The 240,149-nt window shown below is 47.9% G+C and overlaps 4 protein-coding genes, 1 non-coding gene and 1 pseudogene across 6 annotated transcripts; 2 read left to right on the top strand and 4 right to left on the bottom strand.

Annotated features, from left to right (window-relative positions):
* Positions 1-4,476: 4,476 nt before the first annotated feature.
* On the bottom strand, positions 4,477-4,595 carry LOC129522660 (small nucleolar RNA U3; annotated as a pseudogene).
* Positions 4,596-5,343: 748 nt separating this feature from the next.
* Positions 5,344-71,842, top strand: LIMD1 (LIM domain containing 1). Its single transcript, XM_055344455.1, has 8 exons — positions 5,344-7,094; positions 35,343-35,444; positions 61,232-61,299; positions 64,268-64,330; positions 68,826-68,956; positions 69,769-69,820; positions 70,294-70,362; positions 71,607-71,842. The coding sequence occupies exons 1-8, from the start codon at positions 5,729-5,731 to the stop codon at positions 71,742-71,744; spliced, it is 1,989 nt and encodes a 662-aa protein (XP_055200430.1). The 5' UTR covers positions 5,344-5,728; the 3' UTR covers positions 71,745-71,842.
* Positions 71,843-80,981: 9,139 nt separating this feature from the next.
* Positions 80,982-81,054, bottom strand: TRNAR-ACG (transfer RNA arginine (anticodon ACG)). Its single transcript has one exon. It is a non-coding gene; the product is annotated as a tRNA-Arg (tRNA).
* A 253-nt stretch (positions 81,055-81,307) lies between these two features.
* On the top strand, positions 81,308-141,213 carry SACM1L (SAC1 like phosphatidylinositide phosphatase). The gene is made up of 20 exons (XM_055343580.1): positions 81,308-81,441; positions 101,639-101,736; positions 103,340-103,414; positions 104,654-104,781; positions 107,679-107,828; positions 110,272-110,331; positions 111,245-111,278; positions 116,727-116,828; positions 118,943-119,028; positions 119,805-119,891; positions 120,381-120,449; positions 124,729-124,808; positions 128,316-128,414; positions 131,421-131,559; positions 133,707-133,776; positions 133,898-133,970; positions 135,110-135,203; positions 135,320-135,412; positions 136,510-136,567; positions 139,904-141,213. Exons 1-20 carry the CDS (start codon positions 81,410-81,412, stop codon positions 140,038-140,040), a joined length of 1,764 nt encoding a protein of 587 aa, XP_055199555.1. The 5' UTR covers positions 81,308-81,409; the 3' UTR covers positions 140,041-141,213.
* A 4,950-nt stretch (positions 141,214-146,163) lies between these two features.
* SLC6A20 (solute carrier family 6 member 20) lies at positions 146,164-185,086 on the bottom strand. The gene is made up of 11 exons (XM_055343568.1): positions 184,865-185,086; positions 170,370-170,510; positions 168,657-168,748; positions 164,632-164,859; positions 161,229-161,339; positions 160,064-160,305; positions 159,022-159,184; positions 155,656-155,860; positions 153,706-153,865; positions 150,827-150,992; positions 146,164-148,705 (listed from the first exon to the last, which is right to left on the bottom strand). Exons 1-11 carry the CDS (start codon positions 184,983-184,985, stop codon positions 148,553-148,555), a joined length of 1,782 nt encoding a protein of 593 aa, XP_055199543.1. The 5' UTR covers positions 184,986-185,086; the 3' UTR covers positions 146,164-148,552.
* A 22,855-nt stretch (positions 185,087-207,941) lies between these two features.
* LZTFL1 (leucine zipper transcription factor like 1) lies at positions 207,942-222,779 on the bottom strand. Of its 2 annotated transcripts, none has more exons than XR_008666901.1 (10): positions 222,650-222,779; positions 219,987-220,111; positions 217,371-217,565; positions 216,099-216,159; positions 214,841-214,912; positions 213,521-213,586; positions 213,357-213,434; positions 210,488-210,664; positions 209,529-209,698; positions 207,942-208,404 (listed from the first exon to the last, which is right to left on the bottom strand). XR_008666901.1 is itself a non-coding variant. In XM_055344639.1 (10 exons), the coding sequence occupies exons 1-10, from the start codon at positions 222,650-222,652 to the stop codon at positions 208,386-208,388; spliced, it is 900 nt and encodes a 299-aa protein (XP_055200614.1). In that variant the 5' UTR covers positions 222,653-222,779; the 3' UTR covers positions 207,942-208,385. The 2 variants fall into 2 exon arrangements, 1 of the variants encoding a protein (XP_055200614.1); XM_055344639.1 differs by having other exon boundaries at positions 209,595-209,698.
* Positions 222,780-240,149: the final 17,370 nt, after the last annotated feature.

The following is a 240,149-nucleotide window of genomic DNA, read 5'->3' as shown; positions in this document are numbered from 1 at the left end:
AGCAGGCTCCCTTGGGGAGCTCAACTTGAGACTCGATCCCAGGACCCCTGGATCAAGACCTGAGCTGAAGGCAGATGCTCAATCACTGAGCCACCCAGGCTCCCCTATTTACCAAGCATTTTGAGGAGCCCCTACCATGTGCCAGGCATCGTTCTAGGTTCCTGGGATGTAGCAATGAACAGAATGGCCAATGATCCATAGCCTGGTGTGGTTTGCGTCCTGGTGAGGAGATGGATGTTCACCACTGTGTCAGGTGAGGACAGGGTGTGGAGACAGGGAGTTGAGAAGGAATTCCTGGAGCAAGGGATCACACAGCACAGAATGGAGGGTTGTAAGCCAGGGGGTCACACCGATATGGGATGCTGGGGGAGGGGAGGAGGCTCCAGGCAGGCGAAATGGCAACGTCTTGCCACTCTACTTATATTGCACTCACTTGGCAGAAACCAGTCCTAGTTAGATCCAGCTCTCCACCTATTGCATACCCACATCTGTGTAACTGAACCTTGGCTAAAGAAAAACATGCCACCGTGCCGGCCTCATCAGGATCCATGCCCTGGATCTCAGGGTGGGGGTTCGGAGCCCAGGGGAAGCCTCTGTCTTTCTCTAGGCCACTGACTCTCCCACTCCCCTAGATGACCAGTTCCCAACAGCTGTTCCCCTGGCCTCGCTCTCAGCTAACTCTCCTTACTTCCTATTTCACCGAGAGAGTTAAAGTAATCGGAAGAGCCACATACCACTCCAAGATTCCAACACCTTATGTACCTACCTACCTACCTGATGCTGGCCCACATCTTTTCTATCACCATGGCTGAAATACGCAGTGGAGCCTGCCCCCTCTGCTACTGAGACACGTCACCCTAGACATTCCCTTCTTTCTCTCCTACAAGAGCAATTCTCCTTCCCTAACCCCTACCTCAGTGGGCCATTCCCATCAGCATAGAAACATGTACCATTTCCCATATTAAAAAAAACAAAAACAAAAAACAAAACACCTAAAGAGGCCTCTCTTGATGGCATTTCCCCTCTATTCCACTTTACCCAACAAATTCCTGGGAAGGGCCGTTTTGATGTGTGTTTCCCACAAGGCTTCTTCCATTTGCCTTTCTTCAAGTGTGTGCTCAGGGAGAAGGCCCCTGACCATCGTATTCAAACTGGCATCCCCTCCTTATCTGCATCCTGGTTTCATCTTTTGCCCCCACCCTCTTCACTTTTTAATGTCCTCCATGAGGCACGTGTCTACTTTTATTGTCCACCCTGTCCCACTGGGATGTAAGTCCAAGCAAGACAGGCGTGTCTGACTATTTTGTCCATTGCTGTGTCCTCAGCACAGGGTAATAATACATCCGAGGTACTCAGTGATGTTTGTTCAGTGAGGGCACGGTGAGAGCATGGGCCGGGGACAATGAGGAAGTCCGTGTGGCTGAAGTGGTGGAAGAAGGGGAGACAGAGGGGAATTAGGAGGTAGGCACAGGTGGGAGGAGGCCACATAGGGTCAAGGGGAAGATCTTTGTTCTCAGCATGATTCAGGATGCTGCTGGAGGGTTTGGAGCTGGGGAGGTACAGGATCTGATGGATGTTGCTGAGATTCTGGCCAGGTCAAGCTGAAAATCCCATATTTCACAAGTGTTCATGGGCAGGCACTTTTTGTTGTTGTTGTTGAGGGAGAGAGGGGAGGGGGAGGGGCAGAGGGAGAGGGAGAGAATCTTAAGTAGGTTCCTTGCCCAACACGGAGCCCGACACAGGGCTCCATCTCACGATACTGAGATCATGACCTGAGCCAAAATCAAGAGTAGGACACCTCACTGACTGAGCCACCCAGTGCCTTGAGGGCAGGTATTTTTATGTCCCTGTGCCAAAAAGCTTCAAGACCAAAGGGAAGCTGTGTGTTGATACTGACTTCGGTCCTACAGGCAGGGCCATGGGGAATGATCACCGCCTTGGAATAGCTTTCCTGGTAAAATAGAATGTGGAACATTTCTCACTCAACAAAACACATCATTGGTAAACACTGAAACAAAACCATCCATTCTCTGCCTACTTATCAATAAAAATATTTAGATTTTCAGTATTTTGCTTTTTAAACAACTGATGTGCGAGTATTAACACATATTTTGAGATTCGAATCAACAGATGTTTCCAAGCACACAGAACAGACAACGCCGGCCTACGTTAAATAGTCACGGTTGGGATTCTAAATGTTGGGCACAGAATTGGAAGACATCTCTGCCTTTTAAATATTAAATAGCAGTGGGAAAATATCCGGGTGTCTGCTGGCCATGGCTGTCAAGTCTGAGTGCCCCTTCACAGTAGTAGCATGTTATGTGGTTTGACGCTCATGGGATGCCATCTTTCCACTGACCAGGAGGGGATAAGCCAGTGTGGTGAGGAAATATGTAGATGGTGGGTTCGGGTGTATGTGTTTAGTTGGTGGAGATGGTGCACTAGCTTCTAGAACTGCAATGGGGATGGGGAATGAAACTCATGGCTTCTGAGCACTCCAGGCAAGGCAAAATGAGGGTTGCAGGGGGAACAGGTAGGGACTAAGGATAATGGGCCCAGGCGCTGCCAAGTCAGCACGAAAAGAGAAAACCGATTTACAAGAGGCCTGGCCGGTGTTCGAGGCTCTAGTACCAGGGTTGCAGCTCCTAGAACTGAACACCCAGGACACTGGCTCCAAGCTTGTTAGTCTTCACACGGGGATGGCCACGTGTTCCCAGCGCTTTGTTAGCTACGACCCCGGTACTCAGGGGTCAGGCAAAGTGGGCCACAGCTTTCTACTCTGATAGATGCCCTCACCTCTCTGTGTACCAAGAGGAAGCACAGGAACGCTAGACCAGCGGGTCTCAGGTGTGGTCCGTGAACAAGTTAGCAATGCGAATTCTTAGACCTCACCCTAGAACCGCTGAATCAGAAACTGCAGGTAGGTCCCAGCAACCAGTGTTTAATAAGCTCCCTAAGGAATTCTAATGCGTGTTTAAATTTGGGATCCACAGGCTTAGACCAGTTCCAGGTGATGCTGATGCTGCTGGTTCCAGGACCATACTTTGAGGACCACTGTTCTAAAGAGTTCATAAGCTTATCGCTCACTTTGTGAGTAAGCCCAGCTATTAATTAATATTACTGAAGACATGGGGACTGTTTACTTTTTTATTTTTTAAAGATTTTATTTATTTATTCATGAGAGATAGAGAGGCAGAGACATAGGCAAAGGGAGAAGCAGGCTCCTTGTAGGGAGCCTGATGTGGGACTCGATCCTGGGACCCTGGGGATCACAACCTGAGCTGCAGGCAGATGCTCAACCACTGAGCCACCCAGCATCCCAAGGACTGTTTAATAACAGCGATCTCTGAACAGAGGGATTGTGGGTAATTCCTTAAAAGTTTATGTATCTTTGTATCTTTCAAAGTTGTTATCATGAACAGGTATTCCTTTTGTAGACAAATACATTAAAAGACTTTGTAAAAGTAAAAATACCTCATTCTGTATAGTTCTCCACAGCAGTGCTTCTCAAACTATTGTGCAAAGAGTGCACTCAAGAAACTTGTTTCAATGAAGATCTAGTTTAAGAGGTTGGATGGAAGGGGAGTCGGGAATGTCTGCATTTTCAACAAGCTTCCGGGTGATTACCATGCACCGGCCCATGTAAACCACACTTAGGGGTTACAGAACACAAAGCACCTTTAGGTCTATTATCTTTTTTTTTTTTTTTGGTCTATTATCTTTTTCGTTCCTTGTCACAGTCCTGGCAGACAGAGTGAGGAATTCACTTTTTCAACCACCAGGTACCAGGCAGGCACTGAGCATACAGATAGGGTCTAGGGAGGTGGAAAACCCACCACCCACCAGAAACACTGCATCTTAACAGATAAGTAATTATAAATAAATGATAGAGACTGATCAGAAGAATGAAGACGGTACCCAAAAAAGAAGGCCTCTGGGAGGAGGTGATTTCAGCACCCGTGGGAAGGATGAGCTGGGAAGTTCAAGGCCCCACTCTGGGCAGACACCAGGAGGCTCCTGCCGCCGAAGGCTCCCAAATCGGGGTGGGGGAGGGAGGGCGCGAAGCCCCGGTGGGCAGCTCATTTCAATCTTTGCCGGAGGAAAGTATTGAGGGTGTAAGCTGGGAAGGGACTGGTCTGCTACGTCTGCCTTAGGGTCGCTCTGGCTGCTGCCGCCGCACGGGCGCCTGCGACGTGACACCTCTCCAGGGCCACCGGGGCGCTGGTGCAGGGAGCTAGACCAGCGGGTCTCAGGTGTGGTCCGTGAACTCGTTAGCAGTGCAAATTCTTAGACTTCACCCTAGAACCGCTGAAGCAGAAACGGCTGGTAGGTTCCGGGAGTCGGCCCCGCGCCCCCGCAGCGCCCCCGCAGCCGGGCGGGCGCACCCTGGAGGTGGGGCTGGGACGGTCAGGAACCCGCATCTGAATAAGGAGTCACCAGGGCGCGTTTTTGTTTGTTTTTTTTTAAAGAAACCACTCAGACTGCGTTCTCTCCCTCTTGCTCCCCCAAGGGAGAAGAACGATCATCAATTGCCAGCAGCAGTTGCATCAGCGACACCAAGAGCAGGCTTCACGCTCCGGGGAGCACACTGCGACCGGGGCGCGTTTTTATTGCTGCCCTCCGCGCCCTGAAAGCGCGCGCTCCCGGGAACAATGCGACTTTTTAACACACACACCCCCGCCCCCCGCCCCCGTTTCAGAGGACCTGGGCTCCCGCGGTGGCATCTTGGACACTTCCCGCCCCGTCGTGCCTTAGTCTGCCCACCTGTTGGAGAGGACTTGGGGGCCAGGCCCGGGGCCTCGGATCGCGCACCTCGGGCCTGGCACGCGGGGTCGATGGGCACCCGGGGAAACTGAGGCATGACAAGCGGCACGTCGCGGGCCCCCGCAGGCGACTCGGTGCCCCCCGCCCCCCCCCGCCCGCCAGCGGTCTCCGCGCCGAGCCCTTCCCCCCACCCCCGCCCAGCGTGGCCAGGGGCGGGGCCGGGCCGGACGGGGAGCGGGGGGCGGGGAGAGGGGGGCGGGGCCCGGATCGCGGGGCGGGGGTGGGGCCGGGCAGTCCCCGCGCGAGGCCCGCTCGCCGGCTCGAGCAGCCCCGCGCCCCGCCCCGCCCCGCCCCTGCCCTCGGCCGCCTCCCGCCCCCCGCCCGCCCCGCCCCGCCCCCTCGCGGCCCGGGACGTGCCGGGCCGGCCACCGAGCGGCGGGGACTGCGTGCGGCGCGCTCACTTCCGCGTCCCGCCGCCCTCCGGCCCGCGCCCGCCGCCATCGGACAATAGGGCTTCCCGCCGCGGCCCGCGCCCCCGCGCCCCCGCGCCCCGCGCCCCCGCGCCCCCGCGCCCGCGGCCGGGTGGGACTGCTGACGTGCAGCCGGGAAGCTCGGCTTTTTTTTTTTTTTTTTCTCTATTTCTTTTTCCTTTTAAGATTTGGAAAAGAGGAGAAGAGACGCGCGGCAGGCGGCAGGCGGCAGGCGGCAGGCGGCAGGCGCGGGCGGGGAAGTGCCGCCAGCTGCCCCGCGCGGACACCCCGAGCCGACCTGGGCCCGCCGAGCCTCCGGGTCTCGACTCGCGCCCGACCCGGGGCCCGGGGTCATGACCCTCCCGCCGGGCAGGTGGAAGGCTCTACCTGTCCCGGGCTGGACGTGAGCCGCCGCCCGTCCTCGGCAGCCAGCCCGGCCCAGCACCCGTGCCCCACCCCGGACACCTGCGCTAGGCTCCGACACCCGCGGCGACATGGACAAGTACGGCGACCTGGGCCTGGAGGCCAGTAAGTTCATCGAGGACCTGAACATGTATGAGGCATCCAAGGACGGGCTCTTCCGAGTGGACAGGGGGGCGGGCAACAACCCCGAGTTTGAGGAAACACGCAGGGTGTTTGCCACCAAAATGGCCAAAATCCACCTCCAGCAGCAGCAGCAGCAGCAGCAGCAGCAGCAGCAGCAGCTCCTGCAGGAGGAGACCCTGCCCAGGGGCAGCCGCGGGCCCGCCAACGGGGGCGCCCCCCAGGCCCGCCGGGAAGCCGGCTCGGGGGGCAGGCAGCCGGTGGATGGTGCGGCCAAGCCTCCTCTGGCCTCGCTGGCCCCTGGGCAGCCCGCGTGCCCACCCCCGGAGCAGAGGGCCAGGCCGCCCGCCCGCGGCGCCGGCCATGGCAGCCAGGACTGCGGGGCCAAGGAGGGCCTGGCACGCTGGGAGATGCCCGCTTTCCGCCAGCCGGGCCCCTGCGAGGATCCCGCCTGCCTCACCCACGGAGACTATTACGACAACGTCCCCTTGCCGAGCCCCAAGTGGGCCGACCAGCCAGGAGTGTCCCCCAGCATCAGGCCGGGCGCGGGCAGTGGGTGGCCCGGCGCCCCGGGGACGGACGCGCCGCTGCCCAGACCCTCCAGGGACCATCCCCTGTACCAGCCTCCGCTCTCCCTGAGCTCCAGCAAGTCGTTCGAGAGCGGCCAGGATGGCGGTGCTGGGGGTCGCGCTGATGGGAAGCCAGCCGGGCTTTGGACTACCGCCTCCTCGCAGCGGGTGAGCCCCGGCCTCTCTTCCCCAGGCCCGGAGAACGGGGCCCTCCTGGGGCCCACTCAGCCCAGGACCCCCTCTTTCTTAGCACCCTTGGCCCAGAGCTGCCCCAGCCAAGGAGCTCTTCCGAGAGCAAACTCGGGGGTGGGGAGTGCGGTTGCCGGCGCGATGCCCAAGCCCACTGTGGATCCTCAAGCCTGGTTCCCAGACGGACCCAAATCTTACCTCTCTAGTTCTGTCCCACCATCCTCACCAGGCAGCATGGACAGTCTGCAGTCGGGTGCGGCCCCTGGGCTGGGTCCCAAGCCCGTCTGCACAGACCCTGGCATGGGTCCCAAGCTCAGCCCCACCAGCCTTGTCCACCCACCTGAGCTGTCTTGTAAAGAAGGTCCCCCCGGCTGGCCCTCCGATGGCGGCCTGGGGCCTGGGCTCCCGGAGAGCCCCAGCCCCCCCCGGGTGAGGCTGCCCTGCCAGACCCTCATCCCAGGCCCCGAGCTTGGGCCCTCAGCTGCCGAATTGAAATTAGAAGCCCTCACCCAACGTCTGGAGCGTGAGATGGATGCTCACCCGAAGGCCGATTACTTTGGTGAGTGAGAGATTGGTGACCTCGCCCACCATGGGTGACAAGGTCCCTGCGTTCGGAGGAGGTGCTCCCCACCCGGGATGCTGTAGGTCTCCTTGAGCCGCGCACGTATGTGTACGCGTGGCTTCCTCTTTCTGCTGCATCTTTTGATCCAGAGACTTGAAAGCGTCCCTGAGCAGAAAGCGGATCTTGTATCCGGGGGTTACCTACGTGCAAAGGGCGAAAGCGGGGTGGGATTACTCATGACTGCTTTCGAAAAAGGGAAATGCTGTGACTTTGGGTTTTGGGGGTTCCGGGTGTGGCCCAGAGTGTCTTGCAGTGACTGGCTCGTCCAGGACTCGAATGGCAGCAGTTTCTGAGGTCCAGGTACCCCTGTGGGTTCTGTCCCCCGGTGGCTGGGCCAGGCTGGTCTGGCTATCTGAGGACCTGTGGTTGGGCAGGGGCGCTCTCTCTGGCCCTGTCTGTCTGTCTGTCTGCAGGTACTGTGTACAGTTGCAAAACTCACATGGAAGATTTTGTTCTCAAGCATTAGTGGTTCTCAAAGTGTAGTCTGTGGCCCGCAGCATCCCTTCACCTGGGAACTGGTTAGAAAGGCACGTGATGTAGGGCCCCCTCCGCCAAGACCTTCATCCGAAACTCAGTGAGTTGGGGGGGAAGGCCTTAGTCAGCGGTGCAGGCAGGCAGTGTGGACTCTCAGGCAGTGTGGACCCTGGGGGAAACTTGAGACCTGTGGGCTAAGGTGTCTCTGAGCTCAGCCCCCACCCTGGGTTCTAGCCCGCAGCCAGGTAGCAGCTGCATCCCCTGCGCCCAATGGGATGGAAGAGGCTCCTTGCTGGTTTTACTAACAGTTTCAGGGTTCCGTTTTATTCTCTTTAAAACCTTGAACTCTTGGAGGCTGCTGGCTTCAGCTTTTTCTTTTGCGCTGCGCAGGGGTTTGGAGGCAGTGAGAAAGCAGTGTGTTCTGTGGAGTCATGATGTTGTGGTCTCATAGAACTAACTAGAAAGCTCTTTTTAGAAGAGTCTGAGGGTTTTTGTCTTGTTTCCCCCCATTTTTGAACTCTGGAGAATTGGGGTCATAATGTCCCCCTCTGAGGCCAGAGAGCCTTGGGAAGCCGAGTCCTGGGAGGGTGCCCGCTGTGCTACACGGAGGAGGGCAGGGCCCAGGAAGGGCCATCAATCTGTCCTGTCTCTGGGGCCTGAGATGCTTGGTGGGACGGGGTCCCTGGCGCCCATGGCAGCACGGTGTTCCTTACCCCCTGAAGCCTAATGGGACCAGCTCTCACGGCACAGAGGGCGCTCGTAGGTTGGGGTGACTTCATTGGTTTGTGTGTCTGAGCATGTAGCACCCTCTTACTCCTCTTTTCCTTTGCAGATTTCTCTGGGGAATAACACTTAGCAGGAAATACCGTGGTTTAAACTGTCAACTGTTGCTAAATTTTTAATTCTGAGCTCGCTAAACAACAAACTAGTACTTCTCTTTTGTCAGGGAGGCAGGTTTACACCCCAGATGGGGGCAGAAGTATTTGCTCACACCAGTCATTCCACATGTTTATTGAGCCCCTGCCTTGCCCTGTTCAAGGCCTCGGTGTCATACACAGTGAACAGGACAGACAGTAATCAAGTCCTGGGGAGAGATACAGGTCGAGGAGGGGATGGAGCCTCCCGGCAGGTGGCAGGAAAGTTTCCAGTTTTGAAATGGGGGTCAGGGAACGCCCCATTGGGAAGGTGGCATTTGAAGAAAGGTCTAACAGGAGGCAGAATTTCCTTGGGTGAGCGTGTCCTAGGTGGGCAGACAGCAGGGGCAAAGGCCCTGGGGCCGGTCTGTGCCAGGCCCCACCTGTGCTGGACACTTACCCTCTACCGTTTAATTTACTAGTTGCAACAACCCTGGGAAGCAGGTTCTGTCATTAGGCCTGTTTCACCGATGGGGACGATAAAACCCGGGGAAGTTAGATCATTAACCGAGGCCTCCCAGGTGGTGGTGCTGGGTGAAGCTGCCAGTCGAGCCCCCCGGTTCAGACGCCGTGGCCCTGTCCCTAACCAGCATCGCCACGCTGCCTCCCAAGCACAGATGCGGAAAACTATTTTATGTCCGAATTTATTTATTTTTGTGGCTTTGTTTTTTTTAATTTTTAGTTGAGGTGAACATGACACACCACAAAATTTAGCCATTTTAAAGCAAACAATTCAATGGCATTTGGTACATTCACGGTGTTTTACAAACACTCGCTCTGATAGTTTCAAAACATTTTTATCACCCCCAAAGGAAAATCCTATACCCATAAAAAGCGGTTGCTCCCTATTCTCCCTCCCTCCCAGCCTCTGGAAACCACACCTATGTGCTCTGTCTCTGTGGATTTACCTATTCCGGATGGTTTAGGTCAATGGAATCCTATTTTATTTTATTTTTTAAAGATTTTATATTATCCATTCATTCGGGAGACTCTGAGAGAGAGGCAGAGACACAGACAGAGGGGTTCCCTGTGGGGAACCTGATGTGGGACTCGATCCCAGGACCATGACCTAAGGATCATGACCTAAGCCAAAGGCAGACGCTCAACCGCTGAGCCACCTCATTTCTATTTTTTGACCAAACATGACATTTGTGTGTAGAAAAGTCAAAAGGCACCCAAAAACCCGCACAAAGAAGAGTGAAGTGTGTCTCAGTCCCGGTGCACCGAGCGGTGTGTCTCGGCAGCTGCCATGTGTCAGCGCATGTTGAGCCGGTGCAGTGTCACCCATGGGGACATGCCCAGGTCACGTGAGCTGCAGTCACGGCGGACCTGGAGAAGGGCCCACCTGCAGGGAGCAAGCCCAGCCGTGAGCTAACCCCCCGCCCCCAGGGTGGCCTTGTGAGGCTGGGGCCTTGTGCCCTTCCTGAGTGGCCTGCTTGCCCACCACACGGGAGAGGGCCCGCCCCGCGCCTGGAAGCTTCGGCAGCCCAGCTTCTGTCGGCTCTTCCATGACCGGCGGTGTGGCGGAGGAGGGAGCCTCATCGGGGCCTCTGGAGGTCGGTTCTTGGCCTAGTCCTGCTGGGGGGGCTTGAACAAACCCTCCTGTCTTCTAGGCCTCAGCCCCCCTCTGTAGTGCCAGGCGGCCGGCCCCGCTGAGGGGCTCCCCACACGGATGCCTCCCCTTCCCTCACTCTGGTGGTCTTTGAAAGCTTGTGCCTGCCCCGCACGCTGCATTTCTTGAATTAGGATGAGATTTTACTTCCCAAGAGAAGACTCTATGGATACGGGGCCCTTGCCAGAGAGTCGGGGTAACGTCACCGTAACCATCAGGGCCCACGTAGTTCGAGCCAGAAGCCAAGCAGAGTAGACGTTTGGGCTGCTTACGTGGGCCCCTCCCTGGGTCAGACAGAGGCGTCCCCGGGGGTGTTTACACTGTGGGAAGAGCTCCTGAGTCCCTGTGCTTGCCTTGGAGAACACTTAGGTCTGAAGACGCCTCAGTTTCCCGTCCTTGATCAGCTCATCTCCGAGGACGCTTCTGGCACCTTCCCTGGCCGTCTTCGTGGCTCTGGTGCGATGTGGAGCTGGGGACTCCTTCTCCCTCTCTGCCTTTCCTGTTCTTCCTCTGTGGCCTCTTTGTGTCTTTCTGTCCATGAGGAAAGAGGCAAGGACAGATTCTGGATGCCTCTCGCTTGGTGTTCTGCGTTAACACCACTGTTTACCCTGCAGAGGAAGGGAAGCGGTCACCAGGCCTTTTGTTTACTCTTTCCTGGCCTTTCCCCCCAGGCATCCACTGTCTTCCTCACACTGGCTCCCTCCTCTTCCCCAGGGAAAGGATACAAAGAGACCACCTGTCACAGCCCGGGCTTCCCAACGTGGAGTGCGCAGGGGGCCCCGAGGGGATGCCCTTGGGAGGTGGGTGGAGACATGGTCCACCCTTCAGAAGTGTCCCGAGTTGGGGTGAGATATCCGGACTTTCATGCTCCCCCCTAAGGTCACCCATCAGATGTGGGCCGCCCTGGGAAGGCATGACCCTGGTGAGGCGGCCCTCTGCAGCTGGCACAGAGCCCGAGGCCACCTCCCAGTGCACCCCGGGCCACCGGGCCCCCCACCTCATCCAAGTGGCCACCGCGGCCCCCCACAGCCAGATAAAGACCCCTCGTACCGTGGCCTTTGGGCTCCGTGATTCTAATCCTTGCCACCCTGTGTCTTGTGCCCGTGGCTCGGTGGGTATCGGGCACATGCTCTGTGTTACCCTTCACGGCCAGACACCAGTCGTCTCTGTTCACAGTGGAGAAACTGAGGCCCATGATCTGCTCAGGACCACACAGGCGTACGTGGTGGCGCCTCCACACCAGTTGGGCTCTGACCGCTCCCGTGGTGGGGCCTGGTGGCCTTTCAGGTCTGCGTGTGCTGCTGTTTGTCCCTCCAGTTTCACACTCCGCCCAGCTGCTGCGGGGGCATCGGTGGGCTCTGTGCCCGTGCCTGCCCTCCCGGCTGCGGGTCTGGGGCTCCGTCACTGCTGACGCCCCCCGGGAGAGAACCACACTCTGCCCTGGGTTGGAGGAGGCCCTGCCCGGCTTCGTCAGGCACAGGGAGGAGGTGGAGGGGCCAGAAGAGACTGGTCGCGGGGTGTCCCTCACCAGGCCAGGGGATCGACGGGCCTCCCCCAACCCTGCATGGAGCAAGAAGAGCAGCCTCGGGAGCCTGTAAACAGGTGTGACTCCTCCTGGGAAGGGCCCCGCCCCCGCCAGGGGCTAGGGAGCCTGTGGCACTTGATTTCATTCTCCTAGGGAAGCAGGAGGTCAAGGACACCTTCCAGAAGAGCATGTAAAAATCCTGTCTACTCCTTCCCAGCAGACGGTCTTGCCAGCCTCGAGAATTCCCGGACAGAGCCCTGCATGGACCCTGGACGCCCCGCTTAGTCCCCAAATATCATGCATTTCGGTCAAGCCAAACTAGGGGCTGAAGTAGAAGAGAAGGTGGTGGAAGATCATGACCATGTGGCTCTGAGCGGCTGGCACGGTGCGGTTCCCCGGGGACTTGGCCCCAAATTCCTTCCTGAGTCGCTGTGTCGCTGTGCCGTACCGTGGACCGAACTGAAGCCAGGCTTCTATTGCCATGGGAGTGAGCTTCTGATCCTCCACGTAACTTGCACATTCTCTCACTGTGGCCCAAAGGCCGCACGGGGGCTTTCCCCAGCCACACGGTGCCCACGGGCTCCATCACACCAGCGTCACTGCTGGCCCCAGCTCCTGGAATTCCTCCCACCATGAGGTCCTTGACCTTCCCCAGCCAGCGGTCCTTCTGGCCAGCATGGAAGTGCCTGCCCCTGTGACCCCACTCTGAGAAGGGGACTCTGACCATTGCCCTGGCAGGCCCTAATGGTGGGCTCCCACGGCGTGTGCCCCGTCCCATCACACTTTTTCTCTGTGGCCCTCCCTCCCTGGGATGGTGTGTTTGTGCTCCATTCCTCTGTGACCAGGAAAGCATGTCTTGTTTTTTCCATTAATAATCCACAGCATGAAACTGACCTTCTGACGGCGCAGGTCTTGCCAGAGGTTTAAAAAAAGTTATATTTCTCTACATCTTTTTTTTAAAAGATTTATTTATTTATTTATTTATTCATTCATTCATTCATTCATTCATGTGAGAGAGAGACAGGCAGAGACACAGGCAGAGGGAGAAGCAGGCTCCATGCAGGGAGCCTGATGTGGGACTCGATCCTGGGACTCCAGGATCACACCTGGGTCGAAGGCAGATGCTGAATCGCTGAGCCACCCAGGCATCCCACATCTTTTTTTGTTTGTTTAAGAATTTATTTATTTATTTATTTATTTATTTATTTATTTATTTATTTATGGAGAGAGCACGCAAGAGAGAAAGTGCAGGTGGGAGGGGCAGAGGCAGAGGGAGAGAGAGAATCTCAAGCAGACTTGCTCTGAGCACGGAGCCCCATGTGGGGCTCGGACCCAGGACCCGGAGATCGTGACCTGAGCTGAAACCAAGAGTCAGATGCTTGACTCTTCCTTGCAGGAGCCCCTTCTTTACATCTTTTGATTTATGAGTTCTACATGGGACACAGAAAACTGTGGAAGAAAGGCCCGATTTGGGGAGTGAGGACACCAGGTGTTCTGAGTCTGATCCTCCCAGCGGCCCTAGGGGTGACAGCGGGCAAGCCGCTCCTCCTCAGTGCAGAGTCACGCTGACCTCTCAGGCTCGTCCTGGCCCCAAGTGCTGTGGTTGTGGCTCTGGGTGCCATCAGATGCCTGGGTCTCAGCTGACTGAGTAGCCAGCACTGCTGTGGGCAGCGGCGAGAGCCTGGAAAGGCAGGGGCTGCACGGCCTGGCCTTCCTTCCCCCTTGCAGACCTCTACGGAAGTGGAACACAGTTTCGTGTTTTACTTATGGTTACATTTTCTATTGCAAAGTGCAATCGTTGTTACTTTAGGTATCTGGAACATACCCTACAGTTGAAACAAGAGCCATGAGTCACTGACATGCCTGCCACCCTTAGGATAATCCATGGGAAGATTTTCTGCAGAAAGTTTCCAGTGCAGAGCCGAGGCCGGAGCCCGCTGTGACTCAGGATGCGTCATGTGCTGCGATTCTTGGCTCTCTGGCCAGATGGAGAAGCATTTACTCAGCGAGAGGTCACTTACTGTGCTCTGCAGAGTGTGTCTGAGGAAAGTGGGGTGAGGAAGGAAAGATCCCTAGGAAAGCATCAAACAGGGAGCCGCTGGTGTTACAGCTGTCACCCACCCCGAGGCCTTTTGAGGGTCTCATTCTAATTAAACATGGGGTCCTCAATTCGGGGGACGGCAAGTAGCTCTGGCCGTGGGGCTCGTGGACCTTGTATTCCCTGGCATGCCCCAGGTTCCTCCCTGGACTCCTGTGAGGTCTGTGGTGGTGTTGGGTCATTGGATGCCTGACAACGGCCTCTGTCAGGGGCCCACGTAGTGAGTGCTCGGAGGATGTCTGTTGGAGGAACGGAGGGGCTTCAGTTGGGGGGGTGAAGGGAGAAGAGGAAGGGATTTTATTTTATTTTATTTTATTTTTATTTATTTGTTCATGAGAGACACAGACAGATAGAGAGGCAGAGACACAGGCAGAGGGAGAAGCAGGCTCCATTCAGGGAGCTCGATATGGGACTTGATCCCGGGATTCCAGGATCATGCACTGGGCTGAAGGCAGGCGCTGAACCGCTGAGCCACCCAGGGATCTCTAGGAAGGAATTTTAGATCGGGTTAGCTCTGAGGTAGTTGTGCTAAAATGTGTGCCACCTTTCTAATCATCTCACACACATTGGCTTGTGGTTTGTTCATTCCTTCCAGTAAGCCTGGTTCCCTCGCCCCATTTCACAGGCAGGCAAATGGAGGTACACAGAGGTTAAGTCACCTGCGGGATACATTTACCAAGGGTCCTGGCTGAGTTGGAGATCTTGGCTACTCCGCTGCACTGCCTGTCAGCTCCTGGGAGCGCACTGGCTTTCTGACAAAGGGAACTTGGAAGGGAACATGGCCCTGAGTGGGTCAGGGCTGAGGTCTTCCCCTTCTGTTGGTGGAGTGGTGAGGGAGGCAGGGTACAGAGGGGCGCCTGAGCTGACCCGAGGAGCCGGACCCCATTCCTGCAGCCAGGCTCGGCACCCAGGTTCCTTTCTAGGCCAGGAGCCCGTGCCCGAACCAGCTCCTCCCTGCAGGCTGGAGATGGAACCACGAGACTCAGAAGGACACACACAGAGGCCACACAGTGACCTTGACTGCCCACGGCCCCCAAGGCCCCTGATTTCTTGTGTTCCTCTGAAGGGTGTGGGTCAGGACCAGCGGGCAGTACTCTTGGGGAGCTTGTGACACCCTCCCCAGTGTTGTGGACGAGGACAGGGGTGTGCCGAGATGCCCTGGTCTGAGGATCAGTGTCAACCCTGGACTGTGCGGAGGCGATTAGAACCAAATGTTGCATGAAACGATGCTTAGAGTCCATCTGGCAAAGTGAACCGAAATCTTACCCAAAACCAAAACAGCCTCCCAGATTCCCCAGGCGCATCCATGGCAGGGCAGTACTTGCCAGCAAATATTTATATCTGCTTCAGGTTTTGTTTTTCATTTGTCCCCTCCCAGGGAAACCAGCTGGACACGGAATGTCAGGGTCACGTTGGAAGGCTGGAGACTTTCTGCTTGAGTGTTTCAAAGGGAATACTTTAGGGTCCACAGCCAGGCTATTTTTAAGTTTTGAGAGCCACGAGTTTAGACTTGGCCAAGTTCCTTTCTCATCTTTCTCCGTCTGTGACTCAACTCTGTGTGTCCCAGGAGAGCAAGGACTGGTTACTCCCGGTTGCTGGAAGTCTGTTGGGAGCATATCAGGGACCTCCATCTTTTCTCCTCCACACTTGTAATTGCAGTATATAGAAAGTTCTGGAAGCCTGCTCTGATGCCGTCTGTCACTGGAGAGGAGGGGCCTTGAGTTCAGTGTATATCTGCTCTTCAGCTGCCCCGGGAGGTATAGAGACCCAGGTAATATGAGAATGAGTGGACAAGGCACCCCCTTTATAAAGCAGGCCCTGAGTATGGGGGCTCTGGGCACACATTATAGCAGGCTCTGGGCCGGACAGCACGGGATGGTCATTTCGGCGTGCTGAGATAGTAGCTCGCTCGTTTTTTGCTGACCGAAGCCCCTCTGACCGTAATAGCAGCCTCCCTGTTCTCCCGAGCCTCTTCCAGCAGGGTGGAACAGGGTTGTGGCTGGGTTTGCTCACATGATGGTCAGGGCTCGCCCAGGGCATTGGGGTGGAGCTTTTGCATCTGCTGAAATGTCGCCTGGCCAGTTCCTCCCCCCCCTCCACCCCCCGTGGCTTGCATTGCTTCCTGATGAGGCATTGAATTTAGAAAGATGGACTTGGGGGCAGCCCAGCTGACGGCTGCTGGCTGGCCGGGCTGGGCCTGCAGGGCGTTTGCTCACAACAGTTCCCTTCACCGTGAACAGGCTGGCTGGTGGCAGGAGAGCAGCAGGCGGCCTGTGCACTTGCCAGCTGTGCCCCTTGGGCATCTTGCTTCACTCTTTTGCTCTTGGTTTCCTGGCCTGGTGGAGCCTGGATGTCCTGAGGTTGTTAGAATTCTGTTCCCTTCCGGGAACAGCCTCCGGAGCCAGGGATGGGGTCAGGGCTGTTGGCAGAGAAGCCCATACAAAGAGGAGAAGCCTGGGATGGGGAGTGTGTGCAACACACATGTGTACATGGACACACCCTGGGTGGCAGGCGAGTGGTTGGTGATGGCAGCCACTTCTCTGAGTTGGCCCGCTGGGTCCCTCTGTGAAATCCCAGTCCCCAATCGGGGTGACTCTGAAACGCCTCTCCCCGCATAATGCTTGTCCTCCTCGGCCTGACTCACGAAACCAAAGCTACATTTTTGGGGGGGAGAAAAACAACTTAAGCTATGTATAAAGCGGCACTTAAATAAGGAAAATGAGGAAATAAAACCAAATACCAAGTTAGTGTTAAGTTTCAAAATACAAAACACAGGGCCTGGTCTGCGGAAGAATCAAGTTAACATGTTTCGGTTGCAATGCCCCTGTTTGCTCAGCCGTGATGGACTGAGACGCTGTGGTTGCCACAGACGTCATTGCTCTGTCCCTCGTGCTGGGTGGTGGCTGTGACCCCGGACAGCCTATCAGAGCCGAGGGCTGAGCGGCTTGGGTTGGGACTTGGGTGACGCGCAGGTGGGCCAGACAGCTGAACGCTGGCGCTGGCCGTGCTGAACCTCCTGCTTCTCTAAACGGGAAGCGTCCTGTTCCCTGGGGCGGGCTGGAGGCCTGGCCCCACTTTGAGGAGAAGGGAATTTCGGTCAGCACGTGGTCACCTGGGGGAGTCTCTGGGTGGTTCCTGTCTTGCTTGGCCAGGTGGACCTCTGGAGTCCTGCAGCTGAGGGTGTGGCTCTGACCCCTGAGTGGTCACCAGCTTTCCTGCTGGGTCCCCGCTGCCCCTCACCCGGGCTGTACCCCAGACCCTTCCCCACCTCTCCATCACCACATCCAGTTCCAAGCCCAGATAACATACTCTTCTGACAGTCATTATGGAACACCTACTGTATACAGGAGACGGAATTAGGATTAGCGGGGCTTCCTCTGTGCCCAGACTTCTTGCTCAGGTCTCTCTGCGGGAACGTGGGCTCCCTGAGACGGGGGTGTCTGTTCTGTTCACCACTGTATCTCAGGGCCCAGGGCAGTGCCGGGTGCATAGTAGATGTGCAGTGAGTGAACCCCACCCCATCCCAATGGAAGGATGAGGACAGGATGGGGACAGCCCCTGACTCCCTCCTGAGGGCCGGGGCTTTGAGTGGGGTTGTTGCTGCTGTGGTGGGCACATACTCCAGAGCCAGTCCACACCCGCCGGCACCTGCTAGAGGGTGCTAGGGAGGCAGGGGCACCAGGCTGGCCGTCATACCTCACCCTGACCGGGAGGGACCCGGTGAGCTCTCCCACCTGGGTAGAAGGTGCTTCGGGTGGTCTTCTGGAACCTGGAAGGGCTGGAAGAGGTTGGCATGCCAGGGTCTGTCTGGCTGGAAACTTTGCAGAGCTCCAGGCACCAAGGTCCTGAGGATGTTTGGACAGGAGCAGGGAGACGTGCCGGCAGACGTCCGTGTTCCTACCTGAGAAGTTCATATTGCACCAAAGTCAGAATCTGAGGAGCTGCGCATGGGCTCTGGATCTGCCCCGGGCATGCCTGTGCCTCAGGCTCCCCATCAGGACAATGTGGACGTGGCCCTTGTGGGGACTAAATTCGTTAGCATTGATCTGTGATGGTCTCTCTGGGAGCCGCTAGCCACAGGCAGCTGCCAAGCACGTGAAAGGTGGCTGGTTCCACTGAGATGTGCTCGAGGTGTGAAATGCACTCTGGGGACTTGAAGGCTTGGTGTGGGAAAGAGAGGTAAAGTAGCTCACTAGTATTTTTTACGTTGACTCTGTGTTTAAACGAGAGTACTTTGGATGTATTGGGCTAATAAGTAAAATACATCATTAAAATTAATTTCACCCATTTTTCCTTTTTTAAGTGTGGCTACTTGAAAATGTAAAATCACGGGCGGCCTAGGTTGTTTTTCTGTCGATCGGGGCTGTGCCTCCTGAAGAATTTAGAAATTGTGGCCTGTGGTGATTACTTAGGGTACAAGCACTTACAATGATCCTTTGCCCCAAGATATTAAAGCATCTTTACCTGTCCCACCCGAAGGCCATGTTCAGTTGGTTTGTTCAGAAGCACAAATGCTGGGACACCTGGGTGGCTCAGTGGTTGAGCGGCTGCCTTTGGCTCAGGGTGTGATCCCAGGGTCCTGGGATCGAGTCCCACGTCAGGCTCCCTGCATGGAGCCTGCTTCTCCCTCTGCCTGTGTCTCTGCCTCTCTCTTTCTTTCTCTCTCTGTGTCTCTCATGAATAAATAAATTGAATCTTTAAAAACAAAAACAAAAGAACCACAAATGCTTAAACAGATTGTAATTTGTCCAATTGCCACTTCCTGAAAAAACGAGGCTGTATGCCTGCTGCAAGAGGTGGCAAGAGGCCCTGAGCTCCTCAAAGTGTGTCTTTTCTGATGGAGGAAGAAGGTACTCTGGGGTCTGAGCAGGTGGTCGTTGTAGCTGAACTAATTTTCCAGGACCTTAATAACACCTTCAGCCTAGCAAGGACAGGCGTAGCGTCCAGGGGGCTGCCCCACCCCTCGCTGTCCTTAGAGAAATGAAAGCCAGTGTATCCTGTAAGAGCAGTGGGAGAGGGCTCTCTGGGGCTGGGCTCCTCTGGGCCCCGGCCGACAGGGGCCCCCACCCTGCACCTCTGCTGGGCGCTGGAGGCCTTGCCTGGCTGTGGGCAGAGCGGCCAGGTTGGGTGGCTTTGCAGGCAGCCTCCAAAGGCCTGATTGTCTGCGGCTGGTCTGGCGGGGCTGACGCCTTCCTCTCTAGCAGGGGGGCTTAGACAGAGGCCCTTTGGTGGCTGGCCTCGGAGGTCACTTCTCTTTTAAAGCCAGGCGTCCTTCCTCTGCCTGCGGCCCCCTGCCACAACCCTCAGAGTCACCCATGCCTGCATTGGGTGTGGGTGTGTGTGGGTGTGTGGGGAGGCAGCCCTGCCCGAGTTTATAGCCAGAGAGCAAAGGAGCAAAGGGGGCGGGCAGCAGGAAGAAAGCAACTGAAGCTGAGTAAACCAGCAGGGCCTCAGCCCAGTTGTGCCCTTTGTTTGTGGGGTTTCAATCTCTGCGCTAGATATTTGGGGGCAGGCCCAGGGCCTTTCTGCTGTGTGGCCTTTTCTGACCCAGCCGTGGAAGTGGCTTCGTGTCACTTCTGCTGTACTCCATTGGTCAAGGCAGCCATAAGCTGCCCCTCCCTCCATTCGCGGGAAAGGGTGGTGGACTCTCCCTACCTCTGGATGGAAGGAGTGTCAAGGAATTTGTGGCTGTGTTTTTAAAAAGTTGCATTTACAGACCCTGAAATGCGTTGTTGGATGGGTTTTAACAAATGCTCGCACCCACGTAATGACCTGCCCTCCTGTCAAGATCTAGAAGAGTTCCAACCCCAGGAAGTTCCCTTGTGCCTCTTCCGGTCACTGGCCACCCCCAGACAACACCTATTCTGATTTTTTCATCATTTGTTACCTTCACCTGTCCTGAAACATAATATAAATGGATTCATACAGTATTCACGTATCGCCAGTCTTCTTCATTCGCGGATTCTGTATTTGCGCGTTTGCCTACTTGCTGAAATTTGTTTGTAACCCCAAAATCAACTCGAGGCACTCCGGTGATCATTTGGGGACATGAGCAGAGGTGTGGCCCTGCACACATTCCCAGCTGAGGGTGAGCGGGGCAGGCTGTGCCTCCTTGTTTCGGCTCTCGTACTGTAAGCAGAGTGTCTTTTTTTGTGGTCTCTGTAGTGCCATGTTTGTTGCATTCTTGTGCTCTCTCTCAGTGATTTTTCTGTTTAAAGTGTTCCCCAAGTACACCACTGAAGTGCCACCTGGTATTCCTAGGCTCCGGGCGGCCTTATGGAAACAGTACCTGTGTTAGATGAGCTCCCTTCGGGCGGGAGTCCTGTGCTGTGAGCCCTGAGTTCAGCATTAATGAGATCAACAGTGTCTGTTACATGCAGTGTCTTTTTTTTTTTTAAGATTTTATTTATTTATTTATTTATTCATGAGAGACAGAGAGAGGGGGGGAGAGAGAGAGAGAGAGGCAGAGACACAGGCAGAGGGGGAGGCAGGCTCCATGCAGGGAGCCCGATGTGGGACTCGATCCCGGGACTCCAGGATCAGGCCCTGGGCTGAAGGCGGCGCCAAACCGCTGAGCCACCCAGGGATCCCCATGCAGTGTCTTTAAACAGAAACACGGATAAAAACAAGGTTGTGTATCGATCAGTGATCGATAAACGTTGTGTCCAGAGGCTGGCGGGAACCGAACGCTGTATTTCCTCTGGAAGCAATGTCCACGGTTCCCTAATTTCGGTATTTGCGGTGACTTCATGCGACAATATCCCGCGCGTATCGAGGACGGACCACAGCTCTCCTTTGTCTGTGACATTCATCTCCGTTGTTGTGTGTGTCGGATGTTTGTCCTTTTTTTTTTTTTCTTTAACTGCCGAGTAGTGTTCCATTCTGTGAGTACACACAGTTTGTTTTTCCATTTCCCTGTTGAGGCATGTTTGGGCTCTTTCACTCCGGGGCGGAATAGTAAGTCCGCTGTGATCGTTCGTGTGGGCGGTATGCTTTACCCGCTTCTCCTGGGTACATACCTGGGAGTGGAATTGCTGGACCTTAGTGTGGGGATGTGTTTTAACATCTCTGCAGCTGCCAAAAAGCTTTCCAAAGGGGGCTATGCCGTGTGCGTGGTTCTCCTTTGGTTCTTGACCAGCTGTGTCAGGGGTTCCTCTGGGCTCCTCTCCGCTGGTGACTTTCCAAACCAGCTCCTCTCCGAGCTGGTGTCACTTGGTGGACACCCCGCCAATTTCTTCTGCTCCTATACCATCTTCACAAGCGATTTTCATGCCTTTTGTGGTAGTTACTATACTCTCACAAGGGTTTGATGATATATATATTTTTTTTTACTGGCTTTCACCAACACAGAACACTTCTATGGTTTTTGCCATTTCTCAAAACTTAAACACAACGAGCTGTAGGAAAGTCTGAAACTCTGAACACTCTGAACACACAGATATAATGATAAAAGGGACCCACCATTCCGACCGGGGATAGTCACTGTTAAGACAGATTTTTTTTTTTTTTTTTTGTTCTTGCACATGGATATCTCATTTTTAAGCATCTGAGTGCACGAAAGTGAACTTTGTTGGAGAATGGAGGTTTTGGTGAGAACTGTACTGGTGGAGGGCCCCTGGGATGCCGCAAACCCGGAGAGGCCAGCCGATGAAGCCTTTCCCCCTTCAGTTGCTTGTTGGAAATGGTACTTCCGTTTGGTTTCTGGTACTTGCTGGGAGGCTTTGTGTCATCCCAGTGGCTTGATTTTTTTGAAGGCCAGCCAGAGTCTGATTTGATGCAATCCTTAGAGAATCAGAATGGAGAGCTGGGGGCCCCCCACCCTCCTCTTGTGCCACAGGAAGCTCTTCTCTGGACCCTCCTGACAATCCCCTCTCCCTTCATTCCCCTGGGGAACCAGCAGGAGGGAGCTCCCTCTCCGGGGCAACCAGCGTGTCGGGCGCTTCGGGTGGTTAGAGAGTCTCTGCTCTGTCTGGCCAGCAAGCAGGCTTCCTGAGGATCTGACCCAGTTAGCAGCTGAGTTGGCTGATCCCGTTAAAACAAAACCAGGTCCTGTCACTCCTGGGCCCAAGAAAGAACCTTCCATGCCCTTCTTCCCGGCCCTCGCTCACAGGCAAACCACATCTGTGTCTGTGCGCTACATACAGATGGCCGGCCTACTCCGTGGGTTCTGAATGAGATAGTCTTCAGAAGCAGTGTTTTTGTCTTTTCTCAAAAAGGGGAATTCATGATTTGGCCTGTGTTAGCCCCCTAGTCAGGCAGCACACCACCCACGTGAAAGCCCCTGCCCTGTGATGGGACCCCCACTGGTCTCCCCACACTGTCCCCGTGTGAGGCCTAGGACTGGTCATGGAGGGAGTGCTGTGCCTGGCCTTTTACCTGCACCACCTGCTGCTTCCAGCAGCTTCCAGCAGCTTCCAGCAGCTTGCAGGGCGCCGATTATTCTTGCCTGGTTTGGAGATGGGGAAAGGAGGGTGCAGAGCACCTACGTCCTCTGTCCAAGGCCGCAATCCCTGGAGTAGCCGCAGAACTGAGCAGAGCGCACTTCCAGACACTGTGTTTGTTCCAAGGGGAAAACTGTGGGTGGTGGTGACTCTCTGAGCTGGCACGGAAGGGGAGACTCTCCCCAGCCCCGAGTCTCCTGCTCCTAACTCCCTGGGGGTGGCGGGAGGAAGAGAAGGAGCCAGGCTCTGTTTGGAAACTGTAGAGCACGGACATCCTCCCCGCCCCAACCCTGAACTTAAAGGTTCCACCAGCCTGGTCTTCTGTTCCTTCACCAAAGGTGAAGGGTTCCTACACTCTTTAACCCCCTCTTTGGTGAATACATACTTAAAGCATCTCTAAAATCAGCCTTGTAGGGACACCTGGGTGGCTCAGTGGTTGAGCGTCTGCCTTTGACTCAGGTCATGATCCCGGGGTCCTGGGATCGAGTCCTGCATTGGGCTCCCCGCGGGGAGCCTGCTTCTCCCTCTGCCTGTGTCTCTGCCTCTCTCTCTGTGTCTCTTGTGAATAAATAAAATCTTAAAATAAAATCAATCTTCTGTTATTCTGAGGAAAGTTCAGGATTTTATTTTTTCCTTAAAAAAAAAAAAGAAAAGTATTTTCTTTCTGGATCCTTCCTAGTTCCACATGGCCAGCTGTGACTGTGACATTGGGCTGTGGTCTGAGGTGGGGGCGTCTCACTGCTCTGGAATCACTTTATGTTAGAGCCTCTCTGTGCCTCAACATCCCTTCTGAACACAATGTGTGTCCTGAGCTCAGCCTACTTTCCTGTCTGTGATTGGGATGTGGGATGGGATCTTGGTCCAGATAAAAGGACATTAGTGGGCCACTTGGTAAAATTTGTAGAATTTGAATAAGGTCTGTAGATTAGCATATATATAAATATCCATACACACACACACACACACATCTACATACAAATGTGTATTAGACCAGTGTTAATTTTCTGAATTTTGGTAATTGTACTGTAGTCATACAAGATATTAACACTTGGGAAATCTGGATAAAGGGTATATAGGAAGTCTTTCTACTACTGTTATAACCTCTTTGTACATCTGGAGTCACATGAAAAAGCCTGAAAGGTAAATGAGTTTAGAGGCAGTGGGGTGGGTGTGGGACCAGCAGTACCATGTGTAGGATGGCACCGGTGGTGAGGCCGCAGGGTGCTCTGAGGACTTTGGGCTTCTCCTGTAGGCATCAGAGACAGAATTCCTGACCAGGAACATGATGTAGTAGATATACATTAAATTTTAAATATTACTTTAAATCTTAAAAACCCCGCCATTTCTGAATATGAACAAAGGTAATATATCTTTATCATAGAATATTTGAAAAAGATGCAGGACAGTTAAGAGATAAAATAAAAATCATCCATAATTTCTTCTCAGAATATTTTCATGTATAAAATATACTTTTTTAAAAAAAGATTTTATTTATTTACTCATGAGAGACACAGAGAGAGAGGCAGAGACACAGGCAGAGGGAGAAGCAGGCTTCCTGCAGGGAGCCTGATGCAGGACTCGATCCCAGGACCCTGGGATCATGCCCTGGGCCAAAGGCAGATGCTCAACCGCTGAGCCACACAAGTGCCACGGTGTGAAGGTTTTTTGAGGCTTTTGGTCATGTGGTACCCTGCTGCCCTCCAGAAGGCTGGTCTGCATTTAGGCTTGCACTGCCGTCATGTGCTGCACCCTGGGTGATGCTATGTCATTGGTTTCTGTCTTTACCGGTGGGCCAGTGACAAGTGCACCCCACTTTGCATGTGGCTTCTGGCAAGGTGGGACACTGTGTCCTGGGCTGGTCAGATAGGGGAAAGGGGTCAGGCCTCTGCATGGAGACTGGCCGGTGGGGGGGGGGGACAGATGGAGGAGGATGAACCTAGGGATGGGGTGCCCCAGCGGCTGCTGGTGCCAGGCTGGGGGTGCAGGGCCTGCTCGGGGGTACCTCAAACTCTGTGTTCCTTTGGGGAGCAGAGGGCAGGAAAGGATCGAGGCCTGTGGGCAGTCTGGTGAGGCTAGCTCCAGCCTGTAGGGATGAGGAAGTTGGATGGAAACTTCTTCTGCACCGCGATGAAGCAAAGCCATCGCTGGTTTTGAGCGGCTTTCAGAGGGAAGAAAGCAGACTGGTGCAATGACACCCTAGCCTGGAGTGGCCTTAAATACTTCCTTTGTGGCTTGGGGAGAGTTTTCCCCCCCTTGACCCTGGAACTTGGGGATGCATAGGAGAAAGGGGGACAGAGGCAGAGGCAGGGAAAGCCGGGGTGTCAAGGAGGATGGTGTTGGTTGTTTTGTCTGTACCCACGGCCCTTGACCTTGGCTGCCCCCAGGACCCTCCGAGGTGCATTGGCCGTGCCCTCCCAGACTGAACCCGAGCCTCTGGAGGTCGTGGTGAGCCTCCGCTCTGACCGGCACCACCAGACCGGAGTGAGGCCGTCTGCATGGGGTCAGGGGCCCAACACCCGCTGCCTCTGGGGGTTTTGTGAGCTTCCGTGGGGCCGAGAGGAAGACTGTTGCTGGGTCATTGGTCCAGCTCTGCCCCCAAATGCTTGGCCCTTCTTTCAGAACCCGTGGACTCCCGCACCACCCAGGTCCTCAGGCCACAACCTTCAGCTTGCCCAACTTTGTGCCCAGAATAACTCCTTCCATGTGCCCCAAGGAGGCCAGCCCCCAAGCCTCGACTAGAGGCCCTGATCCCCACCTCAGGCCCTTTCCTGCACAAGAGGTGCTTCCTGGGTGTGTGGCATTGGGGCAGAGCACAGAGAGGCCCTGGGATGGCCACTGCGGGGTGGGGGCAGCTCCCAGAAGCCTCCCTGCCTCACTGAGAGAGGACCAGTCACCGGGATGGGGCAAGGCCCAGGTGTGAACTGGGGGGCTGCGGTGTCCCCCACAGGCTAGCCGGACAGAGCCTTCTCATTTCAGACGTTATCCAACACCAACAAAAAGGTCCCCCCTTGGTCGTCACCCAGGTTGGTTGTGTGTTCAGCAGGCTCCGCTGCCCAGCTGCCCGCAGGAGGCAGGGAGGCAGGAGGCCTGTTGCCAAACCCCACAGAGGCTGCCGTGCTATCCTCCCTGTTTGTCAATCCAGCCCTCGCACGGGAGTGGGGGAAGGCGCCGTGGCCCGAACCCAAATTCGTTTTTTGGCTCAGAGTGCACAGGAGATAATTTCATACCAATTTGGGGTAGCTTATGTCACCTGGAACGCTGCCTGGGCTGGGTGGTGTCTGCATTTGATCAGTTATACCGTGTTATTGGTTCCCAAATAGTTTCCCTGGAACTGCGCAGGGGGGCGGGACATTCCAGGGGGTGCAGAGTTAGAGCAGGCTCTGTCCCACCGAGGCCAGAGTGCTTCCCCCTCTTGTCTGCTACGTGGATTCGCGTTTCCACTGATTTTTGTTGTTGCTTTGAGAAGTTTCTCCTGCTTTAAGAACCACTTTGACGTTCTCAAAGAACGTCTTTGAGAACCACTGCTGTGCACAGAGAGGCGGGCCTGAGGGCTGTTAACATGGAGCTAAAGCAATGGCAGTGATGATGACAGTAATAATAAAATAATATAATAAAATAAAAAATAATTAAATGTTGGAGTCCTGGAGCAGTAACACTTTTTGTTTACTTCTGGTGAATTGAAAAACCCTTCCTGCCTTGGCTGCTCAAGGACATTGCAGTCCTTCATGGCCGTCTTCCTCTTTGGTACCCAGTCTTTCTTCTTACCCCCTGGAAGACTGTATGGAAAGCTCTGGACAACTGCCTGAGGCCCTGGCCCGCCCGGACAGCCTCCCTCTGAGATGACAGCCTGTCGACCAGGGAGGGCCACATCAAGCGTTGAGGTTGGGGCTCTGTGTTCCAGGCGGTTCTGTGGCCTCAGGAAGCGTGAGCCACAGGGGTGGGTGACAGGCTTGGGGCCTCCCAGCAGGAACTGTTGCCTCTCCTACAAACTCTGCAGGGGCCCTAGGAGTCCTGCCCTAGGTGTGCAAGGTCTGTCTTCCCCTGTCTTCCCTATTCAGCCCTACATACACCTCCCAGTCCAGAACCATACTTCCTGACGCCTCCTGTGTCCCAGGGGGCCCATGGGGAGTTTCCCTGCATCCAGTCCCTGCCTCCAGCCCAGCTGGCTTGTTGCTGTCACATTAATTATCCCAGTTGTACACATGCCTCTCTGGCTTTCCTGTTCCTGTGCTTTCTCTTACCTTTTCCTGAACCTGGGTCACCCTTCCCTCCCCTTACTCTGCCTTTGGAATGCTTTCAGTGCTTATCTGGCATCTCCTGTGTGTAAGGCACTCTGCTTTCCTTCTGTCCTTGGGATACTACAATAGAAAGCCAGGTCTCTGCCCTCAGCAAGCTTATTATTATTTTTTTGATAGATAAGAGGAGATGTAAACTGCTAGCCCTACCTGCACCATGAGCCACAAAAGACAGGTGGTTGAAGCGCCTGGATAATCCTTGGTGGCTCTTTGACTTATGTGATACATCATTTAAAACAGGAAACTGTCCCTAGTCCTTGCCCTTTCCTGTGGGAATATTATGATTTGTAAAAGAATCCCAGACAGCCACTTTGGAAGACAGTTGGACAGTTTTGTAAACATACTCTTACCATACATCTCAGCAGTGTTGCGCCGTGGGATTTACCCAGATGAATTGAAAACTCGTCCCCACCAACATCTACTACGTGGCTATTTACAGCAGCTTTATTCATAATTGCCCAAACTTGAAAGCAACCGAGGTGTCCTTCAAGAGGTGAATGGATAAATCAGACAATGGAATCCATCCAGACAATGGAATCTTACTCAGCGGTGCTACAAAGAGATGAGTGATCAAGCCATGGAAAGACATGGGGGAGCCTTAAATGCATATTACCAAGCAAGAGATACCAATCTGAAAACTACATGTACAACTCTACTTCCATGATATTCTGGAAAAGGCAAAACTATGGAGGCAGTAAGAAGATCAGGGGTTGCCAGGGGTTGGGGAGGGAGGGATCAACAGGAGGAACATAAAAGATCTTTAGGGCAGTGAAATTTTTCTCTGTGATACCATAATGATGGAGATGTGTCATTATCCATTTGTCCAAACCCATTGGATGTTCAACAGCTCAAGTAAATGATGGACTCTGGGTGGTAATGGTGTGTCAGTGCAGGTTAGGCAGCTGGAACAAATGTAGCCCTCTGGTGGGGTATGCTGAGAATGGAAGGGGCAGTGCATATGGGGGGCAGGAAGATACAGGAAATCTCTGTACCTTCTGCTCAGTTTTAATGTGACCCAGAAACGGTCCTAACACATAATTTCTCTTAACAAAACTGCCAGAAGGAAATCAACCAAAATGACAAATGTCATGTAAAAAAAAAAATCTCTACCCCAATCTATTGATTGTTAATGATCTTTCAAGAACTCACCCAAGATCTGCCAGGCTCCTGCAGTGATCCCAGGAAGCAGAAGGCCAGGCACATGTATGCTTTCCACTGGGGCCTCTTCCTGCCCAGGACCCCAGGCCGCATCTCTGGTCGGGGAGGGGTTGGTGTGGCCTGTACCTCAGAGCTGCAGCCAAGAAAGGGCTCTGCTCCCCCTAGTGAGTTTTATTTATGGATTTGTTGATACCCCAAAATGTGAAGACATTAAGTTTTGAGCCTTTGGACCTTTTCTTCCTCCTTACTCTCTAAGTTCCTCTTATAAATTCAGGGTGTGGACTGGAAAGGACCCAGTGTCCAGCCAGCCCAACTTTGGGCATTCTATTCAATCTTTGAACGTCTGTTTCTTGGCCTGTAAAATGATAATAATGATGTTCTGTGGGATTTTTTTAAAGATTTTATTTATTTATTCATGAGAGAAACAGAGAGGCAGAGACACAGGCAGAGGGAGAAGCAGGCTCCATGCAGGGAGCCTGACATGGGACTCGATCCCGGGTCTCTAGGATCACACCCCGGGCTGAAGGCAGCGCTAAACCACTGGGCCACAAGGGCTGTCCTTCTGTGGGATTGTTATTGAAGGAAGAAAGACGTATAAATTGTGTCCTAGCATTCTAAAGATAGAGTCACAGGCCTGGATTAACCTCCTTTCTGAGCCGATCCAACAAACCACCAACGAACAAAAACCAGACCAAGTATATGAACCAAAGGTTTTCAAGACACTGGACATCAGGCAACAAAGGATGATGGTTCTTGAGAGACGGGAAGCAAATGAGGTTTAGCTGCAGCATGCTGCCTTGAGAGAGTGCCCAGGCTGTGACATAGGGAAGGGGAAGTAGAGGCATTGCCCAGTGGACTCCGTGCAACACCATTGACGGTCCGAGGACATGAAGCACCTGGAGTTATAGGACTCTGGCAAAATCTTCACAAGGCATGTGTCTAATAAAAGACTGTATCCCCATTATAAAAGTAATTCTCGGGGTGCCTGAGTGGCATAATCGTTTGAGTGTCTGACTCTTGATTTTAGCTCAGATCGTGATCTCAGGGTCATAGGATTGAATCCTGCATCAGGGTCCGAGCTTGGTGTATGGAGTCTGCTTGAGATTCTCTCTCTTCCTCCTGCCTGCCCCTGCCCCTCTTTAAAATCAATAAATCTTTATTTTTTTGTTTTATTTTTTTATAAATAAATCTTTAAAAAATAAAAGTAATTCTCATAGCTCAAAAAAAGGGAAAAAAAATGGGCAAAAGATTGGAACAGACCCTTCACTAGAGAAGATACAGGATTGGGATCCCTGGGTGGCTCAGTGGTTTAGCGCCTGCCTTTGGCCCAGGGCGTGATCCTGGAGTTCCAGGATTGAGTCCCCCGTCAGGCTCCTGGCATGGAGCCTGCTTCTCCCTCCTCCTGTGTCTCTGCCTCTCTCTCTCTCTCTCATGAATAAGTAAATAAAATCTTTAAAAAAAAAAGAGAGAGAAGATACAGGATTATAAATCAACACATGTGAAGTTGTTCAGGCATAATATCACTAATCACTTGAAAAAAGAAAATTAAAATCACAGGGAGATAGCACTCTTGACCTATTGGAATGGATAAAATTTAAAAAGACTGCCATTCCAAGTGTTGACAAGGATGCAGAGAAATTAGAAGTCTGATAAACTGCTGAAGGGGCTGTAAAATGTTAGAATTTCTTTGGAAAACACTTTAGCTTCTTTGTAAAACTTAAACGTACACTTATTGTAGGGCTCAGCCATTCAACTCCTAGGTCTTTACCTGAGAGTAAAGGAAACACATTTCTATGCAAATACTTGTACACAAGCATGGCCCCATACTGGAAACATCTCAGATGTCCATCAACAGGGGAGTGGATAAACAAGTTGTGATATATCCAGGCACGGAATATTACTCAGCAATGAAAAGGAACGAACTCTTCACATTTGCAACAACACAGAAGAATCTCAAAAATAATTTGCTGAGAGAAAGAGGCCATATACAAAAGAATACATATTCTAGAGTCCCATTTGTATCACCTCTAGAAAATGCAAGCTAATCTGTAATCTGCCCCTCCCACCTGCACTTTCTCTCTTGCACGCTCCCTCCCTAAATAAATAAATAAATAAATAAATAAATAAATAAATAAATTCGTAAACAAACAAAAAAAGATGTGGGATGCCTGGGTGGCTCAGCGATTCAGCATCTGCCTTTGACCCAGGTGTGATCCTGGAGTCCCAGGACTGAGTCCCACATCAGGCTCCCTGCATGGAGCCTGCTCCTCCCTCTGCCTGTGTCTCTGCCTCTCTCTGTGTTTCTCATGAATAAATAAATAGAACCTCTTAAAAAATTAAAATTAAAATTAAAAAATAATGAAATTTTAAATGTCAGCATTTATCAAATTGTTCACTTTAAATATGTGATGCTTATTGTATGTGACTTACATCTCCTTGAAGCTCTGTTCCGAGAGGCTACTCTGGCTACGTTCAGAGAATGGTTTTCAGGCATATTCCTTTTTTCTAAACATTAAATTCCTTCTTTCCCTCACTTTCTTCCTGGTTTATGAGCTCAGATGACTATAGTAACATGTGTTGACATTTTCTTCTTTTCCTCTATTGGACATGACTCTAAAATCCGATAGCTAAGGGGCCACGTGAACACAGAAGGGTCTAGTCGCCTTTTCTCCATGCTGAGCCCTGGCTTGCAAGGACTCACTTCTGTTTTTTCTCTGCACCTGCTACTACTCACACTCACGGCGTGCTGACACCAGATGTGCGGGTTTTCCCACACCGACCATTTCTCGATGCCAGCTGGCTGCCCCAAGATCCCATTCAGTTCTGACACTCTCTACCTGTGGGTAACACAGCCCCCGGAGATCAAGGGCTCAGTTCTACAAGACTGCTCCCACCTCAGAGGCCGGTCGCAAGTCCAGGTGCTCACCTGTGCTTCTGACCAACCAGCTATAAATCGGAGTCCCCAGGGCCCCCTCCTCAGTCTGATCATTTGCTAGGATAGCTGACAATACTCAGGGAAACACGTCTACCAGTTTCTTTTATAATAAAACATGTGACCAAGGATACAGAAGAACACTGGATGAAGGGCTGCATAGGGCGAGGTCTGGGAGGATCCCGAGCACAGGAGCCTCTGCCCTGCAGAGTTGGGGTGCATCACTCTCCCAGCCTGTGGATGCATTCGCCAACCCAGAAGCTCTTTGATCCCCGTGCCTTGGGGATTTTTGTGGCAGCTCCATGTAGGTGTGATGGATCATTGACTTCTGTTCCCACCTCTCCTTCTCTCCTCTCCTCTCCTCCTCTCCTCTCCTCTCCTCTCCTCTCCTCTCTCCTCTCCTCTCCTCTCCAAAGAATGGAGTGGGATAGAAAGTTCGAAGCTTCTAATCATGATTTGGTCTTCCTAGTGACCAGTCCCCATCCAGTGAGCCCACTGAGAATTGCCTCATTAGAACAAAAGATGCTCCTATCACCCAAGAAAGTCCAAGGGATTTAGGAGCTCTGTGTCAGGAACTGGGGACAGAGACCACTGTGTTTCTTATTATTTCATAAGCCGGAGCCCCTCCCCAGCCCTGGGCACTCGGTGGACTCGCAGCATAGGACTGTAGGGGAGATTGGTCAGCTCTCCTATCAGAGGTGTCAGATTCTGGTTCCACATCCTTGGGTGACTGTTCCCTGAGGGCAGTCACCTTGCTCACTGTCCTGTTGCCAGCAGCTAGAGGCCACCTGGTTCTGAGTGAGTGAGCTCAGAGCAGCATCTGTGGGGTGGATGCTTCAGTCATAGTGTCCCTCCAGGAGGGCCGGAGGAGCCGAGTGAGGGTCTGTGTGGGGGGAGGCCCTGTGTGGTTGGGGTCCCAGGTGGGAAGACAGCCTGTGTGCCAGGGATAGAGCAGAATGGCAGGTGGGCCAGGGCGGTCAGTGGGCGCTCTGGGGCAGGGCCTGGCCTGGGTCCTAATCCCTGAGCAGATGGTGTGTTGAAAGTGAGGAAGGACACACTCTTATTTCTGAGCGTGGCAGGAATCGCCACAGCTGCCAACCCAGCCGGGATAACGGGACCTTTGAGTTTAGAACCTGGGCTCGAATTCCTTCTCCCAAACCTACCAGCCTCGTGCCCTTTGGCAAGTTACGGCACCCTCTAGATCTTGGGTTTGAGAAACGGGGTGGCAGCAGCTCCTTCAATGGATGGAAACTCCCAGTGCGGGGTCTGGTGGGTATGTTATTTCCTAGGACATGAAATTTCTTTTTTTTCCTACCAAAGGAAGACTAGACCTATTTCCTGCCTGTGAAGTAGTTTTCTGTCCGTTTACCACAAGGCCCAAGGATGAAGTACTTTCCCACCTAGTGGCCACTTCTGGGCTCTTCCTTGCTCCGTGACCGACGGCTTAGAGCACACGCGGCTTCCTTCCTCGCTTTGTGTGTGTGCTGGGTGGTCAGAGTGGTGGGAGACGAGGTGAGCAGCCCATAGGACGTGGGCTGCAGGACTCAGGAGGTCAGAGCCCTCAGGTAGAGAGGAAGCCACAGGGGAGCAAGGAAGTCCTGGCGTGCAGTGATAAAGTCGCAGGAAGCCCCGAGAGACCTGTGCACTTTCCCCTTGGTGACACTGTCACCCTGCCATTGGCCTTACGAGCAGGAGTGGGAGAGGGGTCTGACTTCATTCCCCAGGCCCAAACAAGAGGAGTCCCTGTCTTCATTGTGAGTCAGCGGCATCCCACTGACTCAGGAGGTTTATCTCACCTTTCCTCTGGCACACCTTCTGGAAGGCTGGCCCTCTCCCCCCCTCTCCCCCACAGGACAGGTGGTAGGGCTGCCCACACCACACTGCAGGGTCTCACGGCTCCTCTGCTCTCTGCAGCTAACATTGCTACAGTGGGTTAAGCCAAGAGGCCCCCATGATCGACAGGGAAGAAGTGATGTTGCCTTGGGGCTGGTTTTCTCCCGTGTTCATGAGCAGAGTTATAGTCACGTTGCTTTGACGTTCCATCCGGTCTGTGGATGGTCTGCTTTGTACTTTGGTTGCTGCCCGACAATCTAGCCTTTGTTGCCTGTTAGGGATCTAGAGGCAGGTCAGTGAGGGGCCTCCGGATGGGTGGTTGGAAATGGGTCTCAGAATAGTGTAATTAATACCCTGCCATTGCCTAGTATTTGATGTTTTTGTAGAGAGCGTTTCTCTTCATTATCACATCTGCCGAAGATCGAGGGAAAGGGCATTGGGTGCTAGGGTGCTGGAAATATTCTGTATCTTGGTCAGAATTTGCATTACATAGGTCATTTGTCAGAACTCATTGGATGGTAGACTCATCACTTGTGCATTTCATGATTTATGGATTTTATCTTGAAAAAAATAACGAAGCAAATAATGAATTCATGATTTACAGGCTGCCATGCTCAGGGGTGAGGTAGACTGCTGTCTGCACCTCTGAAATGCATCCAAAACTAAGATAAGTCATTGGATTGATTGACAGCAGAATGTTCACGATTGTGGAATGGGGGTGGTGGGCATCTGGGTGTTTCTTTATGATTCTTTCAACCTCTCTGCCAGTTTGAACATCTCATAATAAAACGTTGAAACAGAAGGACTGCAGATAACTAGTACTTGTGTTCTCAAGAGCTTTCCATAAACAGATTCCCGTGACAGCTAGTTTTCCTGGCTGACACCATACTCTTCCTACAGACGGCCTCACCTGCTTCCCCAGGGAGTGTCGGTGAAGTCATTGAGGGTCCTTGGCTTCGTGTGCTCTCTGCGAACCTGGTGTGGTTGGCGTAGGTGCATTTCGTGAACCATGTGTTAGCTTGGACCTCCCTGAGGTCACCTTGAATGGGTAGAGCTCTGAAGCACAGGGCTACTACCCTGTAGGCAGAAGGCTGGGGATTTGCACCTGCTGGCCAAGAATGTGAGCTGGTTACCCCAATGGACATGAGGAGAGCTGTGTGTGTGTGCATGTTCAAAAATCCTAATGTGGGGATCCCTGGGTGGCTCAGTGGTTTAGCGCCTGCCTTTGGCCCAGGATGTGGTCCTGGAGTCCCGGGATCGAGTCTCCCACATCAGGCTCCCTGCATGGAGCCTGTTTCTCCCTCTGCCTGTGTCTCTGCTTCTTTTCTCTGTGTGTCTCTCATGAATAAATAAATAAAATCTGAAAAAAAAAAAAAACACCAAATCCTAATGTTATACAGTATAGTTAAACATACCCAGATGCTTTTTTGACACTAGACTTTTTTCAGCTGTAAAGTAACACCAGCTCTTGTAAGAATTTTTTTTTTTTAATGGAGAACATGCAAAGAAGTAAAACCAACCATAATTTTATAGCCTCAAGAAACCACTCTTTATATTTTGGGATACTTACTCCCTGAATTTTTTTTTCTTTTTTCTTTTCTTTTTTTTTTTTTTTTTTTTAGTCCCATGCATTGTTTATATAATTGTGATGCTTTTCATTTGAGTCTAGTGAAGGAGTTCTTTGGAAGGGAGGCTGCACGGCCTCCTTTATGTGGACTGGCCCAGAGCCTGGGCTTTTGCCGCAGAGATTCTGGGTTGGTCCAGACAGAGGGACTTCCGGCTGCCTCACAGGGTCCGATCCTAGGAGGCCTGGAACTTCTTAGGGAGCCCATTTGTTGTGGAAGCACCTTCTTGTCCTTCTTGTCGAATGCGGTGGCATCACTGCATCCGTATGACAGGCCTGCCTACGGAGGGCTTACCCGGGCATGTTCTCTCCCAGGAAACCCTGCCGTCATCCCAGCTTACAGGTGAAACACCAAGACAGCAGGAGTTCCGATGATCTGCCCTAGTCACATAGTGAGTAGGTTGTGGCCTTCTAGTTCATGAGCAGGCCCTCGCCTCGGCAGTTTGTAGCTGGGGCCGACCAAGTGTGGAACGTGGTGGTTTGCAGAGCACCCCAGAAACATGCAGGGCGGGTGGAACCAACCTCTTTCCTAATTGAGAAGTGATGCTCAGAGAAGTTAACTCACACCACGTGGGAAGGGGGTGAGTGGGAGGCCATAGGTTACAGCCTATTCCGTCATGTTGCCTTCAGAGCTGGAGAGTGGAGCAGGAGGAAGACTTGGGGACTTGAAGGGACAAAGCGTGGGTGTAGGGTGTCTGGGCAGGGTCACCTGTGAGCAAAGGCTAAGAGCTGAGGCCCCCAGGGTGGGGGGCTGGGGAGAGCACTGGCTTTGCCTTCAGACAGACCTGGGGCCAGGGGCCTGATACTTTTGTAAAAAGCAAAGATGGTCAACCCAGTTGGTTCCCATTGAAAATGGAAGGAAATAATTTTGTTGAAATTGCCCAACCTGTGCTCTTGACCTACTGAAATCACGGTGCAGGTTTTTGAACGTTGTCTGATAAACAGGGGAGCCTGTGCAAGCTTTGGGCTGGGAAGGAGGCTGACGAGGCAGAGATTCCCTGAAGATCAGAGGCCAGTGTGGAGGCCAGTGGTGGGCGGGGGAGTGGGTCCTGAAGGCCAGCCTGGCCACTGTGTCCTGCAGTTGAAAAACTGATGGATTGAGAGAGAGAGAGAGAAAAAAAAAGGGAAAGAGACCGCAATGGAGTAATACACAGGATTTGGTGCTGGGTTGGTTATGGAGAGGGATAGACATCTAATTTTGTTCATTGGCTTTTTAATGACTTGGTTTACACCATCTCCCCCCACCTTCCCAACTCACTGTCCTGTTCTTGTCTTTCAGGAGCCTGTGTGAAATGCAGCAAAGGGGTGTTTGGGGCTGGCCAGGCCTGCCAGGCCATGGGGAACCTTTACCACGATGCGTGCTTCACCTGTGCAGCCTGCAGTAAGTGTGTGTGGAGGGTCGGGTGGGACAAGGCCCATGGGGTCCGAGATGGAAGGACAGGGAAGAGCATCCTTCCCAGACACACTTGACCCAGGCCTACCACAGTCCCACAGAAGGGCAGGCTCCGCGCAGGGCCCTGGGACTTACCGGAGCACCGGGAGTACCTGCGACCTTAGTGATAAGTTGAGTGGGTTCAAAGCAATCAGTTGTAATATTAGGTTTGTTATGTGTGTCAGAGGTCTCAGAAGAGCTGGGGGGTGTGGGGGGCGGAGCGTGGGGATCCACCACCAGCTGCCCTATTGACGTGTATCTCCCCCACTGTGGGCCCAACCAAAAGGCAGCCAGTGATGCCAGCACAAGGCGGGGCCCTCTTAGGACTCTGTGACCCCACTCTGATGTGGAGGCTGCTCTGTGCGTGTGAAGTGTGTGTGCGTACCACGGAGGTGTCAGCGCCAGTGAGCACACACACACCTGTGGGCATTTCTGCTTCTGTGACAAGAGCAGCACATTAGGAGACCAGGCCTGCGTTCGGCCCCTGCAGACCTCTTCTCCAACTGCTGGCTACCACAGTGGAAGATTCTCACACATTGCACGATATCTGCCAAGCCTGACCGAGTCAGGACCTGTGCTTGCCTTATGCCCTCTACCAAAGGTTAATTTTGAGGAACATTCTTGTAGAGAATGTCCCACTGATGTTCTCCAATTCGATATTGAGGCTACCAGCTAATGACTGAAAGGAAACACATCAATAAAGCCAGAGCGTCAGGGACAAAGGGGTCTTGTTATCTGGCCCAGTGGTTCTCAATCCCAGCTGTTCACTAGAGTCCCCTAGAAGATTTTCAGAGCTAGTGATGTCCCATTGCCACCCCGACCAGCAGAATCAGAAGCCCTAGGGGTGGAATTTCTAGAGTGAGCAAGAGTACAGTTCGCATCTCCTCAAGTGACTCCAGGGTGTGGTAAGGCCTGAGCACCTGGATTAGCACCAGGCTCCTCATTCGAGAAGGCTCTGGAGAAAGGAGAGGGGAGCCATTCTGTGGCACAGCCGGAGAGCCTCCTGATTCCCAGGGTAAAGTTAACCGGGTGGCTGTGCACCTGCCCCCTAGCCTGCCCGACTGTGAAGGTGAGGTCGATGCCCGGGTTCAGAACCTCCAGCTTTAGTCCTCACTGCAATTTCCCATAAAACGCGGGCCTGAGACTTTGAATTTGTGCCACAATTGTATTCACCTCTGTGGGGAAAATGGTGAAAGCCTTTGAAATGGGTCAAAAGTCTGCCGAGCGTCCTCATTGGAAATGTAAGGCGTTGTCTGGGGAATTGGTTTCTCCGGGCCCCTGGCTATTCCTTGTCTTTGAGCCGTGCCGCATGGTGTAGGTTGTAGAATCCTGATGGGTTGCTTCTACTAAAAAGCACCTTTATTTCAGCACCTCTGATGGCTGCATAGCTGTGGTTCTCTGCACTCTCCCAGGTTGGCGTCTTACTGGTTCCCGCATTAGCTGAGGAGTTAAATTAAATCTTTGACCACGTGTCTGAGTCTTAACTGTACAAAAACTGTGATCCTTCCTCTTTCTAAAAAGTTATCTTTTGCTGTTGGTTCCTACAGCCCTTTCTCAATATTTGCTGTTTGCCAGGGAAAAAGAAAATATTATTTAAGTAGAAGCTGTTTTTCATCTCAAGCAATTGACATTTGAACTAAGAAGAGTTTTTCAGGGTGGGTGGTACCCATGAGTCCTTCAGAGCCGCCTGTGGCTGCATGACTTGCTGTCAGTTCCATAATGGGTTGAATTTATCTTCAAATGATGACAAACACAGACACTTAAGGAAAACACAGCTGGTTGGGGGGTTTTCTTGGTCTAGCATCTAAGGCCCTTGTGTTCTGGTCTCTGTCGTAATGCTTCCTATAATTTGTCACAAACTGAACTCCCTCTTCCGCTTCCATATATCTGACCACATGGCCCCCTAGAATCTGCTCTCCCCACTCGCTTCATACATTTAAGTTCTGTCTGGCTGTTAGGGCCCAACTCAAAGGCTGCCTCCTCCAGGAAGCCTTCCCTGTTCTCCTAGCAGGAACAAGTGGCTTTTTCTTGAATGTGGCATGCCCTGGTGCTGTCACGTAGACTGTGAACCCCACTCTCTGTGACTTCAGTGCCAGCAAGCCAGGCCCTAGAACAGAGTTGCCATGGGAATGAGGATGGAGACTCCCATTGGAAAGTGAGTGTGGCACATTCCTGTTCCCCAAGGGGCCTGCATGGTTCCTGTTGCGGGGCTTCCTCTGCGCTTGCGGGGAGCAGTTGGAGATGCAGGCAGGTGTCTGAGCAGCTTCTGTTGGGCGCTAGAAGTAACTTGCCTTTTTTCAGTTGACCTGTTGCTGCTCTGTAAATGCCCCCAGCAGAAGGAGGCACCTGGGCACTCCACGTCGTGGCTCCCAGGTCCTTAAGTATGTCTCTGTGAGTACTGGCACCATGGAGGTGGCACAGCTGGGGCCAGGCCCGTTCCCTCCTTTGTTGGTAGAAGAAAATGGAGGCCCAGAGAGGGGAAGAGAGTTTCCTAAGATTAAAGACCTAGCAGTGGGGCTGGCACCATAGCCCCAGGCTCCTGGATCCAGTTAGCTTTGCCTATTCCCGTTTTTTGGGTCGGCGAGTGTCTGTGTTAGTGGGTGTCTAGGTGAGTGTGTTTTCTCTTTGCCTATTTCATCGTGACAGTCACCTAGCTTATGACAGCATAGACGTAGATTTCCATAGGTAGGCACACACTCCTTGGCTAAGACTGATGGCTTTAGGGATCCCTGGGTGGCGCAGCGGTTTGGCGCCTGCCTTTGGCCCAGGGCGCGATCCTGGAGACCCGGGATCGAATCCCACATCAGGCTCCCAGTGCATGGAGCCTGCTTCTCTCTCTGCCTGTGTCTCTGCCTCTCTCTCTCTGTGACTATCATAAATAAATAAAAATTAAAAAAAAATTTTTCAGCTCTCCTTAAAAAAAAAAAAAAAGACTGATGGCTTTATTGGAACAGAATGTTGGGGTCCTGTCAAGGATATGCCAAAGGGGCACCCAGCCCCCTGGGCCCTTGTCCCACACACCGAGAAGGAGGACATTGAGACAGATGGGGCCAGAAGAAGACGGTAGTGGACATTGTGAGATGCCGGCAGCTAGTCCTGTGCACAGCTGTGCTGGGGGGAAGGCCAGGAACCCACCTCGTCGGATGAGACTGTTGGCTCCCTGCAGCCTCCTGTCACTTGTGTCCTGGGAGGACTGCCAGGTGTTCCACTCCGGACAAACCCATGCCTCCATGGACAGGGCAAGCTCTCCGGGGCACCATGGAGGGCTCCTGGACACAGATGTGCGCTCCCCCCCACCCCCCGACAAGAAGCAACAACATTTAGTTCACTTTCCCTTATGAGGACAACATGACAACCACAGCGAGGATTTCAGGGGCAGAGACCTAGCATGTGATTCTAGCACAGGCCTTTTTATGCATATGTTTTCCCTTCTAGGTTTTGTCCAAATTTATACGCGGCTTTTAGAGCCGGGATCACAGCACATTAATAACGTTCCATCCTTTCTGATTAAACCTGCCATGGATTCATCTGTACCTCCGCAGCCTCCAGAAGAATGATCTGAACGGTCACAGGGTAATCGACGGCCTCGTGCTGCGGCGTTGTGGCCCTTGGCTCAGGTGGGGTTTGCTGGTTGGTCCTCGGAGCCCACCCCTCCCCTGCCTGAACGTCTTTGTGCCTGGGTCCTGTCTTTGTGCCTGGGTCGCATCCTCTGAATTGTTTCCTCGGTGTTCTTCCCAGAAGTAGGCGTTTAGGCTGCGGCATGGGGGCATGTGTGGTTTATTAAAACCCCTCCTTTCTGTGCTGCTCCTCGGGGGGCTGCCATGGAGATGTGTGCTGGGGGGTGTCTCCCCCCCCACTGCTCCTGCCTACCCTAAGGTCGTGCCCTCAGCCGGATGCCCTTAGGAAGCTGTTGGCACAGCATGGAGCAGGAGGGCTCAGGGCAGAGGGCAGCCAGGGCCTGGGCATGCAGCCATGCTCTGTGTCTGACGCCGTGTGGCAAGTGGCCTGAGGAGAGGCTGGCGCCTGTCTGTGGCTGAGAGCAGTGGAATGCGGGGGGAGAAAAGGTGTGGGTCTGGATGTGTGGGTCAAGTGGGGCCCTTCTCAGCACCTTCCAGAACAGACTGTGACAGAGAGGGAAGGCAAGGCTCCGTGTCCTCGCAGTTTTGGTCCCAAATGTCAGCTTTTGTTAATTTTGCAAAGGCTGAACAACTTCCATCCTGGAGTTCAGGTGAACCCTGTTTACCACGTCCGTGTTCGTGGTTGCTATGATTTTTTTTTTTCCCCGTATGAGCCAGAAATGATGGATCAGTTAGATTTCATGTGTTCTCCTGCCCCAAGGCCCACAGAACATGAGCGGCCAGGGCCTGGGCGTGGAGTGGGTTCAGGCAGGTCCAGGCCAATGGAGATTGTGCCAAGAGAGGCCTGAGCTCAGAGAGAGGCCCCTGAGGGCCAGAGGGGTCCACTCAGGGGACGGGCCTGGGATGCGTGAGTCACGCCCAGGACGGGTGGCGTTCAGTGTTGTATCTCATGCTCCCAGTCTTGGGTGGGGGATGCACCGTGCTATGCCCGTCATGCCTCCGGGAAAACACTCCATAAGGTGAGGAATTTATGCCATTGCCCATCCCAGCTTCCAGAAACCAAACACTGGCCATGGTTAAAGATTGTGAATGGATCTCATAGTGAAACCTCACCCTTCTGGACCCAGTCAGGAGAAAGTCACTCTAAGTTTCCAAAAAGCCTACATCTAGAACTCTAAAGTACTATTTCATTACTTCAGGTAAAGAAAACAACCAGAATTAAGCCCAACATTATGGAACAGAGGTTCTTGAATGAATTGGTGGTTGTGACGGGTGGCCCATTATCCAGTAGGTTCTGAAGAAGGGTGGGAGTTCTTGTCAGCTATTTTTCTAAAGTTATTTATTTATTTATTTATTTATTTATTTATTTATTTATTTATTTATGAGAGACAGAGCATGAGCAGGGGGAGGGGCAGAGGGAGAGGGAGAAGCTCCTTGCTGAGCAAGGAGCCTGATGTGGGGGGCTCCATCCCCAAGCCCTGGTATTGTGACCTGAGCCAAAGGCAGACACTTAGCCGACTGAGCCACCCAGGCATCCTGCTATTTTGTTTTTCTTACAAAGTCTAAATGCTGCCCCTGAGATCATGTTTGCCTTCTTTGTTGAATTTGCATACTACTTCATCCCCCAGCATCCAAAAATGCTCACAGATCCTGAAAGAGTGGTGCCAGCACTAGGGAGGTCTTCCTTTAACTCATGGCCAGCATGCTTCCTTAAACCAGTCATCACAATATTTATAAGTAGTTTGTAGATGTGTTTCCTAAGCTTCCTGTCAGCTGACCCCACACTGAGCCCTCCACCCACAGAAGTGCATTAAATCCTGAAACAGTCCAGTGAGTTGGGCATTATTATCAGCCTCTTTTTGCAGATGAGCAGAGGCCTGGGAGTATAGTTTGCCTGTGGTTGGTTACCTCATAAGCAGTGTGCTCAGCACGGGAGCTCAGGCCGTGGGGACTCACAGCCTTTGCTCCCACCACTGTGTTATATTACCTTTGCTCAGAGGGAATGTGTGCCAAAGGAAGGAAGCTGGCTCTGCACCTGGGATCTTGTCCTGGGGCTGTGCGATGGCAAAGGCTGGGTTTTCAGAGACTCTCCAGTTGTGAGTGCAGGAGAGCAGCCTGGGACGTGGACGAGGGGAGAGAGGACTCCCTCCGTAGCAGGATGCACCCATGGGAGAGACATGGATTGAAGGCTTTGATGCCTGGATTTCTGAGCCATTGAGTCATGCCGACATTTCTTGTCACATTCAGCAGCTATGGGTGAGCTGAATGAGTGAGTCAGCTGGATCTAAGGAAAAAGCGGGGGATCAGGAATGTGAGAAAGGAAGAGTAGGCATGTCCTAAAGGAAGCCAGTGGGCGAGGAAGAAATCAGGAAGCACCAGAAATAGAAGGTTTGAGGCAAAGGGCCATGTGGGTCAGGAGAGGGCTGGGGCTGACCTTGACTTGGCGTGGGGTCAGAGGGTCTCTTGTGTTCGACGCCAGCAAACTCAGTTCTGCGGGGGGCACCCGTACTGGGGCTGGACTGGGTTTCCCAGCTCAGACTCTATAGGCCTAGCAGAGGCCGTGACCATCAGGAGACAGTGGGAAAGCATCAGATCCTTCATGCCTGTGACATTGGCACAGTCTGGGATATTGGAGCACTGTACTGTCGAGGGCAGCTCCACTGTGACCTACACCTGCTTGCCACATCTGTATTTCAGGTGCCCGATAGCGCCACACATGTGGTTTGGGGTGGAAATCTGATTTCCTTCAGGAATCCCAGACCCAGTGTGATACCTGATGGGAAAAAAAAAAAAAAAAGATACCTGATGGTACCCAATGTGTCCCCTGTCCCCTCAACTCTGAGGAGGGAAGGTTCTCTGGTATGTGGGGGGGCACTGCGCTGTAATTAGCACAAAGATGTGCCAGGTGCCGCATCTCAGAGCCAGAATCCTGGGTTTAGGGAGCAAGGTCTCTTATGGAGGTCTGAACTTCATGCTGGCATCACAGACGCTACTTGATGCGTCTCTTTGGCTCTCTTGCTAGGAACATCTCTTCTTTTTTCTCTTAAATGTTCTGTTTCTCAAATGTTCTCTTAAATTTCTGTTCCCACCTCTGACCCTGTGGTGGTTGGTGGATTTGGTGTGTCGGCTTGAGTAGGCCGTAGGTGACCTTACCTTTGGTCAAACATCATTCTGAGTGTGTCTGTGAGGATGTTTCTGGACAAGAGTAACAGTTGGTAGACTGAGTAAAGCAGATTTTTCTCCCTAATGTGGGCGGTCCTTGCCCAATCAGTTGAAGGCCCAAATAGAACAAAAACCCTGACGTTCCCACAAGTAAGGGAGTTTCCTCCTGCCGGACTGCCTTGAGCAGGGACATCGATTTTCCCTGCTTTTGGACTAGAGCGACACTTGACTTGTTGGGCCTCTAGCTTGCCTCTTGCTGATCTTGGCACTTGTCGGCTTCCATAATCATGTGAGCCAGTCCTTTTGCTGAATCTGTTTCTGTCTGTACACACACAAACACACAAACATGCATGTGTACATGCATGCACGCTCATGCACGCGCGTGTGCGCGTACACACACACACACATACACACACATGCATGTACCCTACCAGTTCTGTTCTTCTGGAGACCCCTAATACGGGGCCTTTCATCTTCCTTCTGCACTACTTTCCTTTCCCTCCCTACTTCCTGTCTCCCTGTGTCACCTTGCTGACAATTTCTTTTGCACCCGCAGTTTCCATCATGGAGCCCATGGCACTTCCATGCCCCTGACCCAGGCTGTGATAGGAGCCACTGTTTATGGAGTATTTTACTCTGTCTGCTCAAGGCTCCTCATTTGCCTCCCAGTCCACCACACCCATTTACACAAGAGGAAGTGGAGTTTCAGAACAGTTGACAGCTGGTGCATGGGGGACTGGGATCCAGGTGGCCTCGTGGTGTGTTTTGCCACCACATGGGTGGTTTTTTTTTTTTCTTTTAAAGACTTTATTTATTTATTCATGAGAGACACAGAGAGAGGCAGAGACACAGGCAGAGGGAAAAGCAGGCTCCATGCAGGGAGCCTGATGTAGGACTCAGTCCCGGAACTCCAGGATCATGTCCTGAGCCCAAGGCAGATGCTCAACCACTGAGCCACCCAGGAGCCTGACACACAGGTGATTCTCACCCTTTCCTTTAGATTCCTCATGGTCACGAGGAGCTCCCTACAATGCAGACCCCTGGCTGCACTGTGCAGACCCTGAGTCCTGAAATGTGTGGAGCGGAGGCCTGTGTGCATGTGCTCAATGAGCATCCCGGGGGATCTGATGCAGTCCCCTGGGAACATGTCTGTGGTCCCACTGTTTGCCTCACCACCCACCCCCTCTGCCTTCCTTTGGCCTCCAGCTCCCTCTAGCAGCCAATGACCACACGTGGCTTTTGACCACTTGAAATGTGGCTAGTGTGATTGAGGAATTGAATATCATATTTCATTTTATTTTATTTTTTCAAAGATTTTATTTATTTATTCATGAGACATACAGAAAGAGAGGGGCAGAGATGTAGGCAGAGGGAGAAGCAGGCTCCATGCAGGGAGCCCGATATGGGACTTGATCCCGGGACTCCAGGATCATACCCTGAGCTGAAAGCAGACTCGCTTAACCACTGAGCCACCCAGGCGTCCCTTGTATTTCATTTTAATTAAAGTTTAAATGTAGGGGGCGCCTGGGTGGCTCAGTTGGCTAAGCATCTGCCTTCAGCTCAGGTCAGGATTCCAGGGTCCTTAGATCCAGCCCTGTGTTGGGCTTCTGGCTCAGCAGGGAGTTTCCTTCTCCATCTCCGGCTCCCCCCGGTTGTGCTTGCTCTCTCTCTATCAAATAAATAAATAAAATCTTAAAAAAAAAAAAGTTTAAATGTAGCTACACATGGCCAGTGGCTACCATATTGCATGGTGCAGGGAAAGTCTCTAGTTCCTAAACCAGAGTTCACTTTTTTTTTTCCAGAGTTCACTTTTTAACAAGAAATGATCAGTGAAGTTTACAATTCTTGTAGTTTATACATCACAAAGGCAACAGAGTCACACTGTTAAAAAAAATACATATGGGAGAAGAAAATTACCCATAACTCAACACCAAAGCAAGACCAGAACATGTCTGCCATACCTGCATAGCTGTGCTTGCGATTGTCCCTGGTGTCATGTGTTCACTTTGCTGCCCGCATTGTTCCATTTGGAAATGGTTCCTACACCTTCCTCTTCATTGCTCTGCAGTCTTTGAAACCATGTGCTGTGTAAGAGCCTGTTGATGACTCAAAATCAGCGTAACCTCCCTGCCAGTTGAGTTCCTGACCAGCCTGGGAATCCAGCAGATGTACCACCAGGGTGGAGAGGGCAAGTTTCCCTGTGATCATGGCTGGGGGACAGCTGTGCCCCTCGACACCAGCAGCCTCCCCCATGGTGGCCACCATTGCTGGGCCCCAGAATGTCCCATTTGGGGAAGACCCTCTCTCTTCCTTACGTGGATCACTGCTGACGCCTCCCAACTGTCTTGGGTCCTGTTCGCCATCCTACCACCTCCATCTACATGGCCAGCGTTAGAGCACACGTTTGGGGGACCCCCGCTCAGAGGCCACTTCTTGCCCTATCATCACAGTTCAAATCCTTCACTTAGCATTGAAAGCATTCCTTTTTTTTTTTTTAAACTTTTATTTATTTATGATAGTCACACACACAGAGAGAGAGAGGCAGAGACACAGGCAGAGGGAGAAGCAGGCCCCATGCACCGGGAGCCCAACGTGGGACTCGATCCTGGGCCTCCAGGATCGCGCCCTGGGCCAAAGGCAGGCGCCAAACCGCTGCGCCACCCAGGGATCCCTGAAAGCATTCCTTAAGCCAGTTCCAGCTCCTTGCCTATCTCTTGTCCTGCCACCGTCTCCTCCACCTGCCATCTGGCAGTCCCCCTACCCAGCGGGACACCACCTGCCCCTTCCTCTGTCCACCCAGGTGAATACCACCCTCTAAGGCGCTGTCTTTCCTCGAGGTCTCTCTTGTGGCTTCTCTGATCCCGGGTCTCATGTTTGCCTTGTTCATTTACCCATCTCATGGTGTTTGAAGCTATGGTTACATTGAAGCTGGTTGCGGGGGTCTGTGTCTCCCCCTACGTGGTCAGTTTTGGGAGAATGAGGATGGTGTTCAATTGATCTTGACTTACCCCCTGCCACCCTTCAATACCTTTAGTGTAGTGCCGGGTATTGCCTGTATGTACTCTTTAGCTGTCTCTCCCCATTCTACCTCTCTTTCCCCCAGTTCTAAGCAACCACTAATCTACTCTTTCTTTTTTTTTTTTTTAAAGATTTTATTTATTTATTCATGAGAGACACACACACACACAGAGACAGACAGACAGGCAGAGGGAGAAGCAGGCTCCATGCAGGGAGCCCTATGTGGAACTCGATCCCAGGACTCCAGGACCACGCCTTGGGCTGAAGGCAGGCACCAAACCGCTGAGCCACCCAGGGATCCTTAATCTACTCCTATGGATTTGCCTGTTCTGGAGGTTTCCTATAAATGGAATTATATGATAAGCGGTCTATTGTAACTGGCTTCTTTCACTTAACATAAGATGCTCCAGGTTCTTCCATGTTGGAGCATGATCAGAACTTTGATCTTTTTAATGGCTGAATAATATTCCATTGTCTGGATATACCTCATTTTATTTATCCATTCATTGGCTGATACACACTTGTTTCCACTTCTTGGCTATTATCAATAATGCTGCTACAAATACTCTTGTACAGTTGAATCTTGAACAATGTGGGTTTGAACCACAGAGTCTACTTATATGTGGATTTTTTTATGGTACAGTATTGTAAATGTGTCTTCCTTAGGATTTTCGTAACATTCTTTTCTGTCGCTTGCTTTGTTGTTAGAATACGGTATATAATACATATAACATACAAAATACGTGTTTGGCTGTTCATGTTATTGGTAAGGCTTTTAGGAGGTCAACAGTAGGCTGTTAGTAGTTAACTTTGGGGGTAGTCAAAAGTTATATGTAGATTTCCGACTGCACGGTGGCAGGTCAGCACCCCTAACTCCCATGTTGTTCAAGGGTCAACTGGATGTGTTCTTGCGTGGACACATGTTTTCATCTCTTTGTGTATATATCGAAGAGTAGAATTGCTGGGTCATATGGTAGCTCTGTGTTTAACTTTTTAAAAAACTGTTTTTGCAAAGTGGCTGCAGCATTTTATATTCCTACCAGCAATGTGTGAGGATTTCAGCATCCCACATCCTTGCCAACACTCGTGACTATTTGACCTTTTGATTCTGACCTTCCTAATGGGTGTGAAGTTGAATCTCAATGTGGTTTTGGTTTGCATTTCCCTGATGACTAATGATGCTGAACATTTTTTTCATGGGCTTATTTGCACGTCTTATCTGGAGAAATGTCTATTCAGATCCTTTACCCATTTTTTATTGGGTTTTTAAAATCTTTTTTTAAGATTTTATTTATTTATTCATTAGAGACCCAGAGACAGGGACAGTGGGAGAAACAGGCTCCCTTTGGGTAGCCTGATGCAGGACTCAATCCCGGGCCCTGGGATCACCCCCTCAGCCGAAGGTAGATGCTCAACCACTGAGCCACCCAGGCATCCCAGGTTTTTAAAATCTTTATCATTGACTTTTATTAATAGATTTTTATATGTTTTACAGATGAGTCTCCAATATATGATCTGCAAATATTTTTACTCTTTCTATGGACAGTCATTTCACTTTCCTGATGTTATAATTATTAAATTTTGAGGTAGTCTAATTTATCTACTTTCTTTTCTTTTCTTTTTTATGTTTTGAATTCTTATGTTTTCTTATGTTTCTTATGTTTTGATGCTTTGTATGAGAAAACATTGCCAACCCAACGTCACAAAGATTCATGCCCATATTTTCTTCTGAGTGCTATAGTTTTAGCTCTTAAGTTGAGGTCTATGATCCATTTTTTTTTAATATTTTATTTATTTATTCATGAGAGAGAGAGAGATGCAGAGACACAGGCAAAGGGAGAAACAGGCTCCATGCAGGGAGCCTGACGTGGGACTCGATCCCCGGTCTCCAGGATCAGGCCCGGGGCTGAAGGCGGCGCCAAACCGCTACACCACCAGGGCTGCCCTCTATGATCCATTTTGAGTTGGTTTTTATATAGTTTGAGGTAGAGGCACAACTTCAGTCTTCTGCACATGAATACGAAGGCTTCCCAGCACCATTTGTTGAAAAGACTATTCTTTCTCCATTGGATTGTCTTGGCAAATGTGTTGAAAATTAATTGACCTTAAATGTTAGGGTTTGTTTCTGGTGTCTCAATTTTTTTTTCTGTTGCTCTAGTCAATTATCTTTTAAAAGAGATTTAACTAATAAGAAAAAAATCTCATTTATCCATGCAGTTGCTATTTCTGGTCCTCTTCTTTGTTTAGATCCAGATTTTCATCTGGTACTGTTTTTCTTCTGCTTAAAGGCCTTCCTCAACTTTTTTTTTTTTTTTTTTATAGGGTAGATCTGCTGGTGATGAATCCTTTCATGTATGTCTTAATTCATCTTTGTTTCACTTTTAGGTTTAAATGATATTTTTGGGGGGCTCAGTTGGTTAAACGTCTGACACTTAGTTTCTGCTCAGGTCATGATCTCATCATGTGTCCTGGGGTTGAGTCCTACATCAGGCTCGGCGCTCAGCTTAGTGTCTCCTTGGGATTTTCTCTCCCTCTCCCACTGCCCCTCCCCTGGTGCTCCCTTGCATGTGTGTGCTCTCTCAAATAAATAAATTGATCGTTAAAAAAAAATAAAGGATTTTTTTTTTTGTGGGGCTAGAGAATTCGAAATGGATAGTTTTTTTTCTTTCACTTCATTAAAGATGTGGTTCCATTGCTTTCCATCAGAAATCCGATGTCTTCTTTATTATCTCTGTTTCTCTGTAGGTAACATATCCTTTTTCTCTGGCTGCTTTTAAGTTTTTTATCATTGATTTTGAGAAATTTGATTATGATGTCCCTTGGGGTCCTTTTTATGTTTCCTGTGCTTGGGGTTTGTTGAGCATTTTTGGATGTGTGAGTTTATAGTCTTTGTCAAATCTGGAATATTTCCAGCCATGATTTCTTCACATTTTTTCTGCTGCCCCCTCCCTGCTCCTAATCCCTCTCCTTCAGGGCTTTGTTACCCCTTTTCTTACCTCTTTGTTAGATTTAACAAATTACCCTTTGAATTAAATTGTATTTATTTATGTATATATTTATTTATTTATTTATTTTAAGATTTTATTTATTTATTCATGAGAGACACAAAGAGAGAGAGAGGCAGAGACACAGGCAAAGGGAGAAGCAGGCTCCATGCAGGGAGCCCGATGTGGGACTTGATCCCAGGTCTCCAAGATCACACCCTGGGCCGAAGGCGACGCTAAACCCCTGAGCCACCCAGGGTTTAATTTGTTTGTTTGTTTGTTTGTTTGTTTTTTCCCAGGGTTTAATTTAATTTAATTTAATTTAATTTTAATTAACTAAAGTTGCCTCACAACTCCCTTATATTCTTTTTATGCTTAAAATTCTTTTCCTCTCTGTTTCATTTTGGCCATCGAGTGACCAGTTTTTATTATTATGCCTTTAAATCCACTAATTTTTTCTCCTGCAGTGTGCAGTCTCCTACTTTCATCCAGTGTATTTTTCATCCTAGTACTCTAGTTTTTGTCTCTAGCCACTCAATTTGGGCATTTTTAAAGATCTTCCTTTAACTTTTTGGACATATGGGATATAATGACAACTTGTATCTCTTTTCCTACTGATTCTAGGATTTGTGTCAGATCTGGCTTGATTTCCATAGATTGACTAGTTCCTTAATTATAGGTCCTCTTGGGGGGTGGGGGTGAATGGGTGACGGGCACTGAGGGGGGCACTTGACGGGATGAGCACTGTGTGTTATTCTGTATGTTGGCAAATTGAACACCAATAAAAAACAAATTTGGGATCCCTGGGTGGCGCAGCGGTTTGGTGCCTGCCTTTGGCCCAGGGCGTGATCCTGGAGATCCGGGATCGAGTCCCACATCGGGCTTCCGGTGCATGGAGCCTGCTTCTCCTTCTGCTTGTGTCTCTGCCTCTCTGTGCATGTGTCTCTCATGAATGAATAAATTAAAAAAAAATCTTAAAAAAAATAATAAAATAAAAAATAAATTTATTATTAAAAAAAATTGTAGGTCCTCTTTTCCCACCTTTGTGCATGCCTGGTAATCTTTGATTAGATGCCAGACATTGCGATTTCACCTCGTTGAGTCCTGGATATTTTTGTATTCTTTTAAATCTTCTTGAGCTTTGTCCTGGGATGCAGGTGAGTTATTTGGAGACAATGATCTTTTCAGAACAGAGCTCAGTCTAGGGCCAATTATTCTTCACTCCATGGTAAAAGCATTTCTTGAGCATTTCACTCAATACCCAATGGATTATGAGTTTTCCCACTCTGGCTGGCAGGATAGGCATTGCTTTTGGCCCTTGTGGATGACTTTTTCCCCGGGACCCGGTTAGTTTCTTCACAGGCACATGCTGATCTGATTCCTCGCTAAATACTCAGAGAAGACCCTCTGCAGGTCTCCAGGATTTTTTTTTCTCTGTGTGGCATTCTCTTCTCCAATCCAGATGATAATAATGGTCTGGAGTGGTAGGAATGGAAAACAAAAATAATGGATTTGTAAAACTGTAAAGAAATAAAAAAGACTTGGGAGCATCCAGTGAGAAGAGAATTGGAATGTGGACTGGGACTACTGGTGGTGTGGTCCCCAATGGTGCTGGCCGGCAAGGAGAGAAGCACAGAAATTGAGGCCATTTAGGAACGTTCACAGCAATTTGACAGGGTAGATTGTAGCTTGGATTTTATGTTTCATTTTCCCACATTATTTTTATTTTCCAAGAAATTAAGTCTGACAGGTGGAAATGAAAAACAAAACAAAAGCCTGGCCCTTTACCGCAGGTAAACTGAGAAAAAGGAGGGAGGTGGGGGTGGATGAGATTTTTAGCTCATATAGGTTTCAGCTGAGGAAACTGCTGAAGGTCATTGGCGGGATCCTGGCAACAGTGACTTACTATGCTAACACTTAGTATGGGCCAGCACCACGTTGGGCTCCCCACTGGGACCCTCAGTTTTGTCCTCTCCACAACACCCTCTACCAAGGAACCCACAGGGTCACGTGATGGGCCAACCTTGCATTTCTGAGAAATGGCAAAGCCTGGGACCTGACCCTGGTTGCTTTTCTACTTTCCACCTTTTGCCTATTTCCCTGGCCCTCGGAGGCTGCCTAAGCCTGGGAAATCCTGGTTGGTTGTTACATTTGCCCTGAACCAATTTGTTCAGTTTTTCTGTTGGTTTGTATTAGCAGCTCATTGTAAGAGTTAACCTTTTCTGGAAGCAGCTGTTGGAACAAGTAGATCAGATAGGATTCTGTGCGATAAAGGAAATGGTGCATAGCTGCCGATTATTTTAATTAACTTTGATTTACATACAAATAGCCACAAAAGCCTGGTAACCAGTGGACAACTCAGAAGTTACCATCTTGGGACAGTAGGATAACAACAAAATCTAAACAGTTGCTCATTTTTAAAAAACTTCCTTTTTTCGAGGACTCCTCTCTGCCAGGAAAGCTTTTTTCACTTTTCACTTTTCAGGGAGATATTTTGGACAGTGAACTTTGTGATGGAAGTCTTCCAGCTAAGGGCCAATTACTTTTCCAGAATAGACAAGTTGTTTCTATTTCTAGAGGGAGAATGGTGAGCGTGGCACGTTTAGTTTTATTTGTCAGGTTAAGTGGCCAACCTCTCTTTGTGACATCTGTAACTGTGGTCACAGTTTCCTTCATCGAGCTACACGGGCTTTATCCCCATTTTTCTTTTCGACTATAGGGGTCTCTGGAGGCAAATATAAAATATCCATTCACTGTCAATGGTAAGTGGCTTTTTTATGAGTCTGCACATGTATTAGTCGATATTCTGTAAATTGTTGCTGCGATTGGAAAATAAAGAGCAACTATGATCATTCTAAAGCTCTGGGAAAACTTATTTGGTCTAATTTTGGTGTGCACATCACTATGTGTTTCCTGGTTTAAGGAATTCCTCTGTCAGAAGCGGGATGATTCTGAAACCAAATTATAAAGACCTGGCACCGACCTGCCTTGCACCTCAGTTCTGTTTGTTGCTCATTGTTGAGGGATGGACTTGATGATCTTAGCCCTTTTGTTTGACCAAGACGAATCATATGAAGTGGAAATGCTGGTTCAGAGACCAGCCTGAGGCATGGCCTGTCTCAGTGTGGCCCCTGGATCAGAACCTTCAGCATCACCTGGGAAGGGTAGACTCTCAGGTCCCTCCCAGACTTATTAAATCAGTCTCTGGGAATGAGGCTCGACAGTATGTGGGGTCTTTTTTGGGTTTTGGGTGTTTTGTTTTTTGTTTGCGTTTTTTGAGAGAGAGAGAGGACGCACAAGCAGGGGGAGCAGCAGGCAGATGGAGAAGCAGGCTCCTCACCCCGCAGGGAGTCGGATGCAGGGCTCAGTCCCAGGACCAGGATCATCACTTGAGCCAAAGGCAGACGCCCAACCGATTGAGCCACCCAGGTGCCCCAGCAGTCTGTGTTTTAACAAACCCACCAGGCGGTTCTGAAGCATGCTAAGCTTAGAACTACGGCCCCTGGACCATTCAAGGTTGTGCCATGCCTGTTGTGAGCACTGCTGCAGCCATAGGTATCTTCATGGTATCACACCTCCAGGTGTGTACCGCTGTAGGAAGTGAGTGAGGACAGTGGAACTCATCCCCCCACAGGGGAGTAGAGTGGGAAAGAGGTTTGCTTGGGAAGGCCAGCACATCCACCCCCTCCTCCCACCCCCAGTCTGAGAACTACTCAGTGCTGACTTTGTGCCAGAGAGCTAGGGTCAAATCCCAACTCATCTAGCTACCATAGGCATGTCTGCCTGACTGATTTAGCTTTTGCATAACGTGCTGATGGCGTTAAAATGCCTCAGGTGCAAGGTCATGTTGTTGCAGGATTGGCGAGTGACATGACCCACGCCATCCCCTTCACTACCTGCCTGGAGTTCTCAGTGGGTTATGCTGCTCCAACCTGTCCTGGTCCTGGCTGTAGTTTGGTGCCACCTACTGGTCTAGCGTGAATAGCAGCCAGGACCCTTCTGGGTTCTGGATCCTGCCCTTACATCGAATTTCAGGACCCTGGAGTGATTCAGCCTCAAGAATATTTTCCCTCTGCCTTCCTGCTTTTGAAAATGAGAAGCCTCGGGGTGCCTGGTTGGTTCGGTCAGTAGAGTTTGCAGCTCTCGCTCTTAGGGTCATGAGTTCGAGTCCCACATTGAGTGTAGAGATCGCTTAAATAAATAAATGTTAAAAAAAAAGATAGAGAGAGCAGGGTGCCTGAATGGCTCAATGGTTGAGCTTCTGCCTTTGACTTGAGTGGTGATCCCGAGGTCCTGGGATCGAGTCCTACATCGGGCTCCCCACAGGGAGCTGGCTTCTCCCTCTGCCTATGTCTCTGCCTCTCTCTCTGTGTCTCTCATGAATAAATAAAGAAAATCTTTTAAAAAATTACTTTTCTCCATTCTGCGATAGGAAGAGAAAAAAATGGATGGCACATGTAGGTGAGCACTCACAGGCATTAAATCGTGCAGGCAGTCTCATGGCACAGTGTGACAAGCATGAGCTTCAGAGCTTGAGGGTCAGACAAGCCTGGGTTCCTGTCCTGCTCACTTACTGCTCTGAGCATCAGGAGGTATAAAAGGAAGGTAATGTTTATCCCATCCGTATCATGAAGAGGAAAGGAAACCCAGAAAGTGGGAACAATCCTGGGGCGTCCTTTCCAGTGATTCCTGAGGATAATTAATTCCCACATCTGTGTACTGTTCCATGGTACTGACAAGTGATGGATTGGATTTCTACGTCATTCTTTGGTGAACCGTGTCCACACTTGCTGAAACCAAGAGCCTACAGTGAGTGACAGGAAATGATCTGTGGACTTGCCTGTAAAAGGCATGTGGTGGGAAAAGGCCAGACAGGAGGGCTGATGGTGCAGTAATGTGTGACAACATGAAACGTTTTTAAACTTGCTAGCGTGTGAAAGTTCTAAATGCAGTACTTGAAAGCTAGAAAGCAGGGATGCCTAGGTGGCTCAATGGTTGAGCGTCTGCCTTCCGCTGAGGACATGATCTTGGGGTCCCCATGGAGAGCCTGCTTCTCCCTCTGCCTATATCTCTGCCTCTTTCTGTGTGTCTCTCATGAATAAATAAAATCTTTTTTTTTTTTTTAAAGAAAGAAAACTGGAAAGCAATCAATAGATGTTAGGTTTTTTTTTTTTTCTCCTACTGATAAAATACAAACTAATTTAGTGTGGGATCTAATGGGGTAAAAAGTGGAGTTGAGTCCTTCAGAGCACACACTGGGCACCACCCTTTGCCTGTGGGGGAGTCTTCAATTGTTATTATTATTAATATTATTGTTATTGTTATTTTGGAACAAAGGAGAAGCGTATACAGCCTTTAAACCCTTCCCTTGGCCTCATGACTCTGGACATGGGACTTCTCAGCTCTGCACACTTGCAGCAATAGGATTTGTCTAGCTAGCTTGGCACTTTATTTATATATTTATTTATTTATTTATGTATTAGATTTTATTTCTTTATTCATGAGAGACAGAGAGGGAGAGAGAGGCAGAGACATAGGCAGAGGGAGAAGCCGGATGCGGGACTCGATCCCAGGACCCTGGGATCAGACCCTGAGTCAAAGGCAGATGCTCAACCACTGAGCCATCCAGGCATCCCTGGGCACTTTTTTTAAAAGGACGATTAAAGTCTTTGTTGTTTTTTTTTTTTAATGATTAAAGTCTTACCTGCTCCTTAGTAAAAGTTTGGGGAAGTGTAGTAAAGTGTAAAGAGGCACACAATCTGATCAGCGTCCTCCTCTCCACAGTCATGTAGATACCACATATGTCCACTAGAGGCACTGTTGCTCTCGGCAGATTTTTTTCCAGTCTTTTTTCTTTGAATTTCTTCTTTACATAGTTGAGATATAGTTCTTAGATCTTGCTTTATTACTTTTCATATTATACATAAGGGTTTTCTTTTACAAATTAAAGTATTGGGAGCACTTGGCTGATTTGGTTAGTAGAGCATGGTACTCTTAATCCCATGGTTGTGAGCTCAAGCCTCACGTTGGGCATCCAGCCTACTTAAAAAAAAAAAAAAAAAAAAAAAAAAAACAGAAAACGAGGGACACATGGGTGGCTCAGTTGGTTGGGCCTCTGACTCTTTGTTTCCATTCGGGTCGTGGTCTCTGGGGTCGTGGGATTGAGCCCCGTGTAGAGAAGGGCCTATGGCTCTATGCTCAGTGCAGTTTTCCTGAGATTCTTTTCTTCCCCCTCCCGTGCTTCTCCCCATGCATGTGCATGCGCCCTCTCAAAATAAATAAATGAATAAAAATCTTTTAGAAAACCTAAAGTGTTATTTATCAAATGATTAAATATGTACTTCTAGAAACATTTAATATAAAAGTGTATGAAAGCAAAAAGTGAAATTCTAATACCGTCTATAAGTGTCCTTAATAATAGAAAAAGTTCAAATATTGAAATGTATGAAGTAGTAAGAGAAAGTCCCTTTAATACAACCTACCAGGGCTATGTAGTACTAGATAATTTTAAATGATTGCACTATTGGCCGTGTAATGTCCTGGTAATGCCATCTACTAGTGCCAACCATTGTTAGTTCCAGCATGTGCTCTTTCAGAGTTTTTTCTCTTTTGTATATGTGTGTGTGTGTGTGTGTGTGTGTGTATATAAGTTACTGAAATGGAATTGTACAGTTGTCCAGCTTGCATTTTTCATATACTAATGTATTTTGAATAACCTTCTATAGTATAAGCATTTGCCAGTATCACGAAAACACTTATCTGAATGGTACTTTAAATGGCTACATAATATTTCATTATTTAGATGTTCTCTGTTTTATGTAATCATTTCTCCTAAGGCTTCCAATTTGAACCTAAGTACATATTTATCCACATTTCTCATTCTTTCCTCAAGCTAAGTCACAGACAGCCGCACCAAGTCAGAGATAAACATTTCACAGTTTCCTCTCTGGGGAGAGTTTATCATTTTACACTCTCATCAGTAACTTACAGAAATATGCCATGACAGCAGTCATAAACGACTGTGATCATTTAAAAAAAATCTTTGTTGATGTTTAAGTGAAAAAGCTCTTGTTTGATTTGTGTTTCTTAGAATACTCAGTGTTCTTAGAGCTTAGAGCGCTCAGTGTTCTGGCAGGTTTAATAGTCTTCCAGTGATTTCTGGAACAGAGGTAATATGCCCTCTATAAAACAAAAAATTAATTCCCAGCTCAGATTCCTTAGAACTTCCTGGACTTCGTTCCTGGAACCAGAGCTTGGATGTTCTCTGCTTCGGATCTGAAACCTCATCTTTGTCTAGGAAGTCCTATGCTGTTTCCAGATGCTCCCTGCCCCCAGAGTGGAACCTGTAGCCTTGCCCCCTTACTTTTTCTTCTTTTTTTTCTTTTATTTTATTTATTTATTCATGAGAGACAGAGAGACAGAGAGAGGCAGAGACACAGGCAGAGGGAGAAGCAGGCTCCACGCAGGTAGCGCAACGTGGGACTCCATCCCAGGTCTCCAGGATCACATCCTGGGCTGAAGGCGGCGCTAAACCGCTGGGCCACCCGGGCTGCCCGTCTTGCCCCCTTTCCTCTCAGAACCTGGGAGCAGCAAAATAAGCAATCCTCGCTCCCAGGCTGGACTTGGGCTTTACTTGTGGTCAGACAGCACAAGCCTCGTTTTCCTCTGCGGTGGGCTGTTTGTGTCCTTCCTTTCACCTTGGCTGCCAGGGAGGGACTAGAGGCTGTCACCTGGGTGCCTGATGGGGGCAAAAAGTGGAGAAAGGATACTCTAATTGGTTCTCATTTTCCTTTGTAAAACTTTGAGTCCTCTGGAATATTTATATAGAGGGGAAAGTTCCAAGAAAGTAAAATAATTATAAATGAACTTCAATGGCTGTTAAGGGGCAGGGGGGGTGGGAATCCTTGGGTGGTTCAGTGGTTTGGCACCTGCCTTTGGCCCAAGGCATGTTCCTGGAGACCCGGGATCAAGTCTCACCTCAGGCTCCCTGCATGGAACCTGCATTTCCCTCTGCCTGTGTCTCTGCCTCTCTCTGTCTCTGTCTCTGTCTCTCTGTCTCTCATGAATAAATAAATAAAATCTTTTAAAAAGGGGGGGGTAGGGGGTTCTGTTAGTGAACCCTGCAGTCATTTAGTTCTAAGTGCTCATTCTTGTTACCCTAGTTTCGCAGAGCCAGGGAATGCTATTGAAGTTTCTAGGACCTTCTAGAAGTGAGTATAACTAACTTTGAGGAAGGAATGGAAGAGGTTTGGAGAGCTAAAGACTTGCACTGCAGCCTTCTAACATATGCCCCATTGCTCTTTCCACACTCCCTCACCCCATTATAATTTGTTTCAGGCTATGAAAATAACATATAGTCATTGCAGGAAAAAAAACTAAAAATCACTCTTTTTTCTTTTTTTTTTTTTAACTCAGAGATAATGATTATTAACATTTGGCATACATATGTGTGTATGCTCATACACATAATTTTGTGATCATATAGGTGTGTGAGTATGTGTTTCCATGTCTGTACACACACACAAACACGCTTTTATACCACCTTTTATTTTTATCTTTTTATTTTTTTAAAGATTTTTATTTATTTATGAGAGAGACAGAGAGAGAGAGGCAGAGACACAACAGAGGGAGAAGCAGGCTCCATGCAGGGAGCCTGACATGGGACTTGATCCCGGGTCTCCAGGATCACCCCCTGGGTCGAAGGCAGTGCTAAACTGCTGAGCCACCTCGGCTGCCCCATTTTAAAGTATTTTAAATATTAAAGTAAAGTATTTTAAATATCTGTGTCATCAAACCTATTTTTGAAAACAATCTTTTTTTATGGTTGCATAATAGTATATGTGCTATAATTTATTAGGAGTCAGATATTGCTTAATGCTCATTTTTAAGTTTTTAATCTTTAAAACAAAAGATTTTATTGAGAGAGAGAGAGCATGTGCACGCGTAGTAGTGGAGAAGGTCAGAGAGAGGGAGAGAGAGAATCTCAAGCAGATTCCTTGCCACCTGAGCAGACTCCTGAGCCACCCAGGTGCTCCTCTTTGCCTATTTTTTTATATCAAGCTGTTAATTGAGTTATTTGCATCTCAGGGTAGGTTAAGTTGTTTTTTGTTCTACAGTGCAGATGTTTTTTCTGGTGTGTCATTTGCCTTTGGTTTATAGTATTTCACCTAAAGAAGGTGTGCATGTTTGTTTTTGTGTATAGTTTCAAAACTGCAGGAAAGTACAGTAGGAAATAACCTTTATTTACCTGCCACCCAGAATGCACAGATATTTATATGTTGTCCTTTTGACTTATTTCTGATAAAGGAAGTAGAATATTACAGACAGATTGGAATTGTCCTGGTTCCCCCTCCCATATTCCATTTCCCCCTTCCCCAGGGCAGCTGCTATCATGAATTGAGTGTATGGATCCTTCCAGTCCCAGTTTTTCTTCTGTTATCACATATACAAGATTAATAAGTATTAGTTTGTGTGTGCATGTGTTTGTTCATGCTTTAACATATACATACTATCACATAATTTACATATATCATTGAGCAGTTTTCTTTATTTGCACAACAATGTGTTCAGTTCAATTCATAATTATATATACAAATCTAGTTCATTTATTTTGACCACTGTGTAATATCGCATCCATGGACTATAACTCCAAATTCTTCCTAAATGTGTGTTTCTTTTTTTTTTTTTTTTAGATTTTATTTATCCATTCCTGATAGACAGAGAGAGAGAGGCAGAGACACAGGCAGAGGGAGAAGCAGGCTCCATGTAGGGAGCCCGATGTGGGACTCGATCCAGGGTCTCCAGGATCGCGCCCCGGGCCAAAGGCAGGCACTAAACCGCTGAGCCACCCAGGGATCCCCCTAAATGTGTTTATCATTTTTTCTATACTGATGAACATTGAAGATGCTGCTGGGTGTCTAGGTTTTCTTTGTAGTGCTGCAGTGAAAAACTGCACACGTTTCTCCTGCAAGCTGGGAGATCTTCTCAAAGGGCCTGCCTAGGGGTATGTGGTGGGTCATGTGGATTTCAGCTCTATGGGCTCTTACCAGATTCTTCCTAGAGTGCTCATTCCAACCAACACTCCCACCAGCCGTTTGAAAGGCTTCCTCCTGCCCACACCTTCACCAAGACATGGTACTGTCAGGCTTAGTGATTTTTAGCCCATCCCGGAATGAGATAGCATCTCATTGTGGTTTTAATTTGCATATCCTGATTGCTAGTGGGATTGAACATCTTTAAAAATAGTTACTGTCTAGAGTTTAACAGATTTTTCTCTTCTCTGCACTTTCACTTCTTACCCTCCACTCACTTTTTCCATTGGGTTATCTTTGTCAGATGGGTGGTTAGTGTTCTTTATGTTTTAGAAACTAGTGTCTTATTACGTGTATTGTGGCCATCTCCTGGTCCCTGGCCTACCTTGCCTTTTGCTTCTTCAACTTAGCGTATATTGCCTTCAGTTAGACCACTGGCAAGCCCTCCTCATATAAGGCCAAGTTGGAGGCGCATTATATTCTTTTTTTTTTTTTTTTTTTTATTCATGAGAGACACACAACACAGAGCAGCAGAGACACCGGCAGAGGAAGAAGCAGGCTCCATGCAGGAAGCCTGATGTGGGACTCGATCCTGGGTCTCCAGGATCAGGCCCTGGGCCGAAGGCGATGCTAAACTGCTGAGCCCCCCAGGCTGCCCCACATTATAGTCTCAAGGAGCACAACATCTATTCAGAATATTAAAAAGTTCTATAGGAACCGATCAGAGGGTTGGGGAGACATAGAGACAGCAGTGGGTCTGGCAGCAACAAGCAGGACACCAAGAAGGGGCTGAGCAGGCCAGGAGGAGGACGAAGCCTTCTTGGTGAGGGAGTTGCCGAGGCAGAAATGCTGATGGTCAGTCTCAGAGTCTTCATCCTTCCTTGCTTCTGCCTCTTTCTCTCCTCATGGCCTCCAGCCTGCCGGCCCCTGACCCACTCCTGCCTCCTTGCTCAGAACAGTTTGGCTTTTCAACAGTTTGATCTTTGGAACTTTGTGTATGTTGTTTCATGTGGAACAGAAGCCTGATTTTTGCTGTCCTATGTATCAACCAGCCTTTACCTCTATAAGGCATGCCTTTTGTGTCTTACTGAGGAAATCCTTTTCCACACCAAAGTCAAAGACAGTTACTCGCGTTTTCTTATGATAACTTTTGTTTTTCACACAGTCTTTAATCCGTCTGGAGCTTTTTTTGCTTTTGTAGTTAAACTTTCCTTTCCTTTTTTGTGGCTCTTCCTTTGCATCGATACTTTCTAGGCCCTCTCTGAGCTCCAACAGGTGTAGATCACCAGGCTTTTCTCTGCCGCCTTGTGCTCTTTGCTGGCTCTGGGAGTCCCAGGTCGGGATACTTGGTGTTTATCAAGGAAGTTTCTCTGCCTTGAGCACCTTTAGTGTTTGGTTTCATGTTCTGGACCCTGGCACCAAGGGGCGTGATTCCACTGGAGTTTAAAATTCGTTCCGTTTTTGAAAATTTCATGGTCTGTTGTGTATGTGTTGTGCCTAGGGCTCGAAATGTTCTCAGATCTGGAAATGCTACAGAGTCACAGACCAGGGTCTCTTATAAAGATGCTCCTGCTTACCTTGAACTTGTGACCCTTTGTATTTTATCATAAGGGATCAAGGGAATTGATAAAGTAAGCTACTCTTTTTTTTTTTAAGATTTTATTTATTTATTCAGGAGAGACACACAGAGAAAGACAGAGACACAGAAGGAGAGGCAGGCCCCCTGCAGGGAGCCCAATGTGGGACTCGATCCTAGGACCCCGGGATCATGAACTGAGCCAAAGGCAGGTGTTCACTGAGCCACAGGCACCCCAAAATATGCTATTCTTGTCAGCATCCTAGCTTTATGGAAACTAAAGTTACACCTGAAAAGCTGGGGTGTTTTGAAATTTTCCCACCCCTCCTCACTCCATTTATTTATTTATTTTTAAAATATTTTACTTATTTATTCATGAGGGACAGAGAGAGAGGCAAAGACACAGGCAGAGGGAGAAGCAGGCTCCGTGTAAGGAGCCTGATGTGGTGGGCTCCCAGTGCATGGAGCCTGCTTCTCCCTCTGCCTGTGTCTCTGCCTCTCTCTCTCTCTCTCTCTCTGTGTGACTATCATAAATAAATAAAAATTAAAAAAAAAAAAAGGAGCCTGATGTGGGACTTGATCCAGGGACTCCAGGATCATGCCCTGGACCAAAGGCAGACGCTCAACCGCTGAACCACCCAGGTGCCCCAACCTCCTCACCCCATTAATTAATTAATTAATTGATTAATTAATTAATTAATTAAAAAGATTTTTATTTATTTATTCATGAGAGATACAGAGAGAGGGAGAGAGAGAGAAGGCAGAGACACAGGCAGAGGGAGAAGCAGGCTCCACGCAGAGAGCCCGACATGGGATCCAGGGTCTTCAGGATCACACCCTGAGCTGAAGGCAGGCGCTAAACCGCTGAGCCACGTGAGCTGCCCTTCCTCACCCCATTTAGATCAGGACAAGACAAGAAAAATCATTATCCATCCAACAATGTGTATTTTCTATATAGTCGAGTCGAGACATGAAAATAAAGTTGACCAATTTATAGGACTTTCCTGATCAGTTTTCACCAGTGGCCTCTGGAGAACATGTCAAAGATGATGTCCCAAACACCTGTGGGAAACAGCTTACAACAGGCCGTCGCCCTGTACCCGCACTGAGCGCGCCTCTGCCATCCTGTCCCCAGATGTCTCGCTGGCTTCTTGCTCAGCGGAGGGCAAGTGGCAGAGGTGGGCGTAGGATGATTCTCAAGGCCGTGCTGGTGTCCCTGGCCACACAGCACCTGCCAGGGGCCGGGCCTGGCCATCCCAGGGCCACAGCGGCTTTCAGTAATCACACGCTCTTAGTGACAGTCGGCAATTTTGTGCATGTTTGTTTCTTTTCTTTTTCACTGCATACAACATTTTCTTTTCACCCTGCCTTTGTCTTTTTTCCTTAGGCCGGAAGCTGAGAGGAAAAGCCTTTTATTTTGTCAATGGCAAAGTGTTTTGTGAGGAAGACTTCCTGGTGAGTGTGTTCCCCAAACCTGCCCTGCCCGCAGTCCCGACCAGAGTCAGGGGGAGCCTGTGGGGAGACCTGGCCAGCCAGGAGAGTGTGGTTCCCCTCGGTGATCCCCGGCATGGGTCCTGGCTTTCCTTCTGTGGATGCAGGGGGTGGCCTGGGATCCCGAAGCAAATGACAAGCTGCAGAGCTTTGTGCCTGGAAGGGACTCGAGGGTCACCTGGCCTGTCGTCTTGGTTCTGCCCATTTCTGCCGACCCCACCTTTCTTAAGCCTCCGGACTGGGGCTCAGGCCTTCGTTCCTCGGAATCCTGGCTGCTCTCTGTGGGCATCCAGCCTCCGCCACACTTCAGAAGTCTGTCCGCGGGCCAGTGACGCCCAGCCCTGAGCACCAGCCCTGTCGGCACCTCTCAGGCCAGCGGATGGTCCCCCGGGCTGTCCCCCAGCCCTTCACGTCTGCTTGTCTGAAGCAGAAGCATCATGCTGCCTTGGGTCCTCATCTCGGAGAACGGTTTTCTGGGCTTATCCTTGGCCCCTCCTCCTTCCCACTTCTCCCAGAAAGTGGCTGAGCATTGATCCCCGTGCCACCACGGCCTCCCTGGGCCCGCTTAGCTCCCCGGGATGGCTTGTAGCTCAGCGCCCCCACCCTGGGCCCTGCATCGCAAGGGTTCAAGGCCTGTGCAGAAGCTGTGCTCCTGAGCCCAGACCTGTGGCTCTCCCACTCTGCTGCTCGCTTGCACCCCTGCACAGCCTCAAGCCTTTGTGCCCTAGCTTGTGCCACTTCCCCTGCCTGGAGCGTCTTCACCCTTTTTTTGCCCCGATAGCTGACAGCTGTGCCCCCTCCCCAACAGCGAGCTCCCACCCTCCGTGCAGCCACCACACCAGGGCCTCTCTGGCGCAGCAGGTAGAACAAGGCAGGGTGGCCTCCCCCAGCCCTTTCTCTCTCCCCTGGACATGCTTCTTCCCCTGGACCTCGTCAGCCCCTCACCTAGCACCAAGCATCCAGTGGCGCTCAGTAGACAGTGGATGACCTGAGCCTACGTTCCCCAGAAGACCCAGAGGTGGCTTGGGTTTGATGCACTGTGGCCCAGGCTTGCCAGTAACAGACAGGCCGACCCAAACCAGTAGAAGCAAAAAGGCAATGCACTCAGCAGGGGCCTCTGAGTCACTTTCTCTTCATTGGGGCCCTGCCTCTGCAGCATCAGCTCCTTCCTCAGGAGCTTCCTGGTGACCACCTGGTGGCAGTGGCATCGCTCTGGGGTTTGCATCCTCTACTGTTCAGCGCTGATGGCCCAGAGTGTCCGTCCTGCTCCTCCAGCCTCATTGGCTCTATTGGGTCACATGCCCACCTGTGGGCACAATCGGTGCTGAAGGGAAACTGGGGTTCTGATTCCCCAGGTCAGAGTCAGTGCCCTGCCTTGCTTCCCAGCAGGTGGTCACCCCCCCCCCCCGCCCCACTCTTGGGAGTGCAAGGTGGGGATATGGCTGGCTCCCCCTGAAAGTAAGGAACTGCCACCCCTGGGACTGCACAAAGTTCCCTTTTTCTTTTTTTTCCCACCTTCCTTTGTATTACAGCCCCCCCCCCCATGTGTGTAATATCTAAACTTTAGTATCTTTCAGTATGTGGTATCTTTTCTCTGTGTGCTTTCCTGAAAAGCGTTCCTCATTTCTTTTGAGAGTGTGTGTGTGTGTATATGTGTGTTTGGTAAAGATAGAGAGTATTTACCAAGTTTCTGTGAAACTAAGGGCATTGGCTTTTTAACCAGACCAGACTTGAATTTGATTCCTATTCTTACCTCTTAAAGGCTATGTGACCTTGTGAAGGTCACTTGACCTCTCTGAGCTTTCATTGCTTTCATCTTAGAAATGGGATGATACATACTTTGTTTTAAGGATTAGAGAGGGGTGCCTGGGGGTACCTGAGTGGCTCAGTCGGTTAGACATCAGGCTTCCACTCCGGTGGTGATCCTGAGGTCCTGGGATCGAGGCCCACGTTGAGCTCCTTGCTCAGCTGGGAGCCTGCTTCTCCCTCTGCCTGCTACTCCCCCTGCTTGTGCATGCTCTCTCTCTCTCTCTCTCTCTCTCTCTCTCTCCTTCACAAATAAATAAATAAAATATTAAAAAAAAGAGAGAGGTCCCTGGGTGGCTCAGTCAGTTAAGTATCTTCCCTCACCTCAGGTCATGATCCCAGGGTTCTGGGATGGAGCCCCACATTGAGCTCGTTACTCAGAAGGGACTATGCTATGCTTGTCCTTCTCCTTCTGTCTCTTTCCACACTTGTGCGCACATGCTTGCTCTCTCAAAAAAATAGAATAAAACAAAATCTTAGGGATGCCTGGGTGTCTCAGCAGTTGGGCGTGTCTGCTTTCAGCTCAGGGCATGATCCTGGAGTCCCAGGATTGAGTCCCACATCAGGCTCCCCACATGGATCCTGCTTTTCCCTCTGCCTGTGTCTCTACCTCTCTCTTTCTGTGTCTCTCATGAATAAATAAAATCTTTAAAAAAATCTTAAAAAAATGTTTTAAGGATTAGAGCCTGCATCAGACTCTCCTGAAGGGCTTGTGAAAATACATGTTACCAGATCCTCTCCCAGCATTTCTAATTCAGTAGGTCTGGGGTGGAGCCCAAGAATTTGCGTTTTTTACAAATTCCCAGATGATGTCAGGGAACTCCTCTTTGAGAACCACTGGCTTAGAGATTGAAGCCTCTCTATGCACAGCCTCTTACACAGAGCCTAGCATGTTGTGGATGCCCAAATGCAGCTCTTGTTAGAGTGAGCAGTATTAGTATTTGTAATGACTTTGTGGCAGAAGACATTCCATGATTCATCACACAACTGTGTTGTCCTCTGGGAAATGACAGATTCCTGTATGGAGTGACACATCTTTCTGAGAAGTTCCTTGTCATTCTGGTGGGCAAGTGACTGGGTCATCTGTCTTGTCTGGGTTTAACTTTCTTTTCTTTTTCCTCTGCAGTACTCTGGGTTCCAGCAGTCTGCTGACAGATGTTTTCTTTGTGGACATCTGATCATGGACATGGTGAGTAGGGTCAGCCAAACAAGATGATGGCATGGTAGGAGGGGGAGGCATTGATAGAAAAAAGGAACTAACAGTGGAAAACTGTATTTCCTACCTTGATTTGTGGTTGCATCTGGTTTTATTAAGAAAAGACCTGTGCAAGGCAGCTGCTTGCTCTAGGAGAAGCCACATTGTTGGCTTTTACTGATATAGCATGCTTAACCATGTAGTCCACACAGTGTTGTGTCTCTCTCTCTCTTTTTTTTTTTTTAAGAATTTATTTTATTTACTCATGAGAGACAGAGAGAGAGAGAGGTAGAGACACAGGCAGAGGGAGAAGCAGGCTCCATGCAGGAAACCCGAAGCAGGACTAGATCCTGGGTATCCAGGATCACGCCCTGGACTGAAGGTGGCACCAAAACGCTGAGCCACCCGGGCTGCCCTATGTTGTGTTTCTTTCTTTTTTTTCTTTTTTCATTTGTTCCATTTTATTTTATTTTATTTTTTATTTTATTTTATTTTATTTTTATTATTTTTTTATTGGAGTTCAATTTGCCAACATATAGCATACAGTGTTGTGTTTCTGATGATGCTCTTTTCTCTGGGCTTTTTGGATCATACTGGCCTCCCTCTGATTTCCTGTGGTCCTTGTGATGTCCTAGGTGAGATGCCAAATGCCAAACTTCATCTGCCTTGGAGTTGGGTACAGAAAGCTGGATAAACACAGTTGCTTGCCCCATGTTCTTCCTGGCTCTTTCTGTTCCTGAGATGAGTTTTGGGGGCCTGTTGTTAGTTCTGAGAGAGCAGAACAAGAAGCAAGTTTTATACATTCTGTTCCTCACTCAGCCACTTTCACTCACTGGCTCTCTGAGCTTGTCTTGGGCCTCAGTATCTTTATCTCTTCACTGGGGACAGTTTTTCTTTCCTGGCCTCCTTATAGGGTAAGGTTGTGAGGTTAACAAATACAGAATACTTAGTGTATCTCAGGGATCAAACTGTTCACCATTGGATATCAGGCTTTTAGAATTTCTTTAATATACTGATCAAGGAAAAGTATCATACAACATTCCTTTAGTTGGAAAGCGGTAAATCCCCTCTAAGCTGACACATTAACTATTCTGGAGAAGGGAATTGCTAATCATTGGTATTTTTTTCTTTTACCTTTTTATTGAGAAACAACTAGAGTAAAGAAAGGGTGTGTGTACATCTTAAGTGCACAGGTGAATGAAGTTTTGCATATGCACATACCTATGGAACCACACCTGGTCAAAGTGTGGATGTTTCCCACATCCCACACCTCAGAAACTTCCTTCTTGTCTTCCTTCCAGTCCAGAACCCCTCCTCCAAAGGTGCCCTCTGTTCTGAGCTCTATTGGTCTGCCTTTTCTCACTTAAACAAACAATAGCAAAAACCATTTTGGGGGGATGGGGCAGGGCCAGTGGGAGGAGGAGAGAGAGAACTTAAGCAGGCTCCATGCCCAGTGTGGAGCCCAGAGCGGGGCTCGATCCCACGACCCTGAGATCATGACCTGAGCAGAAATCAAGAGTCGGACGCTTAATCAACTGAGCCACCCAGGCGTCCCTAGAAAATGTTTTTAGGTTCATCCATGTTGTATCCTGTGGTAGTAGTTCATTTATTTTCATTGCTAAGTAGAATTCCATTGTATGGATACAGCAGTTTGCAAATCTGTTGTTCTGCCAGTGGGGATTTGGGTGGCTTCCAGTTTGAGGCTATTTATGAATAAAGCTGTTGTGAATATCTTTGGCATGTTGCTGGACAGAAACACTCATTTTTGTTGGTTTCGTGCTAATATGTATAAAACAGCAGTGAACCGGAGCCTGCCCTGTTCACGAGGACAACTTGCTGTTGTCCAGTCTTGAACATACCACGGCAGAGCTTAGCCCTGTGAGGGCTGAGTCCTCATTAGTAGCCAAGCCTCCCTGGAAGCATGGCCATCCACCCATTCCCCCAGAGGAGGCAGGGAGCCACACACCCTTATTCCTACCTTCCACAAATGCCAGCCAGACTCCACAGGGATCTGTTTCTTTGGTGGAATTTGTCCTCAATTTTAGAGTCCTTCTGGCAAACCCACCACATTTGAAGTCAACAGTATCCAAATCTATGAAGGTGATTATACCCTATTTTTATTTCTGGGTGTCATCAGGCTTCTTTGGGCCTCAGGGTATTTCAGTTACCTGTTGCTACATGATGAACCACCCCAAGAGGTCATAGTTTAACACAGCTCGTTTATCACGATCCACAGAACTCCAATAGGGCTCAGCGGGATGATTGTTCTGCTCCGTGTGGCATTGGCTAGGGTCACTTATTCAATGGTGTTCAGCTGATGTCCCATTTAAGCACCCCGAGATGGGCTCTGCCCTCCAGGCCTCTCTCCCTGTGGCCACTGATCTCATCCAGTCATCTAGGTTGGACTTCTAACAGCAAATGAGGAAGGAGAGCTGCCAGGCTTCTTAAGTCCTTGACTCGAAATCTCTCAACATCATTTCTTCCCCATTCTGTTGATCACAAACATCACAAGGCCAGTCTCAATACGCGGCAGGGCAGTAAGGAGGGGCTCTCCTCCACTTCTTGAAGTGAGGACCAGCCTTGCATGCAGGAAGGGAAGGAATGAAGCTTTGGAGGCCACCTCTTCCACACAAGGATAGTGCAAAGTTGAACCTGGGTCCTGGCAAGTCTTCTCTAGGACTTGAGAACTTTTAGCAAATGTCTGTCCGGTAGTGACACCTACTTTTAAAAAAAGAACCCTTAACTGCTGCCAAGAATTTTTGTAACGCAAGAAAAAGCATGCCTGCAGATGCCATTCTTGGTCCTCCAAGAGAAACAACCAGTTGTCCAATTCCTTATGTAAATTGTGCCCCCCTCCGCCTCCCCAGTTAGTAGAGGAGAATACTCTGAGCTTGCATGTTGAAAGTGGACATTTCCCCCCACATTAAAAAGAATCATCACAGCAAGTCAAAATGCAGCAAAATGGCATCTGTGTCCTGCCATGCTTCAGGCTCGTTGTGGGTGAAGTTAATTTAAAGGTCTCTTCTGCCAAGATGGCATTAGCCAGAGAGCGAAATGCATTCCAAGGTACAGATTGCCAGGTGGACTTTGGAAGCCTGGCCAGTTGTTCTTCCTATTTTGGCAGCTTATTGCAGATGGAGAGGGGCCTCAGGGGTTAGTGACACACCAGAGGGAATGAGGAAGCTGGGAGAGCACTCGAAGTTGCCAGCTTGCCTCGGAGGCTACACCGTGTGAAGTGTGGCGTTGGCCTTGGCGGGGGAGAAGCAAGCCTCGATCTCTGGAAGGTGCGCACCCTTCCTGCAAGTGTCACGTGCATCAACACAAACTCAAACCAGTGGTTTTTCCATTTTAGCTTGCATTGGAATCATTTTATGAAAACACCAACTGCTGGGCCTGACCCTAGCTCTTCCGATTCTGGAGATCGGGGCCTGAGGATGTACATTTATAACAAGTTCCCAGGTGATGCTCATGCTGCAGGTCCAGGGACCACACTTTGGGATGAGCTGCCTTAAAAGGAAAACTGTTTGATGTCACCTAGCAAGGGGGCAGGAGGGACACAGTTCTGAAGGGAGGTGATTTGGCCACTCGCTGACATCCCCAAGGACATTCTTTGCATCTCTTTTCCCTCCTACCCTCCCTGTCTTAGCTCTGTCCCGGCTTCTTACCTTTCCAGGCATCATAACCTGATCAAATGACATTCAGAGGAAGGTTTGTGGGACTTTCTCTACACTGTATTTTAAAAAATCAGCAGCAGGGCACCTGTGTGGCTCAGTTGGTTAAGCGTCGACTCCTGATTTCTGCTCAGGTTGTGATCTCGGGGTTCTGGGATCCAGCCCTGTGTCAGGCTCCACGCTAGGCAGGGAGTCTGCTTGGGGATTTTCTCCCTGTGCCCTTCCCCCTGTGCACACACATGTTCTCTCTCTCTCTCTAGTAAATAAATAAATCTAAAAAAAAAAAAAACAAAAAACAGAACACCAACAAAGAGGCTTTGCTTAGGCTTGGCTTTGAGATAGTGAGTGGTTGAGTCACAGCTTCTGGATTATCACGCTGCAGAGTGAAAGCTGCTTTGGAGGGGCTCTTGGGAGGCAGAAGTTAAGAGGTTTTCTGAGCTCTGCCATTTCCATGTGGAATTAACTTTAATCCTTCATGGATGGGCTGCTTCCTAAATCTGGGACGGAGCCTTGTGTGGCCCTGCCTGCTTCGCATCATTTCTGGCAAAGAACTGCAAAAGAACCTTCTGTATTCTCCTTTGGAGGGTTATGTAGAGGAGAAGGATCCTGTTTGGCTCCCTCCTGTTGTACATTCACCCAGATTTGCCTTTCCTTCCCTGTGATCTCTTGATGCTGGTCCAAGTGCAACTCAGACGAGTATGCATCATGTGGTGTGATCACACCTAGGGTCCCTCGGCCTGACATGTTCCTCTCCTTCCCACCGTCCAGCCCGTCCCTGTGGTCCCCGCTGAGTCCCGGCTTCTTCTTTTCTGCCCCAGATCCTACAGGCCCTTGGGAAGTCCTACCACCCCGGCTGCTTTCGCTGTGTCATCTGCAACGAGTGTTTGGACGGGGTGCCCTTCACCGTGGACTCTGAGAACAAGATCTACTGTGTCCGAGATTACCACAAGTAAGGAGGGATGGGGCGCAGAAGGGCTGCAGGTGCGAGCCACGTTGATCTCACTGTGTGAAGGGTGGACACCTGCTGAGGGGCATCCTTGGGCTGCTTGTACCCTTAGGCCACAGTCCAGCAAAGGCTTAGTGGTTTTAAGGGTGTAGCAGGGGTTGGGATGTGTGGGTGACTCAGTGGTTGAGCAACTGCCTTTGGCTCAGGTCATGGTCCTGGGGTCCTGGAATTAAGTCCCACATCAGGCTTCCCACGGGGAGCCTGCTTCTTCCTCTGCCTATGTCTCTGCCTCTCTTTCTGTGTCTCTCATGAATAAATAAATAAAATCTTTGAAAAGGGAGGGGTGTAGCAGGGGCCACGGGAGGTCCACTGATGCCAGTGCAGACAGGAACTGGTTATAGGATCATGTTTACTGAAAAATCAGAACCCAAATCCCTAGACTCAGATTCCTGGTGAGGCCTCAAGAGGCATCTGTCAAGCTGGTGTCTCCAGCTTTACTCAGCCTCACATGGCAGCGACTCAGTGCTGAGTGCCACCACCTTGGCGTGCCTGGGCCTGTCCATGCTGGGCACCATAAGGGAAAGAAACAAGGTAATCTTTATGCCTAGTAGAGTAAGAGGGTCCAGGTAGGCTTGGTGCTACTAAACACCTCCCAGGGAATGAGCCAGGCTATCTTGATACAAGGGCTGGGGGTGGGCGGTTCAGGTGAAGAGTGATGGGCAGGAGACCAGCCGTGAGGAAGGCTCCGTATCGGCTTCAGGACTTGCCTCCCAGGAACAAGACAATACACATTCTACTGCCTCTTCTCCCGGCAGGGTGCTGGCTCCCAAGTGTGCAGCTTGCGGGCTTCCCATCCTTCCACCTGAGGTAAGATACTTTTTCAGACCTGTTCTTGGTGTCTTCTATGACATGAATATCTCCCCAGGATCATCGACAAGATCTGTGTCCCGTCCTTACACCTTTGAAAACAATCCTTCTAAAATGCCCCCTCTGACATTAATAGTGTCCTCACCAAGAAGCCCCTCTCTCATTGGCTGGTCTCCCCAGCCCAGTGCCCCTCGTGTGCCCTATTTGCCTTTCATTCATTATTTTTTAGAAAAATCACTCTCCACATAGGTGGTTTCTTCAGTGTTGACCCTGACATTCCAGAAAGTAGGACGGCTGTCCCTCCTATTTCCTCTCTTCTCAGTTAAAGATGTCCTCTCTCCAGTGGGGGACCTCACTATGGATTTATGCTCTCCTGAGGCCACCCACTTGCTACCTCAGAATCCCCTACCACAGCATGCGGAACCTAGTGGGTCCCCCAGCTGGGCTCTCGTTCTTACTTTTGCTCCATCCAGGGCTCAGATGAGACCATCCGTGTCGTGTCCATGGACAGAGACTACCACGTGGAGTGCTACCATTGCGAGGTAGGCCCCTCCCTGCCCAGATGCCTTAAGCCTGTTTAAAAAGTGCCAGAGAAGAGGATCCCAGGTTGACTGGGGCCTGAGATGGTCAGGACGGTGTGGTCAAGGGCTGCCCTCCAGGTCCAGGGGTGAAGCCTGACTTGTGGGGAAGGTTGGAGGACATGCAGATGTTTGGGACCTAAAGGTCATTACTGTTTTCTCTACGTCTGTGAACTACCAAGTCCTGAAACCATGGCAGTTGTCTTCATGAAGCTGCAGATGGGAGGTTCTTGGGGACTGTGGGTTTCACATGCTCCATTGTCAGGCAGCTTTGTGATTTGGGGAGCAGACGCCCTCCCGTCCAGTTTATAGGCCATTCTATCCACCAAGAGCCCCTTCCTGAGCTGAGCCCTGGAAATCATCAGAAACCAGCCCCTCCTCGGAAATAAGCACGCCGCTGGTTGGTGTGAAGGTGGGTGGGGGCCCATCTACCCCCTCTCTTACCTTGTATCACACCCGGGCTGAAGGAGCCCCAGGGGCCCTGTGACTCTCAGGCAGGGCCCCTCACCGGCCCACATGAAGGGTGCACACACTTTAAGTGCCCATGGAGTTTCAGCCAGAATCAGGTGGATTCACCCATGGAGGGAGAGTAGATTTCTTCTTTTGTGACACGGTGGGTGGGAGAGGGCATGGGGGTCAGGGTGGGAGGCTGGAGCTCACTGCCAGCATGGAAGATCTAAGTGGGAGCCCTTGCCAGTGGCACCCCAGGCACCGGAGAGAAAGGGGATGGGGCCATTTGCTCAGGATAGTCCTCTCTATGCATTCAGTGTGGTGCTGTCCCATAGAAACCTGAGAGCCACAGGTTCAAGTCACAGGTGTCATTTTGTTTTCTAGTAGCCACATTAGAAAAAGGAAATGGATGGGATTCATTCTTCTACTATTTTATTCAACTGGTATGTCCAAAGTGTGGTATCCATATGCAGTCGGTATGAGGCATTTCTCACGAGGCCTCTTACATTCCTTTTTTGCCCTAAGTCTTGGCAGTGCCATGTGTGTATACGCTGAGGTCCCATCTCCCTTCCGACCAGCCCTGTCTCAAGTGCTCCATAGGGACAAGTCACCCCTTCACTTGGCAGGACTGCCCCCTTCTGCACTGGCATTTGCTGCCCCCAGAGAATCACGCAGCACCCTCTGCTGGTCCCCAGGACGTCGGCCTCTGGGTCAGTCTTGCAATCCCTTGTGTTCTGGTCTGTTTGCCTCCTCCCCAGGACTGCGGTCTGGAGCTCAATGACGAAGATGGTCACCGCTGCTACCCCCTGGAAGACCACCTGTTCTGTCACTCCTGCCATGTCAAGAGACTGGAGAAAAGCCCCTCATCTGCAGCTCTTCACCAGCACCGCTTCTAGCCGGAGCCTCTTGCACACCTCACGCGGCAGAAGAGAAGCCAGGGCAGCAAAGCAAGACATCTGCCTGTTGGCTCCTGTGGCCCCTGGGGTGGAGGTGGGGCGGGGGGGGTGGGTTTCTGCATACACCTGGGGTGCCTTTCCTTTCACCAGGGAGGTGAGCCCTACCTGTCTGGTATGTGTATTTGCCAAGTGCCTTCCTCCACCGCCACGCCTTCATCACATTACTCAGGAAGACGCTCCAGCAGTGTGTGGCAGGTGACAGGGCATTGCAGCAGTGCAACCGCACGCACCCTGCAGCCCCTCTGGGAATAGTCCAGGCTTCAGGGGGGAAGGTTTGCACTGAGCATGTTTCACAATATCCTCTGCAGAGAGATCTCAGCTGCCAGTACAGTCAGCCCTTTCCTCTCCCTTGGGAAAATACCTGCACCCAAACACTACCCCACCCCGTACACGTCCATGACATGATTTAACACTGCACCCAGACACACACCACACACACACATGCACACACGCACACACACACAGAGCATTATTTAAGACTTCCACCCCAGAGACTCCTTTCGTCTGTAGAATAGCTGCAAATTTTCATTGCGTTATGACAAGAGGGAAGCTCTGACATGTGCTCTGCATCTTAGGAAGAATTTAGTGGGTAAACCAGAGCCAGGTTTTGGAATACATGAGCCAGACGGGGTTTTGTTGTGATGTACACTGACAGTGTTTTGGGTGCCCCTGCAAATCCTCCCTTCCTTAAAGGCAGCTGGGAGCCCGAAGGAGATTTGCTGTGTTCTAGCCAAGTGTGCTTTGGGACGAGGTGTTGGTGCAGGCACCAGGCCTCCTTTGCCCACCGGTTTGCACTGTTTCCCTCTGGAGCTCTCGAGAGTCTGTGACTTCAGAGTTGCTCCCACAAAGGCAGGTCTCAGGATCCCACATGGTGGGGGACCTCTCCATGCCTGTTTCAGCTTCTTTATCAGTGGGCTTTGGGCCATCCTGCCCACATGCTGAGAGCTAGCCCCTTACACATGGGGAATGTGTGTGTGTGTGTGTGTGTGTGTGTGCGCGCGCGCATGCGTGCATGTGTGTGCGAGATCTCTAAGCAGCATAGGAGTGGGTGCCTCAGGACAGATCAGTGTGTTCATCCCCCACGTCTCTCCCTCACCCAGTTCTTGGCACAGGCGTGACGTGTGAAGAAAGCGGTATAAGGTACACTGCTCTTGTCTGTTGTTTCTTCTTTTTTAACTTTTTGCCTCCACTTTTGGTCTTCCACACACACAAAATACCTCACGGATATGAGCTACGCAGATTAGAAGGCATTTGGCCATCACACTGAACTCACATGCTGGTGTGTGACGAGCCTCTGCCTCCACGTGGGCCAGACTCCAGTGGCTCAGGTCCCTGTAACCCGAACGTAAGGTCAGCTGTCTGCAGATCAGATCAAACATGGGCATTATTGCCCTGCTGCATTTCATCATGCTGGTTCCCCAGGGTCGCTGGCGAGGGCAAAGGGAGGGCCACATGCTGGCAAGATATCAAGGCCACCTGCGTACTCAGGAAGCATAGCTTGCCCTGTGTGTCACCCTCCTGAGGCCAGACGTCCGAATTCCTGGTATTTCAGTGAAAAGATGGTGTAAAGAAAATAAAAAAGAAGGTTGGCTGACATTTGCCCACTTGCCCACTGGCCTACGTCTTGTCACAGGAGGCAGGGGCCAGCTCATGGCTGCTAGCCGGGTCCGGGGGCATCATGTTGGCATCCGCTCCCCGCCTCCTCACCTCACACCCAGGGCAGCAGGGGCCATGGAAGGCGATCCGCAGAGCCCAAGGCACTTGGGACTAGCAGCCTTTTCGGTGGGGCCCGGCTCCAGCTCGAGGCCCTGTTTTGCTTCATCTGGTAGCCACTGCTATAAGAAGCACAGAATTGGCACCATGAGTTGTCTCCTGTTTTTCTTAAGTTCGTTCTGTTAGATGGCCAGATGTCACTTCGGTCCATCGATTCCATTGCACAGGTTGAGCCTCCAGGAGCCTGTGGATGATGCATGGGGCTGGGGAAGTGAACCCTGGGGCTGAACCCCCCCTCTTCCCATAGAGTTGTCAGCTCGGCTCTGGCAAGACTGGTGGGCGTGTGAAGCCAGCCAATACATCTTGTCTTGGCCAACCTAGGAACATTCCTGGCCTTGCTGACCCCTTGACTCCACTTGCAAGTCCAGCAAAAGTGAAGAAAATTGCCTGAGAGCAACCGTCAGAAGCAGGGACTTATTTGCAAATTGGGTAGCTAATTAGTTAGAAAAATCTGTGATTAATTTTTGAAATGAAATGTTTTAAGTGGCTTTGATGGAGGTGATTTGGATATCTGCCGATACGGTGTTGGGGAAAGAACCATAGGAGAGTTTCTAGAAGCCCTAGAAATCGGAGCGGCGAGTGCGTGTTGTTTCAGCATCCTGGAGAGAGCACGGGTAGGCATCTCACGCGAGTTTTGCTTCTCAGGCTCTTGCGCTAAAAGCCCTGAGGAGACGTTCACCTGCGTGGCATCTTAAACATTCTGTAAGCTGTTAGCCAAACAGAATTATAATGGGGTTGTATTTATAGGCACCTAGAAAGAAAACACAAGCACCGGGTACACCCAGGTGGGTATGTCTGTTTTTAAAAGTAGAGCGGATAGCCCTTCCTGAGTTCCCTAGATAGCTCTTGGCCTTTAGATAAACAAGAATTTCGGTCCGATCGCAGACCCCAAAGCCAGCCCCCAGCCCTCTCCCCCACCCCGTTTTGCCATTCGTTTTTTCCTTCCCCCAGCGAAGGCCGTGCAACAGCTGCCAGGGTCTGGGAAAGCCAGTAGCCTGGTTTGGCCGGCTCTTCTCTCTAATGTTACTGTCCTACCCGGCGCTGGGCAAAGAGTGGTGTGTTCATCTCTCACCGTGGAAGGGCGTTGGGCCCTGTCTGCGTCACCGCCCGTACATGGCAGCGGGACTTCGTTCCTCTGTGGTCAGTGCCCGAGACAGAACCTCTTTGGGCCGGGGCCACGGAGGTGCTGCCGCCAACCACGTGTGCGGGACTTGACTCCAGACCGGCCGTGTTGGCTGGACACCCCCACTTGTTCCACCTCTGTCTGCCAGGAAACCCGAGTTCTTTATAGTGTCCTCTGTGCCAGGAATCCATTCTCATTTCCAGGTTATTTGAAATGAGTCTTAAAAAGCAATAGAAGAAAGTGAGTAAAACACGTTAGCTGTCGTTCCGAGCCGGAACTAGACAGACGTAGGAAATTCCCGTATGACGTATGAAAATTTCACCGTGCAGGGAAATTACTTCCCTCTGAGATCTCCTCTTTTCCTATAAAAATTATTCAAAATTGTACTGTTACTGTCAAATTACTCAAAATATTGTTACTATGAAATTATTCAAAATTGTACCATTACTATCAAATTATTCGACATATCATGCCAATAAACTGCATCAATTTGTAGACGATTAAAGTGTTCTCCGACACAATGATGCTCACTGGGTTTTCTTTGGGGTGTGTGGAAGTAAGCAGACAGTGCTTTTTGCTAACTGGATTTGGCCGCCTTTTAGAGTTATGGATCCTTAAGGGAACACATGGGCATCAAAACTACAAAAGGTCCAAGATTTTAGCCCCCTTGCCCAGCTAATAGGGTAACATGCTGTGGGTTCATGGATCGTGGTGGAAGTTATGAGACTCTTAGGCCAGAGACAGAGGAAAGGTAAATGTAGCACCAGCCATGAGTGACTGAATCCCTGAGCCTTCATCCCACGAGGGCTCCCAAGAAGAGGGCCAGGCGGTGGCCCGCATGCAGCTGGGCTGCATGGGCTGCATTACAAGACACCTGAGTTTAGGGAACCTCAGTTTTACACTGACCGGTAAGCCTGCCTGAGTGTTGCTCCAGAGAGAGACACTGTGTCTGCCTGTGTCTGCCACCCAACACCCTTCACTACAGCCAGCATCCCAGAAGAGAGTCTGGAACTGAGGCAGTCTAGCTCACACGATGTGCAAGAATGTGAACGACCCTTGGAGAATCCTCTTCCAAGAATCAGCAGTTTCTTCACCTGGGTCCTAAATATTGAGACACAGGGTCATGGTGCTGTAGTGGTGATCGCTTTGTCTCCTTTTGTGTATGTTGTTTTTTTTTTTTTAGTGAGGCTCCGATCAAAGAATCCCAGAGGTGAGTGGCCCTCTGGGTTTGAGGCCAGCACGCACAGGAAGGCAGGCCTTGCAGAGGGAGGCGCTGAGTGTGTGCTTGGAATTCCTGGGGGCAAGGGTGCCGTGGTCCAGGGACTTGCCTTCCACTGCTCAGTACGTGAGCTGGTTCAGGCTTCGGGTTAGCTCTTGTGGCTGCCAGGTCTGATGTACTAGGGACACGGGAAAGCTGAGAGCCAGGGTATTGACAGGAGTGGTGTCTTACTGGAAAATAAAACCTCTTTTTACATGATGAGAGCACGTATACTGATTTTACAAATGTGGGCTGCCGTTTGCCTGTGACCCTGATGCTATAAGCAAAAAGGGGGAAAGGTGGCCTGGACCCAGGTGTGCTGGTACCCCAGCTTTAGGGTGGGAGGTGGGGGTTAGGCCCTGATTTGTGCTGTGCTGTTGGCTGTTTTTTGTTTTTGTTTTGTTTTTTTTGGCTGGTTTCTATGGTGTAAATCTTGCCATCACGGCCAGTTTCAGGCTATCCATGTGAGATCCTTGGCCCTGGAGCTGGGAGGAGATGGCACAGTCAGCAGTGGATGCTAGCCGGCACAGGCCTTTGGGCCATTTGGGGCTGAAGCAGTGTGGAAATCTGGCTTGGTTTTAGGTTCCATGATTAAAGCAGTAACAACAGTGACAGCTGACATTTATTGTGTGCTCACCGTGTACTAGGTACTATTCTAAGGATCATATTCTTAATAATCTTTTATTTTCTGGACCACTGAGTCACAGAAGGGTGAAGTAACTCTCTGAATATTCAGTACCCAGTAAACCAAGCCGCGATCCCATCCCAGGCACTCACCCAGAGGGAGTGGTTCCACCACTCTGGCTGCTGGGGGCAATAGTGTCCTTCAGTGGACTCCTTCATGAGAGCCACCTAGCTTGAAACACTCATTGTGAGGGGGAAGAGGGGCCTGTCACTGCTCTCTGCTGGCATCTCTATTGGTTTCTTATTGCTCCTGGGACAAATAACCAAATTAGTGGCTTAACAGATTCTTCATCCTACAGTTCTAGAGAAATAGGCCTCATGGGGCTCCAATCAAGGTGTCAGCAGAGCCAAGTTCCTTGTGGAGATGCTAGGGGAGAATCTAGCCCTTGTCCTTTTTTTCAGCTTCTAGATGTCACCCACACTCCTTTGCTTGTGGCTCTGTCTTTGAAGTTTGTTATCCCACTTCCCCTCTTTCTCCCCCTCCTGCTTCTTTCTTATGAGAACCTGTGAGATTACACTGGGCACACCCATGTGGGCTAGGATAATCCCCATCTCATCTGGAGACCCTTAACTAATCATAGCTGCAAAATCTCTTCTACTTTGTAGGAATAGCTATTCGTAGGTTCTGGGGGATTAGGCCATGGACATCTTGGTGGGAGGGTATTACTCAGTTTACTACAGAGTCCAACAAACTTTGTAGGTGGAATGGGAGACTATCCTGGGATCATTAGGTGCATTTTCTTCAAGCATGGCTAAAGGTGGGGCTTGCATTTTCCTTGGATTGAAAACAGAGGCGGCCTGGGCAGCCCGGATGGCTCAGCGGTTTAGCATGGCCTTTGGCCCAGGGCGTGATCCTGGAGACTGAGGATGAGTCCCACATTGGGCTCCCTGCAGGGAGCCTGCTTCTCCCTCTGCCTGTCTCTGCCTCTCTCTCTCTCTCATGAATAGATCAATAAAAATCTAAAAAAAAAAAAAAAGAAAGAAAAGAAAAGAAAACAGAAGTGCTTCATATATGAAAGTGATTTGGACCTGTAAAAACAAACCAGAATAGGCCATACTTTGGGGTGGGGGGAATAAGCCAGTGTTCTGGTCCAGGAGCAGGTTCCAGGTGCGTGACTGCTGAGGTGTAGAACTTTTGGGAGAAGCCCTGGTTACCTAAGGTACTCCCGTCCCTCGGTTATACACCTGATATACAATTGATCCAAGCCTTCAAGGACAGGTGGCTGTGAGACCTGGCCTACAGCAGGCTGGTAATAGAGAAGTGAGGAAATGCACCTAATTTGGAGACTTGGCAGGAAGGCAGATGTGACATAATGGATCCAAAGTATGTAAGAGCTACATTTGGGAGCCACACTCCCCTAGAGGAGCATGGACCTAAAAGTGAGCAGCAGAGATGGTACCAACAAACCTCATCTGCAGCTTGGATTGCTTCCATGGGAGGCCCCTTGGCAGATTTTGTAAAAAATTATATTTGTATTTACATAGGTAATATAATTTCACTATAGGAAAAACTTGGCTAAAGATGTCAATTTTTATCACTTATCCTTGCCTGATTTCTTATCCTGAACATTGTTCTCCTTAGATCCGATTTTGGTTTGTTAGGCATTTTAAAACCCCAGAAGAATGGCTGTCTCTGCCTGGATTAGTTTCCATTTTCATAGAGTGTTCATAAAGGCCTTGGCTTGTATTACACAGCTGGCAAAGAAAGTTCAACCTCTGTGTCTCTTTTTTCTGTGGTGAATATGTTTAGAGTCCAGGGAGGAGCTCTCCGCAGGGCGGTGGCTGTTCAGCTGGAAGCATTCTTTTCTTAAAGCCTTAAGAGATAGGCTGCAACTCCTATCCCCATTTTATTAAAGATGAGGAAATGTCCAAGAGCTCACAGCTGATGAGCTGAAGGATCATCAGGATTTAAAGATAAGATCTTCTGATTGAAGGCTGAGGTGCACACGTGATTGTCATTCATGCCCAGATAGGGAATGACCCTGAGTCCACTCATGCGGTCCACCCTCTTGTGCACAGCAAGCTCAAGGCCAGGATGGCTTTGAGGTCAAGAGCCCAGACCCAAGTTCTTCTTCTTTTTTTTTTAAGATTTTATTTATTTGTTCATGAGAGACACACACAGAGAGAGGCAGAAATATAGTTAGAGGGAGAAGCAGGCTCCCCATGGGGAGCCTGGTGCGGGACTTGATCCCTACACCCAGGGATCACGCCCTGAGCCAAAGACAGACGCTCAGCCATTGAGCCACCCAGGTGCCCCCATACCCAGGTTCTAACCCAGGCTCCACCGCCTAATTGCTCAATAACCTTAAGCAAATTTAGTTCCTGATGTAAAAATGGGGTTAACTAAACTTGCCTTATAGGATTGTTGTAGGATTGATTGAATGAGTCCAAACATAGAGTTCATTTTTTTTTAATTTTTTATTTATTTATGATAGTCACAGAGAGACAGAGAGAGGCAGAGGGAGAGGGAGAAGCAGGCTCCATGCACCGGGAGCCCGATGTGGGATTCGATCCCGGGTCTCCAGGATCGAGCCCTGGGCCAAAGGCAGGCGCCAAACCACTGCACCACCCAGGGATCCCCAAACATAGAGTTTAGAGCTCTTAATTGCTCAACAAGAGTGACAGACAGACTGTTAGACTCAATTGATCTTTCCACTGAGAGAACCAAAAAATAAACAACAGATGGACTAAATGGGAAAAATACAAACACACAAAAATGTGAAAAGATCACATATGCCATAGAAAAAAACATAAAGTAAAACATTGCTAAATTTGAATATATAGTAGTGAAAACTACTTTAGGTTCAAAAATACCATAAGGAAAAGGTAAATGATACACCAGAAGACTGTGATTTGTTTGATAGCCAAAGAATCAATATCCTTTATGTATTCTAATAAATCTAAGAAAAATTGAATATTATACATATATCAAGAGACTATAGATACATTGAATCATATATGTAAAAGGAAGTTGTGGGTTTTTTTTTGAAAATTGCTAAGAAATTGTAATGTAACCTATGATACTCAGTGTTGGTTAGCAAGCAAGAAAACAGATGCTGTTGGGCAGCCCGGGTGACTCAGTGGTTTAGTGCTGACTTCGGCCCAGGACATGATCCTGGAGACCGGAGATAGAGCCCCATGTCAGGCTCCCTATATGGAGCCCGCTTCTCCCTCTGCCTGTCTTTGCCTCTCTCTGTCTCTCATGAATAAATAAAATCTTAAAAAAAGAAAACAGATGCTGTTAATGGAATTGTTGGTTTTAGTTTTCTGGAGGGCATCTGAAATATGTTCCAAGTCTCAAAAGTGTCCATTTGATCATTCCACATCTAGAAATTTATAAGGCACATCAGGAATAATTCAACACAGCATTATCTTTAAAAGTGTTAAGCTGACAACAACCCAAATTCCCCCAAAGAAGGTAATGCTAAAAATGATCTAGTTCTTGGCTGCGGTAGCTTCAAAGTATATTTATTCAATGTCCTTAAATCTCAGAGAGAGGGTGAAAGGGACAATATGGGAACACAAAGACCTTTCTAGTACAACCCCAAATTTGGAAAATTCCGTGAGCAGGTATATTCCTATTAAAAAGCGTGGAAGCAAAAATATCTAAAAGGAAAAAAAGAATCATTAATAGTAATAATGATCTTGGGATGGGAATTCACATTTTTATTCCAAATAGTTTTCTGTATTTCACAAATTGTGTATAATTTTCTCAGGAGGAAGAAAAAAAAGTCCTTTGGAGAGATGACCTGATGGATGTCCGATGTCCCATGGCTTGGCCAGGCCAACTTTCAAAGTGGGTTCGAGTCCGCTTTTCTCCGCAGAGGTTTGGAGACTTCTCGGGTCTCTGAGCCATTCATAATCGAATATGCCAGATGCCCTGGGGGTGACCGCACTGTAGACACATGCACGTTTTAAGGCTTCCCGGGGGGCCTGGGGACCAGCGGGCCTTTGCACGCCGAGCCCCCTCCGAGCACGGGCTGCGAGGCCCGCACCCCTGCAGCGCACGCCGTGCCGGGAAACGTGCTGCGCCGCTCTTCCCGTCTTTACGGGACTCTCAGCCCCCGGGGCAGGGGGCCCGCGGCTCAGCCGGGCCCGCGCCTCGGGGTCACCAGGTGGTGGACCCCCGGCCCCCTTTTCAGGGGGGTCTTCCTGGAAGAAGGGACTTGCAGGGACTCCAGGCTCCTGCAATCGACAAACCACCTCGCACGACTCCGAAGATGGCATTTCGGGGGAAGTGGCGGTAAAATTCGAGACTTCCAGCCCTTCACACTCTAGTTAGAATCCTTCCCGGGGAGACCCCGTAACATCAAGCCCAGCGGGGGCAAAAAGCGCACCCCGAGCCAGCCAGGAGTCGAACCTAGAATCTTCTGATCCGTAGTCAGACGCGTTATCCATTGCGCCACTGGCCCCGCACTGGCCCGGCCCTGGCTGCGACATACATCACCCGTGACGCGGCGCCCAGCGCTCCCCGCTGCGCCACGGCCTGCGGCGCCGCCCGCGCACAGCGGCCCCAAGGCGCTCCGCCAATCCGCGGCCGCAACGTCACGGCGCTCTTCCGCGCGCTCCAATCCGCGCGTCTCGCGGCTGCTTGGGCGCGCTCCGCGCGAGCACTAAGTTTGGCCGCGGCCGCCTCCCGTCCGCTCGGGGGGCCGGCGGGGGCGGGGCGAGGGGGGAGGTGGGGCGAGCCGGGCGCTGCGGCCGCCGAGCGGGGCGATCGGTCGAGCGCGGCGGCCGGAAAGAGGAAGAAGGAGCTAGTGGTGCACGATGGCGGCGACGACCTACGAGCGGCTGAAGCTGTGAGTCCCCGCGGGCCGGAGGCCGTTGAGCGGAGGGGGCGGCGGGCGGGCGGGCGGGGCGGCAGGTGCGGGCCGCCGGCCTCGGGCGAGGGGGGGGGCTCCGGGGTCCCGGGGCTGTCGGGCCGGGCGCGAGGTCCCCGCCCTGCGCTCCCGGAGCTGGTAGGGGCGGCGGCGCCGAGGCCCTCCGGAGTGGCCCCGGGCCTGGGGGCCTCCCCTCGCCCTGCTCGGCCTCGGCGCCCACCGCGGGAGCGCGAAGCTGCGGAGCGGCTCCCAGCGAGCCGGGGCGGCGTGCGCGGCGGCGGGCTGGGGGCGCGCGCCCCGCCCTCCCCGCCCCTCCCCGCCCTCCCGCCCCTCCCCGCCCCTCCCCGCCCCTCCCCACTTGGTGTGTTTGTTGGTTTCTTTGAGAGGCGGCGGCTAAATTCATCTTTATTTGCTTAGCAGGGGAAAGGAGAAGTTGGCTTGTTTGTGTTTTCTTGTTTCAATGGACCCATCGCACACCGCACGTTCGAGGCCACGCACAAATCGACACACCTTCCCTGGGCACCAGAGCCCTGCCTGGCCAGCCTGTAGGATGCAGGAAAAAAGAAAGAAAAAAAAAAAAAAAAAGAAGAACAGTCAGTATACTCTTGAGGTCCTGAAGGATTTACGTGGTTTTTAAGTATTACACAGCTCAAGCCCAAAGCAGGTTGAGGTTCCTCTTGACAGCCAGAGGCCGTTCTCGAGAATTTTGGCCACTGCAGCTTGACTTCTCCCTAAAGCCAAGCTCTCGAGGCTTTGGGCGATAGGCTCTGGTTGGTAAAGAGTGGTAAAGTTAGCGTCTGCAGGTTCTTTGGGCTTGTTCTGAATCAATTAAAGGTGCGTGCTCTGTTAGCATTACCATCGGCCCCTTGGTTTTCCTGTCTCCGAATTAACTTTGTTGTGCTTTGTGTTTAATATTTTCCCTCCAGACTGAAAAATCCAGCTGCCCCATTCTGAGAATGCCCTTGGCCTCAGAAGCAAAATGTCGTTTGGAGGAAACTTAACCCATCCCTAAATGAGCTAAAATGCCTCGGGATCTAGAGGCGGAGGTATCATATTTCTCTTTGTAGGGCTGCGGAGGACATCACAGTGTGGTCTGGGCACTTCCTATGCTCTCTGGAACCTCAGACTCACTTAACTCTCTGGAAGGTTCAATTTGAAGTTGAGGCGCAGAATTGGGAGTGAGGTCATCTACTTGGCGCGCGATATTTTGCAGAAAAGACCTTTATTTTTTCCTCAGCCCACTCCTTTGCCGCTTTTGTGTTCTGTAATTCTCTTTGGAAGTCCCAGCTGCACACTTCCTTGCCCGTGTTCCTTGCCAGGTTTCCTGATTCTCTCCCAGTTCCCCTCTGCAAGGTGATCACCTTGCTGGTGAATGAATCCAGCAAAAAATGTCTTTGACTAGGGTACTGGCTGGGCCGGTGTCACGTGTGCTGTGCTGGCTAATTAGGTTATTGTGGACTATCTGATAGTCACCGAAGGGCTTAATATGATCCCACACCAGGTCTCAAATGTGTTTAAGCAATATGGAGCCTTGGCTTTATGCACCTCAGTGTTAGGTTATGAAATGCAGTTGAATTTTCCTGTGGCACAGATTAAAAGGGATGGAGGACTTTTGAATTCTCATGATTGCTTATATATTGCCAAGGAGACACAAAACTCATCAGTCCAAACCTTTCAAAACAAAACAAAACAACAACTCTATGTCCATAAAAGAGAAAGGGAATTTGGCCCTTACGTGTGGGGATGGTACTTTTCTATTGATTTTTGTAGAAATGGAAACTATGAGTGAAAAACTAAGTGTGGGGTTATGTGAAAGTCATTCTCTAATTTATCAGTCCTTAACTTTATTACCCACCTCCCCAGAAAAGTTTTGAGTGCCTCTGTAAATGTGAAGATCCTACTTTTCTGTAATTTTGCTTTTCTTGCCAAGAAATTTGTGAGTTGGAATCTCTGTTCTTAATCCTTCCTTCTGGCCCTTCCTGCTCTGAGGCATGCTGTTCAAGGTTTTTAAATGCGGCCTCTGACCCTAGCAGTGTTCTTTTTTAGATGCATTTGGAGTTGGCAGTAGTTTCTGACCCATGTAAGAATTAGTAGGATCCTTTTTTAAAAACGTGCCTAGAAATGTTTTAAGAAAGATCCATACAAGAGATAGTTTGATCATTTATTACAAAACTACTGCTACTACTGAGTGTCACAACATTGAAGTGCTCCGGATGTTAAATAATAATTTGTTCTACATTATGTCACCAATGTGCAGGCCGTCACTGTCCTGTATGAAGTTCACCTTCCTCTTTGATGCCCTGATTTTATCAGCTGCTCTCCTACTTAAAATCTCCAGCTCCATCTTGCTGAGTGATTGAACCTACATTTCTTAGTCATCTGGATTCCAGCCTCTTTCTAAGCTAACCCTTAACCTCCTTTTCCCTAACTGCTGAGTGCATTCTTTCTCCCTTCCACCAGTCTTGGCCACCCTGTTTTTAGCCTCCCGCTTATTTTATTTTGGTCCTTCTATCAAAATGCTTTCTTCTTCCTCTCTTTACACGCTGATCACAATCATGGACCTATGGTAGAGCTGAGAGATGCAGACTTTTTTAGTCAGAAGAGACTTCGATTCGAATTCTGTCCTTGTCATTTGCTTTGCATCATGGCCATGTTACTTAATCTCTGAATCGGTTTTTCATCTGTGAAAAGAGAATGGTCCTACTTCATATGATTATTATAACGATTGAAAGAGAGTGTAGTTGAGATACCCAGTGTAATTTACAGAGACTCATTTTCACTGAGAAGCCTTTTCCCCACATCTTTCCCTTCACTGAGCCCCTATAACACTACTGTCACAGGGACTGGACACCAGATGTCCATCTGGCTTGCACCGTCTGTCTTTTAGGATTGATACGCAGTGTACCATTTTTCGGCGACAGGAAGACTGAAAGTTGAACGATCAATCCACAGAACTGTATGCCCTTTTTTTTTTTTAAGATTGATTTATTAGAGTGGGTGTGCATGTGTGTGTGCACGTACGTGTGCACACACACAAGTGTGCAGGGGAGAGGGGTTAGAGCTGGGGAGAGAAAAACTTAAGCAGACTCTGTGCTGAGTGTAGAGCCTGATGTGGGGCTCAGTCTCCTGACCCTGAGATCACAACCTGAGCCAAAACCAAGCCTCAAGATGCTTAACTGACTGTGCTACCCAGGTGGCCCCCTCCTTTTTTTTAAGTGGGCTCTGCGTGGAGCCCAGTGTGGGGCTTGAAATCACAATCCTGAGCTCAAGATTGAGCTGAGATCAAGAGTCAGACTTTTGGGAGGCCTGGATGGCTCAGTTTAAAAAAAGAAAAAAAAAGAGGTGTTTAACCAACTGAGCCACCCAGGTCCCTTTCCATAGCACTGTTTGAATTACTCATTTTGCCACTTAGAAATGATGAAATCATTGTAGTGCATATGCTTTGTCCCTCCCACTAGATTGTAGATCATATTCAAAACACCTTAACATTAATTTTTTCTCTAGTTCTCAGTACCTAGCATAAAGCCTGTGCAGAGAGATCCTCAGTGAATCACCTAAGTAAATGAACTTTCCAGTGGAGAGATACCACAGCCAGCATTTCAAAACGAACACAATTTTTTGGAGTAATTTGGAACGTATTATTTTGAAGTAGCAGCAGCTTAAGTCATTAAGTCATATTTGATTGTCTTTCTAATGCTTCTGTGAAGTCATAAGTTGATGTATGTCCTCTATCATTGTTGAAGAAGGGAATAATTGCCCTTGGCCCCACAGGCAGGTCACACAGCCAAGCCATGGAAGAACTGGCCTTGGAACACAGCAGGCCCAGAGTCCAGAGATCTTTCCATTACACTGCATTATTCAAATTACCTTTTTTTCTTATCAGATTGCTTTCACCTTAGTCTTTGGATGTGCCTGGTATAGAAGTGAGTCACTTATATTTGAAAATAGCTAACATGTCCATATGGATTTTTAATATAGAAAACAATATCAATATGTTTAGAATTTAAAATTCTTATAAGACATCCAGGCAGTTCTGAATAATCTATGTGACTCCTTTTTCCTTTTTTTCTTTTTTATATTTTATTTATTTATTCGTGAGACACACAGAGAGAGGCAAAGACAGAGGCAGAGGGAGAAGCAGGCTTCCTACAAGGAGCCTGATGTGGGACTTGATCCTGGGATCATGCCCTGAGCCAAAGGCAGCCACTTAACTGCTGAGCCACCCAGGCATCCCTCCTTTTTTCTTTTTAAGTTACCTATGTAGGCATGGATAAAGTCAGACAATGATAAATTTGAAATCATGAAACAATTGCAAAAGAAATCCATTATTGGAAACATATTTAAAGGACCCTCACCTTCTCCTCCTTAAAAGGTTAGCTGAAACAGGTGTAAAGCTGGAAATTCTTTAGAAAGTATATAAGGCTGCAGCTTGCCTCTGAAGAAACCTTGTTTCTTCAGTTAGGAAGTCACCTTTCTTGGTCAAAGACGGCCATAGCTGTGAGGTCAGTGGGGCAGCTACAATGCAACCCTGACCAGACGTAAACTGAGTTACACAGTGGTGAAGACATATGTGGTCTGTCCAGTACAAGCAACAGTCAGCTTATTCACACATCACTTTGCAAGGAAGGATGGAGGGAAGGGAAGGTTATAAATTTGGGCACAGATCTGCAGAGTTTATTTCCAAGATATTCATTGGCTTGGTAGCTTAGGCTGGAGGGTCTGCACTAGGCTGCAGGCTGGGCTGCATCAGATCACATACTGCGCTTGTTTTAAATGCATATTCCAGAGCTTCACATGAGGCCTAGTGAAAAATCAAGTTGGGGCCTGGGAATCCTCATGTTTAACTAGCTGTCCTGGTGGTTTTTCTGCACCCTGAAGCTGATTGGGGACCAAGGGACACTGCTGTGGTAGAGTGGCATTGTTTGGAAGGCTTGGGGACCCTAGAGGAGTTTACTGTGGATTAGAGCCTCAGGTTAGGTAGCAGTTAGATTTGGTCCTGTGAAGGAATCTGGTTTTTGGAGATGATGGTTTTAGGATGTGCAGAGAATAGGAAGTAGATGGGACCTCAGGGTTTTGAGGAAGAAGATGGAATTAGAGTGCATTAGCTTCCTGGAAATATCAACTGTTTGGTATTGTGTTGGGCTCTTGGGTGGTCTGGGATGAACCTGTAGGAAAGATACCCTAGCAGTGGCTCAGTGAGGAGGAAACCCCTGGGACCCAGAGGGTGGATGGATGAGGGCTGGTGGTAGCACCTTCTGGGTATAGGTATAGTGGGCTCAGAGGACCCTTCTTGACTGTCTGAGTTTTTATTTTTTGCTAGCCGGGTCTAGGAAAGTGTTATTTCTGTATGTCTTGAACCAGAGATAGGTTACGGTTGAGTATTAAAACTTTGATTTAATTCTTTCTGTACGATTTTCGAGGATTTTTTTTTGCTAGTTTTGTGCCATGACCGTTGACATGCTTCTGTGCACATGGTAATACTGTTTTAAATTGTGCTAAAATATATGTAAGATTTATCATCTTAACCATTTGTAAGCATCCAGTTCAATTCACATTGTTGTGCCACCATTACTGTCATCCATCTCCAAAATTCTTTTCATCTTGCAAACCTGAAACTCTGTACTCATTAAACGACTCTCCCTTCCTCCTCCGCCTAGTCCCTGGCAGCCAGCGTTCTACTTTCTATCTCCGTGAATTTGACGACTCTCTAAGTACATCATAGAAGTGGAATTATCCAGTATTTGTGCCTTTGCGATTCACTTAGCATAATGTACTCAGAGTCCATCTATGTTATAGTATGTGTCAGAATTTCCTTTTTAAGGCCGAACAATACTCCATTTTATGTATATATTGCATTTTGTTTATTTGTTCATCCATCAGTGGGTGCTTAGGTGGCTTCCACCTTTTTGGCTGTTGAGAATGATACAGGTTGCTTCCACCTTTTTGGCTGTTGAGAATACTACTGTGAGCATGGGTGTATAAATATCTTTTTGAGACCTTGCTTTCCGTTCTTTTGACCATATACCCCAGGGTAGAATTGCTGGATCAGAAGATAATTTTTTTTTTTTTTTAGATTTTATTTATTTATTTATTCATTCATGAAAGACACACACACAGAGAGGCAGAAACACAGGCAGAGGGGAGAAGCAGGCTCCCTGTGGGGAGCCCGATGTGGGACTAGATCTCATGTGGACTAGATCTCGGGTCTTCAGGATCACGCCCTGGGCCAAAGGCAGGGACTAAACCGCTGAGCCACCCCGGGATCCCCAGATCATTCTATTTTTAATTTTTTTTTTTTTTTTTGAGGAACTGCCATGCTGTTTGTCCAAGTGGCTACACCATTTTATATTCCTGCCAACAGTGCACAGCATTCCAGTTTCTCTACATCCTTACCAGCACTCGTTATTCTCTGTTTTGTTTTTCATAATAGCCCTTGTAGTGGGTGTGGGGTCAGCAAATAGTAATACTTTTTAAGTGGGTTCATTTTGCTCTTGGGATGTGACAGGATTTTGAAGAGGTTAGTTGTTTCCTAGCGACGTAAATGTTACAAGGAGGGGAAAAGGGATGTTTTCAGACACTAGAAGATCATAATTGCCAACTCTGAAAAAAAATTTTGTGTTTGTATTATAATTAAATATATTGCTTCTCTAAAAATTTGACAAGGGTAATTTTTAAAAAGCACTCTTAAGAGCTACTGAATCCCAAGTGGCTATACAATTAAATGCATTTCTATTAAGAATAATAGTCAGAATTGCCCACAATGAGTTTAGCTCCCAGTCTTCTGAATTTTCCTTTTTATCTCATACTTGATCAGCAATCTTTACAAGCAAAATAGTCAACCAAATGAAAGTAGTCAGAGTAGGAAATAATTGTTATTTAAATATTCTGCTATTTTGATGTATCTCCCAGAGTCTGTATCCTTTTAACAGAAAGCAGAACTCAGAATGGAGAGAAATGAGACCGTAATCTTGTTTGGTTTGAGTTCATGGCTCATGCCTATTAGATTTGGATAGCCTCGCTGGACAGTTCATTTAGGACCAGAGCTCTTTTTACTGTGCGATATTACTTTGAACTTCAGGGACTTGATATCAACAGCATAGTTAATGACCAAATAATCTTCTTGGATGGAATCTCCTTGTCTTAACTTCTAAAATCTATTATTTCATAAAAAAAGTAATGTGGGAGAGTTTAATGAAATGAGAGACTTCAGAGCAGTGGAGGGCCATTCTTTTGTCTGTTGATAAAATATTTTCTCCCAGATTTTTGATTATCATTGAGTCTTCTGTCTTGTTTTTCGTGTATGTATTATGTTGAGAACTCGGTATAACCTGTCCACTGGTTAATTTTGAAAAGCTCCAGGCAGAAATTGGCACCAGTGACACTTTTGTAAGCTTTCTAACCAGAGACCACTCCTGTTTGCTCTTTTCCCTCTTGTTAGTTACACCCTACTCTCCAATCCAGTTTTTGACCTACCAAGATCTTTCCTTAGCTGGGAGAAAGGGAAACAGTTTTTAAATCCTTTTTATTCTGTCACTGAGCCAAAGAAAACATTAGTTAAGGGCCATAGAAAAAACCCAACATAGTGTAGATATTTGCTGACTGATTATATTCTCTAAGAATATTGATTGAGCTTCTGCTGTCTGAGAAATACCAAGGAGAACGGAGAAGCAGAGTCCTTGTCTACAGAGACCTGACAGCCTATTTGGTGAAGCTCCCTAAACAAAAATAACAATAAAGCCATGCACACCAAAAATTACACCACTGGATGGTTTACTCAAGTGTTTCTGATGGTAAATGCTAGAGAGCTGAAGTTAATTTCACTGGCTTTTGAAATGAAACCTGGGAATCATAAAATTTACAGAATGCATTTACTGGGTAAAACGCATATACTTCAGGTCAATATGAAGGGCAATTTAAAGAGTGGTAGGAAGAGGAAGACAGCAAAGAGGTGTGTAGATGTCTCGGAGTTGAGATGACACCTGCTCTGATCATTAGTGGGGTTCTGAGTCATCTCTTACATTACTCTTCTTAGAAATGTTGATTAGCTGGCAGGCACTGTTTGAATCTTCATTGCTCCAGTTCTTGAGCTGTTCTCAGTAGCATTATCAGAATAGGCTGATAGCAGCAGCAACTTGGGTTTCAGAAAGACTGGAGAGGCAATATCCAGCAACTGTCTTAGAGCCTTTGTTGAGGAGGGGAGGAGGTCCAGCAGAGGGAGGGGGAGAAGCGGACTCCCCACTGAGCAGGGAACCTGCAGGGCCAGGCTGATCCCAGAACCCTGAGATCATGACCTGAGCCAAAGGCAGGCACCACTGAGCCACCCAGGCACCACTTAACACATTTTTAGACTTTATTTTTATTTTAATATAATACTTATATATGGTTTAAAAGTCAACAATACATAGAGCTTATATTAAAAGAGCACCTTTTTGCGCTCCTAATTCCCACTGTCCCAGAGACATCAACTTTCAACTTTATAAACAATTTCTTCGGGTGTTTTACTCCACATTTCTTTCTTTCCTTTCTTCTTTTTGTTTTAAAAATTTTGTATTTTTAAGTCATCTCTGTACCCAGCATGGGGCTTGAACTTAAAACTCTGAGATTGAGTCATATGTTCCAGTGACTGAGCCGACCAGACACCCCTTTACTCCACATTACTGAACAACATGCTTGTATTGCTGTTTCCTGAATTTTTTTCACGTTTAGTTATCTGGTGACTTTTACTTCTGAGGATGAGAATTTAGCTTTTATACCTCTCCCTCTTTTCCTCCCTTCTCCTTTCAGTATATTTATAGTAAGATATTCAGTATTCACATTGCTATGCTCATGTAGATATAGTTCAAATGAGTCAGTAGTATATTTCCTTATAAAAATGTTTTGCTTTTCCTGGAATGGAATGTGCCTTTTTTCTTTTTATTTGCATGACTTTTTTTTTTTTTTTTAAATGGGCCTGTTGCTAATGCATCTTCAGTCTGTGTGACAGCAATAAAATTCCTCTCGAACACATTGGATAACCATCAATTCATTTTCTTCTCTGACATTTACTTATGGGAACCCTGTACCCCTTGCTTTAATCTGTACTTGCTTTTCTTTAGGCCTGTCGTGTAGCTGTTGTCCCTGACAATATCTTCATCAGAATTTTTTTTACTTCTGTCCTGTTTTGGATTCTCTTGATCTAACTCTTGATTTATTCCATTTTGGTGAAACAAACCTTTCCTTCTTTCTAAGAAAGGTTATCTTTTGAGATGTTGCCCATCTGAAGATGTTTTCATTCTATCCTCACACTTGTTTGATAGCATGGTTAAGTATAGAATTTTCAATTAGAAATTATTATCTTGTAGAATTTAAAGACCTGCTGTTGAATAGTGCAGTGTGTTGTTGCTGGATAATTCAGTAGTGTGGCTATTGAATATTTCAGTGCTTCTCTCTCTCTCTCTCTCTCCCTCCCTCCTCCTCTTTCTCTTCCTCTTCCTTTCTCCCCCTCCCTCCTTTTTCCCTCCCTCTCCCTCTCTCCTTTTTTTTCTTGGGAACTTTAGGATTGTCTGTGGCTTTCTGAAGTTTAATGCTTAATGTGCCTCTGTGTATGTATGTTATCTGTTTTTTTATTTTTACTATTTCTTTGAAGTATTTTCTTTTTTTTTTTTTTTTCCCTGTGTGCTCTTTTAGAATTCCTGCTGAATTTGTGTTGAATATCCTGGATCAGGCTCCTCTCTCTTTCCCCCTCCCTCCCTGGCCCCTCCTTCTCCCACTTCCTTTGCCCCTCTTCCGCCCTTCCTTCCTGTGCTTTCCCATTTTATAGCTCTTACTTTTTATTCTGTTCTCATGGAGAGTTCTTCAGTTTTATCTTCCATTCTTTCGGTGGAATAGTCAAATTATTATTTCTGCCCTCACTCCAAGAATGTGTTCTTGCTTTCACAGTGTGTTTTTCTTGTTCTTATTTCATGACTGCAGTGCCCTCTCTCTGAGGCCGTCAATTATAAAATAGTGTTTTGAAGTTGTAGTCTGTTCTCAGCATAGTTCGTTTATCCAGAGTTATTTTTCTGTTTGTTTTGGACTCTTTCTTATATGACAGAAACTTTCCTCGTATCTGGTGATCCTTGGTTGTCATACCATGTTTAAGAAGGAGGCACTACTGGAGATCCCTGGGTGGCTCAGCTGTTTGGCGCCTGCCTTTGGCCCAGGGCGCGATCCTGGAGTCCCGGGATCGAGTCCCACGTCGGGCTCCCGGCATGGAGCCTGCTTCTCCTCCTGTGTCTCTGCCTCTCTCTCTCTCTCTCTCTCTCTCTCTCTCTCTCTGTCTATCATAAATAAAAATAAATAAATCTTTAAAAAAATTTTAAAATAAAGAAGGAGGCACTACAAATTGATTGGAGGGTCCGCTTGTGGGTCAGGGCTTATCAACTGGTGGCTTTTGCTGGAGAGTGCTTTAGCAGGAACTCTACTCTCTCATGGGGGAGAGGGGCTAAAGGTCATAAGTTGCTGGTCTTTGCTTTCAGGAAAAGTTTCTTCAGAGACAGTATTCAAGGCTCCTGTGGAGGCTCAGGGAGAGGGGTGATGGGAGCCAGGTTGCCAGCATTCTGGGAATCTGGCACAGGAAGAGGGTAGGATGAGTTTCCCAGTCTGTAAGTTAAACCTTCTTTGTCTCCAGACTTCACTTAGCTCTCTCACCCTGGTCTTCAGTTGTGCCTGATGTCCGGAGGCCAGAGAGCATCTTACGTTGAACTGTGTTAAGCATTAGATCCCAGGCATGGGTGGATCTGAGCGTTCCTTGCACAGACTGTCAGCCACTTCACCCTTACCCCAGTCCTTATTACTGTTTCCTTCTGGTTCTTGAGGCTTTTCATCATTCTGCTGCTGGAATCTGCTTGCTTTGTTGGCTCTTACCAACAAAGTTGGTGACTTTATTGGTGACTTAGTGAATTAGCCCATTTCCAAGCACTCTCCTCTTACAAACATGCATTTGAACACATTTGAATCAGCCCCACAGCCTGCACCCACCTGTTGGTACCCCCTAGATTTCATGTTCTGAAAGAATACCAGGGCTTTTTTTTTTTTTTTTTTTTTTTTTTTTAAAGCAGAGTGTTCACTCTTGGAAATCCATTTCATTCTTCTTCAATTAAAATTTTATTTTGTTGACTGTCTCGTTACAAATCTGTCTGTTGTAGATGGCATTTTTCTTCTTACAAAAGAAATTTCAGTTTCTAACTTTATAATTTTCAGGACTCTAAGGACTTACTGAAGTCACTAACTTTGTGGTTATTAGGATTGTGACAGTTAGCAAAGGCTTAGTTTTTTGTAGCTCTCTACTTTTTTTGGTATATAATTGAAGGGTTTTTTTTTTTTTTAAGATTTTATTTATTCATGAGAGACACAGAGAGAGGCAATATAATTGAAAGTCGTAATCCAGGCCACTCCTCCAGGATGGTCTACCCTGGACGTGTCTTCATTCTTCTCTCTTTCCAAGTCAAGACTACCATTTCTCCATCTGATTAGCTGACACCATTATGCAAATTACTGATAAATGCATCTCGGTGGTCCCTGAATTGTATTCCAGGGAACGCTAGTCCAACAGCAAAGAAAAAAGTGTGTCAACATTAAATCTGTATGGGAGGGGCAAGATGGCGGAAGAGTAGGGTCCCCAAATCGCCTGTCCCCACCAAATTACCTAGATAACCTTCAAACCATCCTGAAAATCTACGAATTCGGCCTGAGATGTAAAGAGAGACCAGCTGGAATGCTACAGTGAGGGCGCAGGGTTTCAGACTGGATAAAAAAGCAGGACCCATCTATTTGCTGTCTACAAGAGACTCATTTTAGACAGAAGGACACCTACAACCTGAAAATAAAAGGTTGGAGAACCATTTACCATTCAAATGGTTCTCAAAATATACCCTAAAAACTATAGAACACTTCTGAAAGAAATTGAGGAAGACACAAAGAGATGGAAAAATATTCCATGCTCATGGATTGGCAGAATTAATATTGTGAAAATGTCAATGTTACCCAGGGCAATTTACACGTATAATGCAATCCCTATCAAAATACCATGGACTTTCTTCAGAGACTTAGAACAAATTATTTTAAGATTTGTGTGGAATCAGAAAAGACCCCAAACAGCCAGGGGAATTTTAAAAAAGAAAACCATATCTGGGGGCATCACAATGCCAGATTTCAGGTTGTACTACAAAGCTGTGTTCATCAAGACAGTGTGGTACTGGCACAAAAACAGACACATAGATCAATGGAACAGAATAGAGAACCCAGAAGTGGACCCTGAACTTTATGGTCAACTAATATATGATAAAGGAGGAAAGACGATCCACTGGAAGAAAGACAGTCTCTTCAATAAATGGTGCTGGGAAAATTGGACATCCACATGCAGAAGAATGAAACTGGACCACTCTCTTGCACCATACACAAAGATAACCTCAAAATAGATGAAAGATCTAAATGTGAGACAAGATTCCATCAAAATCCCAGAGGAGAACTCAGGCAACACCCTTTTTGAACTTGGCCACAGTAACCGGAGAAGGACAAACAGTGTATGTTCTCATTCATTTGGGGAATATGAATAATAGTGAAAGGGAATATAAGGGAAGGGAGAAGAAATGTGTGAGAAATATCAGAAAGGGAGACAGACATAAAGACTTCTAACTCTGGGAAATGAACTAGGGGTGGTGGAGGGGGAGGAGGGCGGGGGGTGGGGGTGAATGGGTGACGGGCACTGAGGGGGACACTTGACGGGATGAGCACTGGGTGTTATTCTGTATGTTGGTAAATTGAACACCAATAAAAATTAATTTATAAAAAAAAAAAGAAGTCGTAATCCAACTTGTATTTTATCAGTATTCTTACACCTTTCCAGATCAGTTTTAAGTTTAAATGTCAAATAGGGGGCACCTGGGTGGCTCAGTGGTTGAGCATATCTACCTTTGGCTCAGGGCATGATCCTGGGATTGAGTCCTGCATCAGGTTCCCTGCAGGGAGCCTGCTTCTCCTTCTGCCTTTATCTCTGCCTTCGTCTGTGTCTCTCATGAATAAATAAAGAAAATCTTTAAAATTTGTTTCAAAACTTAAAAGTTAAAGGTAGTCAAAGTGTAAGAAGAGGGTGCACTGAGGAAAGCAATATGCCTTTTTCTGTTGGCTGTTTATTGAGCTGCAAGCTTTGTGTTTTGTGCATTGTATTAAAAAGTGAAGGAATTTGATTTCTGCAATTGTATGTTGATTAGTCGTCTTTTTGCATTAAAATAACATTGGTTATTAAAGAAGTAACTCCCCATTCATGTAGAGAACTGTGCTAACCCTGCCCCCCAAATATAGCTGTGAATGGAGAGCACCATAGGCCCCTGAGCAAGATGAAGAACAAACTTCACAGGGACTTCACACTTGTGGTCACAATGGTGTAGCTGTCCTCAGGCCTTGTTTCATACAAAAGGAACAAAAGGAACCCAGGTGATGGCTTTGTCAAGAGACTCAAAACAACACAAGGCTTAAAAACAAGAGCCCACAGCCATCTGAGGTCATTCAGTAATGATGCCACCATTTTGTGGACTGTCCTCTCAGTGCTGGACCTATCTCATGTGTTCTCTCATTTACCCTCAGCTATCTTTCATGGACAGAGCTGAGCTGGGAGGCTCTGTGTTTTGTTCAGTGACTTGAGGGACTAGGCTTCAAACCAGCTTTGTAAGAGTTTAAAAGCTGCGACTTTTCCAGCATACTCTATTACTAGAATTTGAAGACACTGTCATCTCTATGTGGGATGGTACAGACATTGGTGTGTTCAGAATAGACCCTAGTCAGTCAAGAAAACATGGTTATTTATATTGAGATTAATGAGAGGCTTTGGTTTAATAAAATTTGAATTACAGACTTTCCATTAAAAGTGGTTTAAAAAAGTTTTGTCACTTAGAGACTCAAACACCAGGTATCAAAAAATTCCATTGAGGGAAGCATCTCATTGTTTAGTGTCAGGAAGATACTGTATCTATGGATTGGGTTTTGGCCAGGGGTTAATGTGAAAGTGGTTCATTCTCTAGGGGATTTGATCACTGTGTTCGTTTTTTGATGCCGCTGTACCCAATGACCATAAATGGAGGGACTTAGAACAAGACAACTGTATTATCTCAGAGCTTCTGTGGTCAGTCAGAACTCCAACAAGGTCTCAGTGGGCTGAAATCAGGGTATTAGCAGGGCTGCATTCCACACCGGAGGCTTGGGAGAAGAATCCTCTTACAAGCTCATTCAAGGTGTTGGCCAAATACAGTTCCTGTGGCTTTGGGACTGAGGTCCCTATTTCCTTGCTGGCTGTCAATGTGGGGTCACTCTTAGTTTCTAGAAGCCTCTCTCCTCTCCTTGCATGTGGCCCCAACATCTCAGGAGCTGTCAACAGTTTATCAAATCCATCTCATGCCTGAAATTTCTCATTCCCTTTCTGCTGCACTTCTCTGGCTCTTTCCTCTTCTGCTTTTCTGGGTTCCTCTGATTCATATGATTCCATTGGGTCCACCCTGACTAACCAAGATAATCTTGTTGTAAGGCCAGTTGATTAGTAACTTTAATCCCATCTGCAGAGCAGTACCTAGATTGAGTAATCAGGAGATTGGAATCTTGGGGTGGGGAGACATCTTTAGAATAGCAGAGTCGCTTCTGCAATAAAACTTAATTTCTAGCACATTCTGTCTGCAGTTTAATCAACCTTTTTAAAAAAATCTCTTTAAAAATTTTTAAAATTAATTTATTTGAGAGAGAGAGAAAGAGGATGAGCAGAGAGAGAGAGAAGCCGACTCCTTGCTGAGCAGGGAGCCTGATGCAGCCTGAGATCATGGCCTGAGCCAAAGGCAGGCACTTAACTGATGGAGCCACCCAGGCACCCCTAATTGTTCAAACTTTTAAGTATGCAAAATAAAAATGGGGGATCCCCGGGTGGCGCAGTGGTTTGGCGCCTGCCTTTGGCCCAGGGCGCGATCCTGGAGACCCAGGATCGAATCCCACGTCGGGCTCCCGGTGCATGGAGCCTGCTTCTCCCTCTGCCTGTGTCTCTGCCTCTCTCTCTCTCTCTCTCTGTGACTATCATAAATTAAAAAAAAAAAAAAAATAAAAAAAAAAAATAAAAATGGTTGCTAGAAGAACTAACAAGGTATAATCAGCATTTCATGCTGGCTTCTTAAAGCCAATGTCTTATGTATTAAAAGCTTTTTTCCTGTTATAGAGTCATATTTACAAATAAATCAAGAAAGATAGTCATGTAATTTTTATTCACATCCTGTATTATTCTGGAATATTTTTTGATAAATCAGAGCTCTGTTTTATATGGTCTTGATATTTGAGGATACATATTTAGAAGATATAGTTTGATTCCAGTATCTTCCTGTTAAAACCAAATTGTTCAGAGGTGGCCCATGTGGCAAAGATATCAGAACCTTCCATTGTATTATTTCTTTCAAGTGTGTATTAAGTAACTTTTCTGGTCCTGTCCTGAAATTTTGCAGCTTTTCTCCCTTCTTTGTCAAAGGATGTTTTTGTTAATAATAAAAAGTTATCACACCCATGAGGTAGCTCTTTTATTCTTTGCAAAAGTACTTCATAAATGCTCATTTAATTCCTGTTGTCTGTGAGGTAGTTAGGGTAAGCAGTCTCACCCCCAGGCTTCATGAAGGGCTGTGATTGTGGGGCGTCCCCATAGAGTGGGGGCCAGCAGTGGGGGCAGTGAAAGAATTCACCCAAAGCCAAACAAAAGAGATAGAAGTTTATTGAGTACACTGCAAGGGAGAGGTGGCCCGAAAGCAGAGGATAGGCTCTTTGCCATGAGGCAGGGGTGAGGGTGGAGTGAGGGGGCATGGGAACATCACTGTGCCTGGTTAGTAAGGCCCTATGGCTGTTTCGAGGTGGGTCGCTTAATACACCTGTTTGCTTTCCCTGTTTGCATCCAGCTTTGCGGTTGCTGAGAGCCCCTTTGCTTTGCTCAGATTCCAAGCCCTTGCATGAATGTGGCCCTGACAGAGATGCCTTGTTGACAGAAATGTTTTGTCCTCGTTCACAATTGTGCCAGGAGCTTTTTCATGTTTCATTTAATCCTCAAGAGGACTGATCATTGTGCTTCTCTCACCACGTTCTTTGCCAAGTCTCCCTATATTTATTATTTTTTAATAGCGGTTACCTCTGATATCACTGAATGACTTCTCTTGCCCATTGTATGTCTCCCCATTAGAACGTAAACTCTGTGATTCAGGGACTTGGTACTCATTACTTGAACGAGGGCTGGCATGGAGTGGAAACCCATAACTTGTCCAGCATTACATACATAGCTAGTGGTTAGCAAAGTCAGGAGTCGAATCTCCGTATTTTGGACAGCAGATCTTGAGGCCTTTTCAGTGCCTCTACTCCTAATGCAGTGCTATTATAATTTATTGAAGTAGTATTTTGATTAGAGGCTTATCAGTTATGTGAGTGTTGGTTTTTGATGTGGGACACAAAGGCAAAAGAAAAATTCGCTTACTACCTGTAGCCCACTGATAAGTCCTTGAAATAAGCAGAGTGACATTCCTCTAGGAACTCACCTGCCCCAGTTTTAATATTTCGCTAAGGGCAAAAGGCAATCTTAGCCTGACCCCCAGGATCCTGTAAGTCTACTTTAAATACTTTAATATATAAAAATTCCTTTGGAAACTTCCTGTATCTCTGTATACACCCCCCCCACCCACCCAATATGTATTGGCAATCATCCTCTGAGCATATGACCCACCAATATACATCTGAATGGACTCAGGACAATAATAGATGACCTTTCCCAACAATAGCTAGCTACCTTAGGATCCTGGAAATCTGTTGCCAAAATACCTGGGAGCCTTAGGCTCTCCCTAACCAGACCTTGAAAGTATATGACAGGGACACCTGGGTGGCTCAGTGGTTGAGCTCAGGGCTCAGTGGTTGCCTTCAGCTCAGGGCATGATCCTGGAGTCCCGGCATCGAGTCCCACATCGGGCTCCCTGCATGGAGTCTGCTTCTCCCTCTGCCTGTGTCTCTGCCTCTCTCCCTCTCCTTGTTTCTCGTGAATAAATTTAAAAAAATAAAAAGGTCTATGATGGGCCACTCCTCATGACCTCAGTTCATCTTTCTGCCTGCAGGTCCTGTCCCATGCCTTAATAAAACCACCTTTTTGCACCAAAGACGTCCTAAGAATTCTTTCTTGGCCATTGGCCTTGAACCCTAACCTCTTTCCTACATCAGTTTTGATTTCCCATGTAAACAAGGCTTCCCTGTGTTTGTTGATTGACCGGGATTCTGGGTGGCTTCTTTGGCGCTATTTGGACTAGGACAAGTCATTGGGAGTTGACTTAACACTGAAGCAGCATTGGTAACTGGACTACTCCTTAGCAATGCTGTGATCATTATTTTAGAAGTAAAAGAACAGAGGACAGGTTCTTTGTTATTCGTTTGAACCTTGTGAAAAGAACTCCAGGAGTTTCTTCACACATCGGCTGGCGGTTGGCTGGTGGTTGGCGGGACAGGATGTTCCAATATAGCGTCAGCCGCCAGCACTCTTTCAGGTCCTGAGCCTGGTTAAGCCTCAGAGAATGCCTTGGGGCATCTGTGCGGTGGTGCGGCTGCGGCCACTGCCTGGAAAAGATTGGGGGGAGAGTCCTCTCCTGAGTGAGGCTGGTCAGAATAACTTCTCCTCTGGAGACAGCACTTTCTTTGAAAGCTTTTATAAAGAAGTCTTGTTTTTGAGGTCTGTTATTGAAGTTTTTTTCCTATTATTTTTTTAATCAATCCCTTACCTCCCAGTCACTAATGCTTCTGTAATGCTTAACACATGGTTAATAACTTTTAAGTAAATTTTTTATTTGCTCTTAGAGAGCAACTTCTGCTTGCACACAACATCTGCAGACAAGGACTGGCATGTTGATTTTCTTTTGTTTTCATGATTTAAGACTAGAGAATACTGTAAGTAGATTATCTGGAAGTTTGTTATATTCCTTTTAGTTGATTTCAGGACCTCTCCCATTTTTTTTTCTTTTTTTAAAAAAAGATTTTATTTATTTATTCATGAGAGACACAGGGAGAGAGGCAGAGACACAGGCAGAGGGAGAAGCAGGCTCCATGCAGGGAGCTCGATGTGGAACTCTATCTATCCCAGGACTCCAGGATCACGCTGTGGGCCAAAGGCAGGTGCTAAACCACTGAGCCACCCAGACATCCCTCCTCCACATATTTCAAGTGTACAGTAGTACGATAGATTTTGATATATTTTTACACCCACGAAACCATCACCAGAATCAAGATCGTGAACACCTCCATCACTCTGGAAAGCTCCCTTGTCCCAGCAACCCCTCCCTCTTCCCACTATACAAGTTAAACATAAAACTCCCATAAGATCCAGCCATTCTGCCTCTAGGTAGTTACCCAGGAGAAATGAAGGGGCATGTCTGACTTAGACTTGTCCAAGAATGTTCATAGAACCTTTATTCACTTTTTTTTTAAGATTTTATTTATTCATGAGAGACACAGAGAGAGGCAGAGACATAGGCAGAGGGAGAAGCAGGTTCCATGCAGGGAGCCTGATGTGGGACTTGATCCCAGAACTGTAGGATCATGCTCTAAGCTGAAGGCAGACACTTGACCACTGAGCCACCCAGGCATCCCTAGAATCTTTATTTGAAATATTCCAAACTGGAAGCAGCTCAACTGTCAGTCAACAAGCAAATGGATAAACAAATTGTGATATAACCATCCATTGGAATGCTATTCAGCATTATAAAAAGGAATGAGCTGTTGTATTTTAGTCGAAGACTACCATATTTAAAGTAGATTCATCTTTGTTATATTTTGCTTGATTTGTATTAAAATTGATTTTCATTCTCTTAGCACCCCCTCCCCGCCCCTGGAGGAAACTAGCTTAACATTAAAAAGTTGGTTCTAGATGAACCATACCAGGATGTAAGTTGCATTTGGATAGTTAAAAGTGGAGAACTTGTAGTCAGAAGTGGTCAGTACAGTTTGTTCCTGCTGAGGACTTGTTTCTATAATCCCAGGTAGTTTAAACACGATCTGTATATAAGAGATGAGGTTGATGATGGTTGTGTGGATTTTTTATAGGCAGGGCCATGGAATAATGGAATAGAGGAAGTAGAATTTAAAAGGAAAGGAACAAGCCCTCAGGTTGGCTGCTGCACAGACAAATTCTTTCAAATAAAGCTTAAGATAACAAAGATTAGTTCCTGGAAAATACAAACAAAACAAAACCCCCACAAAAACCCTCGTCCCATTCCTAGCCTGGTCAGCTACTTCCTCCTCCTGCCTCCTGCTCAGAGGCAACAGCCCTGGCTTCATTGCTCTCAGGGTATTGTTTCTGCGAGGGGTTACTGTTTGCTGGGGCAGCCCCTAACTTCTAGCACCCCGCTAGGCCTAAGTTATCCAGGTGTTTTGAGGAACCAAAAAATGAGATTTTTGTTGGACTCCACTTACAAAGTTGCATTCGCTCTGTGTAGTCTGTCACAACCCCGATTTTACCCCCTTTATTTCTTATCTTGCAGAATGAAAAGTCTTTTCCCCCCTCATTCTCCTTTTTTAAATGACATTCTAACAACAAAAACAAAAATGTTGCAGTATTAGGTATTTTAAACAATTTCCCAGAAACATTTTATATAAAATTTATTTCTTATTTTTAGTTAATATATCTTGCTTACAATGTATCAGAGTTTATTCTAAGTGCCTATTAAAGATTAGCTCATTTTATCCTCATGATAGTGTTATTTGATGTCTAATATTTTTGTTTTTGTTTTTTTTTTTGATGTCTAATATTATCCCTATTGATGAGTAAGGGAACTAAAGAACAGAGAGGATGAGTAACTTGCCGAAGTTCATGTGGCACAGCTAGTCTGGTTCTTTAGACTATGTCCCTGATTACTATGCTACATTTTGCACCATGTTGAGTCTAATAAGATAGAACTTATTATGATCTTCTTGTGTAAGCCAAATTGGTCTTACAGCAAACCTTGTGAGCATAATATACAGGTGAAGACAGTTCCAGTGAATGTGTCAGGACCTTAAAACAGCTCCTGGGAAATCCGTTTGATGTCAAAATTTGGCACCACTGAAACCATTAAAAGAAAAAGATTTTTTTAGAAGCCTTCATTTCATCTGGTGTGGTTATTTATGGTTTTTAATTTCTTTTTAGGCATGTCACACCTGAAAAATTTTACGTGGAAGCTTGTGATGATGGAGCGGATGATGTACTTGTCATTGATCGTGTGTCCACAGAAGTCACCTTGTCAGGTATTTCTCAGCCCCGGGCAGAAGTGGCAGGGAGAGACCAGTACCGCACTTGCAGTAATTAAACTGATCAGGGGTATATCCGTGTGTGGCTTTCAGAGTACTATCTGGTAAAATTTTAATTCCTGCCACCTCATTTGATTTTTATGCATTCGTTTTATGCTGCCTCCTTTTTCTGAAAAGGAGGAATGATCTTGATGTTTTTACTGTCTGTAAGGATTTCTTTCTTCTTTCTTTCTTTCTTTCTTTCTTTCTTTCTTCTTTCTTTCTTTCTTTCTTGTAAGGATTTAAAAACATAATTATTTCTTCATTTCTCTCTTCTTTCTACTTTAATGGGATTGGTTTTGTTGAGGTCTCAATTCCTTTCTAGCTATAAGATTTAAGGTTTTTGAGGGTGAGAAAGTTGAGCATTAAGTGTGTGGAATTTTAACAGCTGCTTTTGTTTTCGAAAATATTCATGACTGAGGATAATTTATTAAACAAAAAATTATATGTATATGTGTATCACTAAAACTTGTGTTTTTGGCAAACCATGTTCCTAAGCTTTATCTATCTATATCTTGTCTGTCCAGTTATATTTTGGTTTTGCTTCTCTGGGGTGTGAAAAACAAGGTTTTTTTTCCAGTTGTATGGAACATGGATTTCTGATAAAATGTGAGATAATTTTGGTAATATCACATTTAGAATTTCATATTTCATTTATTGAAATATTCACCTCTAGACAGAGTTCTCTATGTTTTCTTGTAAGTACAGTATTTGAGTAACCACCGAGTAAGCATTCTGTAAATGTAAATATCCTTTGAATGGATAAAGTGAAACATAAAAATATTTTGCATGAGATAGTAAAGTTTAAGAAATGGCTGGCTGTAATTTTCTGTCTTCTTAGTTATCTAAGTTATTCTGGTAAGTACCATACATAGTTTTCCTTTGATCAAATGGTGGAATTAGAGGTCTGTTTTAGTTGGATAATTTGGCATTTCCTATGTCCGTAGGTGGCTGTGCTCTCAAGATTGCCGATTGGTTTTAATCAATGTTAGGGCAGTTTTATTTTTTTATTTTTATTTTTTTTAAATTTGTATTTATTTATTCATGAGAGACATACACACAGAGACAGACAGAGAGAGAGAGAGAGAGAGAGACAGACAGGCAGAGAGAGAAGGAAGCTCCATGTAGGGAGCCTGATGTGGGACTTGATCTGGGACTCCAGGATCACGCCCTGAGCCAAAGGCAGGTGCTCAATCACTGAGCCACCCAGGTGTCCTTTTCTAATCCTCTTAAGTGGACACAGACTTAGCTTCTGGCAAGAGGTTGAATAATCTTGGTTGAAAAATAACAATAGAAGTATCCCACAGTTTGCTTGATGAGGATGCTGAAGCATGTCACTTTGGGCACTTTCTTCTAGATAGGCAGAGGCCTTTATATTCACACGAACTTCTTGATTTTATATTTTGCCGAAATGGAGGTCTAATAGTAATGAAGGACTATTGCTTTCTTAGAACAAATCATGCATGTTGATTTTGAAGTAACTATGGGAGTCAAACTAAATCTTTTCTATCGGTGAGCTTTTTCTTTGTGATTTTTCCTTTTTTTTTTTTTTCTTTTAAAGTCAAGAAAGATATTCCTCCTTCAGCTGTTACAAGACCAATATTCGGTATACTGGGCACAATCCATCTGGTGGCAGGTAAGAAAAAATAAGCTAAGATGGGCCAAGAAGTTAATTAAATGGGCACAGTGTAAGATGAAGGCATATTTCCTATCATGCTTGAAGCAATAAATCTGTAGATTAGATATTTATCCCTAATTTCTAAAAGTGACATATTACAAATGACAAGCAGTTAAATTTATCAGCCTGTGGTTCTTTAAAAAAGAGTTTTGGTTTTATTTTTATTTCAACTGGACTTGAAATCCCTAGTCAAACTAGACATTTCTTCATAAATTCTAAGAGTATTTAAGTAAATATTGTAAGACACTGATGGACCAGAGTATTCTGTACCATCAACCCCATTTTGAGGTCGAATATGACATAGTGCATGTTAGAGAATGTTACCTGGTTCTGAGTTACTGGGAAAGTGGTTTTGTTTATCTAAATTTCATTTCATTTAACTTAAGAAGAAGATTCTTATATTATCAGGCAGTGTGCTAGATGCTGAGTTATAGAAGATGCCAGGCCCTTTTTTTTCCCTGCAGTTTACAGTCTAGCGAGAGATTCTTTTGAGTAGTAAATTACTGTAGTAAGGTGTGACGAGTTCTAGGAGAGAGATGTATGTAGGAGACTTCCAGGAAGGGTACTTGTGGGAAGAGCTTTGAATGGAGCTTAAGAATTAATTTAGTGGTAAAGGCTTACCCTATTTTATTTTGGGAGGAGGAGGTGGCCAGGATCAGGGTTGGGGTATTATTCATGGTGCTGTGATACTTTCTTAATTCTGGACTGTTCATCTTGGTGATGTTGCAGTGACCAGTTAGTTATATTGCCCCAGCACATCTCTGTACCATTTATAATGATGTGTAGGACATAGGAGTAATGTAGACAGGACATTACCTCTTCTGCAGTAGTTAGATCTCATGACCCATGATGCTTTAAGCTACACACTGGGAAGTGCATTAGCAGAGGCCTATATGCCTTGGGGATGGCAGGAGGAAAAAAAAGCGTATTCTGGCTTTCCCTCTGCTAAGATCACTGCTTTTGGTTTTATTTTTTTGAGAAAAGATTTAACCTTTCAGTAGGAACTTCTCTAAGTAATGCGCTGTTCTTTCTAGTCATAAGTCATAAGATTTCCTTTAAAAAAAGTCATGGGCCTTTTATCTGTATTGCACAGTGCAGTCTCACTCTGCTGACCTTTGGAGCTTAAACAATACGGAGTGCCACTTTTGGCTTTAGAGTTGCCTCTATTTATGTGTGTTTGGCTTTGCTTTTTTGCAGGTAATTATCTAATTGTTATTACCAAAAAGACAAAAATAGGTGAATTTTTCAATCACGTAATCTGGAAAGCAACAGATTTTGACATCCTTTCTTATAAGAAGACGATGTTGCACTTAACTGATATTCAGGTAAGAACTGGAATCACTAATTGCAAAACCTGACATAATACCATGGTGGGGCAAGGCATGGGAGGGATGGAACAAAGAATGTTTGATGGATTTCTTTTAAGCCTAATGATTTCAACAGCCCAGAGAGCAAGGTTCCTCTGCATGTCTGTCTTTCTTTCTTTCTTTCTTTCTTTCTTTCTTTCTTTCTTTCTTTCTTTCTTTCTTTCTCTTTCTTTCTTTCTTTCTTTCTTTTTCTTTCTTTCTTTCTTTCTTTCTTTCTTTCTTTCTTTCTTTCTTTCTCTTTCTTTCCTTCTTTCTTTCCTTCTCTTTCTTTCTTTCTTTCTTTCTTTCTTTCTTTCTTTCTTTCTTTCTTTCTTTCAAGATTTTATTTATTTATTCACGAGAGACACAAGGAGAGAGAGAGGCAGAGACATAGGCAGAGGGAGAAGCAGGCTCCACGCAGGGAGCCCGATGTGGGACTCGATCCTGGAACCCCAGGATCACGCCCTGAACCCAAGGCAGATGCTCAACCACTGAGCCACCCAGGCATCCCCTCTACATGCCTTTATATGTAGTCATAAATGTAGTTTTTAAAAGTCCTTTATATATTTTATTGTCCTTGGTTTTTGTTTTTTTTTTTTAAACTGACTCAAGGTCTTTTTTTTTTAAGATTTTATTTATTTATTCACGAGAGACACACAGAGAGAGGCAGAGACACAGGCAGAGTGAGAAGCAGGCTCCATGCAGGGAGCCTGATGTGGGACTCTGATCCTGGGATTCTAGGGATCGCACCCTGGGCTGAAGGCAGGCGCTAAACTGCTGAGCCACCCAGGGATCCCCTGACTCAAATTCTTTAGTTATGAAATTTCATATGTAGAGAAAAGGACAAACAGAAAATGCACCTATATCCAACAACCAGAAATAAAATATGAGATACCTTTGATGTTCCTCTGATCCTGTTGTGTTCCCTCTTTGCCCAGAGAAAAAGTATTCGTTGTGTTTACCACATGTAAATAGAAGTATGTATGTTTCTGTCCAGATAGTCCCTGTTTTAGGGGCACCTGGGTGGCTCAGTGATTGAGCGTCTGCCTTTGGCTCAGGGCGTGATCCCAGGGTCCTGGGATCAAGTCCCACATCAGGCTCCCTATAGGGAGCCTACTTCTCCCTCTGCCTGTATCTCTGCCTCTCTTTCTGTGTCTCTCATGAATAAATGAATAAAATCTTTTTAAAAAGCCCACACACACAGCCCTCTTTTTAGCACAATTCCTGTAGGCACGGATTTTAGTTATCCTGGCTCAGCTGTTAGGGAATGCAGTCCCCCAACAAAACAGTTTAAATTTAAGTTACCATGGTATGTAAGATAAAGTTTGGTCCAGCAAGGTGGAAGTGCAAAGAAACAAAAAGTAGCGACTCTAGAATGAAGTTTGAATTGAACATAGGTGGGGTAGAGAAGATGCAGCCGACCTTAGGAATGCGGCACTTGCCTTTCACAAGGTTCTGGTACACAGCCAGAAGTCTTGGTGAAGGTGAACTTCTCTGCATTCTTGATGATTCGGTTGTGATGAGAAGGTTGAAGATGCCCCTGAGGAAGTGATGTCAGTGACAGACTTCATAGGAAGGGAACTCTCTGGGGTATTCTATGACCTTGAGAGTGCAAAGGATAAGATGTTGGAAGCCAGTCCAGACTTAGAAAGGTTTATGACAGTTAGGGGCACCTGGGGGTGGCTCATTCAGCTGAGTGTCTGACTCTTGGTTTTCGCTTGGGTCATGATCTCAAGGTCCTGGGATTGTGCCCTGTGTTTGGTTCTATGCTCAGCAGGGAGCCTGTGTGAGATTCTCTTTCTGTCTCTTTCTCTCTGTCTCCCTCCCCCCCCATCTCTCCTCTTGCCCTCCTCCCATCGCCACTTATGCTCTCTTGCACATTCTCCCTCTAAGATAAATAAATCTTTTTTTTTTAAAGGTGTAAGACAATTGGTTAGGGTGTAGAAAAGATTCTATGTAGATCAATATATTCACTCCTATAAGACATGGTAAGTAAGCAATAAAAATGACTGTATTTATTAATAACCCAGTAATATTTACCTGAGCAGTTTCTTCTTGATTGCTACACTTGGTTGTCAGGCCATGCAACGAATTCTAACATTGCTCGCTGCATGTTTTGCTTGTACCTTTTTTTTTAAAAAAAGTATGAGCCCAAATTAAAAATTTCATAGTATGTAGGTTTGTAACATGTAGGTTAACATGTTAATCATTTGATAATCCATTAAACATTACCAGACATTATCAGTTATTTTTTAAAGGAAGGATGAAAATCAATGTCAATCTTGGTATTCATTGGGAAAGCCAGCTAAAATAATTATCAGAAAATAAAGATGAGTATTATCTTTATTTATCTGGATTTTTCTTCTTAGTCTTTTCATTTACAAAAAATTTAATTCTCATCCAGCCCCGTAAAGTTTCTTTAGGAAGAAGGATGGTATTATTCCCTTGTTATTTACTTGCTGTGTTTTTGGGCCTTCCTGACTTCATGTTTTTCACTTATCAAGTGAGAGTAATCATAGTAACCCACAGGGTTTGTTGTAAGGATGCAAGAGAGTCTCTAAAGGATCTGGAACTTAGGCGGTCATCACCTAAGGCAGTGATGTTTTGTTAAAATAACTTCTGCCTCTTAGAGCAAAAGCTGAAGGCTGCTGTAGGGCAACAGTTGTACCCCATCAGTTAAGGTAGCAACACCATTTGCTGTTTATTGAACTCCTTCTGCGGGTCAGGAGCTGGCCTAGGCCCTGGGGACGTGGTGAGCATTCTCTCTGGGTCACCTTCCATGGTCTTTAACAGGGCCAGCTGGCTTACAGAGCTGTGCAGATCCCGTTTTTCAAGTGTGAAGCAGACTGATGTTTGTCCCTCCCCTCTGTTTACAGTTACAAGATAATAAAACTTTCCTAGCAATGATCAACCATGTCCTGAACGTGGATGGGTTTTACTTCTCAACAACATATGATTTGACCCATACTTTGCAGCGGCTGTCCAACACTAGTCCAGAATTCCAAGAAATGAGTCTCTTGGAAAGGGTAAGCTTCACCTTCAGTTATTTTTACTTACTTTGTTTTTGTTTTTTTTAAGGGGCATATTTCTGTCATCCATAAAAGTATTATTGATTTTTCTCAGTTATGGCTATATCAGGCTCACATGTGGGGTTGAAAACACAACATGTTCTCGATATCCATCACAGTTGCAAATTCAGGATCCCAGAATCTGCGAGTGTTACACAGACAGGATTGAGAGCCAGTGGTGTAAGTATTCAGAAATTCAGTGTAAACAGACATGTTGGTAGTTTCCTGGCTCTCAGTGTTCTGTAGCATAGCAGTTATTAATGTTAACAGCATAATTAGACTTGTAAAATTAATGTTCCAGCAGGTGATATTCTTTATGCAGTGGTGTTATTTATAGTTTTTGCAACTAGAAAAGTAAGAACTGATTTAAGAACTTGGAAAATACTGTTTTGTTTAAGGTGGGGTTTTTTGTTGTTGTTGTTATTTTGCCCCCCCCCCTTCTTAAATATGAGTGTATCTTTGAAACTAGATCTCAGATGATATCATCCTAAAATTCCTGCTGTTCAGGAACCTGGATAATTGCTGCCTGGATTTTTTTAGTAACAAACCGTAGGTGTATTTAGGGGGCAGACAGAATTTAAAAGGTCGCTGTCTGTTACCTATTAGGCTAGATCCTATGAAATTGCCAATAATTGACCATTTTGACCAGTAAAAATGATAATTTCGTACAGTTCAGCCTAAATCAGTGTTTTAGTTTACTGGTTCTTTTAAGATTTTATACTGTAATCTAGTAAAATTATATGTAGGCTTGGATGTAAATTTAGATGTAAGCTAAGCAATCAAGCAGTTTGGCTTTTAACTAGAGACTGTTGCTTTTAAAAGCAGTTGCTATGCTGCATTCTCCATTTGTTAGTCAGATGTCTCTCAGATACCTACTGTGTACCAGGTACTGTATTAGCCAGCAGGGACACAGAATGAAAAGGATGGCCCCAGGTGGGAGCCTGCAGTCTACTGGGGAAGCAGAAGTCTGGGCAGTCACAAAATAAGGGACAGTTAATGTCATAGGACTGTGTACCAAAATGGGGTGGGATCCCAAAGGAAGTTGGGGTCTCACTGGGTCTGGGGGAGCTGGGGATGACTTTACACAGGAAGGTACTTCTCAGCAGAGACTGAATGCCTTGCTCAGGGCACAGTGGGAGAGGGAGGGTCCCAGGCAGAGATGGTGGCAGTGAAATGAGAAACAGAGCCATCTCACATGTTGGGAAGGGAATTTGTCAGCTAATCAGGAGTGCATTAACGTTAATGTAGGAAATCAAGACAGTGATAAATGAACCATACGTACCTTAAACATTTTGTCTAACTTAAAACGTAAAATTTACACTGACTGGTCGATATTTTGGTATAGGACTCTAAGCTTTTCTTTGTTTTGGGTTCCTTGATTCCTGTGCAGAGTACATCCATAACACTTTCCAGTTTGAGTCTGTATAGGTTTGGACACCCACAAAGTGATGTGTTTGCAGAATCCTGTAGATTTTGACTGTGTTTCTCTAACCTTCTAGAGCTGCCACTCCTCCTCTGGATCCAACAGCAGTATTGTTTTAGCTTGCCTTTGATCACTTTAAGTTCCACATATCATTCAGCTTTATAAAAAAAAAGTAGTTTGTTTTTAAGTCCCATCTCATTGATGTATAAGACATTTAGTTTGATTGTGTAATGATGAATAACAGGTGCAGCTGGCACAGAGCAACTGGGAGCACACACCTGAGCCTGGAAGTGTGCCCTGGGGCTGACTGTGGCCACCAGAGCCATTCCCTGCCAGAGCCACACCCCGGGACTGTCAGCTGTGGAGGAGCGTGGGGGAGTGTTGGTTGGTGTGTTTGGTAAAGAGAGTTGAGAGAGTCAGTTCATCTCCTGTGGTGTTGAGGGAACGTCCCCTGTATTTATAGTCTGAAAGTCAGTGGCCAGAGATCCCAGCACTGGGTAGGCCATGCAGAGGTTTTGTTCTGCAGGTGACAGCGAGCCAGTGAAGAATTCCCAGCAGACAGGAGACAGGTGGTGTGAGAGAGTCCCTGCTGGCAGCATGTGGAGGGATGGGTGAGAAGAGCAAAGCCAGGACTTGAAGCCCAGGAACCTGCGGTAGTGAGAAGAAGGAGTCAGGTGCTAGCCAGGGCGGTGGGAGCAGAGATGGAGGAGAGGGGGCGGATTTGGAAGGAGATTTAGGACTTGGCAGTTGACTACAGATAAGAGAGCGAGACAGACCCCAAAGGACTCCCAGGTTTCTGTCTGGGCCCACAGCACTGGCCTGAGCCAGTGGGATGGGATTCACCCAGAGGGAGGGCTGATTTGAGAGGAAGACCTACGTGTAGCCACCAGGTGGAGACATTGATTGTTAATAGTTCTCTTTCTGTAGAAACTTGGGTGGGCAGGAGATACTTTATTGATTTTAAATCTTCTCTCTCAGGCAGATCAGCGGTTTGTATGGAATGGTCATCTTCTAAGAGAACTTTCTGCTCAGCCAGAGGTAATGGACACTACATAAAACCTGCTTATTTGTTACAATCCAGGTTCTACTTGGATACATATGTGAAATGGCTGCCTAATCACCTGGGATTTTGGTAAATTAGTCTGATTTAACTCAGTTTATAACTTACAAAGCTTGGATAGGTCTCCCCCTCGCATTGTTCTGAAGAAGCCCAGTTTTACTCTCATCTTCTATAGAAGCCTTAAAAAAATACTTATGTAAAAATACATTGCTTTCTGTGAATAAGAGAGGATGGGTTTTGGTGGGTGAGTAGTGGAGAAATCAGGGGCCCCAGGAGGTCCCCGGGCCAGTGCAGAGCTCTGAATTTGTCTTGAGTCACCCAGGAGAGACATGTTTGGATGTCATCTCCCTCTGTCCTTAGTTTGTACAAATGTGGGTGAACAGGGACACCCAGCCGGGAAGCATTGCATATTGAATCTAGTTACATAGATTTGCCTCGGGTCTTTATTTCTCGTCATTTGCTTTGCTTTGCTTTTGAAAAAGGAGTTTGAGCTGCAGACAGCACAGGTGTTTCTTTTCCCTGAATCAGTGGAATTGTTATAGGCAAAGTCTGACAGGGAGGGAGGTAGAAGTTTGGCAGCTTCATGCAGTTTTATTAGTGTTCCAAGACCTGAATATGTAAGCCCAAATGATGGTATCACATGCTTAAACTGTTTTTTAATTGGAAAGACAAGGGTACATTAGAGACATTTTAAAAAAAATAAAGTTAACCATAAGCTTGATACCTCATTGTATTTGTATGTTACCTCCATAATGCACAAATATTTTTATAGAATATAAAACTGTTTTATGCAGCACCTTTTATTTTAGGACCATATATATTCCTTTTTTTTTTTTTTTTTTTTTTAAGAACCATGTGTATTCCTAAATGTAATGTCTCTCTTCATTTTAGGTCCATCGGTTTGCTCTTCCAGTATTACATGGCTGTATCCTTACATAGTATCACTCTTTAGTTATCTGGCAGTCTTTAATTCAGTTTTAGTATGAGGCAGGTTTAGGAACAACCTCAGTTGTATGAGGAGAGTGTTTTTTGAATTAATAGAAATTGCTTTTGATAATAAATCATACCCATTAACATAAAATCTTAGAATACTGAGGGACGCTGGGGTGGCTCAGTGTTTGAGCGTCTGTCTTGGGCTCAGGGCGTGATCCTGGAGTCTTGGGATTGAGTCCCACATGGGTCTCCCTTCATGGAGTCTACTTCTCTCTCTGCCTGTGTCTCTGCCTCTCTCATGAATCAGTAAATTAAAAATCTTTAAAAAAAATCTTAGAATACTGGTAATAGGTGACCCCCCCTTCCCTTTTTTTTAAATGAACTCTTGAGATAAAATTATTGTCTCTGTTCAAGAGTTCTGGGGCTGATGGTTTAAAGAAGGAATATGCAGACTGTGTTTTGTCTTTTATTAGACTTTGTACCAATAAACAAGAGTAGTTTGAACCTGGCTATTGAAATGAAAACTTTCCCTTTCCCTTAAAGTAGTTAGATTCACAAACTGGGGTGACCTGGAGAGGAGAATTGAAATTAAAAATCATATTTGTCATTTGAAATAACCACAGAACAAAATGAGAATAGATGGTACACAAAGATGTGTACCAGTATGCAGGAAAGTCTGTACAAATGCAAATAGTCATCGTCTAATTGTAAGTTCATTTAAATAATTTATCATAGACATTATTCTAGAAACAGGGAAGCAGAGTGAGCTGGCTGATAGGAGACAGGTAGCTGATGAGCACCTGTAATCAGCACTGTGCTCTTCCTGCAGAAATAATCTTTGTATGTCACATACGTCCAAGAAGGTTATTATGGAAACAGTGTGTGATTTATTTGTTCATTATGTTAATATGATTTCTTCAAATTAAATTATTCTTGTTCTACCTAAAAGCAAAGAAATATGGAGGGGAAACATCTTTCATAGAAACACTGGGGATAAAAGCTCTTGTTTATCCTGTGTCTCCCTCCCCTTCCTGGAATATTTTTGAGTTCCCCTAAGACTAAAATAAGCAATGAATTTAGGTGGTGCTTTAAGAGGTTTGGGCCAATTATGCATGTTTATGTGTTTGTTTCCAAAATGAAATTGTGAATGGACTGTAATTAAATGAGTTATGGAGCAGTTTGTCTTGGAGATTTTAGAAACAGCCTATCCATTTGTTTAGCTTTAAATCTAAAGTTTTAGGGCAGCTCTGGTGGCTCAGCGGTTTAGCGCCACCTTCCGCCCAGGGCGTGATCCTGGAGACCCGGGATGGAGTCCCACGTCAGGCTCCCTGCATGGAGCCTGCTTCTCCCTCTGCCTGTGTCTTTGTGCCTCTCTCTCCCTCTGTCTCTCATGAATAAATAAATTTAAAAAAAAAATCTAAAGCTTTAAATAAGCCTCTGGTTAACATAGTTTCAGTGTTTGGTGTGTATACAGAGAATGGAAAAAGAACAGATTGAGGCAGGAGCATGCTGGGGCAGCCAGGGTGGACAGGGAGAAGTGGGAGCCACTGCAGGGAAGGAGCCGGTCTAGGTTATGCAGGGCCTTTGTGGACTTTGTACTGTAACTGTAGTGAGAAACTGGGGATCCAGGTAGAGGATTGGCATGGTAGGTAAGACAGGATCACTGACAGTAGTGTGGAGAACAGGCCAGAGGCGAACATGAGAGAATATAAGGACTAATTAGAGGCAGTTGCACTAATCCATGTGTGAGAAGCAGTGGTGCTTGGGGCCAGGATGGTAACAGTGATGGTGGTGGAAATGGTCTGGTTCCAGACTTGTCTTGAGGGTAGACTTTGTAGACTTTTCTGACAAATTGTACCTAGGTTACGAAAGAAGGGGATTTAGTATGAATCTAAGGTTTCTGGCTGGAGTAGGTAGAAGGAAGCCGTCCATTGACATGCAGAAAAGTCTGGAGGTGGGAGTAGGGCCAGAATATCCAGAGTTACACTGGGACTTGCTAAGCTTGAGATTTCTCTAACTTCCAAGTAGAGATGCCATGGAAGCAGATGGAGTAATGGGGCGGGAGTTTACGAGGGAAGGTCATGTTACAGGTATAAACTTGAGAGTCTTCTAGGCACAGATGGCATTTAAAGCCACGAAGCTGATGAACTCATCAAAGGAAGGAATGCATCTAGAGAAAAGAAAAGGCCTGGAGAAAGAAGATGGCCTAAATGGAGTTCTAGATGGTGAAGAAATGCTAGAGCCACAGACTAGTTGGCCTCAGTGAGGACAAAGTGGGAGAACCAGTGTGAGTGAACTGAAAGGACAGGAGAAATGAAGATGAACCAGCAAAAGGCAGTGAGGAAGAGGGGAAGCACCCAAGTGAAAGCGGTGTCCCACAAGCAAATGAAAAAACTGTTTGAAGGCACAGGGGGTAATCAGCTGGTACGCTTCTGGTTGGCTAAATGTGAGCATTCGAGAAGGAGGTTAGGTACCTGCTCCCCTGCTTTTCCTCCTGAAATGAGGGATATCACTGATGAGAGGTATTCACAGAAGGAGAGAGCACAGTCTGACATCCTTGAGTGTGTGACAGGTAGAGTCTAGTGCTCAGGTCCTCCTCCACCAGGAAGGGAAGCAGACACATGGATGTGGATACTGGCTGGTAGATGGGGATGGCTTTTATTTCCACAAAGGAACAGGAGGCAATGTCAGTTGGGTGAGTGGGATGAGGGAGGAGGTGTGTTGGAGGTTGAGAAGGTGTGGCATGGGCAATGAGTGGCATAACGCATTGATAAAGACCAGAACTAAATATATTTACATGGTAAAAGTTAGATCATGGTGAGGAATGCTGTATGGTTTTTATTTTCTTCTTGTTCCTTCCATGCCTTCTGGATTCTCTGAAGTGTATGTATATCTGTCCTGTCATCAGAGGAAGTGATTCAGAAAGCAGTCATTCATATTCTATGCTATATACTTAATGTAATGGGTGAATGAATGAATAAATACTGCCTTGGATTCTGCTCTGGCACTGTGGGTTTTAAAGAAAAATGAATTGGGAGTTCAGGATGAGTCATTAAGTCTGATGATAGTAGGTCAAAGAGAGGGATGAATCATTAGAAATTCATATTGCTGGTGTCCCTCAGTACCATCATTTTGAAAATGATTTGGCATTCTCTTGTGAATTTACCAGAACTTCCCCTGTGCACACCCAGTATGTTTATACCAGGGCAGGTTTGCAAGAGTATTCACAGCACCACCATTGGATGGAACTAAGGACTTAAATTCCATCAGGGAAGAGTTAGGGCTCTCGAGGTATAGTCTTTGCAGATGGTAGCACTGAGGACAGGTGGCCTACTGGCTCCTGCAGTCCAAGCATGAATCTTAGGAACTTACTGGTGGAAATAAACAAGGACTGAAATTTATCAAGAATGTGGTGCTGTTTCTATAAAACCTAATGCATAAGCAAGCCATACGTTTTTAAGTCATGTTTGCATATGGTGAAATTAAAAAGGCAGGAATGTGGTCTCCTGAGAATAGGTAAGAAGTCACTTGGACAGAATGGGAAAATAACATAAATAAGTAGATTCAGGGTTTTGGTACTGTTCTGAAGTTGGATGGTAGATTCATAGATATGTAATTTATTAGGCTATTAGGCTGTATAATGGATGAATCAAGCTGCGTTAAAAAATGTTACATATAAAAAATATGCATAGGGCAATCCCAAACAAATGAGGAAGGAAGAAAGATAATAAGGCCATTGAGATAATGAAAGAAACCTGTCTTTCTTTTTTTTTTTTAAGATTTTATTTATTTATTCATGAGAGACACACACAGGGAGAGGCAGAGGCACAGGCAGAGGGAGAAGCAGGCTCCATGCAGGGAGCCCAACATGGGACTCGGTTCTAGGTCTCCAGGATCACACCCTGGGCTGGAGGTGGCACTAAACTGCTTAGCCACCCTGGCTGCCCGAAACCTCTCTGTTATGGTATCAAGCCTTGGTAAACATGAAAAGTCAAACTAATTCTTAAGAGAATTTGGCATTTTCTAATAAAATCAGGTGATGAATATACTCCATGACCTTGCAGTCTTAACTCCTTAGAGCCACTTCCTGATGTCTATGTGCGGAGATGTTTGTTTGTAGCACTTTTATGCTAGCAAAAACTGGAGCCGACCTGGACAGTAGGCTGGATGAACTAGTGTGGCCACAGTGGATAGAATACACCACAGCAGCAAGTGAGCCCCAGGCCCATATTGTTGAACACACAGAGCAAGCCCAGACATACACAGGATAATTCCATTTATGTAAAAAAGGTAAACTGTTGAGTCTAAACAGATTGCTCAGTGGCAAAACTAGAAATACAAGCAAGGGAGTCGTGTACTGATTGGCTAGTGGTCCGCACTTGGGAGGGCAGCAGGGGAGCTAGATGCAGAGGAGTGACTGCTCTGGGTGCTTCAGAGGTGCTAGGGGTGCGCATGTAGGTGAATGTGAGCAGGTTTAGTGATTTTTGTTATGATTAGTCATATGTAACTGAAACTGGCCATTTTAACCAATTCTGACTATATAGCTTAGTAAGTGGCATCTCTTTCCTAACATCATATAAAGAGCATCAAACCATCTCCCTCTCCCCAATCAGAAATTCTCCATCTGGGAAGCAATAGCTCCCCAGACAGGACTCTCTTTGTAAATATTTAGATACATTGTGTATCCTTTTCCAATCATTATATTTTCTAATAACATCGTTTTAATGTAAGAGGTTTGCATCTCTATAGGCTTCTGCAACCCTTTATTCTGGCATGAGGTGGTGAGAAGTCTGTGTCCTGAGGGTTCGTTGGGATAGAGCTCCTGAGCTGCAGTGAGCCAGTGCAAAGCACTTGTTACAGTCATTAGGGAGATAATTTTATATCAAGAAAAGCTTTTGAGGGAGATACCTTTTTTTTTTTTTCATATTCAGTTTCACTTTTCCTGTTTCAAGAAAAAAGAATCAAAATTTGTTTCTGGATAATCCTGAATTCACAGTTTGATCTGTAAATCTTCATATGCATTCCAACTGTTTTGGTTAATTTATATTTGTAATTATGCATGTATATTTATGTGTGTGTGTGTGTTTTAATTGCAGTAGCCTAGTACCCCCCCCTTTTCCATTTCTTACTTGGAGGCGAAGCTATTTTAAATTTATGTTTTCATTTAAAGGAGGGTTTTTTGGTAATGTGGGTAATATTTTACTTTTAGAAAGTGCTTGAGGACAGCAGGGAAAGGAAATCATATTTTTAAAAAATTTTTCATTTTTTGAGAGCACAGGTAGGGGGAAGGGCAGAGGGAGGAACCCAAAAAGATGATACATTCTTGGTCCGTTTTTTTCCTGAGGATGGAGTCATTCTTGCTAGAGTACATTTTCAAATGTAATCTGGAAATAATACCTATGATGTTTATAAATGTTATATTTTTCTTAATGTATCTAAGTTATTACTATGCACTCATGTTCTATTAATGGAAAATACTTTGATTGGATTCTCATCTCCAGGAGAAGTTGTTTCAGAGCTGGTGTGCGCTATTATGTAAGAGGTGAGATTAATTGTGTCCGTGTGATTCAATATTGGGTTATATCTATGACTAATTAATGTTTTGTCATATGGTGACATGAATGTAACCTTTTGTATTTTATTCTCATTATCATTTGATAGCCTCACTAAATATTTATCTCCTGCTTCATTATAATAATTAGGTAGGTTTTCTGTGCTTTACTGTACTGTAGTTACATTGCAAATGTTCATGAGACCCCATAGGCTGCTTCTTACTGCTTTAAGAGAACTCATTCATGTTGTTTGCTGGATGTCTGAAGGCCAGCTGAACTCAGTGTAGTTTCAGTAACCTAAACTCACATCAAAAAGTATTTTTCTTTTATTGCTCTTGGGTTTTTTGCATGCATAAAGCTAGATATTTGACTTTATGCCTTCAACTTTAAAGATTTTCGTTTTGAGCATTTACTAGGATTTGTACTAGCAACATACTAATTTGCTTAAACCATGCTTTTAAAATCTGCCTTAAAAATTACTGGCATTCTGAAAAGGAGATTTTTCTTAACTTTTTCTTTTTTCTTTTCTTTTCTCTTTTCTTTCTGCCAGAAAATCAGAATAAAATCCTGTGGCCATATATATCAGAATAAAATCTTGTCGGCCATTAGAGAAATTGTAGAAGTTTTAGGCCACAAAGTTGTAAAGATTATTCCCTTATTACAGGTAGTATAGGCAAAAGAAGAAAGGCATTTAGTAAGGGCCCTGGTCAAAATCATAGGACCAGAATTGGAGTAAGCTCCTTCATAACTAGATTTTCTTGGATGGAGACATATTTATAATTAAAGCTTTTGAATAGATAATAGGTTCACATAGTTCAGGCATCAAGAAATATAAAGAGGTAGGCAATAAAAAAATATTTCTCATCTTTGAGCCCATCTGCTGCATCTTAACTTCCCTAGCAGCTGATCAGTTGTTAGCTTCTTATTTATCCTTCTGGATCATTTTTATACTGTTAAGGTTGTGTGTGCCCCCCCTCCCCACTTTTGTAGGCATTGGTTGTATACTCTGCATATTTTCTTGCCCTTGATTTTTCTTCTTTTTAAAATTCCCTGTACCTTGGAAATCATTTCGTAAAGGTCTGCCTCCCCTTCCCCTGGCCACCCCCTTTCCAGCACCTCCACCCCCACCAGTCTCATTCTCACTTCTAAAAATATTCCTTAATGAGAATTACGGAAAGAACCAAGTATAGGATGCTTCTGACAGGTAATTTTAGAAGGTATTGAGAAAGCATTGCCTTGCTGATTGGACTCAGTAATTTTGTCCCTGTCACTGTTAACCACCTACCTCACCTAAAAGTGTTATGTTTGAGAAATAGATCAAAGAGAAAGGATGTTAAGAAATAATTTGAGGTGGTTAAAAATAAAATCTATTGACTTCTTTAGATAATGTGGTCATTTGAGTCAGGGACTAGCTTGAAAGTTGCCTTTGCCAGCTTTTTGTTGTACAAATAGACTTTATGAACAGGGTTGTAGAGGATTGCTTCAGATAATTGAAGACTAACGAGTATCAGGACTAAACACTAGAGCAGTGCTTTTCAAACTAGGCTTTGTGGGTATGTTCATGGAGTTATGGGAATTCTAGGATTATAAAGTTTTTGTGCTCTTATTTTGATAATTAAAATCATTGTAAACATCTGCTGGCCCATTTGCATTATTATAACAATACTGTTGCTGTGACAACCAATATTTACATTTAATACTGTGCTTAATGGTTTTAACTTTCAAAATAGTATTTTTCAAATTGGGATCCATGGGCATACTCTCAGGGGTCCTTGAGAATTGCATTTTTCTTGAAAGTATTCCTCAAGTTTGAGAAACACTGTTTTAGAGGAATTGTGTATGTATAAATAATTGATATATTAAATAGCAGCCAACGTCATCTGATTATTAATTGATCCTTACTATGCTCCTGTAAGCCTGTTGCAGTGAGTGAGCTCCTGTTAGCTTTCTGATGATGTATGCATTTTTCGGAAATTTATTTTTACGAGTACTTTTCCACTAACTTGAACTCACTTACTTCTTTCCAAGTTAAACTAAATTAGTGAGCTTCTGATGTGTTTCTCATATAATAAATATAGTTAACTTTAACTTTTTTTCAATTTAGGAATTGATTCTGAAGGTCATGCAGCTAACTTTGTAGAAACAGAACAAATTGTGCACTACAATGGAAGCAGGGCTTCATTCGTACAGGTGGGTGAATGTGTCTGTCCTGTTGTTGAGATTTCCCTCCTCTTCCCTGCTTTTTAAAGTAATGCCATTGTCTACGATGTGGGAAAAGTCCCCTCAGAACAAAGCTACTCTGTTAACCTGGCTCTTACCTGCCCATATTTCCTGCCCTTGAATTAATTAAATCCCTTGGGAGAGGGGAGGGGAGGGGAGGAGGTCCAAGAGTGGTGGAGGTGCAGCCACCTATCCCCTTCACCCTCTCCACTTCTTCAAGGCAGTGGTGATGGGACAGAAGCCAGCTTGTGATGGCTTTACCTGCCCTGCCCTTCTTTGTGGGACAGTGTGTCTCTTGTTGCCTCCTTTCAAAGTTGTGGATTACTTGCTGCTCCAGAGCAGTAGTGGTTCAGCATATTTATAAATTATTTAACATACTCATTTGAGAATGAATAAAGCAGTTTTCTAGTTTCATCATAATACCACATTACATAACAGACATAACTTACCAAGTTTTACTTGTACATAAGTTGATTTATTTTGGAGTTTAGGGGAAACACAGAACCATTTACTACCCAAGTAGTAAACATGTATATAAAATCAGGAGGAAAAAGTCCTTTCCAAATGTATTCCCATAAAATATGAACTTTTGGAGTAGGTACACCCAGATACCTTTCATAGAGATAGTAGGTTGTATTTTTTCTTTGTAGTCAGTGATACACACCCACAACCACACCTGACAGTAAGCAAGATGAGAAAAACAAGTTTATGTGTATGTTTCTTTTTATATTTCTCTTTTCTTTTAGACTCGAGGATCAATACCAGTTTTCTGGTCTCAAAGACCAAACCTCAAGTACAAACCGCAGCCACTGATCAACAAAGTAGCGAATCATGTGAGTATCTTCTGTGCTTTTTTCATTAGCTAAAAATAGCTTAATGGCATTATAGTTTGCACATTGAACATGTAGTTATTCCTCACAAGTCAGAATCTAGCATCTGCAGCCATTCTCCTTGGTCCTAGCACCTAGTGAACCTCTGACCCAAAGGCTGTAGAGATGCCATGTTGGAAATGCAGAAAGCTAGCGGTTGATCACACGTTTGGCAATTCAGATTTTAGAGATCTCGTAGCTTTGCAGCTTCATACCATTTAGTGTATTCTCTTTGAGGTCATGTTCAGAATTAAAAGTATGGTATTGTAGCTCAGAATAGAATGGCTTGTAATGGTTGTTTACTACGTGGTATTCAGAACATCTAGAAGACCTGGTCCTAGTGTCAGTCTCTTGAATATACAAACAGGATGTTTAAGGAGATACTTTAAAAGATTTCTAAAATATTCTTATAGTGTAATCTGGTAAAGTGTAAAAACTCTTTTCTCTTTCTAGATGGATGGTTTCCAAAGGCATTTTGATTCACAAGTAATTATTTATGGAAAACAAGTAATAATCAATCTGGTATGTTTCTTACATGTTTCTTGGAACAAAACAAAAAACTAAATTAAAAAAAATACAACATTTACTATTTTAACTATTTTTAAAGTGGCATTATTAATGTATTTTACCGTGTCGTGCAGCTGTCACCATTGACCATTTCCAGAACTTTTCATCATACCAAACAGAAACTCAGTGTCCACTAAACAATAACTTCCTATTATCCTTCTCAGCTCAGCCCCTGGTAACTATTCTACTTTCTTATCTGTATAAATTTTCCTCTTCTAGGTTCCCCCCATAGGGGATCATATAATACTGATTCCTTTGGGGTCTTGCTTATTTCACCAAGCTTAATGTTTTTAAGATCTATCCAAATTACAGTATGTATCAAAATTTCCTTTTTTTTTTTTTTTTGAAGACTGAATAACATTCGATTGTAGATACCTTATTTTGTTTATCCATTTATCTGTTGATGGACATGGGGTTGTTTCCACATTTTAGTTACTATGAATAATGCTGCTCTGAACATTGGTGTTTGTGTATCCATTTGAGTCCCTGCTTTCAGTTCTTTTAGGGCTGTAATTAGAAGTTGAATTGCTGGATCATATGGTGATTCTAGGTTTAACTTTTTAAGGAACCCCTGTACTGTTTTTCATAGTGGCTGCATTTTACATTCCCATCAGCAGTGCACCAGGGTTCTACTTTCTCCATATCCTCACCAGCGCTTGTTATTTTCAGGATTTGTTTTGTTTTGTTTTTTGATTATAGCCATCTTTATGGGGGTGGAGTGGTATGTCGTAGTTTTGATTTACATTTTCTTTTTTTTAAGATTTTAGTTACCCATTCATGAGAGACAGAGAGAGAGGCAGAGACTAGGCAGAGGGAGAAGCAGGCTCCCTGCAGAGAGCCCGTTGCAGGACTCGATCCCAGGACTCCAGGATCACGCCCTGAGCCAAAGGCTCAACTGCTGAAATATTTTTTGTAGTTCAGTTTTTTGATTACCTTCTCATTTTCTTTTGTGTATATTCTACAGATATTTTCTTTTTGGTTGCCATGAGGATTACCTATAATATTGTAAAGTTTATAATATTTAATTTGAATTGATGCCAACCTAACTTCAGTTTGCATACAAAAACTTGACTCCTATAAAGCTTTGTCCCTCCCCTTTATGTTATTAATGTCACAAATTATATCTTTATACATTTTGTTCCCAGTAACATAGATTAATATTTATTCCTTTTTTAAAATTTAAATTCAATTTGCCAACCTACAGTATAATACCCAGTGCTCATCCTATCAAGTGCCCTCCTTAGTGCCTGTCACCCAGTGACCCCATCCCCCTACCCTCCTCCCCTTCTGCAACCCTTTGTTTCCCAGAGTTAGGAGTCTCTCAGGGTTTGTCTTCCTCTCTGATTTTTCCCTACTCAGTTTCCCTCCTTTCCCTTATAGTCAGTCCCTTTCACTACTCCTTATGTTCTGCGTATGAGTGAAGCCATATGATGATTGTCTTTCTCCGATTGACTTGTTTTACTCAGCAGAATACCCTCCAGTTCCATCTGCGTCGAAGCAAATCATGAGTATTCATCTCTTCTGATGGCTGAGTAATATCCCATTGTATATATATACCAATGTTCTTTTCCATTCATCTGTTGAAGGACATTGTGGCTCCTTCTGTAGTTTGGCTATTGTGGATATTGCTGCTATAAACATTGGGGTGCAGGTGTCCCGGTGTTTCACTGCATCAGTATCTTTAGGGTAAATACCAGTAGTGCAATTGCTGGGTCATAGGGTAGCTCTATTTTTAATTTCTTGAGGAACGTCCATACTGTTTTCCAGAGTGGCTGTACCAGTTTGCAATTCCCGCCAACAGTACAAGAGGGTTCCCCTTTCTCCACATCCTCTCCAACATTTGTTGTTTCTGTCTTGTTAATTTTAGCCATTCTTACTTGTGTGAGGTGGTATCTCATTGTGGTTTTGATTTATATTTCCCTGAGGTTTATAGTTTCTTAGATGCATTTGACTTCTGAGTCCCATAGATTATAAAAAAAAAAAAAATGGAGGTATAGATCAAGATTACAGGAATGCTGCCTTTTATATTAGCCTGTGTCTTGTATTTACCTTTATAGGAGATCTAAATATCTTCGTGTGGCTTCAGGTTGCTTTATAGCATTCTTTCATTTCAACCTGAAGGACCCCTGTTAGTTTTTCTTGTAGGGCAGGCCCAGTGATAATGAGCTCTCTCTGCTTTTGTTTATCCAAGAGTGTCTTAATTTCTTTCTCATTTTTGACAATTTTTCCAGATACAGAATTTTTGGTTTAGGCTTTTTTTCTTTCAGTACTTTACATATATCAGTCCATTGCTTTCTGGCCTCCAAGGCTTCTGAAGAGAAATTGGCCTATAATCCTGTTGAGAATACTTTGTATGTATTCCCTCTTGTTGCTTTCAAGATCCTCTCTTTGTCTTTTGGTAGTTTGATTATAATGTACTTGGCGTGGGTTTCTTTTATCATCCTTGGAATTGAGTGATCTTCTTGGATTTGAAGATTTATGTTTTTCATCGAATTTGGGAAGTTTGGGGCCATTTTTTTCTTTAAAATAGGTCTCTAGCTCCTCTCTCTTTTCCTTCTGGGACACCTGGAATGAATGTATTGTCCCCTGGTTGTGTCCCAGACGTTCTCTGAGGTTCTGTTCACTTTTCCTCATTCATTTTTTCTTTCTGCTCCTCAGACTTGGTTAGTTCATTTGTCTTGTCTCCAAGTGCTGATTCATTTTTCTTCCTGCACAGATGTGTTCTTGAACTCTTCTAGTGAATATTTAATTTCTGTTTTGCATTTTCAACTCCAGACTTACTGTTTAGTTCCTTTGAATGATTTTTGTTTGCTGATGATTTTATTTGTTCATGTACCGTTTTCTTGGTTTCCTTTTGAACCTTGTGTTTTCCTCTAGCTCTGAGCATATTTAAGACACTTGTTTGAAACCTTTTTTCTCGTAAATCTTCTACAGGGATGTTTTTTGTCAGTTTACCCTTCTCCACTGAATAAGCCTTGTTTTCCAATCTTTTGTTTGTATTCCTTGATTTTTTTTTTTTTAAGATTTTTTTCTATTCATGAGAGACACAGAGAGGGAGGCAGAGACACAGGCAGAGGGAAAAGCAGGCTCCATGCAGGGAGCCTGATGTGGGATTCGATCCCGGGACTTCAGGATCATGCCCTGGGCCGAAGGCAGGCACTAAAACCCCTGACCACCCAGGGATCCCAGTATTTTTATTTTGAAAATCGGGCATTCTGCGATTTAATGTGGTAGCTAGGGAAGTCAGATTCTCCTTTCCCAGGGTTTTGCAGTGTTTTTGTTTTGTTTCTCTTGTTGAAGGCTGTAGTAATCTGTTTTCAGACATTTCCAAACCATTTTTGAAAAGACTGTCCTTTGTTGTGTATGCTCACTGAGTGAGGCCTCTATTCTTTGAGCTCATGTTCAGCTAATGTTTTGACAGAGATTTCTTTGAATGCCAGGAACTGAAACAGACAGGAAAAAAATGAAAAAGAAAGAATAGCCCTATCTTAGTCTCTGCAGACTGGTTCTATGCTGGAGCAGTTTTTCACTGGTTTAGCGGGCCTCGCTTGAGCAGAGGTATCAGCCTGAGAGTGAGGGCTCTGGGTATTCTCAGGGCATTCTGATGTGCCTCTTGCCTGGGCATGCATGTGGATTTCTAAAATCCTTCTTATACCTGGCTGCTTTTGAATGTCCTAATTTCCCAAAGAGTATAACCCCAGCTTCTTCTGCAGGCTGTAGATGGTCTATTTTATGGTTTCCAAAGCCCTTGCTTTAGGTAGTTGTTGGCTTATCATCCGCTTGTAGCTGTATGAACAGTGTCCGCTTCTTCTCCTGCTTGTCTTCAGAGTTATGTAAGGCATAGACAAGCCTGTCTTTCAGGTCGGAACAAAACATCCATGATAACTTGCAGAAAAGGTCTGGGGCCCTCTATCCAGTTTGAGGAGGTAAACCAAGAGCCTGATTGCCGCTTCTTAAGATTGAAAGCATCTTAAGATGGGGTGGGGTAAGGGCAAGTAAAAATGTCAAAGAACTGTCTATAGTTTTGAAGATAGCTGCTTTTGGATCAGGCGTTTGCTTGGTTGCTTTAAACTTTTGTTTTCCTGAGCTCCTACAGAGTTGGCTCAGATAACTTCTATTGTTTTCAGTGTTTCTGGGAGAGAACAAGAGCTTAGACCTTTCTGTTCCACCATTTTGCTGATGTCATTCTCTCCTTTTAAAAGAAATTAAAGCTGTGGTGTTTAATTTTTTACAGGTTAATCAGAAGGGCTCAGAGAAACCACTTGAACAGGCATTTGCAACAATGGTGTCTTCCTTGGCCAGTGGAATGATCAGGTACCTTCCTAGAGATCTTGCAGGTCTCTTCAGGTTAGATGTGCACCTGCATACCCAGCTGTCTCTCCTCATCCACGGGCATCCATTCCTAGACCCCCAGTGGATGCCTGCAGCCGCACCTGGTCCTGAAGCCCATATAGGCTATGATTTTCCTTAGATACACATACTTGTGATAAAGCTTAGTGTCTAATACGGGCATAGCAGCAGATTAACGGATAATATAATAATTACAATAGAATAATTAAACCAATGTACTATAATAAGGCTGCGTGAATGTGGTCTCTCTCAAAACATCTTGCTGTACTATAGTTGTGCGTCTTGCGATGATGTGAGGTGATAAATGCCTACATGATGAAATAAGCTGAATCATGTAGGCGATGACTGACCTGATTTCATGTCAGGAGGAGGATCATCTACTTTCAGACCAAAGTTGACCGCGGGTAACTAAAGCCATGGGCGGTGAACCTGCGGATAAGGGGAGACTACTGTGTACACCAGTACATAGATCTCACTAGACATATGGTGTCGCCCACTTTCCAAAAGTCCGTGTCACACTACTTCGTTCTTACAAAAGCCCTGTTGGTACCTGTTCTCGCTAACCCAGAAGAAATCCAAAGATGATTTTTAACTTTTACGAGAAAGTCATTACCGCACTGATGGAGGTCTTTCTTTCACAAGAGCAGAGAGACCTGTGGCATGAGGCAGACTTTTGGAAAGCAGGGGTGGTCTTTGCTTTAGGCTACTTCAGGTCATGAAAAGTTCCATAGGACACACTATACTTTTGGATCGTAGGGGAAACCTGAGTTATAGTTCAGCTTTTTTTGTTTGTTTTTCAATACTAGGTCAAAGCATAATTTTTTGGTGGCTTGAAATTTTTCTCTGGCATAATTTATATTGCAGAATAACTTCTTAACAGTCAGATTTTAATTTGAATTTTGTTGAAGTTTAGTCCCTGGTCAAAATCCCCTCCTTGAGGCTTTGTGTCGCATGGCCAATCGGTCATGAATTTCAGTTCCTTGTGATCATTTGATGTAATCTCTGTGGTCCTGGCCACCACAGGAGTTGAAGAAATTTCCGCTTGCATGGTGGCCTTGTGTGGAGCAGCAGCTTTGCTTCTGTAAGTCACCAGGCTGTAGTTGTAAACCCTGTGTGGCCTTGTCAAAAGAAGGGGAATCTTAAAACACCCAACAGTTGCTCTGTGGAAAGGTGTGAGGTAATGAGTCAGCCCATTTGGAGCATTCTGCAGCAGGAAACTGGGCAGGAGGTGAGGGTGTACTGTGGTAGGAAGTGGTCATAGGCACTGAGGGGGAACTTTCCAAAGAAATGGTGTGGGGTTATTTGGGGAGAAATTTTTTTAACTTATGAAAAATTTTAAACATCCACAAAAATAGAATGATATAATGAACCTTTGGGGAAGAATTTAAGTGTCTTTCATCCAACTCAGAACTCTAACAAATTCATCAGACCCTCTACCCCATGCACACTTCTGCCTCTCTCACAGCGGAACTTTCTTAAACACTCTTCGGAGGACCCAGAGGAGGGTTCCTACCCAAGATATGCCTCAGAATCCTCAGAGGAACTTAGAATAGCTCTTAGACCTGAAAACTTAGAATCTCTGGGTTTGGAGTCCAGCATGCATACTCTTGAGTGAAGTTTGTCTGCTGGCTGCTGTGTATACCCCTTCATAAGGCCCTTTTTCTGCCCAGACGGTTTCCACAGATACAGTGGTCTCCAGAGTCATCTTGAGTTTGTAGCAGCAGCCAACTTTGAGAACTTGCTGCATAGGTCAGAGTTTAGAGTTAGGCCCTAGGTGTTCTGGGGACCCCGGGTCTCACCTAAAGAGTGAAATACCCAGGGCTGTTGTCATTTTCCTTCTGTGAGCTCTAACGACCATCAGACAGAGGAGCATATTAAAAAAGCATATTTGAATATTTCTTAATTTAGTAAACTCATGTTCTGGCCGAGGGAAAGAATCAGTCTGTTGATTAAAGTGAAATTAAACAGTAGACTTAATTGTCGTGTTTCAGATATCTGTTGGACTGATTCACTTTTTAGTTGTTTAATTTAGATGGTTGCTTTGAGTAAATTAAATAAATGAAGTTGGTAGATTGATGAGATGACTCGCAAGAGAGAAAGGTCTTATGGTTGCACTTCTGAGGAATGGTGGGCCTCTTCAGCAATGGGAAGTTTTTCTTTTGGGAACTGGATGAGAAAATGAGCCATAGTAGGTAATGTATCACTGAGGGTTGCTTCCTAGAATTTGGAAAGCAGCAGAACTGCTTGACTCTTAGGGTCAGAAGTAAATAATATATTTAAAGTCATTCATTGTCAAAATATAGCTATGTGGTTTGTTCTTAGAAGACACGAGTGTGATTTTAGAAGGATGGACGCCAAGAATCCAAGTGCATGTAGGTGTTGGTGAGCTGCTTAAGTTCTTCAAGCCAGTCTGGGATTGTAACTTCTGGTGGGAGTACCCCAAAGTGACTGTCACTCTGCCACTCTTGTGGGAGTGGCCTCTCTGGAAATGCTTCCCCTGCTCCTGGTCTTCACTAAGTCTAGCCTTCCTGTTAGCTCTGTTTTTGTACTGATTTCTAAGGAGACCATTCTCTCCTCATTAGTGAGATAGCCACTGAGGTGGTAGGAGCCCCTGGACCTGCTTAGAAGCCCATGCTCTATTGATGCTCCTTTGGTTTATTGGAGCCACAGGAGTCTTGAGAGGGCAGACACCTCATCTTGAATTTCACTCTGGATCAGAATTGAGGTCTTTCCAGTCCTACTTATGACTTGACTTGGTTCCTGACTCCCTTGACTTTCAGGAACTGGGTTATGGTTTTTTTTCCCTCACCTCTCAATCGGCAACATTTTCCAGCTCATGGTAGGACACCTTCACTGTCAGATGTGTTCTAACCTTCAGAATTGGACCTATTAAATACCAGATAATTAAAAACAACCCATTACAGATTGACGGGAAGAGTCCCTCTACTGCATGTATGTGAGACGTACAGATAGTGATAAAGACAGCACATGTTTTGATTTGTTAAAGAAGGTGATGGGCAGTAAGTAACCAGGGTGGGGGCCATGTTGCCTCTGTTCTTCTGACAAACCTCAGTATAGGTCTGACACTCGTCTAATCCCCTGCAAACTGATTTGAGTTCGACCATTTTGAACATTTTAATCGATTTGAAAAATAATAAAAGGGATCCTATTCTTTGTACATGGGGGCAGATAATATACAGTGGCTATTCATTTGGGTAAGACTACTTTATGTTATATACCTGATTGCTGTACCTGAGCTCACTTCTGCTTTTTGCTGGGCTTCTCTAGTCTTCTCTGAGGGCCTCTAGAAGAACATGTGAAGATAGAAGGGTGTGTGTGTGTGTTGGTAAACACAGAGTGAAGGAGAAGAAATCGGTACACTCAAAGAGAGGGAAATTAGCGTATGAACACAGTAGTAGAAGGAAAATGACTCATCTTTGGTCAGTTTCTGCATATCTTTTCTTTCGGTAGATATGTTGCCTTTGACTTCCATAAAGAATGTAAAAACATGAGATGGGATCGACTAAGTATCCTGTTGGATCAGGTAGCAGAAATACAAGATGAACTAAGGTAAGCTATATCACTCCCCCATAGAGGTCCAGGGAAGAGGGTTGTGTGTGTATGCATCATAGCTGTTACGCCTTATCCAGCACACTTACACGAACGCAGGTCCCTGGGTTGATGGCACTTGTTTGTACCATTAATTTTACTTTTTTCATTAAAAAGATGAAACTTAGTGATCTAAAAATATTTTTAGATTCTTAAAAGCAACCCAACACCAGGTATTTTCACATTTTTGTGAATCAGCTGCCACTCATTTACAAAGCTTTACATAATTGAACTTAGTGTTAGAATTTTATATTCAGTTGTTTTCACTGAACATTCTAGGATGGGTCTTTTGATATTTTGTCTTTGTAATGATGGTGTGAAACGGCTTTCCTATACTCCACTGTGTCATAGTGCAGGCTCTGTTAAATGTTCTTTTTCATATTAGGCATCTGGCTTGTTTTCTTTTCTTGTCCTACCACAAAAGATGGAGCAGCAGTGAATCACCCTGGGTATATATATTCTTACTTCTGTTAAATTATTTACTAAAATAAATTCTTGAGAGTAGGATTAATGGTTCAAAGGGTCTGAATAACTTTATGGTACTTTCTGTGCGTGTTTACCCTGTTATTTACCATGTGGGCTCACAGGTTCACGGTCTCCCCTCTGCATAGGTCAGTCTTCAGTTGTTTTAAAGGCAGAAGAAGGAATCTATAAACCATTCTATCAAGTTCTGCCTGTGTGTAATTCTAACCCTGGCAGCCCACAGGGGTTAAACTAAAACTAACCCTTTTCGTTTTAGTTACATAGTAACATAGTAAAACTTTTCCCTCTAGGCATTTCTCAGTTTTTAAAAATATATTTATATACATATTAAGTAGCCAGCTATAGTAAGTTAAATCTCCTCGTTTTTGATGAAGTTTTGTCACGAGCAGCTAGTGAAGGGGGATTGATGAACATCATTATTCGGCAAGGGTGACACTAGACCTGGGATACTATCAGAGGCAGTGGCTCCTGGGTTTGCCCATTAATTGCTGCCACACAAGAGTGTGAGAAAGGATTGACACCAGGCTCTCTGGGTTCCTGCCTGCTGGGTTCCATTGGGCAGTGGAGCTTTCTACCAGTGACATGCACACAATTTCTCTGGACATTTGTCCCAGGGGTTTGGGGGGAAATGGAAAGAATCTGGGCTTTGAGATATGACACGTCTCATTTTGAAATTTGTTTGCTGCTTTTTTTAAAAATTTATTTTAAGTTTATTTATTTATTTATGTATTTATTTATTTAATAATTATTTGAGAGAACATGTTAGCACAAGCAGAGGGAGAGGGACAAATAGACTCCCCACTGAGCACAGAGCCTGACTTGAGGCTTGGTCTCCCCCTAAGATCACAACCTGAGCTGAAGTCAAGAGTCAGATGCTTCACTGACTGAGCCACCCAGGTGCCCCAAAATCTATTTGCTTATTAGCCATATGACCCAGGGGCAAGTTAGTTACCTTCAAACCTTGGTTTCTCCATTTGCAAAGTGGAGACAATATCACTACCTTGTAGACTCAGTATATAGTTTAAGAAATAATATTTGTAAAATACCTAGTATTTATTTTTTAAGTACTCTTGGGGTGCCAACGCCTATGTGCACTCATGCATACACGGACACATACCAGCTCCAAATGAACCTCACCAACTCTTCATGAACCTCATGTAGAGATTTTTAGCCTAAACACATTCTGAGTGCTTACTTTTAAGGTCATGATTTTTATTTGGCCCACAGTAAATCTGTTATTTCCCTGCCCATTTTGATTTTGGCAAGTAATTGCAATAAAGTTAACATTACCTGGTATTCATTGTGTGCTCTGCCCCATACACTGTACATTGTGCATGATTTCATTCAGACCTTGGAGCAGCGCCACCTCCATTTGGTGGATGAAAAACTTCAGATTTGGAGAGATTAGGGTAATTATTTGAAGTTACAGTTAGTAACTAATGAAATGTCTGAGTAGCTAAGGCTAGCAAACCAGTTGTTTGCTACCAGAGTCCGTGATGTTCCCTGCTACATTGCATGTTGTCCAGTTTCTGAGCTTATAGAATTATCTGAGGCTATTGTTAAAAATTAGGGAAATATAGGGACTGGTGACCATGATTGGCTCCAGTGCGGACATCTGGGTGGTTAAGAAGAGAAAGGGAACCTGATTTTTCAAACAATACCGTCAAATTTTATAAACTTTGTACTATTTGTTTTTTATTTCCCATTGTAAGAAAGGTGTTAGGGGCACCTGAGTGGCTCAGTGGTTGAGCGACTGCCTTCGGCTCGGCGTGATCCTGGGGTCCTGGGATCAAGTCCTGCATCCCCGCAGGGAGCCTGCTTCTCCCTCTGCCTATATCTCTGCCCTTCTCTGTATCTCTCATGAATAAATAAATAAAAACCTTAAAAAAGAACAAGAAAGCCTTTAAAAATGTTTTTTTTTTAAGATTTTATTTATTCATGAGAGACTCCGAGAGAGAGAGAGAGAGAGAGAGAGAGGCAGAGACACAGGCAGAGGGAGAAGCAGGCTCCACGCAGGGAGCCCGACGTGGGACTCGATCCCGGGTCTCCAAGATCACACCCTGGGCCGATGGCAGCACTAAACTGCTGAGCCACCCGGGCTGCCCTAAAAATGTTCTTAATGGGCAATTTCCAGCCCTTGCTTCAGAGATTCTGACTTGAGTTCATCTCAAGGCCGAGTGTGTTAATTTTCAACAGATAGCTCAGGAGATTCTGGTACAGTGTAGGGACCATGCTTCAAGAAGTCTTGATATACAGCACAGTGGGGAGCAGCTGTGTCATAGGGGGCCTGCTTCTGGCCTAGTTATTTAAACTTCTTTTGCTCTCTGGTAATTGCATACTCCTGGGCCACAACTTCCTGGCCGGCCTTTCAATTCATCAGTTTTACTAATGTTACTCATGAAAGCCTGGATACAAGAGGAGGAGGAGGGTCTTAGTGCATTGGACTGACTTCGGTATGAGGGTGTTTATACAAATATGTTTTAGTTATTTTCTAGTGGACTCTGCTGGCATGGTGGTGACGAGTCAGGAGGGTGTGTTCCGCAGCAACTGCATGGACTGTCTGGACAGAACCAATGTGATCCAGAGCCTGTTAGCTCGCCGCTCACTGCAGGCCCAGCTTCAGGTGCACACACTTTTTTTCTTATTACGTCAACAATGGAGCCCCAAATTAAAGAAGCCGCATCTTTAAAAGCCTTAGCAGAAAACATTAGAAAAACAAGGGGTGCCTGGGTGTCTCGGATGGTTGAGCATCTGCCTTCAGCTCAGGTCGTGTCCTGTGATGATTGAGCCCCACTGGGCTCCCTGCTTAGCAGAGAGTCGGCTTCTCCCTCTCCCTCTGCCCCTCCCCCTGCCTGTGTGTGTGCACGTGCTGCTCTCTCTCTCTCAAAAAAAAAAAATAGTAATAATTAAAAAAATACAAAAATACATTACAAAAACAACAGAAAACATTGATGTTGCTCCCCACCCTAACTTAGCTTTTGTTTCGTGTTTTTGTCTTTTCCATCCGTGGGTGTGCACGTTGCCATACCTGTGGTCAGCATATGTGTACACAGTTGTGGGGTTTTTTAAACAAGATTATATTTTTAAGTAATATCTGCAGTCAGCGTGGGGTTCAAACGCATGACCCTGAGATCGAGAGGTGCACGTTCCACTGACCCAGCAAGTCAGGCACCCCTTTACACAGTTTTAAATTTGCCTGATCCTTTAGAGTTCTAGGGAGCCATAATTTTTTTTTTAAGTTACACTTACTAAGTTGCTACATTTTGGCTTATAAATAGCACTGTAGAGACTCTATCTGCATCTGTTACTATGAACTTGAATTCTTCCCTTTGGGTTCCTTGCCAGAAGTGGAATTTACTGCTAAAGAGAGCATGCTTTCCGAGAGGGACATAGCAGTCTATACTGCACCAGTGAGCGCGATAAGTGAATCCATTTCATTGAACTCTTGCCAGTGTGAGATGTTTTTATTTAAAACTTTTTTCTGTATTAGTACAGAGTAGTACCTCACGGTTGTTTTCATTTGCATCTCTTCTATTACTGGCAAGTGATACTAACCTCCTGCTAAGAAGTTTCTGACACAGCTTTCTTTACCACTAAAATTGGGCTATTGAGAAAGATAGCTATAAATATTTTCTTGTGTTTATATTTGGAATTAAAAATGTAGAGCCCAGATTTCTAGATCACATTGGCACTTAGTATGAGGGCCAAACAAAACGCATGCCACGTGGTTTCCTGCCTAAATAGTAAGCTGCGTTTATGACAGTTCAACTTTATTATTTTATGATACCAGAAAAGAATTACGGACGTAAAACACCTCTGAAATGAATTGCCTTTGAATCCTAAGTAACACAGGCCAAAGAAGTGGTTTCCCTGTTTGAGCATGCTCTGGTTTGTATTGTACCTTGTCCTTTTCATCCTGATGAATTTGCTTCAGGGCCTGTTTTTTAATAGAAACAATAGTAGCAAAAACCAAAAACAAACCAGTAGTAGCAATGGTTGTTTGCAAGGCCAATAAACAAAAACCTATTTAATTAGGTTCTGTAATCTATGTTTAACTATTTTACATGCTGAATGTAGTATCATAAAACCTAACCAGCCTTCAGAGAGTCTTGGGGCATCAGTGCCAGCTGGTGGGGTCCTCCAGTTGTGGGCCCCCCCCCAACTGAGGGTCATGGAGGGCAGCTCCTGCGATGTCTGAGGTGGGAGCACCATCCTGGGGTGGAGATAGAGAGCTGTCATCTGAGGTGCAGTGACAGTGGGGACTCTGAGGTGGTTGAGGTCTGAGACAAAGCAAGGCAGGGGCTCCTAATCTGTCATCAGTGACCCCCAAAGGGGAGTCCACAGAGGGATTCAGGAGGTGCAAAGGGCTGTGTGTATGTGCAGTTTGTGGGGAGGTAGGTGTATAGCATTCATCTGGGCGCAGTGTGTGAGGGAAGCCTGGAGATGGGAGTGGGGAGGCTAGAGGGTGGAGGGCAGTGGGAAGTTGGGGAGTGGCTGCGAAGGAGGAGGTGATGGCTGGGGTCCTACCTCTGCTCTCCCTTCTGCCCCCCTGTTCCTGTGGGGCTGGGGCATAGGGAGAGTGGGGGCTGCAGGGGGAGGAGCCCTCAGAGGGGGAGGCCATTGTGAGCGGGGGCACCCCTGTAGGCAAGGACTGTATTTCCCACCTGCAGCCAGGAACCATGTGACGATACCATGGGGGATTGTCTGCTTTTCTGGAATCATGTGTGCTGAAATCGGTTACATTTGAATATGGTGTGCTTCCTATTCTAGAGACTAGGAGTTTTGCACGTGGGACAGAAGCTTGAAGAACAAAATGAATTTGAGAAGATTTATAAAAATGGTAGGTAATTTCTTTAGTAGAGGCAAAGTTACTCCGATGGTGAAATAAATTAATATCTTGGATTTAGGAACTCTGGTTGTCATGTGAATCACTGTTGATTATCTTTTCCTTGTTTTCACAGCCTGGGCTGACAACGCAAATGCTTGTGCCAAACAATACGCAGGCACTGGTGCCTTGAAGACGGACTTTACCAGGTAAGCCATGCTTTTCACATTGCACTCTGGATCTGCAGGTCTCGTGTCCCCTCCAGAGGCCACGACACCCAGGGCCTCAGGTCACAGCAGTTGAGTCAGGTGTGCTGGGAGGGGAGGCTCAGGTGCTGGAGGCTTCCTAGCCTCCCTGGGTGTAGTTATGCTATGTGGAGAGGCAGCCGCACCCCTAAGCCCCCCTCTGCAGACCTCGCGATTCTGGCCCCGGTCCCTGCAGTCTGAAGCAGAACCTGAGGTTCTGGACCTCAGGGAAGCAGCCAGGTGATGCCCATGCGGCTTTCCAGGACCACACTGGCTAGTGAGAGGTCAGGACGTTGGGGATTTGTTACAGATGTTGGTCTTTCTCTGCTGTAGCAATTCCCCGAGAGCAAACATTCCTAGTCTGTTGTTCTGACCCTGGGTTGTGTGTTTCTCTTCGGGTTTCTTCCCCTTGCAGCTGGACCTGAGCGTTTTGTCTTTGTGCCAACTTTGGTACTATTTTAGAGGGAGAGTGCACGTTTCTTGGACTTGCCAGTAGTTTCTTTTTTTTTTTTTATTTATGATAGTCACAGAGAGAGAGAGAGAGAGAGAGAGAGAGAGGCAGAGACACAGGCAGAGGGAGAAGCAGGCTCCATGCGCTGGGAGCCCGACGTGGGATTCGATCCCGAGTCTCCAGGATCGTGCCCTGGGCCAAAGGCAGGCGCCAAACCGCTGCGCCACCCAGGGATCCCTTGCCAGTAGTTTCTTTTGGGAGATGTCTCCTTGATACTTTTAGGGGTGATTTTTAAAATCGTTGTAACTGGGCAGCCCTGGTGGCACAGCGGTTTAGTGCCGCCTGCAGCCCAGGGCGTGATCCTGGAGACCCTGGATCGAGTCCCACGTCAGGCTCTCTGTATGATGCCTGCTTCTCCCTCTGCCTGTGTCTCTGCCTCTCTCTCTGCCTGTGTCTCTCTCTGCCTCTCTCTCTCTCTCTGTTTCTATGAATAAATAAATAAAATCTTAAAAAAAAAAAAAAAGAAAACCCTCTTTCTTAAAAAAAAAAAAATCCTTGTAACTCACTTATCTCCATACCACATACTTGCCACAAAACCGTGGGAGAATTTACTATACAAATCTGTAACTTGAAATTCACCTCTTCTCCCCAGAACCGGGAAGAGAACTCAGCTGGGACTTCTGATGGACGGCTGGAACTCAATGATACGGTATTACAAGAACAACTTCTCTGATGGCTTCCGGCAGGTGAGTTTGTGTTTGGTGCTCATGTCTGGTCGTCAGGGGGCCGCAGCTTTGTACTGTTCTTGAGTCACATAATTACATCGAATTGGGGACTTATTAATTCCTTTCCTCTGTTCTAGGATTCCATAGACTTATTTCTTGGGAACTACTCAGTGGATGAATTAGAATCTCACAGTCCTTTAAGTGTTCCACGGGATTTGAAATTCCTGGCTGTAAGAAACCTTTCTTTTTCAAGTTTTGTTTTTTTCTTGCAAAGATTTATTTATTTCAGAGAGAATGTGAGGAGGTTCGGGGGTGGGGGGTGGGGAGGAAAGAATCTCAAGCAGACTGCCTGCTGAGTGCAGAGCCTAACTTGGGGCTCAATACAATGACCCTGAGATTACAGCCTAAGCTGAAATCAAGAGTCGCGGACACCTAACGGACTGAGCCACTCAGGCGCCCCTGTTTTTCAAGTTTAAAAGCATTAGGTCTGAAGGTATAGATGGCGCCAAGTCCCTTTGATTTAAAACTCCCTATGTTGTTCTAAATGGACTGTAAATACTTCTTTTACCTGAGGAGAAGATGAGGGAAAGGAGTAAAACAACTTTGGGATGTTTGTTTTCTCTCACATGTCACTGTCTTTTTCTGTGAGAGCACAGGAGCAGAAGGGAGCTCGGAGGGTTTCTCGTTTCAGGGAGGCTCCACTCCTGTCACGGTCAGGGGTCGCTGGGGGCACAGCTGTAGCATGAAAAGCAGAGTGGTTCTTGACACTTCTGTCCTTTTTTTGACCTCTCTATTCACCAGACTTTGCAGGAGTCCCTCTGGGGTCTCACCCAGTGGGCAGAGTGCCCCTGCACGGAGCAGGCTTCTCACTTGGGCGGCCTCTCTTCATTTGGCTCCTAGGCTTGGGCCAGAGCCATGCTTCTTCACACCTTGTGGCCTAACCAGTCTGAAGACTTCAGCAGTTGTGATTGAACCCCCACCCCCCAATAATGGGGTTTTGTTGAGAAAAGATATTTTGTAGTTAGATTGCAGAAGGGTTTTCTTTTTCACACAAAGCTTGCACAACAGACTTCGAAACCATTGAGTAGTGTTCTTTTTTTTTTTTAATTTTTTTTTAAATTTATTTATTTATGATAGAGAGAGAGAGAGAGAGAGACAGGCAGAGGGAGAAGCAGGCTCCATGCACTGGGAGCCCGATATGGGATTCGATCCCAGGTCTCCAGGATCACGCCCCGAGCCAAAGGCAGGCGCCAAACCGCTGCACCACCCAGGGATCCCTTGAGTAGTGTTCTTAAGTGATGGCTTGTCTCTCCATTTTTCTTTTCAGTTGCCTATTATCATGGTTGTTGCCTTTTCGATGTGCATTATCTGTTTGCTGATGGCTGGTAAGTCTGCTCTTCCTTCACAGACTCACATTCCTTTCTCAGAATGTGGCACTTCCTTGTACAGCGTCGAGTTTGCAAGCATACTCTGCACTTGATGTTTTCCTGTTAATTGTAGGGGGAGCAAAGTGACCAGATGTGAGTAGTTTAAATGTAACAAGAGAAAGAATTTATAATTCTTTGTTCAGTATTTTGTTCTTTGTTCAAATTCAATAATTGTTGTTAGGTCTTGGTTTTGGTTTTTTAAGATTTAAACTTTTTTTCCTTCTTAACTAATACAAAGTAATCTTAGAAAACACAGGTGAGAAAGAAGAAAATATTATTTATCGTTCTGCTTTGTAGAGTTAAGCTAACTACTCTTAACATTGTGATGTTTTATTTATTTATTTTTTAAGATTTTATTTATTTATTCATGAGAGACATAGAGACAGAGGCAGAGATACAGGCAGAGGGAGAAGCAGGCTCCATGCAGGAAGCCTGACGTGGGACTCGATCCCGGGTCTCCAGGATCAGGCCCTGGGCTGAAGGCGGCACTAAAGTGCTGAGCCACCTGGGCTGCCCCGTTGTGATGTTTTAAAGATTTATTTATTTATTTATGATAGACGTGGGGGGTGGGCAGAGACAGAGGAGGAGGTAGAAGCAGGCTCCATGTTGGGAGCCCGACGCGGGGCTCGATCCCGGGACTCCAGGATCGCGCCGTGAGCCAAAGGCAGGCGCCAAACCGCTGAGCCACCCAGGGATCCCCATCGTGATGTTTTAATCTTTGTGTGTGTGATTTTTTTTTTTTTTTACAAGTGAGATACACATTTTTTTATAATCAGTTTTTTCTCATTGAGCAGTATAAGCCTTTCCCCATGTTCTTTATTTTTAATGGCTGCATTAAAATCCATTTATGGATATATAGTTTATTTAGCCAGCCACCTATTACTGGACAAGCAAATGTTATTAATAGATTAATACACTACTCATCATTAAATTTTAGTAGATTGAGGGGCAGCTGGGTGGCTCAGTCGATTAAGTGTCTGACTCTTGATTTCAGCTCAGGTTGTGATCTCAGGGTTGTGGGATTGAGCCTCGCATCCAGCTCCATGCTAAGCATGGAGCCTGTTTAAGATTCTCATTCTTTCTCTAAAGAAAAAAAAATTTTTTTTAGCCTAAGAACTTGTGCTAACAAGGTCTTTACTGGTTTTCTCTTTTTCTCTGTTTTCCTGTGTTACTAAGCTAATAAGCACATAGGATTAAAGTGTTTCTGTTAGGTACTCTTCAGTGCTATGGGATCTGAGTCTATGAGTTGGCTGTATTACGCTTTGAGATGCAGCTTTAGGCAGGTTGGGCTGTCTTATCTGAGCCCTACCCATTGTCAGGGTCCCATTCTCACTCTCGCTTCTCACAGTGACCCTTTGTTCTCCCACACAGACCTTACCCCCTTCTCATCTCCACAGCATCATGTCCCTTTCTTACAGCACTGTGTCCTTTGGCCTCATAAGCACCTGGGGATCTCTTTTTCTGAGGTGGCGTATCTCTGTGGTGTCCCCAGCATCCCTAGTGACCATCTCTCTTTGTGGGTCATGATTTGCATATTCGTTTATCTTTCTCACTGGATGAGCAACACTTTGAGGGCAGACACTGTGCCTTTCTCAATGTTTTATCTCCTGTGTCTGGGATATAGTAAACCCTCACCAAAAGTTTGCTGAGCTAAGGACCCTTAACACCACCCCTACGCGCATTCTGGAGCAGAGGGTCAATAGGTACCTGTTCATGTCTGAAATCCCTGTAATCCCCTCAGTGTTCAGCGCCATAGGCAGTCATGACATGGGCAGGGAGCCATCCTGTTGTACTCTAGGGCAGGAGTTAGCAAACATTTTCTCTAAAGAGCAAGATAATAAATAGTTTTGACTTCCAAACTACATACCATCTCCATTTGCACATTATTTGTTTTTACAACTTTTGGAAATGTAAAAACTCTTCTTAGCTCACAGAACGAAAACAGGCTGAGGGCTCTAGAGCACGGGCAGTGCTTTGTGGCATAATTTGGGCCCTGTGTCCAGTCTGGGGACAGGAAGGAAGGTGGACAGGGCCAGTGAGCACGTGCCTCGTGATTTCTAGGGGGTCATGCTCTTCAATCCCTAGACTCTCTGACTCCTTTAAAACACTGCCTAGTGGATGCCATTTTCTGGGAGCCTGTCAAATTAGTTTTGTTACTTTGATCTCTTCTGTGTTTTCTTGACATCCCTGTAGAACGTCTGGGGAGGGAGGAAAGTTGACAGCTCAGCCTGAACAAATGATGATTCCTTTGGGGAATGTCCTGGGTTGGGCTTGTGAGGAACTGCCTTTCTTCTTTGTCCAAGAAGAATTTTAAAACTCAGAGGTGTGAAAATGAGCAATTACATAAATTTCTATAAAAAGAGATGGATGCTGAGGATAGCAATGTTTCATGTTAGTGCTATAAAGTGATGAGCATTGTGATGTTTAGATGTGATAGCATCTGATTTCTAGCCTGTTCTTTGGGTTTTTAGAGAATGGGTATAAGCGCAGCATGATCTCCGACAGCTTGCTAGGAAAGAGCCTGCCTGGCATGCTTTCTCACCGTCTCCTGGCCTCTGCACACATCTCCCAGGTCTGCAGGTGCAGTCAGTCCTGTCACAGGAGGGAAGCTGCGCTAAGTTCAGCTGCTCAAGTAGTAGAACAAAGTAGATCTTTTCCCACTGCTACTAACCCTCATGAACTCTAGACATTGCAAAAAATGCTTATCGGGAGAGTTTTGTGAAATTGGTCATTAAAATATGTTACTGAGCTTTGTCTTACACACTTTTATACATTGCTTTTCTGAAGCATGTATGTATGTTTTGTACAGTTATTTTTGTGTAGGCATTTTGATTATGGTAAATGTATTAATAGTTTCTTGTAATATAAAAGTGCTGAGTCTAAAAGTAAGTAATTATTTGCATGATTGGAATGCAAATAGTTTGGTCAGGTGGTTTTTAAGCTGTGGCCTCTGGACCAGTGGCTTCGACATACCTGGAAACTTGTTAGAAATGCAGATTCTTGAGCCCCACCCCCACCTGCCAAGTCAGAATCTCTGGGGTTGGCCCCAGCAGCCGGCACCTTGTCAAGCTCTGGAGAGTTCTGATGTCAGTCAGAGTTCAAGAGCCACTTGTTCAAACCTTAATTGAGAGGTTCTTATATTTTTCCTGCATATGTGGTAATAAACTTTGATATTGTGAAGATGAAACTTTAATATTTCAACACTGGACTTTAATTTTGCTAAGCAGCTGAAAACTGCCTCTGGGATCAATAAAATGATTTTTATTTATCAACTCTTTTTTTTTACATCAATAGGTGACACTTGGACAGAAACACTGGCCTATGTGCTTTTCTGGGGAGTTGCAAGCATCGGAACATTTTTCATTATTCTTTATAACGGCAAAGATTTTGTCGATGCTCCCAGATTGGTCCAGAAAGAAAAGATGGACTGAATTTGTGTCTGTGGAAAGCGGCTTGGCTTAGAAGATTCCATTATGCAGAACTGGAGTCTTTACTGACCCGCTTTCCACATCATCCCGAGGTCTTTCGAAAGCCTTTCTCCAAAAGCCCACTCTGTGCGCCGTATGGGGGGATGACCTCTGGTCAGCCTGATGTTCCTGCCTTGACCATCTCTTCACTACTTGGACAGCTCTAGTTATAATTTGAAGCTCTTCTGTAATTAAAAGGTAACCTGAATCCAGCTCCTGGAATGGAAGGAATCTATTCCTTGTCAATTTAATCAACTCTTGCAGAATAAGTAATATATTTAAGAAATCTAGCTTCTTTCCTTATTTAAAATGGTAAAATTATTTTTCTAGCTCAGTTTCCTTATTGTCACTGTAGAGGCAGTTGCTGTTAGCAGGCGAACTCCCCCACACATCTTTGAATTTTTCTTAAAAGTTGAATAATAAGCTAACTTCCTGTGTGTATGCAGTGTGAGTGTGTCACAGACATCAGGTAGTTTGACAAAGCAGGTTGTGACCTCCTGGCAGGGCTGGTGGGGGCCGGGGCTGGCATTCTGTTGGCGTTTTGGTTGAGCTGCCTTCTGAGTTCAGCTTGAACTTGGGTGTGAAGAAGAAGTTCAGATTTACTTTATCTTTTTTAAAAGGTGTAAATGAAATCAAAGAGTGTAAAGTCTGTGTCTTATGCTAAAGGTCCAAAGCCGCCTCTGTTTTAAGGATTTGCCCTAGTGTGGAAGATACCCTCCGTTGGTCAGTTCCTCCCTCCTGGATGTGTTGGTTTCTTTGGGGTTCGTTCAGAGACTCGTGAGCCTCTGGGAGGCTCTGGTGCTGGACTTGGTGTTGCACTTGGAGGCAGCAGCTGCTTTCCACGCATGGTACTATCAATGCTTTTCACTCTGTAAAGGTTTCTGTTAACGATCAATAAATGTGTCTGAAATTTCGTGCTTCCAGGTAGTTAGAGTTCTCCAAATCAAGGACCAACTTAAATGTTAATTTATGTGCAAAAACAAGCCTGAAAAATATGTTTTAGAAGCTGTGCATAGTTCTAACTATAAGTTGGACTGTATATTCAAACTGTAATTATGAGGTTTAAATATTAGGAAAGTGTGTAGGGTAGCATACTTGCCACTATTTTAAAACTGTCAATTAAATACTGCTACAATATTTGTGTTGTGCTTGAAAATATGTACAGTTTTTTCAATAGTAAGACCTTCTGTTGTCCTTAAATCTCTCAAAGCGCCTTTATTTCAACATGACTTTTTTTTTTCAAACATTATCTTTTATAAACGTTAATAAAGAGTCATTGCTTCTAGAAACTCTAAAGGAGATAGTAGCTGGAAGCCCTCTGTAGCTTAAAATCCGTCATTAAAACTCACAATAGGGTAAGTAATTAGAACTACCTATTCTTACCATGTAAATAAGCATAATTTGTTCCAAAGATGAAACATTTGAAACTTGGTTCCTGTCTACTGTAATATATTACTCAAGTGCTACTGGACATTTCATGTGAAGAACTGACTTCCACAACCACAGCAAAGACCAGCTGGGAGCCGCTCGTGTGGCTCATGTGGCTGCTCTGCAGCAAATGGACTCATGCTGGTGTGTTAGAGCCTAAAGTATACGTATTCAGAACCTGCCGTGATTTTATTTCTAAATTCATGTACTGTACATCCTTAAGTGAAAATAAATGTCATACTCTTTTCTAACCACCGTTGGTATCATTCCTATACTTTGTCTTGAAAGGGATGTTCTTTATCTAACAATTTTTTTAAAAGCTTCTATATGGGGATCCCTGGGTGGCTCAGCAGTTTAGCGCCTGCCTTCAGCCCAGGGCATGATCCTGGAGACCAGGGATCGAGTCCCGCATCGGGCTCCCTGCATGGAGCCTGCTTCTCCCTCTGCCTGTGTGTCTGACTCTCTATCTTTGTGTCTCTCATGAATAAATAAATAAAATCTTAAAAAAAAAAAAGATTTTATTTGAGAGAGAGCACGAGCAGAGGGGAGGGGTACAGGGAGAGGGAGAAGCGGACTGCCCTGCTGAGCAGGGAGCCCCATGTGAGACTTGATCCCATGATTCTGAGATCATGACCTGAGCTGAAGGCAGATGCTGAGCCACCCAGGTGTAAGTAAGCAAGACATTTCATAGGTTCTGAAATCCTGCTTTGCAGGTATCACTTGAGAAATTCTGTTTTTTCTATTTTTTAGTTATAGATAAAACCAGGGAAACATTTAGTAAAGTATGATATCTATAAAAAGATTTCCCTGGAACCCCACCCCCCCAAAAGTTAGTTTTTCAGAATGACACAGGTCTTACCTGGGAGAGGGACAGTGTTGCCTATTAGAAAATGATCTCTCAGGCCACGGGAACGTGTGCATGAATGAAGTGGGCACGGTGGTGTCAACCCTTTGGCACCTAGGAGGCCCTCACTCACGGGAGTGAGGCGACAGTCCTTGGAGATGGACTTTGGGGTATACAGTCCCCCTCAGGAGCCCAGCAGAGCCGCCTCGGGCTGTGTCGTGCCTGTCCCTGGTGGCGGCTCCCAGCATGGGCTCTAGCAGCTTCCTTTCTTGCACACTGGTGAAGGTGAGCTGCCCCAGCAGCTTCCTGTGAAGAGGTTTTCAGGAATTCCCTACCACCCACCACCTGGGACCTTCTGCCTTCCCTCCGCTACATTAATCGGTGTTTTGTGTTTGGTCATCCAGCTCCTCCCTTCCATGGGGCAAAGAGAAAGGTTAACGATCCTCTGATTGCCTGGTTATGCTTGAGTATGAATGAGATTTTAGTCCATGTGTTACCCACGCGTCTGTCTGTGCTTTTATTTGCAGCTTTGGAATAGCAAGTTTGTCCAATTGAGGATCCTGGGGCTGGGAGTGGGGCGGGGGGGCGCGGTCCCCAGAATGATGTGATGCAGATTCCTCCATTCTGACAGCAGGGGATGGACTTGTGGTGTCAGGATTGGAGTTGTTGCACCAAGCCCAAGGCCTGGCCAGAAGGGCGAGGAAAATGCAGGCGTGTATGCGTGTGCAGGGGCAGGTGGTGCTGAGGGCAGCGGCTTAAACAGATGAGGGTCTCGGGGTTGTCTTGTTCAGAGTCCCGAGGTCAGAAGAAAGTATCCCAGTGAGGATATGTTACGTGTCGGTTGCCCCGTGAGGCCCCCCAGCACAGCTGCTCGGCCCAAGGAAGGCGGCAAGGCGGAGTGCCAGTCCTCCGTAACCTAAACTCAGGAGTGTCGTCGGTCACGTCTGCTGTTTCCCGTGTGTTGGAAAGCAGTCACTGGACCCAGCTCACGCGAGGGGAGGAGAGGAACCACACGGGGCAGGAGTGCCAGGAGGTGCGCATCTCTGGGCCATTGAGGAAGTCTGCCATCGCAGCCGGTGAGGAGAGAAAACCCCAAAGGCTGGGGACTCCAGGCTGGGGCCTGGAGAACCCGGTGGCCCCTGCAGGCGGTGCCGCATACATAGGCTGGGACCGCCTGCATAGCACACGAGCCCCGGAGTGGCACAGGACGACCATGACGTTTGTTCTGCTCGCACAACACTGCCTGGTAGGCCTTGCTCCTCTCTCCTCCGCTTGGCATGAGTGGTGTGGCTCCGAGGCCAGGGCCCCCCAGCAGCAGCAGCTCGCCCCTACTTGGGACGGGGCCGAGGGGAGGGGAGAGGGAGGAGGCGGACACAGGCTCTGCGGTGTGCAAGGGTCTCCCCGTCTGGAGCAGCTGCCCAAGGGCCCCGCGCCTGGCACAGCCGCGCTGCTGTTTGCATAGCTCCTGGCACCCTTCCCTCTGTGGAAGGAGCCCTGGGGAAGGACACCTCGCCCTAGAAGTTCAGGACCTCAGCTCAGTCTCAAGCTTCACTGCTTCCCTCCTGTGCTTTTGGGCACCCGTAACAGAACGGGGGAGAAGAGGCCCTGCACCTGTGGAGGCCCGTGTACTTCCCAGGGCCCCCCCACTACGTCCTCCCAGAGAGGTACTTGTCTTGCTTCACATTAACTCCTATTTCCTACTAGTTGAGGACGCCCGTGTATCCCTAGAGAGGTTCACGTGTCTGCGTGTTCATTTGGATTTATATATATATATTTTAAAGATTTTATTTATTCATGAGAGACACAGGCAGAGGGAGAAGCAGGCTCCATGCAGGGAGCCTGATGTGGGACTCGATCCCGGGTCTCCAGGGTCACGCCCTGGGCTGAAGGCGGCGCTAAACCGCTGAGCCATCTGGGCTGCCCTCATTCGGATTTTTTTTTTTTTTTTTTTTTTTTTTTTAGAAATGAACTCTTTTTTTTTTTTTAATTTTTATTTATTTATGATAGTCACAGAGAGAGAGAGGGAGAGAGGCAGAGACATAGGCAGAGGGAGAAGCTGGTTCCATGCACCAGGAGCCCGACGTGGGATTCGATCCTGGGTCTCCAGGATCACGCCCTGGGCCAAAGGCAGGCGCCAAACCGCTGCGCCACCGAGGGATCCCCCCTCATTCGGATTTATAGATCACAGTTCACTTTTACCCGATCTGATGCAGATGGACATCTGGTGGTTTCTGGGGGTAGCCCTTGCAGTCAGTTATGGGTTCTCCACACTCTAGGAATGCCTGCTTGGCTCTTTACTTTCTAGCTAGCATTTATGGGATGACCACTTTGGATCAGTCACTGTAGTTTGTGCTGCTGCGGGAGGAAAATGAGAAAGAGAGATACTTAGCTTAGCCTCCTGGCTCACAACGGAGAGTGTTTCTCCCTGGCATCTGCCCAGAAGACGAATTAGAAGCCAGAAATAGACAAGATAACATGAAAGCATCTTCTAAATTGGTTGTGCCATGTATATGCCTGGTGGTTCCATGTTACTACCAATGCCCGGTATGCCAAATGGGCCTAATTTTTTAATCTGGTAGGTATAAAATGGTATCTCATTCTGGCATATCTCCAATCATTGAGGACACTGAGCATCTTTTCGTAATTCTTTTTTTGGTCGTTGGTGTTCCTGTTCTGTGCCTTGTTGAGGTCTTTTTGCCTGTTTCTGTTAGACTGTCCTTTTTGATTTGTTGAAGTTCTTTATATTCTAGAGAGTAGTTCTTTGTTGGTTTATATGTGCTATATAAATCTTCTCACAGCAGAGTATGCAGGGCAGTATGTTAAACGCTCTTGCTTTTTGAAGAAAATCTAAGCCCCTGGCCTGGTCCACAAGGCCTTACTGACCTGACCCTGCCCACTCCATTCTAACCACAGGCTCCTTTCTGCTCTCTCTCACCCCTGGGCCTTTGCACATGTTGTTGCCTCTGCCTGGACAGATATTCCATCCTCAGAGGTCTTCCTCAACCACCTGATTGATGTGCTGCCCCTCTCACACCATCACTTGACCCATTTCTTGGCTTCTTAAAACCATCACAGTCTCTACTCCTCTCATTCGTTACCCATGACCATCGCTCTTCCCTCCCAGAATGTAAGTGCCCTAAAGATCAGGAACGTGTCTGTTCTGTTCAGCACCATCCCCAGCACCTACCCCAGGACTGATGTGCAACACACCAGTTGGTGATCTCAATAGAGGCTGATAACATGCAGGTAGGCGACCGTCAGGAAGTGGTTCCCATGTCAGAGACAGGTCAAGACATTCTGGTTAAGAATTTCCTATTTGTCGATGATGTTTTTGCCTTACAAGTGAATGTTTAAATCTGTTACCTATTTTTTTCTCTTCCCCTAATGTCAAATAGAAACTGATGGGAGAGTTAATTCTCTGACTCAGCTTTTCTGACAATAAAGTGGAACAACCACAAATTAATTTTTCTGCCTAACTCGTACAAAAGTCTAACACAATAGCTTGGACACACGCCCCCCCTCTCCCCCCCGGCCCCAGGACAATTGTGAGGGCACACTCAGGCCTGCTGCGGTTTCTCGCCTCCGCCAGAGAGAGCCCCCGAAACGGGCAGGCTGGGCATCATGCCTCTCAGAAGAGTTGAAAAGATTTTGCATCGATTCAGAAGAGCTCACACTGTTTGACATCCAGCAAATTAAACATTATTTTTCTGATCTTTCTTAGGGAATCTGACCATCACATGAGGGTTTTTGTCCGTTGTATCAGTGTGGTTTCATTGGCTGTGTGAGGGGAAAACGTGGAAGGGGATAGAAACAAGATGCCGGGTGGAGTCTCCTTTATTTGCTGTGTTTTCGGAATCAGCTTGTCTTTTTACATAATGAAGGAAAATCTTGTATGAAGAAAGAGCTCTTAAAACTGCAGCCAGTACCTGGCCCACAACCTATAGATACAGTTGTTTAGGATTTTATTTATGAGGATAATTGCTAAAAACCCTGATATTTCTCTCCCAGATTTCTTAGAGCTAAGTCAAGGGCCATTATGTCTCGAGCACTAATAGAAAGCTCCCTGGAGTCCACGATCTGGCCGTGGCATCATGGTGACTGTTACGTGGACAGGGATGAAACGTCCCCTTGTCCCCCCACCCCACCCCCAAGCCCTCCTGGTGGAGGATAGACAAACACCAGGTGACCAATTTTGTGCGGCACCTGGGAAATGGTCAACCAAGAATTTTTTGAGACAGGACTTACTCCTGGTTCAAGCGGATTACTGAGAAATGTTCTGCTCTTCGTGAAGTTCACAGAAACCAGAATAAAACTGAACCAAATGTAAGTGCTCGCACGCAGGTGGTTTGAACAGGCGGCCAGGTATAGTAACGCGGACATCCAGTCACTGAATAAAGCAATGATTTAGGACAACGTTGGTCTCCGTGGTCCTCAGGATACTCGGCATGTGGATCTGAAACACCCTGCTGGTGACTGGCCCTGGGAGCGGTGGCCCATGTCGTCAGACTGTGACCGTGCCAGGGTGAGGGGGGGGGGGTCCCTCTCTGTAAGGATTCAGAAACTGTGTGCCAATACAACAGTATTTGACATTGAGTGTGCCCACAGTCTCAGTCCTGATATGTAAGGTTTTTCTACGCTAAACCCTCTGATGGGGAATCAGAGGACCCGAGTATTAGTGGTTAGTAAATGCTGGAGCACGCATTTCAAAGGCAAGTGATTTGATTTTTTTTTTTTTAATGTAACTGGCCATGAGGTGAAGCTAGGAAGTATTGATAAGATGGCTGTAAAAGATAGCAGAAGACCTTCCTAATGCCTGTTTTCATTATATAGGACATTTATAGCATGAAAAAAGTTAAAAAACCAAAACCAAAACCTCCAGCTGATGTCCTTTGTGAGCGTTTGTCTTCAAAAATGTTTGTACGAATCTACCCAGAGAAACTTCCCTGAATTCTGTATGCCGGTGAAGCCAGAATGTTAGGGCAGGAAGGTGCCCTCTCCACTTAGGGATGACCTTGATCTACTTATTGCCGTTAAAAAAGACAGGAGACGTTGGCACAGTGGACTGATGCTGTATCATAAATATAGTGTCTTCAGTTCCAGGATGTTCTGTTAGAGTTATATACACTTTAGGAAACTTATGTACAAATAATTTAAAATTGATCGTAAGTGATGTTCATGGTCTTTGCTATATAAAGAGTCGGGCACCATGTCCAAATATCACATCGTCTATGGGCAAGTTAGATTTGCTTTCACCCTCCAGGTGGCTCTGGCACCTTTTCCGATGTGTAACCCCCCGGGGTAGGGGCCGTCTGCACAGACTGCTCAGGTGGTTTGGGGTTGTGAACTGTAGTTGGGAAGACTGGTCCTGGACCCAGTGTGAGAGACCTCAGATCACGGAAGTGACCCCCTTTTTATGGATCCCAACAAAGGCCTCCCCTCTGCCAGGTCAGCCAGTCCTGTGAGTGTGAAGAACACAGCAATTGCATATTCACCATGACTCAAAAAAAAAAAAAAAAGACCTGATTTTGCACGAGTGATGTTCAGATCTGTCCTCTCAGGTGCTTTAAAAACAAACAAAAAAACCCTCTTTTCAAACTGATCTGAAAAACAATTGCCCTCGCACCTGGGTGGCTCCGTGGTTGAGCATCTGCCTTTGGCTCAGGTCTGTGATCCCAGGGTCCAGGGATCAAGTCCTGCATCAGACAACCCCCAAGGAGCCTGCTTCTCCCTCTACCTGTGTCTCTGCCTCTCTCTCTCTGTCTCTCATGAATAAATAAATAAAATCTTTTAAAAAACAAAAAAACAATTGCCCTCTGATATTTTGGAATTTTTCCAAAAGAAAAAAATCGCTTTAAGTTTTATTCTGCAAAAATTATGGTCAGATTTAAGCTCACAGTGTGTCTGAGTTCTAGGACTTCCCTAGAATCAAGGAAGCAATTGTCTTCAAGACTGGCCTTGAAGAGCCTGCGTCTTTGGTGACAAGGAGGCAGCACAGTGCGACCCGGGGGGAGGCAGAGGGGACCAGGGGCTGCTCTGCAGGTGGAGTGTGGGTCCCAGGGACCCTTATTCCGCGGTTCTTCTTGGTGGACTCGGGGACGACGGGCTGAGTATTTCTGGAGTAAATAACTGCAAAAGCAGCCGAGGAGATTCCACCTGTAAATCGTAGCCGCAGAACAGTGAGCTCGGTCTCCGGGAAGCCCGTCCTCAGGCCACGGGGGGCGTGTCTCCCTTCCTCTTGAAGCAGCGCATGATGAAAGTCCCCAGGGCCACCAGGGGGATGCACATGGTGGAGGAGGCCACCAGCAGTCCAATGACGGCCAGTGCGTAGGGGGGGTAATCCTTGGTCACGAGCTGACCCTGAAAGAAGAAGCTGAGCGTCAGCGCCAGGAGGCCCGGCAGGCAGAGAGCTTGGCTTGGCCGAGAGGCTGTGGGCGGCGGGACTGTCTGGGATCGGGCTTCCTTACGGGCCACCTGGCGCAGCAGCTCGCTGGCAGGTGTGCGGGGGACACTAGTTCCCCTTGGCTGCTTTCTCTTCCGAGAAGTTTTCTTTCTAAATTTTATTTATTAATTCATGAGAGACACAGAGGCAGAGGGAGAAGCAGGCTCCATGCAGGGAGCCCGACGTGGGCCTCGATCCCGGGCCTCCAGGATCAAGTCCTGGGCTGAAGGCGGCGCTAAACCGCTGAGCCACCCGGGCGTCCCATCCATGAAATTTTCAACCAGCGCGCATACAGCCGCTACTTGGCTCTACGCCTGAAGAGTAACCACAAAAACAATCAAGGGCCTTTCATTTGAGGCACCATCAGGGCACCTAAATGTAGGGGGCTAACCTTCCTTAGGCCCCTGCTGTCCAACAGAACCTTCTGGGCTGATGGAAATGTTTCCGTATCGGTGTCCAGCATGGCAGCACCCAGGCACAGGTGGCTACCGAGCACACGCACATGCACTGTGGCCATGGGAGTGAAGAACTGAATTTTAAATTGTATCACGTTGTAATGAATTTCAGTGTAAATAGCCACATGTGACTGTTGGCCACCATCCTAATGGCACAGCCCTAGTCTTACAAGAAGTCTTGATGGACCTCTGGATTTAGTTGGTGGATGTTTCCCTGAATGCACATGCTTTAAAGCTGATGAGAAAACGTGGCCAAGGGACACCTGGGTGGCTCAGCAGTTGAGCACCTGCCTTTGGCCCAGGGCGTGATCCTGGAGTCCTGGGATCGGGTCCCACATGGGGCTCCCTGCATGGAGCCTGCTTCTCCCTCTGCCTGTGTCTCTCATGAATAAATAAAATCTTTTTAAAAAAGTGGCCAAAAAGCCAGTAAATGTCACCTTTCTATGCGGGAGCCACAGAACAGCTACGTCCCGGGAGAGCAGGTGTTTGCTGCCAACCAAGCGTGGTTTGTAAGCCAAAACGTGGCTTAGAGTGTGGTGTGGGAACCGCCCACAAACTTCTCGTTCCTCCCCAGTCCCTTTCTTTTGTTCTGTCCTGACCAGTCCAGAAAGTGGGAGGAAACACGTAGAAGCTGCTTTAGCAAATAGGCAGCTTCATCTTGAGTTTGTGCATATAAGAAATAATTGGAGCCTGTATTCTATGTATCTTTTCTCATTTCACTTTTCGACTGGTTCGGGCCTTGCATTTTATGAAAGTGTCAGGCTGCTATGGATTGGGGAAGACACCCCGGCCCCCCCACCGCCACTGGAACCAGGGTGGGAGCGCCTCCAGCCACCATCAGTTGTGTGCTCACGTGGAGCTGTGTCCTTCACCCCCCTTCTCTGCACGCCACCATGCACACTGGACACTGAGGGACACGTCCTCTACCCCTGGGCAGACGAGTGCCTGCTGGCCTGAAGTGTTACTGTCCTCACAGCATAAATATTCCCCATGAGAGTGAGTCTGTGTAGGGACAGCCAGGGCTGGCCTGCAGGCCAAGGGCATCCACGTGGCCGCTCTGGTTGTTCACACACATACGGATGGACACCTGCCCTTCCGGTCAGTGCACGGTGGCTGCCTGGTGCCCTGAGTGAGCCTGTTCTGTCCCAGCTGCACCCAGAGCCACAGCCGCCCAGGATCTGGCCATGCAAGTGCAAGGGCAGGTCCCCTTGGACTCCTGTGGCATCCCTTCCAGGGCCTGGGCCCACGCCCTCCGGGCTCCCTCTGCCTTTCCCGAGGAGGCCTAAGTGGTCAGAGGGCCTGCGGCCGAGGAAGAGGGTGCTGCCCAGGCGGGAACCAGTCCCAGCAAGAGGCCTTCTGGCCACCGGCACAGGTCCCCTGGGAAGTTCCCATTCCCTTTCCCAGAGCACATGTTGGAAAACTCAAAGCCCACTTGCTGCTGTCCTGGGCTGAGTAAATACCCGGGTGATGCTTCTGTGTTGAGACAAATAACCTGCCCACACCGGGGAAATGGTTCTTTGGTTTCAGAAAACTGAAAGCTGGTGCTCGAGAGCGAGCCCCGGGGAGTCCTGAGACAGAGGGTACCTGGGAGGCGTCCCAGGCTTGGTACTTCAGGGTCCCCGTGAGGATGTAGTCAGTCAGGTAGAAGACAAAGAGGCTGATGATGAGCAGGGGGCTGACGCCGGCCCAGATGACCTTCCAGTACCAGTTCAGAGTGCGGCCAGTCATGGCCTTGAGGTCACTTTCAAATCTATTTGGAAGATGGGGAGAAAGTCTGGATTATCCATGCTGTTGGGGTGAGGGGGCTTCAGCTTTCATATCCCTGTGGTCCCAGGAAGATGCTGTTCTGAGCACCATCGATGACCTCTTGCGATCCCTCTCTGGTACCTCCTGGGGAGAGGGTGAGGGCAGGGGGTGGAGGGGGGAAAGGGCTGAGGCCGCCGCAGAGCAGTGGAGCAAGGCAATGAACCACCCCATAGTTAGGGGGACTTCCGAAGAGATCTTCCCGGTGCTACCTTCGGAGGAAGGCGCTGGTGTAGACCAGGGGGCGGCTCCCAGCGGCGGCAGGAAGAAACAGCAATGCGGGACATTTATCAAGCCAGCCATCAACCCTGGGGAGGGGGGTGCCCAAGCTCTGCCCCCCCTCCTCTGTCCTGGTATCAGCGACTCTATACTGCACATAAAAATGCCTCCAGAGGGGGAATCTCTTTTGTACCCTGGAACCAGAGCAGGTTTGCTGGGGCAGAGGGGAGAGCCAAACCCAGGAGCAAAGCACTTTGGGCCAGAGCAGCGGTCCCCAAAGGTGGCTGCCCGCAGACACCGCTGTGATGGCCATCGTGTCTGCGGACTGTGTCTTTTTCTTCCCTTTAAACGGAGTCTCTTCCTTAAATTTAGCAATAGTGCAACAGCATCGATTTTACCGTGGGTGTGACAAGCTACTCATGCTGATAAAGACACAAGTAAGTATGGAAAGTATCTTCAGCACTTTGGGAGATGCCCACCCAGCCATCATCCCATTTAACAGCAGAAGGCATCAAGGCCCCAGGCTGTGAGGTGACTTGCCCGAGGGCACCCAGGGTAGTTTTAGGCCCAGACCCAGGCTTAAAACCCAGGTTGGTGTACTGCCTCCCGTCCAGGGTCTTGAAACTGCCCCCGAGGCGCTCTGGCCTTGGAGAGGGGTGGGGGTGGGGCGGCGTGAGCCTGTCACCAGCTGCAACCACAGCCACCTGCCACACTTGGGCCTGTTTGCATGTCCTGAGTTCCCGCAGAAGCCTGCAGCTTGTCACCTGCTCCCATGCTGCTGCTGACCTGGCTGACCCCTGGGTTCCAGGCCATGAAGGCTCGTGTCCTTCGTGTGAGTACCTGAGATTTTCAAGATTACACGTGGCAGAAAGGGCTGGGGTTCTCTGTCCCTTCACATCCTCTGCCCCCCACTTTCCTGGATAGAGAAGGTTGGGAAGAGCAGCTGGCTGGGTGGGTGGGTGGGTGGGGGGAAGGTGACATGGCACTGTTGCTAGGTGTCACTAGATGGCGCTGTCCCCTGTGCAAGCAGAGAGAACTGCTACAAATTATACCCCACTCTTTGAGATTCACGATTGTCTTCAAGGCTCCAAGAAGTCCAATAGGAAAGAAATCTTGGCTTTTATGGCTTATTATGTCCTGAAATTATTTGATCATAGGAGTCCCTTGGTGTGACAGGAGACCCCAGGGCTTCCCAGACACAGTGGGGAAACGTGGCTCAAGGGGTCTGGTTTCTGGAGTCATGGCTGGTCCTCCCCATCCCCACCCCCCCTCCAAACCAGTTTGGAGGATGGGAAAAGACGGAGGATGGGGGGCACGACTTGACACACCTTTGTAATCGGCTCACATCTGAGCAGTGCTTCCCAAAGTGCAGTGTGCCTTGGATCCCTCACGCTTAAAACGTCGGATCTGATTCAGTGGGCCTGGGTGGGCCCCAGATCTCACATTTTAAACAAGCTCCCTAGAGGCGCCTGGGCGGCTCAGCGGTTGAGCGTCTGCTTTTGGCTCAGGGCCTGATCCCAGATCAAGACCTGCATTGGGCTCCCTGCATGGAGCCTGCTTCTCCCTCTGCCTAGGTCTCTGCCTCTCTCTGTGTCTCTCATGAATAATAAAATATTTAAAAATAAATAAACAAGCTCCCTGATATCACTGAGACTGCTACTCTGGAACCACACCTGAAGTAGCAAGGCTCTCTAGACCCGTGGTTGTCAGACTGAGGTCCCCAGACTCCCCCCGGGAACTTGTTAGCAGCATGAGTCCTTGGGCAGCTCTCTGCACCTAGGTGATTAGAAGCTCTGGCGTGAGGCCCAGCAGGTCAGAACCGACCGTCCACACTCAGGTTTGGAGTCTGCTCTAGACCAGGGGTCTCAGCCCCACCGCGCCTGCCATCGCCTGGGGAGATTTAAAACATTCCGGGGCTGGGATGGAGAACCTGACATCCTGAATCTGCAGCACTTTCTAGGGTGTAAGTTATGCACTGGACTTTGGTCAGCGCGCTCGAAAAATACTGATGTTCACGGATGATCAGAGTGTCTCGTGCCTGGAGGCACGGTTCCCTGCCCGGGTAAGCCGCTGGGGTCCGGCAGGGTCCACGGGCGAATATCCTATAACAAAAAGTAAAAATACAGGAAGTGGAGAGAGGAGGTATGAGCGGAGGGTGGGATGAAGGAAGAGAACCAGCCGCGCACAAGGACAAGCAATGCCAAGCTGGAAGCTGGAAGCCAGGGGTGGAGGGCCTGCTGGAGGGGGCGTGGCCTCCGTGGGGGCGTGGCCCAGGGCGGGCCCCAACAGGGGCGGGGCTCGTCGGGGCGTGGTCCGGCGGGGCGGGGCCTCCGTGGGGCGGGGCCCCAACAGGGGCGGGGCTCGTCGGGGGCGTGGTCCGGCGGGGCGGGGCCTCCGCGTGGGCGGGGCCCGGGGCGGGGGCGGGGGCGGGGCCTCCTCACCTTCTCAGTCCGTACACGTAGCACACAGCGATGGTCTCCACCAGGACGATGAGCAGCAGGGACAGTGTGGCAGCGTAGTCATTGAATATGTCGAACCAGTAGTTGCCGGCCTCCATGGTGAACACCAAGCCGATGACACAGTTGACGAGGCACACCAGACCTGGGGCCGCAAGACCACGCGCTCACCAGCCTGAGACACCCGCCCGCCCATCCAGCTTCGTCTGCGGCAGCAGAGCCGCGGACCCCAGGGGGACTGTGCCGGGGCCTGGCCTCCCTGCCCGTGTGTGCCACAGGTGCGTGGGTTCAGGGGCGCCAAAGGTGTCCCCGAGGAGGGGTGTCTGCACAAGTCGCTGATGTCAACTCAGGGAGCTGTCCTGCATGCAGGGGGCGTGGAGCTCAGTGGAAAAGAGAAAGTTGTGGGCACTGCTGTCTAAGGGGGTGTCCCACCCAGCCTGTTTGCCCCAACAGATCAGCCCCTGAGCTCACAGATTTGCGCTGGCAGGGGCACCCCTCCCAGGACTTCCTAGGGAGGACTCACACCTGGCCAGAGAGGGAGTAGGGAGGGGAGGGGAAGATAGGAATGTTTACCCAGCTCCCTCCCGCTACTGTGCCCCAGGCACACGGCATACATTGGATCCGGTAGTCTGGGGACCCCCTTTCACAGCTGGGGAAGCCAAGGCCCAGAGATATGGAGTGGCTTTCCCCACATCCCACAGCATGCAAGTGGTGGAGTCGGGATTCAGACAGAGGCCCCTGTGCCTCCAGAACTGAGGTTCTTGTCCCAGTCTCCTTTGGCTGACTCCCCCCGGGGACTCCATGAAGTTTTTGACTGGGAACCTCGCACCTGCCCTTCCCAGCGCCACACCATATACCACCAGTCACCAAACCCCAGTGCCATCTTGAGAGGACACACAAGGAGAAGGGGCTACGTTCTGGACACACACGCCACACGCACGCGTCATGCGGCTACAGAGGCCAGGCGCAGGGAGGGATGCTCAGCACTAGAGGGTTCTGACAAAGGGTGGGCAGCTCCACCTGGGTGGTCGGGATTTTAGGGGATGGGATGAGAACTGGGTGGGATCCGAGAGCTGGGAGAAGGGATGTCCTAGATGCAGTGGGGTGGCGTCATCATGGGCAGGGGTGGGGGCCACAGGGTCCCCCAGACACAGCCAGGAAGGATGGAGCAGATGGATGGTGGAGTGAAGAAGGGAGGGGGGGTGATTAGAAAAAAATAGGTTCCTTCCCTAAGAACGCCCCCACTCCGTCCTCCCCGCCCCCCGCAGCAGAATGGGAAGGTGCATGGTGGTGGGTGGTCTTACAGGGGATCATTTATCACACAGGCAGGAAAGGGACAGACTCGCAGCCACTTGCCACAACAGGGTGAACCGCACAGAGTTTGGTGAAGACAAGAGATACAAGGAGCACAGACGGTGTGATTTCATTTATAGGAAGTTCACGAGTGGGAAAAAACAATCCTAAATGGTAGCAGTCAGAGAGAGGTGGTTTTGGGGACAGAGGTCAGCGTATGGACCGGGAAAGGGTGGCAAGGGGCTCTCAGGGGCGGTGGGGATGCTCTGTATCTTGACTTGGGTGGTGGTTACTTGGGTAGAAACCTGTAAAACTCATTGAGTTTGTGTTTAAGCAATGTACACATGATAATTGTTACACTTCAATTAAAACAAAGACAAAAAAGCAGGTCCTCTCCTAGCCTGAAGAGTTTTGAGCACCACGTTGGTGACTTTGGCCTTTCCCATGGCTGCAATGGAGAAGCAGAGGCAAGGGCGCGTCACACAGACCAGGTCCTTGATGGCCCGGAGGAAAGACCATGGCAGGACCTCTGGGAGGTTGGCACGTCGACGAGCACAGGGTCCTGTGGCAGCTCTCCCATCAGCTGGCGCCCCACGCCCGGCCCTCCCGGATCCAGCCTCCTCCATGGATTGGCCCACTCACCGGAGATGGCCTCCTTGGGCAGGTGACGGGAGATGACCTTGCTGTCGGTCAGAGGCGTGAGGATGGCCGCCGTGTTCCCCAGCATGCTCCCAATGCCCAGCATCAGCAGCATCAAGAAGTAGAGCACCGACCATAGCTGCGACACCTCCATGTTTTTAATGGCCTCAGTGTAGACGATAAAAGACAGGCCAGTGCCCTGGACTGCCTGCCCGTGGTAAGAAGACACCGGTTACACACCCAAGGGACATAGGACTCCTCAAGCACACCCGATGCTAAGCAATTTGGGGGACCCTGGAAGTGGCCATGAGAAGCCACATTCTGAGGTTGGCTTTGCCATCTGCAGCCCGGCCCCTCAGGCTTAGCGGGGCTGGGTAGAAGTGGGACCCGTCAGGAGTCCGTGTTGGCAAATGTTCCAAGTCATCTTGGAGTACTGAGCTCCTCTCACCAGCTCCAACTCACATATGTTCTGGATGAAATACAATAAAACAAGGTTTGGATCATTTCTGCTTCCAGTGTCATGACCACCTAGGTGTTCTGAGTCCTCAGTGGCTGGGAGCCGAGGTGGGCAGGTGGAACCAGAGCAATGGGAGCCAGAATAGTGGGGAGCTGGCCTGGCCGGCGGGCAACCAAAATGACGGGATTGCTCCGTGGCCAGATCCCTGCAGCGATAGCACTGTTGTGGGGATACTGAACTGTGGAAACAGAGCTTGGAGCTCCTGCTTAATGACATACCCTCAAGAGGGATGAAAGAGGTCTTGGGTTCGAGGGTGCCCCTGGCTATCAGCAGCAGAAGCAAACCCTCTCTGGGGCAAAGCTCCCTTAATTTAGACCTGCAGGACCATCAGAGATGATCAAGCAGTGAGCTTGCAAACAGATGTATAAACCCCAAGATCGGACGCCTGGGTGGCTCAATAATTGAGCATCTGCCTCTGGCTCAGGTTGTGATCCCGGGGTCTGGGATTGAGTCCCACATCGGGCTCCCTGTGGGGAGCCTACTTCTTCCTCTGCCTGTGTCTCTGCCTCTCTCTCTGGGTGTCTCATGAATAAATGAAATCTTAAAAAAAAAAAAAAAGACCCATACGAAGACAAGCCACTGAGTAAAGAGTCAGCAGGAATAATTCCCTCAGAATGGCAGATGTTGGATTGGCAGATTCAGAACATAAGTCAGCTCTGTGGCATACTGATGAGCACAGTGGGATTCTCCAGCTCTGGGTGCAGACATCAGGGGTGAGCATTTGTAGAGAATTCACAAAGGGTAACAAAACCTGCTAACGTTGGCTTGCTTTTTATCATTATTATGAGTCCACACATCCTCCACAATGTCAGGGATAGCTATGTGTACGACACTTCCAAAGAAACAAAAGGCAAAATTGCCAAGATAAACATATCAGAAGGAGCTACTAGAATGAAAAGCAAATTTGAGGGAGAAAAAATCGTGTCTAACAAATTACTGAACCAAAAGGCTCCACCGGCAGCTAAATACCACTTGCAGCTGAAGAGAAAATTAGTGATCTGGGAGGTGTATTTCAGGAATGAATCCATAATGAGGAAAAGAAAAGAAGGTGGGAAAACATAAAAGAGAAATGAGGGGACATGCAGGGAGGGATGAGAAGATGTAGAAGGAATTCTGGACAGAGAAGAGAGACAGAAGTATAGGTGACGAGTAAGAGGTAACAGGTATTAATTTTCCAGAACTGGTAAGATACACGGATCCGTGGATCCAGGAAGCCCAACCATGCCCAAACCCACATTGCATAAATAGAAATACACCCGTGCTTAGATAGCAGAGGGCAGAGTCCAAGGAAAGGGGACAGAGAAATCCGAGAGAGCTCTGGAAGCCAGAGGGCTTTGAAGAAGGACAGGACATTATAAGAGCCTCCATGGAAGCCAGAATCACATGGCGAATATCTCCAAAGTGTGGAGAGAAGATCACTGTGAACCTGGAATGTTCTATGTAGGAGAAACTGTCTTTAAAAAGAGGGGCTGAATATAGACATTTGCATATAGACAAAACCTGAGGCAATGCATCATCAAGGAGCAGGTACCGTACACCGGGAACTAATATAGCACTGTATGCTAATTATACTGGAATTAAAATTAAAAGAAAAAAAAACAACCTGCTATAAAGGGTTGCATTTTAAGGGAGGATAAAAAATCCCAGAAGATGTCTGGGTGCCAAAGGAAATGCTGAGCAGGTAAAATGGCAAACGTGCAGGGAAGGGTAGACACAGTCGTATGAAACGACACCCGGGGCAGCCCGGGTGGCGCAGCGGTTTAGCACCACCTTCGGCCCAGGGCGTGATCCTGGAGACCCGGGATCGAGTCCCACGTCGGGCTCCCTGCATGGAGCCTGCTTCTCCCTCTGCCTGTGTCTCTGCCTCTCTCGGTGTGTCTCTCATGAATAAATAAATAAAATTAAAAAACAGCAACAACAACACCTGTATCCAGCTTACAGGCTCAAAAGGACAGAGCCGGACACAGACGGTATTTGAAACCAGAGGGATGAGATGAACGTGCTCTACAGTCCTTGTTCTGTTTGGGTGGGACGTCAAGATCTTGTTGAACCTCAGGTGTTGTTAAGTTAAATGTGCATGGGACAAATTCGAGAGAAGAAATTCGCTAGATCAGCTCCAAATAGAGAATAAAGCAGCAGGGCGGGGCGGGGGCAGGGGGAACAGAGGGTAAAAACAGGAACAAACGTATAACAAGACAGTCTGAATAAATCAGCAACCACATAATTCTTGGACACTGAGCCAAGCTCAGATGTAAGTGTGGAAAACTCTCAGGGGCCCTAAACAAAAAGGAATTTTGAAATGAAAACACCCACCAGGAGCTGAGGCCCCAAGGGGAGGGATTGAGGCCTCAGAGGCGGGGGCTGGGGGTCAGGCCGGGGTGCACTCAGTTGGCTGCCTACTGCGTGCAATGAGCTGATCAATGACAGTGATGCCAACCGAATGCCCGAGAAGGTGGCCCTTACTGACAGGTGCTGGTAGACAAGCCACAGAACGAGCTCCGGGTCCGTATGTTACCAGTTGCTGTGCTTTAAGCTGTTTAGCTACACACTTGGCTGAGGAACCAGACACCGCTCGCCACGGCTTCGACAAGAACGCACGTGATCCCAGCATGAAGGCCACAGAAGCAGCTACAGGCCTGGGGTCCTCGACTACGGCACCCACTGACCCAGTCACTTGCAAAGAAGCTGCTGCTACATCGCATGAAAAGCATCTGGGAAATAACACGTGGGTTTGACACTAAGGCTGCCTCGAGAATCTTCCTTGGCTTGTGCTTTGTTGTGGGAGGCTCTCCAAGGTCCCTGTGGGCGCTCTCCGCGGAGGGAAGCAAGCCGAGACCCCACCCGCGCCTTACCGTGGCCAGCTCTGATTGCAAGCTGCAGTTTTTAATTTGTGGGAGCACCTCGCTGTATTTGCTGGGGAAGGCGGACGCCAGGTAGCTCTTCACCTGCTCCAGGTTGCTGGGTGTCAAAAAGCCATCTTCAAGGTCAAAAGAATTGGTCAGCAGCAGAATCACCCTACAGAGCAGAGCACCAGATGGACCTTCGCTGGTTAGCAAGGCCATTGTCACTGAACCCCCTCAAAGCCTGGGTGCCGGGGGTTCCTCCCCATCCGATGGGGCGAGGTCTCTCCAGCAAAGGGAATCTTGATTGGTAACCTTTAAAGTCTGGGGTGATTTTGAATGGCTTTGGAAGAGACTCGAACAGGACCAGAGATGAGAAACCAACCCGCACCCCTCAGCCACCTTCACCTCTGGGCCGACACTGTCCCGACAGAATGTGATGGGAGGGATGCCCTACCCCCGCGCCGTCCTGTGGGGCCCCCACAGACCCATGAGCGCTTGAATTGGTGAGCCTCACCAAGAAAACCACTTGAGTTCATTTACATTTAAGTGGAAATCAGTTTTAACAAAAATTTAATTCATCGACTTAACTAAGATCACAGCTGCTTCGATTCATTAAAAGTGAATCAATGAATTTAGTGAAGTGAATTTTTAAAGATTCACTTCATGATGTCAATCAATCTCCATTTAAATCTGTAGGTAGCCACTTGTGGCCACTGACTCACTCCCGTGTGGGACAGTGATAGACATGGATGAGGTTTGTCGTGTTTTGGGTAAGGGAGGGCGCAGGGAGTGGGTTCTGGGACCTCCATGGATCACCCAGAGAGCACTTGATGGACTAGAAGAAACCACGGTTTGTCTGTTGAACTGCCCTCAGTCCCCAGGCGGGGTGCCCGGGTTGGGGCCCCAGGTGGAGGGCTGTGAAGCTGGTGGCCTTTGCCCCTGCCCCCTTGCCTTCCCGGCACCCATCTCTTCCCAGGCAGACCTGGGAGCTTGGGGGAACGCACCCCCCAACCTGAGGCCCAGGGCTCCCGGGTGGCCGGGCTGGGCTTACTTGTCCAGGCAGCTCTCGTAGTTGAAGGTGGCTTTGAAGCCATAGATGGAGAAGGTCACGATGCTGGCGAAGATGGAGGTGGAGCTGTTGATGAGGGACACGATGATGGCGTGCTTCTGGCAGTTGTTGGACGGCTGGTTGTAGCTGGCAAAGGCGATCAGGCTGCCGAAGCCCAGGCCCAGGGAGAAGAAGATCTGGGTGGCCGCGTTGATCCAGGCCTTGGGGTTGGCCAGCTGCTCCAACTGCAAAGCCCACAGGGGACGGGGCCAGTGAGCCACCTCTGTGACCGACGGGCAGGGGCAGGAGGTGCAGAGAGGGGACCGAGAGGGTGTGCCAGGGGCCTGGGGCCACAGCCCAGCTCTCCTGGCCCCCTGGCCGGAGCCCGTCTGCTCCCCAGCAGCTGAAGCGCACGCATCACTCAGGCCCGATGCTCCCCAGCGCCTTTCCCAGCCGACGTGTGCAATTGCAAGAAGCGGAGTGAAGTCATTTAAACGGGCGCCGAGCCCCTGACCGTGAGCAGCGGGCCTGCGCCTGGAGGGACGGAGGTGGTGCGGCCTGGTCTGGAGGTCTCGGTCTGGGTTAATGCTGGGGGCCATGTGGAATGTGGGGAGCATTCGGGGTGGGGGGGTGCTGCCCCCACAGCCATTTTGTTTATAGGGGCCGGATTTGCTAAATGAAGAGCTCCTTTTGTCCCAAAGGCAACAGTGCCCCCGCCTCCCGTCTCCACACCCCCTGCTGCTGGATGAGCGTTGGCTGTGGGGTGCCAGGGAGCACAGAATACCCTGCGGAGTGTGGATTCTTCCCTATAGGGAAGGGGTACGTGGAGGTGCACAGCCAGGAAAGACAGGTGGTTGGGGCATGAATCACGTAGTCCACAGGCTGCCAGGAGGGTGCGAGCTGAGAGTGGATGGGCCAGGAGACCAGACTTGGGGCTGTGGTAGTGGTTGGTTGGGGCGCAGGGAGGACAAAGAGGAGGAGTGAACAAAAGAGTCAGTGCCCCAGAATGAACGGGGCTTGGGGCCGGCCTGGTTGAGGAGGTCACCCAGCGCCCATGGGCAATCCACTCTGCTGCCCCAGCCTGGTGGGCTCCCACCCACCTCCCTGGGTCTTCCCCTCTTTCCACCCATCCTGGAATATGGCAGGTCCCCTTCCCTCCAGCCGGTACCTTGGGGGTGAACATGTAGGCCAGGCCGTTGGTGGCTCCATGGAGCGTGAGGCCCCTGACCAGGTAGATGAGGAGCACGCAGTAAGGCAGCGACGCGGTGAAGTACACCACCTGCGGGCACCAGGGGGCACCAGAGGGCAGAGTCAGCCTCGGAGACGCGGGACCACAGGGCCCCTTGGTCCCTGGGACAGACCCCTGGTCCCCATAGAGCACACGGCACCGTCCTGGGCGACGGCTGGAAAGGCATGGCCACAGGCTCTGAGTTTGGGCTGGGGAGCTGGGGTGCTGGCATGCATTTCCCCGCCTCCGTAACCGCCAGGCAACCTGCTTCCTAGACCAGAGGAAACTGGGTCGAGGCCTCTGCCTCCCACCCTCCCTGCACCCAGGGTTTTCTGCAGAAAGGATTTGGGTATACCTAGGGCATTGCTAGTTTTAATTGCTAGAAGAGAGACAATGTGAGCGATCCAGGAAGATGAGCCCAAAGAGAAAGATAGCCCACAGGGTGTGTGTGTGGGGGGCTGGACCATCTGGGAACCAGATTCCTTCCCCATCGAGCTTCCTAGTGGCCCCCATGCAGCAGAAAGCACCATCACCTACACCATTTATGGCGTCTTTAAAGAGAAAAAGAAACTCAGGGCCTTGGATCAAGGGCACGTGTCTCCAGAACTGAGACCAGGGAGAAGCTTGGTCATGAGGGCTCGTGAAGGAAAAGTGGTGATGGTGGTGTGGGGATGGTGTCCCTATCAGAAATATGACTGAAATTCAACAATCTGAGCTTGTTTTTTTTTTTTTTTTTTATAAAAGGCTTCACTCTTGCGGGCTTTAAAGCTGCACATGAATGGAGTTTTTGGTCAATCAGGTCTTCTCGGGAACCCTGGGTGGCACAGCGGTTTAGTGCCTGCCTTTGGCCCAGGGCATGATCCTGGAGACCCGGGATCGAATCCCACATCGGGCTCTCGGTGCATGGAGCCTGCTTCTCCCTCTGCCTATGTCTCTGCCTCTCTCTCTCTGTGTGTGTGTGTGACTATCATAAATAAATAAAAATTTTAAAAAATGGGTTGTTGGATAAATGGGTCAAAGCAGCAGTCCTAATTATTAAAAAAAAAATCAGGTCTTCTCTTCCCTTTTTTTTTTTTTAGGTCTTCTCTTCCTGCTGACATGCATCACAAGCTCAGTGGCATTTTATCCTTGGTTTTCGTGGTAGTTTCAGCAGTCTCGTACTTTAGTTCTGCTAACTCTAACTCATCCACTGCCTTCAAATAGGGACCTCCAAGCGCACGTGTGCCTGTCCAGGACCGTCGTCTTTCCTCTGTGTCGACTCAGATGTGCACCAGAGCCTCTTTATGTAAAGCACAGAAATACTTTGCAAAATTCTATTCTGCGAGATAGAATTGCTTGAAGGTTGGGTCCTCATGTGGGAAGAATTGGTCCTCATGTGGGACATCTGGTTGGAGGCCCATGTCCAGATGGGCTTGGATGGGATCGCACTCGGCCCTCCATTCCTACTGAGGTGTGGCACCATCATCCTGGAAATTCCCAAGGCCACCAGAAGAGCGGTTGTGCCCTCTCACCCCGGGCACACAGGCAGAGGTGGGGCCTGCCTGTTATCATTGGTTCTTCACTGAGGTCATCATAACTCGAGAAGAGTCATCAATCCAGCTGACTTGACAAGAAAATAAACCAGGAGTGACATGGAGACAGATGAGGGCAAGGACATCTGGCCAATGAGCTGAAGAGGGGTGACCAATGTCCATAACCAGTGGACACATAGGGGGCACTGAGAGCAAGCCCTTGGGGCTTCCTTCCTTCCCCTTAGGTCTGTAAGTTTCCTGGCAGGCTCTCTGGGCTCATTTCTCCTCATCAGGGAAGTCAGACATGTGACCCAGTCTACATCGTTGGGAGGAACCATTTCTGACCAGTCTACAACAACTCTTGGTGGTGGTGGGAGGGGGAGCGGATATTCTAAGAGAAGAGGTGAGGAAATACCACACGGTTTTTAACAGGATTGCTGCCCATACATAAAGCTATTGGGGGCACTTCTGTCTTGGAGAGAGGGTGTGGCTTGAGTAGAGGAAATAGTAAGAATAAATAAGAATTCATGGCATGACATGACCTCATTTCGCACATTTATAAATGATCTAGAAAAGAGGGCCTCATCACATGTCGAAGCTTACAGATGCTGACCTCAGATCTTTTGTCACGTTCATTAGAATCAAGCAAAGACAAATGGCAAAAAACATTTTTTTTTTATGAGCATAAAGTATGAGCCAAGCTTCAAGATGGTGGCCATGGGATGAGCATGGTGCTGGGGTCATCACAGGGTGCCTAAAATATCACGAGGAGTTCTGGTCTCGCTGCCTCAAGAGAAACACGGTGGGGCTGGAGGAGGCGACTCAGGTGGTCAAGAGGGTGAGGGCAGGTGGCCTCTTAGGATCTTCTGAGGGGAACAGTTGGGGTGAATTATGTCATAAAAGGTGTGGAGAGAGCAAATAAGAGGTAGCATATCAGACCAGGATGGATGATGGGGAGTCTCAAGAGCAAAGCTGGGTCTGCCCTGGCTCTGCCCTTGCTGGTAGGTGCCCTTTGGCAGGTCCCTTTTTCCCTCTACGCTCCAGTGGGCGGGATAATGAACTCTACTGTGAAGGGCTCCCGCAAGAGGGAACAAGGTGCATGCCCGACCCCCGGGGGATGAGCTAGGAGGAGTGACCACGAATGAGGCAGGGCACACCCCGGGCGGCCAGGCATCTGCTGCAGATCCACAGAGCTGGCAGGTGCTAGAGACATTGCAGGAAGACTGTCTCCATGGGGGAAGATTAAAGAGCATCTCAGCCCCTGCGGGAATCTAAGCCTGGGAACACACCAGAGAGAGAAGGTCTATAAATCAGGCCTGACAGCTCCGCGGGGTCAGTGACAGCAGCTTAGAGCAAAGGTTCTTGGACTCAGCGGCAGATTAGATTAGAATCCCCCGTGGGAGCTTTGAACTACCCGATGCCCAGGTCCCTTCCCACACCAATTGCTCCAGGACCTCCCGGGGAAGACTGAGACCCCTGAGTTCTAGAAGCTCTCCGCATGTCACTGACGTGCAGCTGAATTGGAGAGCCAGCAGCTAGGGGGTCTTGGGGACGTCTCCAGCCCAGGGAAAACTTGCTGCTGAGTTGCTCGGTGCCACTTGGGTGGCACGGATTTGGGGCTGGTGGGCACAGACCTGCTCATCCCTTTAGGTAGCTGGGAGAGTCCTCATTTCAAGGCCACAGCTTGGCGCGGCACTGGCCGTGTCGCCTAGGAGTGACTCGTGCCAGCGACGCTGTCGGCGCCCTGCTCCCCAGCACGGTTTCCGCCCCTCGAGTGCGGGAGGCAGCCCCGTGGCACTGCCCGGGCCCCGGGGGAGGCTCTGCGGTCCCACCTTGCCGGTGGACTCGGTGCCCCGCAGGATGCACAAGTACACGACAAGCCAGGCCAGCACGAGGCAGAGCGCCGGCTCCCACTGCACGCGCCCGCTGTCCTGGATGGACGGGGAGATGTTGAGGGTCTTCCTGTACCAGAAGTACTGCGTGGAGGACGCCTTCTCACACTCCTCGTCGTAGCCCGTGCGGTTGTGGTTCAGCGGGCACACGGACCACGGCAGGGGATCCTTTGGGATCAAAAGAAGCATTACACGGACAGGTGAGGGCGGAGGCCGAAGGGCAGGGTGGGGAGGATGGGCACGGCCCCGATGGGAGAGTGCTGGTCCCCAAAGCACAGGGGCCCGAGTACCTGAAGGCAGACAGGGAATGGGAGGGTTGGTCAGGGGCACGGATGGGGTGTGGAGGGGGAGAGGTGGGCGGAGGGCTCCACACACAGTGCCACCCTACAGGTGTTCGTTGAGGATGACCTCGCTCTATCATGGGTCCAAAGCCTGGATCAAAAGGACAATGGCCAGGCCATGTCTGCGAGCAGAACCCACAATGTCTGCAGCAAGGAGCCCAGGGGGCTCCAACCACCACATCTGCAGTAACCACCCCAGTGTGGGAGGAAGGGGCAGGCCCTGGTCAGGGACCACCAGCTTCCCTCACTTGTGTGCTCCCCAGCTCCAGACCAACCGGGGAAGGCCAAAGATGCTCCCCTCATCACGTGGCTAGCACACCCACCGTCTCCCACACCTTCCAATTGGGGCACACTGGGGGCCTTCCCTCTGCCCCACACTTGCCCACCCCTCTGCCTGCCCCGGGGTCTGTGCCAAAGGCAAGTGGTAGGGAGCTCTGGATAAATAGCATTTGGGTGGACTCTGCTTATTTCCACACATTCCTAGCAAGTCCTGGCTTGAATAAGACTTGGGTCCTGCCCTCACTAACTGGTGGTGGAGACAGGCCTCTCCCACGAGGGACTCTGGGTTTAAAGAGTCAGGCGGGGATGAGGTGCAGCCTCCCTGCAGCCTTCTTGTGCCCCCTAAGGCGGAGTCTGGCACCGCTGACTTTGTTTGAGCCTGGGTCAAGCTATACCTGAAGCAGTGCCACTCCCAGACTCTGCAGAGAGAGCCAGGAAGAGCCTCTTCTGCTTCAGCTTGTTTGAACTGGGTTCTCCGTCACTTTGGAACACAGGAGCCTAAGGATGTGCGTGCCCAAGGACCGTGGCCCAAGGCCAAGTGCTCATACAGGTACGAGCTGAAGGAGGAAGGGCAGTGGATTTAATTCTGGCTCCAGAGCGGGCAAGGGGGTGGGTTAGGAGTCCCACCTCTGCTCCACCAGGCCCCTTATGTCAGAGTCCCATAAGCTCAGATTTCATTCGACAAAAGTTCTCCATGGACAGAAACAAGTCCTCGCCCGCTGGGTTCCATCTGTGCATTTCATAGGAGGCAGATGCCACCCGAGGGTCCAGGGCCGCTCTGCCAGCGGGCAGCTGGAGGTCAGGTTTGAGTCCACCTGGAAAGTGCTCCAGGGGACACTGTGTGAGTGGGACCCTGGCAGCAATCGGGGGTCTTCGCCCATTGGAATAAGTGGGTTTCCAGCTTCAATGTGGAATTACTTCAAAAGACAGCCACCAATGGTTCCTTCCATTGAAAAGCGGCATCTATGGCCCCTCCCTGTGACTCCTGGCTGCCTGGGATTTGCTTTGACCAGGAGAATGCAGCGAAATGGGGACACCTGGGTGGCTCAGCGGTTAAGCATCTGCCTTCGGCCCAGGGCATAATCCTGGAGGCCCGGGATCGAGTCCCACACCAGGCTTCTTGCATGGAGTCTGCTTCTCCCTCTGCTTATGTCTCTGCCTCTCTCTCTCTCTGTGTGTCTCTCATGAATGAATAAATAAAATCTTAAAAAGAAAAGAAAAGAAAAGAAAATGCAGGGAAGTGATGCCTTGCTCTTTCCTGGCCGGTGCTTCCTGGGGCCTTGTGGCAGTCATTGTGGCCCGCCTGGAAACCAGCTGATGTAAAGATCTTCGGGCCACACTGCTGAGTGACAGGGACTCATGGAGGGAATGACTACGCGGAGCCAACTGATGAGGTGCGGGCCACAGCCAGCACCACTCCCCAGGCAGGTGGGAGGGTCCCTTGTGGGCCTGGAGCCCAGTGGAGCTACCCAGCCTACAGGCCCTTGGCCATTCAGCCGGCCTGTGTGGGACTGACTGGTCCCCCCACCGTTGGACCACTGCTGAGGCAGCCTGGCCCGGCCTGGTTTCCAGCCTTGGCTATGGGATTGAATCCCCTGGGGGAAGGGACGCTTTAAAAAATATTTAAAAAATACGGTGCCCGGGCTGCACCCCCTGGGACTCTGGTTTCATTGGTCTGGGGTGGGGCCTGGGCATGGGAGTTTTGAGCGCTCCCTGGGGGATCCCAGTGCAGAGCCAGGGTGAAGAGGCTTTAGCGTGTATGTAAGGGTTGATTAACCTGCCCATTTCCAGGTACCTGGCCTCCCCTCCTCTGTCTGAATCAGTGGGTCAGGCTGGGGTCATTGCATCTGCATTTCTATTAGTCCCCCCCAACCTCCCCCCCCCCCCCCCCCCCCCCCCCCCCCGCCAGCTGCTACCCCCCGGAGGGGGGAGGGAAGGTTAGACAGGAAGCTGGGAAGACTGCCTGGTAGTGGGATAGACAAGAGCGTGGCCCCTGAGGCCAAGCTCTCAGCTACTCAGCTCCCCTCTGCCTCAGGCACCCCAGGGCACCCCACATCACAGGGCCGTGGTGATGGCTCCTAGGTGATTACTTCTGACGTGCTTGCAACTATGCCTGGCTCAGAGCAAGTGTGAGTGAGTGCCTACTGCTCATACCGTCCCTGCCCCTGCGTGAACACACAAGAGGTCTCCAGAGCACAGGGAGTGAAGGGGAAGTCCATGGGCCCATGAAAGATGGAACGAATGGACCATTAAGTGATTTTCAGGAATTGCTGGTCCTCATACTTTGGAGAGTTAGAAAAATGTGTCTCATTTCTTGTTTTCACACTGTGGAACATGGTCAAACTATTCTGATTTTGCAAAAACTGGACACGTTGCTTCCATCTTTGGAAAACTGTCTTTATACAGATCTGTAACACTGGCGATGTGTCTGGCAACCATTATTTGGGGGTGCTGTTGTGCAGTGCACAACCTGCCCAACTGCACATGACAGCTCCACGCAGAGGAGGAGGAACAGTCACTGGAGTGAAGAATAAGGGCCACTGCTATTTCTACCCAGAAGGGGGAAGAGAGGCAGGGCTGTGGAGTCAGGGAGATGAGGGGCAGCAACTAAGCTCAGAGCAGAGAGTCCTTCTTGTCAGGGACATACACAGGGCATTTTTCAGTGGAGGGACCCGGGTAGGGCTGACTCGGTAGCCAGAGTGGGGCGTGGATGTGGCATCTTCCCAAAGTCGATGCCAAGTCCCCGTCATTGAGGTCATTCCTCCAAGCATTCCTGGGGGTGCCAAAGATTCAAGGCTGTGCCCAAGTGTTTCAGAGAGTGGCCTCACAGGTTGGGGGACCCCACGGTCCATGGCCAGCCTTGCCTTGCTTTGGGGGACAGTGTGTATCCTGTGGAGGCCTGGTTCAGGGGCAAGGGCGTGGCACCTGCCCGGTGACCTTCTGAGACGGGGCTGCTGGAGGGCCAGAGGGGGCAGTGGGCAGGGGGGCCCCTGAGAGTGAGGGCAGGCATGGAGGAAAGGCAGTGAGCAGGGGCGGCCTCCCCCTGGCTGACTGGCTTGGAGGAATCCCATTGACTGTCTCCATGGTTTCTGGGGGAGGGGGTGCTCAATATTTGCTGCTGCTGGTGGGGGGGTGGGGGGTGGGGGGGTCACATCTTTCAGAGAGAACCAGGGGAAATCTAGAAAGCTGCTCCCCAGAAAAAATGGACACACGTGCATGCACACACAGGCCTGGGGCCGCGGATGCGGGGCCTACACACCCACTGTGGGGTTTGGGGTGCTTGACGTGCCCCCAGCCCGAGGCCGCCACCCCCAATCTTCATCCCCCCTGGGGGCAGCCGCTCACCTGGAAGGAGTGGAAGAGGTACCAGAAGGCCCAGGCGTTGATGATGTTGTAGTAGGTGGCGAGGAAGAAGGACGCCACCACGCTGGCGAGGCCTGTGAGGGGCACAGGAGCGCTGAGGCCTGCCCGCAGCCCCGGCCCCGCCAGCCACTCCCCATCTTGGCAACACCCCGGGCCCAAGTGCTGTGCTGAGTACTTGAGGTGCTTCGGGTCTTCCCGACAACTTCGTGGCGGGGGTGTCACTGCCTCCACTTCCGAGGGGAGAAACAAGGTGCAGAGGCTGCCCCCAGGGCGCTCAGCTCTTAGCGGCAGGAGGGCGCTTAGACCTAAGCGGAGGGGCAGGCTGCCCGCCAATGCCACCCTGCGGCTGGAGTCGCAGACCGTCCCCCGCGGCTTCCCTCAAGTGGGGTCGCTCGTGCCCAGCCCTGCCTGGCAGTGGAGGGCCATGGGGGCCTGGGGAGTGGAGGGGACAGGTCTGCCCCAAGCTGGCCAGCTTGCAGGGGGGCGGGAGTGCGCAGCCAGCCCACACGCCCCGAGCCACTGTGCGCATCGTGGCGCAGCCCACCCTCTGGCACCCGCGTGGGTGGCGGGCCTTGGGCCGCGGGGGGCGGGGGGGCATTCACACCACCGGCATCAGTAAATGCCCCGGCCCGGCCCTGCCTCCCCCTCCTTGGGCGAGAGCCAGTGGTTAAACAGTCGCCAGCACCCCTGCTTGGCGCAAACTGGTATCTTCCCTCTTGGCAGCAAATGCCACCTCGGAGAAGCCCTCTGTGATCCATCACTTGGGCAGGTTGCAAAACCACACACCTCCTTGTTAAAGATTAACAGCCCTGCGAGATGAGGAGGCAGCGCAGGGCTGGGGGGGGGGGGTGTCGGGAGGATTTGGGAGGCCACGGATGCGTTCCTTCTGCCTAGGAGACTAAACCCCGAGCCGAGCCGGTTTACCCTCTCCGCGCTCCTGAAACCCCACTTCGCTTCCCTGGCCGCCTTCCCGCCTGCGGGCCGGAGGGTTGAGCAGAAGAGACCGTGGCCAAGGCTGGCCAAAGGTCCTCCTGCTCACAGGCAGCCCTGGAACGTGAGGGTTGCACAGGGTAGGTTAACCATCTCCCAGAGGTGCCGGGGACGCCAGCTCGAAGTCACCCCAGGGGGGGGGGGCACCGTGGTGCCCTGCTTACAACCCATGTGCCTCTGCTTGCACGCACTGGAGATCTTGAGAGCGCCCCACGGCCTCACAGTGGTGTGACAAAGATTGCATGGGCTCATGTGCATCTGTCGTGCGGGCTGGCACCTGGCACATAGTAGGTGCTCACCGAGAGGGAGGTGTTGTTAGTAATAATTAGCAGGGAGCACTTAGGGGAGTTCCCTGAATGGTAGCTGGCTGGCACCCTGACTTCTAGCTCCTTGGTTGGGCAGCTAGCTCCCTCTTAGAGAAGAGCAAACTGAGGCCCAGAGAAGAGAAGCATGGTGACCTCAGCTCCCCAGCGGTGTCTCCCCCTTCTCACTGCCACGTGGGTAAGAAATCCAGCCCCTCTCAGCCGACATTCTGTGGCACCCCCTCCTCGGCTGTGTGTCCACCCATTCAAGGGCTCTCTCTTAGGCCTTGTGCTCACTCCTTGCTCCAGCTGTTCCGCCAATGGGCCTCCCGCCCAACCCCCCACTGTCTGGGATACGGCAGGGGGTCTCCAGGTGGGCAAGGACTGGAGAGTACCCACTTACCAACACCACTAAGGTAGGGGCTGATGGTCCTCCAGGCACCGATGCTGCCCTGCCGCATGCGCTGCCCCACCGCCAGTTCCAGGTACAGCAGAGGCATGCCCTCTACAAAAAGCATGATGATGTAGGGCACCAGGAAGCTGCCTGTGGGTGTCCAGAGCCAAGACCGGGCCATCACTGATGGGTTTTACTCGAGCCCACATGACCTCCACGCACGTGTCCTTCCATCCACCCTCCCTTCTTTCCTTCGGTCTTTCCATGTGTCCATTCATACCTCTGCTTTCCCACCCATCCTCTCACATTCCATCCATCCTCCATCCTTCTGCCTTCCCCTCTTCCTCCTTGTTCCACAACGCACTGTTCCTTCATTCCTCTCACCTGTCATTCATCCATCCGTATTCTTCCATTCGTTCATCCATCCACCCACCTATCCATCCACCCATCCATCCCATCATCCACCCGACCAACCATCCTTCCAACCATCCATCTATCCATCATCCATCCATCCATCCATCTATCCATTCATCATCCATTCATCCACCCAACCATCCACACATCTAGCCATCCATTTACCCATCCAAATAGCCACTGGTCCACCCATCCATCTAGCCATTCATCCATCCATCCACCCGAGTACCCACTCATACATACTCCCATCCACAGATCAACCGAACCATTCTTCCATCCATTGATCTATCCATCCACGCACCCATCCATCCAACCATTCATCCATCCATCCATCCATCCATCCATCCATGTATCCTTTTATCCTTTTATCTTTCATTTATCCATCTGTTCATCTATCTATCCATGGATGACATATGAACTTGTCAGTTAAAATGTTCAAATACTTCCATCCTGAATGATCAGCTGCCACCGTTCCAAGCCCCTTGAGTGCCTTCCTCAATGCCTCAGGTGCCCCAGCTCCTCTGCCAGAAACCCTAGTCCATCTTATGTTGTACCAACCAATGGCATGGGCAGGGGCTTGGTGTGTATGTGTTGGTCTCCAACAGACCGAGCCTAGGTCACCATTTTTTCAGAGCACCTCTACTGTGTGTGTATCTGTTTTATACAGTGGCCTTCAGCCTAAAATTTTATTTTGATAAAGAGTACAATGACTAACACACATTTAAAACCCACTGGTTTCTGAGGAGCCACCCACAAACAAGTTCCTGTGATGATGGTGGGGAGCCAGGCAGTATGGATGGAGCTATGGAAGCCCTCTCCACTGCTGACACCTGGACAGAGGGACAGAGGTGGGCAGCCTGCTGGGGGCTCCCTCCACCCCTGCCCTGCAGAGCACTGCCCTGCTTCTTCTCCCATGAGCCCCACCCCTCCTTCCCTCCTTCTCTGAAGCCCCGCTCATCCTCCCCCCTCCCCCCAGCTCCTTGGCAGTGGACCTGAGAAAAGGTCCAGGAGGAGAAGAGGGCAGGACTCCTGATTAAAATAAAACCCTGACACTACAGCTGTAGGGGTTAAGGGCTGGTTATAGAAGGAATTCATTCCAAAAATGTTCAGGTAAACGTGCTTACGTGAACATCTAATATTTACAAGGATGCCTCCACTGAATATATGGGCGGCCTCAGAGCCCACTTTTCTCCCCCAGCAGGATCTCACAAACCCTCTTCTGACCACAACCTGTACATGTGCATCACCCCTCTAGTAGCTGCTCAGTATTTCACTAGGTAAACACTCCCAGACTCCTTTCATCTGTCCTTGGACACTTAGCTGTAGCCAGTGTCCTCTCATCCTAAATAGAGCAGTGGGACAAAGGCTGGCCCTCATGTTTGGTTCTTTCCTTGGGATAGAAATCGCAGAAGTAGGATGGCTGGCACCAAGACCAAGCAGAGATGGAGCAGGGCCACCTCCTACCCTGGAGAAACAGGCACCGGCTGTGTGCACGGGACTGCCAGGCCTTTGCATTCCACGTCTGTGCTCCCTGCCCACACTGGGGCCTACGACAAGCGTTCCCTCTCACTTCTGGACTCTGTTCTGATGACGCCGCCAGGCCCTGCTCCCTTCCTGCCCTGCAGAAACATGTTTTGGCATCACACCAGGTTCCTCTTTGGTAGCAGGGAGTCCAAGAGGCAGGCTGCTGGGGGCTCCCACCCACCACAAACCTAACAACAAAGGTTATGTTGGCACCACCTGTTCAGAGCAACATTCAAACCCTCAGTGGTTCAGAGCAACATTCAAACCCTCAGTGGTTAGAAGAAAAGCTCATTTTCACCCAAGGTGTTAAACAGTAACCACATGAGGCCTGGCAAGGTCTGTGGCAGGATTTTCTCTTTGACAGGGCCTGCCTGATGGCCCACTGCCCATGGGAAGGCTGGAAATCCAAGGTCTGGTGCCCAGGTGGGGGCACGGGGGCTCTCGAGGCCTGCCCATCAGACAGTTCTATCACCCCTCCAACTATCCAAAAACACAATCTGAGTGAATTTGCTCTGCAATTGTTTTCTCCAAAAATGGTGTTAGAACAACTGAACACCCATATGCAGAAAAAATGAATCCCAACCCACATCTCACATTTTAAATGCATCCCCCACCCTACCCAACAAATATCTAAAATGGGATCACAGACCTATATGCACAACTCAAAACTATAAAACTTCTAGAAGACAGCCCAGGAGAAAAACTTTCTGACTGCAGGCTAGGCAAAGAGTTCTTGGCTACCACATCCAAAGCACTATCTATGAAAGAAGGTATGGATAAGTCAGATTTTGTTTTTAAATTGTGTTCTATGAAAGACACAATTAGGACAATTAAAAAGGCAAGCTAAAGACTGGGAGAAACATTTGCCAAAGACATATCTGACAAAGGCTTAGTGTCTATATTTATAAAGGACTTTCAAAACTCAACAATGAGAAAACGAAGAACTCATTCAAAAAGTGTATGAAAGAGGGGAATCCCTGGGTGGCTCAGCGGTTTAGCGCCTGCCTTTGGTCCAGGGTGTGATCCTGGAGACCCGGGATTGAGTCCCACATAGGGCTCCCTGCATGGAGCCTGCTTCTCCCTCTGCCTGTGTCTCTGCCTCTCTTTCTGTGTCTCTCATGAGTAAATAAATAAAATCTTCTAAAAAATGTATGAAAGATTTGAACAGATGTTTCACCAAAGAAAATATATGAATGGCAAATTAGCCCATGAAAAGTTGCTCAACATTGCCATTCATTATGAAAATGAGCACCTTCTAGCCACGCCGAGATGCCACCACACACCTACTGGGACGGCTAAAATAGAAAAATGCTGACAATACCAAGTGTTGGCGAGGATCTAGGGGAGCTCCTGTGCATCGCCAGTGACATGTAAGATGGCGCAGCCACTCTGAGAAGTGGTTTGCCAGTTTCTCATAAAGTTAAGCACACACTTGCTGTGTGATCCAGCAATCGTACGCCTATGTGTTTGCTCTAGAGAAGTGACAACGTTCACACAAAAACTTACATGTGCATGTTTATGGCAGCTCCATTCAGAGTTGTCAGAAACTGGAAACAACTTAATGGCCCTCCACTGGGTGAGTGGACAAATAAATGTGGTACGTCCATACAGCGAAATGCTACTCAGCCAGTAAAAAGGAACAGACTGCTAATTCATGCAACAGCGCCAGAGGCTCTCAGAAGCATTATGCTAAGTTAAAGATGCCAGATTCAAAAGGTGACATACTGTATGATTCCATTTTTGTAATTTTTTTTATTCATGATAGACGAGAGAGAGAGAGAGTGAGAGAGAGAGAGAGAGAGGCAGAGACACAAGCAGAGGGAGAAGTAGGCTCCATGTCGGGAGCCCGACGTGGGACTCGATCCCAGGACTCCAGGATCATGCCCTGGGCCAAAGGCAGGTGCCAAACTGCTGAGCCACCCAGGGATCCCCCATTTTTGTAAATTTTTAAATTTAAATCTAATCAATTAACATATAACGTATTATTGGTTTCAGAGGTAGAGGTCAGTGATTTATTAGTCTTATTTCATATCAAGTGCTCATTCCATCACATGCCCTCCTTAATGCCCATCACCCAGTTACCCCACCCCTAACCCCCTCCCCTCCAGTGACCCTCAGTTTGTTTCCTATGATTAAGAGTCTCTTACAGTTTGTCTCCCTCTCTGATTTTGTCTTGTTTTATTTTTCCCTCCCTTCCCCTATGATCCTGCTTTGTTTCTTAAGTTCCACATAAGACTGAGATCATAAAACTGTCTTTCTCTGATTGACGTATTTCCCATAGTATAATACCCTCTAGTTCCATCCACATCATTGCAAATGGTAGGATTTCATTTTTTTTTTGATGGCTGAGTAGTTTCATTGGATATATATATATATATATATATATATATATATATATATATACCACATCTTTATCCATTCATTTGTCCGATGGACATGTATGGTTTCATTTATATGACATTCTGTCCCCACTTCTAGGGAAACAGATCTGTGGTTGCTGGAGGTTGGGAATGGAAGGGCTGACTATAAGGGGCATGATGGTGGTGGAGGTAACACAACCATACATTTCTCAAGATTCATAGAAGGGGACACCAAAAAAAGTGTGTTTCTACATATACATATTTCTCAAGAAAAGAAAATTCAGTTTTGTGATCACTCTGAAAACAAGTCCATTAGCCAACCCTCTTCCCACTGGCCTCTCCCCATGTTCCTTTGATATAAAATCTCTGACCCTGTTTTAGCCTGAGGAGACCCCCTCGCCCCTGTCATCAGGAAGAGGAAGACGAAGGCCTTCGCTCCCGCGCCTTGTCGGGGCACACAGTGGGGGATTCAATACGGCTGCACAGTCTCTGGAGCCGCTCCTGAGAAGACCTTCCTATTTCCCTACCCATGAATCTGTGTTGGTCCTGGGACCAGCTCTGTCCAACAGGATGTGGGGGAGAGGATGGCATGGTGGTTCCAGAGCCCCGGCCTCAGGATGCCTTGCAGCCTCACCACCACCTCCTGGAGTGCTCCCTGAGGCCTCTACATCTGGAAGCCAGTCCAGGGGACCTGAGGATGAAAAGCCACATGGAGGAGAACCAAGGGCCCATCCAGCTCAGGGCCAAGTGCCCACGTGTGAGGGCTTACCCGGCAGATGTCGCCAGGACAGCCAGGCCTGGTGAAGCCCGGAGGGAGAAACGCCCAGGCACCCACAGAGCTGCAGGAAAGAATTCACTGCTTTAGTCACTATTTTTTTCCTTTTTACCTCTCAATACTTCATCACATAGTTCTTAAAAACAAGGACATTCTCTTGCATAATCCCAGGGCAATGGGCAGAACCAGGAGAGTGACAAGGAAGCAGCACTGCGATTTAAGCCGCAGACCTCACTGCAGTTTGACCGACTAGCCCACGCCTGTCGTCCCTCTGGTCTCCCCATCACAAGCAGTGTCTCAGGCCACCTCTTGTCGGCCACTTCAATCGGGGACAGCCTCTCAGGCTCTCTCTGTCTTTTGTGACCTTGACACGCTGGAGAGGACGAGTCAGTTCTTCTATGGAATGTCCCTCGCTTTGGGTTTTGGCAGGAACACCCAAGCCATCTCGGTCTTTGTCCAGAGGCACATGATGCCGCCTTGCCCCATTCCTGGTCGGGTTAACTTCGCTCACTTGGTCAAGGTGGGGTCTGCTGGGCTTCTCTGCGGGAAGTTACTGTTTGCTCCTGGGAAATGATTATGTGGCTGGATGGGAGACACTCTGAGCCAAAGCAGGCATCCTGTGTCCCAGCATCGGACCTCTGCCCGCTAGATTTAGGAGCCACTGAGGATTCGTGTGGGAAATGACCATCGTTGTGTTGGTTGCCAACCGGCCAACGGGTGACTTTATAATCGCATCATTCCTTCTAAGTCCTTAAGCTCTAGAATGGTCTGTGCTGCAGAGATAGGTCACGGAGTGCGGGTGGTGCGGGCCTGTGAGCGACTGCATGACCCTGGGTGAGGGGGGTGTTTCCAGTCACAGGGGACATTTATATTCTGAGCATATAGAGACAGCTCTGAGCCTGGAGAGCTCATACTCACTGCCACCTCCCCAGTGCCCAGCATTACGTCTCGGCCGCAGTCCCCTTGGTGTTGGTCTTCTTGTGTCCACTCTACAGCTGCCCCCCGCCCCTGAAGCCTGATTGTCAGATTGCATCACTCTCTGTCTCCCCCATCCCCACCCCCTACACCTGGTCAAAGCCTCTATGGCTCCTCCTTACACCTAGAATAGCACCCACATTCCCTCCCATGGCCTCTGAGGCTCTGAGACCCAGGGCTCCCATTTCCTCTCCAGGCTGGTGGCCTCCCTCATGTCGCCACAGCTGAGTGGCCCTTCCCGTTGGTCCGGCCTCTGCATACTTGCCCGTGCTGTTCCCTCTGCCTGGATTGCTTTTTCCTTTCTCTCATTTCTCTGCCAAACCTGCCTTCCTCACAGGGGCCTTCTTGGTCTGCCTTGGTGACCACAGCCCCCACACCACAGTGATCCTGCAACTTCTCACCCCGCTGGACCTCCAAGCAGTGACCCATGTGACATTATGCTGCAATTTTAGCTGTCTACTTGGTGTCTGTCTCCCTCACTTAGCATGGATGCTCTTGCTCGCTGGTCTGCTTGGAGCAGAGGTGAGCAGAGAGCAGACAGAGCACAGTGCATATTTGGTGCATGCAGGACAGGATCCTTCAGGCTCACTGGACCTTCCACACACATGACTTCCTCCAGGAACCTCTCCGGATCACCCAAAGCTGAGTGGTTCTGTCCACCCCAGCTCCCGAGTGCAGAGATACAGTCTGCCTGGCCCACAGCTGAATCTCCAGTTTCTAACACAGGGCCCTATACGAAGTAGGGGCTCAGTGAGTGTTTGCTGAATGACTGCTTGATGCTAAGTGTTCTAGGTGGATGGGCAATTTGTGAAGCTCTTACCAGAGAGAGATGATGGAGAGGTCTGGGAAAGTCCATCACGTTGCTAAAACCAGTGTGTCTTTTAAAATTTCTTATCAGCTTCCTTCGAACTCTCGCTTTATTTTGTGGCCATATCAGGTAAGACGGACCTTGGGCAGGTCTACATTGGCCTGCACCTCCCTCAGAAGGGGTGAGCACTCAGAAGACAGTCTTTGGCCCTAAGATAATGTACCGCTGATCAAGATACAAGGGCCACACTAAGGCATCAGAGCAAATGTCTACCTCCAAAATCGATTTGCTTTGAGAAACAGAAGAAACGGGGAGCAAATTTCTAGCACTTGGTCCCTAAGAGTGAAAAGGATGCTATGTTTATAGAACAGCCTCAGGCAATGAGGAAGAAAGGACAATTTAAGGATAAAGAAGATTTTATGAAGATGAAAAAAATATAGCGAATTAATTTAAAGCCAATGGAGGCTATGGGGGGATGGAGGGGTGGAAACACCCTGGGGACGCCTGGGTGGCTCAGGGGTTGAGCATCTGCCTTTGGCTCAGGGCTTGATTCCAGGGTCCGGGGATTAATTCCTGCATCAGGCTCCCTGCAGGGAGCCTGCTTCTCCCTCTGCCTGTGTCTCTGCCTCTTTCTGTGTTTCTCATAAAACAAACAAACAAACAAACAAACACCCTGTGGCTCAGGGAAAGAGGATAAAGTGGAAATGACAGAAGGTGAGGCATGGGCAGCAACCCCAAGCATCCATCTCCTGTGTCTCTAGAAAGAACCAAGCGGGAGAGAAGACTGTGGGCCCAGCAGCTGGAAATACAAATTCTACCCGACATTTCCCTGGCCGTGTCATTGAAAGGGCTTGCTAGTCCCACGTAAAAATTTTTAAAAAGTCTCGTAAGAAAAATAAGAGTTTTTGTGAGCTACTGCAGCAGGGAGCCAAAGCAATGGGCCCTCCGGAGCCCTGGAGGCACGCAGCTGTGTTTGCCACTTGCAGGATTGGCTCTGTAGAAAACACTGGGGTGGCTCAGCCCCGTCCACAGTTGACCAACCTGGACCTGATGAGCATCAGATGGTGAGAAGGTGGGGCACAGAGGCACCCTGAGAGGAGGAGGAGGGGCCCCAGGGATAGAGCAGCCTCTCCCAGCGGGGTGGATGCCTGTACCCTCTCGCCAGGGAAGCCCACCCCGGAGGGTTTCACCTGGTCAGGCAGCCCATCGCGCAGCCCCAGAAGCCCATTCACGGGGAGGAGTGGGCTCCTATCTGCAAAAAAGCGCTGATTTCCCAGTAGGAGCGCTGGCTCACCCTCCAGTGGGCCAAGAGCTGGCCTGAGACATTTGTACTCAGTAGAGGACCCGGGGAACACTCTCCAACTGGCCCTCGCCTCACTTGGCAGGGGATAGACGAGCCCGAGGCAACACTGATGAAGATGTGCTTAACACCTAGACGTGCGGCTTGCAAGGTTTGTGAGATTAAGTGCATGTTGGAGAATGGGCACGTTCCTTACGCTACATCTGTAAACGGAACCTCGAAGAGCGGTGTGAGTTCAGAGTTTCAAAGACTGTGAAATGGTTTTGGAAAGGACCGTCGCAGGTAAAGTAAAATCAGCAAGACACAAAATCGCATACAAATTATGCCTCTAGGGCAGCCCCGGTGGCGCAGAGGTTTAGCGCCGCCTGCAGCCCGGGGTGTGATCCTGGAGACCCGGGATCGAGTCCCACGTCGGGCTCCCTGCATGGAGCCTGCTTCTCCCTCTGCCTGTGTCTCTGCCGCCCCCCCCGCCCTCTGTGTCTCTATGAATAAATAAATAAAATCTTAAAAAAATATGCCTCTAATTTTGTTAGGTTGCAAAAAAAATGACTTGCAAAAATGAAATGCAAAAAAATAACAGTCATGACTTTTGGGTACTGGACTTTTGGGAATTGGGGGGTGATTTTGTATTTTATTTCTTTGTACATTTCTCAATTTCCCAAATTTCCTACCGTGAACAAGTATTATATACATTTATGACCTCCACCACCACACACACACACACACACACACACACACACACACACACAGAGTTTGTCATTCTAGAGCACGTTGCTACTTATTCCTCTAACAATCGCAGCCAGTTGCCCTGTTTGCCTCACCCAAGAAACTCACTACAAGAGAAATTCCTCTCTGTATGAAAGTCATCTCCACAAATCTCTGTCCTTTGAGACCCATGAAGACACCAAGCAATCAGATGCAGCCACTTGCAGGGGAAAGTTTGCTCAGGCTTTCAAACTCACACTCTTTCCACTTTCATACCTTTGTCTCTACAAAACCACACAGGGACTTTTTAACCTGATTTTTTTTCTTTTTAGGGTGTGTGTGTGTGTAAGGGGGTACAGACCACAAGTTCCCAGGTGATGCAGAAGCTGCTGGTCTGGGGACCACACTTTGAGAAGTGCTCTGCTATTCCCTGCAGCCTACTACCCCATCCTACTGTAACCTGTCTCCTCCTCGTTCACCCTCGCCCATCTTGGCTCTCCCCTAAAAGTTCGTTATTTGGAGTCAACTCCAGTCAACTTTTGGAAACGAAGAACAGAGACACAAGTAAGAAAAATGAAAGTTCCCTTTCACCCTACCTGACACCTTGGTCTAAAACCTGTAGATGCCTATTCCACTGGCCCTGGTCCCTCCTTGCCCATCCCCTGTGCCAGCAGCATCATCACCAGCTACCCTGGTGAACGGGGTCCTGGGTTCTATCTTGGCACCCTCTCAGTCCCCCATGGCTCTGAAGGCCCTGCTTCTCCGCCTGAAATCCTGACTCTGCTGTCCAAGTGAAGATCCATCTTGTCAACCTGTTAGTCAAAGACCTTAGGTTTGCATTCATGCTGGACTCTTCCTCATGTCCCCTCCCACCATGGCCCTGGCCCCCACCCCAGATATCCTGGCCACATAGTTTCCAGCCATTCCCTTCAGATGCTCATCCTTCTGTGTCTTTTGCACACACGGCTTCTTCTGCCCGGAATGATTTTGTCCCTAAATCTACCAATGAGCTCAGACTCATCTGTCCAGGCCTAGATGAAATGCCACCACTGCTGGAAGCCTTTCTGGGCTCTTTCAGGCAGTCAGCTCTTCCGCAGAAGGGATATGTTCATGACGTGGCATCCTCAAGGGTGATGGCCAGCTTTGTCCCTGGCCCGCAGCAGATGCTCAATCGATAACTTGTTGAAGGACTGAAATTAAATTCCTAAGAGGTTTTATTGTTGACTGTTCAATTTTCTACACTCCTGCCTCTTTGGAAAAGGATCTAAGATGGAAGTTCTCATCCCCAGTGCACATCAGGATCTCCTGGGGAGCTTTAAAGCTACTACACCATGAGACCAACCCTATCAGGATTTGGGGTGGGGAAATCATGGATGTCAGGGTGTTCCCCAGCTCCTGGGGGATGCTAACGTGTGGACAGGGTAGAGGCTTCTCCACTGGCAGGTGGACGCTGCGTCCTGGCAGGGGGCTCTTCCCACTGTGGGGGACGGGGGTGAGCTGTGTCAGAGTCCACGGTGCTGTGCATGGTAAGTCACGGCTTTAACTTAGGGAGCCGCTTTTAACTTAGGGAGGAGGAGGTGTCCCGGAGAGGGCGAGGAGTATGGGGTATGCCCCACAGAGGGAGGGTGTACATTTGGGAGAAGGGCAGGGGTGGAGGGAGGGCTGCCTGAAAGCCACAGGGGACACTGCGGACACCAGGTGCTCATCTGGGCCACCTCTGGTCACAGTGTGGGGAAGGGCCCTGAGCTGGAGCCAGTTTGGACCTGGGAGGAGGCCTGGGCCGCTGGAGCAGTCACTTCTGTCCTGCCTTTATCAGAACAGGAAACCCTGACACCAGGGGTCTGGGGAAGAGCCTGGCTCTGACATGGAAGTGGCCTGAGCCCCAGCTCCACCTCCAGGAGCCTCCTTTTCTTTCCTGGACTTGTGTCCTACCTCTTAGTGGGGACAACAGGACCAACTGCAGGGGTGCTGGGAGGAGGACTTTGGGTATTTGCAGGAAACACTTCACTGTGTTGCTACGAGGAGCCCAGACATGCTGGTTCCCAGCACTGAGTCTAGAAGCCCAGACTTGGCTTCTCAAGGGACTCACTGAGCACGTTTTTCTCACCTACCATCCAGAGTTGACTTTGGAAACTTTATGTGGTCAATGTGCTACAACCTTTGAACTTCAGGCTTCCGTCCCACCCAGGAGAACTGCAGAAACACACATGCACATGCACCGTGCACACATGCACACAAGTGAGCAGTTGCAGTGCCATCCACGTGTCCTGCCACGGGGGCACATGGGGCCAGCTCAGACCAGCTCTTGAGGGCTGGCTGTGTGCACCTCTGCTAGCCCCACGTCCTAGGACTTTATGCTGTCACATCCCAGGACATTCCAGTGTGAAATCGGCCATGGGGGGAGTATGTACAGTGCAAGGATCATCAAATGTTGCCAGTTAGATCTTACTTCTCCCACCAGAAGCCAGCTGCTCAACGTTTTCCAGCACCTGGCTACCAGGCTCCTAGCAGCTGGTGGCCCGGTGGATGACACAAGAGCAACCCTGACCTTGGTCCAAGGACGTGCAGCATCAGCACCACTTAGGACCTTGCTAGAAAGGTAGATCCTGCCCCTGCCTCCCCGCAGGTCTCTGAGTCAGAATCTCGGGGGTGGGGAGCAGGCGCCTGAGACCTGCAGTTCATCAGGCTCCCCAGAAAGGCTACAGTTGGGGGTGCCATGCTCTGAGTGCCAGAGAGGAGCAGACTGGGCGTCGAGGGGGAGTGAGACATCCAGTCTGAGTGTCATCAAACCAATACAGGCAACTGTCCCCCGATTTCCTCCTCTTCACCAGATATAATAGAGAGAACACTCCGGAGGAAAAGCATCCACACTACCACCAGCCACGCAACTGTTCCCATTTGTCCGCCTCTCTTCCGTGACTAGAGCATGTTTGTATGAAAAGCAGTTTCTGGTGCGTTTCTTTTCTACAAGGACATTTTCATACTGAATTTCTTTCAAAAGAACACCGCCTTAGATGCCGACACGGTCGCCGAGACCTGCTGACCCGTTCAAGAAGAGGTTTTGTGCCCTTTTATGTTTCCTCTAGAGCCGGCGCACTGCACAGAGCTGGTTGGTACCCGGAACGTAATCTTCAGAATTAACATTCCTCGTGCTGGGCCTGGCCCCGGAGCAGGAACGACACAAGCGTCCCCAGTCATGGGCCCAGCCCCATGGAAAGGAGCTCGGACCCTTAATCCGCTTTATTCTGGCAAGTATTTTGGCGCAGTTTGGCTCTGTAGCTTATAAACAAGCCCTTTGTTGGCTGGAGGTGGTGGGTCACGGTGCTGCTTAGAAGGAGGTGACACTTTCCTGATGTGGTTGGTTTACCTCTTAGCTTTAGGTAAAGAATGGGTCTGCAAAGGGCTGGGGTTTTGGGCCACATAAATCACTTATTAAAAGGTAATACCACTCGACAGGGGAAGACCCTTGGGAAAACTGCCAGCATCCCCACCTTGTGTACCCCGCGCTTTCCCTAACAGAGGTTGCTCAGCTGTCCAACAAATATTCGTTGGCGCCTCCTCTGACCCCACCAGTGGGCCTGGGGGCTGGCAGAGAAAGGAGGCCTCCAGGCCACCGACAGCTTCCCGGGTGGACGAAATGGCTCGTGCAAAGAGTGGAGGCAGAGAGTAGGCATTCGCAGACAGAGAACTGTCCAGAACAGTTGGTGGGGCTGGAAGATGAGTGGCAGGAAATGGAGTGGAAAGAGGAGCAGGTGTTGGGTGACGAAGTCCTTACTGTGCCAGGAGAAGCTGTGGGGTCCTTATTCTGTAGACACTTATGCTTAAGAAGGTGCCACCCGCACAGCCTATATCTGCCCACCCTGGACCCAGCCGGCCCGAGTATACTCTATACCAGACACAGCTTTTTTTTTTTTTTTTTTAAGATTTCATCCATTATTTGACAGAGAGAAAGCAAGAGAGCACAAGCAGGGGAGCTGCAGGCAGAGGGAGAAGGGCGAAGCAGGTTTCCCGCTGAGCAGGGCGCTGGACATGGGGCTCGATCCCAGGACCCTGGGATCATGACCTGAACCAAAGGCAGACACTCAACTGACTGAGCCACCCAGGTGCATGACCCCACCCCCCACCCCGCCCCTGCCCCAGGATTTCTTCTTTCCTTTTCCAGGTCTTAAAGGTCCTGCGGTTCCCCTAGTAAACTCCTTACATATATTCTATTTCAGCACTACTCCTACTGACCTGTGTCACCTGCAGACTATTCAGGGGACGGTGTCATTAGAAACAAGGAAACTGTCACGTGACAGCAAGGCTCACCTGGCCGGGTGGTTGGAAAACATGCAGCCAGGACAAAGGTATCATAGGTAGGTGTGCTGAGCACAGGAGGACGTGGAATCTCATCCTGACCAATGATTCTTTCAAAAGTCAGTTAAGAAGCTGTTACAACACATGGCAAGGCATGCCCTTCCCATAATTATGATGTATTTATACCCTTCAAATAAAAAAGGGAATCAGAGAGTTAACCTTTTGTCAGGTTTGGGATTTCCTTTTTTTGAGCTGGTTGGGGGAAGGCGGGGGAGCGGTAGTTTAGGTTTGGTCCTTCTTAAATGGGTTAAATTGTGTAAATAGTTTGGTCTAACATCTTTTATTGTCCTTTATGGTGAAAAACCATTCCTAGGTATAGATCACACACACACACACACACACACACACACTCACACACGTGCACACACAGTCCAAGGCAAAGAAAAATCACCCTGAGATAACCATTATCAACATTTTGGCATATTTTTTTCTCCTCTTTTCTTGGCATATTTTTGAATTTATTTTTGATTTATTTTATTTATTTATTCATGAGAGAGAGAGAGAGAGAGAGAGAGAGAGAGGCAGAGACACAGGCAGAGGGAGAAGCAGGCTCCATGCAGGGAGCCCGACGTGGGACTCCATCCCAGGACCCCAGGATCACGCCCTGTGCTGAAGGCGGCGCTAAACCGCCGAGCCACCTGGGCTGCCCCAAAACCAATGTTTTAATAGGGAATTTAAAGAGCTGGCTCAAGATTCTTTTAACCTGTTTCAAACCGAACTCCTTGGAGCGTGTTTCAAATTTGAAAACTGTCGCAGAGGTTTCTGTTGAAGGGGACAATTTCCTGCTCACTTTTTGCAATTAAATGTCAGGTTTACTCACTAGAAGTCAGGCGATTGCCCCATGGAGAAAACAGTCCGGAGCGTCCTGCTCACAGAGCTGGGGTGCAGGAAGGGGCTCAGCAGCACCTGGGGCGGAGTGGGGGGCTTGCAGGGGGAGGGCGTGGGGGCTTTGCGGAGGGAGAGGGGTGGGGGTTTGCGGAGGGAGAGGGGTGGGGGTTTGCGGAGGGAGTGGGGTGGGGGTTTGCGGAGGGAGAGGGGTGGGGGTTTGCGGAGGGAGAGGGGTGGGGGTTTGCGGAGGGAGAGGGTGGGGGTTTGCGGAGGGAGTGGGGTGGGGGTTTGCGGAGGGAGAGGGGTGGGGGTTTGCGGAGGGAGTGGGGTGGGGGTTGCAGGGCGCGCAGGAGGGCGCCTTCGGATAAGCGCCAGGCGGACCGGGGCGCGCGGGTCCGAGCCCGCGGGTCTGCCTCAGTTTCCCGGCCCGGGCGCGCGCCCCCCGCGCGCCGCACTCACCTCCGCCGTACATCTGGCACAGGTAGGGGAAGCGCCACACGTTGCCCAGGCCCACGGCGTACGAGATGCAGGCGAAGACGAACTGCAGCGAGTTGGCCCACAGCGGCCGCGCCTTCTCCATGGCGGGCGCGGGGGCTGCTTCGGAGCGCGGCTGCCGGCGCGTCCCGCCCGCTCGGCCTGGGGGTGGCCCCGCGCCCGGGCCGCCGCCGCTCGCTCGCTCGCTTTTTAATTGCTAATCTCATTAACGCGCGCCGCGGAGGGGCGAGGCTGGTGAACGGATGACGCCGAGCCCCACCCCGCCCGGCCGCCGCCGCCCGGAAGGCGCCCGGGATTGCGCCCGGGAGGGCGCGGTGCGGGGAGCGCGTCGGAGCCCGCAGGTGCTCCCGGCCGCCTGCCCACCGTCCGCTGGGTGCCTCCTGGGTGCTGGGCATCGTCTGGGCACGCGCCGGGGGCCACACACACACACACACACACACCCCCGTGGGACCCGACATTCCCGAGAGGGAACTGCTTACATTGGCCGGGATAAAAAGGTCCCATTTTCAACTACTGTTGACCCACAGAAAGGACAATTTCATAGTGGCCCATTTTAGTCCTTTGTATAGAAGACTGAGACAGGAGAAAGGCAACTAAGGCAAACCAAAAGGGTGAGCAGTACCGTGGGGGTAGGCTGGGGTGGTCCTGGAGGACTTCCCGGAGGAGGAGACTGGACGGTTACCCAGAAACTGGAAGGCAGGGAAGGAGGGATGGAGAGAGGGACTTTGCAGCACCTCCACTGCTGCACACACACACACACACACACACACACACACACACACGCTTCTTGAAGGAAGAGCGATCCCGCCAGCCAGGTTGCCCTCCATCTACAGACAGGCCCCACTTGACTAGGTATGTAGCGCGGGGAGTCTGGCTCTGTGGGGCCAGGTGGGGGTCAGGTGTGCGATACTCTACTGCTCTGGCGGGTCTAAGGGCTAGAGATTCGGCTCCATTTCACTGGAGTTGAGGCCTAAAAAAAACAGTCTGGAAAGGCTGTTTGGTTCCAGGTGGTCACACCAGACATGTCTAAGCCTGGTGCTCTGGAGAAGTGCCACAGCTGGCTTTGGCTCTCAGCACTGCCACTGAGCCGTGTGACCTTGGACGAATCCCTGAACCTCTCGGAGCCTCATGTCACGGAAACAAACCTGTGACGGCTCGTGTGAGAATTAGTTGATAACTTAGCTTAGGACCTGCCACATAGTAAGTGCACAATAAAGGGGCCACTGTTCGAAGTCCCCCGTAGTCTGGAGGAATGAACAGCTGGCACGCTAAATCAGCTCATGATAATGGTATGCTTTGAACAGGGCCTGGTACGTAGGAAAGCTAAGAAAATGCTTGATCCATAAATAAAATGAAACCGAGATGAAAAGCAGAGTTGCTAGAGGAAATCTTCCGTGAAGCCACAATGAAATCACCTCTTTGGTTTCCCCCGAGGTCCTGCCCGGCTGGCGGCTGGGGAAGGGCAGTGTGCTGAGGAAGGTGGAGGCTCCTCAGACCCACTGCCTGTCCTTGAATTTTCTAGCCCCAAAAGCCAGAGCCCCAAAAGTCCACAAGGCAGCAAGGAAGACTATTTTGCTTTTTGTTTATTTGTATTTTTATTATTTTATTTTATTTTTTATTTTGCTTTTTAAACTTTGGGATTCTAGTGGGTGTTTTCCCTACACCTTGCATCCTCCCCGGAGGGTCCCACCGTCCTGGTCTGCCTGGCTAGGTTAGTCCCGGCCGCTTTAACCTCTGTGCACATGAACTTGGACAGTGTGTCCTCTTCCATGATCAGCGTCCTTGTGGCCGTCATTCTGCTCCTGCATAGACTTCCCTGGGCTCCTCTTCCTCACTGCTGTGTCATATTCCACGTGCGGACATACTCTAGTGGATGACCAGAGGACATCTCCACGGTGGGGCTCTGGCGAACATTCCAGTGCCCTTGGGGGATGAGTACACGCAGCACTGGGACCTTCCAGACCGGACGGTGAGTGGAGGGTTAGCGGGAGCTGGTATTGCCTAACTGTTCCCAGGAGAGGCAGTACCAGTTTTGCACTCCCACGGGAGTTTCAGGTGTTTTGTGTCCTCATGGACATCTGTCATTCTGTCTTAAAAGTGCTACCTGGTTTTGTGGGTGTGTAGTGTTGGCTCACTGTGATTTTTATCTTTTTTAAAAATATTTTATTTATTCATGAAAGACACACAGAGAGAGGCAGAGACATAGGCAGAGGGAGAAGCAGGCTCCCCGTGGGGAACCCGATCCCAGGACCCCGGGATCACGACCTGAGCAGACACTCAAGCACTGAGCCACCCAGGTGCCTCCAGATGCTCTTGATTTTAACCAAGTCCAGTTGGCCCATCTTTTTCTTTGGTGGTCTCTGTTAGTTTTTTTTTTTTTTTTAAAGATGTCCTATTTAAGAGACGTCTCTCTTATTGACTCCGGGGTCATGAAGGGATCCCTGAGAATTTAAATTTGTGGCGAAAGAAGGCTCAGCCATCCGCATAGACAGGGCTGCCTTTTTAATGTCGTTGAATAGTTTAGGACAAAGGCAGGTTGCCACCTCCAGCTATCTGCTTGGCCTGTTCTTTTCTCGTGAGTGAGTTTTCCCCAGAAGGTGCCCGGCCACACGGCGGCATTCGGGAACTGGGCACCCCAGACAGATGCCCAGTGCAGTTGCCTGCCACCTGGAACAGGAGGCTGATGGCTGGTCATTGGTGTGACAAAGGCGAGGCCCCTCTTCCATTCCTCACCACCAGGAATCAGGCCCGCACGCCCCTGCGGTCACACTGCCAGCCACCCCAAGAGCCTGTCCAGGGTGGGGGGGCCAGCCTGCGGGCTGTGGGAAGCACACAGAGACACCCCAGACTAAGACTAAGTAAATCCTCAGGGGGCGATGCTCAGGCTCCTGGTAAGGTCCTCATGCCTTCCTGACACACACCCAACGGCTCTGTCTAATCTGACAAGACTGGTTGTGCTGCTAGAAGCCTAAAGAACAAACTGGGGAGGAGTGATGGTGTTTCCTCAGGGAGCCAGCAGAGCAGGGGTGGAGGTTACTGGTGTCAAATGCGCAACTGGCCAGGCCGGCTCTCCACGGACCTCTGCTTTGTGGCACTCACCAATGTCGCTGGTCTAAATACCCCCACCGCGGCCAAGGCCAAGTTCCAACGTGGTGCCACTGAACACTGGGCAGAGACGCTCCGAAGCACAGCGATGCACAAATCTCCATTCTACACACGCAGTGGGTGAGCCTCAGGAGCCTGATGAAGGTGTAGTGAATGATTAGGAGGTGGTGGGGTTTGAGTGCATTTGGGACCTCTGTTTTACATCATTTATCTGTTAGTTTCTATAACAGAAGCTTTAATCCTGGCTGCCCTCAACAATCAGCTCACAAAATTCTGGAAAATGTACCAGCCAGGGCAGCCCCAGTGGCGCAGTGGTTTAGCGCCGCCTGCAGCCCGGGGTGTGATCCTGGAGACCCGGGCTCAAGTCCCACGTCGGGCTCCCTGCATGGAGCCTGCTTCTCCCTCTGCCTGTGTCTCTGCCTCTCTCCCTCTCTCTCTCTCTCTCTGAATAAATAAATAAATAAAATCTTAAAAAAAAAAAAAAGAAAAAGAAAAGAAAAGGTACCAGCCGGCACGCACAAGCCTATGGAAACTGGATCCAGCACTCCACGGGGCCTTGGGGTGGGGTAGGGGGACAACTTCTGTGTGGCAGGGGCCAGTGGGACAATCCGGTCTCAGAGGTCGGGTGCAAGGGCAGCAGGGCTCCCAGCTCCATGAAGCCTCACCCTGAGTGCTCCCTGGGGGCCTTTCACCTTCCCCTCCACCCCACTGATCCACCTGTCTGGTCCCACGTCGCCACATGTCAATCAGGACACTAATCCCAGAGGATAGAAGGTCAGCCTGCCCCGGTTATCTGATTTGGGGAAGAGGGTGGAGAGAAAATGGGCGGTCCTGATTCAGTTGCACAGGTGTGGTCACAGCCCGGTGCCAGGGTTCCAGACTCTTCCCTACCAATTCCAGCCACGCAGCTTTCAATAATTAATGTGCTCACCCTCGCAATACTGCTGTTACTTAACCCTCACCAGCCCCTAGCTCCCCGAGAGATAAAGTCCAAACTCCTGAGCCTGGTCTGTACAGTCCCCGAGGAATTTATTTTTTAGTTGGGCCCAGAGGAATGTGACCCTTGCTTACCTAGGCTCCAGGAGAAACTAGACTTTTCACCTTCCAGAATACGCTGTGCCTTCTTATCCTCCCAGGCAGTTCCCTCAGCCAGATACACTTTCCTCCTTCTTATTCATCTTTTCCTCCCTCCTCCATGGTCGAGGATCAGTGAAGGCTAGCTGCGAAATGAGCGCTGCAGTGTCGATTCATCCTTGTTGCTCCACAGCATCGACAACCAGGGCGCCCACATTTCAGAAGTTTTCTTAAGACTCTTTTTTTTTTTTGTTTTACAGATTTTATTTATTTCTTCATGAAAGACACACAGAGAGAGCCAGAGACACAGGCAGAGGGAGAAACAGGCTCCCTGCAAAGATCCGGATGTGGGACTTGATCCCAGGACCCCGGGATCACACCCTGTGCAAAAGGCAGACATTCAACTGCTGAGCCACCCAGGTGTCCCTTCTTCAGACTTTTGAGTTTTTGCTGCCCATCTACCCAGTGCCAGGAGCCTGCTCGGCTCGGGGGCTTGGAGCGACACCTCTGGAAAGGAGGGTGCCCCCCCGCCCCCGCTGCCCAAATACCTGCTTGCTCTCTGTATGAGAGCACAGGACAGGCACTGTGCAGTTGGGGGGTGAAGAGGAGGGTCCTCCTGAGAGCGGGGGGCAGGGCATGCCGCATCAAGGCTGAGTGTATGCATGCAACATGGGCGTGTGTGTGTCATGGTGCACATGTGCGTGTGTATGTGTCCATTGTGTATATGTGTGCATGTGTATATGTGTGCGTGTGTGCACACGTGTTTGTGTGTGTGTGTGTGTGTGTGTGTGTGTGTGGTGCTGAGGGGACAGGAGCTCCTGTGAGACCTGAGCCTCTCCAGGCTGCAAGTGCAGCTCCTGGGCTCCACCCCTGAACTCTCAGCACTGCCAGCCCCTTTGAGCAAGTGTGCTCCTCAAGCATCATCGGCGTGCCCACAGATGCCCTGGGGTCCTGCTTCAGTAGGCCCAGGATGGGGCCTCCCAGCGTGCATTTCCAACAAGCTGCCAGCACGTGCCACTGCCACTGGTCCAAATCTCTGGATCCCCAAATCGGACCCTTCAGAGATGCTTTCCGTGCTCTGGCGCGTCTGCCGGGTTTTCATACCACCCTCTTGCCACATTGGTGAACCATGTGACTTTTATTTATTTATCATTTTCCTTTAAATTAGTCACTTTCTCACTTAAATACTTAAATTTTGAAAGGAAGTCTTTATATCATTACCATACATGTAAAGCTAGTGTTTTCCCAATGCAATTTCAGGTAAGCTGATAAATACTCAAGTTGCAAACTGTGTGTCTGTGGTGTGCTGTGAACCACCCCATGTCCTCCAGGGGCTACATGTGCCATGCGGGTGCCACACACCTTGCCCACAGACTGGAATTCTGGAATCCCGAGGATGTGCCCAGGGCTTGGAAGGCAGCAGTCGGGGCCAAGTAGACCAGCCCCACCAGGAGGTCTTTATTTATTTCTTTATTTTTTAAAAGATTTATTTATTTATGATAGACACAGAGATTGAGAGAGAGGCAGAGACACAGGAGGAGGGAGAAGCAGGCTCCATGCCGGGAGCCCGACGTGGGACTTGATCCCGGGACTCCAGGATCATGCCCTGGTCCAAAGGCAGGCGCTAAACCGCTGAGCCACCCAGGGATCCCAGGAGGTCTTTATATATTGGGTTTCAGTGGAGAACTTTGACAAGAGTTAAGGTCCCAAAATGCACTGGAGCCCCACGGCCAAGCCCATGCCTTTGTTTTAAAGGAGGGGACCTGGAGCTGGCCTGTCCAACACGCCAGCCACTGGCCACATGCTGTTACTTAACTTTAAAAGGAAATAACTACTAGCCACACTTCAAGAGCACAGGAGCACCTGTGGCTGGTGGCCACCGTGCTGCACAGCAGGAGGCTGAGGGGGAGTTTCTGCGCGAATTCCTGCCGTGGAGCTTTCCACCTTCTGGGCCTGGACTGTGAGCAATGGGGTGGGGGACACAGCAATGTCCGAATGCTGTCGCATCCTCAGAAAGGACGGGACCTTCCTTTGCTCTGCTCCTTCACCTCTCAGGATGCCGAATGCAACCTCTCGGCCTCCTGTTGGGAGGCTGGGTATGTCCTAGGTGGCTCTATCCCCTGAAGCCACTCCTGCTACAAGGTGGCAAACCCCAACCCCCACCCCTCCCACTGCTTTTCTACCTCTGGGGACCCAGGCCCTGTCTCTGGCCTAGACCTCACAGTCAGCCAATTCCATGTCTTGCCCTCCTAACCCCCCTAGCTCCCAGTCATTTTGCTGTCTCTCAGCCTTGTGCCACTCAAACTCGAGCTTCTCTGGGTTCCCTGACTGCTGGTAGGTGCTTCTGGAAAGATCTTGCAGAGCTGTGATTGGGTCTGCTGCAGCCTTGGGCTGTGAGCAGGGCCTTGCTGCTGCTTGCTGCTCTGAGATCCGGGTCCCCTCTCATGGCCAGGGCTGGGGTCCCAGATCTTCTCTGTGTGCCTCTCCAACCTCTTTTTCCATCCCCATCAGCCCACGGATGACTTAACACTGGTCCTGAGCTCCCTTTGGCCAGCTGAGGGTGCTCCTTCCTGGCCAGCCTCCCTGAGGGTGGGTCCACTACCTCCTGGGACTGGCATCTATCCCACCGGCCACCCTGCTCTCCGTGACATGGCAGATAGCTTTTCCGTGTGTGCATGTGCGAGTGCGTGCCACGTTCTCCGTCTCCATTCCTGGGCCTGCCATTCACTCCCCTACCTCTGATGGGACAGTAATGTGACACCTAGACCTACGTTATAATGAGCTTCCCTGTGACCTCACACAGCTGACACCGAGTGTACAGCAACTTTGAAGACTAGACAACTCAGTGTGAGGATGTTAACATTGTCATGACGGGAAGTTTGGCAAAAGATGGTAATAAGGAGAAAAAGAGATACGAACTCTATTCCTGGCGAAATATAACAGCCATGCAGACAACTGCACAGATCTACAGCTCAGAAATGATCGTCTCGCGCAGGTCAAGAATGGGATTGCCAGCCCCCAGTGGTCCCTTCACCCATCCTGTGCCTCGGACTCCCGCCCTCCCTGCAGCAGGGCCTGCTGTGCTGATGGCGTCTTGCTTCTTGATATGGTCCCACCCACCTCCAGGCATGAATCCCTGAACACTACACTTTCATCTTATCTGTGTTTGAACTTTATATTGCAGAAAAATAGAGTGGTTATTCTTTGATGTTTGATTTTGTTCACGTCACATTATGATTTTTTAAGTTTCCTCCAAGTTGGTACGCGTAGCTGTAGTTAATTCTTCTTTTTGCCACTCTTTTGCTTTTTATTTATGATTATAAATCACAGATTGTTTATCCACTTTACTCTCCGTGGACATTTGGGTTATTTTTAGGTTCCACTATCATGAAGAATGGTGCAGGGCATACAAGTATGCGTGTCCTGGTGCATGTGTGCAAGCATTTCTATGGGTGCTCTTGCTGAACCACATGTATGTGTATTTTCAACTTTGGTGGATGACCCCTTTGGTGGTTATATTGATTTATGCATATGCATCAATACTCTACGGCAGCCTGCAGTTCTAGTTGCTTTATTTTCTTGCATGGTCTGATGAAAGCAAAAAAGAGGTGGGGTGGTGGGTGGGGGGAACTGTTAGTAAGAATTCAGAATAAATAGAAAGCAAAACGTAAGATGGGGAAGTAAATCCCAGTGTGCCAGTAATGGACCAGGGGAAGCCTAGGGTAAAAAATTCATTTATAAGACACATACTAAATGTAACATCACAGAAAATTTTGTGGTAAATTGATGAAAAGGAAATACCAGGAAAATATTATCCAAAAGAAAGCCATGGAGAGTTGTATTACATCAGACAAAATGGACTTGATGCCAAAAAGTGTTATTAGTGACAGAAGGGACGTCTATCACCAGAAAGATGTGACATTTTCAAAGTCGAATATGATGAATAACATAGCTTCAAAAAACAGAAAGCAAAAATTGATAGGACCACAAGTGGACACTGACCTAGCTGCCATCACGATAGAGACTTCTGTGCTCATCTGTCCATGACTGGCAGACAAAGCAGAAAACAAAAAGAGCAGAGAATGGAAAATGATACAGATCGTTAGAATAAGAACCCGGTGGAACTTCTTAGAAATGAAACGATGCAGTTAACTGAAATCAGAATCTCAGCAGATGGGTTTAAAAGTGGATTAGGGGATCCCTGGGTGGCTCAGCGGTTTAGCGCCTGTCTTTGGCCCAGGGTGAGATCCTGGAGTCCCGGGATCGAGTCCCACATCGGGCTCCTGGCATGGAGCTTGCTTCTCCCTCCTCCTGTGTCTCTGCCTGTCTCTTTCTCTCTCTCTCTCTCTGTCTATCATAAATAAATAAATAAATATTAAAAAAATAAAAAAAAATAGGGATCCCTGGGTGGCCCAGCGGTTTGGCGCCTGCCTTTGGCCCAGGGCATGATCCTGGAGACCCGGGATCGAATCCCACATCGGGCTCCCTGCATGGAGCCTGCTTCTCCCTCTGCCTGTGTCTCTGCCTCTCTCTCTCTCTCTCTCTGTGACTATCATAAATAAATAAAAATTAAAAAAAATAAAAATAAATAAAAGTGGATTAGACACACCTGGGGGGGCGGGGGCGGCGAATGAACTCAGGGATCTGTCAGAAGGAATTTTCTGGAATACTGCACAGAGAGACAAAGAGGTTTTAAAAAGATGGAAAAGGCTGAGCTATGTAGAGCTTTGTAAAGTAACATGTTTCTTTAGAATTCTAGGAGGAAGAGAGGGAGAAACTGAGGCGGAGCAATATTTCAAGAACGCTCAGCTCAGCATTTCCCACTATAGATTCATGCAGCCCAATGAATCCCAAATAGGACTGAAAAAAAAAGAAAAATATATATCAAGATACATCATGAGGATGTCCCAGGACGTCGTGGTGAGCCCTTCATCCCTGGCAGAGGTCTCAGTGCAGAGGAATGTTTACTTCGTGGGATTTTGGAGGGAAAGTAAAAAAGGTAGAACTTAAATCTTGGGTATGTAACTTGGAAGCATGACAGGAGAGATGCCTGGGTGGCTTAGTGGTTGGGCGTCTGCCTTCGGCTCAGGGTGTGATCCTGGGGTCCCAGGATCGAGTCCCACGTCGGGCTCCCTGCATGGAGCCTGCTTCTCCCTCTGCCTGTGTCTCTGCCTCTCTCTGTGTGTCTCTCATGAATAAATAAATAAAATATTTTTAAAAAATGTTCTAAGGAGGTAACTTTAGGCTTTGTCAAGATGTGCAAAGTGAACATTTCAGGGAGTTGCCCCTGGTACCTTATGGCTCTCCAGGGGCTAATCAGGGCTCATACCTTGTCTTTGGCTGTTGCAAATAGAGCTGCTCTTAGGATGGTTTCCCCACCTTTTTATTTTCGTGGCATGAACTTTCTGGAGAGACCAGGCTGATTGTTTTAATTGCAGAATGGCCTACATTCAGGCCTGATGGTTTCACTGGGGCTCATTTAACATTGTTTTTTTTTTTTCTCCCTCGACCTTATAGAAAATGTGTTCAACTTAATCTCTTTGTGGCACCTGTGACAGATATTGTTGCATGTGCGTGTGGGCAATTGGCAGTATGGTTATTGATGGACGTTGGTGGGGGGGGAATGAGAGGGTAGCCTTTATGAATTTGCATTTTACATTTGCAGAATGGGAGAGACCGCTGGCCTCCCTCCTTGAGCACTGCCCAGCTGACCCTGGTGCGGCGGTGGCGAGCCCCAGGACGGTGGAGGATGGCCAGGAGGTGGAGGATGGCCAGGAGGTGGAGGATGGCCAGCCAGGACTGAAGGCGGGGAGGTCGCACAGGATGGGGCCTGGGGTGGCGCGGCTGCCTGCTATGGCTGTTTCTGGCCCTCCCTCTGCTGTGGGACATGATGAAGTAATGGACACGGGTGACGTTAATGGCAACCTTTTTTTTAAAAAAAAAAAATATATATATATATATTTTAAGATTTTATTTCTTTATTCATGGGAGACACACACACACAGAGAGGCAGAGACACAGGCAGAGGGAGAAGCAGGCTCCATGCAGGGAGCCCGATGTGGGACTCAATCCCGGGCCTCCAGGGTCATGCCATGGGCCGAAGGCAGGCACCAAACCGCCGAGCCACCCAGGCTGCCCAATGGCAACCTTAAAAACGAGAGAAAAGAAAATGAAAGAAGTCTAAGGCTTGTGAGCAAAGAGGGTCTAATGGGAAATGCTGGGGTGAAGGTTTGAATCTGTATACTTTAGAGTATACACAGCTGAAAACTCAGGACCTCGAGAGCCTCGGGACTAAGGTTAGGGGAAGCCATCAGTGTGACATCCGGGTCCTCTCCCCAGTGGGGACCACTTCCAGAGGGCGATCCCCTTCAACCTTCCACAAAGTAACCGGACACGACACGAGTTTCTGCAAATTGTTGTGGGCACTGTCTGGAGCAGCTAATTGGCATGAACACCCCCGCCCCCGGGGTGGGGGGGCGTCCTTTAGAGAGGCCTGGGTGGAACAAACAGGCACTGTCAGGCCCCAGGGAACAGAGGCAGAATGAGGTCATTAGGAAAGGAGCACGGCCGCTCCCCAAGACCACTCAGCTGATCGCCAGTGGGGAGCCCCTGCCCGCGCTCTGCAAACACTGGGCCCAGCGGGCAGCGGAGCATCCCTCGGGCTCTCTGTGGCTGTTGGCTCAGCGGACGCCTCTCCTCGCGGATTTGTGCTGGGAACAAACAATCGAGACCAGCTAGAAGGCGCGATCTGCTGAGGAAGAACAGACGGGGCGCTGCAAAAATATTTTCAAGGCTCGGAGGGTACCTGGGGCCGCGCTGTCCCCATCGGCGACCCCCTAAGGACTTCCACTGTGTCCTGTGCTTTTCTTCTACTTCGCAACAGGAGGAGCCCGGTGCAGCTCGCTCTGCCAGGAAGCACGTGGGCTTCCTTCCGCAAGCTCAGCAGTTCGGGCTACGCTGGATTCCTTTCGCCCCGATGATCCTCAAAAAGTGGTGGGTGGCCGAGCGTGGGCACCCACTGGGGGGCCTGTGAGAAATGCAGACGCACGCGGGCCCTCCCCCGGGCCTCTGAAGTCAAAGCCCAGGCTTTAGCAGGCGAGGTCCCTGGGGGCGGGGCGCGGGGGGTGCTGGCTTGCAGGCACGTTCAGGTCCGCAGAGCATGCTGGGTTCCGAGCCCGGCTGCGCTCAAGACCACCCGGGCGGCCTTAGGACACATTTTCCGTCTCCCGCTGTTTCCAGGGCTCCTGGTGGCTTTTTCTTTTTCAAGATTTTATTTTATTTATGAGAGACAGAGAGAGAGAGAGAGAGAGAGAGAGAGAGAGAGAGGCAGAGACACAGGCAGAGGGAGAAGCAGGCTCCATGCAGGGAACCTGATGTGGGACTCGATCCCGGGACCCCAGGATCAGGCCCTGGGCCGAAGGCGTCGCTATACCGCTGTGCCACGGGGGCTGCCCCTTGTGGCTTTTTCTGCCCGCTTTCTCCCACCTTTCCAGCTTTCCTGAGAATACAGGGCTAGCAAATAACCTCGGGCCTGAGCACGTCTGGGGGCGGGGGCACGCTGGGCTTCGCTGTTTCAGGGAAGCTGCCTCCACTTGCCCTCTGGCTTCTGCCCCGCTGCCTTTGGGTTTTGTCTCTGTGTTCGCTCATTTAGAGCAAAACTCGTCCGTCGAGGGGCGTCTGTCCTGACTCTGAGTCTCTCTCCGCCTGTTACTTAGTCACCTGCACCAGCCGCCCCCCTACCCCTCCTCGTTTAAGGAAACTGTCTGGTCAAGGTCACCAACGACCCCATGTGGCTCAGGCCAAGGTCCTTTCTCCCTCCCCGTCTGTGGGGCTGTGGCTGTGTCTCCCCGGGGACCGCCTGCCCCCTGCTCCTGGGATTTTACAGCCCCTGCTTCCCGTCCACACTCCCCTCTTTGGTCGCCTTCCTCCCCAGCACGGCTCCCTTGTGCGTCAGGGCTGGGATGTCTGCGAGCCACAGACACACCTCCTGACCCCCTCCTCCCGCACCTGCACACACCTCCTGATCCCTACCTCCAACACCTGCACATACCTCCTGACCCCCACCTCCAATACCTGCACACACCTCCTGACCCCCTCCTCCCGCACCTGCACACACCTCCTGACCCCCACCTCCCGCACCTGCACACACCTCCTGACCCCCTCCTCCCGCACCTGCACACACCTCTTGACCCCCACCTCCAATACCTGCACACACCTCCTGACCCCAACCTCCCGCACCTGCACACACCTCCTGACCCCCACCTCCCGCACCTGCACACACCTCCTGACCCCCACCTCCCGCACCTGCACACACCTCCTGACCCCCACCTCCAACACCTGCACACACCTCCTGACCCCCACCTCCCGCACCTGCACACACCTCCTGACCCCCACCTCCCGCACCTGCTCCTCATCTCCGCTGATGGAGGTGTCACTGAGCGGTTGTTGCTCGGGCCGACTCTCTGGAGTCACTCTGGGCGCTGGAGCGAGAGGCCCCACTTCTAGTCCGCCTCGATGTCCTGTTTGTGTCTCCCTCAACACAAGTCCGGGGTCAGGCTCTCCCACGCAGCCAGCAGGAGTGTACGCTGGCACGGTGGACGGTGGACGGTGGGCGAGTCTGCACAGCGTCCCCTCACGCGCGATGCTGGTGTGTGCCACCATCCGCGAGGGGAGAGGCGCTCCCGGGCGCACGGGTCCCCGCCAGGAGTTCCACGGCGGCGGGGGTGTAGCCAGCCCAGACCCGGAACAACCACTAGTGTCCCCCCCGTGGCTAGATGGTAAGTAAGCCATGGAATGTTCTCGTGAGCGGGCATGAGGCAGGGTGAGAAGGACTGCGGCGTGGCAGGCATCACCCACAGCGTCGGAGGAAGCTGCACACGGTATGCACGGTGTGACTCCACGTGTGTGAAGTTCAAACACAGCCACGAGGAGCCTCGGGTGCTGGAGGGCAGGAGAGTGGGTGCCTCCGGGCAGAGACGGGGCCGCCGCGGGGGGGAGCACTCGAGGCCTCCAGGGGCAGATAATGGGCGAGTCTTCCTCTGGGTGCTGAACAGAGTACTTCCCTTGCGAGAGTGCTGTGAGCTGTACCCCCAGGATCTGCGTACTTTGCTGTGAGTCTTCCTTCGATTCAAGACACCGAGACTCAACCACTCTTCCCACCTCCACTACTTCCCCCTGGATCCGAGCCCCGGGCTCCCCCTGATGACTCCTGAGCTGCCCCCGCTCCCAGTCTTGCCCGAGGATGTCTGGTCTCAGCACAGCCCCAGAGTGGTTGGGTTTTTATCATTCCCAGGCTCACCTGCGCAATGTCTCCTTCTGAGCAGAATCTGGATTCGTTCCGGTTACCCTCACAGCCAGCGTAATCCGGCCCCGTGGCTCCTCGCTGCCTTCCCACATGCCAACCGCTCCCGTCCAAGGCATCTGCCTGCTGTCCCCTTGGCCTGGGGTGCCCGTCTCCCAGGGCCCACTCCCCAAGGAGGCCTGTTCTGACTGGCCTAGTGACCTTACACTCAGCAGCCCCCAGCACTCCTGTTCCTGCTTATTCTACTCTACTGTTGTTACTTTACTCCAGCACCTTCTTCTGCATGGCTTGGATAGTAGCTCCCCAAAAATGTCCACCCAGAGCCTATGGATGTGACCTCATTTGGAAAAGGGCCTTTGTGGACATAATTAAGGGTCTGGAAATGAGAGCGTCCTGGTTAGGAAGGGCACTAAGTCCCCTGGCAAGTGTCCACAGAAGAGAAGGGGATGTGAAGACAGGGACAGAGATGGAGGCGATGAGTCCACCAGCAAGGATTGCTGGCCACCACTGGAAGCGATGGGAGCAGCAGGGAGTGGAATCTCCCTCCAGAAGGACCAGTGCCACCAATGCCTTAATTTTGGATGCCCGGCCTCCAAATGTGTGCAACAAGTCATCTCTGTTGGTCTAAGCCACTGAGTCCCAGGTAATTTGCTACAGCAACTCTAGGGCACTCCTTTAGATACCTTATCATTTCTTTATTACTGTTACTTTCTGTATTCTCTCACCATTCGCTCTATGAGGGCACAAGTCCCTATTTTGTTCCTGATGGGTTTCAAATACCAGTGCCTGGCACACAGTGGGCACTCGAGCCGGAAAAGGAACTGATTGTTTGGGTTAAGTGTGGTAGGTCCCGGTTGAAGACTTCTAAAATGTAGCTGAATGAACAAAGGGTGACACATGGCACCTTGGAGGGCTGGCCAGCGCCAACAGGAATGGATGCGACACACGGCGATCAGATGAAGCTCAAGTGCATTCTGCTGAACGGAAGGAGCCAGACATAAAAGCACACTGTACGACACCAGCTGAGCTCTCCCGAGAGAAAGCAGACCAGCGGTGCCCCAGGGCCCAGGGCCCAGGAGGTTCACTGTACAGGAGGATGAGCAGCTTTTGGGGGTGGTAAAGATGTCCTGTCCTGGTTGTCGTCACTTGGGTATCCACACTTGTCCAAACTCATCACACTGGATCCCTAATATGGGTGCATGTTACTGTAGGTAGTTTTATCTCAAAAAGGTGATATAATCGGGTGGTTTATTTGTCTAGACTAGGGTAATAATGATCTAAAGCAATCCCCCCTTATGGGCCCCGGAGTAGGGCTGAAGATGTGATTTTTAGAGTCCAAGAATACATGTGGCAAGGATGGACAGTACGAGGAAGCAGAAAGTGTAAAGCAAAATGGACAGAGAGCAGGCGATGCTGACCATTTGGAGCCTGACCGAGGTCGCACGTACGAGACGGCGCTGTGGACAGAGTCCCCGTCTCAGACCACACAGCTCCAGCTGCACACCTGCCGCTTTGGGGCTCTGGACCCCACCAGCAGCCTCAGCCAGGCGAGGAGCCCCTGACCGGGTTAACCGGGCAGCGGCCCCGGGGACACGAGGGGTTGCTAGCTATCCCCGCCTACCTCCCTCAGGCTTCTCCCCGTCTATTTCTTCTCTCCTTCAGGATGGGCTGGGTTCTGACAACGAATCACTGATTTTAGTTACTAAGTGAGACGGACACTGGTTCCAGGGTTCAAAGGTGAATGCGAGCTGGTGATTGATTCAGAAGCATGACTGATGCCTTTCAAATAACAGCTGTTTTACAAGGAAGGGAAATCCCAGACCAAACTCCAACATGAAGGCTGATGCAAAACCCCCAAATAATTTGTCAACTAATAGGAACCAGCAAGATAGGAGATAGGAGCATCACAACTGCTGCAGACCAGGCCCCCCGGGAAGCAGACCCTGACACAGAGATTGGTGTGCAGGACCCCACTTTGGGGAGGGGGAAGGAGGCAGGGCTGGGTAGGCCCCATGGAAAGGCTCGCACCCTGTGGGGGGCTCTGCAGGGGGCGGGAGGGCCTGGCCTTTACACCTCTGCACTGACCCTTGTTGGATGCTGTCACCTTGAGGGGTGTGTGAACTAGGCCAACAGGGTTCTCTTTAGCTGGGTCGTTTGCAAAGGACAGGCAGCTGAGGACCAACTGCCTGTCACAGTCTCAGTGGCCACAGTCCCTTCACCTGAAGGGATTGCCACACATACAGCAGCAGCAGTTAACGTGGGACGGAGTCAGGTGGTGAGGATACAAGGAGCCACTTTTAGGGATCCCTGGGTGGCGCAGCAGTTTAGCGCCTGCCTTTGGCCCAGGGCGCGATCCTGGAGACCCGGGATCGAATCCCACGTCAGGCTCCCGGTGCATGGAGCCTGCTTCTCCCTCTGCCTGTGTCTCTGCCTCTCTCTCTCTCTCTGTGACTATCATAAATAAATAAAAATTAAAAAAAACAACAACAAGGAGCCACTTTTAGATTTAGGCAGTTTGTTACTTATATAGACAATGAATGGAGGATGGCGGCTCCCTGGGTCCTTCTCCCAGATGCCAGAAGGGGCAGGGTGGCTGCCACAAGAGCTGGGGGACACTGTGCTGCTGAGAAGTCAGGTCTAGACTGCACGGAAGCAGTTGATATTCTGCGTGCCTATCCTGAGCTCATCAGAACCCTCCTGGGGGGGGGTGTGGGCAAGCACGTGGGGGGTGGCTTTGGGGTAGCTCCTCACCAGCCTCCCACCCCCGCCCCCTCATCAACAGGGAGAATCATGGGACCATCTGCCAGGACTCAGATTAGCTGTGGTGGGGTGCCAGGGAGTGTTTTAGAACTCTGAGGATAGTTGAACATCAGAAAATTGTATTGAGCTTTGCAACATTGACAGAAAAAAAAAAGGGAGAAAGTCTATCATCTCAATAGATGCAGAAAAGGCATCTGGCAAAATTCAATACCCATTTATAATTTTTGTAAATGCTCTTAGCAAACTGGGAATAGAATCCTTAATCTAATACAGAAGACTGCAAAAATTATTACTTTTTATGAGAGGTGGGGGAAGGGCAGAGGGAGAAGGAGAGAGAGAATCTTAAGCAGGCTCCTAGCACAGAGCCCAACAACGCAGGACTTGGTCTCACAACCCAGGATCATGGCCTGAGCCGAAATCAAGAGTCAGACGCTTAACTGACTGACCCATTCCGGCACCCCTTGCATATATGTATTATTTGTCAGGTATTTAAAGTGTTCCCCTGGGAGACCAGGAATAAGGCAAGGATGTCCTCTCTGACCTTCTATTCAACATTGTACTAGAGGTGCTGGCCAGTGCAATAAGGTAAGAGAAATAAAAGACATAATATCTCACTTATCCAGAATTATTTACCTGCAAACTGCAATTATTTGAAACAAAGCTGATAATCTGGCAGCTCTTATTAAGCATCTAAAAAATGCCTTGGAAAAAAAATAAATAAAAAAAATAAAAAATAAATAAAAAATGCCTTGGAGCTGCCAAGATACAACAAAGTCTATGCACTTCGCTCATAGGAGTCCCTTAAACCCTCACGCTGGGGATATAATGCTGGTAAGCTTTTTCATTTTCTTTTCCAAGCCCATAACACTTAGAAGCAGCAACAGAGATTGTCCCACTGGCAAAAATCAGAGTGTGAGCTACCAGCCTGATAGGAAAGGACATCAGTGGACATGGGTAAGCCATGAGAAAAGATGCAAGGGTTCATTACCTCTTTTTTTTTTTAATTTTTATTTATTTATGATAGTCACAGAGAGAGAGAGAGAGAGAGGCAGAGACACAGGCAGAGGGAGAAGCAGGCTCCATGCACGGGGAGCCCGATGTGGGATTCGATCCCGGGTCTCCAGGATCGAGCCCTGGGCCAAAGGCAGGCGCCAAACCACTGCGCCACCCAGGGATCCCGATGCAAGGGTTCAAAAAACACAGTGCTTGGGACAGGCACCTGGGTGGCTCCGTTGGTTGAGTGTCCAGCTCTTGGTTTTGGCTCAGGTTGTGATCTCATGGGTCATGGGCTCAAGCCCTGCAGGGGCTCTGCACTCACTGGGGAGTCTCCTTGAAGATTCTCTCCCTCTGCCCCTCACCCCTGCTCACACAAACACTCTCTCTCAAATAAATAAATCTTTTTTAAAAAACAAACCAGTGTTTGCAAAACACTTACTATTGGGGCACAGCACGCCACACCTCAGCTGCCCGAGGCCACTGCAGTACAGAACAGTCATTGATACGCCTAACAGTGACTTCCAGGCATCAGGAAAAGATAAAATTATGTTTGTGACTCACCACTTAAAAGGACACGAATTATGTTCTGTATGAAAGTTTTCTCTAATGGCCGGGTTCTTAAAATTTTTTGTCATTGGTATGGGGGAATTTTAGTATTAGAAAACTAACTTGGGATGCCCGGGTGGCTCAGCAGTTGGAGGCAGTTGCCTGCCTTCGGCCCAGGGTGTGATCCTGGAGACCCAGGACCGAGTTCTATGTCAGGCTCCTGCATTGAGCCTGCTCCTCCCTCTGCCTCTGTCTCTGCATCTCTCTCTCTCTGTGTCTCTCATGAATAAATAAATAAAATCTTAAAAAAAAAAACAAAACAAAAACAACTAACTTATAGGTAATGTCCAGTGCTGAACAACCTACACAAGGTTTTTCATGGCCTAAGCAGGGCTTGTACAGGAAGCAGAGGTATCATTTTGCAAACTTTTGTACTAAGTTTTCATAATGGGCCCTCATACTTGAGTCACCAAGCGGGGGTGGGGGGGTGGGGGGGTTGTCTGGCCTGAGGGCTCAGTCCAGGAATATTATTTGTCTCAGAGCCACTACTACTTAAAGGCAGCTGTAGCCTGGCCCTGTGAGCACACTGGGCTGAAAAGGGTGAGCGGGTTTTGTGATTTCTACTGAGTTCACCCTTTGAGAGGTATTGACAGCACGTGCAGAATGTGTCCGCTGCATTTACCTTCTGTCATCTCAGTTCATCATGGGACCACATGCTATCAATGCCCCCCCCGCCCCCAGCCACTTATCCTCGCCTGGAGGACCCTGCAGAAGGGTCGTTGTGTCTCTTCACCTGGAGGCCTCATTCACCTGGGACATGAGAGCATGCTCAGCCCAGGCACAAGAAGTGCTGGGAGGTTAACATTCCAGGAACAACACTCAACCCAATAAACAAGGTGGATGATGCCCTGGTCTCCTCACTCCTGAGTGGGATGGAGCTCGGTGGGCCACAGTGGTAACCTGCACCCTTTCTCTGCTTTCTTCCCTTTCCTGCCTCATGCCCCCATGCCCTTACCATGCTTCCTGGGGTCCCCTCCCAAGTAAACTACTTAAACCAAAACCCTTGTCTCGGGGCCTGCTTTCAGGGGAGCCCAGCTCCTGGACTTGGATGCCAGCCAGACAACAGGATCCCGTCAGATGCTGGCATGCTGCTGGGCCGGCTACCAAATTCCAACCTGGGAACGACTGGGGTGAGGAAGAGAGCATCAGGCTCTGGTCAACCAACTGTCACCACAGGAGATGCCAGGACAATTGGAATGCCCCGTGGCACACTGAAAGAGACCCATGTCTCCTACATGCAGAGGATGGAATGTGCTGACAATCAGGCCAGGATGGTATCATGAGTGGCGTGACCACGAAGTGGACCAAATTCACAGGCCTGGCAAGTCCCCTTGGCTCAAGCCAGGCTCTGATTAGGAAGGACGAGGACTCTGAGATGTGTGATGGGCCCATGTGAGCAGATGCCTTCAAGAGCCTTGACTCCCCAGACCTCCCTGAATGCTTGGGTCTAGCAAGCAGCTCATGCCCGGGCTAACGAGCAGCCTCCCCTCACCTGGAGATCACGTAAGGCCTCTCTTGACAGAGAACGCTGGCAAGATAACCTCTGTCCTCCCCAAGATCTGCCCCCACTCCCGCTCATTATTCCTAAATCAGACAACTTGGAGGAGTACAAGTATGGCCTGCGTAGAGAGAGACTGTCCTGCTAGGAAAGGAAGTGAACATGGACTGGCATGAGCTGGAAGAGCACGTGTGGGCACGGATCTTGAGGATGCTGGTCCAGTGGATGATGGAACAGAAGCGGCTAAGAAGAGTTTATCAGTATGTGGGTTCTCCTCTGTGACTCAGGAGTTGGCACCTTGGCAAGGACCCACAAAGCTGGTCCTAACACACTGCTGCAATGCCTCCCGGGAGGTTGGAGACCATGGCATAGTGGGGATGGAGCCAGAAGACTCAGAGGGATGGCCCACCGGAGTGGATACGAGATGGGAGAGCCAACCCATGGGCGGAGAACCCTCCCTTTGCTGAAGCAAGGAGAGAGGCAACATTAGTGCTGATGAGCAGCTCAGTGGGGGCTGTCCTCCGTGGGCCACAGCACACAGTAAGGGATGCTGCTACACAACTGGGCTCCCTAGCACTTCTGATTCTCCAATGGACAGGATTCCAGACCAAGAGTCTGTCCGCAGCACATGGCCCTTCCTCAGTTCCCTGCAAGGCAGTTGGGGAACCTCCATCTGATTTCTGGTACACTGTACCCATCTCACATCCTACTGTTACTTTGAAAAAATTATGAAGGATTTTCAAATTCCAATTTTGCATTATGTTTTTTAATCTGTAAAATATTGCAATCTTTTTTTTCTGCATGGTGTTGAAAATTGTTATTTAAATAGTATTGTCGGGTAGCCCCAGTGGTGCAGCGGTTTAGCATCGCCTGCAGCCCAGGGTGTGATCCTGGAGACCCGGGATTGAGTCCCACATCGGGCTCCCTGCATGGAGCCCGCTTCTCCCTCTGCCTGTGTCTCTGCCTCTCTGTGTGTACCTCTATGAGTAAATAAATAAAATCTTAAAAAAAAAAATAGTATTGTCTAGGGAGGCCACCCGGCTCAGTGGTTGAGCATTGGCCTTTGGCTCAGGGTGTGATCCCAGGATCCCAGGATCGAGTCCTGCATCGGGGTCCCCGCAGGGAGCCTGCTTCTCTGTCTGCCTATGTCTCTGCCTCTCTGTGTATCTCTCATGAATAAATAGAATCTTAAAAAAAAGTATTGTCTAAATACTACTATTTTGCCTTTTAATTTTAAAAGACTTGCTTACATGAGACCGATCAGGTCTTGAACTTCTAATGGCAAAACCTTAGTATAATAAGCATTTACACATGAGCCAAGGAAATCATTAATGCCAAATGTGTGCGATCCACTCTATCTAAAAGCACCTAGCATTTAAAAAATGTAAGCACCTCCACAGACCATTTCACTCATCAGAACAGAAATAACAAATAGCAAAGGTTTTATGAAACAGGATTACACATTCAATTCAATGTAGAGCAGTATTTTCCTAATAAAGACACAAGCAGATGATCACCACTTAGTTAACAGAGACTCAACGTACCACATGATGAGGAAAAAATACATGCTTAAATGTGGAAGAGAAGAAATTAATAACAAAAACCCTTTATATTTATTTTTGTCAACAAAAGGTCTGAGTCATAAGTTAGCAGGAGCCTTGAATTCTCCTCAAGAATTTTAAGTTCAACTAAAGGTGCATCATGACAGCCAGGAATGGCACAGTGAAAGTTCAATCAAGACTTGAGCCAATACTCTTAGGAATCCAAAATATACAGACCAAAGAGGCTTGCTTTCTTATTCAAATGAGATAAATCTTAAAACTAGGAAAATATGCAAAAAATAAACATTTAAAACTTCATTTTGCTAGAGTCATGAGTTACACACACAGAAACAGGGGCAAAAGCAGAGAACAAAGTATTCAGATGTTGATAAATCATGTTGATTTATGTCAAAGGATAGCATATTTATTTATCTTCACATGGGGCATAGTTAAGTTTTAAGGTTCCAGAAACAGTTCCAAATTTTTTATTGAACTGGAACACACTCTACCAAATATGTCAGAGTTGCTACCAAAAAACAAGTTGAAATTCTATTTAGCGATACAGGTTTCCCAACACTTCCTCCTTCCCCGTGGGCATCAAGTTCAGAAAGCTGCAGGGCGGGAATGAGGGGATAGTCTCTGATGGATATACCAGCATATTCTATTTCTGAATTGTGTGCAATACCTGGTCCTTAAGTAATGGAAGAGATTTTTGGAGAGAATATCCATCTGGGGCTAAAGAACTAGGTGGGTGACAGCTCTAGAAGGAACAGAGAATGAGTGACCTGAGCAGTGAGAGGGATTTGGGAGAGGATATGTGATAAATGCTGGCTGGTTTGATCTCCCCTCCCTCCTCAGACTCTTTTCATCTTTTCCAGACTGTCTTCTGTGTCCTTTTGGGGGGACATTGTCTGTTTTACCCTTTATCACTTGTTCCTCTGATATTGTAACATAAAGCCTCTAAGAAAGACAACAAATTCAAGGCTAGTATTAAAAGCTTGAATAAAAATAATAATGAGCCTTATCATCTGATCAGTAAACACTTCCTGGTGAACAAAATCTTCATTTGTGCAAGTGGGATGAACTCTCTAAGCAGGCAGCACTCAGGGTGTGACACTCTGCTTCTGGAAATGTGAACAGTTACTAAGTGATGTGATAAAAGTCAGTCCTTTCTGATGCATTACTGTTTTGTGGACCTTATTCATCCTTACGGCATACCGATGCATTACATGGCTGCAGAGATTGAGGCCTCATTTCTAATGACTTATCCAAAATCACTCAAGAAAAAGCAGAACCAATAGAAATATAATCAGTACCCCTTGAAAATGGGGTACATTTTACATTTATGTTTATTTATTTATATGCACCTGCACCAATTGAATCTTAGGTCTGATAACTGATTTTATGTTGAATATAAGTCACCTTAAAGTGTTATTTTTGTTTTTTAATTTTTATTTAATTAAGAGAGAGAAAGATAGTGAGAGATAGCATGAGTGGGATGGGGGTGGGGGTGGGGGAGGAAAGGCAGGCTCCCCCAGAGCAGGGAGCCCAATGTGAGGCTCGATCCTAGGACCCCAGGATCATGACCTGAGCTGAAGGCATATGCTTAACCAACTGAAAGACCCAAGCACCCCAAAGTGTTATTTAACATGTAATTTTTTAAAAAAGATTTTATTTATTCATGAGAGACAGAGAGAGAGAGAGGCAGAGACACAGGCAGAGGGAGAAGCAGGCCCCACACAGGGAGCCCAACGTAGGACTCGATCCCGGGTCTCCAGGATCATGCCCTGGGCTGAAGGTGGTGCTAAACCGCTGAGCCACCCAGGCTGCCCCTTAACACGTAATTTAAGAGAATATTCTGGAACATGGAAGTATAAAGATTATATTTATTCTCACTCTTGGTACCTTCTCAACTGTAAAGTACAGGATGGATCTGACTTCTTCATCCGTGATCCAGATTCATGATAAGTTGGCTGCAAAAAATGCCCCCCCCCCATCCTCTGGTAATTACAGCATTTAGCTAGAGAGACAGAAGTTAATCGAATCCTCGTGTTTGCTATTAATTTTCCTTATAATGGATATAAATGCTGCCTATAAAAGTTGGCATGTACACTTTCAGTGCATTCATATGTTTTTATGAGGAAACATAGAAAATGAATCTGGTTTTGAAAAATAAGGTTTATTTTGTAATAACTATCTTTTAATAACTGTTTTTATTTTTACACTGGGGGAATGCACAAGAATAGATGATGCTAGCTTTAACATTTAATGAAACGGTGTACACTCTTTCTACTAATGTAAAAGGCCAAGGCTCTTCTTCCCACTCTAAACATCTTTTTTACTATAAAGAATTCTCATTGCATTGAAACTAAAACTCTGGAGCACTCGGCAGAGGACGTCTGGCCAGAATCAGTCAGAAGGTCCCCTCTTCTCAATTACATAACTAAAATAGGAAGTCTAGTTCTAAATATTTGAAGCAAAGTCTATATATTAGAAAAATAAAGAGAGGGAAGATTAACAAACTGCTTCAAAATACATGCCTGAGGTGTGAAACAGCTTGTACTTTCACGTGTGGCAGCTTCCAGAAGAGATCTTCTTTGAGTTTTAATCTTCAGGTTCGTACCTGGAAAGAGATTAATACTCCAGTTAAGACTGTAAACAGGGGCACCTGGGTAGGTCAGCGGTTGAGGGTCTGCCTTTGGCTCAAGGTGTGATCCTGGGGCCTGGGGATCGAGTCCCGCATCAGGCTCCTCACAGGGACCTGCTTCTCCCTCTGCCTGTGTCTCTGCCTCTCTCTCTCTCTGTGTGTCTCTCATGAATAAATAAATAAAATCTTAAAAAAAGAACATAAATGATATCATGATACTTTTTGATGCTGTCAGTGTTACCCAATGAGTTTCCTTGAAACCTGTGGTGGAAGTTAGAGACAGTCACGACCATACAAGGGGACTCCTGCTGCAGGGTGGACAAAGGACACCTTCGGGCTCCACATCTCTGGATCTGGCACTTAGATCCATGACAGCTCAGAACAATAGAAACTCGGTCATCAACCAAGTTGTCAGATGCGAAGTGCTGAAAGGCCTATGTGAGGACTGGGTCAACAAAGCCCCTTCTCTAAAGACGAACTGGATCTGAGATTTCCTTCCTTGTGGTTTCCCTGGAGCCCTCATAAAGGTAAAATGGCAGCTGGGTTTCCAGACCAAACCGTGGAGGTCAGAAATGAGGCTGAGCAGCAGAGTCCATGCGGGCTGGGAAGACTGGCTGAGTGGTGAATATGTGGGCCCACTGCTACAGGCTTTCAACTGTGCGCCGAGTTCCTGTAACTGGACATGTTCCTCCCTGGGCAGCAGGCAGCTAGGGACCTGGTTCTATGTAGAGCATGGGCTGCTAAGCCACACTCTACAGTACCCAGCCACAAGGACCGCATTCTCTAGCACCTAAACTGTCACTGAGGGCAGGCACCAGATGACCAGGTCTTAGGCTCCTACAAGGACACTCCTGAGGAAAAATGCCCAGGGATGCCCTATAAGTTTGCTGGGCTTCCCTCCTGATATCCTGCTTAAAAGGATCTGTTGCCAAGAGGAGCCTAGTGTAGCTGTGTGTGCCTAAGTCCTAGCTGAACCCAACTGAAACCCTTGTGGGCAGGATGGAAAAGGCCTGGCCAAAGCTCCTCTGCTCTCCTCAAATGCAGGCTTCTAGACTAAATGACAGCAAGTACCCACTGGCCTGATCTCCCCGGACACATACTGAGATTTAATGAAGAACACACGTCAACCTGGCAGCGAGGCAAATCCAACAGTCAGCAAGGCTTACTTGGCCAGTCTTCTCCTCAGGTCTTTGATTTGGTCATTCTTCCTGGTGAGAATCTCTTTCATGTTTCGAAAAGCTGCTGTTTGTTGGAATTTCTTTTCTAATTCCTGCACAGTGAAAAGTGTCAGTCAGTTACTACGGAACAGTGCAGAGAAGTAGCACATCTCATAAGCGTGTACACTTTGCTCTAATTTTGCTAATATTTTATATTATTTTCTCATTTCTATTATTATTTTCTGATTTCTTTTTAAAATTTACTTATACAAAATTAAGGCTATGCAAATTTTAAAAATACATTGCTTCAAAGGAGAAGTCAATAAAAGAGCAACACTGTCAGTATATAAATACAACATTAGCATATGACCGGAACATATTATGCCCTAGACATGAGAAATCTGTTTGAAACAGTAAACTACTTCTTAGGTGAAATAAACATGATCTTTCCCCCATATCCCAGTGGTGCCAGTACTCTAGGAGGAGGATTTTCTCATTCAGTTACATTTTAGCTCCAATATGCTTGAGAATTTAATCCCTAAACTGCAGAACACAGTTTTCTAACATTATTTCATAGAAATTAAGAACAAGGGATAGAAAAAGAGAAGTCACCCATCCCTGTGCCAGGCTGTAAGAGGGACGGGCAACATGGGGGGTGCAGGGCAGCTCATGGAAGCTATCCGCGGAGGAGGCTTTTACCATTCATAGGAAGGAGTGGGGATTTTTTATTATCCTAGATCTCGCCCAAAACGAAGAATCTCAATGCCTAGAAATGATACATCTCTAACACGTACTGGCTAATACTCTGAGAAAAAAATAAGGCAAATCTGTAGCTGACCTCCAACATGTCCCTGAATTACACTTGTTCCTCAGCTGGGTGGACACACACACACAGATCTGACCTTTTCAGCCATGCTCAGCTGCTCCTGAACCCTGAGTAGGTCATGCTTGGCTGTCACCAGATTCTCCTCCAGGGACTTCTGACTTTCTGTCTTGTCGTTAAGTGTCTTCTGAAACTCACTCTTCAAAGCAGCAACTGTGTTTTCCAAGTCATTCAAGTCTTGGGCTTTTATAAAATCCTATGAAAGATACATGCACTGACATAATTTCTTGTTGGCATCCTGGCTAGGAGCTGTTTTACAACAGTGGTTCAACATCGGGACATGAAAGCAGGTGTTCTGCTGTGCGCCCCGGTTTCCTCTGCCAGCTGGGGGAAGCTCCTGCTCCTAGAGGGGAGGGGGTTGGCATCCCCCGCTCTCCCCTGGCCGTCCTGCATGGTGTGCTGCACGCGGCAGACGCTCAGTGGTCACCGATCTCCAAATATGTAAGATATCATTTATGAATTGCTGGAATTCCAAAGAGGAATAGGAGAAAGGTGAGATCCTAAATTTACAAGGTTGTGTGTCCCAGAGTAGGGATGGCAAACAAGTTTTGTTTTTGAAGTCGTGTTAAAAAAAAATTCTAGTGAAGAATTCTGAATGATGTAGACAGAAAAATAATAAACCTGATATAGTTTGTTATCAAAAATTTAATAGACCTAGCCTTAGTCACTATTTACATTAAGAGAGCCAAATCATTGCTTACTGATTATATGGTTTGGTAAGTTTGTAAGATTTTAAGCTTTTTTTTTTTTTTTGTATTAATGTGGTATGCATGTTTGCACACACTGTCAGAATAAAAACAGCCAGATCATATTTTTAACTAGGTAATATGTAATAGAAAAAAGTAATACATACTAAATAGGAAAATGGTCAAATTGCTAAATACGAAAATGAAGCAGTTCTACTGACAAAATTCCTTATTTTTTATTTTTAAAGATTTATTTTTTCATGAGAGACAGAGAGAGAGAGAGAGAGAGAGAGAGAGAAAGAGAGAGAGATTGAGGCAGAGAAACAGGCAGAGGGAGGAGCAGGCTCCATGCAGGGAGCCAGACGCAGGACTCGATCCCGGGGCCCCAGGATCAGGCCTTGGGCTGAAGGCGGTGCTAAACTGCTGAGCCACCAGGGCTGCCCATCACTTATTTTTAAAATCTGGTCTTTTAAAAAGATTTTACTTCATTGCAGCTAGTGAAAGCATGTATACATTTTACTTTTGCCAAAATCTGAAAAGTAAAATTGGAACAAAGACCAAAATGGCTTTTAAATCAAATTCATCATCCAAAAATGTTTGCAACTGTTTAACTTTTGAGAAACTATAAAGCTGTTTTTGGAGTGTGTAACTCTGTGTTTTATAAATCTATGGTCCTTTATGTATGATTGAAAATCATATTTATTTTCCTTTGTTTTTTTTTAGCCATCTAAGAATCATCCTCCTATTTAAAAAATACCTATAGATGAAATGATGTAATGTCTGCGATTTACTTCAAAAAACAAGATGGGGGATGCCTGGGTAGCTCAGGGGTTGAGCATCTGCCTTTGGCTTAGAGTATGATCCTGGGGTCCTGGGATCGAGTTCCACATCAGGCTCCCTGCATGGAGCCTGCTTCTCCCTCTGCCTATGTCTCTGCCTCTCCCTCTCTCTCTCTCTCTCTCATGAGTAAATAAATAAAACCTAAAAAAAAAAAAAAAAAACCAACATGATAGAAAGGGAGAAGTAGAGGTAAACAGGAAACCAGATTGGCTAAGCCTTGCTGATCAGCAAAGCTGAGTGATGAGTACCAGGGGTGTGTTACGCTATTCCCTCTCCTCTTGTATATTAAAATTTTCCATACAATTTTTCCATAAAGACATGTAACAATAAAAGTCTAATTAAGTAAGTCTGGGGACTGTTTAACAGACATTTGCAAAGACAGTACCACTAGAAAAGCCAATGCTGCATTGAAAATTCACTCTTCCAGTCTGGCTGATGTGAAATCTGTCATAGTATCTAGCATCAGTGGAAAGGCCACAAGGAACAGAATTGCAGACATGATAGCTTCCCACAGGTGGAGTGCTACTCAGCCAACTGCTCAGACAGGCCTGGTGACCCAGCCCTGGATTTCAGCGCATTACACGAATACCACCAGACGTACGTGGATTTGAAGATGCATAGCCGGTAAGTTCATTCTATTTTGTCATACTCACCAAAAGCCAACTTAATAATAAATTCTGTATAATAAAACTGAACACAAATCCAATTAGCTAAAAACTCCTTCTTTCTTCGTTTCCTTTCCCCCATTATAATTGGAATGTCAAAACCAAAGGGGTAAGAACTTGAAAACAGATAAACTTCAGAACATCTTATGTGCTAGTGGTCTCTTGGGACAGGTGAAGCATGTGAGCTGTCTACCTGTCCCTGTAGCCGCCTCCCTCCCTGGCCTTTCCTGGAGGGGGATTAGATGGACAACAGTGGCATCCCTCTCAGGGAGGGGCGAAGACAAGGGGCATAATGAACAGTAATTAAGACTTCTCCTTTTTCTTTTTTTTTTTAAAGTAGCTCCACAAGGGCTCTCCAATGCAGAGCCCAATGTAGGCCTTGAACTCATGACCCTGAGATCAAGACCTGAGCGAGGTCAAGAGTTGGACACCTGACTGTCTGAGACACCCAGGTGCCCCAACACTTCAAGTTTATACCTTTATTTTACTTGAAAAACATGAAAAAGATAGCTAAAACTTATTCCACCTTTTAAAAAAACTTGAAATATAATTGACATGCCACACTCTATCTTTTCAGGTGTCCATCCTAGTGACTCTGTATTTCTGTGCCATACAAAGGGATCCCTGTGATGAGTGCAGTTACCCACCATCACAGAATTCTTACAGTATTATCGACTACATTCAAAACTTCTTTCACCTTTGTATTTCCTTGGTCAAGCTGTAAATCCTGTAGTGCTCTTTCTAGCTTTGACTTCTCATCTAATGCTTGCGTTGCCTATAAACAGATTTAAACAACATACATTCAGTATTCAGTCTGTAAGCAACTCTTTCAATACTTTTGTTAAAGTATTTCTCAGTTACCTGTATTTCAATGGTCTTCAGCCTTGACTTCAATTTCTCGTTCTCTTCTTGAAGTCTTGAAATTTCCTTCGTGAGTAAATTCGAGGTTTATTATTTTAACTACAGTGTTTTTAATACTTGGAAGTGTTTCACTCAAAAATTTAATTGTAAAATTAAATTTAAATGACATAACAACAGCTCAGACACCTGCATTCCCTAGTGGCCGGTGCTGTCCTGGTCCCGTCCAGCCCACTGCCCCCACACCTATAAGTCACCTGTGACTCTAAGCCTCTTCTCGGGTTTCTCAGGCTCCCTTCAGGCCTCTTTCCTCAGCCTTCTTCTCAGTCTCCCTCCCCTGCCACCTCTCATCTAGCTGGTCTTGCAACTCTTGGGTCTTTTCCGGGCTGACACAACATACCACCTGTACTTATCCCCAACATGGTCTTTATCAGTGCCACACTCTATGCCCAAGCCCCTAGATGCTTCTGTCTGAGCTGAGGCCAAAGGCCTTTGCTCCAAGCAGCTCCCTATTAAGAGTCAGCTTTGAGCCCAGTCCTCTTCCTCTCTATGGCTCCAACACACATATCAGCCCAGTCAGACAGCACTGCACTCCGTGCCAAATCACACCAGCCTTCTGCCTCTCACTGCTGCCCATGCCCATTCCCCTGTCTGCCATGCCCCTCTTCTTTCCTCTTTTTTTTTTCCTTTCTCTTCTTTCCTCTGACAATTAAATGTCTTTAGCCTTCAGCCCAGCTCAGGGACCACCTTCCCTCAAAGTCTGTCCTCAGCCACTCATATCCATGCGGAAGGGTGTCTTCTCTGCCACCCTGGGGCACACGGGTTGGAATTCCCCTATCTGTTTCCAGAATATTAATTCTCCCTTCTCAATGAGACTATAAGGCTTTTGAGACAAAAAGCTAAGCATTACACTGCTTTTTTTTTTAATCTAGTAACATCTAGCACAATGTTGAGAATACAGGAGTCATGAAAAATATGTGCATATGGGTAGTTAATCTTTATAAATCTAATAAAAAACTCTATCACTATCTTAGATCATAAACTTCAAATAGCCAGCAATAAACACTGTCCAAAACGCCATGCCCTTCCTGTCACCATGAAAAGATGCAATTAAGACTGGCTTCAGACTTTCTGGAAGGTGGGTGCCCTCTTTTGGTCCATGGGAACCACAGAGTAGAAGGACTACCGTGGACTGATTACCCTTGGCGGGCCAAAGCCTGAATCAGCCACCTCCTACCTCAATTTCTCCACCCTCCGGCTGTGCAGGCCATGAGAGGGCTAAGTTAGAGGGTCTGCCTTTCTCACAACAAGCACAACGTTTACCTTGTTCAGAAGTTCCGTGGTTCCACCGTCGTTAAGTGGAACAAGTTTTGGCTTCATGGTATCTATGATGGGCTGACACAAAATAAAGAAACCAAACCAAATTCACCACAGAAGAAAACACAGATTATCACTCAACACTTGTACTTCTAAGTGGAAAACACTGTATGAAAACATATCCACTGGGATGCCAGCTCCATGGGGGCACTTCTGGCGTTGGGTTCTCTGCAATGCCCCAGGGTCTAGGACAGTGCCTGGCCCATAGTACCTCCAAACAAATTAGAGATGCAAGTGAATCCATCCTCCCATGTCCTTTTAAATAAATTCAGATGGAAGGGAAAGGAGGGAACAGAGGCAGGAGGCAAGGTGCTCGAAGCCAGAGCAGATCTAGATCCCAGCCTCTAGGGACAGGAATTTTAATGTATGGGGTGTGAAACAGACTTCCTCATGAACCCAAGCCAGGGAAAGCTGCCACAGTGCGGCTACATTGCAGGTGAAGAGGAGCTTGGCTAGGCAAAATACTCTAGCAGTTCAGCGATACGTGTTAAAACAGGTGAATCCATGCCCTCTGACCCTGACACTTCTTAGCTAGAAATACATTCCAAAGGAATAACTGGAAAAATGTTTTGCATGTGTATGTTCATGGACTCAGCATCATTTTTCTCTGACACCAGGGAGCATTTATGGTGCGTCTACATGATGCCATGTTAAGTGGTGACCACAAATAAGGAGAATGATTAAAAAGAGAAGCAGGTCACTAGTCACCACTAGGATTGTCTCCATTCGACAGACGAGGCAAACAAGGCTTGGATGTCTCTGGCAACCCGCTCAAGGCACAGAGTGGGAGAGACCAGGCCAGGATGGATGCCCATGCTGTGCATCATCTGAGTAAAGAGTTTATATGGCAGGGAGTAGGATGAACTATGGGGATTCTGTGTGTGTGTGTGTGTGTGTGTGTGTGTGTGTGTGTGTGAGAGAGAGAGAGAGAGAGAGAGAGAGAGAGAGAGAGAGAAAGAGAAAGAGAGAAGAGTGAGAGAGCACGTGTGCATGAGCAAGTGAGGAGACAGAAGCATTTTTTCAGTTCCTTCCACAGTGTTTCTTATTTTGCCTGAAAATATGAGGTAATTACTGAATTCTGCTCTTGAATTGAATGCTTTTCCTTGACTTTACCTCTTTTCATTTTACCTCTGAATCCTCTTGGCAACTTGAGGATTTTAAATACTGGCTATTAAGATATGGACTTCGAATGACCAAAATTTACCTTTTTATTTGAAGATGTAAATTCTGCTTTTTCAAATTCTGCAACTTGTTCTAATAATTCTCTTGAAGATAAAAATATGAAAAAAATTCATTAGAACAGATCTGTACCACCCCCCCCCCACACACACACACAAGAATAAGGTCACTGGTAGTGATCTACCACAACATGGCAGGGAGGACAGAGCACCAGGAAGGAAACCTCACCATCTCAGAAATGGTACTTAGTTACTGATGGCCTGGAATCCCGACCACAGGGACCAAATTTAAATATTCTACAGCACCTAGTACCTTGCACCTACTGAATGCAATATAATTGTTAGAGCTAAACTACGGTGTCCATATAAATATGTCTGAAATTTGTCATCAACTCTGTATTTTTGAAGTGTAAGAGACAGATTGCTCTATGACATAATATACATCCATCATTAGCTAGTGGATGTTCAAGAGAGGCAAACTGGCTTTAATAGAGTGGCCTCAGAAAATTGAATTTGTTCAGGTTATCTATGAAAAAGAGTATCATGGCTGCTGAAAAAGAATATGATCTACTTTGAAGGAAGAAAGGCGGGGACCCAACCACCTGATTATAGTCCCTTTTCCCTGCAAAGGTCCATGGGAACTGACTACACAAAAGCCCGTAGAGGGAGTGGCAGTAACCACTCTCCTAAGCTTCCTGGGTCTGTTTCTCAAAGTTTTCTGGGCAGCGGGTGGAGTAAACTGGTTTTCCTGCCACCTTGTGCTGTTCAGCTCCTTCCGCCTGGGCCAGCATGCTGCGCTCTATTTCAAGGCTATGTCAAGCTTGCCTGGTTTCTGGCCCAGTTTCTCTTAGACTAAGTTTTAATTTCATTTTACTTTTTTTTTTTAATTAATGAGCTCTTTGATACTGTCTAGATTATAATCATTTTTTACATTTCTTATTTTAAAGGTAAGTGTATAATTTAAAATGTAATTATTGAGAAATAAAATTCCTATCCTCCTGGTCTGAATCGATGGCATTTGAATTAAATTTTCATTTGCTTCCTACTCTTCATTCTTTGTTGACCTGTATCTCTAAAGATTCATTATAATACAATCAGGCTGACCAAGAAATGGGCAGGAATAATAAGAGCCTATGAGGAATTTCAAGAGCTCATTCAGTGATCAGATGCTTTGTTACCGACCTTCCCAAACCTTCTCATACCCCAGTTGTAGGAAAAGAAGCGGCAGAGACACTCACTAACTTTTGAGATCATGCCTGGGCCTCTCTTGTCCTAACTGCAGGTACGAATATGAGTACCTGTTTTCGAGTTCAGAGATATCTGTCTGTAGCTTGAGGTACCACTTCTCGGCCTGTGAGAAAAGCTGCCGCAGAAGTAGCACGTTGGTGTGGGCCGTGTTGATGAGTTCAGACTCCACCTCACTGTAGACCACAGCCTGCAGCCCACTCAGGACCTCGGAGACCTCATCTACGGTGAAGGTCTCCTCCACTAGCCTGAAAAACAACCACAGTCCCAGACTTCTGGATAAACAACCCCGACCATTGACAAAATAAAAACAAAACTAAGAAAACCCACATTCACGTCATTGAGGGCTTAAGGGTTTAGAGTGAAAAATCTCTCTGGGGGCAGCCCGGGTGGCTCAGCGGTTTAGTGCTGCCTTCAGCCCAGAGCCTGATCCTGGAGACCCAGGATTGAGTCCCACGTCGGGCTCCCTGCATGGAGCCTGCTTCTCCTTCGGCCTGTGTCTCTGCCTCTCTCTCTCTCTCTGTGTCTCTCACGAATAAATAAATAAAATATTTAAAAAAATATCTTGGGGAATTATCTTCTTTATTAATAAAACACACCAAAAATGATTTAAGCTCAGCTAATATTTGTTGAAGCTCGGGTGATTTTTGATATCTAGTGAAATGAGCAAATGGTGGGAGTGCACATTCTCTAAAAACAGGTACATGCTCAGAAATAGTCCTCCCAAACTTCCAAACTTTTGACTTTTTTCTTAAGTTTTTCAGTTTAAATTTTTTTTTTACTTGAATTTCTACTACAATTACTCTTACCATATTTAGTAGTTTCAAAAGTTACCCGGAAGGTATTATTTCTCCTTTCTTTCTTTTATTTGTCTAGCATTTCAATAATTGTATGAACTATTCATGTGAGTCAAGTGGCTATAAGAAAATCAGTGGTAATTAGATGTTAGCACTAAGGCCCAAATGAAAAAGAAATGGACTTAGTTCAAGTTCCTCTGAGCACTGTCAACTCATTATCATCAACAATAGCATTAAAACCCACTCTCCCACAGAACATTTGAGTCGGGCGGGAACTTCAGAGCCATCTTCTTCCATCCTCTCATGTGACAATTGGGAATGTAGGCTCAGAGTGGGGAGGTGACACGTCTCTCATCCCGCAGGGCATGACTCAGCCCCACAATCATTTCCAGCAATCTCAGCAACAGGCCCAACTGCTGAATCCTGGGAAAGCGTCTGTGCACGGCTCCTACTTTCAAGGGCAGTTTGACAGGGAGAAAGCCTCTCCTTGCCCCACCTGCCCCCAGCTGCTCAGGGGGTGAGGACCAATGGGCCCCAGCCCTGGCTTCTCTTCTTCCAAAAGGACGATGATGAAGAGAAGGGCGACAAAGTCTTATCGGAGTTAGTCTCAAGTAGACAGTATTTGATTTACTACTCTTCAGAGTTTCATTTAACTAGATTTTAACCAGTCTAAAAAAAAAATCAAAACTTTTAACTATTTTTGATGAAAATCCTTATTCGATATATTAACAATCTTCTTGTATGTTTTTTAAGATTTTATTTATTTATTCATTAGAGACACACACACACACAGATAGAGGGAAAGAGAGAGAGAGAGAGAGGGAGAGACACAGGCAGAGGGAGAAGCAGGCTCCATGCAGGGAGCCCGACGTGGGACTCGATCCTGGGTCTCCAGGATCACGCCCTGGGCTAAAGGCGGCGCTAAACTGCTGAGCCACCCAGGCTGCCCAATCTTCCTATATTCTTTAATAGTACATACCAAATCTCCTTAGAACTTTTTTTTTTTTTTGCAACACAAGTTTATAATTATGAACATTTAAGGTACTCAGTGTATAAAGTAAGCACTGAAGTACCTTCTCTGATTTACAGTTGGGCCAGTGAACCTGCTGCTTTCATCTGCTGGGGGTTAGGAAACCAGCTGACCAAATTACATTAGTGGGTTGAACAGATAACAGTGGACAGCTGACAGTGTCTGCTACTGAGTGTCATGCATGGCTTTATGACACTTGTAGCTCACCTGGAGGCCTTGTGCATTTAACCATGCCAAAGTCTGATCCCCAAATAATCTGATGTCTCTTGATTAGTCATTTTCTTTTCTTGTTTCCCCTATTTTTCTCTAGATTAAACATGTATTTTGCGTTTTCTACAGACTTTAATTATACTCTATGACTGGTTCAACCAAACTAGTTATCTACTAACAATTTGTTAGTTATGGCTTTTCACGGTTTTCTACTGTTTTTTCCCCCCCGCTATGATTTCTTCAATATGAACTGTAGGGATTTTCTCACTAAAAGCCATGCCTTATGGCTCTAATCCTTTAATTAATAACTCAGGTAATTAAAGTTCTAGGATCTTTAATACATCAAGCCAATCATTAACGTACATGTACTTCACTACTTCTGGACAGTTCTTCTGAAACTCTGCAATCTCATAATTATCATATGTGTATGTTTGGTAATAGATTGCTCCCACCACAATAATCCAATTTCTTGAATTTCACATATTCATGAGCTGTGATGTGGCTACTCTCAGTGAGTAACTGATCAGGATAATCCCAGCAACAGTTTGTATGGGCTCTGCTACAGCATCCCCATTACAGATCCCAGAAAGGATGCATGTTTCCCCGTGGGTGTCCTTAGGCTCCTCTGATACCTGCTCTCCTTGAGGTCTTGGAAGCAGGAATCTACAGTTTTGAGTCTCAGGCCTCTTTTTGAACGAGCAAATCGCATGTAATTGATAACTTCATTTTGATGGTGCTCATTTAGGCCCAACTCTGCCTAAAAGAGAGAGAAAGAATCGTTAGTCTTTAAGATGTGATGAAGCAACTAACAATGAAAATATACAAGATGTCCAGTGGTAGTGATTGCTAGATGTTCACCAGATCCTGTTCTTCCCTTCTTCCCAGTTAAATGGCTGCCCAACTATACTTCCCAGCCCTTCCTGCAGCTAGGTGTGGCCACATGACTACTGATCAGTAATGGATGTGAGCAGAAGAGATGTGGGCCATCTCCAAAGCCCGAGCCTTAGGATGTGGCCATGTCTTTGTCACACCTATTTCTCTGTTACCTGGAGGGGTGGTAACTTTGCTGAACCTTGAAGAGGATAATTCCCTAAGGGTTCGACAGACAGCAGGATGAAAGGGATCTATATCCCTGACTGATCCTGTGGAGCAGCATTGACCTACAGACTTCAGATGAGTAGAGAGATGGCCGTTACCTGAGAGAAATACCCTTCTGTGTTCTTTAAGCCACTGTTTTTTGGATATCTACTACACCAACTTAACCTTATCCTAGCTGATACAGCTTTAAAAAAAATATATTTGGTTTTGAAATAGTTATTAATTGGGTCTTTATTTTAAACCAGATGAGAGCTTGACAACTACGAGCTAGAGATTAATGAAGTTTTCATCTTATAGCTATGCTGAAAAGTATATTATACAACTGAACACCTAATGCAGGGACTAAATGAGTCAGGAATGATCTTTATTTTAAGAATAATGATCTATCATATCTTATAGGCTTACTAGGTCTAGCTTCCGAGCCTCTTTTTTTCAGGCTTGTCACTATGGGTGCACGGGGTCGGGTTGTCTCAACACCAACACTAACACTAACACAACTGCCAACAGTAAGGCCACCGGGCCTGATCTCCTTCAGCTCCCAAGATGTTCTTGGGGGCTTTTCTGCATCCACACACTTCCTCCCTGCAGTCTCAATTTCCTTAGGACATATGTCTCTAAAGGCCAGGACCTTGCCCACCCGGTTCCCTGAGGTACCCCGTTCCCAGTACTAACTAAGCACAGTGCCTCACAAGCAACAGACACCTGCTGACAAATGAACTTAAAGACCTCCTTTCGAAGGTCACTTCTTCTTCATTGGGCCTTAATGGGTTCTCTTCCAAACTCCTGGAGGACTTGCCTAACCAATTATTCTCCCCTCTCAACATTCTACAAGTTTCTTTTTCCTTCAGACTATAGGGAAGACCATAAAGATAAACCTCATTCTTGCAAACAAAACAAAACAAAACAAAAACCACCTCAAACCTGAGAATCCCTCTAGCTACCCCAGTGTTTCTCCAGGCCCCTTCCACTTTCTTTTTTTTAATTTTTTAAAAATTTATTTATGATAGTCACACAGAGAGAGAGAGAGAGGCAGAGACACAGGCAGAGGGAGAAGCAGGCTTCATGCACCGGGAGCCCGACGTGGGACTCGATCCTGGGTCTCCAGGATCGTGCCCTGGGCCAAACTGCTGTGCCACCCAGGGATCCCCCCCTTCCACTTTCCTATCCTCATGCTATCTCCTACTCTTTAAACCCATATGCAACTCAAATTGCTTTTGCAAAGCTCCCCAGTAACTTTTTTCTTTTTTAAAAAATATTTTATTGATTTATTTGACAGAGAAAGAAAGCACAAGCGGGGGGGGGGGAGCAGCAGAGGGAGAAGAGAAGAAGGCTCCCCACTGAGCAGGGAGCCTAATGTGGGGTTCAATCCCAGGACCCCAAGATCATGACCCAAGCTGAAGGCAGATGCTTAACCAACTGCGCCTTTTCTTTCTTTCTTTTTAAAAAATGATCATCTGAGAGCTTTTATTTATTTTAAAAATATATTTTTTTAAATATAGCTGACCCACAATGTTCCATTCGTTTCATTGCCGGTGTATTTCAGTGGCCCATGTCAGTGGTGCCCCCAACTCTGGCTTCAGTCCTTCTTCTGAACACTATGCACTGGTTAAGTAGGGCTGCTATTTAAGCTGCCATTCTACATCTGCTGGAAAGATGAACGGAGGCGTTTTAGCATATGGGACAACTGGCCTTTTCGGAACAGGTCAAAACAAAAGAAGGCTCGCCCAAGTTTCTTGGGCTGTAAAGCGGATGGCGTGGATTCTTATAGTCGCCCTCGCATCTGACAGCCGGATTCCATCACGTTCTCCCTCCTCAATCCGTTATGATACGTAACTGTTCATGCTGCCAAAGGGTGTGTGTGTGTGTGTGTGTGTGTGTGTGTGTGTGTGTGTGTGTATGTGTGTGTAAAAACTTGGGAGTTTTCGGAACGGAATGAGAATTCCGCCCTGCGCCTTCTGCCGGTGGCCGTTCCCTCCAGCTCCCTCCACCAGCCATCTTCGAGGTGAGACTCGGGCCGGCCGGCCCAGGCAGGAGCGAGGAACGACACGACGCGGCGGGGAGAGGCTGCTAGGAGCCGGAGGGGCTGCGGCCGGCCAGGACTGCCCAGGAGCGGGCTCCGCCCGGCTGCAGCCACGCCCTCCCACGGCCCCAGGTCGGAGCCTCCTCCGCGCGCGGCGGCGCCCGGCCCGCTACTTACCATGGCGGCGGCGGGAGTCGCAGCCCAGTGGAGCGGGAGAGGCCAGGCGGAGATCCACCGAGCCCGGGGTCGCCGAGGGCGGTTGGGCCGCAGAAGATGCGGCGGGAGGGCAGCTTGTTTAGAAGCCTCAGGTTGCTAATGGGAACGGAGGCACGTGATCCGAAATGATGCATTTTTATTGGTCCTCAAGATCACGCGACAGGAAGCTCCGCGTGACCTACCGACCGCCGCATGCGCACTGGCTTCCAGAGGCCGGAAGTCCCGCCTACCCGCGCCACGCCGACTAGGGAGCCGGCCGCCGTTGCCAATGGTAACGGGAGGCCGCCTGGACCCCCCCACGTTGGGGCGCGCTCTGGAGCTTCGGTGTCTGCGTTGCTCGGAAGGGGTGTCCCTCCCTTCCCGGGTTTGGTGACCCCCTCGGTGGTGGCCTGGACGGCTGGCTCCCCGACTTTCCAGTGGTTTCGGGGGACCTGGGCGTGGGCGGCCGGGACTGCTCCTCTCTCCAGCGGTGCCTGGAGATAGGGACCCGCGTGGATGGGCCTCATCTCCCGCGCTGCACGTGCCCCGGTAGAGTTTTGAGTGTCCTCCCTCTGCGCCGCTTTTTTTCTTTTTTCCTCTTATACTCCTGGCAAAAGTCTCTAAGGCTACCTTTAGCCTTAAAATTTAAACCCAAAAGGAATTGGTGAAGGAGCAGTGAATTTCAAACTCTTATGCTTAGAATCATCAGGGAAGCTTGGGGGGGCCTCAACCTCCCCCCCCCCCAAATTCTGAATTCTGAATCAGGGAGTGTACCTTGGGTGCTTGGAATCTACAGTATTTATCACCCACCAGTCGGGGACCCCTCTTGAAGAAACACTGTCCTGAATCATCGTGGAAATGCAAATCAAAACCACACCGCCACCTGACACCTATCGGAATGGCTAAACTCAGAAACAACAAAGGTGGAGAAGATGTGGAGAAAAAGAACCCTCCTTCACTGTTGGTGGGGACGTAAACTGGTACAGTGGAAAACAGTATGGAGGTTACTCAAAAAGCTAAAAACGGAACTCTAGGAGCCAGTAATTCCACTACTGGTTATTTTAACCAAAGGAAATGAAAACACTAATTCGAAAAGACATATGCACTCCTATGTTCACTGCAGCATTATTCATAACAGCCAAGATCTAGAAGCAACTCAAGTGTCCACCAACAGATGAATGGACGAATGGAGCCGGAGAGGCTTGGTCCTTGCCTCGCCCAGTCGAAGAATGAATCTCGTGGACAAAGGAGAGTGTGTAAAGCTGTAGGAGTTTATTAAGTAAAGATACAGAGAAGGCCGTCAGAAGTGAGGAGGGTCCGGACAGGGTTGCTGCTGAGGGCTTTTTTGGCTGGCCTTTTATAGAAAACCTGATTAAGGAGTTGATAGCCTTGAGATTTTGTTTTGAGTCTTGGTGATTACGTGATGGGAAGATACTTCCTAGTATTTTGGAGGCAGGGGCCAGATGTACTTCCTTATCTGTTTTTATTGCCTTATCTCTGTTGCATCTCAGTGTCCTTGGGATTTATGGGAGCCCAACCCTGGGGCCTTTCCCTTATCTTTCCATGCCCTATCTGTCACTAAGTCATAAAGAAGATAGAGTGTGTGTATACACACACATACACTGGAATATCATGCAACCATAAAAATAAGATTCTTGCCATTTGGGACAACATGGATGGAGCCATGTATGCTGAGCAAAATAAGCCACAAAAGAAAGACAGATATGGCATGGTATCGCTCATGTGTGGAATTAGGAAAAAAAAAAGTCAAATTCATAGAAACAGAATAGAAAAGTGATTGCCAGGGGCTTTGAGGTGGGGGAAATAAGACGCTGGCAAAAAGGTACAAACTTTCATTTACAAAATGAATAAGTTCCGATGATCTGTATAACGTGACTGTAGTTGATAACACTGTAATGGATAATTAAAATTTAGGAGTAGAGCTTATGTGTTCTCATCATAAAAAAAAGAAATTTAAAAAGGAAAAGTAAATATGTGAGGTGATGATGGGGATGGCTGTGTTAATGAACACAATGAGGGAGTTTTTTTTTTTTTTTTAAGACAAGGGCTTTTTTGAAAAAAAAAAAAAGATTTTATTTATTTGAGAGAGCACAACAGAGAGAGAGGGAGGACAAGCAGGGGGAGCAGCAGAAGTCATGACCTGAGCTGAAGGCAGAGGCTTAACCAACTGAGCCACTCAGGCACCCTGAGGATAATCCTTTTACAACACATGTATATCCAGTTATCATGTTGCATACTAAATATGTTAGAATTTTCTTTGTCAATCTTCTGTCCAAAAAAAGCAGAAAGGAAAGAAGAAGGAAGGAAAGAAAGAGACTGTCCTAGAAGAGGATGAAACAGATTATTGCAAGTACCAGGGACTTGGGGCTGGGTGGGGGAAAGCCGTAGAGTGGGCGTTTCAGCAGGCTCAGAACACAGAAGCATAAGCCAGACACACTGACAAGGGAATGAATAAGCTAAAAAGTGAGTTTGGCACGATAAGAAGGACCACAGAGTGGGGGAGCTTCCTGAGGTTCTGGGAGACTGAATACTCGGGAGAGACTATTTGGCATTACTTAGTCCTGACTCATGAATACATAAGCCAACTTAGATCATGCTTTTGGGGATTGTGTTGATTTTGGCCACTACACAGTGCAACTTAAAATGGGTCCCAATTGGGACCTAAATTTCTAGAAAGGGTTTTATGGTCCAGGTTCTACCTGCTTCATTTATGGATGGGGAGATTGGGAGCCAAGGTCAGGTGTCCGGATCCTCAGAGGACTGGGTGGAGGCATCTGAAGTTGGAGTCCATGATGAAACTAGCACAAATATGTTTTCAGGAGAAAAACCAGAAAGCAGGTGTGAACTCTTCTGGTACAGGGGGCGGTAAATCCTATTCTGGTTTTGAGAATTTCATTTTTCTTTTCATTTCTTGTCACATTCATTTTAATTCAACATAAAGCATATACCACATTATGTTCCTGGCTTAGGAGTTGTCCCAAGAAGTGAGCTCAGTGCCTTAAAAAGTAAACGTGAAACTTCCATTGCTAGAACAAGGTGGTAGCAGATACATCCTGTACAATTTATGAAGGGATGATGGCTTTAGAAAAAGAGGCACAGCGATGAACACACGTTTGTTAAGTTAAATGGCCAATATGGTAACATGAAAATAATCTAAATAAGTTTCAATTCAGACAAAATAAGAGCTAGGAGGAAACAGTATTTTCAGATGAGGAAAGACAGTTCAGAAAAGTAAAGGGTCTTGCCTAGTAACAGAGGCAGCAGAGCCATGACCCCTGGTAAGAATTTCTCAACCATTTAATCCTACCCAAATATAGGTGCCAGGGCTTTATCTTTCAATTTTATCTCCACTTCTGTGAATGTAAGGCCCCTTGCCTTCTGCTTAGGGAAGTTTATGAATGTCCCATGGCTGTTGAAAAGTGTGGGGAAAAGGTGTAGATTTCCCGTTTACCTGAGACTTGGCAAAGTCTTGGGAACACAGTGAGGAATCCTTCACTTAAATGATCAAGGGATGATATTATGCATGCAGTTGCCCATGGAAGGACCTTGAGCCTGAGGGACAAGAAGAACAGTAGGCAGGGTGCCCCTAGAGCACCCCCAAGGCATAGAAGAATGTTCTGGAGGCACTGGCTTGGCTGCTGGTTTCACCATTGTCTCCCAGTGGCACCTGGGCAGAATTTCTGTCTCCCTGCAAGGCCCATAGGTCAGGTTCTCAATGCCCACTCCCCGCAACCTGACCCCCTCCAAGCTCAGGCAAATGTCCACTTTATCATTGTCCTCTTTCTATTGGGTGTGTTGAGTTTGATAACGGTTGCCATTGCTTGGTGCCTACTCCAGTGCAGTAGTTAATCTTCACAGTCTTGGGCTGTTAGTACAGTGGACATTCATGAGTTCACACAGAGGGGAGGTCACTTTACTGGGTGCCGTGTTTGCGAGATAAAGAATAAGTTTCATAACCACTTCTATGACATTTAGGTAAAGTTGTTCATCAGTGTGCATAGCTAAGGAAACTTAAGTCTCTTTTCCCCGCAGGCAAACTCCTGTCTGGGCTTGCTAAGTGTTATTAATGCGGGGGGACAAAAAGTGTGGGTAGAGAATGCAAATCTGTCATTCATGAGTATGTTTGTGGCTTGGGGATTTTTCGAGTTCTGCAAAGCTGCATCAGGTAGTTGTATTAATTTAAAATTCCATCTTATTGTAAAATCTTCTCTACCAAAGTGCTATAATAATTACGGTTAGCCCATCTACCCAGCTGAGTCAATGATTGTTACATAAGCTATCTAAATAGTGTCAGCAAATATGAACATGTATTTTTGGCCTGAAATTGATGAATTTGGCTCACAAAGAGGCTGAACTTGTGCTTCGGGTTGTTTACTAGGTTGGGTTGATTACCAAGGCAAACAGTTTGAGCTGTAGGGGAGAACAGCTCCACCCTGCCTTAATAGCAAGCTTCTTAGTCTCACACTTTTTTTTCCAAGTTTTTATTTATTCGCAAGAGACACACACACACACAGAGAGCAGAGACATAGCAGACGGAGAAGCAGTCTCCATGCAGGGAGCCTGATGCAGATCTCAATCCTAGGACCCCCGATCATGACCTGAGCCAAAGGCAGATGCTCAACTGCTGAGTCACCCAGGTGTCCCAGTCTCACATCTTAAAAAGAAAAATTGCTGTGACCATTTAAAAAGTTGTGTGTGTGTGTGTGTGTGTGTGTGTCTCGTATGTATGTGTAAATTTGGAAGGAGTAGATGGGAGGCACCCAAACGAGGCCATTATACACTTTTTAGCATAGTTCAACATAAATAAATAGGAGATCAACTATCTTTTCAGATTATCAAGAAATGAGACTCCTGTGAGTTCATAGATTACCAGTCCTAACATCGGCACACCACCCCCCACACCCCCCTCCCATGTCAGGGCATTTGCAACTAACACCAGGTAAAAGGAGGAAGGGGAAGGTCATTATGCGTTTCTCAATCTGCCACTCTTTACAGAGCCCTCCCCTTGTGTGTGCGAGTTTCTGTGGCTGTGATAGAATTTGAGGAGAGATATGGGGGACTCAGGAGGTCCCAGCTTTCCCTACCCTGCAGATCTTTGGTTAAGGTTGGGCGGGAGGGGGACACAAATAACAGAGAAAGAGATTTCGTAAAAAATGGTATAGTTGGTACACAGAAAAGGTACAAATCTTGAAGGTGATGTGGGGAAGAGGAAAGTTGGAGAAATACTGAACTGGTGGGAAATGGTTAGGGGAGAATCAGGGGATTCTCCTGAATCTTTGGAGTATAGCTTCTTGCAGGTAGTACCACCAGGGTTCTCTCCAATTCCCTCAGCCCTACCCAGTTACAGCTGAGAAGGTAGCCAAGACTTTATTCATGAAAGACACACAGAGAGGCAGAGACATAGGCAGAGAGAGAAGCAGGCTCCATGCAGAGAGCCTGATGGGGGACTCAATCCCAGGACCCTGGGATCACGACCTGAGCCGAAGGCAGATGCTCAACCACTGAGCCACCCAGGTGCCCCAGTAGCCAAGACTTTAAAGATGGGAAGAAGCCAGGATTGAAAGAGTCTCTACAGGAGCTATGGCAGCCGAGTGGGTCTCTAGTGGGCAAGAGATTACTTTCAGTTCCTCTGTTGTTTACTGCCTCAGTCGCTTGGTTTCAAAATGCTCCAGTGACCAGCAGACTATCACAAATTCGCTCAGTGAAATTACTATCACAGGCAGTAAAAGAGGTCAGGCAAGGAAGTGGTTCACCATAAAATACTACAACTCCCTTTAAGATTATGTAGATGACAGCAATTTCTTAGCCCAAATGATAGCTTTGTTTCCGTGATTATCTCCATATATTAAAACCCCCCAAAGGAAACAAACACCTGAACCATCAAAAAGTGAAGTCTACATAAGAAAAATGTTGGGAAATCAATGGTAGGGAAGGCCTTCTTATGAAGCATGAGAAAAATGAATATCGGGATATGCCCCGAATCCTTACCCCACATCCTCACGTGTACATAGATCTGTTTGCATTAGATCTACACCCGCAGGCCTCGTCTCCAGTGACTCTTCCTGGAAAACGGGAGGATACACTGTGGAGAAGGGAACAGTGAGCAAGGTGGAGTTTGTACTTTTTAAGTACAGGTGGGGAAGAAATGTGGGGTAGGGGCAGCTTTATGAAATAGTTCACAAACCTGTGGGTGGGGGGTAGAGGGTAACTTTGAATATCTAATAGACGTAGGCTCAATACCTTTATGATTAGACTAGAGATAGATGGTCCTTAATTGTTCGTATCTGACAAAGTTGAATCTTGTTTTAAAAGTAAGACGTGGAACACCTGCGTGGCTCAGTGGTTGAACGTCTGCCTTCGGCTCAAGGCATGATCCCTGAGTTCCGGGATCGAGTCCCACATCCGGCTCCCTGTGGGAAGCCTACCTCTCCCTCTGCCTATGTCTCTGCAGCTCTCTCTCTGTCTCTCTCATAAATAAATAAATAAATAAATAAATAAATAAATAAATAAATAAATAAATAAATAAATAAATAAATAAATAAATAAAATCTTAAAAAAAAAAAAGACGTAAGCATAAACCCAAAGACAATACCAACTTTAGTATCTCCCTGTAGAGGTCAGAAACAAAGAGGCTGAACTTGTGCTTCAGCCTTTTCCTTTTAAGAAATTCAAGGTATGAATTTCTGTATTTGATTTTGTGTGAGAGAAACCATGAAAAGCATGGAGTTGTGTGTGTGTGTGTTTTTTTAAACTAGGATCTCTGCTTGTATCTACATAAGAAGGCTCTGTCTGTGTGTTGAGAGACTGTCCATATGCTCAACATGTCTTGCAAAGACTTAGAATTTACAATATTGTGAAGATCTGCTTCTTTAAAATGGATGTATGTATTTAAGCCATCTGTGGTATGAGTCATTATAGCCGTCGTTTGTTGCATACTTGCTGTGTTTCAGTAACAAATGCTTCCTGTTTAAAATGCAATATTTAATTTACTCCTCAAAATAACCCCATGAGATAAATACAATGATTACTCTCATTCTTGAAGGGACAAAATAAAGGCTTGGTGAGTGTGGGTAACTTTTGGAAGGTCGTGGGGTAGTTGATGGTGGGGCTGGGGCATGAATGACTATGTGGAGTCCAGCAGCCGGGAGCATGGTCTCCCAGCCCCTCCAGAACAGCCTCAACCGTCTCACTGTCTCACCTCCTGGCAGCAGGGCCACAGCGGGGCCTTCCCCTGGAAGCTCCACATGGATGGTTCCTTCCTTCCATCTTATGTTCTGATGCCCTGATTCCTAAACCTGTTGGCCCACATTGAATCAGCCATTCCAGGGTCCCTAAAGAGCTCATTAGCTATCTCCCCCGCCTTCCTCTGTGCCTTGTAGAATACACGTGCTGTTACTTGATGCCCTAAGAGCCTCAGATTTTTCCTTGAGCACTCCTCATCCAAGAGGGAGCTTCCTCCTTCCCACCGCCCTTCCCCTCTACTCACACCCGTGGTAGGACAGGCAGTTTGTGCCTCCTTCATGGTCACCTACTGACTGACCCTTGAGCTAAGCTTCCCCCAACCAGCTTTTGACTCCAAGGACCCCACCGCCACCTGTCTTCTATCAGCCACCTTCCTCCAACCTCTGGGTCATTCATTCACTCACACACACTCCTTGAGGCCTGTGACGTCTGGCTCCAGCCTGTCTTGCCGTCCCCGGCTCTGCGAGCTGCGGGCCGGCAGCCTTCAGTTCTGTGTCGCCTTAGCACCTGCTCTGCTCCCACACCCTCTGAGAGCCGGCAGCCGCCCCGGAGCCCTGAGCTCACAGACGTCCCTCTGTGACCATCACCAGCCATCCGAGCACTGCTCCTGTTCCGTCACTGTCCTCCAACCTCGCCTCAGACCCGAGTGTGACCTGACTGTGATCTTTCCAACCGTCGGTTTTCTTCTGTCCTATCATCCCTTGTCCTTGACCCCTTTCCATCAGTCCCAGCTCAGAAGCTCCATGTCATCACTCGAGCATGAGAAGTTTCTGTTTCTCACCAGTGACTCACCATTAACACCAACCCAAGTGATTCCAACTTTAAATTCATCAAGTCACATAACTAACTGTATTGGCTTCATAAAAACCTCCCCCCACCCTCCATACACAATATCCTCTGGGCAATACACCTGCTGAGACATTTTGGGTCCGCTCCCGTCCCTCTTCACCCAAGGGGCCATCCCTTAAAGTTTTCCTGGTCCCTAAACATTCTTCCTCTCTCCCTGTCTAGTTCCAAAGGATGATTTCCCTCCTGTTTTTCTAGAAGGGTAAGCTCCCTTGATGTCTCTGGATTTCTGTTCCAAGTGAGTTCCTTCATCGATAAGTGAGGACCTACTTCAGGACTATTAACACTCGATATTGCCTACGGCATAAGGGAAAAGAACATCTTAAAAAACTTTGGTAGGAGGATAAAGTAGTATGACTTTTTTTTTTTTAAAGGCGTACTGGAAATTAGTATCAAAACTGAAAATGCACACGCCCTCTGACCCAATGATTTGCCTTCACTTCTAAGTATTTAAGATAAAACAAGAGTGCCAAGACGTGTGTACAGAGATGTTTACTGTGGTTTTGATGTGAATGTTTCTCTTTTGGCAAAATGACCAAATAAATTGTGCTGTAGTGAAGGGCAATTTTCTATAGCTGTCACAAAGTAGGAGGAAAAATCCAAGCACGCTGACATGGGAAGATACCCACGATACACAATAAAGTGAGGAAATTAAGATGCAGAATGGTAGTTAGTTGGGGGGGCGAGAGGACGCTTGCTTGGAAATGCACATACAGACCAATTTGGAAAGGTAAAGTGATAAACTCTTTATGCTCCAGTCTGGGCAGGGTGATCGGTATCAAGAGGTGGTCAACCTCTGCTTTATTCACGCCTGTAATTTGAATTTTGTTACTATGTGGGCATTACTTTTATCATTCACTGATATAAAGAGAAAATAAAAATCACAGCCCGCACAGACATAGCCTTTGCCACATTCGCCAACGTCTTTGCTCACCACAACCAAGGCACCTTCCTTCAAAGGGCCGGGCCTCGTTTCTGTTCTCTTTAAATAAGCAATTTCAGATAAAAAATTTCAGGTCACGGAGAGACCTGGATAGAGACCACCCAAAGGAACATGCACGCCCTTTCATTTTTATTCTTTGCACCAAACGCTATTCCTCATGTGTAGGTGTTTTCACTTTGGTTGGGGCCCTATGAGTGAGCTTTCTTCCTTTTTCTCTGATGTTGGCCGATGGCCTAGCAGGCCCTTGGCCTCTCACACTGGAGGTGGGATGAGTGGAACCAATGGGAGGACTCTACTTGCTCAGGACTGATTGTTGCATGACCTTGTTCATGACCTCTCTGAGGGGGAATATCAAATTTTTTATTTGAATTAGGTTCACCGGGCAGGTCCCATTTGGATATTTTATAGCAAAACTAAACAGGGAGCTGGCATATGTCTCTGGATACAAAGATTTACCCTATGGGAATATTGTAAGCATTAGGGTCTTTTTTGTTTTTTGTTTTTTTACTGCCTTACAGGGAATATTCTTTATAGGAAAGGTGTATTTCAACTTTGCGTGGCTTACCTTGAGAACGATTATCAGTTATGGTTTATTATTGTCAGTCTTTTCCCAAAAATAGAAGATAAACTTATTAGATGTATGGCAAGTACTGCAGGGACCACACGGAGAATCCAAGCTTTCATCGAGTCTTCTAGAACACTCATGTACTTCTTCCCCTGGCCTCCCTGATTTTTGGAGGGCTTCCTGTCCAAGGCTAACTATGATCCACTTCTTGTGGCCCACGCCACCCCTTCTACTTCCGCGGGGACCCACCTCCATCCATTATCCCTTAATATGTTTTTTTGTGGAAGCTCCTATACTTTCATTCTCTTCCCCCTGTCTCTTTGACCTTTCCTCAGTTTAAAATCAGGCTCCCATCTCCTCCAAATTAAAAACAACCCCAAATAATGATAAACATTACTCCCAAACCGACCCTTCCATTGTTCAAACTCTTCCTATCATTGGCTGCCCTAGCATATTCCTTCCGTTGGCTGAGCTCCTGGAGAGGGGCCTCCCTGTTGACTGTTTTCACCTCACCTGTCACTCAGTCACCCCTGAGTCTGGCTTTCCCCCTTTTCTCCTTCCTGACACGACTTCCTCCAAACCCTCAAAGGATCTCCTCCTTACTAAAACTGATGCCTTGTCTGGCAGCTTCACAGCACTTCAGAGTGAAACCACCCCCTCTTCCCTTACACTTCCCTTGGCTTCCTCTGCTTTCTCCCTTCTGTTCCTCCTCACTCTTAGGGTTGGCTCCTCCTCGGCTCACCTCTGCCTAGTGGTGTCCCTTGGAAATCTGTCCTCAGCGGCTCTCTCTGCCCACCATTCTCTCCTTGTCTGGGGCACTGCACTAACTCCCAGGTTTCATCCATCATCTATGTGCAGAGGACCATCAAATCTCTACCTTCAGGCCACGCTTCTCCCCTGTATGCTCAACTCATAGTTCGAGGAGCTGCCAGCCTTTGAAGTGACAGGTGAACAACATGATGATATCCTTGCTTACATTTTCACCTCACGTCACGGAGATAACTTTCCAATATCCCTAATATCTTTTCTATCCTGTGTTAAAGCTATCATCACATGCCACATTTTGTAGGCTCTACCTGCATGTGATAGATACCATAGAAACAAAAACTTAAAAAAAATAATAACTGCCACCTCAATTAAAAAGAAATCGAAATCTTGAAGAGGTACAGACACTACTTCTTTGACAGAGCTTTTGTTTAGATCCAGGGGAAAAGGATAGGGAACTTTGTTAAATCTGGACTCCTATTTATTCTCATTCTCAAAAGGTTGAGTCAGTCTTTGCTAAAAGGCAAAGAGTTTTCTTGTAATGCTATCATTAAAAAAATAATTCTAAGAATTGTTGATTTGAACCTTGAGGTTGAATATGTTTCTTATGGGATGTTTACTATAGAAATCGACACTTGTTCACCTAAACTTGTAAATTGTGGTTTTCAGAGGAGGTTGATTTACTTTGTCATCATTGAGATGAACCCACTGACTATGAGCCTCCAGGAAGCTCTCTGAGAAGTAGGAATGCAGGTGGAAATATTGTTCCTTGTAAAGATAATTTCCAGGTAAGCATAAACAGCATTCTAAGAGTTGAACCGAAAGATAAAATGCAGAATCATGCTTCTTTGGACAGTGCAAAGTTGACGATTCAACGTGCAGGACAGAAGTGGGAGCCGATCTCTTCCTGTATGTTATTTTTCTAAAGTTTTCATTTAAATTCCAGTTAGTTAACATACAGTGTAATATTAGCTTTAGGTGTCTTCCTTCCTGTATTTCAGAAGCAATTGCGTTCAGAAAGAATTTCGCATTTTGTAACTAAATTGTAACTTGGGTCTATGTTTTTTTTTACTCTGCTCACACCTATCAGAAGGACGTGTGACCATGGGCCCCCAGTTGATGCAGATGCTTTTATCTAGCACTGACCAAAGACACTGATGGGACTAAGTTCTCATTCCCAAATGGCAAAAGGTAATAAATGAATGAATGTGGATCTTTTGCAGAACATTACATGGAATACTTATTCAGTAATGTACAGGACTGAAATAAATTCACTTCCTTTTTGATACATAAGAATTTGGGAAAGAATGACATCTTGCCATTTGCAACAATGTGGATGGTGCTAGAGAGTAATAGGCTAAGTGAAATAAGTCAGCCGGAGAAAGACATGCCATATGATTTCACTCATATGTGGAATTTTTTTTTCATATGTGGAATTTAAGAAACAAAACAGATGAATATGGCTGGGGGGATGGGGTTGGTGGTGAAGAGATGCAAACCGTAAAACAGAGTCTTTACCATAGAGAACAAACTGAGGATTGATGGAGGTGAGGAGGTGGGAGGATGGGCTAAATGGGTGACGGATATTAATGAGGGCACTTGTTTTTTTTTTTTTTACTTAATTTAATTAAAAATAATTTTATTTAAATTCAATTTACCAACAGTTAGTATAATACCCAGTGTAAGGAGGGCAATTGTGATGAGCACTGGGTGTTACGTGAGAAAGTGATGAGTCACTAGATTTTGCACCTGAAACTAGTATCATATTGTATGTTGACTAACTGGAATCTAAGTAAAAACTTGAAAAAAAAAAAGAATTTGAGAAACTTCACATGGAAAGGCATATTATTATTATATATATATATTGTGTGTGTGTTAATGGAGAAGAGCAGAAAGGAAAAGTAAAGGACTTTGGAACCCTAAAATAAATCAGATGGTGGATGAGCATTTGTCACAAGCTTATCTTTATACATGCTTTTTGTGGGCAATGAACACAGTAGCATCTGCAAATGTAAATAATCTACTTTTCTGGTAAGAGAGTTGTGGAGGTCTCTCTGGCAGGCAAAGGTTTTCTTTACCTGAAATTAGTCTTTTATTAGTTTAGATTTTGGCAACTTGCTCAGGCCAGACTCCTAGTCTGTAAAAAACAAAAACAAAAACAAAAACAAAAACCACTCTGTTTTTTGCAGTGCAAGTGGAACACATGAGCGATTTGGGAAATGGACCACAGAGCCCAGATGGAGTTCTCCGGGGATGAGGGGTCTGTGTGGCGCAGGGAAGGCCAGGTTCTCATCTGGTCTCATAAATGCCAGCACAGCATGGAGACCTAGAGACTCGGCTTGAGGGGTTTACCTACTAAATCCGAAGTAGCGGAGCTAGTTAACCACATGCAAACCGGTTTCATTCTTTTCCCACCTTAATGTTAAAAATCACCTTTTATTCTGCTGCTGAGACAGATTCACAGCTCTGTTTGTCTCTCCTTTAGGCGGATTTCTTCTGGGTCTTTTTACTGGGCACTGTTTTTAGAAAGAAAAGGAACTCTATTTAGCACAGGGCCCAAGCACGCTGGCCTGGCAGGAGTGTGCCAAGGCTGGAGAGGCAGACGCCACTTCTGGGAAACTAGAGAGGACCCGAGGGGAGCATTTATTCCAAACCACTTAATCTCAGTACAGATACCGCTTGTGGGTATTACAGTTATTTTGAAAGAATGCAAAGAAGCAAAAAAAGGAAAAAAAAAAAAAAGAAAAAAGAAAAAAGAAAAAAACACCCTTCAGAGATCAGACCCTCAGAGGGCAAAAGTTCAAGGGAGGATTTATTTTAATGTTCAAAGGGAAGATGGATGGTGAGTGAATTCGAGAGCACTGATAAAAACGTGAAAGCTCAGAAAGCCCAGAAGTGCCGTTTGGTTTGCTAAGTGTTTGTTTCGCCCGAGCCAGAAGCTAGTCAGGCAGATCTGCCCGATTCCTCAAAGGTTTTTCTAACTGGCTGCTAGTCTCAGATAAAAGCCATATACTGCAGCCTCAGAAGCGTGCATGTGCATGTGTGCATGTGATGCCTGGTTCTTTGTAGATACAAGGAACAGAATCATAGATGAGCAGGACCTTGGGTGGTGAGCACTATTGACATTTTATTATAAGCTAAAGCCTACAGCCGATTTTAGGTCCACCACTTTCTGAGGCTTCCCCGATTATCTCTCTCTAACCGGAAGGATTTACCCACCCCTTATCTAGGAAAGACATCTTGCAGAAGCTGAAAGGAGTAAGGGACATTCACGTCATTTATTATGAGCCTGTCTCAGGGACAGCTGCTGGCTAAAACAGTGACACGACCTGCCACTGCCAAAGCATTTTATCTCCCAGCTGGTGGTTATTATGATCATCGTTGTTTTGTGAAGCTCATATCCAGGGAAAATATAAAAATTTTATATGGCCAGCTAGCTAGGGCTTTTGGACACCAACTTTATTTATCTGTTCATCATATGTATTTTGAGACTCAATATATACATCAGGCAAACCTTAAGCTCTGAGGTCACGTAAGGAAAATAGATACGGTCTCTGCTCTTGGGCAGTAAAGTGGGTCTTAGCATTGTGTGGCTTGGTGCGAAAATTTTGCTCCTCTGCTGGAGAAACTTGCAGATTAATTGCAAGCTCTGCGGCCTCCATTCGGAGAGGTTAGGACATGAGCAACAGCCCGGGAGATCGTCTCAGTCTCTGCTGAAGGGTAATAAAGCATGGCCATGCACACGGTGAGGCTCTGGGATGCTTGACTTCTTTTCAGGTGGCTCTGCTCCCCAGGAGGGACCCAGGACAAAATGAAAAGGCAGACCATGCTGGCCATCGAGAAGAGAGGGTTCCACAATACACCCTCCCAACGGTTATTTTAACAACAATAACAACAACAACACTTGGTGCCCTGTTTCTTGTGCAAACTGTGGTGGGGAAACCATAACTTGGTGAGGATGGGCTCTCATCCTCTTGTTTCTACCATCTGTTAGGTGAGAAAGAAACCCCCTAGAGTGGGTGCAGCTAAGAAAAAATTTAGTGACTATTGTGGCTTGGACATATCTTAAAGTATGGTCAGTCAACTAGTTCTTGAATATATCTCTGAGCTGAATTATTAACAACATATGTCTAAGTGAACATAATAGGTACAGGCTTGCAGCCCTCCTTCAGGTACACATTTGGGATTTTCCCAGATCTTGAGGAGGAGGAGAGAACATAAATGTGAATTAAAATGATAACAATAATTTATTAGATTATCTTGCCACTCTTCTCTTAGAAAGTAGCGCTTCCTCTTTCCAGAATATGTGAAGGTTATATTTGGAACCACCCTTGTTTTGAAACTTTGTTTTAAATTAAGCTTAGTTTGGGCTGGGTTGGGTTCTGATGAGAATAGTCTTATCACAAGAGCCAAGAATAGTTCCATAAAAAACACTCAGTAAATACATGAAAATTCATGAGTCCATAATGACACTCAGGAGAGAGCCAGAAGAAACTCATTTGAGGTAGCTAGTACTGACTCCTTATTTGGAAGCTATGTAATTGAAGGGGAAATAGGTTTAACGTCTTTCCAATAGGAACTCTATGTCTGGGTAACCGAACAGCCCCAGTTGACAAGATACAACTATTTTACGGAAGAATGCCAGCTAGATGTAGAAGGATAGGCTTAGAAAAATCATAATCTTGCCATTCCAATGAGAATGTAGATCCAAGAAAGGACTATCAGCTTGTGGAGGGACATTTGGTAGATAGTGGATGGGACCTGCACCATTTACGTTGATCCAAAGCAACACCACAGTGATGAGGTTCTGGTCATCAGGAGAAAAAGATAATCATACAACGGATGGCTCAGATTGCCATCACCCTAACTAATGGTTGATCTAGCATCAGAAATGGTGGGACAACCCGATAGTACATGTTCTCCTGGTATCGTGCATTCTGAGGTCACAGAATCCCTTGGGATGCAATCTAGCCAACGATATTTACTTGGGGTCTAATCATCCTGTAAATGTAATTTCTGGGAGATACAGAGGAGAGAGGAAGAAGCTAAATGACACCATGGGTTAAGCAAGTGGGGGTGGGGGACCTCTAGGCCGGCCCACTGGCTACAGTAAGAAGATTCCACAAAGAGACTAGTGTCTAGATTAAAGGATGCTGAGGACATGTAGCAAGCAGGTGGAATGCATGGTTTGAGACTGGTTCCTGGCATGAACAAAAAGGCTATGAAAGACATTTAGGGGGATATTTGGGGGAATTTGAATTTATAGGCTATTAGAGTATGATTATTAATTTTAGGGGTGATGGTGTTTTTTTTATTTTTACATAAGCAAGCGTTACTAATTGATTAGAAATGCATTTTGAAATATTTAGGAGGTCATGTCATGATGCCCCTAATTTATTCTTTACACACACTGTCCTACACATACACAGACTTTGAACCAACCATACTTGCCAAAGTCTGGCAAGTAATGTGTAAGTTGCTATCAAAAAGTGAGTAAAAAATGTCACATTTTCTAAAGATCGAAGTCTTTAAAGTGGGTAACACAAAAAAGACTACCATGATTATTTATTCAAAATAATGAGGAAGCCTCTCTCTGTGTGTCTCTCATAAATAAATAAATAAAATCTTAAAAAAAAAAACGAGGAAGGCATTATCATAAGCAGATAAGTAAGAAAAAAAATTTAAGAACTGATAACTAAATTTTTAGTACTTCTCCAGAACCTAATTTCCACTGGGTGCAACTAATGATTTTTATAACTTGTATTCACTTAGTGCTACTCAAAATCTTCATCTACTAGTGAGAGTCGATCAGTGGTAAGGGAATGTTTGGATAAATTACAGCATGCCCGTATTGGAAATATTGTGAAGTCCTTAACAATTAAGATTCAGATTCAATTTAACGCTTGGAATGATATTTAATAACACGAACACACGCTTACAGTACAATGGGAAGTGCAGGAGATACCACTATATTGCAAAACGGTCACAATTTTATGCAGGTGTAAATGATTTAGCCTCCAATTTCCGTAATTGCTGAAAGGGGGTAAAGAGGTGGCATCTCGTGTAGTTGTAGTAACACCGTGATTGTCACAAGAAAATAAGAGGAATAAAACACCCACAGAAGAGACTGTAAAAAAAAAAAAAAAAAAAAAAAAACCTGTTGCGCTCACACGGCATGGATTGTCTGTGAGCATTGTTGTCTGTTTTAAGCAAAAGTGAGGTGTCTCACCACATGGGGCAGATGTGGTGAATTTTCTGTCATGAGAAAAAGAACCCCCTAATTTTACTCATCTCCAAAACTGAAAGTTGAAGAGTTGAAGCCCTTTTGCCCTTCAGTACAATTAAACTCAAGAGAGCCTCCTTGCTGCCAGGCACAGGCCTGGATGGCGGACTAGGAAAAGCCAGTCTTGCCCAGGCAAACACAGGAGAAGCGTGCACATAACACAAGGCAGAGGTGTTTAAATGTACGGTCAACCATTACATTGTCCCCGAACATTCTCTCACTCTCCAGGAGGGTGGCCAAGCCTGTGGTGCTGCCAGGAGATCGGATCAACCGCGAGAAATGGACTCCTTAGTCATGGGCAGCCTTCCTGCCCTCTGCTAGGCAGAAGAAAAAGTGTTACATGCCTTTACGATTTTGAGGAGACCTGCCTCTTCCATGGGATGGGGAAATAAAAGTCTGACAATGGGAAGCAAACCCCACCAATCCCAATGATTGAAGTAGGATTCTCCCCAACATCTCACGAGGTGGAGGTAGGGCCATGGGCACTGATGACAGAAGACCTCTAGGCTTCGGTGTGCATCCGGGGGGGCCAGAGCCAGAGCAACAGATCTCACAGAATCTCACCTACACACCCACACACACATATGTATGAAGAACTAGGACTGGAGTGGAACAAAAGGGACCTTCACCCTTTCTCACTCTCTATATTTCTGAATTAAAATTCTTTTTCTCCTTTTTTTCTTTTCTTTTTCTTTTCTTTTTCTTTTTTTTTTTTTACAGCAGCCAGTTTTTACTTCTTTCTTCTATACTTTTTCCAAAGAAGCAGAGACGAGTTCGCATGCCCCTGGCAGAAATGTAAAAATGGTACAGCCTCTTG

The sequence above is a fragment of the Nyctereutes procyonoides genome, unplaced genomic scaffold (assembly GCF_905146905.1).
Source record: "Nyctereutes procyonoides isolate TBG_1078 unplaced genomic scaffold, NYPRO_anot_genome, whole genome shotgun sequence".
In the NCBI taxonomy this organism is placed as follows: domain Eukaryota; kingdom Metazoa; phylum Chordata; class Mammalia; order Carnivora; family Canidae; genus Nyctereutes; species Nyctereutes procyonoides.
Note: the sequence above shows the minus strand (reverse complement) of the source record. Positions and strands in the feature narration are given on the sequence as shown.

Bases quoted from the DNA above. Each gene is read 5' to 3' on its own strand.
- LZTFL1 (XM_055344639.1), bottom strand. The intron at 217,566-219,986 runs GTATCAGAGGAG...GTTGTTTTTCAG, and splicing joins CAAGACCTCAAGGAGAGCAG to GCTAGTGGAGGAGACCTTCA. The intron at 213,587-214,840 runs GTAAACGTTGTG...TTACTCACGAAG, and splicing joins CCACGGAACTTCTGAACAAG to GAAATTTCAAGACTTCAAGA.
- SLC6A20 (XM_055343568.1), bottom strand. From the start codon at position 184,985: ATGGAGAAGGCGCGGCCGCTGTGGGCCAACTCGCTGCAGTTCGTCTTC. The intron at 164,860-168,656 runs GTGAGCGGCTGC...TTGATCCCAAAG, and splicing joins ACCTCTTCCACTCCTTCCAG to GATCCCCTGCCGTGGTCCGT. The intron at 161,340-164,631 runs GTGGGACCGCAG...TGGTGCCCGCAG, and splicing joins GCACCGAGTCCACCGGCAAG to GTGGTGTACTTCACCGCGTC.
- SACM1L (XM_055343580.1), top strand. From the start codon at position 81,410: ATGGCGGCGACGACCTACGAGCGGCTGAAGCT. The intron at 81,442-101,638 runs GTGAGTCCCCGC...ATTTCTTTTTAG, and splicing joins ACCTACGAGCGGCTGAAGCT to GCATGTCACACCTGAAAAAT. The intron at 128,415-131,420 runs GTAAGCTATATC...AATATGTTTTAG, and splicing joins GAAATACAAGATGAACTAAG to TTATTTTCTAGTGGACTCTG.
- LIMD1 (XM_055344455.1), top strand. From the start codon at position 5,729: ATGGACAAGTACGGCGACCTGGGCCTGGAGGCCAGTAAGTTCATCGAG. The intron at 68,957-69,768 runs GTAAGGAGGGAT...TTCTCCCGGCAG, and splicing joins TGTGTCCGAGATTACCACAA to GGTGCTGGCTCCCAAGTGTG. The intron at 70,363-71,606 runs GTAGGCCCCTCC...CCTCCTCCCCAG, and splicing joins TGGAGTGCTACCATTGCGAG to GACTGCGGTCTGGAGCTCAA.